At 41.4% G+C, this 288,358-nt stretch overlaps 1 pseudogene; it reads left to right on the top strand.

The window, feature by feature from the left end:
• The first annotated feature begins 156,201 nt into the window (after positions 1-156,201).
• LOC116905654 lies at positions 156,202-156,912 on the top strand (annotated as a pseudogene).
• Positions 156,913-288,358: the final 131,446 nt, after the last annotated feature.

Raw genomic sequence — 288,358 nt, 5'->3', positions numbered from 1 at the left:
CGAGGACCCTGCATTCTGCTGCCTACAGGAAACACACCTCAGAGACAAAGACAGACACTACCTCAGAGTGAAAGGCTGGAAAACAACTTTCCAGGCAAATGGTCGGAAGAAGCAAGCTGGAGTAGCCATTCTAATATCAAATAAAGTCAATTTTCAACTAAAAGTCATCAAAAAAGATAAGGAAGGACACTTTATATTTATCAAAGGAAAAATCCACCAAGATGAACTCTCAATCCTAAATATCTATGCCCCAAATACAAGGGCACCTACATACGTAAAAGAAACCTTACTAAAGCTCAAAACACATATTGCACCTCACACAATAATAGTAGGAGACTTCAACACCCCACTCTCATCAATGGACAGATCATGGAAACAGAAATTAAACAGAGACGTAGACAGACTAAGAGAAGTCATGAGCCAAATGGACTTAACGGATATTTATAGAACGTTCTACCCTAATGCAAAAGGATATACCTTCTTCTCAGCTCCTCATGGTACTTTCTCCAAAATTGACCATATAATTGGTCAAAAAACGGGCCTCAACAGGTACAGAAAGATAGAAATAATCCCATGCGTGCTATCGGACCACCACGGCCTAAAGCTGGTCTTCAATAACAATAAGGGAAGAATGCCCACATATACGTGGAAATTGAACAATGCTCTACTCAATGATAACCTGGTCAAGGAAGAAATAAAGAAAGAAATTAAAAACTTTTTAGAATTTAATGAAAATGAAGGTACAACATACCCAAACTTATGGGACACGATGAAAGCTGTGTGCCTGCAGAAAGAAACAGGAAAGAGCATATGTCAGCAGCTTGACAGCACACCTAAAAGCTCTAGAACAAAAAGAAGCAAATACACCCAGGAGGAGTAGAAGGCAGGAAATAATCAAACTCAGAGCTGAAATCAAGCCAAGTAGAAACAAAAAGGACCATAGAAAGAATCAACAGAACCAAAAGTTGGTTCTTTGAGAAAATCAACAAGTTAGATAAACCCTTAGCCAGACTAACGAGAGGACACAGAGAGTGTGTCCAAATTAACAAAATCAAAAATGAAAAGGGAGACATAACTACAGATTCAGAGGAAATTCAAAAGATCATCAGATCTTACCATAAAAGCCTATATTCAACAAAACATGAAAATCTGCAGGAAATGGACAATTTCCTAGACAGATATCAGATACCGAAGTTAAATCAGGAACAGATAAACCAGTAAAACAACCCCATAACTCCTAAGGAAATAGAAGCAGTCATTAAAGGTCTCCCAACCAAAAAGAGCCCAGGTCCAGACGGGTTTAGTGCAGAATTCTATCAGACCTTCATAGAAGACCTCATACCAATATTATTCAAACTATTCCACAAAATTGAAACAGATGGAGCACTACTGAATTCCTTCTATGAAGCCACAATTACTCTTATACCTAAACCACACAAAGACCCAACAAAGAAAGAGAACTTCAGACCAATTTCCCTTATGAACATCGGCATTTAAAAATACTCAACAAAATTCTGGCAAACCGAATCCAAGAGCACATCAAAACAATCATCCACCATGATCAAGTAGGCTTCATCCCAGGCATGCAGGGATGGTTTAATATCTGAGGAAAACCATCAACGTGATCCATTATATAAACAAACTGAAAGAACAAAACCACATGATCATTTCATTAGATGCTGAGAAAGCATTTGACAAAATTCAACACCCCTTCATGATAAAAGTCCTGGAAAGAATAGGAATCCAAGGCCCATACCTAAACATAGTAAAAGCCATATACAGCAAACCAGTGGCTAACATTAAACTAAATGGAGAGAAACTTGAAGCAATCCCACTAAAATCAGGGACTAGACAAGGCTGCCCCTCTCTCCCTACTTATTCAATATAGTTCTTGAAGTTCTAGCCAGAGCAATCAGACAACAAAAAGGAGGTCAAGGGATACAGATCGAAAAGAAGAAGTCAAAATATCACTATTTGCAGATGATATGATAGTATATTTAAGTGATCCCAAAAGTTCCACCAGAGAACTACTAAAGCTGATAAACAACTTCAGCAAAGTGGCTGGGTATAAAATTAACTCAAATAAATCTGTAGCCTTCCTCTACACAAAAGAGAAACAAGCCGAGAAAGAAATTAGGGAAACGACACCCTTCATAATAGACCCAAATAATATAAAGTACCTCGGTGTGACTTTAACCAAGCAAGTAAAAGATTTGTACAACAAGAACTTCAAGACTCTGAAGAAAGAAATTGAAGAAGACCTCAGAAGATGGAAAGATCTCCCATGCTCATGGATTGGCAGGATTAATATAGTAAAAATGGCCATTTTACCAAAAGCGATCTACAGATTCAATGCAATCCCCATCAAAATACCAATCCAATTCTTCAAAGAGTTAGACAGAACAATTTGCAAATTCATCTGGAATAACAAAAAACCCAGGATAGCTAAAACTATCCTCAACAATAAAAAGGACTTCAGGGGAATCGCTATCCCTGAACTCAAGCAGTATTACAGAGCAATAGTGATAAAAACTGCATGGTATTGGTACAGAGACAGACAGATAGACCAATGGAATAGAATTGAAGACCTAGAAATGAACCCACACACCTATGGTCACTTGATTTTTGACAAAGGAGCCCAAACCATCCAATGGAAAAAAGATAGCATTTTCAGCAAATGGTGCTGGTTCAACTGGAGGTCAACATGTAGAAGAATGCAGATCGATCCATGCTTATCACCCTGTACAAAGCTTAAGTCCAAGTGGATCAAGGACCTCCACATCAAACCAGACACACTCAAACTAATAGAAAAAAAACTAGGGAAGCATCTGGAACACATGGGCACTGGAAAAAATTTCCTGAACAAAACACCAATGGCTTATGCTCTAAGATCAAGAATCGACAAATGGGATCTCATAAAACTACAAAGCTTCTGTAAGGCAAAGGACACTGTGGTCAGGACAAAACGGCAACCAACAGATTGGGAAAAGATCTTTACCAATCCTACAACAGATAGAGGCCTTATATCCAAAATATACAAAGAACTCAAAAGTTAGACCAAGAGGGAGACAAATAACCCTATTAAAAAATGGGGTTCAGAGCTAAACAAAGAATTCACAGCTGAGGAATGCCGAATGGCTGAGAAACACCTAAAAGAAATGTTCAACATCTTTAGTCATCAGGAAATGCAAATCAAAACAACCCTGAGATTTCACCTCACACCAGTGAGAATGGCTAAGATTAAAAACTCAGGTGACAGCAAATGCTGGCGAGGATGCAGAGAAAGAGGAACACTCCTCCATTGTTGGTGGGGTTGCAGACTGGTACAACCATTCTGGAAATCAGTCTGGAGGTTTCTCAGAAAATTGGACATTGAACTGCCTGAGGATCCAGCTATACCTCTCTTGGGCATATACCCAAAAGATGCCCCAACATATAAAAAAAAGACACGTGCTCCACTATGTTATTGGCAGCCTTATTTATAATAGCCAGAAGCTGGAAAGAACCCAGATGCCCTTCAACAGAGGAATGGATACAGAAAATGTGGTACATCTACACAATGGAATATTACACAGCTATCAAAAACAACGAGTTTATGAAATTCGTAGGCAAATGGTTGGACCTGGAAAATATCATCCTGAGTGAGCTAACCCAATCACAGAAAGACATACATGGTATGCACTCACTGATAAGTGGCTATTAGCCCAAATGCTTGAATTACCCTAGTTGCCTAGAACAAATGAAACTCAAGACGGATGATCAAAATGTGAAGGCTTCACTCCTTCTTTAAAAGGGGAACAAGAATACCCTTGGCAGGGAAGAGAGAGGCAAAGATTAAAACAGAGACTGAAGGAACACCCATTCAGAGCCTGCCCCACATGTGGCCCATACATATAGAGCCACCCAATTAGACAAGATGGATGAAGCAAAGAAGTGCATACCGACAGGAGCCGGATGTAGATCGATCCTGAGAGACACAGCCAGAATACAGCAAATACAGAGGCGAATGTCAGCAGCAAACCACTGAACTGAGAACGGGACCCCCGTTGAAGGAATCAGAGAATGAACTGGAAGAGCTTGAAGGGGCTTGAGACCCCATATGTACAACAATGCCAAGCAACCAGAGCTTCCAGGGACTAAGCCACTACCTAAAGACTATACATGGACTGACCCTGGACTCTGACTTCATAGGTAGCAATGAATATCCTAGTAAGAGCACCAGTGGAAGCGGAAGCCCTGGGTCCTGCTAAGACTGAACCCCCAGTGAACTAGACTGTTGGGGGGAGGGCGGAAAGGGGGGGAGGGTGGGGAGGGGAACACCCATAAAGGAGGGGGGGGGGGAAGGGGATGTTTGCCCGGAAACCAGGAAAGGGAATAACACTCGAAATGTACATAAGAAATACTCAAGTTAATAAAAAAAAAAAAAAAAAAAGAGTGGAGAACCTGAGTTTGCTTCCAGCACCCATCTTAGGAGTCTCAAAATCTGCAACTCCATCTCCAGGGATCCCCTATATCCTAATTTTTACCTCCATGGGCACATACATGCATGCACATGTATACACAGAGACACATCAAAATAAGACTTAAAAAACAATGAGATAAACTGATCTAAGATGTACTCACTTTGTAATGATTGAGCCAGATTCAAATTTAATAATATAAACCACATTTCATCAGCTTCTTACAGAAAAACGATTGCCTATTTTATTTTTATATGCTTTACATTTTTACAGCGTTTGGAGGTATTTCAATACATGTAGGTAGATATTAACAACTTATTACTCAAGATCAATACAGAAATTTCGCCACTTTGAGATTTAAATCCATTTATTTGAAACTACTGTAGAAAAAGAAAATCCTAGAAATTTCTTAAAGGAATGAGAAATAGCGTTTCAGGTAACAGAACGAAAGTAACTGTTATAATTAACCTTGGTTGTCAACTTGACTGGATCTGAAATCAACAGAGACAGTTCTCTGGGTATGTCCAAATGTTATTTCTCAGAAATACTATTCTTTCCCAGAGTGTTGAGAATCTTCTGGTGGCAGTACAGATACAAGGACGTCAGATGGCAAAGCTGTTGATTTTTGCCTGCTTGCCTTTGCCTCTCCTGGATGAGGGCATTTCTTTTCTTGCTACCTATGCTGCTAGTAGGGTTACATGGTAAGGACAAACTTCATAGGCTGGTTGGCTGAAATCATTCACTGTGTGGGCCTTTATATAAGTTTTATATCCCCTAATTAAAACTCAACAGTAATCATAAGCAGTTCATTCTTTATGAACAACCTTAAAATGATTTCATTTCTAGTATAGTAACGTAAGGATATGGCCCTATATAGTGGTTTGGATATGTAGTGTCCTTTCTAAAAGTTTGGGTGTGCTATCAAGAGGTAGTTGGATCATGGGGATGCTGACTTCATCAGCTGGAAAATAGGAAGTAGGCCTGGTTAGAGGAAGGTTATCATTGGAGGTTTGCATAGAAGATTTTTTTCCTAGTCTTTGTCCTTCCTGGTTGCCATGAGCCAATAGCTCTGATTTATCACATCTTTGTATCACGATGATTTTCTCCCCAAGGGCCTTCAAACCATGAACTGAAACTTCTCAAATTACAGGCCAACCTTTCTTTAAATTACTTCCTTATTTGTCAACAATGAAAAGTGTGGGTAAAGATTTAGATCGATTTTTAAACTTCACAGTCACCTAGAGGAAAAGTCTATTTCCTTGTGTGAGGAATTTTCTAGATTAGGTTAACTGAGGTGAGAGGACGCATCCTAGGTGTACATGGCACTGCTCCAGAAGCTGGTGTTCTGGCTACATGGCTAGGGAAAAGCTAAGCTAACCTGAACTTGAGCATTACCTCTTTCTGCTTTCTGACTGACAATGCAATGTGACTGCTCCAGCTGCATCCAGCTACCTCATGTTCCTCTCTTCATCGCTCGTCCACTGCAGCCATGATGGAATGTGCCTCAACTTGCCTGCTTTGGAGATTTATTCGCAACAATGAGAAGAATTATGAAAACAATTTTGTATTTGCCTAGACAATGACATAGATCTGGAGAACAAAGCCCAATCTTTTCCATTGTTTCTACGGGATCGCCATTTCAAATTTCCTCCTCAACAAAATCTTCAACTCCATAGAATATACTTCTAAGATAAATGGCAGTGGCTGCCATTGATCAGGCCAGGTTAGCATTTCTGTTGTTTATTTGAACAGAAGTTGTACATGAAGCTCTTTTTTGAAACGATTAATTTTCATTGAGTATGCAAATCTACTTCAAATATAACAAACCCTTCATGTCCCTGGAGCACTGACCACTGGTTTCAGACCATCTTTCTTGGTTATTTAAATATCAAAAACATTGCCAAGCATGGGGAAACAATGCTCTAGGGGCAGAAGTCCTGAACCATCCTGATGGAATAAAAACCAGTGAGAAAGCTCATGAGCCTTTCGAAGCAGCACATGAATGAGTGGCTGTGTTTATATGGAGATTTCCAAACAGATGGATATTGAACTCTTTATGAAGCACACACAAACTGTGAGAAAAGGGGATTAGGAAAATCATGGTTAATCTAGTTCAAATTGTAGAAGTACGTTTTCCACACCTGTGCACTTTATCGTTGCCTCTCCCCTGATAGATGGGTCATGCCAGCTTTAGCATCTCTCAGATGAAAGTGAAAGCCTGAAACTCAGTTACACACACCCGCTATGCTCAAATAGCACTGTTTAGAATTTTATATCCGTATGTCATCTATGCATCTATCCATCTGACAAATATACAAGTCTATTCCCAAGGTAGAAATATTACAAATCTAATTATATTCATTTATTGTACCTTACTACACACCTCAACTACTGAGCCATAACTCAACAAAAAACAAAACATTGCTTTGTCAGTTTTCCATAAATTGGCTTCTATTTCATAAGTACATAACTTCCTATAAAGGCTATAATTCTCCAGTTTAGGCTCACATTTGCAGAGTAAAATGGAATAAGGAGAAATTTGGCTTTTTGTTGTCATTGTTGAGGTCTTCTCCAACATCTGATTTTATGTACATTAATGCTTTTGCTATTCATAATCCCATGGAGACCTGGCCATTGACAGCTAGAAGGGAAGGGATTGCTTGGAGTCTCCAGCTAAGACCCAAAGGTAGAGCAGAGAGTCCCTTCCTTAACTGCTTCCCTACCATGTCAGATGTGCTGTTGGCACACTGGAAGGTCAGGTTCTAGGGCCCCTTCACTTCCTGGTAAGTCAAGCTTCATTTGATTCTATTACATTATCTGAATGCTTCCGCTGTGCGTTTTCTGGGAATTCTCATCTTCTTTTCACCTTTTTTTCGTTGAGTTCTCCCCTTCATCCTTGTTTCTTTCTCACAGTTTGTTGATTCAGTCAATTGTGAGCCACACTACCCCGCCCACCCCTTCCTGGACTCTGTTGTTTCTAACCTGGAACCTGCTCTGGCTCCGAAGCCAGGACTTGTGTTCTGTTCATTCTTTGAACTCAGCATTCTACCCTCTCACCTTCGTTTTGCTATGAGCCTTTATGCTTAGAGACCATCATCATGTTTCAAGTTCTGGTGTCCTGGGTTGGATGTCTGAGATTCATTGAGTCTCTGGTTTCTCTAGTGGATCACACTTGCTATTCCTCACCATGGCCTACTCTGATGTTCACAACCTGCCTCTTTTACTACAGTCTGCATCTTCTCACCACTCTTTATTTCCCCAAAGTCTAGCGATGGACATTCTGAATAAGAATGCAGATCCCATCAAGGTCCCTAAAGGAGCAGGGGACTGTCTGGCCAGTACTGTGGTGCAGCTCAACACATATACATTCTTTACCCATTCCCCACAAACAACCATATACCCTGCTCAGGTATTATACATTTCTAATTCAGTATGTCAGCCTCACTTAAAAATAGTTTTGATATATGTAACAGGCCTACACATGCTTTCCTTTGTCTAAAATTAATCATTGTCAGAACCTATGAAATAATGACACAGTTATTTCTACTTAAAATTGAGATCAAATTCCATCCCCTCAAAATTCCTAAGTCCTGTGCTAAACAATGTGTCATTATTTGGAAATAAATTTGTTATAAATGCAGTTAATTAAGACAAGTTCTTCCTGGAGAAACTCTAGCCTAATGTTGTGTCCTTATGAAAACATGGAATTTAGAACCAGAACCAGAGCTACAGAGGGTGAATACCATATAAAGATGAAGGAAAAGATGGGAATAATCTTTCTACATGTTAAGAAATATCAAAGATGGCCAGCAGCTGGTAAGAGGTCTGGACAGATTCCCTACATCTCAGAAATAATCACTCTATACAAACCTCTGCCTTGTCCTCTTGCCTGGCAGAACTGTGCCAAAATTAACATGCCATCTGCTGTTCTGAGTGAATCAGGTTGTCACAGAGGTGTGGGACCTAAACGTGAGTACAGGCTGCATGGGGCAGTGGGAAGAATGAGCAAGGTGAATGGGAGATGAGCGGTTTTGGATTTTAAATTTCAAGCATCATTATGGAGAAATTAAATGCTGTTGAAGCCCAAAGAGAAAGAAAAATGCATTATATTTACAGCAAATTGATTCATGGTTTCTAATTTGTTTTTAAGCACTATTTCTAATAGAGTGTGTTTTTGAAGTCCACGAAGGTATGACACAGTCAGGAAATCATTGGTTTTCTAATTTGTCACTTACTTTACATTTAATTCTTAATGCTTATTTTTTCAGGCCATATTAATCCATGAGCATCCTTTGTGAAGTAGGGAGGAAGTACAAAGCCATGGCTTGAGCTACATCATTTATGATGAAGATAAACTTAAGCCCAAGTATCCAAGAAGCTTTGGACCTGAGCTTCTGTTTGATATTTTTAAACTAAGAATTATCCTCAAGATTTACTGGAAATTTGGAGTTCTGAATTATCTGCAGTTCTCTTCTCTCTCTCTCTCTCTCTCTCTCTCTCTCTCTCTCTCTCTCTCTCTTTGTGTGAGTGTGTGTGTGTGTGTGTTCATGTGAGTGTGCATCTATGTGCACAAGCATATGGATGTGTGTGAAGGCAAAATTCAGCTTCTGGTGGGTTCTTCAGGAGCCAGGCACCTTAGTTTGTGAGTAGGGTCTCTCTTTGATCTGGAATATGCAGGTCTCTAGACTGGATGACTGACAATCCCAATGTATTAGCTTGTGTCTGTTCTTCTTAATCTTTCATGTCAGGTTTACAGAACCCAGGCATTCTGACCTCAGTATCTCCAAATTACAGACAGAAAAGTTAAGACTGAGAGGTTAAAGACTTTACTCAAGGTCATCCATCTGATGGTTTTCTATGGTGTTCAGGTAGTCTCAGAACCAATACAGGATAGAGATTCTTAGGGTTAAGCACTATTGAGCCAAAAAAATCAACCAGTTGAGTCAGAAAATGAGCCCCTTTCTAATGCAAACTGAGAAGATAAAGACAAGTCCTCCTGTTGCCTGTTGCATTTGTTTCCAATGGTTTTTGCTTATTCACTCTTTCTGTACATGGCCATACCCTTTCAGCTGACTCTAGTGGACATCCTTGAGAAGCTTTCTGATTTGATACTTGGTTCTTTCTTGCTAGTTCAGGCCTCTACCAAGAGGCTCCTTGCTTACCTATCTCCTGAAGTCAGTGCCATTTATACAGACTTTTTCTCCCACAGTTCTGTTAGCCATTTTTGCCTTCATTTTAATGAGGATTAGCTATAATAATTTTACTTTGCCCAAAGGATGTGGACCAAATATTTTGAGAAGGAAGCAATTGATTATACTCTGTAAGAAGGCTATTCAAAGACTGTGGTACAAAGTAATCAAAATGATTGTTATTTCAATCTTAGAGGATTTCTGTTGTTGTAAAGAGACACCATGACCAATGCAACTCTTATAAAGGAAAGCATTTAATTGGCTTGCTTACCGCTTCAGAGGTTTTATCCATCATCAACATGGCTGAAATCATGGGGGCACGAAGGCAGATACATGAAGAAGTAGCTGAAAGTTCTATATTCTGACCTGTAGACATCACAGAGAGAGGGAGAGAGAAAGAGAGAGAGAGAGAGAGAGAGAGAGAGAGAGAGAGAGAGAGAGAGAGAGAGAGAGAGAGAGAAAGAGAAAGAGAAAGAGAAAGAGAAAGAGACAGAGAGTCATAGAGATTACTGGGCTTGGCATGGGCTTTTGAAACCTCCTATCCTTCTAATGCTTTCAGCTTCACTACCTCTTGATTAAACATTTAAAATTATGGTGCTATGAGAGCCATTTTTATTCAAACCACCACAATATGTTTAACAGATAAGCACAGCAGAATACTAGTTCAACACCCAGCAGTGAACCACAGATTAATGTGTGTGGTAAAGGGCACATTGTTCCCCAAAACTGTAACCATTCCACAGGCCTATGGAGTAAGGTTAACACCTCTTCCAAACGCTAGAGCTGTAAAGGTCAAACTGTATGTTTAAGATGAATCCAATCACTTACACTGTCAAACAAGTTTTAAGGCAAGAGAAATGTACTATTTCCTTGGAGATTTTCATCCATAAATAATGCACATGACACACTTATTTTACTGTTGGTTCATAAGATTTGTTAATTTGTATGTATGTGTGCATATGCATATACACATTCTATGCATTACTGTTGTGTTAGTGTGTGTACACAAACTTCATGTATGGATGTTGTATGTGTGTACATTCTGTATTTGACTGTCTATATGCTTGTTTGTGTGCATGCATGCGTGCGTGTGTGTGTGTGTGTGTGTGTGTGTGTGTGTGTGTGTGTGAGAGAGAGAGAAAAAGATCAAGACCTACATAATGATACACATCAAATACTAAACCTTCTCCATGGTCTTCTCAAGAAGAATTGGATGATATTTATATTTTCTCTCAGTGCCCAATATGCAAGCCTCCTGTAATGTTGTCACATAAGTTTATCCATCTTTTATGTGAGAAAGCTATAGGTAGAGTTAGGTGCCCCCAATGTGCTTCTCTACCCAATGAAGTGGCTGACAGAATCCTGAGGAGCAAAAGAGGATTTAAATGTGCCCATGGACAGAGAGATCTTAAGAAGGAGCTGAAAGGAAATGTGGGGAGAGGTAAGCTGGAAGGCCCCATGTCTTTAGAGAACCAGAAACCACTGCTCATGTATTTGTCACTGAAAAACAAACAAACATACAGACAGAACCAATGAGCAGTTATGATGCCTGGTTTTTCTTTTCTCTAAAGGAAGATTTCAGATGTAGTGACTTTACTGCAAATCAATGCCCTATGGGAAACTGAATACCAGGGAGTAAATGAATGAGTCATAAAATCTACAGTGGGACCTTCCTGTGTCATATGCGGGGGCAATTCTTCAGGAGCTGTTTCCTACCCCGGCTCTCTCATATTCTTCACATTCCATGTTCTTACACCCATTCATAAATATTTACCTTATACATATTGTATTGACAGGTCAATGGGGCCTTCTTTTTAGAGTGCTAAACTCAAGAGTTCATCTTCTTTTGCTCGGAAACAAATGTATATTTAAATTCATAAAAATGCAAACTTTGGAAGTCCCCAGGAAGTGTGTTTCCATTAGTCTTTCAGAAACTTCAATCTTATTCATCTCTCAAGCTTTCTTTAAATTTTAAGATTGATGGCTCATGTTTACATACTTGAACTAATCCTCATAGGAGTGTTTTAAAGTGTTAATATTAAAGGCACCACCAATAGACAATTTGATTCTATTGGTCAAAGTCAAAATTATATCTGAGCCCTCAGCTGATTCTTTTGAATCATGTTGGCAAAGTCCAGGTCTGATTCCTAAAACAGGTGAGGCTCCTGGACTTCTGATTAAAATTGACAAATGCCCCGTGCTTATGAGACAGTAAGCGGGCCACTGGAGATGCAAATCAAGGCAGAAACAAGTGAATGAGGTGAGTTGCAGAGGAGAGTCTGGCTGAAAGCCAGTGTTGGGATCAAGCTCTACCCTTCTCTAAAACTCTGTATCATGAACCTCAGCGGTTGGAGATCCCAGTGCTTTGTCCCAAAAGACTTCATTTTAACCGAGTTTTGTCTGAATTTTTAGGACGTTGGATGACACTGTGTCTGGTGCACACATAATGGCAATATCTGTTCTGTACCCATACAGTGTAGATTGATACATGACTTAGTCCTGGGAGAAGAAGGGAGTTTTCCATAAATGTATTGGGGGTGAATTGGGATTGTGGAGGGACATGAGTGTTTTAAAGCCATTCCAGTTAAACCAAGTACAAGAATGTATTGGGCACACCAAACCCAGGAAAGGTGTGGCTTATTCACTTGGACCCCAGAAAAAGGACTCTCAACACTGTGATTATAATCTTGTATCTTGTCCTTTAACCTTTATGTGCTATTCAATAATTATATATACACTTTATAATATATTATATATTATTTAATACTATATTTGTATATTTTATTACACTATATAATATATACACTAGATATTATACTATATACAATGTATCACACAATATATGGTGTATATATACTATATGTATACTAAAGTATGTATACTATGTGTATACACCATATATGGTATATGATATACATTTTATGTATGTTCTATATATAGTGTATATATATGTATGTATACTATATAGCATATAACATATACAGTAAATTATATTATATTTAATATATCATAATATACAATATGATGTACAATAATATATTATGCACAATACATAATATAATATCTTATGTAATGTATATAATGTATATACTATATTTTATATTATATATGGTAGTATATATCATGCATATTACATGTTATAGATATATAAACACATGATGAACTTATATGTAAATTTATTGTGTGATATACATTGTTTGATCTGAAAGTTAATATTAGTGATTAAGATTGATGGCGAAACACATGTTTACTTTGTCACAGCTATCATGGAAAGTGGAACTGTCCAGTAAATTGATAACAATAAAAATCTCTATACAATGCAAATTTATTGCTATTAATTGTGGAAATGCACAGATATATTTTTCTCTAACCTTGCATTCTCATGCCACAGTGATTGGAGTTGAGAGAGCTCAGTTATTATCCCTATGGAATGCCCTAGAGTTTCCCAGAGCTCCCTCTTGTCCATGACAATTCATCTACCAGCTAAGGTCCTACTGGTAGAGTTGTCCCTTTTCTGGATTTGGAAACACAGCTCAGATAGTAGAAACAATGCACAAGAGATTTGCAAGTGTCATTGCAGGACCGGCAAGAAGTAAGAACTCTCCATTGCACACATGATCTGAGTTGGCAGTCTCTTGCCTTTATCTCTGGAGCAGATTAGGGTAGGAACAATAATGAGTTGATACTTTTATTTTATTTGCATTTTGGGGATTTACATTCTCTGTGTGATGAATGAACAAATAGTCCTATTCCTGGAGTGAGACTCTTAGCCTGTAATTACAGAAGATATCTAAAGTGAAGACAATCAACCATGGTAACGAGGGTAGCCATGGTAGTGTTTGTGACCCATTCAAGACTAAGGGTTACTTGCAGGTTGAAGTTGGAGATTCAAAGCCTCTGTATAAGTTCATTCACACTCTGACCCTCTTCTTTAGAGTTTTACTGGGTTCGTTAAGGGTGACACATTTTGCCATCTTCCTGGAGCATCAGCAAGTGGGGCTCTTCATGAAAGCTAGCCACCAAGCCACAGTCATTCAAACACTTACTGCTGTGTCTTAAGAAAAAAGGGTGTGTGGGGTTGGGGATTTAGCTCAGTGGTAGAGTGCTTGCCTAGCAAGCGCAAGGCCCTGGGTTCGGTCCCCAGGTCCGAAAAAAAAGAAAAGAGAAAAGAAAAAAGAAAAAAGAAAAAAAGAAAAAAAAGGAAAAAGGGTGTGGATGAAAGGTTGCTTGGGAGTGTCACTTCATGAAATACCCTGTCTACAAGAAGAAGATATTCATGACACACTGAAGAGACATCCATAGAGTGGGGTTTACTTTGCATTTTCTCTTCCTGTAACATACCCCAACCCCAGCATTTAACACTGAAGCTGATTCTGTAAGGGGAGCTCAGAAGATTTGGAATAAAATTATTTCTAAAGAACCCAACACCAACAGGACAGAAGCTATTAATATCATTACACTAACTGTGCACCAGTAGAACCCTACAAGAGACAAATCAAGTGGAGCCTCTCAGGGTGCCTTGGATTCGCCTTTTCCTGAAGCTTCTCTTACTCATCAATATCCTCCCCTCTCTTGGCTCATGCCTCTTGTCCCCACTTCTCCCTCTGACTCCAGATCTCCATTTCAAATCACTTTTATCTGCTCATGACTAAGAATGCTTTTAACCTCATAGGTTGCATTAAGGGAAAAGTTATATCATTATGTAAAATATATTTCATCTTCCTGCCTTCCTTTGACATTGTGTGTTGTTTTAAGAGAGAAGCATCTGCTTCAGCAAGTACTTGAGCATATATTACATTCTCTCATCTTTATTGGTATCCTGTTGGAAACACGGGAGCCTGACTTTGCCTGACTACATACAGGAAGGAGAGAAAAAGAAGGAAGAGAAGGTTCTTGAGCCAGAAACTCACTCCTGTGCACTGTTCGGCAGCTTCCTTGGAAATCTCATAGCTTCAATTCAGGGACTTCCTGTGTGGGTGGCTTTGTGCCATTACTATCACCCTTTTAGTGGGAACTTTTCTGTCTCCATAGTGTAGAAGAGAAGATTCGTTGTTTTACTAGCAATATACATCGACTCTGTGTCTACTCCAAAGACATGCAACATATTCAAGGGACAGATCAAAACTAAAAGTGGACAGGCACACTGGGAATCTATAACCATCAGTAGCATGGGAAAAGTCTTAATTGATTTTATGACTCAAAAAAATGGATGATATCAAAATTCTTGAAATAGAGGTTTTAAAATAGAAAAGAATAATTTACTGTAGCTACTGTCTTCTACTAATAAATTAGAATTTGGGGGTGTAGAAATTGAACACTGTCAAAAATACAATTATTTGCATGAAAAATCCTTATACATCAACATTTACAATTTAACTTTTTCTTTAGCAAAAAGCCAGTTTGGGGTAAGTATTTGAAGCACTGTGAGTGTGTACATTTCCAGGATTTTATTAGTTTCCTTTGGTTTGGCAGCTGTCATGCAGCTACCTAAGTATAAACATTTTTTTTGAAGACTATAATTAATTTGTCTCATGTAAAACTCATAGTTCACAAAGTCCTATTACTAAAGTTGTAGATCATGATCATAGATTCATATCATATTTAAAGTGTGTGATTATGGTTACACTAGCAACAAATACACCTGACCACCAGTGAGCAAGCTCTCTACTAGAGGTTGTGTCTCTATGTGAATCAACCCATATCAGATTCCTGCTCCTTTACCCACCTCCTCTTACACAGATATGAGCACAATCAAGGTATCAGTATTAGGAATAATGAACCTGGACTAGGCCAAAGAGGAACATCTAATTGATATGTCTATTGGTAACCTTTCTGTTACTGTGAGAGAATACCCTAATAAAAAACAATTTAGGGGAAATGTGTTTATTTCGGCTTACAGATCCAGAAAGCTAGGATGCATCCTAGCAGGGAAGTCATACCAACAGACAGAAAAACATGGTAGAAAGGACAGAAAGTGTGGTGATGCCACAGAAGAATCCAAGAGAGAACAGGAAGTGAGGCTAAAGTATAGGATCTCAAAGCCTTTTTCTAGTGACATACTTCCCCCAGCAAGGTTCTCTCTCTCTCTCTCTCTCTCTCTCTCTCTCTCTCTCTCTCTCTCTCTCTCTCTCTCTCTCCCTCCCAAATTTGATACAAGCTAAGGTCATCTCAGAAGAGGAAATACATTTATAAGATTAATCTGTGAGTACGCCTGTGGGACATTTTCTTGATTGAAGATTGATGTAGAAGGGTCCAGTCCATTATGGGTTGTGTTCTCCCAGTGGCAGGTGGTCCTGGCTTATCCTGGAAGAAAACAGGTTGAGCAAGCCAAGAGGAATAAGCCAGTAAGCAGAACTCCTCCATAGTCTCTACTTAAGTTCCTCCTTCAATGTTTTTGTCTTCAGCTTCTGCCTTGACCTCCCTTCAAGATGAATTTTAACTGTAAATGGAAACAAACTCTTTCTTCCTCAAGTTGTGTTTGGTCATGGTATTTACAACAATGATAGAAAAATGAGCAAGATGACCTCCTAAAAGTTCCAAGTAGATCCATTGATTCAGGATCAAGTATTCAAATACACGAGCCTATGAAGTACATTTCTCATTCAAACCAACATTGTGTATCAGAAGCAAGAGAGCAACAGTCACTTCACTATAGTTTCCTCTTTATGTCCTTCTCCAGACTATATATGATCAATGAATTTGAACGTAATTGGCATGAGGCACTGTTAACCAACTCCAGTAAAACATATGGCTGAATGTCCTTCCAACACAATAAAATGTGAATTATTTTATTAATGAGACTGACATAAACATTTATATAAAATACTGCTGTCAATGTACAGCTCTTCTCTTTCACACGTTTATGACACACTCTCTGATTGTCATGTACCAAATGATACATTTCAAAAACTGGAAAAGTCTACGTCAACAATTGACAACAATACCATAAAATGAAAAGACAACAATTTTCAATATTGACAAGCCTTTGGCAATCTAGGAGAAGCAAGTGAACCACAATACAAAAGGAACTAAAAATTTTATGATCAGAACAGTAGAAAATGTGCCTTATCTGAAAAATCACAAAAGAAAACACACACACACACACACACACACACACATACACACAATTGAATTAATTCTGGGGAAATGTCTCAGAGGTTAATAAAGCAATGCTGTTTTTCAGAGAATTCCAGTTCAATTTCTATCACTCCATCAAGCATCAATTGACCTCCTATAACACCAGCTCCAGGTGGACATTGCACCAACATACATAAACCCATGCACAAACTTATGAATACACACACACACACACACATTACATAATAAAATTTTCTGAGAAGTGAAACATTGTCTTAAGCTAATGATATATAAACAAATGTGGTTTATTTTCTTTTTCATATTAAATCATCATATCCATTAGATTAGAGGCATGCAATTTAGCAAGATATACAGAGTGACTACTTCCTGGTGGTGTGCCACACATAAGTATTGGTGCAAATGAGTATATTTACATGAGTTGAAAATCTGGAAATAAGTCAGTAATGGTTAAAAAACAGAGTCCTCGGAGGATTTGAGCTAGATCTGTGACTGGAATACATTGTCCCACTAAAGTATGCAGTGGGATTTAATCACGCTGTGAGAGTAAGGGATTAGAATTTTAACCTGATTGTCATGTCTAGAGGAGGGACTTTTAGAAGGAGATTTGGAGTAGATAAGATTATCCATCCATTCACTCGAGCACCCAGGGATCTTGTCCTTCTAGGACGAGTATGTAAAGGAAGTCCAGGTGATGCTTGCTTATAGACACATGCCTCAGTGCATGCCATAGGATGCTCTGCTCTGTCTTAGTCACTGTCAGTAATAAAACTGCACTAAATCTTCCCTTTCCTTTGTGATTTACTTGGTTTGTGGTGTCTTGTTGTTGCGTCAGACAATGGAGTAACGTGGCCATAAATAAACTCAATTACAGCTTGTCAACATTCAAGTTCTTAGAGACATGATATGGTTGTCAGGAAGGGATTCTCCTTTAAAAAACTGGGACAAAATTCAATTGGATTTGTGACTTATGAAGTAAAGTCAAACTCTGTTGACAGTCCTTTTGATGTAAAAGATCTTGAGTAATTTGGGGAGAGAGCTATTTCAGTCACTTGCTTACTGAGAAAAAAGTATGTTGCCTTGATTTAGAAATGTTATTTTTGTTTAAATACGTTAAGAAATAAGATAAGAACATACGAAGCTATTGCAGGGAACTTTAGTTCAGTTATTGTCACCCATGCTGGATGAATCACAACTGCTGTATCTTCAGCTCCAGGGGCTTTGATGCCTTCTTCTGCCTTCTGTGGACATTGAACTCACATGTGGGCATACACACACACACACACACACACACACACACACACACACATATATATACATGATTTAAATATTTTAAAATGGAATATAAAAAAAGAAATAAAAGACAACAAATGGTGGTAAGGATGCATGAAAACAGATTTACACCAGTCTAATAACAATGCAAATCAATGTGGAGAAAAAAAACTAAGTCTTATTCCTGGTTGTGTACTAGAAAGGTTCTAAGCAAACATATCACAGAAATACCTGCACTTTATTTATTGCCCAAACGTGCACAATAGCCAAGCTATGGAAAGGTATCTGTCAACCTGGACTTAGAAATTGTCATATGGTCATAATATATAATATGTATTATATATTTATATTGTACAATACTACATTATATATAATAATATGCACATTACATAAAATATGCATAAATATAATGTATATTATACACATAATATGATTATATATATGGTCATAAGAAGAATAAGAATCAAATTATGTCATTTTCAGGAAAATGTATGTAATCAAATTAAGTTTACAAATCAAACTTAAGTTGATGAATCAAATGAGTTTATCAAATTAAGCAAAGTAATCAAATACTAAAAGACAATCTTCATGGTTTCTATTATTTGTAGATCCTCAGTTTTACATAGACACACAAAATCATACAAATATATAATCTTTGAAAACAGAATGGAGACTGGAAGGAGTGTGTGAGAGAAGTAGGGCAAGGAAAGGAGGATGGAGAAGGGTGGCAGAGAGGCCAATGTACTCTGTGTAGCTGAATGACAACCACTCTATGAAACTCATCACTATGAAAATGAGCGCACCCCAAAGCCCGGCATCAAAGAAGGAAAATCAAAGCCACCTAGACTCCAATTTACTTTTTTTTATGAACCAAAAGGATTTAATAAATATTTATAGAACATTTCATCCTAAAACAAAAGAATATACCTTCTTCTCAGTACCTCATGGTACCTTCTCTAAAATTGACCATATACTCAGTCACAAAACATGCTTCAACAGATACAAGAAGATGGAAATAATCAAATCACAGTAGACTAAGACTGGTCTTTTTTTTTTTTTCATGTTGTTCACAGTTTTTTTTTTTTTCTTTATTAACTTGAGTATTTTTTTTTTCTTTTCTTTTTTCTTTATTAACTTGAGTATTCCTTATTTACATTTCGATAGTCATTCCCTTTCCCGGTTTCTGGGCCAACATCCCCCTAACCTCTCCCCCTTCCCTTCTATATGGGTGTTCCCCTCCCCATCCTCCCCCCATTACCGCCCTCCCCCCAACAATCTAGTTCACTAAGTGTTCAGTCTTGGCAGGACCAAGGGCTTCCCCTTCCACTGGTGCTCTTACTAGGCTATTCATTGCCACCTATGAGGTTGGAGTCCAGGGTCAGTCCATGTAGTTTTAAGCTTCCAAACACGGGAACCTCTGTGTCCTCTGGAAGCACAGTACTCTAATGCATGCCCCACTCCTACTGCACCTGGACAACAGTTTTTAACCAATTAAAACCAAATCTACTATAAGGAGCCTGTTAAGGCTAATACCAATTGTCACTTTGACAGGATCTAGGAACATCTGTGAGACATGTCACTGAGCATGTCTGGGAAGGATTATCTATATTGGATTAATGAAGGTGAGATGATATACCCCAATCCAATGGGATATATATGACAGCATCCCATCAGGGAACAGACTGAATAAAAAGAAGAAAGTGATTCTTAGGATGAATGTATCTTATTATTTCTTTACCAAGCTGGATCACAGATCTCTTGAGATATCAAATGTTCTAATATTGATGGAATCCTGACCAGAGCACAGGACTAGGGATCCTTAAAAAGTAATTCCTTATTGCCTTTAAGGGATCCTTTTTGAACTGTGTTTGATAAAACTCACCAAATCCGTAGGGCTATGGCGTACTCTTGGAGCACAGACAAGACCACACGGCTGGAAGGACTTCCTGGAAGAGGATTTTCTTGGAAGTATTAAGAGAGTGTGGGAAGAGCATTCCACGAAGCATGAATAACAAGAATGAAGAGTCAAAGGGTTGGGGATTTAGCTCAGTGGTAGAGCGCTTGCCTAGCAAGCGCAAGGCCCTGGGTTCGGTCCTCAGCTCCAGAAAAAAAAAAAGAATGAAGAGTCAAGAATGAATTTACCTGGCCGGAGAAAGAAATCTGTGTGTATATGAGAAAGCATGTGCAGGTCCACCTGTGAGTGCATCTGAGTAAGAGGCTTACTTAGATAGGGATTGATCTGTAAGTATCTACGCAGGTGTGGCTGTGTGTAGATAGAAACTGCATGTATCACTGGGTACAAAATGTGAAGCAGCATCTACATGAAAATCAGGAGGAACCAATATGACCCAGCAATCAAATTTCTCTATCCTTTTGCTTAGCCCCCATGGCTATCAGACCTCTATGCTTTTACAAGACAACATAGTGATTTTACTGGCTACTCTTCTTGTAGTGACAAAATACCATATGAAAGCAACTATTTATTTATTTATTTATTTATTATTTATTGATTGATTTATTATTTATTGATTTATATTCCAAATGTTTCCCCCTCCTGGTCCCGCCTTCCAGAGTTCTTCACCCCATTCCCTCTTCTCTTTGCCTCCCCACTCTACCCTCATTCACCCGCTTACCCACCCCCACCTCACCTTTACCTTGTTCTTCCTTCCCTGGGGCATCAAATCTCTACAGAATTAGGCATATCCTCTCCCAACCAAGGCCAGACAAGGCAGTCTTCTGCTACTATGTTCCAGGGGCCACCAATCAGCTCATGTATGCATATGAAAGCAACTTAATCATTTGGCTCACGGTTTGCTGATACAGTCTACTCTGGCAAAGAAGGAAGGAGAGTGAGGCGGCTGATCATACTGTGTCCACAGTCAAAGAGCAGAGAAAGATGAATGCTGGTGCTTGGCGCACTTTCTCCTTTTAATGCAGTCTGGAGTCCCAGGCCGTGGAATGGTGTCATCCATATTTAGAGTGGGTCTTTCAGTTTCAATTAACCCAGTCTAGACGCTCCTATAAAGAGTAGTGTGTTTTAGGTTATTTTAAATCCTGTCCAGTTGACAGTCAAGATTAGTTACCATGGCATTTTGGACATTAAAGTCTTTGTTAGCTCAACAAAGACATTCAGACCCCAAGTCTATTGACATTTGCTAATGTTCTCTTTTACGTGACCATGTGAGTACTTTTTCTGTGTAAGTACAAAAGAAAAGATATTATCCTAGGGCATCAATTTCTAAATAGACTTGCTAAAATATCCAGAAAGCATAATTGCTGTTGAAGTCCTTCAGGTAAATAGTAGCATCTACCTGAAAATTCCTCGTGCACTAGGGAAGCGTGAAAGAATATCTTAAAGACACACCTTTGTATCTTCACCAATGGTGAATCATTTGAGAGAAAGAACAATGGGAGAAAGGGGTCCTTTGGAACAATAGATTTTAAATTTAAAATTTCTTGGAGAATTTAATACATATGTTTAATGTATTTTGATTATATTAATCCCCTACTTCATCTCTTCTTCAGTTCACATGCTCAAAGAAAATAGATTCTCCCCAACCCAGAAGCTATCTACTGTCAATAGCTTCTCAGTTTGGGGTGGGGCCTTATTAGTCCTTCTTTGCTCCATGCTGGAATGTTGATGGTTTTGGTCTCATGCAGGTTTTGTAGACTTAGAGTTTTCAAAGACCTACTTTTAATAATGGTTCATAAACACTTTAACCTCCCTTCTAGCCCATCAACCACCAGAAGTAGAGGAAACGAAAGGTTATTAGGGTATGGGGGGAAGTGGACCTATTTAAAATTGTTCTTTGGAGCAAATCCCATTTGCACTATCAGGAAATCAGCAGTTTAGTTCATAGGTCAGCAGGGCCAGCTTATTTCATTTGCAAACACTTCACGAATATACCAGAAGTCCAGTTCATAGAGTCCTTGGGATAGCAGCATCAGTGTGTGGCATGACCTAGCAGCAACATCCTTGAGTCGGCAGGAGGGATTAGGACTAGCAGGGAGGCCAGGAGAGGTTATTGCCTTTGCCTCTCTCAACAAAGAAGAGATCAACTAAGACTTGAGACTAAGAAGCATTGCAAAACTAGCTCCACAAGCAAGTCCTTCTCACAGTCTGTCCTACTTATATTCCCTCCACATATCATGTGTTCTCCATGGGTCTTGCCTCATCGTGTGTCCTGCCTCAGCATGTGAGTTGGTCTTAGCAAAACTCCAGCTATCACTCTGTCAATCAGCCTGACACCATGGAAGGAGCAAAGAAGCTGCCAGCGTACTACCACAAGTTTTTGGGTGTGTTTCTCTCTCTCTGTTTCTAAGAAAGGGAGCTCAGCTTCACAAGTAAGATAAACCAATACATGCGTGTCATTAGCTAAGAGTCCTGCATCATGCATCATTTCACATGTCTGCTATAACAAAATATCCTTTCACTTCTGTCCACTTCAGGAAAAAAAACCCTTCACGTGTTTGCTCCGGCAAAACCCCATCTGGCGTTTTTCAAAGACTTTCCAAAGAACCTTTAAGTTTCCACTTCAAGGTTTATTCAGACAATCATGGCTGCTGCAAGTTTATGAGTACAGTGGCCCTATCATGTCCAGAAGACACTTTTTCAGTTCAGCCTACCTAAACTTCAGACTCCAAAAATCTTTTGTCGTCTCTCTTGACACTTACAATGTTCATTTTAGAGGTGAGCACTCTATTATCCCCTAGTCTATCTACTTTAACCAGTTGTGAGTTTCATTAATTGCTATCCACTGCAAAAAGAACCTTCTTTAATGACAGCGAGAACTGCACTACAAATAATACAAATAATAATTATCTAGAATGTAGTTTAACACTATGTCCATTTACAAAATAATAGTAGTATGTTCTTCCCTAGTGCCTCAGTTATGAGATCGTGGCTATGTTATGGTACCAGGCATGAGTTGTGTTCTGTGGAAGGATCCTTAAATCCAATCAGGAAGTTGTTGGTCACCCCAATATCATTGACCCCATTACAGCACCAGTGGGTATATCTTCCCAAGCCAATTGCTATTGCAATTCACAGGGTTTGAAATTAAGACTAAGTTACCTTTCTCCCCCAATTTCCTGACTAAAACCCGTAAGCACTATAAAAGCTATTCCACAGGGAAGAAGCTTTCAAAGTTAATAGTCATTGACAGTATTTGTGTCATTTTGTGAGACAACAGGCAAGCAGCCTTGGCCTTTCGAAATCTTTCTTTCTAATATCTCTCAGGCATTACGTGTGACAGTATTTAAATATACATACATTCACCCTCGTTAGGGAGGGAAGTTCACCAAGATTATATAAGCTGACCTTGCAATTTTTTAATTAGAATAAATAACCAGTCCATGGTCATCCTAAGACCTTCTATGTTCAACAATTGTTTCTCTAGCTTTATATAGGTTTTTTTCCTTCTTTCCACACCATCCCTATCTTTCTATCTTTCTTTTGTTTTCCTGAAATGTACTTTAATCTAAGGGCCATATAGTTGCCACATGTTTTTTCATAGTTGGTTCATAAGGTGACTTTGGGAACAACTCATTCTGTTTCTATATTCCTGTGAGCATTCATCTGTATTTGTTCCCTGAGAAATCCTACCAAGGGCCAAACACATGGCAAATTAGCTCCAGTCAACACTTTGAGAGAAGCTTCAGATGCTCTGTGAGGGGATGTGTAAGGGAAGGTATTCTCCAAGGAGCAAGGTCAAAGTGACACCAAGTCCTACCTATGAATCTGACATTTCTTTCTTCAGCTGTGTTCTCTCTTGTGTGTGTGTGTGTGTGTGTGTGTTGTAGTGTTTGTGTATGTATGTATGAATGTATGTATGTATGTATGTATGTATGTATGTATGTATGTATGCAAGCATGTGGGTGCACATATACAATTATGCAGATGGAAGCCAGAGGTAAACCTCATAATTTGCTCCTCAGGAGCCATTTTTTTCAGACAAGGTTCCTTACTGGGAGTTGAGTCTCACCCAGTAGTCTCAACTGTCTGACCAGCAAGCCACAGAAATGCACCTGTGTCCATTTCTTATTGCTGAGATTACAACTGAGTGTCCCATGTCCAGCATTGGTTTATGGTTTCTGGGTGATCAGACTTGGCTCGTCATGCTTTTACAGCAAGCACTGTACCACTGTACAATCTCCTCACCCATCACTGTTCCCAGCCAAAACCAGACAATACCCATTATTATTTGGCTTCTTTTAAAGTGACTGGACTTGTCCTATTCTATGTCAAAGGGCCCTGCCCTAGGCTCCCTCAGGTTCTGATTTGAAGAGAGACTGTCCATTTGTGTCTCATTTGGAAGGAGGCCACGGGATTAGTCTCAGAGAGCTGCCCTCAGGCACACTCAAATGCAAGCTTTACAGAGGATCTAAAAGCTGCTCTTTGAACTACAGAGCAGAGGCCTCCGGAAGCCTGAGGGTTGGCGGCCTACAAGTCCAGGAGAGAGTTTAAAGCTCGAAGCCTTATACCCAATTAAATCCAATCAGTTTGGCCAACGTCCTGAAAATGTTTTTTACAGGAAGGAATAAAATATACTTTGCCAAAAGTCTCTTCTTGTGACCAGCGTGAACTTAATTACACTTTCTGGTACTGCCAAAAGCCCTGGACCAGAAAATTCACTTAATTAGAAACAAAAACAAACCACAGTGTCCCACAAAATGAGTTAAGATGCTAGAGAGAGAGAGCATGGAAAACGAAATTTGTAAAGAATGTCCACAGGCCAGTCTAGCTCCGGGTTCAATATGAGGCCCTTGAATAAAGGTATAAGTTGGGGGCCATAGAGCAGGGCACACAATAGACACTGTATATGTACACAGGTGCTATCTCCCAGTGTACATGCGCACTCAGGTGCATGCGTGCACATACAACTAGCATGCCATCAGACACACAGCAAAGGTAAATATACAAAATCAAAACGAACCCTCCTCAGGTCGGTCAGCAAACTAGGGAAGAATAAAGGAAAATGGGGCTTTGCATAGCTGCCCGGTGGTGTTCTATGTTTCTGGGCCCCTGACTGTGTTTATGTATGCAGACTGGTTGTATTCATGTTGAACATGTAGGAACACCATGATCAGATTTATCATGTGTGAGGATGTCTATAAACTGTCCTTATAACTCTGCATGCCCTTAAGGTAAGGAAGCACAGGGCACATTCTCCAGAGAAATGTGAAGATGTATTTATTAGCACTGATAATACTGTCCTTGCAGACTACCTTCCATGTTGTTATCTGGAGTGGTTTACAGAGTTTAAAATGCATCTTTCTTTCTTCTGGAGCAACAGATGATGCGCAGTTGGTTCCATATTCCTCCCAGCCCGGGCTGACCACATCCAGCCGATTTACAAACTTCCTTATGTCCTTTTAACCAGTTGTTTGGCTTCTTGTTGTGCTGTAGCCACTCATACCTCTGTGCTAGCCACCTGTGAGAATTTCTGGTACAAGGAGATCTTCCTTACCAAGAGAACCCAGGGACATCAGCTGCATGCTCTTCTCAGTCCCATGTGTAGCCCATCTCAGCAGGAGGCCTCTCTTCCTGGAGTCTGTGGTACTTGCTGCCTATCTGTCAGCTTTGTAAAGCAGGTTTGTTATGGATGGTGACCGTTCTGAGTCTGTGACTATGTAATCAGCCTTTCTGGCACCACAAGGTCTGTGTTTTGCTTCTGGATCCTTTACCACCAGGGCTGTATTTGATGGCTAGTGAGTGAATGTGGAGATGGAACTGGGTGTGTGGCTTGGTATAATGTCCTGTAGTAGAGCCCCATCATTGTGTTGGTGGTGAGGAATTTGTAGAGGAGGATGGCGATTGAAGGAGGAATGAGGAGACTGTAAAGGAAAGGGAAGGGAAGACAGGAGAAGAGAAAGAAACAACAAAAGACAGGGACAGGGGAGAAATTGGGAGAGCTTTTCAGAGAAAAAAGAAAAAGAAAAAAGAAAGGAAAAGAAAAAGGACACCTGGTTAATTTGATTAATTTAATTTCTTGCCCTTGCCTCTCTTGCCCCTGCAAAAATAGAGAAGACACAGAGGAGGAATCCAACAGTAAATATCAGAGAAAAGGCTGAGCCCAAATGCTGGAGCAAATGCCTTCAGTCCCAGCCTCAGGAGCGGGCACAGCATGAGAGCTCAGAGCAAAGTGACAGCCATGGCTGCTTTTGAAAAGGAAAGATTTCACAGATTTGCTAGTTGATGATCTTATAACTTCTGCTCTGTAAGGAATTTCTTTCTTCTTTTTTTAAAAAGAGATTTATTTGTTTATTTTATGTATATAATTACACTGTTGCTGTCTTCAGACATACCAAAGGAGGGCATCGGATCCCATCACAGATGGTTGTGAGCCACCATGTGGTTGCTAGGAATTGAACTCAGGACCTTTGGAAGAGCAGTCAGTGCTCTTAACCTCTGAGCCATCTCTGTACCCCTTACTTATAGAGAATTTCTGCTGCTTAATTCCCTCATGAGAGGTTCCTCTTAAGAACTGCCCATTATTATAGGGCACATGTGCTTGCCTCACAAGCCAGATGACCTAGGTTCTTCATTGTGGGCAATAGCAGACTCCCTGGTGATTTATAGCACATTTGCATTCTATGTATTTGCATATACATATGTATATATATAGTGTGTGTTTGTTGATTGTGTGTCTGTGTATTTGTGTGTGTGTGAGTATATATATTTCTTTAAATTTTATTCTAATTAGATTGTATGTGAGTATATATATATATATATATACATACATACATATGCATACAAAACATTGGAGACAAAATCCATTTTAAAATATCCTGAAAGATTAGGAAATATTAGGCTAAATTTTCCCTTGAAAAAACCTTTTGAAAGTCTTTTTTTTAATTAGGATAAATGAGTTTTTGATAGAAGAGAGGCAAAATCTGAGTCTTTGTGTAGAGAGCACACCTTTACTGGAACCCACAGACCATCCTCACTGACTCTGCACACCTCACACAAGCCTTTTTCCAGTTCCAAGCTGTGGCTATGTTATGGCTCCCATAGGGACTTGGTGTCGATCCTGTGTATCTTTGTCAACTTGACACAGCTCATAATCACCTGAGGAGGGAGTTTCAGTTTAAGGCACAGATGATATTGGGTAGGGGGAATGTTTGTGGAAGGTGATATTGGCTTGGCATTGATGCAGAAGGGACCAGCTCACTGTGCTTGCCCTGTTCCCTGGACAGAAAGGTCTGAGCTAGCCAAGAAAGCCTGCTAAGCATGAACCTGTGAGGTAGCCAGCAAGCAGCATTCTGCCGTGGTGGTTTCTGCTTCAAGTTCCTGCTTGAGTTCATGCCCTGACTTCCCTCAAAGATGGACTTTTTATGAGCTGAACTAGGCCTTTTTGTCCTCTAAGTTGCTTTTGTTTAGAGTGTTTTATTAGCCCAGCAGAATTAAAGTAAAGCACCAGGGAATATACTGAAAGCTAACTTTTTATCTGGAATTTGAGGAAACATTTAAACCCCAGCTACCCCTTCTCCTTAGAATCCTGTTGTTTCAGCTCACCCTCTGTCTCACTCCTCCCCATTTCTCCTCTCCCATGTGGCCCTCTATTTTCTATGTTACCCTCTCTGCTCATCCTCGAAGTCAGCGCCAGTCTGCTGCGCATGCTCAGTCTACTACTTTCTCTCTCTGCTCTACAGTCCTTCAGATGCCCCGGTGTATTCGTCTCTCAAATCTGAAAACAAAAACAAAGCAAAACAAAAAAATAAACCAAAATAACAACAACAAAACCTTCCTCTTAACCATACCGTGGAGAGGTCACGTTGTCAGTTTATACAGTGACCGCCCCTAAAGTTACCACCTTTTGTTTCATATATACGCAATCCTTGCTTCAAAACCTGGGCTTTTTGACGCCACTTCCGTTCTGTCATGGGAGTCCTTGCAGAAATCCTCCAAGCTTATCACTTAACTCTCTTCTAATCTGTATCACATTTGGTAGAGTTAAAGAGCCAGGTATAAATTGAAAGCAGGGTGTGTAAATTAGATTCAAGTCTCCATCCTGTCACCTGTTAGCGGAACAATCTAGAAACTTTCTCATTTCATATCCTAAGTGAAGGGCTCCAATGAAGTAGTTGGTTAGGTCATTGGTACCTGTCAGCAAGTCTGCTCTGACTCTTAGAACATTAACCCTACTGCATTGCAAGTCCCAGTTCAAGTGTATCTGAATTGCCAACAAATTATCCCCAATCTGTGTTTGAGAGCAGAGTGGGCTTCCCAGGTATCTCCCTGAGCCAACAAGCAGAACCCTGTAGGAGTCTGGTCATGCGCACACCAGGTTCTCAGCAGCCAGAGACACTGATGCATGCATGCATGCCTTGGCTTCAACTCCCTGACCTGCGCCATCCGGAGATCAAAAGTCAGTCTCATAACAGGAAGTGCTTCTAAAATTACAGCTGTCTCCGTGAACCTGGGCTTTCCTGTTATCTGTTCTTCTTGATGGGGTATAATTGAGGCAGCTCTGGTTACCGATGGTCAGGAGGAAGGTGACCTGCTAGAGAATCAATCAAAGAATAAGGTTTCTTTGTGCCTGCAAGCTCCACAGATGGGGGTGGGGTTAGGCTCCCAGGTTTCTAGCTGCAGGTCACGGTCTGCCCCTGCTTCCCGGGCAGATGTGAGAATCTCACAATGGCTGTACAGAGAGCAAGTGACTTCCAGTTCGTCTTGTGTTCCTCCCTGAACTCTGTAAGCTTTCTCAGCAGAAAATTCTGATGAGTGTTTGGGGTTTTCTTTTGGTTCATAGGCCAAGCGCTGGCCATGTGAGAGACCGTAATCTAAGAAGGGGAGCAGTAAGAGAGGATGCTTGGTCCTCGGGGTGTAGGTTCTCCAACCTACAGCCTTAAAGTTCTCAAAAATGATTTTGTGCCTACGTTTCATTTGCAGTGGACTCCTAGGAAGCCAAATATAAATGATTCTAAAGCATACTTTTACTTGTTCTTTGGGTATATTATACATGTGAAGAATGTGTTTTGATCTTACTGACCTGGCGTACTTCCCTCTAGCTCCTTTGAGACTCCTTTACACGTCAGGTATGTAGTGCATCCGAGAAGAGTCCTATCTTCAAATCCTATGGATACTTTATATCGCCTTTGTCTAAAATATGCATATATTTTATATATTATATATTTTACATAAATAATAAATTACATATACCCTATAGTCTATGTCTAATGTGTAATAAATATATAAAGATCACTAATGCAATGTTAAAAGGAGGGTGAAACCTAGAAAAGGTGTTTTGAGAATTCACCCAGCGGTCACACTTTGTGGTGTGATATTCTTCTCCACTCTTAGACCTAAGGCTGCACAGCAGGGAGAGCAGACCAGGGGGAGGGGTGCACACTCCTACCTCCCTGGCTGAGCCCCTGACACATTCCTCTTTCCCATCTCCTGTGAGTGAAAAGCTACTGCCCTTTCCTTATGTCTTGGCCAAAAACCTATGCACAGACAGAACAAGACCTGGTAATTTTCACATCGTACTGGGTTCTGCTACAAATTTTCAATGTTTTAAAGGAAGGACCATGAATATTCATCCTGGTTCCCAGCTCCAAGCACAGGCTTTGACTCTTACCTGATTCTCTGAAAACACACAGAAAGAACTCTGGTTTGGTGTTATGCCTCATTCTAATTCACTGAACTGTTATCATCCTACCTGCTAAGGTGCCAAGACTGAATGTGATCGGCATACACCTGCTCTCGCCCAGCTTGGAAAACATGGCAGTGTAAACACATATGAATTCAGAAATAATTTGGGCTCCCTCTGCATGCTATGAGAACAGAGTTTTTTTTTTTCAATGATTTATTTATTTTTATTTTACACGTGTTGGTGTTTTACCTGCATGTGTATCTTCTGGCTCCCGTGGAACTGGGATTACTGACAGCTGTGAAGTGTTGTGTGGGTGTTAGGAATTGAATCCAGGTCCTCTGGAAGAACAGCTAGTGCTCTCATCCACTGAGCCATCTCTCCAGTCCCCAGGTATAGGTTTGAGAGTGGCTCTCATCAGGATTGTCTGACTTAAGGATGTAACCATGAACTTGAAGGAAGAAGGATCAGTCCTGAGACCACCTAGGGACAAAAAATTAACTTAGGAAGATGAATAGAATTTTTGTACTAGAAATGGGTCAGTACCTGTCAGAGCAAGCATTGTGTGCAATGGCCCATTTGTAACAGACTGTCAAACAAAGTGAAGGATTTGCATTCTGTTTGGCAATCTTCAACCCCTGTCAGTTTTACTGCAAGAGAACCATATGACACAGTGTGTAGTGGCTGACAACTGGCCATGTCACAGGCAGGTCGTATGGAAAACCTGACCTTCTCTGTCAGGTATCTTATGCTCCTTAGAATGGAACAAGCTTATCTGTTTGTCCTATAGTGGAAAATCAAACAGCCATGTACAATACAGAACAAAATAATGCCTTCTCTGCCTGCCTCACTCTCAGATCCTCTGGGATTTACCGAATATGTCAGAATGGTCATCTAGATCATCAGTCTGAAAGTTAAACTAAAGAGGTTGTACTACTGCTTTCATGATCCCCCACAGTGGACAGGACAATGGTATCAGGACTTGAGAAGCTCTCACAACTTAGAGAACACCTCCATGGGCATATCGCCATTTAGTCTGAGGAGTACTGTACAATATTATTAACGTCAGTTAATAATGGGAATGAGGAAGATACAAGAATGAGCATCCACAAGGCTACTGAGGGATCTCCAGTTCTGAAGGTTAAGTCAGTACTTTAAAGAAAGCCTGCTTCCCTTCTGTAGTCAGACTACAGGAGCTGCATTCAAAAATGGTCATGTTCCCTGGGCAGTTATGATATTTTTTAAGAATAATAATGATCAAACTCATTAACTGTGGCTGCACTTTGATAAGATTCATGTACAGGCTACTGTTATTGAATGGATATTTATTTTAAAGTGGAAGCCACTCATGCATTCAGACTGCAGCAACTCTTCTGCTCCATCTCCATTAAATGGATATTGTATTATTTTCAAAAGCACGCTTGCAATAGAGAGCACAAAAGTGATTCCAGGGAGTTAAAAAGCTAAGCTGAATGTTAACAACCAGGTTGTATATTCGCTGACTTAATGCAGAAACTCTGAGAGTCTAAGCCAAACAGGGTGTCTCCTATGCAGTAAGGAAAGGGATTGCTGCCATGTCCCAGTTCCTCCACCAAAGAGTTTTAGGAGTTGAGCTAGAGTGGATGTGGGAAGGAGTAGCAGTGTCCCCTGGGAAGGAGGTGGCCCTTAGGTTGAAAACCCAATAGAGAAAGAGTGTCCGAAGAATGATTCTAGAGAGAGATGAACCAGACATGTACAACACTGGGTCAATAAAACCAGGGTCTATGGTCTGAGGGATCAACATTAGATAAAAGTGTTTACCAGCTGGCAACAAGGACTGGCCCTGGCAGTCATAAAAGCCATATTTCAGTCTGCTGTAGGGTAGCTGGATATAGTGGGGTGATAATACAACTAGCAAAAGAGTTCAGGAGAGCACACTGCATTCCAAGAGAGGTTACCTGTCAATAAAAAGTGCAGCTTGGAGGGCATTGCCGTAGAATTTGACAAGATTGCTATGGTGGTGTCGGTCTGAAAAATATGGAGAACCACTCTCACCCTATGTGTGCAGGGTAAGAACTTACAGAACTTGCTGTAAGCAGGCAGGAAAGAAAGGTGGATGTGGACTTAATGATCCAGAGGGCTGTAGGATGCTTGCTACAGGATTCTTCACTGGATGGAGACACTGATGTTCACACTGTCTAAAGCCTGAAGAAAAGTCCTTGGAAGCATCTCTCTGTTGCCTGATCAGGAGCATCCCAGCTCTAGTACTCTTCGTTGACTTGAAAACCTGTTGGCATGGATTATTTGTAAGGAAAACCCTATATGGCAGAGGAATATGGCTTAAAAGATGTCCACAAGTTGCATATCCTGGTCACTGGGCCCAAGGTCACCAAAGATGCTCTGAGGAATGTTGCATTGATCTGTAGTCCCAGCTGATGGAGTTTGTCTCACCGAGCCATTGAGTCATAAGTAACGAGTTTCCTTTAGTGCAGTTTGTATCTGTTGTTAACTAACATGGGATGCTTGTAGACCTTTCTAGGCTTAAACGCCCTTTCATTCCTAGCCCCTGAGTGAGTTTGCTCCTTTCACAACCCATAATGATGGGTAAGTGATGCAGGAGCTCTGGAGGGCAAACCTGTGAATTCAGTGAAACAACAAATCTAGGTTCACATCTCATACTGACTCTGTATGGAGATTCGAACAGCTCTAATACACAGCCCACAACCTTTAAGAGAAGGGAATTGGTGATATGAACCAGAGATTTACATGTCTCATCCTTCCAGCTACTATGCCACAGACAGTGGTTTTAAACAACGTGTTTGCTTCAGTGAGGGAAACCAGACATTTGGTGCCTGGTGAGGGTTCATTTACTGAGAGAAATCTTCTCATGGATGCTTTGTTCAGTGGGAAGGGCACAAACACTCTTGGCTTCTTTTATGTGTCCAACACTCTCTGCCGTGTTTCACCCTAAGGATTCAGTCATCTCCCAGAGTCCTGTTTGTAAAACCGTTATTCCAGAGTCGGATTCTAACATACAAGGATCTCAAGCGTAGAGCACAAGCTTTCACACATTTAATTTCACACGGCGGCTTTCACACACAGGCTTTGACATGTAGGTTTTCACGCATGCTCACAGGGTTTCTCACGCACGGCTTTCACATGCAGGCTGTCACAGATAGGCTTTGCCACGAAGAATTTCACACACAGGCTTTCACATATACCACCACATTGAGCCAAATGTGCACGGAGCACGTTTGGAGTAGTCACTAAGATTTTTAGTTTCAGGTATTTTTCTCCCTTGTGCCTTTGATCTCTTCTTTTAGGGCTCCAGAGACACTAGGTTATTGCAGCGCAAGCACGGGGATCCGAGTTCACGTCTCCAGAACCCACATGAAGGCAGGATGTGTAGAACTAGTGTATGTAATCCCAGGATTTATACTACAGAGAAAAATTCTGAGGCTCAGGCCAACCAGACTGGTTACCCAGCCAGAAACAGCAGACCCTGCCTCAAAGAAGGTGGGCGAGGACAGATATTAGAGGTTATGCTCTCTCGTCAATGCATGTGTATTAATGCGTTCGCATAAGAATGTGCGTACCCTCATACACACCAACACACACATACAGCCACACAATCACAAGCGTTTTATTTCGTCTGTCTCTTTAATCCATCCTGTTCTTTTAGGGGAATGTCCCCAAATCAGTGGCAATTCACTTTTCACGTATAAAAAAAAAAGAAAAAGAAAAAAAAAAGTTTGGTTTCCCTGCTGGCTGAGGAATCCAGGCTGAAATCCTGACTGCACACATGAGGGCCATCGCCTAGGGAGAAAGAACATGCTTCAGACTGGCGCAGTGCAAAGTAACACCCCATTTAGCAAACAGAGCAGAAATCTGCACCTTGCTATAGAGCCGGTGGCTGCCTGTGTGGTAGCCCCGACTTCCAGGCAAGCTGGAGCAGCCCTGGCTTCAGTTAAACAGACATCCAAAATCCCAACTCCCTCTCTATCCACGGGCATAGTTTCTTATCAAAGTCCTCCACTCCTCAAAGACTTTATTTTTCTAACACAGCAAAACAATAGCTCTTTCATGCAGGATTGGAATATTGCAAACCTAATAAAGGTGAGTGAAATCCTATCGCCGACTTTGAGCGGGAACAACACCGGCCTTAAGTGTTTGAGCAGAACCGGCTTCATTTCACAATATCACAGGACGGCGGCTGGAAAGATGACTCGCCAGCCTCGCACCTGGAGTGCAATTGGAGTAATCCTAGCCTGCAGCGCAGAACAAGGCTCCTCAGCTGCTGCTGAACCCAGATCCCCACGATGCTGGGGCATTGTTCCTCCAGCAGACATGGGGGCAGGGGCTCAAGTCTTGTCTAAGCACCCACACACAAACTCACACCAGATTGCTCAGTGCTGAAGCCAATTTCTCAACAATGCCAGGTGTTGTTTCTTTCCCTGTGACATCACTCTCTTCTGTATCAATGGAGAGAACCTGATCTATGCTGGGTCCAGTGGGTCTGGGATCCGGAGGAGCTCTCTGAAGACCCGGTTTACTGTGCTAGACTACATGAGAGACAAATTGCAGCGGGCTCTTGCAGTGCCTCCCTTCCCTGTACTTTCTTCACGGTTGTCCCTGTTTCTGCCCCCAGAGCGCTCATTTTGGAAGGCTGATGCCTCAGGTAACAGGCTTCTTGGAGTGTTTGCTCCCCTAGTGTTAGCCTAGACTAGGTATATGCAACACCAGCCTGCCACATGTCAGAAAAGCTCTAAACAGTGCTTCAAAGGTCTTTCCTCTCTGGCTTCTAGTAGCACTTGGCTGGAACACGAAGAGTCAGATTTTGTAACTTCGGTGAACATCAGTGTCAGCAATGCCTTACAACATCCTTACCATGTGAAGAAGGCTTGGAACCTCCATTTTTTTTCAGAGCTGGGGACCGAACCCAGGGCCTTGCACTTGCTAGGCAAGCGCTCTACCACTGAGCTAAATCCCCACCTCCATGGTTTAAATATGTCCTCAAATTCATGTCTCACTGGGTTTGGGAGATAGAACCATTTGGAAGTGATTAGGGCTACCTAAGGTCACAGAAGAGGCCCTCTGTGGTACACTAGTGGCTTTATACAAAAAGAAGCAGACCCAAGCTAGCATGCTTCTGTGTCTCACCCTGCATATTCTTTCCAGATGTAGGAGCCATGCTCCTGGGCTTCTCAGCCTGCAGAAATGTAAACTAAGCAATTATTCACTCTTAGGCTACACAGTCATATATACATTGTTACAGCAACAGAAGAGAGTCTGAGATAGTAACAAGTTATAAGAGGCTAAGAAGAGATCTCCCAACCTTAAGCACGTCCCTGAATTTAGAACACTCTAAGGGCTCACCAATAGCTGCTTCTAAAAATAGATCAAACCTTCTGTGGTTCTAGAGAGCTTTGCTACTGATGTGGACTGAAAATAAATGGGCAATCGTCATTTCACTTTTTTGTATATAGAATCAATCAGTATATAGCAGCCATTATCAGATGACTTCATCAAAAAGTCTTCTTGAGTTGTCTATGTTCTACTGAGAGAGAGCATTGTTCATTCGATGCATCAGTAATAATAAGAAGACCTATTGTTTAATGAGCACTTACTATGTCCGTGCCTGGTGATGGCAATTCACATATTGTATTTACAATTCTGTACACTAGGGACTGAGATTCCTGTTTACAGAATAGTGAATTGATATCATTCACACAATTCCACAGTGGCCTAGCCCCAAATCACACTTTGGTTAGTGATTCCCTCTAACACGCTGCCCTTCCTTATGCGTGTTCTAACCCTAGAGCCATTATTTTAATTGATGGACTTAAAGCTTTTCCATAGGCCAAGAACTGCATAGAATTAACAAAGATACTCTGAGGAGGGAGGGAAAGGACATTCTCTGGCTTGTCCTAGAAGCTATAGTCTTTTTAAAAATGAAAGGAGAAAACCCTACTCAAACTCTTCTCAAGTCTATTTTTATTTGAGACTCTCTGAGTCTTTCTTGAACAATCAGTGTGATGTGATGCTGTCTGATGTCAGGCTTCTTCCTTCCCTTAGAACATCTGCCACAGGAACCCTACTCTTGGGCAAAACATTCAGGGAGACTCTGGTGGCCGACAGCACAAAGCAATCAATAAAGCTGGAGTTTCATTTCTGCCAAGACTTTCCAGAGGTTTTACACACAATGCACAGAGCTCTAAAAGCACCCTTCCCAGTGGAGTTCCTAAGCCTCTTCTGCTCTAAGAGCAGGCTTTCTAAAGCAGAAGCTATTGGAGAAGAATTCAGAACACAAATGTATGAATTATCCATACCTGAAAGCACAGTCTAACTCCCAGGGCACCATGGATGCTCAGTCCAACCCTTTAGAGAACTCACTCATTGAAGAGTCTGGTCCTCTAAGGGGCTTGGATAAGTTATAGCTCAATGTTATGTCACTGTTAAGCCCCTGCACTGCTCTGCTCTCCCACTCATTGCTCCTAAAGATTGCTTCACCCATAACCAAGAATAGTGCTGGAGATGTTTAGTGAAGCAAACTGACTTACACATCTATCTTTCCCACTGTAGAAAGACAGGGACTGAATGATCTATAATTCCATACCTAGGGAATTACAGGTATGTATAATTCTGTAATCGCACCAGGGACAAGACCAGCAAGTGGCTGGAAAATAAATGTTTATTCAGCATTGAGAAATAAACTGAAACAGTGGTGTTAGTCACCCAAAGAGCTGCAGTCAGTACAGACAGTCATTAAGCTGTAAAGGCGACATAGTTACTGGCAAGATTTGGTCTAGTCATTTTCCTCAATCAATGTTCAAGGCCTTGAGGCAGAAGGAGGGGCTTCCCCAAGTCACCCTTCTACATGCATACGAGCTTTGCATTCCTGATTCAACCCATGGAATCCACTTTCTCTCCACACAGTGGACAAAAATCTTATGGATACATTCACACTTAACTTCAATAAGATATTGCACAGTGAATCAATAAAGTCCGTGATAGGGTCCCAGGATGAGGCCTCTACACAACCCCACAGGTTGACAGAGACACAGCATCTAACTGTAGATTTTTGAATCCTGGCCCCCTGAAGCCCTTTCAGCTAGCAAGCTGCATTCCTTGGAGATAGGGTTCTGAGACGGAAGTGACGTTAATGTTCACCATGTGTGCTAGATCCTGTGCTGGGCACTGTGGAGGCACTTTAGTTTCCGACTGAGCTTGAGTCTGCACCAGACTGCAGTTTCAGCTCATGTTGCAGGGTAGTTCCCCACCTCTTTTATAGAGAAACAAAGTCAAACTACCCACAGCTTACCCCACATACTATGCCAAAGTCTAAATGCATCTGTAGTCCACTCCTACTCTCCCAGCTCCCTGTAACAGGGGGGCTTAGTTCTAGAGGGAAGTGGTGACTCCTCAGCCTTCCTCATCAGTCCCAAAGCCTGCCTTGTGCCAGGCACTCTTCTGGGCACTGAGAAGCTTAGAGAGGAAACAGTAGACTGGGGTACCATATGCAGAGCTCACCCCAAGTGGTGACATCAGTACTATGCTCTCTTATATCTGCTACATGTAAAGCTCAAGTTCTTGCATGTTATGATATCTTCATGCACTCTGGAAATAGTCACTTAGAGAAAGCATCAAATGAAAGAAAGAATACAATTTTTGAATGCCTCTTCAACTCCTGCTGCCCAGAGCTAAATGGGCCCCACTTTTTGTTCATGCTCATAACTCTAAGGTTCTGTGGCAGCTTGCGTCTGTGGAAGAACATCCTAGAATCTCCTCCACGTTCTACTAACAATTTTCTTCATCTTCTTGAGAATTTGTTCCCATCTTGATTTCAGAGCTCGGATTTCCTTCTCCTTGTACACATGCTTGCCTCTCCTTTCTAATAGGGAGGAGTGTTGGCTGCCACTCAGATGACCCGTTTCCTTTCCAGCATAGCTCATCATGAATTCCCTAAGAGACAAACTAGGTTGTGGTAGTAGTCATAGACAGGGAAAAGGAACATGAGCGGAAGGCCACAGGTTTCCTTTGCTCTAAGTGGCCATGAACAGTGTATGGGAAGGAAGATTTTAACTCAGAGATACATGGGTGTGTTCAACATGAGGACCCTATGAAGGAAATGTAGTCTGGACAACTCCCCATAGGTCATTCTTGTCAAGTAGCAACTGGTTTGAATATAGTTCCCCCAAAACTCAGGCTGAAGCTTTCTTCCAAGAATAGCTATACTGGGAAGGCATGTGTGTCCTATCTCCATTGCAGACTAATTCTGTCCTTGTGGAAATGGATTGGGAGTCAGGAGGATAACCTTACCTCAGTACTAGCCTACATTAGAACTTTCTATCATAAGTCAAAGCTGCTTGAGATCTTTTTTTAAAAGAAGAAGGCACAACATTATTACATATGGCTTTGGACTTCCCAATCTCTGGAACCAAGAGACAAAAAAAGCCTTTCTTTATAACCCACCCTGCAACAGGTATTTTGCAATAGTGGCGCGCGTGCGCACGCGCACACACACACACACACACACACACACACACACACACACACACAGAGAGAGAGAGAGAGAGAGAGAGAGAGAGAGAACTGAGACAGATAGGGAAACAAGGACAATGAGCTAACTTGTTCAAACAAATCCACATCATTTGTACACATGAAATTACAGGTTTTTTATGCTGCAAATAGAAACAAAATGATGGTTTGAGTATCTTTTTTTAATTCTTGTCATATATAAATGCACATATATGTTTGTATATATATTTAAATATCCTTCCCAAACACAAATAGAACTATGTAAAATACCACCATTTAACTCTTTTATACTTTCATTTTATTTTTATATTTGTTTTTAGTTTATGCACATGAGTGATTGCCTGCATGTATGTAAGTGAACCACAGGGTACCTGGTGCCCCTAGAGGCCAGGATAAGGCATTCAGTTTTCTGAAACTGGAGTTACAGAGTTTACAAATGGTTGTGAGACAGCATGTGTGGATGTTGGAAACTGAACCTGGATCCTCTTCAAGAATAATCCAGTGCTCTTAATTGCTGAACCATCTCTCCAGCCTTGTATATTTTTATTTAAACAGAAATCATACACAAACTTATACCATCAATGTTGTAGTAACCTGGCTCCCCAAGAGTTGATAAGGCTCTAGTATGCAGCAATAGGCGATGTAAACACTCTGACCAGTTTCAAGTCGTCAACCAAATCTCAACATATTCTCAAACATTTAGCAAGTACCCGCTGAGTCAGCATAGTAGCTCTCTTAGTTTTTGTAGGGTTATTTGGGAAGAAGATATTCAACTGAGAAAATGTCTCCATAAGATTGGCCTGTTGGCAAGTCTGTGGAGGGAGGGCATTTTCTTGATTAATGATGCATGATTAATGTGCTGTGGACAATCCTCTCATTGGTTAGGTTGTACTAGAAAACCATGCAATGCAAGCTACAAGCTTCATGCTCATTGCTTGAGTTCTTTGCCCTAGATTCCTGCTTGAATTCCTGCCCTGACTTACCTCAAGGACAGATTGTGATCCCACACCAAAGCCAAATAAATCTTTGTCTCCTCACATTTCTTAGTCAGGGCACTTCTGGAGAGCAAAAGAACCTTAAGACAGTAGCCAAGGCCTCTCTCTAAGCAGTAACTATGAAGGACTAAAATTGTGTGAGCATTTCTGTTTGTTAACTCGAAGTCACTCTGTAGAGAAATAAGCTTAGATATTTACATTTTTACTTTTAGTTTTGGTTAAGAAACAACACTGCACGTCATGTGAAGGCTACCTGAGAAGACGAAAGCTGACAGAGAAGGGAGAGGTGCTGGATGAATCTTAGCTTGTTGGAACCATGGATGGTGACTATGAGCTGGAATAGAATGGCAGGTTTTAATCCTTGTGGATATGTCTCTCACTCCACATCCATACTTTCTATTCACTGTCACTACACGCCTACCATGCTCTTGTACACATTGCTGGGACCTCACTGCAAGGCCCACAAACCATGGCTGTGAACCCTGCTTAAGTTCAGTCGTAGTTTGTAAGTTCAGGAGGTGACCATCCTGCTTCTCTGAGCACCTATCATCCTTAAGCCCCAGGCTATGCCCACTTCTCCCATTTCTGAGGCTCTCTCAAAGGCTTTCTCTAGACTGCTCTAAAGTTAGAGTCTTAACTTTTCTTTCTTCAGTCTTAAAAAAAAATCCATTCCTTGAAGTCCCCCTAGGGTCCTGCTTCCCAGCCCTTCATCATAGTTGTGGCTGCCATTTGATCTCCGTTTGAGAAAAATGAGATGGGCTTCAGGGGAAAGAACCTCTGACCCCTTGATGCAGGGCAGAAGCTTGGAAGACAGCACAAAGTACCCACCAGGGTCCCTTCTTGCCAGGAAATTATCTTTTCTGGGTTCCCAATACTCTCAGTGTCTATGTCAAATCAACCATGATGTCAGACCAAAAGACCTTAGAAATGAAATGACCACACTCTTCCTTCAGCGTCTGTAAGGAGGCTGATGTCTGGTGTACGTAGCAGTGGATTTATTGAAGAGCTGTTGCTATGGCATTTTCTCAATTAGTGATCAATGTGGGAGACCCAAGCCCTCCACTGTGGGTGGTACCACCCTGGGCTGGAAGTCCGTGGTTCTATAAGAAAGTACGCTGAGCAAGCCAGGGGAAATGAGCCAATGGGCAACACTCATCCATGGCCTCTGCCCTCAGCTCTTGACCCCAGGTTCCAGCGCTGTCTGAGTTCCTGTCCTGAGTTCCTTCAATGATGGAATAGGATGTGGAAGTGTAAGCCAAATAAACTTTTTCCTCCACCACTTTCATTCTGGTGTTTTGTCGCAGCAACAGAAATAATAGGACACGGGTGAAGCAGCATGTTGCTGCTGTGAGAAAAGATGTCAACAGTGATAGCCAGGTCCCCGTTTGCATTTAGAGAAAGATTATTCTTCCCGTCTTTCTCTGCCTCTCTGTTTCTGTCTCTGTCTCTGTGTCTCTGTGTCTCTGTGTCTCTGTGTCTCTGTCTCTCTCTGTCTCTCTCTGTCTCTCTCTCTCTCTCTCTCTCTCTCTCTCTGTGTGTGTGTGGGTGGGTGCGTGTACACGCACGCACATTCATGTGTGTGAACTTCTATGAGTAGAGCCACAGATCAGCCTCCAGTGTCCTTCCTTCAGTGCCAGCTACTGTTTGCTTACTTATGTAGAGACAGGGTCTTTTACTTGGCTTCATCAAGCAGACTAGTCAGGCTGGCCTAGATTGCCCCTGAAACTTACCAGGCCCAGTCTCCCAAACACTGGAACTCTAAGCACAGACTACCATGTATATCTGTATTATCTGGTTCTAGGGACTCCTCTCAGTCCTCATGATTCCAAGGTGTATAAACTGACAACACGACCTCTTCATGGTATGGGTGAGAGGATTTGTGTATTGCGAATATGGGAGCAAGAACAGCCAGAAGCATCTGGGGTATTCAGAGCAGAGAGAGAAAGAAGTAGGGTGATATGGCCAGCAGACTGGAACTGAACATGGCTGTCTGTGAAAGAGAGGAGCAAATCAGGGAACAGAAAATAGAGAAAATATAGTTAAGAGAGAAGCAGAAGAGAGAGAGAGAGACAGAGAGACAGAGAGAGAGACAGAGATAGAGAGACAGAGAAATAGAAAGAGACAGAGAGACAGAGAAAAAGACAGAGAGACAGAGAAAAAGACAGAGAGCGACAAAGACAGGGAGACAGAGAGACAGAGAGAGACAGAGAGATAGAGAAAGAGACAGAGAGAGACAGAATAGTTGAACAGCAAGGTTATAAGGAGAATGATTAGCTGGTGGGGGTCATGAACAGGAATGAGTTCAAGACAGGGAGGGGTGAGAAGGCTCCTTTCTCTTCTTTTCTCCAGCAACATGGAAACCAAGGGCATCCCTGAATTTCAGTGGAAAAACATCATAAAAGCCTGACTTGACAGCAATGTGACCCCAGTCTATATGACTTTAGGAAAATAACCTAGTTTTTCTGAGTATTATTTACTGGCTTTAATTATGTGACAGTTGATGCCTACTGTCCCTACCCTGGCTCAAGAAATGTAATGTTCTGAAAAGTTTTTCAACATTTAAAGCAAGATGGCATGTGAGGTTAATTAATTACAATGAGGAACCCTCCTGTCCTAGAAATGTTCAATCTTTAGCAATAGTAATTGCTAAAGAATTTCACTTTGGTTTTCTAAACAACAGTTATGATAGGAAGACCTAAGGTGAACAAAACACACACACCACACACACACACACACACACACACACACACACACACGCAGTGATATAAAATAAAATATAATAACTTTCCATTTCCATCCAGAATTTAGATCTTGAAAAAATTTTGTGGTTGTCTGATTAAATATATAATCTATACATTTTAGTATATATAATTCTATGTTTTATAACATTTATAATTATTTACAATACTATATATAATTATATATACACACAAAAAAAACATGTTGCCTTCAGTTGAGCATGGGGAGGACCAAGGTTTGGAGATGTCTGAAAGACCACTAACCCTAAGCAACTTCCTTTCTTTCAAAGAATGTCCTGTATCACATGGTATTGCATTGATTGGAGCTGATCCTAAACTTTAGAAGGTAAAAAGTCTTATATCTTGATCCTTGAATGTAAAAAGAACTGCTGAAAGTATTTAAGAGCAGAAGAGTGTACTGCATAAATAGCTCAGAGGCAAGAAACAGGAGTTGACTCTCGAGTGTCTTCATCGTTACATCTGGCAAAAACGAGTCAAGCCAGAGTTAACGCTTTTTACTTTTGTGGGTAATTCTCTTCAGCACATATCTTTATTTTATCTGGAATTACAAACAAAAGCCACTATCATGTCAACAGGGCCATAAATCATGTGAGGATTATTGCCTAGAATAGCCAAGAAAGACTGAGAGACATCTTCATGAAGATCTGCCTCGTGTGTGTGTGTGTGTGTGTGTGTGTGTGTGTGTGTGTGTGTGTGTGTGTGTACCTCTCTACTCATGCCTTCATCTCAGAGTGAGCATTTACTCAGTAAATATATGTGAAGTAGTTAGAGGTCAGCACTGAGTTGTGAAGAGGGAAGCTATGATACTTTAGTCTTTAGTTTTAGAGACTATGGTTCTCTAGTCTTCCTTGATATATAAGCACCATGGAACAAGAGATGAGAAGATTCATTGATATATAATTTATTAATAAACTAATAAACAGGTAAGTTATAGGCAGAGTATAAAAATAAGTCAGGGGAAATCAAACATAAGGACATAAAATGTGGAACACAGAGGCTGTAGATTCCACTCAAGTCAGAGTTTTCAAGCCCCAGCTTTCGGCTTTCACTTTGTCGACTTTTGGTTGTACATTTCTGTTCAGATAGTATCTCTGTGTAGCCTGGAATAGCTTCCAACTAGCACCTTAGCTACAGATCACAGCTGGCACATAAAGACTTCGAATGAATGGTGACAAGGGCCATAGGAGGTCCTAAAGAGTAGATCTCGCCTCTGCTTGGGTTTGTAAGGTTTTCTCATCATGCAATTAGACAAAGACAGGAGAGCCTTGTGAATACTAGAAACTAGTCAAACCTCAGTTGTGGTCTTTCTTAGCTGTGTGAGCCTAGTGAAGGCTGTGGGGGGCCTCTTCTGTCTGTTTTTTTTTTTTTCATCACAAGAGAGGCAGAAATTCTAAGTCCTTCCCAACCTCAGGGTCAGCATTGAACAATGCCATAATTACTCCCCAAAATTTCTAGTGTAAAATCTGTGACTAGGAATGACATCCCACTTCCTTTAAGTTTCCTCTTTGGAGAGCAAAAGCCTTGTGCCAATGTCAAGGAGAGGCATGTCAACATCTGAGAGTTTTGGAGGAAGGTGTCCTTTTTTCCTATTTTGATGATAAAATACGCTGACAAATGCAACTCTTGTGGGAGAAAGAGTTTATTTAGCTTGACGTTCTATGCTATAGTTCTGTGTAGCAGGGTAGTCACAGGACAGTAGTCCAGAGTCACGTTGGATCAAGTTAGAAGTAAAGAACAGTGAACAGAAGGTCTCAGCTCCCTCCGTCTTTTTATCCAGTCCAGGATCCAGATCATGAAATGCCACCCACTGTGGGCTGGCATTTCCCGCTCAATTAGCACAATTAGGATACTTCCCCCTCCTCACATGACTAAAGCTCCCTCTCCCAGGAGATGCTAGATTCTGTCATGTTGACAATACTAGGTCACAGAAGAGAAAAACATTTTCTTAGGAAGTAGCTGATTGTTGACTGACGAAAGAATAAATCACAATGAAAACAAATTCCACAGAGATGGACCTTCCAATGTTCCTGATTAATCCTTAAAGATTGCCCTGTCATCATGGTGGTCATAAACTTCATCATCACTACCTCCTAGACAGACACAGCTCAGTTGTGTCTATTTGGGAAGCTGGCTACGTTTGGGGTGAATTGTGTCACCTTTTCTTCTCCATAAATAAAATCTTGTCCTGCACATCTTCCTCCTCAAGATAGCATGAAGCAGCAGTATTGGTATCAAATACAAATGCTAGTCCAAAGTGTAGACCCTTCTGAGCATGTTCAGATGATGGAAGGTCACAAAGAGATCGCAGAAATTAACTATCTGGCAGATCTATTAAATCACCCATTGGAACACTCAAGTCTGAAGGCTCCTCTTTCCAGAAATGGCCCCAGGAAGTCAAGGTGTTGAGCTTGGACACTAGTAGATGCTCTGATATCCTGGCAGGGTCGCCAGGAGTGACCATCAGGTAGATCAAATAATTAAGATACAGGAAACAGAATAGAGCCAGGCAAAGTCACCTGGACACAAAATTCACAAGTTGATTGTAGCTAGATTGTAATGTTTAAAAACCTAGAGAAACAAAATACACCTAGGAAAATGTATGGACCTCAAAGGATACATAGACAAGAGTCAAGTGTTGACTGAGTCTCTTATAATGGTCTATTCATTCAACCAATAGGTAATATGATAGCATGTGCATCTACTGGTAGATGACACATACACAGTAGAAAATCCTATAAAGCATTGTGGAGAAAGACGCAGACCAGCTAAGACCACCAATTCATGGAGACAGGAGGGAACAGGGAAAGTGGGGCAATCTCTATGCAAGGTGATGGATGTTGTCAGTGGAAGAAAGCACGGTGACTACTAGGGGCTGCTCATAGTAGCACATGGGGCACGTGTGAAGTACACTCAGCCACAGATGGACACAGCCTGGATTAACCCTAAATTTTGCCCTGGAGACAGCCATACAATTTGGGATTCATTCTGAGATTTTGGAGTCAATATACATTGAATGTTATTTCCAATAACGATGGAAAGCAATGTCACCAGACTTCACAATTGGAAAAGGAAGTGTGGTGCTATTGGTGGAAACAGCCCAGATGAACTAATAGGTTTGAATGCTTGGTGCCCAGTTGGTAAAACTGCTTAGGAAGGATTAAGTGTGACCTTGTTGGAGGAGTTATGTCAGAAGGGGTGGGCTTTGAAGTTTCAAAAGCCCATGCCATTCTCGCTTATCTCTTTCTTTCTGACTTGTGGACCACATGTAAATTCATAGCTACTGCTTCAGTTTCATGCCTGACTGTCTGCTGCAACACTCCCGCCATGATGGTGATGGCTTCCTGTCCTTCTGAAACTGTAGTCCTCCAATAATTTCTTCCTACTATAAGTTGTTTTAGTCATGGTGTTTTATCATAGCAATAAAAACGTAATAAAAATAGATGTCTCATATGCTGCTCATAGCTATGGACATAATAGTAGCTTCACAGAGTGACCTCACTATGTGAGAAGCCCTCAGAAGTGATTAAGGTCCCGACTGCCCTGCCCACATTGGATGGAAGACCAGAGAGAGCCAAATGAGACTAATTCTATCTGTTGTTGTTCTTGAACTGAGTCCCTGAGATGAGGGCCACAGGCACTCTCTGGAAACCGGGAAAAGCAGCATGACAGGTTATCTTCAGGGCTCCAGAAAATATGTCCCTCCCCCCAGTGCTTTGAGTTTTATTCCAGGAACATCCATTTCATCATTCTAACCTCTGGAACTCTCTCGAGGAATCAATGTATGCACTCTGCACTTTCCACCATTAAGAATATGAGAGCCTGTCTCAGCAGAGGCGGGGAAATAATACAGGGAGATTGAGGCCAGTTTTGAGAGGAAGTCTTATACACATTTTAAGGTTAATTCATGTGAACATCTGACAACACTAGACTTGCCGTCCCTTAATTTTCTTTATTTTACAGAAGCGAAAGAGCAAAATCCCTGCATTGCTTTGCAAAATGTGCAGAAAAGAAACTACACGGATGCCAATTACAAAGAATACCAGACTTAAGGAAAATTTGCAAGGAGGTCCAAAGCCATCCATATTTAGTGATTTTATTTATGCTTCCCATCATTATACCCTATCTCTTTCTCAATATAGTTAAAGGCAAGTTGCACAAACCGTGACTGTTTATCAAAATTTGACTTGACCTTCTATCAATACTGTAATCCATGCTTTCTCCTATTGCCTTGTTTTGATGCAACCCTCCCCTCCTCCACCCATTTCTTTCAAACCATTTAGAGAAACATATAGATAGATGAAAACATGAATGACTTGCTTTTTAGTGTCAGGCTTATTTTGCTTAGTCTGATATTCCTCAGTTTAATGCATTTTCTTGTGTATCACGTGATTTACATCTTCATGATGGGCTGATGCTTTATCATGCTGGTGTATTGTTTCCTTTTTCTTAATCTAGGCATACAAACTCTCCCACTTAATGTTCTGCTCTGTGATAAACCACTCTGACAAAAACCAGCTTGGGCAGGAAGTGTCTTTGGCTTGCAGGTACAGTCCATCATCCAGGGAACCCAGCACAGGAGCATGAAGCAGGAACCTTGAGGCAGGAACCAAAAGTACCGATGATGGAGGAAACCTGCTCATGGTGTGGTTTCTTTCTATAACTCTGAACCACATATCCAAGGGTGACACTAGCCACAGTGGGTGACAGTCCCTGTCACACCAACCATTAATCAAGAAATGCCTCACAAACATCCCTGCAGGCCAATCTGATGGAGGCAATTCTTCAATCGACATTCTCTCTTCCCAGATGACTCTAAGTTGTATAAGGTTGACAAAGATTAGCAAGCACAGGAACCAAGGATGATTCCATGTGCTGCCTTCTATAAATAGCATCATGTGGGCATATGATATATGCATGTATATATGTGCTTGCATGTTCATGTGCACAATAATGTATGTGTATGTGCATGTACATGTATATGACATATGTGTATATGTGTATGATTATGTTGTATATGAGTGTGTTGGTTTATGTATGGGTATATGTAACCTTTCTCTGCTGATTTCATTCCCTTTGGATACATCCACTGGAGTTTTATGTATTCACTTTTCTGAGGAAATTCTAAATGCTCTCCAGATGACCTGACTAACTTATTTCCTAAATAACAGTGTATAAGATTCCTCATCTCTGTACCCTTTCTGATGTGTGCAATATTTTAATTATTTATTTCCTTATGTATGATAGATCTTCTGATTGGGACAAGATTGGTAGTTTATATTCCTTCGTATACTTATTACTTATTTATACTTCTGTGAAGCATGCACTTATGTCACCCAGTTTTTGCCAACTTGGTTGTGTTAAGTACCTTGATGTGTTCATTATGTCTACACTGTTAATCTCCTGTCACAAGAATGATTGTCAGACTCTTCCTCCCATTCTATGGTCAGTCTCTTCATTCTATTGGTTGTTCCCTTTATTGTGCAGAAGCTATAGAACTGGACTGTACTTTCTTGGTCAGTTCTTGTTGTGTATGTGGAACTATTGGAATCTTATCCTGGAAACCATCACCCCTGCCAATATTCTACAAAGTGCTTCCCATTTCCCTTACTGCTCCATCTGTTTTCCCTACTGCTTCCTTGGTTCCTCTACTACTTCCTCTGTTCTACTGTTTCCTGTTTCCCCTACTGCTTCCTCTATTTTCCCAACCACTTCCTCTGTCTCCCCACTATTTCCTCTGTTTTCCCCATTGTTTTCTGTATTGTTTCCTTTTCCCCATACTGCTTCCTTGTTTTACTACTGCTTCCTCTGTTTTTTCCTACTGCTTCTTCTACTTCCCATATTGCTTCTGTGCTTTCGAAGTTTCAGACCTTACATTCAGATCTTTGATTCACTTTTGAACTGATTTTTGTACATGTACATGCCATTTGAGTTTAGAGAATTTTAACTCGTTTAACTCCTTCGTGTGTGTGTGTGTGTGTGTGTGTGTGTGTGTGTGTGTGTGTATTTGGAGGCAGGAGGAAGAAATGTTGGCTTTATATAAGGCATTTGGAAGACTACCTTCAATTTCTATTGTATGGAGTGGCTTGAAGAGTATTGATATTAGCTCTTCAAAGGTCTGGTTAGCTGGGTATGGTAGAACATCCCTACAAGCCCAGCACACAAATCATCCCAAATTTGAGGCTTCATAATAAGTTTTAGTTAATCCAATATTCCATTGCAAACTTATTAACAAAGTCTTAAATAACTAATTTCTAAACGCAAATTTAAATGAAACTTACCTAAATTAAATTCAGTGATGACCTTTTATTTATTGGGAGGAATTTTGCTACTTCGATCTCCTGGGTTCCTGTTGATCTACCTAAGTTCTTCACAGTTTTTGTTTCATGTTTGATAGTGTATACACTGTCATCCAAACATTTTCTTTTTCTTTCTAGATTTTCCATGTTGTTGGAACATAGCTCTCAGAGCATCACGAGGATTTCAGTGGCCTCCATTATAAAATCTCCATTTTTTTATCAGTAATTTTATTTATTTAGGTCTTTCCCTCCTTTGGTCATTTGTGAACACTGTTTGTCCCTTCTAAGAATGAGGTCCTTGCTTTAATGGTGTTTTGATATTGTTTTATTTGCCTTTATTTCAGTTATTTTTTTTCTCTGTGACTTTCATTATGTTCTTTCTTCTGTGGGATGTACATTTAGTCTGTTTTGTTTAGAAACATGGTGTTCCTCATTAGGCTATCTACTTAAGATCTATCTGTTTTCAATGTCGACACTCATGTATAAACTCCCTTCATGCAGTATTTGTTCTAGCCACATGCTCTAGTACATAGTGTTTCCATTTCCATTTGACTTTAGAGAATTTGAACACTTTTGACTTCTTAAGTCACAAATCATTCAGAAATCTATTGTCAGATCTCCACACTGGTATTATATTCTGTAGTTCCTGTTGTTGTTGACTTTTTGTTTTGCTCCATTATTATCAAATATGACACATGGCATTTTGTTTACACTTGTTAATATTTCCTTGTAATATATCATCTACTGGGGGAAATGTTTCATGAACTAAGAAAAACATTCATGTCATCTTGGGTGAATAGTCCTTTAGAAATATATTAGATGCACCTATATAGCAATTATTCATGACCACATTGGATACATTCAGAGGTCTATGGACATGGATATGGCATAATTATGCTGATTTAATAATCTAATTAAAAGTGAGATTATGGTAGTAAAGTCATTCCTTCTATTATACTAGTCTCGGCCTTTATACCTACTAGTGTTTGTTTCATAAAACTAAATCCCACAATATTCACTTACTACAGTCTTTAAATACACACACACACACACACACACACACACACACACACATTTGTATACATAATATTATATTATACTAAGTCTGGTCATTTTGCTGTCTTTCTTTTGGCATCTGGAATAGGTTGTGTTAATTTAAATTACTTTCCATAATGGGTTTAGATGAATTATTATGTTAACCATCCTTAATTTATAACTAATTCACATTTTCTTATTTACCGCCTTCCCAGTATATTTATTGTCTCCCATTCTCCCATGATTGTGTATTATTATTATACCTGCTTGGGATAGGATATAGATATTTCACATGATGATCTGCTGGTTTCCCTTAATTTCCTTGGTTTATGCTTATCTTGAAGTTCTTCACATCTGCATAAGGTAACTTTGCTGCATATAGTAATCAGTTGTATAAGTATCAATAATAAGTTGATAGTTATTTGCTTCCAGAACTTTGAATATGCCATTCCATTCAGACTTATTATTATAATACACATGTTCTCACTCTGTGCCTGTATCATAAGAACTATGCATGTTATGACACATTCTTTAGGTGTTTTTCTTTAGTCATTGTGTTTTCTTTGATAGTAAACTTTTTGTGGTTTAAAGGAAATACTTTTATTTCAGAAGTTACTTTACATTAATGGTTTTCCTTCCTTTGTCTACATCTATTAATTGTACAATACAAAGTTTTCTTCCTTAGTAGCAATGGTTCTAATGGTGCAAAACTTAAATACAGTTCCTCATGTTGTGGTGATCCCCAGCCATAAAGTTATTTTGTTATTTCATAACTTTAAATTTGTTCCTGATCTGAATTGTAATGTAAGTATCTGATATGCAGGATATCTGATATATAACCCCAAAGGAGTCATGACCTGTGAGTTGAGAATTGCTGTCGTGTAATGTGCTTGGACCATGCTTACCACCCCATCAACCTTGCTCCGCCCATCCCCAACATCCCTTGCTATTAACAGTTCCCTTGTGCTCTCATATCTTAAAAATGAAAACTTACACATGAGAGAAAACTCAATGGTCTTTGTTCTTCTTTGTCTTAATTTTTCACGTCAATCCAGTTTCATCTATTTTCTTGAAAGATAATTTTATTCTTCTTTATGTGTAAATAGTACTCTTTTGGATACCCATGTACTTGAAAAAATTTTTTACTCTATAATAGAAGAATAAGCAGTATTTGTAACTTTCCCATTGTGAATAGTGCATAGTTTAGCTGGATCGCAGGTGTTATTATTAGTTTACTGACCACCATATTGATTTCCATAGTGGCTAGATTGAGTTACATTCCCATCAGCCCAATGCAGAGGGTCCAATTTCCCTACATATCTGCCAGAATCTATTGCTTTTGTTTTCTTGACAATAGCCATTTGACTGAGATGAACTTCAGTGTAGTTTTGATTTGGTTTCCTTGATAACTATTTCTTTTTATTTTAAACGTTTAGGTGCATACCATATATCTTGGTCACATGCACCCCTCACTCCAATTCCCACCAGGACCAGGACCCTCCATGACATGATCCTCCCAAAGTTATATATTTACTTACTAACTTCCTGTAACACACCTGGGGTATCATCCACTGGGACATGGGCAACTTACCAAGGATTACATCAAACCTTACTATTCCTCCATCAGTAGCCATAATCTGCCCAAAGATTTCCCAGCTACTGGTGGGATCTCTTAATCCCTTCCTTCTCCATAGTGGAGTGTTGACCGGTGGCTTCATCATGTGCAGATCTTGTGCTGCCAACAGCAGCTGCTGTGAGCTCACATGTGCAGTGGTCAAGCCACTGCACTTCACAGAATTGAGCCTCTCTTACATTCTCTCCATCACCTCTTTCTCAATATTCCCTGAGACTCGGGGGAAATGTTGGGAGGGTTGTTATAGATGCTGAATACAGCTGAACACTCAAAGTTCCTTATTCTTAGTGATTTGGATATGAATATGTCTCTACAGTAACACCACCTGCTCCAATAAGATTCTCGGACCACAGTTGGGGTGAACACATTCTATGCATGTTCTGAGATGTCTGTCTTTAACCTTGACAACTTGAGCTCTACTTGGTTGCTATTTTAATTTTTAACTCATTTCTGCACTAATATTTATGTCTACACACTCAGAGATGTAGAAATAGATAGTGCTGGTATTCAGCATTTCCCCCTTTTAACTTATGGAAAGTCTTCGTGAGTTATGGGTAGATTATTAGGGTTTTTTTTTTAGTTGTTTTTCTCCTCCACCGACTGGAATCTTAATTCTGCATACCCATTGTGGTGACCTACCCTTCAATCTGCAATCTTTCTAAAATCTTTCAGCTTCATTTTTATTTGCTTGATAAAGCTTTTGTCAACATTTTTATTAATTTCTCTTTAAAATATATATTGGGTATTGAAGGAGAGAGATAAAAGTCACAAAATTAGCCAGCAATAGAAAATGAATGGCAATAGAAGTAGTGTTTATTATTTTTTTTCTTGGCAGTTTCTGAAAAGTGTCAATGCTGCTTCAGTCAATGTGGAGGCTAAGCTGAGTCTGGGATGTATTTTTGCTGTATTGACCAGGACTAGATACTCAGAGACTCTGATCTGTGATGAAAGTAAGGCCATATGTCTATGGTTTGTACGCAGAATGTATGTACACCAGGCTTGTCTGCAGGCCTTCCCTGGGCTACCTCTTGGAGACGGTCTCCTCCTATGCTCTACTCTGTTTACTCTTTGGTGTTCTGTATTGTAGGAGGGATTCTGTCTGTTACCTGAATAACCATCTAAGAACTAAAATTGAATCCAGGTACTTCTTTGCCTCTATTTGTCTAGTTGTAAAATGATGAAGTCTGCAAACTGTCTGATTCTGTATTCCTTCTTCTTGTGGGTTGGCAACAAGAACTCACCCAGTAGCCTAAGCAAGTCTGGAGTTCATTGGATAGTTAAAGGACCAGGTTAGCCCTAACTCTCAGCAGTGTGCATATCTCAGCCCCATGATCCTGGTGTAATGATTTTATTTATTACTATCAAATATGCACATACTCGATTTGCTCTGCTTTTCTTCCTGATCCACAGTTATCCTCGGCACATTTTTTGATGAGAGTAGGTTTGAAGCAAAAACCAGTCCTCAAGCTCATGTGGAATTAATTGCAAAGAATCTGAAGAGCCAAGCAATCCTGACAAAGAGCAGAATTAGAGAACTCAGACACCCTAATTACAGACACATTGAGAAGGAGCAACAATGCCTGTGTGGTAGTGACATGTTTACAGATACATGATGCATTGGGTTAGAATTGAGGACAATGCAAAGGTGACCTCATCCAAGGACATTCTTGCTCACTACAAATGTGGCAATCAAAATCACAGGGAAATCCTTACTTTGCACTCCCCAGGATGGCCTGGGACAGGAAGAGCTGGCATTGACCAGAAAAAAATGAAAGTGAGTACATTGCCGAGATGAGAAAGAACACTGAATAGTGTGGCCATTTTGGAAAATCATTTTTGAGCTTGTCAAAAATACAATTTTCACGTCGAGGAGATGCTTGACAATTAAGAGGGTCCTATTTTTACAGAGATCGGAGTTCATTTCCCAGCAGCTATGTTGCCCCCAACAATTGTTTGCTACTCCAATTCTAGGAGATCTGATATCCTACTCTGGCCTCTAAGAAAACTTGTCCTCATATGCACATAACCCTTCCCTCTACATACATACATACACACATATATTTTCAAATATTTTTCATCTTTAAAAAAAAGACAATGTTCAAGTTTGGCAGTAGAATGAGGGATTTGAGCCAGCTGTATATACAAGAGAGATTTGAAAGCACCTACTGTTGACAATACCTAAACCTCGATTTGGATAGGCACACAGTGGTGTTATTCACAATACTCAAAGATGGAAATGGTGCCCAAGCCTATCCACTGACAGATGTGCTAGACATAGAGAATGCGGTACCACTAGAATCCAGACAAAAACAAGGTTCCAATGCTTGTGATAACACTGAGCAAGCCAGCTAAGTTAAAAGGCCAGACAAAGAGATTACACTCTTCATGATTCCACATTTTGAAAATCTAGAGCAGGTGCCTATGAGGAAGAAAGGGTATTTTCCAAGGACCCTTGGTGAGGCAAGATGGTGTGTGACTTGAGACAGGTATGGAGTAGCCGTATGTGGCTATTAAATGCTCTGGAAATAGCAGCAGAGGTTGTACAACATTATGGATGTAGGGAAAGGAAAAGAAAGAGGGCCATGCTCTTTAAAGTGGTGAATCTATTGTGTTATTGCCCATCCATGCAAATCAACCTTCATTTAAAGATACATGGGACTCCCAAAAAAAAAAAAAAAAAAAAAAAAACAAAACAAAAAAAAACTGGTCTCAAAGTTTCAAATCACATATGGTGATAATAAAAAATCTCACACATGTATATGGGTGTGTTTGGGGATGAATGATGCATTTCCTCATTCGAAAGTGAGTTATAAGATAAAATACAGCACAAAAAATTTTGTATTTGTGTGTTAAATCACTAGCAGTCATTAAATATGTGATCATCTAGGGAGACAGGACGATTAGAAACATGATTAGATTAAAATCCATCATAAGTGTCCTTTTGAGAGGAAGTGCATGGAGCAGGCGGGGCTGGGGGGTGGTAAGATGATCCAGCTATAGGGGAACCTCATGATGCCTTCGTGTATGGGACCCAATTTCTCCTTCTGTGGAATGTCACAATGTGGTGACAGAAGCCTTACCAAACCAATACAAAGAGAAGATAAACCAGCTTTACTCCTTTCCATGACCTGGTGATCTGTGACCTAATCTTCCCCCACCCTCTCTCTCTCCCTCCCTCTTTCTTTCCCTCCCTAATCATTGGTTAGGTGGGTGATGGAATCCTGACCCTCAGTTATAAAAAACTAATGGTAAACAAGTTTTGGTACCAATCATCATCTTTAAACCAGGGAATCATTCTCCATCCAGTCTCCCTTCTACATCCTTTTAGTGACTCCAGAATGTTTTTCTCTGTTCCCTGTGTGAGACAATCTTCCAGGACAGCACACATCAAGGGCATAGTGAGGTCTAACTTTCTTCAAGTTCACGAGACCCCTACAAATATTTTCACACTGGTGGGATTTGAGAGGGCCATTGCTGAATTGTGTAGTCTTTGCATGTAGAATTTTCTCAGACACAGGCACCTTCTGATTGACTCAGTTTCATCTAGTTCTGTGTGGCAGCATCCTGATTCAAATTTATGAGCAGAGATGGGTTTTCGGACTTGTCTGACTACAGATGCCTTTGGTAGCAGAATACGGGGAGGGTCTTCTTGGCAAGGTGCATTTCTATCCAGGTACCCAATTAATATCCATGGATTGGTTTGTTTATAATGAAAATATCTGAGAATCTGATATTACCCTCCAAAGCACTCTAATCCATCATGTTCTTTATTTGTCTGGACATGTCTGACTTTCCTACCCTCCAAAGGACCACAACCTTTTGTCTTCCTTTCTGGTTGTTCGTTTCTGCACACTATCAGTGATTTCTACCCATCAGCCCCATGGTATAGCTTGCTACTCTCGATGTAAAATGCTAATTTACCACTATTTCTTGCCTCTCTGTGTATGTTCTCCAATAATAATTATAATGACGTGTGTGTGTGTGTGTGTGTGTGTGTGTGTGTGTGTGTGTGTGTGGTGTATACTCTTTTTCAATCATTCAATTGTATATCCAGCAGCAAAGAACAGCAAATGCAGACTCAAGAACTGGGCTGAAAGAGCTTGTGCACGGCAGACAAAATACATTTTCCTCATTGGTTAATCAGAATGTATTTTCTCTAGTCCCTGTTCATTTTCCTTTCCACTACTACAATCGGAGCTTAGAGCTAACAAAACATGAAATGCATCCTGGGCCTTGTGCAAACACATCCCTCTGAGAGCGAGGCCTTCCAGGATCACTGGGGAGGAGAGAAGAGCTGTTTTTGAAACCCTCAGCCTGGAAGTTAGACAGTTTTTATCCCACAGGAAAAGGCCTTTTTAAACATAGCTCTGCTGGGTATAAAACGAGTTTCATTTTGAAAGGCAGTCTACTATTTTTATTCTGTGAATCCTCTCTCTCTCTCTCTCTCTCTCTCTCTCTCTCTCTCTCTCTCTCTCTCTCTCTCTCTCTCTCATTACATCAGTTCTCAGGTGCAGGGAAAGCAATGTCTCATAAAAGTGATGTCCCTGTCAGGAGCATGCTTGTCATCCAGGCCCCTGAGCTGTCACAGAGCAGATTGCTGAATTACCATTAGAATGCAGGACTTCATAGCTGCAGGCAGTAAGTGCAGAGTCCAGAAGCATATGCCCCCAGCATGAGGTTTGAGCTTCTCGAGAAGCTGTCGAGTGGAAAGAAGCCAGCACGGGGCAGCAACTGTGAACTGCTCTGTCTACCCAGGTCTCCAGGTTGTACCATATGTCCTGGTAATTCTCAGTTAAGGGGGCAAGACTCTTCCCCAGCCCAGCATCAACACAGGCCAAAAAGGCTCAAAGAGACTGTGAGACTGAGGTGATGGTGGCCTCAACCTATTTTATTGTGTGGCTTGCCTCAGGGAACTTTGTCTCTCTTTCTTTCTTCCTGTAAAAAGTGGAGCATCTCTCAGCATCAGTCCACAATGATGGAGAAGCAAAAGCTTTGGTTCTGAGACAAGAAAATGACCCACAGGTGCCAGATCTCTAGCTGTTAATACTTAGGATTTGTTTCTGGGATCAGAGAGAATTTCAAAAAAATTGAAACTTGTATCTCTTGCAGTGCCAGCCACTGTCTTAAAAGCTTGCTTTGGTGTTCTCTCTCTCTCTCTCTCTCTCTCTCTCTCTCTCTCTCTCTCTCTCTCTCTCTCTCTGTATGTTTATGAATCTGTATTCACACATATACATGGTGGCACCTTTGAAACCAAAAGATCTGTTGCGGGTAGGAATTACAGACATTTATGCTACAAACCAAACTCCAGTGTCCTGCAAGGGCAGGAGAGCCCCCTAACCACTGAATCATCTCTCTAGCAGTCCCACTACTATCAATTATTTAAAAATAGCATGCACAAGCATGTCAACATGTGTGCATGAGCAAACACACACACACACAAACACACACACACACACACACACAAGAAAAGAGGGTGGTCAGGGTTTCAGAGGTTTCAGAAGCTGTAACTATTTGGACAGCTCTGAGAGGTTATTAAAAGGCTTTTGCAAGACAAACTGGGGTCAGATTTGTCCAGTTAGACTATATATCTGCAGCAGGACTCTTCTCAGACACCATCACGCCCTCTTAGGTAAAGCAGCTGAGAAGACTTTCTCCAAAGTTAATGACAAGTTAGTTGTAGACATGGCCACTCTCACAAAGCAGGAGTGCAGCAGGCCAGAGACTGCCCTCTACTTCCATTATGAAGCCATGGTCTGTAAGCAGTATCTTATGAATTGACACCAGTGTCACCACAGTGGAGAGGTGAATGGATACATTTTTAGATCAGTAACATTGCTCAAATTATCACTCAACTTTTAGGAGGAAAACAAATTCCCATGTGTTTGGCAGTGTGCACATTTATGTGTTTGGAGGCAGTCTTCCTATGTGGCTGTGGCTGGTCTAGAACTCACTACGTAGTTCAAGCTGGCCTTGGCCTTCTGAAACTCTGGTCTAAAATAATGGGAGAGCAGACATGAATCACTACACCCATCCTCAACCAATGTGAATTAATATGAATTTCAGTAATACCATAAAATGGTCCTGATGCAGAGTCATTGTTTGTGTGACTATTTCTGTACTGCTTCTGAGTATTGAAAATTCCATCATGGTTTCTTGTTCTGTACATATAATCTCAATTATATACAACATATATTTTCTATAACTTTATACTTGTCTAAAGATATAACAAAAGTTGCCTATGTGATGTTCACAGGATCTATCTCAGAATCAACAAATGTTAACAAGGAATGCAGGAAAAGTTAGTGCCATTCAGCCATTGACCTCTACCCACCACATTGGAGATACAACCTGTATTCTACACCCTGAGAAACAAAATAATGGCTTTGTTGCTGTATCATTGCTTTGTACATGGTGTTTCCTGCACTGAAATGTCCTGGGAGTCAGCTTCATGCAGGAGATTGACAGGAGTGTGCTGGCTAGGCTTAAATCAACTTCATACAAGCTGGAGTTACGTCAAAAGAAAAAAACTCAATTGAGAAAATGCCTCCATAAGGTACAGCTGTTGGTCATTTTCTTAATTAGTGATTAATGAGGTAGGGCCCAACTCATTGTGGGTGGTACCATCACTGACTGGTGGTCCTGGGTCCTATAAAAATCTGGCTGAGCAAGCCAGTAAGCAGCACGCCTCCATAGCATCTGCATGAGCTCCTGCCTCCTGATTCCTGACCAGGTTGAATTCCTAGCCTAGCTTTCTTCAGCGATGGACTGTGATGTGGAAGTGTAAGCCCAATAAACCCTTTCCTTCCCATCTTGCAATTTGGTCATGGTGTCTCACCATAGCAATAGTAGCCCTAAGTAGCCACAACATTTCTCCTCTCTCTCTCTCTCTCTCTCTCTCTCTCTCTCTCTCTCTCTCTCTCTCTCTCTCAGCAAGCCTTTGCCAAATTTGTACCTACACTTAGCCACAGCCAAGGCTGACATTAGCAGAGTACCCCTCAAGAAATAAGATGAATTTTGAATGTTGGAAATATTTATCTACCCCATTAAGTTTTAAAAGTTTAAAACATAGTCATTGGAAATAAAAACACACTCGTGTGATAAACACTGAGAGAAATATTTTAGGGAGAGAAGCATTATTAACAAGGTCTCCTCCAACACGGTGGAGGAGACATATGCCAACCGAGTAAATTGAGACTTGAGAAGAAAGATGGGCTGTGCTCCCATCTGTGGTGAGCTCACCTCTAGCCTTCCATCTAGTGACAGGGATAGGAGAGAACTGTGTGGCCAGTTGTTGGCTCTCTTGAGCACTCTTCCTGCACACATATCTCTGGACGATTCTTTGGTATCAGTGCAGAAGTAAAGACCTTGCTGGTTGGAGCAGCCTGGATTCTCATCCTTCTCCATGCTTCCTAGTTTCTTTCTTGTCTGGCCACAATAATTTTCCTATTTGGCTTTCTGCATCTTGAGAATTGGGATCTGAAACTGACTCAATGGTGCCCATTGATGTTTTCTGAGCACCAGTCAATGCAACCAGTGGACAGTGGGGACAGTGGGATTCAGGTGACAAGGGAAAGTTCATAGGCTGTCTGTGGATCTTACAGTTCAGTAGATCTTTTGATAGAATTGTACAGATAGGTGCCCGTAACGTAGTAAGTGCTCAATAAACTGCCCTGTTTCTGGTACCTTTCCCCTCTTATCTTTCCCACACACTTCTGCAGCATCCCCCACGCATTCTCAGGAAGCTTCCAGTGGGCTTCCAATTCCCCGTCCCAGCTTAGGCTATTCAGACAGGATTCAGATGAGCGGCCACATGTGGAAGTTCTCCTGGGAAATTTGAGTGACTCTGCAGCTGCTGAGGAGAGGACAGGTTTTATGGGACCTCATTTAAATCAAAAGTACATCACAAACTGCAATTCAGAGTTTGGAAGAAGAGGAGAACAGGACAAAGGAAGAGAGCAAGTTCTCAGAAAACCAGCAACTAACTACTAGAAACAAGCAGGAAATTGACCCAGAAAACCCCCCTTCCCTTACCCTAGCATCTTGGGATTCTGAAGAGACTCCTTTGACAAGACTTCTAATTCCTGCAGCAAAGTTGCTGGTATGGTGATCTCCATCTTATTAGATGTGTCTCAGAGTAGAAGACGATGTATCCTTCAAGGCTTCTACAGTCCAGCCTGCTGACACAACCTGGATATTTCTTATAGCAAAAGACAGAAACCCTGTGGCCAAAAGGGTTATCTATCAGCTGTGTGTGCTTCTCCCTTCCCCAGACCTCACACAGGGATGAGCTCAACAAGCACTTGAGTGTCCACATGAGATCTGCTTTGTTTCCATTCGGAAATCTTTGGGTGTATAAATTACCTAGTGAGAATGTATTAAAGGACATGACAAGGTAAGAAAAATAAAACATAGACACAGAAATCCTTAAAAGACTTTCAGCATAGAGAGCATCTTGTATACATATATATATATACATATATGTGTGTGTATACATATATATGCTTATATGTATGCATATATGTGTGTGCATATGTGTGTATACATATGTGTGTGGTTACTCTGTTCCATTCGGTTCCCACTGCACATAACTATTGGTGTACACACCTCAGAGTACTCAGGAGAATAAAGATGGAGAGCCTACCATTTTCCACATGGGGAAATGCAGAGAGCATTGAGTTAAACAAAATAAGCCAAGCACAGAAATAAAATAATGATCTCACAGGTGTTTGGAGCAATAATAATAATAATAATAATAATAATAATAATAATCTAGAAAGATGGCCCAGTATCCACTGTGCTTGTTCTGCAAAGGAATGATAGAGAGTGTCACATACTTTGGTTTCCAAATGAGTGCTGGGGCATGCCTACCCTCATACTAACATGGGGTAAATGGGGGCATAGGTCAAAGGCACAAACATTCTGATATGGAGATTCAGTAGGCTTGATTCACATATGATCTGAGTGCTTGAGTTACAGTATTATGTTGAACAGCAGAAATCTACAGAGTGGATCATACATGCTGCAAGCATATGCACACAGAGGATAACATGCTGAGATAGACATTTGAATATGCTCCACTACAGTAATTACTCTGATACACATACGTGTATCAGAATCTTATTGTCTTAATCTACCACTTAAATGCACATAAAGAAGTTTTCTGAGTTCAACAGAAAAAGAACCAGCTTTAAATTTAAGTTTAAAATTAAACTTAAATAGAGCTATGATACTCATAACTCCTATTTTCGGCCCTCGACCAACTGGAACAAAAGGGGAGTTTTAGACACTCAATTGTAGCTTCTGGATAAGAAAGATGCTGGATCAATCTTCTTGCAATTAAGAAAGGATCACAGTGATTTTTGGTTCTGTGAGCATTAAAACTAAGCCATAGTCTACTCTGCTCTAGAAGCTGGTCAAGTTGCTGCTCATATAACTTAAATTCCTTACAGCATCCTAGAAAAGTCGTATGCAACAGAGCACTAAGTTTGGAGAGTACTGTCTGACCTTTCATCCGGGGAATATAGGAGCCAGAAGAGAGAGGTAATTATGTGTACCACAAGAGTTTTTTTTTTTTTTTTTACTCTCCTTCGTTCTCTTCCAGTTAAAAATGGACAGAGTACTCCTACCGCCTGGGCTTGGTGACAGGATGTGAACTCCATTAGGTTCAAGGAGCCCTGCTCCAGTAGCCAGTTTCTAACATACATGGCTTTTGTTGTTGGGTACCTACACTTGATGCCCATAGCCTTTCTATGCAGGTGTCTTTCAGTCTCTCCAACATTCAGGAGTCTCCATCACAATTCAAGCTTCAACCCCTTAAGTTCACACACGACCTTCTTACTGTCCTGAAAAAGCTTTTCACTGCAGTCTTGGTGTAAGTCTCTGGCACTGCATAAGTCCTGTGTCCTGCATACCTAAAACTATAAAATAAAATAAGTCACAACCGCTTCAGTCAGTTGCCACAGCCCTGAACCATGGACAAAGTGACTTTTGAGAATCTGAGTGGCTGAACTCATGGAAATACTTCTCAAGGTCATGCTCGATGAGTAGAGAACCCCAGGGCCACTGCCTTTTCAATGGGCAATCTTTCTGTTTTAAACCCAGGGAAGGATGAACCTTGTCAATTTCTAGCATTCCCACAGGTAGATTTTAAAATTGCCTAAGCGTTAACTCTTTGACTTTTAACTGTCTTAATGTCTGTAACAGTTTCAGCCGCTTACGCACTACCTGAGACACCCTTTTGTTTAAACTGCCTGTTGTCTTGTATCTTTCAGTTCCTGACTCTCACTGTATATCCGGTTAAAATACCCAGCAGAAACCACCACATCTTGATTGCTTTGTTGTTTTACAATTTTCTCTGCCAACTTAATTAGTATTTGATTTATTAAAAATGTCCTCAATCAAAAGTTTAGAACCTAGGGAAATGTACACCTCCTCTCTGTCTTCCTCCTCTCTCTCCTCATCTTCCTTCTTTACCTTTGGTTTCTCCTTTGCCTTCTCCTCCCCTCCTCCTTCATCTTCCTCCCTCCCTCCTCCTCCCTCTTCCTCTTTCTCCTCATCCTCTTACTTTTTCCCCCTTCTTTTGCCAGATGGTAATACAAATGGCCTAGAGTGCAATTCCCAAAACAGCCCCTATTTTCATTTGGGGCTCCATGAGCTTGGCTGTCACTGTGTTCTTTGGTATCAGTGTTCCGGTTTTTCTATGCTCCCAACGGAATTGCCCCCTTTGCTCTCACAGTATTCTAGTGCAAATTCCTCCAGAAAACTGTGTCCTGATCCCTAGCTTTATTACCCCTGTGTCTCTAACCACTATAACTAACAGAGACAACTCAAAGCAGGAACGGCTTGGTGTGTTACAGTTTCCCTGTCCATCTTGACGGAGGAAGACTTGGTGAACTTTAGTTCACAATAGCACGAGTATGTGATGGAGGCTGTTCTCAACATGATAAAGCAGGCAACAGTAATACGACAGGTACCAGACATCGTACTAGGAGCTTCCAAGACAACGTCCAGTGACCTACTTCTGCCATGTAGGCTCCACCTTCCAAATATCTCATAGCCTCCCAAAGCAGTGACCCCTTCTGGGAACAAGCATTCAAGATAGAACCTGGGAGAGGTGTATCAGACTCAAATTAGATCAAGCTGTTACCACGAACCAAACTGACTAGAATGTTTATCTTGGGTACATAGCTGCTAGCTCTTTGAGAAAGAAGTGCCTACTGTTTAAGTTCTCCTATCTATGGTATTTTGTTATAAGAATCCAAGCTGACCAAAGTAAAGGCTTATTAGATATAAGAATATATCATAACATTGGGAGAAATGAGTAAATTTTACCTTAGTTTCCAAAATGAGGCACACTCTATAAAATTTGGAAATAAATATAAACAAAGGCACTATAATATTAAAACATAGTTTCTTTTTTAAAGGACTTAACTATATAAGGGAGAATAAAATAGTTGTAAACCAATGTATAGAAAAACAATCTGGGTAGAAAAACATGTTCAACTAGGTCCCCCACAACTCAGAACATAATACATGCTAAATAGTTCTAATATGTTAGCAGTTTTTCTTACTGTCGCTGAATTCAGAAGTCATAAATTCAGTAATTTATTCCATACAAATTCCATACAAATCAAATCAGCAATCCTCTTCTCCTCTACCACCTCCTCCTCTCCCTCCTCCTCCTCCTTTTCTAGTGCTACTGTTGAACTCAGGGATTTGCAAATGCTCAGAGTGCAAAATCACTCTTTCCCTGAGCTATATCTTTCTTTTTTTTTTTTTTTTAAAAAAGCATACTTTCTAAATTAAAACAAAATAAGTAAAAGAAAAGCAATGGAATTTAAAAGGGGTAAAGAATGATGTAACTCTGAAATAATATTCGCAAGCTGAGAGGAAAATGCTGAGAGTCACAGTAATAAGAGCAAAAAATAAACATGAAAAAGAAGAGAAAATCAAACTGAATTGCTAAAACACAATGCTAACTCTTAGGTTGGTAAAAACAAAATTGCCTTTCTGTTAGCCTGACAAACACCATGGCCAAATACAAGTTGTGGCAGAAAGGCTTTACTTGGCTTATACCTCCAAGTTCACAGTCCCAAACTGAGCGAAGTCAGAGCAGGGGCTCAAAGCAGAAGGCACTAAGAAACTCTTCTTGTTTGGTGGTTCTGTTTTGATTGACTTGAGGCTCATGTAGCTTTCCCACCTGATTTGGGATGGTGCCACCCACTATAGGCTGAACCCTTCCTACATCAATAGTTAATTGAGGGTTTCCTTCACAAGGGCCTGTTCGAGGGTTGGTCCATGTGCTGGAAAATGAACCTCTTGCATTTGCATCGAACTACGTTCTCATGTTTCACTTGTATGTGTGGGGGGGTGTGTCTTCTTGTAGTCAAGACTCAGTTCAAATCTTACATTTGGTGCATTGTCTGGGAAGCCAGACCCCCTATGAGGTCGCAAGGAACAGTGGTCCAAGGAACAGCTTCAACTTGATGTCAGGTACTGTCGTTGTCTGTGTCTGTCTTGTCTGTCTTACTTTTGGCTTGCTCGTGAGCATCTGTAAGGCTTAGAGAGCCTCTGGTCTGGTGTGGTCAACTGTGGAGGGCAGGCGTGCCTTAAAGTCATGAGCACTGTGGGGAGTCTGGAGGATGTTTCACGGCCCCTGGAGAGACTCGGGAGGACTCCACTCAGTTTGGAATCTGTTAGACCCAATACCTGCAGGAGAGCTGGCAGAGCTGCCTGATTACCTGGTTTCTGTGCCTGTGGCAGGGGCAAACTGTCTATGTATAGATTGCCTTTCTCTGTGTTCTTGGACTTCAGTATCAGCAGAAGCCGGCCAAGTCTTGCTCTGCACCTGTGGAAGGGCCGAACTGTCTGTGTGATGTCTTTCTCTGTGTTCTTGGTCTTGGACTTGGACTGACCTTATTTTTGGACATGCTACAGGTGGAATCTACCCCGTTAAACATCCTAGTTAACCACTGGAGGGAAGTTAGGGGAAGAGGAGAAAACTTGTCAGTAGTAGTAAAGAAGGGCAGGTTAGTTACTCTCTGCTACTCTGAATAGCCCACCTTCTGAGTAGGGTGGCCACATGTAGGGACCCTTGATTTGCAGGTGATCAAAGCAGTAAAGGAATGAGTCTTTAGGCCAGGATTTCTCAGGCACCCAGAACAAGTGCCCTTTATAGTTATCTGGAAGGAGGACAACCCCCCCCCCTTGGATAAAAGACATCTTGTCTCTGAGACTCTCACAGGTCCTGGCCATGAAGGAGAAGAACCCTGTAGAGACCAAAGAGTCTGTAAAGAACAACATCCTTCAGGACCCTTCCACAGTGGATCTGATACTAATGGATCCTCCACCCCACTACCCCACTACCATGGCCATGGTTCTCACACCCCTTCCTCAAGGATCTCCTGTGAATCCTCATCCAGCATCCTGTCCCAGCAAGGGGAGTGGTTAGGGAGGGACCCTCAGAACTGTGACTGGCCATGAAGACTCAGAGCAAAAGAACCACTTCACCTGATAGAATAGTGGCTCTCCCCTTCTGAGCCTACAGGCCCATAGATGAGGATTGCAATCAGGCCATGCAATATTGGCCTTTCTCTTTGGCTGACTTGGACAACTGAAAGGTCCAACATCCCACTTTTCAGATAACCCCAAGGGGCTGATTAATCTCTTTGAGACTGTTTTATTTACTCAACAGCCCACCTGGGATGATATCCAACAACTCTCGAGAATGCTCATCATGACTGAAGAGTGAGAGAGGATAATGCAGGAATCCAGAAAAGATGTCCCCTCAGACACAGGGGCACTACTGATTGATGAGGCTGTCATTGACAGATTTCCCCTGAGGAGACCTGGCTGGGATTTTAATACAGCAGAAGGTAAGGAACACCTGAAGGTCTCCCACCTGACACCATTGGCAGGTCTCGAAGACTCAGAGCAAAAGATGACCCACCAATTTGACCAAGATACGTGAGTTTAAGCAGGAACCAGATGAGTTGCCCTCAGCCTTTTTAGAATGACTCATGGAGGCATTTCACTAAAATATACCCTACGACCACAGCATCAAGGAGCACAAAGCTACTGTGGCTATGACCTTTATAGACCAGGCCAGTAGAGATATCAGGAAAAGTTTCAGAGGCTAGAGGGAATACAGGATAAGTCATTGAGGGATTTAGTGCAGGTAGTTGAGAAAGTCTACGATAACATGGAAACAGAGGAGGAGAAGGAACAGAGAAAGAGAAAGGAAGAAAATGAAAGGGAAATGACAAAAGAAAAGTAACAGGAAAGGAATTTATAGAGAATCTTGGTTCAGGAGTTAGGGAAAGCAGAGAAGAGAGACCCCAACTAAAGAGAGACAGAAAACCCCTTGAAAAGGACCAGTGCACATATTGCAAGGAGAGGGGCCACTGGGCCTGAGAGTTCCCCAACAAATGGAAGCTGGGGGCAGAAAATCCCAGACTTTGGGAAAAGAACCCCCAAATGGTAAAAGTGTTAGCCCTGGAGAAAGAAAGTGACTAGGGGGGAGGGGGCTTGGAGGCCCTACCTGAGCCTAGAGTAACCTTGAAAGTGGAAGGGAAACCCACCCAATTCTTGGTGGATACTGGGGCGCAATACTCAGTCCTCCTCACGCTCATGGGCCAGTCTCCAGCAAAAAATCATTGGTCCAAGGGGCCACTGGGACTAAACAATATTCATGGACTAACTGAAGAATTGTGGACCGAGGCATGGGCCAGGTATCCTATTTGTTCATGGTCATCTCTGACTACCCTTAGTCCTTGTTCAGGAGATATTTGCTTTCCAAGATGGGAGCTCAGATCCACTTCCTTCCCAAGAGCCCTCAATTGGAGGGTCCTGCTAGAGAACATGTCCAGGTCCTTCCCCTACATGCTGTTGAATTCTTTGCCACCTTCCAGAATTTGGTACAGTCTTAGACTTGAAAGATGCCTTCTTCTGCCTGACCTTGGCACCCCAAAGTCAAGAATACTTTGCCTTTGAATGAAAAGACCCAGAGGATGGGACCACCAGTCAGCTGACATGGGTTAGATTCTCCAACAGTTGGGTTCAATTTGTCCATCTTGCTGCCTGATCCCAACCTCAAACCACAACAGCACAAATGTCAAATACTAGCAGAAGCCCATGAGTGGAGGAAAGACCTCGCCAACTGACCCCTGCCAGGAGCCTAGACTACCTGGTTTACAGACAGGAGCAGTTTTCTCCATGAAGATCGGAGATGAGTGAGTGCTGCTGTGGTGGATGACCGAAATGTCATCTGGGCTAAACCTCTACCCCCTTGGCACATCAGAACAGAAAATGGAGCTAACTGCCCTCACAAAGCCTTGGATCTTGGGACCAGTAAGAAAATTAACACCTCCACAGATAGTAGGTATGCCTTTGCCACAGTCCACATCCACAGGACTCACATCAGAGGGAAAAGAAAAAAAAGAAACAACAACCAGGAAATCTTAGATTTCTTGGATGCCCTGATGAAGCCAGTAACTGTGAGTATTATTCATTGCCCAGGGCATCAGAAGGGAAGAGATTCAGTGGCCCAGGCAATAACCAGGCAGATCAAGTGGCTCCAGAAGTAGCTATGTAAGAGCCTATCCTGGTTATGAGGGTTATGGGCCTACAAGAGACACTAGCTGGGAAATGGGATTAGGCTAAGGGATAGCCTCAAAATATACAGCAGAAGAAAAGGCCCAAATTGCTACCCACCCCACCAATTATTACTTAGAAGAGGAAGGACAATGGCACACTCAAGAGGGGAAAATGATACTCCCCAGAGAATAAGCAAAAGACTCCCTTGGCCAAATGCACAAATGGACTCATTAGGAGTTGGGAAGCTCATTCAAGCAGTCAAGGGATCTAAGGTATATGTAATGGACCTTAGGTCTTTAGCCAGAGAGAAAGTAGAACAGTGTAAGGTATGTCAGCAAGTAAATGCTTATGCAACCAAGAGCAAACAGAGCAAGAGACTAGGGGAGAATGACCTAGGGTATATTGGAAGGTTGATTTCACAGAAGTCAGGAAAATATAGTTAAAAATACCTCCTAGTGTTTGTAGATAATTTCTCTGGATGGGTTAAGGTTTTCCCCACCAAACAGAAAACAGCTACTGTGGTAGTCAAGAAGATATTAGAAGAAAATTTGCCAAGGTAAATAGTGCCCAAGGTAATTGGATCAGACAATGGTCTTGCTTTTGTTTCTAAGGTAAGTCAGGAATTGGCAAAGATATTTGGGACTAATTGGAAGCTCCATTGTGAGTACCATTCCTAGAGCTCAGGACAGGAAGAGAGAATGAACAGAACCCTAAAGTAGACCTTAACTAAATTGACCTTGGAGACTGGTGCTGACTGGGTGGTGCTCCTTCCCCTTGCCCTGCTATGAGCCTGGAACACCCCCTACCATCTTAACATAACCCAATTTGAGGTCCTGTTTGGTACCACAACTCTCTTGGTGTCAACTGGACCCCCCCTGGAGGTATCCCAACTCACTGATAGGAACCTCTTCTTGAGGATCCAAGCCCTCAGTCAATACAAGAGATTTGGCTCAAACTGTCTGCCTTATGCTCCTAGAACACCAGAGACTACTCACCGTTTTCAGACTGGTGACTGTGTCTAGATTGGAGACATCGGGCACAGTTGCTGGAACCTGGTGGAAGGAACCCTTCTGGTTGCTGTTAACCATTCCCACAATCTTTAAGGTAGACACTATTGAGGCCAGGGTGCACGCGTCTCATGTGAAACCTACAAACACCCTGCTCCCCAGGGACCCACGTTGCCCCCATGTGCCTGTTCGTCAAACCTGGTTTGAAGGAAACTGTGGTTTCCACTGGAATTGAAGATGAGGTCACCTTTCTGTTGACCTCAAAACCCCTCAACACTTGGTGGCCCTACCTCACTTTTGACCTGTGCCAACTGGCGGCAGGACTTGACTTGTGGGATATTCCCACGCAGGATGGGAGTGCTGGCAGAAGCAAACGGCCCGTATGGGAGAAAGAGGGCTCTGAGCTGGGAGTGGGGGGAAGACAGGATGTGCATTCCCTGCATGGAGGTATCATCTGTGGGAAACTCGCATTTATGTTTGCTCTTGAGATGGAAGAAGCTGGGCAAAAGTGCACTGAAGGGGTCCAGACCAGTTTTATTGAGCTGCCTGGGGATGCCAGACTACAGGAAACACCTACTGGAAACCCTCCTCCTCTTGGGACTTTATCACGGACCCCTAATTGTTCTCCTGCTATTGTTGACCTTTGGACCCTGCGTATTGATCAAGCTTATAGCCTTCATAAAAGAGAGAATAGGTGCAGTACAGCTGATGGTCCTGCGTCAACAATATGAGACCCTGAGGACAGGACCTGAAGAATATGAGTTAGTCACCGGAGGCCCCTGAGCAGTAGCTCCAAGATTGGAGCTTGTACAAGAAACGGGAGGGGGAGTAATGAAGGACCCTAGGGGCTCTCACCAGCCTTACACACACACACACCCACTTCAGGACAAGGCTAGGCCAGGTTCCAGCTTCCTGCCTTGGGTTGAGAGGCCAAGTTCCATTCTCTACTCACAGGAACATTCTTTAGTATAAAATTCTCAGAATGTACTTAATGATGCTTGCTAGCTAATAAATTTAAAGGTTAATATGCTTAGTCAATAAGTTTGAACTGTAACCTTGCTAAGGTAGCTCGTGCCCCTCGAAAGTATAAAAACTGCTTGTAATGGCCAATCGGGGTTGCTTTCTCCTCACTCAATACTAGGGGCTGATGCATGGGAAAACAAATCTCTCAGGTTTGCATAAAAAATTAGTTAATTGAGACAATTCCTCACAAACATGGCCACTGGCAAGTCTGATCTGTGGAATTCCTCAATTGGAACATCCTTAAATGATTCTAGACAATGGCAAGATGACAGCTGACGCTAACTAGGACTGAGTTTTATGTCACATATTAACTGAGACTTTGAAGTCAACATATTACATCACACTTGACCAGAGCAGACAGACTGACATGACCTCTAAGACCAATTTCAAAAGTATTATCAGCATCCTGTCAACTGTGCTTGTGGAAACTCATTGTAGGATCATCTCCATATATATATATATATATATATATATATATTCCATAGTATTTAATAAAACTTATTGTATCATAATTCTAAATACAAAGAACTAGACAAGACTCCTGACTGTATACAATCAGCAAGCCCTCTCCATTAGACAATGGTAGATCTGTGGATGTGGATACTGAAATGCTGTAGAAGAACAAGGGAGTTCCAGGATCTACTGCTAAGTGACATCAACACAGCCTTACCTACTAGCCACATCTTTATTATCTATATTACCTTGATGCTGGGTAAATTGATAAAAAAATATACAGGCATATTTCCTCACATATCAAATACTCCGTCCATGGTTTTCTGCTCTGTAGTTTCAGTTACTTACAGTCAACTAAATTCCAAACAGTGAAATGGGAAAGTCTAAAGATTAACAACTTATATGTTTGAAATAATTTATTTACAATATTTATATCTGAAATATTTTATTTATTTGTTATTATTGTCCTCTTGTTACGCCAGTTCTACACTTTAGAGTTTATCATTGTATGTTTACATCATTCTCTTGGGTACTTCCGATCTTTAATCTGGCCTCGAGGCCCCAAACCCAAGATTGGGATCAACCATACTCATTTTAAGGCTACATAAAGATGAATGTGTAGACTCCTCTGTGAAGAGGGATCTTGAGTGCCAAAAAAAGAGAAAAGAGTAGAAAACTCTGTTTTCTTCGATTTTATGCTCTTAGAATTTTAAGCCTTGTAAACTTACTACACATGTGCTAAAAATATATGTTAATTAAAGCCACGTGGTTGAGATAGTCCACTGAAGAATATGCTTAAATGCAAGGAAAGTTTTCCTTGATTCTCTTTTGATTTGGGACATGCCTTTTTTGTGGTTTTGCCTTTTGTTTGTTTTGGTTTTCATTTCTCCCCACACTGTACTAGTGAACAACCCTAATGTCTTGCACTTCCATGGCAACCACCCTACAACTGAACTAAACCCTTAAACACTACAATCAGCATCTTCATCACAAACCATGTGAATTCTTCTATCCATACAGGCAAGAAGGGAATGGAATCATAACATTCAATGAGTTGGAGCCAAGCACAGAAATCAGTTAAGTAGTAAATGGAATACTTTCTGGTCACCACAATCTGGGCTTCCATTTGGCTGTTTACCACCTGACCACAAATATTTTGGCTTTCCTTTCTGGAATTGGGTGGTTGTATAATGAATTTTGCTATGTGAGTTCTGAGTTCAAATCTTAGATCTGCCACTCATCAGACTAGCCTGAATCTCAGCCCTAAGACTGGGCAATAATGGCAGAGCATGTAACATCATTTTACCACTGTTTTTTTTAAAAAAAAAGAAAGACTATTGTGTCCCAAAAATAGGGCAAGAACACTTGTCGGGTGGTCTCCTCTCTTCTCCTCACAGGATAGGTGTAGACAGCATTCTGCACCTCCATCCACCTTTTCAGCGCCAAACCTGATCCTCTCCAAGAGCCAATCCCAGCTTTCCATTCCTCATAGATGCACAATCATTGCATTTTGCCTTTTGATTTCAATACAGCATTATTGGACAAAAGCGATTTGCTGCAGAGCAGAGTAAAGCATTGAAGTGCTGTAAAAAAAGACCCAGACAGGTTGAAGTCATCTAGGACTGCCTCCCCAGACGCCCTCCTGAAGCAGCTGCTTCCGTATCTCCTTCGTGTGCCAAGATCAAATGCCTGTGGCAGAATTCACCGCTCTTGATGAAAATGACGTTCTCTATTAGTGATTGTGGAACGCACATAGGTGAAGGAGCAGGCTGGCTTCTGAGTGGTCTAAATGCACACGGTTAGGAGCTGAAATTGGAGCAATTTGCTGTAATTTAGAGAGAAGAGTGAGTGAATGAATGCACACACTGCAGAAAATTATATATTTTATTTGAAGGTAAGATTGCACATCTCTAATCAAGGCTTAAAATCTGAATTAGGATAAATTGTGCCATAATTATTTTCTTAGAAAAGAACAAAGAAGTTTGTAAGTGCCTAATATTCCCTCTTTGAAGCTTTCAACATGAAGACACTCACTTTGTTGGAAAAGTGGGGCTTTATCTGCCTCTGCCTCATAAAGACCCCGAGCTCATTTAGCAGAGACCATGCTTTTGACATTCAAAGCTCCCATGAATGTTCACTCTTCCCAAGTTCCTTCATTTGTTTTCATCTTGCTGACCCTCAAGCCTTTAATTAAGGGAAAAAATTAACACACTGGTGACAATTGTCTTGAGTCCAGGAGTGCTCTAACAATTGTGTGCACTTGGGATCCCCATGTGTGTGTGTGTGTGTGTGTGTGTGTGTGTGTGTGTGTGTGTGTGTGTGTGTGTGTGTTGAGGTGCAGGTAGAAAAGATGGACAAAGAAAGAATATTAAGTAGATGTGGAATGTTTGGTTCTTTAATGCTTAAGACTTTTTAAAAAAAACTTGAAAAATACTCTTTAATAAATATCAAATTAACTGTTCTTGGATTTGAGAAAAAAAATCTCTCTTAAAGTATGAAAAGTACCCAAAACCTTTGGCCAATGTTCTGACCTTGTGAAATTTCAGAATATCAGAAATGTCACACAAAGCATCCATATTCATGACATGAATAAGTAACTATTTTTCTGAAAAAATTTCACTAAGGACTTTGTTTGACAATAAGCTATATATGCAATAATGTTTCAGGTAAAACTATCAAAATGTCTGCTAATTAAAATGGAACAGAACTGAAGGTACAAGTTACTACAGCAATGTTAATTTGACAGATAAGTATCTATGCCAAGAAATGATTTTTCAAATTTATTTTCATCATTAGGAAAAGAGCTGTCTTAATGCTAGAAAGGAATTGTGCAATTCTCTCTCCTTAGAGGTAAGTAGAACATATTCCTCTTTTTCCCCTTGTCAAAAACCTTCCCAAATATTGCACATAGCTCCCTCTTATTCTGCAGGCAAATGCGAGTCCCTCAGTATGAAGCATAGCAGGATGTCGCCCTCATTCTCCGTGCAGTAGATCCATTCTTTCTAAACCTCCTGTTTTGAAGCGGTCACAGAAGGCTTGCACATCTAGCTCTGCTGATGATCAGGAATGAGACACTCTGCAGCATCAGGATACAGCCATGGCTGAGACTCAGAAGTTAGTGTTATTCCCTCTTCTGTCTTTGATCAGGTCACCAGGAAGCTGAAAAGCATCTGCTTTTAATGTCTTTCATGAACATCGCCCATATATTTGAGACACAAATGATAGGAGAGCTCATACTTCAAAATTGGGTCTCAATTTAAGTTTGAGTACAAGGAATTCACCACCCTAAAAATGGTTACAACACAGTAATGATAATCAGGGCAGATGTCAGTATGGACCTCTGGTCAAAGCCTCCAGGCTAACTGTTTATCGGCATACACAAGCCCCACAGTCTAATATGACTGTGTCAGGACTGTGGTGGTCACATCACAGGTCGGGACAGTGGGGACCTGAAGGTTCAGAGTCTGCCATAGTCACACGACTGTTGGTTGGTGGGACTGGTTTTATACTGAGTACACGTCAGACACTAGAATTTCTACATCACTTTTCTGTGGCTCAGATCACACCCAGAGGGGGTAGCAAGAAAACTAGGAAGCTAAGGGAATCCTTGATCAATGCAAGACCTTTGCTCGCCCGTTCTCCAATGTGCAATCCCTGAGCTAGCCCATTCTCCAGTGCTCAAGCCCTTCGATAGCCCATTCTCCAAGGCAGCGTTTCTGCTTACAGAGTTTTTGAATTTTCCATGAGCTGCCTCATGAGCGGCAATAAAAACATCATGAGCACTTTTTAATGATCAGCTGTTAGCTCGAAATCAAAGCAAACATACCTGATCAAAGGAAAGCCAGTTCTGAGTAATTGGATGCAGGGCCGCTAATTTTTGCAAAGCAGCCAATCCCTCTCCCACTTCCTGAAATCCTTCAAGTGTTTTCTAGCAGTTAAAGAGAAATATTCAATGCCAACAAGACACATGCCAGGTCCCATGCAAATCTCACCGTCCTGCCTGTTCTAGAAAAACCACTGTTCCCAGCGTTATTCCTGATAGAAATGGCAAAGGAAGAGCACTGAGAGGCGCTTCCCAGGCATGACTGAGCTGCTCTTGCTGCAAGCTTTCCTGTAGAATTGATTAATACAGTCTTTACTGATATCAAATGTAATCTGTATATTCCTTTTTATTAATCTGAAAATATGTGCTGCATTTCTCATATGCATAAAATAGTTTAAAATGTCTCAATAACAGCTATATTTTAAAGAAGTCATTCAGGGTGTAAATTTATATATGGTTGTGGTGGTTTGAATAGGAATGGCCCCCACAGATTCATATGTTCAAATGCTAGGCCTTATTAGGAGGTGTGGCCTTGTTGGAGTAGGTATTGCCCTGTTGGAGTTGGCGTGGCCTTGTTGGAAAAAGTACACCGTGGTGTAGGTGGCTTCTGAGGTCTTATATAAGCTCAAGCTCCACCTGGTATGCAGTTCAGTCTTTCTGTGACTGCCTTCAGATCACGATGTTGACTCTCAGCTCTTTCTCCAGCACCATGTCTGCCTGGATACTACCATGCCTCTTCCCATTGTGATGACAATAGACTAAGCCTCCGAGCCTGTAAGAGTTGCCTTGGTAGTGGAATCTCTCACAGAAATATAACCCGACGATAATGGTTTAGTGATGCTACATGTTTTATATAATGTACCAAGTTTCTTTGTTATATAAATTGACTAATAACTTGGTTTTAAAATGTCAACAACTCCTTCCAGTCTGAACCTGTGCCCTGAGCAGACCTTGGGTGCTGGCTGTACAACCATTCAACCATTCCCATATCACCCAGAGGAAGCCTGACTCCAAGGTGCTCTCACACACCCAGGATCATAAGTGAGGAGACCACAATAACCAACCAAACATCTATAGTGACTGGAACCCACCGGGATCCAGGGACACAGAAAACCCCCTGCCAGGACAGTGGAACAGGTTCCTTCTGGTTTGAACCTGCACCCAGATCAGACCTTAGGGGCTGGCTTTGCATCCACTCCTACATCACCCAGAGGGAACTCAACTCCCAGGTGCCTTGAAATGCCCAGGATCACAAGATCAAAGGATCACAGGGGAAGCTCTACTGCCAGGAGAACTGACAAACCCAGGAGTACTGGAGCTCTAACACACTCAAGATCACAGTTGGAGACACAACATCTTTCCCAACATCCAGCATAATTGGGACCCCCACAGTAACCAGAGAAACCCAAACCCCTGCACAGCAAGAGGCACAGGTTCCTTCTAGCTTGCACCTGTGCCTGGAGCAAACCCAGGATTCTGGCTCCACACCCACTTCTGCAACACCCCAAGAAAGCTTGATTCCCAGGAGCTCTGACACCCAGAATCTCAGGATCACAGGATCCAAGAAACATAGGATCCCAGAGACAGCTGGACTCTGAGGAGTTTTGACACAACCAGAATGACAGAAGGAACAGGCTCCAGTCAGAGACAGCAAGGACAGGTAGAACTAGAGATAGCCAGATGGCAAAAAGGCAAGTACAAGAACATAAACAACAGAAACCAAGACTACTTGGCATCATTAGAATCCAGTTCTCCCACTACAGTAAGGATACCCCATCACACAAGAAAATCAAATTTTCGATTAAAAATCACATCTCAGGATGATGATAGAGGACTTCAGGAAGGATATAAATAACTCCCTTTAAAAAATACAGAACACAGGTAAGCAGGTAGAAGCTCTTAAAAAGGAAACACAAAATTCCCTTAAAGAATTGCAGGGAAACACAACCAAACAAGTGAAGGAATCAAACAAAACCATCCAGGATCTAAAAATGGAAATAGAAACAATGAAGAAATCACAAAGGGAGACAAGCCTGGAGACAGAAAACCTAGGGAAGGGATCAAGACTCAGAGACACAAGTATCACCAACAGAATACAAGAAATAGAAGAGAGATTCTCAGGGGCAGAAGATACCACAAAAAACATTGACACAACAATCAAACAAAATGAAAATGAAAAAAAAAAATCCTAACCCAAAACATCCATGAAGTCGAGGACACAATGAGAAGATCAAGTGTAAAGATAATAGGTATAGAAGGGAGTGAAAATTCCTAACTTAAAGGGCCAGTAAATATCTTCAACAAAATTATAGAAGAAAACTTCCCTAACCTAAAGAAAGAGATGCCCATAAACAAACAAGAAGCCTACAGAACTCCAAATAGGTTAGACAGGAAAAGAAATTCCTCCTGTCATATAATAGTCAAAACACAAAATACACGGAACAAACTAAAAATATTAAAAGCAGCAAGGGAAAAAGGACAAGAAACATATAAAGGCAGACCTATCAGAATTACAGTAGATTTCTCACCAGAGAATATGAAAGCCAGAAGATCCTGAACAGACATCATACGACCCTAAGAGAACACAAATGCCAGCCCAGGCTACTATTCCCAGAAAAACTCTCAATTAACATAGATGGGGAAACCAAGACAAAACCAAATTTACACAATATCTTTCCATAAATCAAGCCCTACAAAGGATAGTAGATGGAAAACTCCAACACAAGGAAGGAAACTACACACTAGAAAAAGCAAGAACATAATCTCCTTGCAACCAACCCAAAAAAAGAGAACCACACAAACAGAATTCCATCTCTAAGAACAAAAATAACAAGAAACAACAGTCACTATTCCTTAATATCTCTTAACATCAATGGACTCAATTCCCCAATAAAAACACATAGACTAAGACTGGATACATAAAGAGGACTCAGCATTTTGCTGCATACCGGAAACATACCTCAGTAACAAAGATAGACACTACCTCAGAGTAAAAGGCTGGAAAACAACTTCCCAAGCAAATGGTCTGAAGAAACAAGCTGGAGTACCATTCTAATATCGAATAATATTGACTTTCAACCAAAAGTTATCAAAAGAGATAAGGAAGGACTTCGTACTAGTCAAAGAAAAAAATCTACAAAGACAAAATCTCAATTTTGAGCATTTATGCTCTAAATGCAAGAGCACATATATTCATAAAAAAATCTTTACTACAGCTCAAAGCACTCATTGCACCTCACACAATAATTGTGGGAGACACCAACACCCCACTCTTAGCAATGGACAGATCATGGAAATAGAAACTAAACAGAGACACAGTGAAAATTACAGAAGTTATGAATCAAAGGGATTTAACAGATAGCTATACAATATTTTATCCTAAAAGAAATGAATATACCTTCTTCTCAGCACCTCATTGTACCTTCTCCAAAACTGACCATCACAGGCCTCAACATATACAGGAAGATAGAAAGAATACCATGGAACTTGTCAATCACCATGGACTAAGGCTGGTCTTCAATAACAACAAAAACATCAGAAAGTTCACATACACATGGAAGCTACTTAATAATAACTTGGTCAAGGAAAAAATAAAGAAATTAGAGACTTTTTAGAATTTAATGAAAATGAAGGCACAACATACCCATACTTATGGAACACAATGAAAGCAGTGTTACTAGGAAAACTCACACCAAAAAGACAGCACACCTGAAAGCTCTAGAACAAAAAGAAGCAAATACACACAAGAGGAGTAGATGGCAGGAAATAATCAAACTCAGGGTTGAAATCAACCAAGTAGAATTATACAAAGAATCAACGAAACCAGGAACTGGTTCTTTGAGAAAATCTTTGAAAAAGATAGATAAATCCTTAGCCAGACTAACCAAAGGGCACAGAGACAGTATTCAAATTAACAAAATCAGAAATGAAAAGGGAGACCTAGCAAAAGAAACTGAGGAAAATCAAAAAATCTTCAGATCCTACTGCCAAAGCCTATATGTAAAATCTGGATGAAATGCACAATTTTCTAGACTGATACAAGATTCCAAATTTAAATCAGGATCAGATAAACCATCTAAAGATTCCCATTACCCTTAGTGGAATAGAAGCAGTCATTAAAACTCTCCCAACCACAAAAAAGCCAGGAACAGATGAGTTTAGTGCAAAATTCTATCAGACTTTCAAAGAAGACACAATACCAGTACTCCTCAAACTATTCCGCAAAATAGAAACAGAAGGAACACTATCCAATTCATTTTTTGAAGTCACAGTTATTCTTAAGCCTAAATCACACAAAAACACAATGAAGGAAGAGAAATTCAGACCAATTTTCCTTATGAATATTGATGCAAAATTACTCAATAAGATTCTTAGAAACCTACTCCAAGAACACATCAAAATAATCATCCATCATGATCAAGTAAGTTCCATCCTAGAAATGCAGGAAAGGTTCAATATGCAGAAATCCATCAACGTAATCTACTATATAAGCAAACTCAAAGAAAAAAATCCCCATGGATCATCTCATTAGATAGCAGTTGACAAAATTCAACATCCCTTCATTGTAAAAGTCTTGGAAAGATCAGAAATTCAAGGCCCACACCTAAACATAGTAAAAGTAATGTACAGCAAAACAATATAGCCAACATCAAACTAAATGGGGAGAAATTTGAAGTAATCCCACTAAAATCAGGGACTAGACAAGGCTTCCCACTCTCTCCATACTTATTCAGTACTTGAAGTCCTAGCCAGAGCAATTAGATAACAAAAGGTAGTCAAAGGGGAAAGGAAGGAGTCAAAATATCACTATTTTCAGATGATATGATAGTATACTTAAGTGACTGCAAAAATTCCATCAGAGAATTCCTTCAGTTAATAAACAACTTCAACAAAGTGGCTAGTTATAAAATTAACTCAAACAAATCAGTAGCCTTCCTATACTCAAAGGATAAACAGGCTGCGAAAGAAATTAGGAAAATGACAACCTTCACCATAGTCACAAATAATATAAAATACCTCAGTGTGACTCTAACTAAGCAAATGAAAGATCTGTATGACAAGAACTTCAAGTCTCTAAAGAAAGAAATCAAAGGTCTCAGAAGATGGAAAGATCTCTTATGCTCATGGATTGGCAGGATTAATATAGTAGAAATGGCCATTTTGCCAAAAGCAATCTACAGATTCAATGCAATCCCCATCAAAATTCCAACTTAATTCTTCATAGTGTTAGAAAGAGCAATTTGCAAATTCATTTGGAATGACAAAAAACCCAGGATAGTCAAAACTACCCTCAAACATCAAAAACTTCTGGGGGAAATCACCATCTCAGTCCTCAAGCTGTGTTACAGAGCAATAGTGGAAAAAAATCTGTATGGTATTGGTACAGAGACAGGCAGATAGATCAATGGTATAGAATTGAAGACCCAGAAATGAACCCACACAACTATGCTCTCTTGATCTTTGACAAAGGAGTTAAAGCCATACAGTGGAAAAAAAGACAGCATTTTCAATAAATGGTGCTAGTTCAACTGGAGGTCAGCATGAAGAAGCGTGCAAATCGACCCATTCTTATCTCTTTGTACAAAGCTCAAGTCTAAGTGAACCCAAGACCTTCAGATAAAACCATACACTGAAACTAATAGAAAAGAAAGTGGGGAAGAGTCTCAAACGCATGGGCAGAGGGAAATTTTTCCTGAACAGAACACCAATGGCTTGTGTTCTAAGATCAAGAATTGACAAATAGGACCTCATAGAATTGCAAAGCTGAAGCCAAAGGACACTGGCCATAGTACAAAATGGCAACCAACAGATTGGGAAAAGCTCTTTACCAATCCTACATCTAATAGTGGGCAAATATCCAATATATGCAAAGGACTCAAGAAATCTAATAACAAATCTAATAACTCTATTGAAAATGGTACAGAGCTAAACAAAAAATTCTCAACTGAGGAATATCAAATGGCCACGAAGCACCTAAAGAAATGTTCAACATCCTTAGTCATCAGGGAAATGCAGATCAAAACAACCCTGCGATTCCACCTCACACTAGTCAGAATGGCTAAAAAACTCCAGTGCCAGCAGATTCTGGTTACGATGCAGGGAATTGGGAATACTCCACCGTTGTTGGTGGGATTACAAGCTGGTACAACCACTCTGAAAATCAGTCTGGAGGTTCCTCAGAAAATTGGATATAGTACTATCTGGGACCCAGCTATACCACTCCTGGGCATATACCCAAAAGATGCTCCAACATATCACAAGGACACATGCTTCTATGCATTCATAGCAGCAGGGAGGTGGGAGGAAGTGGATAGGTGTCTGAGCATCCTCATAGAGCGGGGAGAGAGGGGATGGAATATCAGGTTTCTGGAGGGCAAACCAGGAGAGGGTAATTTAATTACATTTGAAATGTAATTAAAGAAAATATCAATAAAAGGAGAATATGAAACAATAAAAAAAAGTTGACTGCACTTCTGTTGTTTTACTTGTGTGCACCATATTACTGTGGTGCTTTTTAAGGTGAAAGCACTTTAATCTTCAGTATTTCTTATTCTCAAACATAGCAAATGAATCTGAGAAGATTTGTAATTCTATAATAATTCTACAATAATTTTAGAAATTTAATTATGTGAGTTCCAATTTTGTTTTTATTAGTGTTACCTGAGAGTAACCATATCAGTTATTTTTCTACTATTGTCTAAAACGCTGAAAACCACAGCAACTTGTGGGAGAGAGGGTTTATTTGGGCTTACAATTCCAGAGGAATGAGAGTCCATCAGAGTGGGAAGGTAGACTTGATGGCCAGAGTCCAAAGCTGAGAGATCACATCTTGAACACCAGCATGAAACAGAGCGAGGCCAGACTATATATCCTCAACAGCTATCCCAGTGGTGTTACTCATCAATCAAGGCTACAACAAACAGAGTCACAAACTGGAGATCAATTGTTTAACTAAGCCCAGCTATGGTAAACCAGTACACTATCCAAATCTTCAAATCTCCCAAACACAATAAAACAGAAAACTGTTTTCTCTTGATGTCACTAATTGAATACAACATCAGCAGTCAATGTTCTTACTTATGTACAAATAGCCCCCTTATTCACACCTCTCACAGTGTAGAAAACATGGCACCTTCTCAGCCCTCTGGGTTGTACTTCTGTATTGGGGTTTCCAAACAGACAACCTCTCCTTTGGCACCATCAACTGCATATGCTTTCTCGAGCAGTACCAAGAATCTTGCAACTTTGCAAGTGCTTGTCCCTCATCCTGGAAGTAGTTTTCTCACCTCGAGACTTTCTAAAGAGAAATTTGTTAACAACAATCTTCATGGACACTTCATTGTCTTTATTTCTGTTATTTTACTTTAGTGTGTGTGTGTGTGTGTGTGTGTGTGTGTGTGTGTGTGTGTGATGCTCAGTGAGTGTTTGTACAGTTTGTTCACATACAAACATCCTCACATGCCAGGATGCACTTAGAGATTTATAATAAATGGTAATAAATGGTCATCTAGGGCTGAGCAACTGAAGTATCTGGCTTGAAAAGGCAAATATTATGGCTGTCTTAAAATTATTATTTATTGCATGTATTCAATGTCTCTCTCTCTCTCTTTCTGTGTGTGTGTGTGTGTGTGTGTGTGTGTATGAATGCATGTGCATACACATCTGTCAGTATACTTTACCATGTGTGTAGCTGTCAGGGGACATCGTGGAAGAGTTTGGTCTACCCCCTTCCACTATGCAGGTCCTAGAGATCAAACTGAGGTCATTAGACTTGGTGGCAAGCACATTTACCCACTGAACCATCTTGCTGGCCCTGGTTTCACTTCTATCTTACAAATTCTTGTCTCCATACCTTCATGGCAAATATTTATACTTCATATTTCCTCTTCTAGGCATGAAACTGAGTGTCTTACAGGACTCATTTTCTTATTGTGACTGTTATTCATATCTCATCTCATTTAACAGACTTGCAGTCTTCATACACATGACTATTCAAAGACAATAACATACCTTCTCTGAAGCACTGGTTAGCAATCATGTTTTAATATAAATTATATTTTTAGAAAATTATATTTCTAAACAACATTTCAAAATAGTATCCATAAAATAAAAATATTTAAGACATCCTGAGATCTCTCTCCAAAAGCCCTGGCAGTGAAATTGAATCAATGAAAGATAGAAAGAGCCTAAGTCCATCTTGTCAACCTCTCCTTCCTCTGGTTTATAGATAATGCTAAAGAATTAGACAATTGTCAGGAACAGTTCTAGAAACAGAAAACATCTGCTCATTGTTTTCCTGTTAATGGTGCTATTTAAAGTGAATTCCCTTCACCAGGAAATTGGTAGCAGATCAGGTGGCTAGCCCCAGATTTAGTCATACACCAAAGCTCAGATTACCTTAGAGCCTTTAAAAATAGGTCCAGTCCTCTTTTACATTTACATTTTATTCTTATAACACTGATTGCAGAGAATGATATGCATATACAGGCATATACATGAATGCATTCTATGGACAAGCACACATTTTCACATTCCCAACACTTTCTCATACTTAAAAATTGATGATGTTTAAAAGAAAATAGGAATTGGATTTCTCTTTTGGCATCATACAATGATCACCCACTTAGTATCTTAATTTTTCTAAAACCATCAAAGAGAGGTATCTGCTATTTGTCCCTGTATTTCCTTTGGCTCCAGAGCATTATAGAAAACTATCTTAATTATGTGTGGGTTAATTAAAATATTTTTGTATATTTCATTGTATGGCTAAACAATTGACATTCATCTAAATTAAAACACTAAGTCTAAGAAACATATTTTAGCATGGTCTTTTTCCATCATTTTCTTCTTCAAAGTCATGGATCAAGGCCACTAAAAGTCTTTATTTCTGTTTTAAATGTAGTACTGTGTTATACTAACACTTTTTAAGAGATTTATTTTATTTTTTAAATGGGATCTCTCTGTGTGTGTCTAAGTATATGTACATATGTGGGCAGTACTAGCAGAGATCAAAAGAGAACATCAGTTCCTTCAGAGTTGGAGTTACAGACAACTGTGAGTCCCACAACATGGGTACTGGGACTTGAACTTGGATCCCATGCAAGAGAAGTATGAAATCACAGTCTCTAGGCCATCTCTCTAGCCCCTGTTATGCATACTTCTGTATCAGCAGAAGTGTCATGTTATAAGTTTAATATTCCAAATGAATATCATACATTGCTCAACCATTGAAATATTCCAGTGTGATGTTCAAATAAGAGCGTAAGATATGATCTGAAAGGTTCGGAGAGATTGGTAGAATCTAATGATCGCTTAGTTTTGGGGTGACAAGAAATCTAGGGTAGCCCTTAGTATACCTGAATAGGCCAATTGCCCCTTAGAAAAGGGTCTGGAGGACTGAAACCTTTTCAGAGGTTATAAAGCCAGCAGAAAACTTGAAAGGAATCAGAATTGCAAAGGTGAAAACAGATGGATTCCTGGGGCTCACCAACTGGCAAGGTTGGTCTACTAAGAGCCCAGTGTGGTAACATGGCTCCTGGTGGATGGCAACCAAGGTTTATCTCTGGTGCAGGTGCTCTTGATGAGAAAGCAAGAGCAAGGGACAAATGACTGCTTCACAAAGATGAGGTCTATTGTTATCGAATGAAGATGTACATGACCCAGTGGGACAGAAACAGGACCAGAAAGCAGGGAACACGGAAATATAGCTTAGGTCTCAAAAGCCCCAAAGTTGGCCTTGGAACTCTAGACTTGCCTCCAGGGTTTAAGGCAACGTCTTCCTCCAAATTCCCTGCGCCCAGAAGCCTCTGGCACCTTAGCCAATGCCTAGTTCTCTGTATCCACACTTCTCATACACAAACTCAATGTTTCATTAGTTTTTCATTGTTCACTCTTAAACATGAAACAGCCTTGTGTTTAAGAGTTAACAGCTTCCCAAAACATCTCCATATTTCCCATAGTGTATGACTTTTTTTTGGTCCTGTAGACTCTCTTATTAGTAATGTTCTTTTCTACACGGCTCCTGAGTTTCCCAGACAAGATGACAAACGACCATGCACACATCTCATGCTCAGATGGGACTCCTATAAAACACACTTGGTGACTGCAGCTGCACTTCATGAGGCCGTGGTGAAGACAATGTAAAATGTAGCAGTGTGTTCACAAATTGTGAATATCTGCTCTGTGAATCACAGTGACAAGTTATGACATACACTATAACACTACAGTCAGAAACATCCTTGGATTCTGAAAAACAAACACATGGGCTAAAATGTTTCAAGAATGAAGAGACTTTTATTAGTTTGGCTAACTCACTTTTCACTGTCAAATTAAGATATCTGTTTACTTGACCTAACCTTTTCTACACTAACTTTTAAGAATGGAATTTCAAAACTTGGATTAGGGTCCAATCCACCAGAATACAGAATGTGACTTTGTTTGGAAATAAGGTCTTGTTATATGTTCTCACTTAACACAAAGCTGTAGATAGTAGATTAGTGGTAGACTTGAGATTGAGGGTCTGATGGCCTTACCAGAAGCCATTTTAAATGCTACCAAAAACGATGGAAAACCTAGAGAGGCAGAAACCTGTGAGTCTGTGAGTAAAGAGCTGCAGGTTGTGTAAAAACTGGAGTCTCTTCCTTCACTACAGCCTTCCCGGAAGCTCAGCGTCATCAACACTTTGATTTCAAGTGAAAAGGAATTATGGTTCTGTTTTATTTTTAAGCCCATGCATATGTGGACACCTGCATCAGAGATAAACCCTGGATGCCATCTCCCAGGAGCCATTTTACCACGTTGGGCTGGAACACTCTTAGTAGACCACGTTAGCCAGTTGGTCAGTCCAAGGGGTCCATCCGTTTTCATCTTCCCAATCCAGGGGTGACAAGTATGTGCTATTTTATGTGTGTTCAAGAGATTTAACCCATGCTTCAATAGCAAACACTTCACTAAAAAGAATTGTCTCCCAGTCCTTAAATAAAATTTTAATTTAAGAAGTTACCAATGCTCTGTTATGATATTTTTGAACCATTTTCCTGAGGATGCTTTCAGTGCTGCTGCCTCCAGCAGGAGCATCCTCTGTAAACTCTGCTTTCCTCCTGCAGAGGACAATGGTGTAACTGGCTTTTGCTATTTTGTGGGTTCTTTTATATGACACCCTTTATCCCCCCGGTTTCACCCCCTATCACTAGATAGGAGAGAAAGAAAGATAGAAGGGAGGAGAGAGAGAGATCTAATTTCCTTCTTTTGTTTCTTCTTTGAGAACTACTTACAAACTACAACCAGTATCCCACCCCCTGCACCCAATGACCAATAACTAACAATCCCTGCTCTTGGGGCCTTAGAATTATATACCCTCTGAAAAGTTTCCAGAATTCGAAATGTCACGCAATCACAGAAACCATCTGCAGCTGGCAAGTCATGCTTCTGGTTGAGTCTGAGGCGAATCATAACCAGCTGCTGAGGGCAGTCCAAAGCAGCCCCATATCCCCATACCTGGGCTTAAAGTGGAAACATGTTCTTATATTTCTGTGTTTATTAAAGAAACCAAAAATCAAAAATTGTCATTACACATTGGAGCAGTTACATACAGGACTTTGACATGACTAGATACCAAGAGAATCTAACAGAAATCAAGAAGAGTCTGGGAACTGGAGTTAGGCAATAAGCACTTCTGGGTCTCCCCTTCCTCTTCTGAAGAGAGATATACACCATCATTCATGGGAATGCTGTTCTCCTAGGGAGGCCACCACTCCCGAAACACAAAGCCCACTTTAATACCCAACTCTGCAAACTGAGGACATAAGACTCCTTCTCAGCTGAGTCAAACTTTAATTTTTTGATGGCATTGAGCATTGAGCATTTGGCTCCAGGTAAAAACCTCACAGAGCTATCTCCCTTTTCATGGTTAATTACTATGTACATTTTAAAAATGGAGGGATAAAACTTATATCCAGGTTTTCTCAGTTGCTGGCTCTGTTGCAAAAAGGCCTTCCTTCCACTGCTCACCTCCAGCTTCATTCCACCAAGCCACTCCCTCCTCCCACTTTACACAAGCTATTCCCAGCTGGTGTCCCTCCTGGATCTCTGCTGGCAAACCCTGAGTTCTTTGAACTGAGTTTCTGCATAGCCCCTGCTGTGAGGTCTCCCTTGTGTCCGGAGGTCACCCTCTGAACTTCAGCAGCCTTTCCTCATTTCTCATCATTCTGCATATCAAAGAGACTCCATGATAACTTAGCATGACATTCATAGTTTGTTCTTTCTGTGAACCATGAGCCCCAAAGGAAGTAATATTTGACATTGTTGCTAGAAAGCTCTCCCAAGGTTAGAATAGTGGTTAGCACGTGGAACACCTTCAAAAGCGGTTTATGGACAGATGAATGGGAAAAGTTCTGAGATCAACTGGTCATGTTAAGAAAATATTCCACCCAGCAGTTAAAAGGTGACTTTGTGATCCCTTGGCGATGTTTGGGCGGATCGGATGCCCTGAGAAAGCAGAGAGTATTTTAGGCTGTCTTTGAAGACTGCTCTGCATCTCGTAGATATTAAAAAATTAAAATAATTTAACTCCTGAATGATAATGGGTTTTAAATTTTATTCACTTGTTTTATTTATTATAGACCAACTTTCTCTATGTAGTCAGAGTGACCTTGAACTCCCAAAGCGCTGTGATTACAGACATATTTCACCATGCCCAGTTCCAACAAACAGGACTTATGGATATAGTTCGACCATCAGTAGAGTACTGGCCTATCACCCACAAGACCATGACTTCCATCTTGAGCATGAAAGAATAAGTTATAGGAATAAACACAGGCTTGTGTCTCTAGTAACATTTTATACACTTCAATCATAGCATAAAGGTTTTGTATGCAGTTAATGTCATTAACATAAGATGGGTATTTTAATTCAAAACAAGCCTATACACTAATCTCATTTTGAAAAACACTTAGTCCCTGCTACATTCCATTTCTGCTGTGTACTGGGTACTTTCCAAGAGGTAGAATGTTAAGAAATGAAGTTGTCCAAACTCCCTGACTGCATCCAGCTTTCACAGTAGTCAGCCAACAGGGACAGCAGTCTGTGTTGATGCACACATTTCATTACCTATCAGTTGATGGACATCTAAGTTGCTTCACTTTCCCAGCCTTTGTAAACAGAACATAATGAACATTGCATGGAGAGCATTTCTGTCATAGGATATAGAGTCCTTCACGTAAGTGGAGTGGTTAGTTAGATTGTGATGGTTTGAATGAGAATGACTCCCATAGGCTCCTGTGTTGAAATTCCTTGGTCCTTAATTGGTGAAACAGTTTGGTAAGCATTTGGGGATGTAGCCTTGCTGGAGGAGGTGTGTTACTGGTAGAGGGTTTTTGAAGTTTCAAAAGACTCGTGTGATCTTTATTTCTCTCTGCTTCCTGATTGGGGATCAAAATGGGGGCTCTTAGCTGTTCTTTTGCCTCTCCATCATGGACACTAACCATTTCAAACTGTAAGACAAATTAAATGCTTTCTTCTATTCACTATCATGCTCATAATATTCTATCAAAGCAATAGAAAATAAGTACAGTTCTGAGGTCATATGGTAGATCTATTTTCAGCTTTTACAGAATACTTGGTACTGATTTCCACACTGGTTTGTGGTTTCGCCACCAGTGGATAAGAGTTCTCTTTTCTCCACATCTTCACTAGAATTTGGTATCACTTGTTTGTCGGCTCCCAGCCACAACTGGAGCATCTACAATACAACTGGGCTCAGGAAAAGTTCAGGAAGGAAGGGCAGAATGATTATAAGTGCCGGAGGACCAGGAGGATGCCTGCTGTCACAGTGTCTTCTAGACATTCTTGTTGTACCCTTAAAAGCTGAGCAGTATGCCTACCTGCACAAGACAAGCATGAAGACAGCACCAACTGATGTGCAGTGTAGATGGGAGAAAACTTCAAAAGACCTGACGCTGCTGAAAGAGGGAGTTTTCTGAATAGTTTTCTTAAGGAAGGAGGCTATCCAATCCTCAGTGGCCAGCCCTAAACACATGAAGGTAGATAACGTCATCATTAATGGACTCATTAAGGAGTGTGTGTGTGTGTGTGTGTGTGTGTGTGTGTGTGTGTGTGTGTGTGTGTGTGTGTGAGAGAGAGAGAGAGAGAGAGAGAGAGAAACAACAAGTAGCATAGGACTTGCAGGACATAAACTTTTTCTTTTTACTCTTTCATCTCATGTTTCAAGGTCATTCGTAGAAACTTCTAGGACATTTCTCTTAGAGGAACATTCAGGGAAGCAGGCTTGACAGTAATAGCTTCAAGGAATATAAAAAGAGGTCAGAAAGCTGAACAAGGTAAATAAGAGCCTGGTGTGGTACACGTTGTTTTCAGTGCACAAGAGCAAGGCTGTGCACACAGCTGCCTACCTGGCCTGGTTTATCATAGAGAGATATCTTTGTGTGTGATGCTAATGGTGGGATAAACAGAAACAAGACAGAAGCACAGATTGAATAATATAAGCCACTCTACAACAGAGGCACACCTGGAGGTTGGGCTACAGAGCATGGAATTCCATGATTGGTCCTTGATATCATTTCTGTTATGATTTTCCCTACCTCCATTCTATCCAATTTCTCCTGAGAACCAACAGCATCAGATGAAATTGAATAACACATTGTCCATTCTCATCTCTTAATGCTTTTGACTTGGTTGATTACACCCTCCTAAAAATCAACTTTGCCCTCAGCTTCTGTGACAATTCTTCATTTTCTTTTAATTTCCTGCCCACTGTTTCTTCACCATCTATTATGATTCATCTCATCTACAACCTCTAATTTCAGAACATCCCAAGCTTTAATTTTCATTTTTGTCTACATGTCAGGAAGAGCTCAGTCAATGTCTGGAAGCCTCACACATGGACTGATAAAATATAACTTAGTGTCTTCATCTTGAATACATCTCACTGTTACAGACATGTGTAAGCAATTGGTGTCTTCATCTTCCACACAGTGCCAAGGTCAAGGATACTAAAACACAGAATTTTATGTTTATTTTGAACTTCATAATTTATTTGCTGGGATAAACAATAGTAACCCTTTCCCCTCAAAGAGCAAGAATCAACCAATTAAAAAATAAAGTAAAAATGCTTCCATGTCTCTGTAGTTGGCCTCTCTCTCTAGCAACTGCACAGGCAGGCTGCACATAGCTGGCTCTATTGTGGTTAACGTCCATGTGCAGCTAAGTCTCAGCCCAGAGGAAGAGTTTGAGGAAATACAAAGAACACTGTAAAGGCACTGGGTGCTGTGATTCATCAAATTCTGTGGTGTGACAGGTTGCTTGAGCCTTTGGAGAGAAGATAGTGACTGATGATGCTTTATTAAATGGATCTATATTGAGTATTAAGTAGAAAGAGCTACACTTGTTTCACTACAGAGAGTATATAGTTCACGTTCATCCCAACATCTCAAAATTCTAAATAGTAACAATCAGGAAAACTACATTAAAGGCTCACTTCAAATGACTTCAGTCACAAATTCTTTCATGTTCTATTTATTTTGACAAATACCGTGGCAAATGAACAAGAAAATTAAGAAAGCTATTTCTTCCTTCTCTTCTTCTTCTTCCTCCTCCTCTTTCCTCTCCTTCCCCTCTCCTCTTCCTTCCTCTTTCTACCCCTTTCCCTTCCCAATCCTTCTTTTTCTCCCCCTGCTCTTCCTCCTCCTCCCCCTCCTCCTATATTTCTTCTTAGTTGTCACCACCATCTTCTGCTTTATTCCAGGTTGCAGTCCATTCCAACAAAGTCAAGGCAGAAATATAAATTATCAAATCTCTAGATCGATAGAGACAGATGTTTCCCTGGTATTGACTCACCACCCAGAGTTCAGTGAGAGACAATATCTCAATGACTGAGGTGGAGAGCAGTTGAGGAAGACATCTATTGTTGACCTCTGGGTTACACACACATACATATTCATTGACACCAAGAGAAGAGAGATAATAAACAGGAACTGGTGATTCCTGCCTACTGTAAACTAGGTTTCTGCTCTCTTACAAATTTCAGAATTGCCTGCTTGGGGAATAGTGTTACTCACAATGAGCCATGTTCTATGTTGAATAACAATCAATACAACCCTTTACAGACATGTCCATAGACCAACCTAATCTAGGCAAGTCTTAAATAGGACTCTTTTCCCTCATATCTGTGGTCCAATAAAATTGTTTAAGAGGTCAAAAGGGAGTGATAATAGTATCTTCTTCAATAATAACAGAAACAAAATTTTACCCCCAAAGAATCATGAACTCTGGGATATGTTTTCCTTATAATATCATAGCTCAAACTGAATCATCATAGGAAAGGAGAGTAAAAATTGAATATAATACATGCAACTTTCTGAGAGGAGAGACAGTAGAGTTGGCTCAGCTCATAAACTGTTTGCCAAGCCACCATGTAGAACTGCATTTAGATCCTCCATACACATAAGCAGCCTAGTGTCATGCACATTTCTGTAATCCCAGCACTAGATCGATAGAGACAGATGCTTCCCTGGTATTGACTCACCACCCAGAATAGACAATAGGTGAGTTCGAGTTCAGTGAGAGACAATATCTCAATGACTGAGGTGGAGAGCAGTTGAGGAAGACATCTGTTGTTGACCTCTGGGTTACACACACATGCATATTCACTGACACCAACACCCTCCCCAACCCCCGCACTCACAAGTACGCATCCGAACTGTGAGTGGTTAAGGCACTGTGTGCTTGGAGGAAACACAGCTTCTAGATATCTTAAGAGATTGCTCTGTAATCTGAGTGAATATCCCTAAACAAGATGCTTTTATGGGTATTGTGTTTTCTGCAGTATCAATCCAATTAAACACTAAGAAATCTGCCCTCATTTCCCCTCACACACTGTTATTGTTCCGATCTGCCCTCTCACCTGTACAGGAACAGCATGATAGTGTCAGGAAAAGACTCAGAGTGTGCACTCCTAGGACAGGACAAACAACAATCCTGGTCACTAAATGACCACATAAGAACATCTATAAGTCTGTCATTTGTAGCACAGTATTATTTCTTTTCTTTCTCTCTCTGTCTCTCTGTCTCTCTGTCTCTGTCTCTGTCTCTGTCTCTCTCTGTCTGTCTCTGTCTCTCTGTCTGTCTCTGTCTCTCTCTCTCTCTGTCTCTCTGTCTCTCTCTCTCTCTCTCTCGTAAGGATACTTGTCCTGTTTCTTTCTTTACTTAGTTTTCCATTAAAAATTTGGGGTCAATCATTTTCTAGCTAGCCTAATCTGCTCTTGGTTGTCATAAAATCTGTCCATTCATTATCACTTTAAAATATGCTATCAAAGTTCCTTTATAAGTCTTAGAAATAATGATGTCATTGTCGTCATCATCGTCGTCATCATCATCATCATCATCGTCATCGTCATCATCATCATCGTCATCATCTGTATTGTTGATCTGGCTTCTCCAATTTCTGAACTATTAAATAAAACCAGTCTTCTCAAATGTAAATATTTTATTTTCCTTTAGTAAGTAATGTAATTTCTTTTAGTGGATATATTATATAAATTTCTCAATGATATGGGTTTGTTGGACTGTTCATTTATGTAGTTGGGCTTACAATGGAGCCTTATGTCCAGATATTCTTTCTGTTATGAAAACTGCCTTGCATTCTATCATTGATTTTCTTACTGCTGCTCCCAACACTGTCGTCTTCATTGCTCCTTTCAGACATTCCCTTTAGATAACAAACTCACTGACAGTGAGTTTTCCTATCTTTTCTCCCTTGTTTCCATTTACAAAAGCCTTCTCATTAAAAGTCGCTTCATTAACTTTTTTATCTTTTTATTGATTAATTTTATTGTGAGATTAATTGCCAAGAACAATGATCTTTTATTCTGTCAGAGGATTAAGTCAATTGTTACATGTCATTTCCCTTTCTCTTAGTGAACCATGCCAACTCCACATACCCTTGAGTCATGTGTGCAGAAGCCTCAGTTGAAAAGTTGTGTAGATTGGATTTGTCTGTGGGGGATTATCTTGATTGTTCATTGATGTTATAGGATGCAGCCTCCTATGAGCGGTTAGTTGGTTCTGGGCAGAATAAGAGAGCTAAGTATGCATGAACCTGCAAGCAAGGCAGCACACAGCACTCCTCCACTATTTCTGCTACAATTGTTGCCTGAGCTCTTGCCTTGATTTCCCTCAATGACTGACTGTGAGTGACCTGGAAATGTAAGCCAAATAAACCCTTTCTTCTCTTGAGTTGCTTTTAGTGAGAGGCTTTCGTCACAGCAACAGAAATGAAACTAGAACATCCCTAACTTCCAAAAATTTGACACTTTGACTCCTTTCTTACATTTTTCTTTGTAGTACTGCACTGTACACGCATGCGCATGCCTTCACTGTCTTTGAATAGTTTTCGAAGAAGCAGGGCTCATTATGTGTTTTGGGTTTATCATCTTTTATCTGAAATTCTCTCAAGAAATTTTAAAAAAATTTCTAATATACCATACATATCTTGTAACATAAGTTGTCTCCAGTATTATTGAATTTAGGCTTTATTTGTCCAGTATAAATACATACTCTTGCAGATTATAAAATACAGTGATGTCAGAAACAATGAAACTTATCCAGATTAACTAATAATACCTATATCAGTAGCTCTGCAGTTTCAATATTAAGAGAAATAAATGTAAATATGTTATAATCTGAGCAGTCTCATCTCCAGAAAAAAATTGAAACTACCTCATAAAACACAACACACTGAATCAGCCAGTGAAAGGTTTACTAACTAACAAAGCAAGTAAGTATCCACTTCCATCACTCACTGAAGATTTGCACCAGAAAAGACAATTTTCTGGCATAAAAACAATGGTTAATGAGACTGGAAAAGTTGACTCGGGTTAAAAGCACTGACTGCTCTTGCAGAGGACAGAGGCTCAACTTCCTTCCAGCACCAACATGGCAGTTCACAACCATCTTCAACTTCACCTTGAGTGGATCCAATGCCTTATTCTGGCCTTCTTGGCCATTTCATGTGTGGAGAAACATACTGACTTTTTGGCAACCATTCATAAATATAAAATAAAAGTGAATAAAATCTCAAGTTAAAAGAAATAAAACATCAGTTGAACTGATTGAAGAGACTACCAGCGGTATAAGATGTCTCTAAATAAACAAAAGTATTTTATTCATAAAATACACAACAAGATTTTCCTTTCTAAGGAAGGCCTGTGTATTTTACAACACTTTTGGCTAAATATCCTGCTCTGTGGGAATGGAAACTGCATGGTGTGAATCCTGTGTGGTACATAGAATTATATTTTAAAGTGCTCTTAGTTTTGGCTGCTTTCCAAGTCAAACTCTCAGTGCATTATGGGAGACTGTGGCCTCTTATATTCGGCTGAGTTTCCTACAGAGTGAGACCCATTTTGCAGTGTTTTCTCTGTGTCAGAACCAATATTCCTACATGACGTCTCTATCAGCCTTCTCTGAGGTCCCACTCTAAGGCCACAAGTGAATGATAATGAATCACAGTGATGCTAATGATTCATGAAGAACAATTACAGTAACTGAGAGACAGAGAGTAGTTGGTAAGACTTCTCCATCAACACCTAGACACTTCATCCTGAACTGAGTTACCGACACTCTGACCATCAGCTTGCTGAGAGACATGTCCTTTTTGTCTTTGTGACTGAAGTGTCTTAGCTAATAAAATACATTAGTAGCTCTCTATATATCTTTATGTAAAATACATATATCTTTACAGCTTACTAAACCCAATTTTAGATTTGAAAATCTTTTCTGAATATTTCTAATTCTTTATATGGATTAATATTTATTAACCTATTTTTGTAGGGATCCTCTAAAAGAGAAAATTCATACAGAGGGGAGATTCACTGCCTTAAAAAATTGGACTGAAATACTTTGTATTTTCAAATGACTGTTTTACTCCTTTTGATGTGTTGATGACCCTTGTGGACTTATAATGTCCTCGTTTTACCTGCGAATCAGATAGTTAGTCCTTTCATTTATTTGTGGATTGCACAATTACTGAAACTATGGACACTTAAACACTATCACATGGCTGACACCAGAGTAGACAATTGATAGGTTATAGAGATTCAAAACCAGAAAAGAGTGGAAAAGTTTGAATTTGTCAAATAACCAAGATTTCATTTTAAGACTGGAAAGAACAGGCTCCTTTGGACTCTAGATTGACTTTGTTTTCTCAAACAGCAAGCATCTCAGAACACGTGAGCATCAAGAGCAAGGTGGGCTGATATCCAACAGCGAAGGGGCAGTTACACAGGTGCATGTTTAGAAGCCACCACAGATCGACGGTGTCCCACTGTCAGCCACATCCTGAAAATACAACCCTGAACAGCAGAGTACGGAAATCCCAAACCTAAAATTACTGGCATTTACTCCCTGGCCCCGAACATCACAATCATGAAAGAATAAAACTCTAAATGTCAGAATCCTGAAAGCCAAAATAACAACATTTACGATTCCAACTATGGGGAAAGACTGTATAAGAAAGCAGAACATTGACTGCTAGACCAGGATTGGCCACACAAAACTGAAGGTTAAAGTCTTTCCCAGCGTGGAGGTGGAGGCAGGAGGTTTGGTAGTTGAAGGCCAGCCTCAGGTGCATGGCGAGTTCAAGACCAACCTGTTAAACACGTTAATCATTTAATTTTCAGATCTGCATAAAGCATGGCTGGGTTCCTGCACGACATTTAGAGAGATAAAAAGAAACACACACACATCAAGACAAAGAGAGACAGAGAGGGGGGTGTTTAAAAGAAAGCCACTTAAGAATTTCCTTTAACAAATAGACTGATTTTCCTCTTCTCGTTTTCTTTCTTATTATTAAATTCTGATTTCTGCAATGTATACATTTTTTTCTTCTGGGTATTTTAATTAGATAGGGGGACTTAAAAATAAGTCTCTAGTACATGGAGGAAGCTGCAGTGGTTTTTAATTTATAGGGGACAGCTGGTAGGTTTCTGATTTGAGAAGATTTTTTTCCCTTTAATTCTGTCATCTGAACTTTGCTTGGTTATGCTGCAAATTAGCAGCTATTCATTCTTTAATGAACATGGGTTCATGTAAATTTCAACTATGAATAGGCAATCAGGACTTCTTTGGGCATAATGGGTTATTTACCAGGCTTCCATTTCAATTTTGAACCCTCTGAGTCTTTAAACACCATCCTATATAATTTTGTGGCCATCTAATTACATATGTATATATTTACCATATAGATATTGCCTTTGTGCCGGTAGCCACTCCAAATTGCTTTATTAAAATAATGGCAAAGGGCTTCCTCTACCTGAAGTGGAGCTATTACATCAGCCCAATGCAGCTTCAGAGCGTGGTTGGAAGTCTGTGAGCAGTCGCGCACGCAATGGGCTCTGGGAGAAGCTTGGTGCCCTGCTTCGGGGCTATGGTAGGTCTTGCCATTTACAACTGTGGACATATCATTTTTCCCTCCCACTCCTGCTTGAAAGTTTTAATTCAAGAACAATTGTTTATTTGTGGGTTCCCCTGTTTTATGATAAACTTTACACCCAGAGCCACTGGCACCTCAGAAACCACCTCAGCTCCATGTGCCTGCTTTCTGTCAGAGAGCAGCCAGCTGCTAAGATGGTCAGGTGGGTTCCCAGAAATCTGGACCACCACAGTGATGACACCATCAAGTCACCATCCTCCTTCCAGCCTTCCAAGTCACTTCCTCCTTTCTACTCTCCCTGGGCTGCTACACGGTCATTTCTATCTAGAGGAAAAATATTTTATTTGTTGGGGGCACTAGGATATGAACATGGATTGGTCTGTTGAGTCTAAGCGCTACATCAAAGCCATTATGGACATATTCTTCCCTACGTGCACATTTCCATGTGCTCATGCATGATGTGAGTGGGCCGGTACTCAGGCCTGGAAACACTCATCATCATTAAAGTCCACCCTGCTGCCTGTGCAGTAAGGACAAGATCCCATCTGCAACAGGGCAGAGCCAGTGTCTGGTCCTCCAAAGTTTCAAGGTCTCTCTTGAAAAGTTCACAGAGCCAAAGGACAGTCAATGCATTCCGTAAGACAGAACCAAGAACCATAGCCTGGCATCCTCATATGCAAAGGTCACCTGCTAGGCAACCTCTGATCCTATTGGCTACTTATTTTCCTGTTGTGACACAACCTAGTAACAAAAGGACTTTAACTCTCAAACCCAAAGCACGGCAGCAACTTAACCTTGCTATATGTCTCCAAACATCTGCTGAAAGACGACACAGTGGCTTAACCATCACCAATGCTGCTCCTGCCTCCTTTCTACAAAATGTTCCCTCAGAGTTTCCAGGAATTTCAAAAGTATTTTTGAGAAGTGTTCCTCTTTCTACTCTGGCAGAGCCCCCATCACTGTCTGCCATCCCTCATTAAAGGGCATCACTAAGGCAGCACATGAACTATGACACCGGCTTGTTCAGTTATCTCCAGCAAGTGGAGCTGCTTGGTCATTTCATACTGCCTAGAAACCCTCTCCTCTTATTCTCTGGAAGTGTGATGGCATGTCCAATTTTCATCCAGCCCTCTGGGGCCCTATGTGTGCTACAGACTGGCTTGGAAGAGACCAGCAATTGGTTTGTGTAACCCTTTCTCTCTGGAAGCCTTATATGCAGACTCTGAGAAGGACTTCAACTTCCTTTGCTAACAGGAAAGGTAACTATTACCACACACTGCTCTAGGGCAGGCACTCTACACTGTGGGTGATGCTTTTTGAAAATCAACCATTTACCATGCCACCTTTGGACTAAAAATGTATTCCTTGCATGACAAGTTGACTCTGGACAGATAGATGCTAGATAGTGGTAATTCCCCTGCCCCCCCTTGTAGTAGTTGTCGTCATCGTAGTCGTCGTCATTGTTGTAGTTGCACCCCACACATCTATGTCTGATTGAACACTGCATCTCCATCCTGTCTTGCACCCTGGCTGTGCTTCACCTTTGGGGTCCTGGCCTTCTTCCTGAGCTAAGCATGCCAATTTCCTCCTTTTGGGGAGCACTTAGTTCCCTATTGGATTGACAACTTGTTTGTGCAGGTCCTGCAATTTGACCCCCTTTGTTCTAAGGCCTTGACCTTACATCAGCATCCTGTTTCTCTGGTCCACATGGACAATGGTTACAAAAAGTGTAGGATTCCCAGCCTCGCCTCTAAGCAGGGTTCACCAGCCTCTATCTTGCTTGGTGTCAAAACTTTCCATCACCTGGTTATCTGCAGTCCCATTGCTCTTGTCCTGAGCCCCATTGTTGGTGGAGAGAGGGAGAGGCCTGTAAAGAACTTCGACCCTAAAGAGAATCTATAGGCTCTGAGTTCTTTAAGGCTCCCTAGGTTCCAGCTTTCCTGGACTCGTTCCTCTGTAAATATTCTTTCTGGTCCCTCTGGAAAGAAATAACAAATAGGGTTCTGCAAATCGAAAAGCCAATCACACCCTGTCTACTATAGGTGCAGGTGGCAGTCCCGCCCAGCACTAAATCAGGGGAGGTTATTAATATGCTAAAAGCACCGCAGCCAATTGGCTCCCATGGCGACAGCTCTGCAGCCTTCATGAATAATCCATGCAGCACCTGGAGGCATGAAATCTTAAGCAAGCACAGTGCAGGCAGCCTTGCTGGACGCGGCTGCTGCAGCAGCTGCTGTGGCAAAGGCAAGCAAGGGCGTGGCTACTGGTATGCCCTGTCTTGTGGGTAGCTGCAGGGGCTCAGGAGGGTGTCCGCTTTGGTCATGTGCCAGGAGAAATAAAGACACCAGGTCCAGTTCCCCGTCGAAGACAAAGGCAAACCATGGAGTTTATGCCCGGGTTCTCTGCACAGATGCTGTTTGTCGATGTTGCCAGTATCCAACAGACAAGGGTGATACAGCGCTTTCTGTGGCCTGAGTTGAGTTGGAAACCTATACCTTATTCCAACCCCTCGCCCTCACCCCGCCCGTTCGTTTTCAATCAGTCTCTCCTCCTTTTTCTTGTTCTGCAGGTCTGCTGCTTCCCTGGGTTGTACTCAAGCCAGCATGAGGGCTATGGGAATGTGCACTTGACACTATGACGCTGGGGCTTAGACACGAGTTCTCTGTAGCTTATTCCCTTCTCCACCGAGAGGTACATCTTCTCATCGGAATCTATTTCCAGGCCCAGCCTTCATCTTTCAAAGTGGCCCTGACTGCTCCTAAGTTGGGACGCATTCATCACTCTGACGAGCACTGGAGCTCTGTGCTGATATCTTCGCGTGTAATTTGCATGTCTCTCTAATTTACTCCATCGTGCCCATAAGCCTCCAAGGGTCCAGGAGTCCTTCGTTTTAATTTTTGATTCCTGATGGGCTTTTGCTATTCTGGTGACTCTCATCCTTAGTTTCCCTATTTTAAGTTTTGTAGACACAAGTCACGGGATGAGCACGAAGAAAATCTGCATTTATGAATGGATGGTTGCTGTAAGCCCAGAATCCTGTCCCACCACCCACGGTGAATCAAATAGAAATATTTTATTCAGAGGTATTCAACTGAGGTAGAATTACTTTCAGGGTAATAGTTTGATGAAATATAGTCTGTATGAATGCTAAATGTGACTAGCAAAAAGGAAAAAAAACCCACCTTGTGTGAGGAAAGGGAGGATGGGCATTCTGAAGAAGAGTGTGCAAGGGTTGGGAAGCAGGCAGGGCTTCTTGGCTCTGACTCAGTGACTTTAGGTTCTACTCTCTGTGCTGGATCAGCCGTCTTCTATGCCAAGGAATCCTTGCCAGGTTTAGGAAGAATCGGGCTTTTTGAGCATTTTCAGACACTTGTCACACCCTACAGGCCCAGAACTGAGGTGAGCCATTTATCACACCTGCTAGACTCAGGGCTGCCCCTCCTCTCTCAGGCCTAGGGCAAAACTGAGCATCCAGGGATCTTCGGGAAGTCACAGCACAGTCCCCTCAGTTACTTTTCTCAGATGGTCAGGTACTGTCTGTCAGGTTAGCTCAGCCTTGTGGAGACTTTATGATGCCCCTACCTGAGTGCCCCAGCCTTTGTCTGTTCCTCCCTCAGTCCAGTCATTGCCTTTCCTTCCAGCACTGGCTCTCTAACTCCTGTCCCCAGACCCCCAATACATTCTCCAGTTGGAGACTGCCCTGTTTCCAAAACCATAACTGAATCGTACTTTTATCCTATTTAAATTCTTTAAAAAGTTTCTTTTGTCTTTAGAGTACTCTAAACCCTGTGTGGCCATTCTCTGGGACCCCACATCCCTGGAGTCTCTCTGGACCTCACTACAGCGTTTGCCCCTCTCCACCCATTAAGCCTGAAGGAATGGACATGTCAGCATAGAATGGACAGTGAATCTGGCTTCAGTCACTGGATCCAGTATTGCTTCCTGCGTCATCCCACCAATGTGAGTATCTGCAGGAAAGGGCTGTGTAGCTCTGGCCATCCTTAGAATCTGGTATGTAGGAAAGTCCTATGAGTCAACAGTAACTAAGACGTTTTTCAAGAATTACCTATCAGGGACATTTCCATGAGGTAACTGTTTTCTTCCTTTTTTTGTATATGTCACACCTTCAAAATGAGATCTGTAGCAAGTGGAAGTTACAAAATGTAACAAACAACACTGGAAACTCTCTCTTCATATATTCATATAAATCATAGGAAAATATCGATACCTGCATCCCCTTGGTTGCCACCTCAGTGTTCCATGTCCAGGCCTATCTCACCTTGACACAGAGGGAGCCCAGGTCTAGATCTGTCTCAATTCTGATCAGAGTTTGTAAATGTTTGTAGATTGTTTCTCTGGATTCCAGGAGGCCTTTGCCCAAGCGTTCTCTTTTGAGATTCTGCTCTTGGAGCTTGATGACGCTGCTGTTTCTGACATCACTGGTGTCTTGTCAAATTCATTTACAGGTGCCTTCAACCCAGGAAGGCAGACCCCAAACATGACTCTGGCAAATGCTTACTGTGGCTTCGTTAAGTTCCTTACAAAAATTGTATTGGAGGGTTCCAAAATATATTCATGTCTATGATTATTACCTGCTGCTGTAAAATGAGTAGGTTTTCATTTTATAGACTATTATATATTACATATTATTAAGACTCTTATGTTATCTTATATGCTGTTTTTTTAGCTTAGTTATTTTGTTGTTTTCATAACATGTTTGTTTATATCTATTTTGTATGTTTTACTTCAAGTTTTGGTGGTTTTCCCCTTTTAGGTAGCATGCTATGGCCTCTTTTACAATTCAAAAAGGTATGCTTGTCCAGTTAGGGCTGTTTATGATGACTGAAATATGATACTCAAATACTTACCTGTTTCTATTCTCTTGACATTATCTGTTTTGTTTTGCTTTCTGTTCCCTACTATTGATTCTGAAGTCAGAATCACTTAAGTTTTGTTCTTCCCCTGTGGCTTTCTTATGTTCTCATTCCACTTTCCCTAGCAGAACTTTGGTGGTCAGTGACCCGATGTCTCCTTTCTTAGGAATGAGTCTTGATATTTTCCCAGTCACACTTCCTTTGCCTTTTATACATTTTATCTATTACTCAGAATATAGCTTGGAGTAGACTGCTGTCTTCCAACACCCAGTACTGTTGTGGGTTTTATTCCTCTTGCTGCCACAGTAGTGGCCATTCTAATCACATTATACCCACCGTACTCTTCCTAATTTCAACACCTACAGTTTGCCTCTTTCTCCCTTCCCCAGGAAGATTCCCCTCTAGAGCAGCACTTTCCACATAGCCCTGATTAGAACCTACTTCTCCACGTTATCTGGGAGCCTGAGACAGGGTTTCCTTCCCTACCTGAGCCTATCAATGAATCTGGCGCTCAAAGCTTGACAGACAGGCAGCTGGTAACTGTAGAATGTAGTCTGCATAAGCACCCGGTGGCTGCTGTGATGCTTGCCCCTTCTCCCTGTAGCATCTGTAGGGATGCAGGGAGGGAGAGCTGTCTTTCCTCCTGCCCCAAGAATATACTCATTTATGTCAGTATGCCCTCGTTACTTATTTTATGATCCCATCCTGTCCTGCGTGGAACCTCCACAGACCTCCTTAGTGGTGAGCCCTTCGATGGACTTTGTATGCCCTCAGCATTCTACACGCTTAAGGTCACTACACCTCATAGAGAGGGTAGCGGATGAATTAGGACCTTCTTGGGCAAAATAATTCCTAAAAGGACTGAAAAAATCCCCCCCCACCAAAAAAAAAAAAAAACACAACAGGACCAGGTTGGTCCTTCCTCTCCTCAGTCTGCCATGGGTCTGCCCAGGCTGCCAGGCTGCAAGATGAGAGATGATTGCTCTGCTTGCTGTGACTTCTGGATTCTGTTATGACCAGATCCTGGTAACTGGAGTTGATTTATAGGTATGTCCCCAAGACCTTAGTGGGGGCAGCTATTGGCTATTGGCTAGCATGCTTTCGTTTAGCACTTATTCAGTAGTCTCTGAGTCAGGTGGGGCCAGTACTGATGGGATTCCTTAGCCAAGCCACATGTCCACATAATTCTTATTTATAAAGTAGTGTTGTTTTTAGGCACAGTAATATTTTAATTATGAGACCGTACTTTAAAAAAGACAGACTAGCCATTAAATTACTTACCTTCCTGGAAAGCATACAATACATTTTTGAGAAGTTCTTGAAAACATGTTTCATACCCATATAAGTTGAAAGCATACATCTATGCCAAAACCAAAACAATAACAACAACAAAATGCAAAAAAGCTTTTATGCCAAGTTTATCACGGCTTTATTCATCATTGTTAAAAATTGGAAGCAACCAAGATTTACTTCTGTAGGTGAGTGGATAAACTATGATGTATCCCAACAGGGAGAATATTATCGAGCACTAAAAAGAAGACTATCAAACTATAAAAAGACATGGAAAAACTCTAAACACATTTTCCCAAGTGAAATAAGGCAAATTGAAGAAAGCCATTTATGTGGCATGATTCCAAACTACGAGATTGTCTGGATATGCAAAAGTGTTGAGAAAGTAAAAATGCCAGTAGTTACCATGGGGATGTGGGTAAAAAATGGACAAAGATGGGATCTACATAGTATATTGGTGCAGAGCAACTATTCTGTGGGATGCTACCATGAAGGATACATGTGAGCGCACTTGGAAGAATGTATAGAATACAATGCATCATGCATAGGCTCCAATGGGAGCTATGCACCTCCTCTAATAATAATGGATCAGTGTGGTGAGCAGTTACAAGAAGAAAGCTAGAACCTCAGTGTGGGATGCCAGAGGGCATGCAGTGTGTGGAGGAGGATACGGGAGCTCTCTATTTTCTGTTTAATTATTTTTCTATAAAGGGAAAATAGATTTTGCAGGAAAGGATCAGAGTAAAGAGGAATAACAACCATATTTAATGAATCTCTCTCTCTCTCTTTCTCTCTCTCTCTCAATATGACATGTCACAATGAAAATATGGTAGCTAAAATTATTAATAAAAATGGAATGGACACATTAAAAATAAATGAGGTTTATTAATTTTAAATAAAAATACATATTCAAAATCTTGAGACAATTTCAGCAGCAGTCAGCTTGTAGAAGAAATCAGACACATGTGGAAAACTATCAAAGAGCCAGAAAGCTCTCTTTATTAAGGACTAGTAGCCTCCTTTGAACAGAAGCTGGACAAGAGTCAGTCCTGAAAGCAAGTCCAGATAATAAAATGGCATCTTCAAAAGCTTTGTCTCTACAGGATGCATCAGAACACACTCAAGTTCAAGGTTCTACAGAGGGACATCCATCACAACTTGGGACACAGAGACTCTGAAGGGAAGGTAACACATTGCATAAGGTTGGTAAGCTTGTTCCTCAAGCTGCAGAGTGGAAGTACACTCTCCAGTCAGCGAATTAATCACATGGCAAAGGTTGTCCAGAACCCTGAAAAAGTTAGAATGAACCTGGGTGGAGTTAGGTAACACAGGAGACCTTTTGCTGTAGAGCTTGGAAAGGAGAATGTGGACAAAAATGGGAACTGGGAAATAGACACAATGACTACTCCAGGAAATGGAAACTTTCTGGAAGGCAAGACACAGGCATTTGGGAGAAACTGATGGGTGTGGCTGTGTGGAATATTAACTTCAAATTCTTAAAGAACAAAGACGTGCATGCTAAAATTAATGAGAGGTGGACTTGCTGGGGGAGTTAAGGTCAGATGAAGGTTTGTGGACTAGGAGAGCTTCAAGATAGAAAGAGAAGGTTCATAGAAAAACAGTCACTACAGAGAAAATGGTCAATCTCCTCAGAAATGCAGCAAAGCTGACTTTCATCAAACATCAATTTGCATGCAAAACTTTGCATAAGCCTAAAGTGTACACCAAAGTTGTCTCAGCCATATTGGATAGTTCCGCTTGTATTAGTTACTTAGTTATCACTGTGTTCAAACACCCAACCAAAGCATCTGAAGGAAACCTGTATGCAGATGAGTTGTCTGGTCACATTTCATACACTGAGGCAGGGAGCCATGATTATATCTTCTGAGTTTGCTCTTTGCTTTTTTTGAGTCATGAAACCATGCTGCTTACAGTCAGGGTGAGTCTTCTTATCTCTATTGACCTAATCTAGAAAGACTCTCATAGACATGGTGAGGAATTTGTCTACAAAGTGATTCTAGGTCAATTGACATGCAGGAAAATCCGTCACATGTAGGGCAACCTGAAAGCCAGCATACTGTCCGTAAGAAAAAAAAAAGCATTTATTAACCATGAACTCTATTTAATATGCACTTTCTCAGTCATCTAAAAGTAATTTTTGAAAAAGACACATCAAGCAAAGCAATTATGAAGGCAAACATTCAAGTTTCAAAAATAACTATATACTTAAATTTTCCTACAGATAATTTGGCATAAATTGGGAAATCAGCAAAGAATCCCCAGGTTGACCAGAGGTAAAAGCTCTTAAGGGATCTAAAACTACTATCTTGTTTCCCAGCTGAACCAAACATCCACATTCACACCAGGTTGACCAAAGGTGGTGCAGCATCTTCTCCATATGCACAAGGAGACCTTATGGTACAGTGTTAGACGCTTAAGACCTCACCAAAGTTTAGCCTTCCACCCAAACATCTCTTCAGAAAAGGCTACCAACCCTTGTCCTTCTCTCCCTGGTCCAGTAAGACAGAGTCAGTGTCCTTGCATCTGATGTTCTCTAAGTGACTGACATGATGAAATTCATCTTCTCCCTTTTCACCCCAAAATCTTCATTGAGTCGTCAGTACACATGGAAGCAGAAGTGGATGGTTAGTTCTAGAAACCCAGAACAGCATTAAACTGCTATTCATTCCTAAAAATAATATAGTTATCCATTTAGTTTTATTTTTGTTAAATGACTATTCAATGGCTGAATAGAAAAATAGTAGGATTATAATTCTTATACTTTTTTCAGAACTCAAAGGTTATTTAAAAAGGGAATTCATAAGCTAATTACTTTAATTTTATCCTATTTGTAGGTAGCATAATTATAGTATTTTATTACTATAAATAAGTCCCCTAAAATAATCAAGAAACACAGCAAGAATTTTATTTTCTCTTTCTTGTAAAATAATTTTGATTTATTTTCTACTCTCTTTGTAATGCTATTATTTAAGTGATTATAAAAATGTTATCAAGCAGAGACTTGGTAGATTATATAATTTTAGAGAATTATTTTGAAACTGCTTTATGAAAATGCACATACTTTAAGTAATATGTTTATATGTTACTTTATTTTCAAATAGTGTAAATATGGTATAAAATGATAAAGAGTTTTTCTGCTGTTTGTCCATATCCATATTGACCTAGAAGCATAATATTTTTTGTCTCCTACATAATTTCAGTTTTTCTTTCACTTGGTTTCAATATAGATTATTCATAATTGTCCAAAGAGAAGCCTAATAGAATTTTAATTCTGAGTATCCTGTTTTCATATTTATCTCATTAAATATTTAATTTCATGAGTAAGCTGTTTATTTCCCCCATGTCTAGCCAGTGTAAGGATAGTATCCATTTGTTATACTCTTACAAATGGCCTTCCTTCCCAAAGGCCCCCAAACAGCCTAAGGGATTGGCTGTATCTGAATGAGCTGGGAGATGGCGGGTCATCTGGGAGAGATCGAGAGGATATTACCCTTGCACCAAGCCCATCCCACAATGAAGAAGCATCTTGGCCCTTTCTGATGCTTGGTCAGTTTCTATCTTTTCAACATAGGAAGGCATATCCTTAAATGATAAAGAATCGTAAATGGCAGCAACAAGCATTTAATCAGCACAGTATGACCTGAGCTCAGGCTAACTTCATGAACCCTAGCCTCATCTCCAACAGCACCCTAGAGAAGCCTATGGAGAAGCTCAGCTCAGCGTTGAAGATCGTTTCCCATTGTTTCTCAGTGAATTCTGGCATGCCTACATCTTACTGGAGAATGGCGGGATTGACCTACTTAGGTTGTTCCACCACGTGGGCATAGAGTCAAGGTCCTGGTTTGTTCCCAGCAAGGAGCTCTCCGAGAGTGAATGAGTTCATTGAATTCATCTGAGATCTCCTGTTTTCTACTTCAGTCTCTCCATTCAGGTTGAAAGATGATAAGTTTCCAGTGCATGTTTTTACATTGGTGGGTTTTTTTCTTATTAGTGGAAATCAACATTTATTACCTCCTAGCTGTAACTCTCTTTTGGAGTTTTTGGACAAATTCCTCTCCATCTTTCTTTTGGTAGTCTGCCTTCAATCTGTGTCTGTTGCCTTGCAGTGGGCAGCACTCTGATAGATGTCCATGTCTCCTTCTTTCCCAGCACACGAGATGCTTGCAACCACCAGGTTCTATGTCAAACTTTTCCAGAAAATGACCTGTCATTCTTTCAAATGCCTCTCTTCCTTCACTCTCTTTCTTGTAGAAGTCTAAGGACAGGAGAGTTTGACTTCTTATCCTGTCCCCATCTCTTAGGTTTTTTTCTCCCTTCATGGAGTAGGCCTCACGGATCGTTCTTATGGGCCTTGGACATGGTCTTCAGATGCACCTGCCATTTTTTACCTCCTAGCACATAAAGAAACAAAAGTATGTTGTTCTCAGCCTAATGCATGTTTCCACTAATCTTACAAGTGCCTCTTCACTTACGTTTCCATCTCTCCTTCAGCAGAACTCATATTCTCTCATCTATCAATAGTTTTATTTTGTTTTATTTTGCCTTTAATTTGAAGTTTCACATAACGTTTTTGAGGCCTGTCTATGCTGCTTTTAGCAGTTGAGTTTATTGCGAACCCCACAGTCTTACAAAGCTACCATCCTTACCAAGGGTATAGGATTGTTTGCCATTTGGGGGAAAAAAAAAGAATTCCTCTACAAGTTATTTTTGTGGAGACATGTTTCCATGCTCTTGGATAAATTCTGAGATGGGAGATAGCTGGGTTTTAAGGTGAAGAAAAAATAACGACAGTAAACAAACATAAAGATGTTTCTTCTACAACACTCAGGCCTTTTGGTGAATAAAAGAGCCTGGCTGCTATAGGGCAGTCATTTCAGCCCTGAGTACCTACCTGCTCTTATGAAGTATTAGCACTACTCTTTTTTGTGGAAACTTGGTAAGTTTTCTGCCCGTTTTTCAGTTGTCCGCCTTTGACTGTTGGCTTACAGTTATTCCAGGCAGTCGTCCTCAGCTAGCTCTCTGTGTTGCAGTGTCTTTAAGCTTCAACTTTCCATTTTTATTTTGATGATGAGCTTTACATTTCCACCATGTCCAATAAACTGAGTTCTTCTTTCATACTCTATGTACTTGACAACATCTTTGAGGAATCTCCTCCCATCCAGGTCTGAAGACAGCTTCTTTCTATTGTTTCTTGGGGTTATTTGATTTTTACTCACATCCTCTGGCTTCACTTCCTCCCTTTCCATGGAATCACCAGTTGCATACAACAGAAATGTTGGGGACCGGGACCGGACTGCCAGACTAAGCAAAGCTAGACCCCTGCCCTGAGCAGATTTCAAAGAAAGAACATGTCCCTGGAAGACTGTTGCCTCATTGTCTAAGGAGGACATCTTGCAGTCTAATGATTCTCCTTATGTCCTTGGGCACTTCCCAGTACTCCCCCCGCCCTAAGCTTCAGTTCCTGCTTAATTCCTGCTTCAGAGCTTTAAATGCTGTACATTCCTCTCAGTAAAAAGACCTTGACAAGGACACTGCTTGGTCTCGCTCCTCTTTCTCGCCCATTCTCCCGCAGGTATGGGTCCCCCTCGACCCCCACAAATAAATGGGTCCCCGCTGGTGGGGGCACAGAAAACCACCATCTACTCTGTTTTTTTATTTCTGAGCTGTCTATTCTCTTATAGACTTATGTGTTTCTTTCTGTGCTAACACACCTTGTTTTAATTACTGTGAAATTTGAAATTAGGTAATAAGTATCCTTTAAGCAAAATAGGGGAATTTTCTGCTTGCTTGCTGGCTTGCTTACATGGGTTGTTTGCTTACTATTTTATAATCAACTTAATTAAACAAAAAAAAATCTGCTGGGGTTAAGGTTTAGGTTCTTTTGAAACATTGGATCAGTTGGGAAAAATTAACCCTTTGCTACTTGGAGCCACCTCATTTGTAGTTGTACTTTTTCTCCCCTTTGGCTTTTGTGCTGAGTAGCCCTTTTTTGCTTTGGAGTTTCGTGTATTTGTTTGTTTTATGAGTGCACGGTTCCTTCATTTAGAAGCCCAGCATCCAGGTTCCATTTGGAGCTGCATCACTTTACAAAGCCTTTCCAAGCCATGGCAGCTAGAACGAAGAACTGAAATAATTCAGAACAGGATCAAGACATGGTTGGATATGAATAACTAAAATGTTATAGCTCCTTTGTAGATCCTTCCACTTTCAGAAATTCTCATTTCTCCTCCATAAATCTCCCCACCCCTTCTTTCTTTTTACTTATTCTTCTCTCATATCGAACATCCCGACCACAGACTCCTCCCTCTACTCATCCAGTCCCTCCCCCACTTATTCTTCCCCAGAGCCACTCTTCCTCCATTTTTCTTCAGAAAAGAGCACTGCATTACAAGATGCAGTAAGACCAGGCACAAACGCTTGTATCAAGGCTACACACGACAACCCATAATAGGAAAAGGGTCACAAGAGCAGGCAAAAGAGTCAAAGCCTCCCATTGCTAGGAGTTCCACAAAAAAATCCAAGCTAAACAACCACAACATATATGCATGCAGAGGTCCTAGTACAGACCACACATGATTGCTGCTCCAATCTCTGTGAGTCCCTATGAGCCCTGCTTAGTCGATTCTGTGGGCCTCCTGGCGTCCATGATCCCTTGACTCCTGTCATCCTCTGCCTTTTCCTCAGGGTTCCCTGAGCTCTGCCTAATGTTTAACTGTGGGTCTCTGTACCTGCTTCCATCAGCTGCCAGAGGAAGTCTCTCTGGTGATGACTGGGCTAGGCAACAATCTATGAGTATAGCAGAATATCATCCATAATCATCTCACTGACTTTGGTAGGGGGCTGTAGTGTTTGGTTCTAAGCTAGGTCTTGTCCAAGCCATTCAGCTTCTGGTTCCTGAACTTCTAGGCAAATGAGCTCCCTCTTGTGGCTTGGGTCTCAAATTAGTCCAGTCATTGGTTGGCCACTCACACAAGCTCTAAGCCACCATTGCCCTAGCACATCTTGTGTACAGAACAGGTTATCAGCAGAAGGTTTTGTGGCTTGGTTGGAGTCCCAGTCCCACCACTGGAAGCCTATTCTGGTTACAGAAGATAGGTTCAGGCTTCATCTCCTCCATTACTAGGAGTCCTCCATTGGTTCACCTTTGTAGGATCCAGGAAATTTCCATTGCACTAGGTTTCCACCCCGCCCCCACACACCATGTCCCCAAATTCCAGCCATCTCTCCTTGTAGTATCTCCCTCTGTCCCTTCCTCCCTAACTTAATCCTTCCTATTCCAGTTCCCATCTCCCACCATTCTACCCACAAAATCTAGTCTATTTCCTAGTCTATTTCCAGGGATATCCATGCATTCCCCATGAGATTTCTACTTGTTCCTTAGCCTTTCTGGGTCTGTGAGCATTGTAGTATAATTATGTTTTTTTTTTCTTTTTTTAACTTACCAGCTATTATCCACTTATAAGTAAGCACATATCATGTTTGTCTTTCTGAGTTTGTGTTACCTCACCCAGGATGAATTTTTCTAGTTTCATCCATTTGTCTTCAAATTTCATGATGTCAGATTTTAACTTGTTCTTAACTTCTGAGTAATACTCTATTCTGTATATGTACCACATACTTTTACCGACTCTTTGGTTGAGGGACATTAGGCTGTTTCCAGTTTCTGGCTCTTATGAATAAAGCTGCTATGAACATAGTTGAGCAAATGTCCTTGGGGCAAAATGGCATGTCCTTTGAGTACATGCCCAGGAATGGTATGGATTGATTTCCATAGTGGTTGTACAAGTTTACACTCTCACCAGCAATGGAGGGGTGGTGTTACCCTTGCTTTACACCCCCTCCAGCATGAGCTGTCACTTGTGTTACTGATCTTAGTCACTCTGAAATGTATAAGATGGAGTCTTAAGTTAGTTTTATTTCTATTTACCTAATGGCTACTGATGTTGAATATTTTAGTGTTTCTTGGCCATTTGAAGTTCCTCTGTTGAGAATTTTTTGTTTAGATCTATACCTCATTTTTAAAATTATATTATTCCATTTTTTGATGTCTCGTTTCTTGAGTTCTTTATGTATTTTGAATATCAGCCCTATATCAATTGTAAAGCTGGTAAATATCTTTTCCCATTCTGTAGACTGTAAGCTGGTTAGGCTTATGTGAACTTATTATACAAGCTAGAATTTTCAGAAAGGAGGGAACTGCAACTAAGAAAAACACCTCCATAAGATCCAGCTGTAAGACACTTTCTTATGGGGCCTATTATGGGTGTGTTCATCCCTGGTGTTCCTGTGTTCTATAAGAAAGTAGGCTGAGCTTTCTTATAGGAAGCAGCAGTCCTTTCTGACTCCTGCTTCAGTTCCTGCCTCCAGGTTCCTGCCCCGTTAGAGTTCCTGTCCTGACTTCCTTGAATGATGGTAAACAGCAGGATGAAAGAGAGCCAGGCAGGAACCCTGGTAGAGCTATCAAGAAACCAACCCACCCACAAATCTTCAACTCAAAATGTATCCTGTCTACAAGAAATGCAGGCATAGGGGGTGGAGGAGAGACCAAGGAAATGGCCAACCAATAAAAGGCCCAACTTGAGGCCAATCCCAGGGGCAAGTACTAATTCCTGCTGATGTTAATGATACTCTGTCCTGCTTGTAGACAGGAGTCTAGCAAGGCTGTTCTCTAAGAGGCTCCCCCTACAACTCATTCAGACAGATACAGACACACATAATCAAACAGTGGATGGAGCTTGGGAACTCTTATGGAAGAATAGGAGGAAGGATTGCAGGCCTTAAAGGGGACAGGAACTCCACAACTGAGTCAACTAACCTGGACTGCTGGGGCTTTCAGAGTCTGAACCATCAAAGAGTATACATGTGCTAGACCTAGGCCTCCCCTCTCATATGTAACACATGTGCCTTGTAGTACACTAGTATGTAAGTGTGTGTGTGTGTGTGTGTGTGTGTGTGTGTGTATGTGTGTGTGTGTGTGTGTGTACGTTTTCATAAAATTATGGAAGGGAAATGACTGAGAGAGCCACCATCCCTGACAATTGCTGGCAATTTGTGTTGTACTTCCACATTTGTCTTTTTTTTCTGAGGTTTTTCTCTTTGAGAGAACCTTGTATGTCTTCCCATCCTGACGTCTGCAGTCTCTGGTCTCCAACTAGGATGTGCAACCCCTCAGGCACTATTGCTGCTGCTTCTGTAAGCTGATGATCTCTGCATTCAAGTTCCTATTTGGCTGAGCAGGATCTCTAGAAATGCCAAGGATGTGAATGAAGGATGTCTTTATTCATAAATAAATGTTTTCCCCATTTCTAGAAGCCTCTGCGCTTGAAAACATGTTTTGTTATCTTCCAGGGCTCTGATCCAATATAGGAATCCTTAATTCAGCCAGCCTATCATCTAGCCAGCCCATTGTCTGAGTGTTTGTCTGTCTATCATATATCTGTCTTCCTGCCCATGACCCTTCTAATCATCTGACTTCTGATACTGGCTTTGACTGTATTAAAGTGCATCCTCCACATCTATGTGTTAGTAGAACTGAGGGATTAACTGTGCTTCTTGTGCTTCCATCTGTATGACTACTAAATGTTGGAACTTCACAGATGTTTAAAATTTGTGTGTGAGTCTTTTGCCTGCTTGTACTTCTGTACATCACATGCATACAGTGCCCACACAAACCAGAGGAAGGAATCAGATTTCCTGTAACTGGGGTTACAGAAAGTTGTGAGCCATCATGTGGGTGCTAGGAATGCAACCCTATTCCTTCAAAAAGGCAAGTATTCTTAACCACTGAGCCATTTCTCTATCCCAACTGTTAGGATTTTACAAATGTCACAAACCCTGTGATTTTGTTGTACAGGTTTGCAGAACAGGAGAATTTTGCTAAGATGTGCCATGGTTTCTAAAGACAAGGGCAGAAGATGGAAAAGCTGCAACTGTGGCATTTAGAGCTCCTGGAAGATACTGGCCTCGATGCAAATACTGACTCTGCTAATTTCCTCCTGGGAGACAGAGCCACGTCTCCTTCATATGCTGAGTCTCCATTTCCTCCTGTGTGTATCTACCTTGTAGAGTTCTCTCTCCTTTATAGGAAGTCTCTGCAATAAGAAGAATCCATTGGAGTATCTGTGCAAATACAGTTGAAATGTCAGATGAGGTGCACAGTATCCTCTAGGTGCTGACCTGAGTACAAGCCACACATTGACCACTTTCTCCAAACTCTCAGTTGGGTTTTCTCCCTGAAGCAAAGCATCCTGGAATGAGAATCCACATTGCTGCACTCATCAATGGCCATGACAGAGATGGTAGAACAGATATAAACAGAACAAAGAATACAAACCCTTTCTAGACCGTCTGTTTCTTTAAGTGTGTTCCAGGAACCCTTGTATGTGGACACAGGCAGGTTGCTCACATTCTGTCATACTTTCTGTTTGAATTTTAGCAAAAAAAGATTAAACAGCCCATGCTGGCACTTAGGAAGAAGAATTTTGTTTTCAATTGGTGGTGTTTTTATTACAATTAATTAGAGCATCCAACTCATTTCCAACATAGAAGAGAGATCAAAATAGGAAACTGGGTGGGAAAAGTGGAAGGACTTGGGAAGTGATGGACACTAGTGGTGGTTGCCCTTGTGCATCATTGCAAATACCCCATGTTTTCAGCAATACGTGCTCTTGAGCTAGAGAATGGGACAGCAGCCCTGAGGCACAGGCTGCTGGTGAAAGCCAAGGTGATTACAGATGATATTCTCCCATAGCTTTCCACTGATGAGCATCTGTAGCTCCCTGGGATGTCATGAGACAGCACAATACATGTGTTTCAGGGTGGAAAAAGAATGACACTTTTTCACCCAGCCCAAGCATAAGTCCAGCTTGGAGATTCTGTTCCTTCAGAATCTTGGTATTTTGAAAGATCCCTAACTCCAGTGCTGATGAGAACTGACTGGAATTCTTGATCCTGAAAGCTTTACAAAGGCCCAGGTCGACTGGTTACTACTTTGTGAGAAGCTTCTCTGGTCCATGCGCATACCCGTTCCCGTGCTCCACCACAACCATTCGTGGCAAAACGCATTGCTCCCATGAGGACATCAAGGAACACACAATGGCTTGCTTTGTGATAGTCTCTTGGCTGCACACCAGGATGTGCTCAAGAATTCCTTGATTGAGAATCAAAGGCATTGAGACCCCTATATCTAGATATCTACTGACAATAAACCCTCTCTTATACTCAGGTGGCTCTTCATGCCTTTTGGAATCCATTCTTCCCCTGGGTCCCAGCTGTGAGCCTGACAGCTCTTTTCCTGGTAGCTCTCTTAACACGGCCAGCATGCAATTTCTAAAGTGCTCCCAGAGTCTGGGCTGACTCTTGGAGTGGGAAGAACTTTAGCCTCTTATTTAATTAGTGTATTTAAATTCTGAATTTCTCCAGGCTAAAACAGTAGTAGTAGTGACAATAGAAAATTAATCCGAGCAAAGAGGTACAGGAAGGGAGCGACTGAGGCTCACTTTCAGGGCATTAAGGCTCACAACACTCTGCATTCAATTATCCATAAAGCAATTTCAAAATTTTAAAGTCTCTGTGTCAAAGCAGACAATGGATCCACGAAAGAAAGAAATATTTTCCTAAAGTAGGCCATCTATGGAAATCAGCACAGGCCCCTAAGCTCAGGAACTTTCAAAGAAATTGGGCCAGGCTCAAGTAAACTCAAGTTCTGGAAAAGTCAGGGATAAGTTCAACTCTGAAAACAGCCTTTTCCCACACCAGTGAGGTCAAAGCTCCTGAGAGTGACCAACAGTGGGCGCTACCTTCAGTTTTCTTATTTCCCTGCTGCAGCTGCTCAAAAATAAGAACAAGCTAGATCTTGAAGCACGGGGTTTTCTTTCCAAAGAAGATACGTTCTTGAAACTCAGTGATGTGGGTCAGGTTTTGAGTGAGTTCTTCCCCTTCCTGCTAAGCTCAGAGACTTACATCCTTCCAGGAAAGGTTTCCAAGGGGAACAGGGAAGCTCATCATTCTTCAGTGCCCAGGGCTCCCTGCTGCGGTGTAGTTGTCATGAGCATCCTTTTCCTCATGGGGAAGCCAAGGCATAATGTGTGTGGGGAGATTCTCAAGGTGCCTCAGAGATGGAGATTGAAGTCAGATGAGTGAGCCTTCAGAGACTGTCCAACAGCTCTCCATCCTCTGTTTTATTATTGCTGGTCCATTTGTTTGTTTTATTTGGTTCTGGCTTTTTTGTTTCCTGAGCCCACAGGTGGCCCCATTAGGATGAGGAGAATAGCTACACTGATCTGAATCCAAGTACACACTCCTGCATTTGTGATGAAGGACAACCATGAGCTTATTGGGTGCTAACAGCTTTCACTAGAGTGGCAATATTCCTTCCCTGCAGAGACACAATATTGTGTCTGCTACAGCAAAGGATTCACACTGAGCTCGGGAGTCAGGAGACCTGTTTGAGAACAAAAGTATTGGCTCCACCATCTTACTTTACTTACTTCCCAACTTCATCATCATGGTGTTATTTTCATGCCATAGACAGTGGATAAGGCCATGGCATCTATCTGCAGTCATAGATTAAGGTGATCTGCCTTACTAGGGGTGGTCCCTTAGGCAAAGGAATAACTGTTATGCCTCTGCCCAGCCCAGAGATTTCATTCCTCTGACTAGGAGGATTTTGTTTGTTTGTGTTCTTGTTTTATTTTTGATGTTTATTTGATTCCACTAGTCTAATGCTCTGGTACTTAGGTTTGGAACTTCAATATGTGAATGGGATAAATGGGGCAGTGGAATGAAGAGAGAGGGTGAGGTTGGGGAGGGAGAGGCAGATACAGAAACAGAAAGAAAGGCAGAGGAACAGAGAGACAGAGACAGAGAGACAGAAACAGAGACAGGGATAGAGAGCAAGAGAGAGGGAGCAAGAGCATATGAACATGTGCAGGGAGAGAGAGAGAGAGAGAGAGAGAGAGAGAGAGAGAGAGAGAGAGAGAGAGAGAGACTGAGTGTCTGTAACTCCAGTATGCTCATATGTGTTATTTCATGGAGAATGGCAATGGGATCATGGCTTTCAAGGAAGACACAAAAAGAGGGGTGCATTTCCAAGACAAAGCTACAGAGAATCACATGGAGTTAAACCCTGACCTTCATGCCCTTTTTATTGCACTTTTAATTATGACAGGAGTCATTCTCTTCTTGTCCTCCCCAGAGCCATCTCCAGACTGACCTCAGGTCACCAGATATGGTAGGTCAAAAGGGAATGCAATTTTTCCAAAGGACCAGTCCGAAGTCTGGTACGTAGGATAGAGTCCTGATGCTGAGGGACAGTGGGTGCCCACTGGGCAGCTATGCTTTGAAAGTAGCCAGCGTTCTGCCCGCACTGGGGCTTTGCTTCTGAGTTCTCTTTCAGAGCTTTGGTGCACCCTAAGTCTGGCCTCCTTGCCTTTCTTACCGAGTCATCTGTGCCACAGAAATGACTACATACAACCATGATGTGTATATCATCTCCACAGTCTGGCTCTGCCCTCACTGCTGGATCTGTTCACCTCAGGACAAGTAGATAAACCAGCTATATGCACCAGAGAGGCTTTGCTAACTCCACGTCATCACAGCATCCCATCAGTGGCAGTAGAATCGCTCTCAGTTTAAAAATGGCAAGGTACACCCAAAGGTATCACTTCAGTCCCCACGCACCATAGGGATTTGAGGCAGAGAGGAGCACTCGAGTACTTGCAACCCCAACCCCAGGTGGGCACATACAGGAGGGTTGAGGGCTGGGCCTACTGTGATTCTTGTCCAGCACAATGGAATGTGAGCTTGATTAAGGCCTCACCTTAATCCTCGCCAAGGATTCCACATGTTAAGATAAGCTCTCTCAAGAAATGATGAGAGAAAGCAGGTACTCACATACAGTATAACTCCTTTTAATACTGTTCTTGTTCCTGTCAGTAGCCACTATATAAAGGGAATAAATGATTATCAGTAAGATTCTCCAGGTTTCAAATGGCTTCCTTCTAGACATGAAGAGGCCCTTTAACCGTCCTTAAGCATTAAATTTAGAAAAGTTAAGTGTCTGAGTATGATAACATAAGACGTGTGGTAATCTCTAAATTCCAATGGACCATCCCTGAGAGGTGGGATGGGAAGGTGTGCTCATCAACCTCAGCTGCAGACAGCCTGGCTTTCTTCTACCCCCCCCATCACCAAATAAGTTTGTGGGGGCAATTACAATATAGAGTCCTTGCAGAATTCATCCTTAATTCTTGGGAGAGAGGGTTTCCTTGTCATTAGCACTTGCCTTCGACAACAACAACACTATCTATCCAGGCTGCGCCGTCGACTTCAGTACCATGTGTCATAAAGTTCTCCTTCCCCAGCTTGCTCTCCTTATCTCTGCAGTGGGGCTTCCTGCCCTCATCTCACCTGATGACACAACCTGCTTCCAGTCATGAAGGTCACAGGAAAGCAAGCCAGTACCACTCTCAGAAGGCTGTAAATGCATTATAAATATTTATTGCAGGCACACATCCTGTGCTGGGTTTAAATCATTCTGTAGTGTTCTACCAGCAATAATTATTTTTTTCTAAACAGGAGTTAAGAGTTACCACTTTTAAAAGAAGCCCCTTTACATTCATTTCCTCATTAGCATCCGTGCATAGATTTTATAGCCTCTTAACATAAAGAAACAACATTGCACAGCACATTAAGCAATAAAGATGAGCATCAAAGAGCAGAAGCTGCGCTGAGATGCTCTCCCGTTAAGCTCAGGTGTGTTTCTTTACCAGCTTCAGAAGTGGATTCTGAAATAGAAGGCGCGAGACCTCACTGCAATCCTAGAAGTAAGCAGGAGGATTACCACTCATATTTACTTTCACGGAACAAATTAGAAAATAAATGGAACTTAACCGCTCTTCCATGGATAGGCTGACAAGTGTGCGGAGGAAAAGGATGCACAGATTTACGTTTTTATTTGAAAGACACTTGAGCAGCATGGTAACAGCCTTCTGCCTGTGAGAGTCAAGGGATCAGCTCCATCTCAGCAAAAGCGGGCTGCATTTTTACCTTGGCACAGATGCCCAGAGAGCTCTGCCCAGCCCCCCTGTATGTCGGACCCCTGAGAACTGCTCTTCATGCAAAGAATGCTATTTGTTCTTTCTGGAGCCTGATGCCTGGATACTACAGTTGTTGCATGATCCATCTATGAGGTGCTCTATGAAATACTGCTTTCTGGTTTGTTTGTTTGTTTGTTTGTGTTTTTTGTGTTTTTAACCTCACAATATCCACGCAGTGATACAGTGATATAAAAAACTCAGCCCATGGCTCAAAAAGAGCTGGGTTGCTTTGTTGTTGTTTAGTGGCAACTCTTATACAAAAAGAGCATTTAATTGGCGCTGGATTACAGGTTCAGAAGCTTCGTCCATTATCGTCATAGTGGGGAGCATGCAGGCGGGCAGGCAGACATAGTGCTGGAGACATAGGGAGTTGTAGATCCAGATCCACAAGCAGCAGGCAGAGAGAGAAAATGCCTAGCTTAGGCTCTCAAAAGCTCAACACTCTCCCCCAGTGACACACTTCCTCCATCAAGGCCACACCTATTCCAACAGAGCCACACCTCCTAATCCTTCTTAAGTAGTGCCATTCCCTGAGGACTAAGCATTCAAATATACGAGGCTATGGGAGGCATACCTATTCAAATCAGTACAAGAGCCTTAACACATTTTACTCAGGTCATAGACTCCAATAGGACCAAGGGAGCCTCTGCTCATTTCACAGTGATTAGAAGCCAGGTCTCCATGAGACAGTGCTAGGACTAAGCTTTATCATTGACTTCTACTCTGAAAAAAATTAAAAAAAAATTGTTGTTGTTGTTGTTAGCATTAGCATTATTAGCATTGTTAGCATTAGCATTTCCACTCGCCATGTCTTATTTGCCTTGTGTCCAACCTCAGATAAAATCACCCAGTATTTTCTTCAGAAGCTCTTTCTTAGTCTCCCAACTTTCATTGACGCTAGGCAAAACAAGATGTACCCTTAAGAAAGGTTTCTCATAGGTATCCCTGCTGCAGGCTCTGTGTGACCAGTCCTCACCTTTTATGCATAACAGCGTCTGGACACACTTTGACACACAGTGGGTATCTAAACCATTTCTCACAGAATATATTTCAAGCTTCCAAAGAACCTTTGAGTGCTGGGGTGATTTCGGAATATGTTCACATACAAGCATATTCATGAACACATATCTTCACCCACAAGGCTTCCCAACCCTGTCCTATAGATTGTATCATAGTTCTGAGTGATTGACTTAATGGAACAAAAATATGTCAGGGGCTGCGTCTTGTCTGAAGACAGCCTGCAAGATACAATTTCTGTGAGATTTTTGAAACCGTCTGGCATCTGCAGACTTCAAAACCACTTATAGATATTATAAAACTTGAACTGGTTGTGCCATGTTGATTGCTGACATTCAGTGTCTGTCAACCTGTGGTGAGGAGAGAGAGGGGGATGTGGGGGGGTGGAGGATGGGGGATAAGCAAAGGTTTTGCTCCTTCAAGCTGGGACAGTGTGGCCAGGCTCTGGGCTGGGACCAGGCTGCAGGCTGTTCCTGTTAGGCTCCAGTGCATCCTTCCTTAGGCCAAGTGTTCTCATTTCCTCCTTGACCACTCTGGCTCCTGCGCCCTTCCACACCTAACCTCTTTGCCTTACAAATGGGAACAGTACCTGGGAACAAAGGCGGTTATGGGAAATCCAAGGCGGCATATTAATATTTCATTAGCAATTCTTTTCTCTCTGAGGCTGACTGACAGCTCCGCTGAGATAGTAGCAAAGCTGATTTTAATTATTTTTTTTTAACCTGCATCACCGGCTCTCCCTGCCTCTTCCTGCTGTGAATCGGTCTGAACGTAGTCCCTCATTATTACCATGAGCGCTCAGCAGTCTCTAATTACTCCAAAGAATTTCTTATCTTTCATTTCTAAAGCTGAGTTTTTTTAAAGAGAGGGAGAGCGCCATAATTAACTGTGCAGCTGTTGGTAGTCTGCCCGAGTCTAGAACTACAGCCGTCCCTGTTCTGTCGGCTTGGCTGCTTGGGGAGACTGGATACAAGGAGAGTGGGGCTCTCTTCAAAGCAGAAGAGTAGTGAGCACAACAAACTCCTTTTGGGAACGCTCCTCAGAATCCATTTTTAATATCAACATAATTAAGAACAGACTGGAGAAGGCAAGGCACACACACACACACACACACACACACACACACACACACACACACACACACACACAAAGTGCACAGGACCACAGTCCCTGTGAGGGAGCAGCCCACTGTGGGAGCTTCCCTGTGCAGCCTGGCAGGCTTCCCTTCAGCCTGGCTTGCAGCCTGGAGGGGAGGAGAGGCAAGCCTCTCGCCCAGAGAAATCAGGAAGCCCATGATGAGTCTCTGCTGAGTAGAATGAGTTTGGGTGGCCTCTATGGGAAGCCTGTCTCCTCTCTTTGGGAGAGTGAGTGCCAAGCACAGAGGAGGAGAGGGACCATTTCAGATGATGATGAAAATCTATGATCGAAGACCCCTGGAGGCACAGAGCCTTGTCATTCTGTATGAAGAGCTTCTTTCCAGGGATTGCATTAGCTTCCTGGTATTGTGCCTTACAAGAAGAGATAAATATGAATCGAGGGGCTTGGTGATGATGGGTCTTTTCTATACTCCCCCCAAAACTGAATTTGCCTCTGGCTGTCTCTCTGGGTTTTATTGTGTTGATGAGTCTCAAACTGATTATTCCTTGGAAATAAGGACATAAATAAAAATGAAGATAGGATATACATGTATCTAGTAGAAATAGCATTTGCAGCTAGAATCCAAAGTGTTCAGTTCTGTGCCTTTTTTTTTTTTTAAAGAGACACATTCCCAGATGGGCGGAAGAAGAGTGGGAAAAGCTCTGAGATTAAAACACAGGTTTATTCCAGAACAGCTGTGCCATGAAATGGTCCAACACCAGTAGCCCTCTCATGGGCAGAATAGGGACCTCACTTCTAATATGGGGAGCCCACCTGTGCGATGAGCTAGGGTTTATTCAGCCCTGAATGGCTCTCAGGGGCAATCTCTTCTGGGTCTGATGAGCTATGTACTGAGGAATTATGATGCGGAAAGCATCCATCAGGAACCTGCCAGTACCCTGCACCTCATCTACAGCTGGATTATCAAGGATTCAAAATACATCTGGGGAACTGGAGAGGCTGCCTCCCTCTTTGTGCTTTCCTAATGAACTCTTAAGAGCTAGGGGTCCCAGACATGGCCATAGAGGTGCTACAGCACCTCTTCACAGAAAGTGCCTCTACAGATATAAGAAACTCCGTCCCCCATGAGCCTGGCTGGCATCCTCACCCACTTGAGCTGATCAAGGATGTAAGAAACAAAGGGTGGCACCAGGAGGTAGGAACTCAGAGCTTTAGCTGTGGCACTAACCCATGGAGCTGATAGCTTGGACCTCCCCTCCTCTCCTTCCTCCAGCCTAGGAGTGCAATGGTTCTTCCTTCCCAGCCTAATAATGAGGCTCTTGACTGAGAATGGAAGCAGCTACACTGAGACCCAAGAATAAACAAGAGTGGTAACAATTTCATTTTTTTTAAATGAGAAGTTAACACAGTTGCAGAAACACAGCCTTTGCTTTGAACTTACGTGTGGGCGTAAGCAAATTTACTGTCGAACAAAACACAACACAACAAAATCCACTCCCTTACTCTCAGAACCAATGGCATTGTGATTTAAAGGAGAACATATAATTGCGATTATCTATTCTCTAGTTCACTGAATTCTTATTAATAAGGATGCCGTGCCTTGACTGGAGTATCATGACTACAAATACCAGTGTTGATTTGAAGTAAGTGTCTTGCTTGCAGGATTTCCATCAGCATACAGATTCCACAATGGCTGTAAAAAAAAATAAATAAATAAAATAAAGGATGTCAGGGTCTGCAGGGAGGCTTTTTCATGCATTCCCGCTGTGATTTAAAGCAGGAGGCTCTGAGCCAAGGCTGATGAGTCAGCAGAGGGAGTCAGTGGAAAGACACCAAGCTCTGGTTTCTCCATATGCAGAAGGAGATTGATTTTCACTGGCCACCACTGCCCCTGAAAGGATGGGGGAGGAGAAAGGCAAGAGTGTCTTCTAGAGCTCTACCCCTCTCTAAGAGGGTAAGGAGCAACATCCCCTGGGTCTAACAGCCATGAATCAATATTACGCACACAACAGATAATAATAGCAACCATTTCACATGTGGCTCTCATATATTTGCATAGCATAGCTTCCAGGGCAGCTACCATGTGTAATATATTCATGTTTTAACATAATATAACTCCATTTTACAAGGAGGAAAGTGAGATGGGGAGGGATGAAGTTGTTTTTAAGGGGCTGAAGCTAAGAGATAAAAGTCCACATTTGACAGCTGGCAATCCCACTTACAATACTGGACATCCCTTCTACTCAACTTACCTTCTCTCTCAGGCCAGTTAATGGGAGTTTGAAAGTGACTGTGTCCTATGAGCCCAGATATCATTAATGGATTAATTCCTTGATGGGGTCATGAGACAATGGCATTACTGGGATGTGATGCTTACTTGGAGGTCACTGGTGTACTGCCCTAGAAATATATAATATTTCTAGCCCTTTCTCTTCTCTATACTTCCTGGCCGCCAGAAAACTAGTATCCTCCTTTGCAAACTTCTGGCACCATGAACTTCTACCTCATATCAACTGCAAAAACACAGGGCCAGCCAACCTGCACTGATGCTCTGTCAGTAAAATGGTTCCTGTACAAGCATGGGTACCTGAATTCCATCCCCTAGAACCCATGTACAAATCCAGGAAGGTGGTACACACAAGTCATTTTAGAACCAGGGCAGAAGTGTCTCTGTACTCACATGTATGTACATGCCCATACATGTGTTTGTACATACACACATATACAATGGAGCTAGCCAATGTTGTATTGAAGCTTCTGAAATTGGACTCAACACAATCTTTCCTTGTTTTGAATTGATTTTAGTTGTTACAGCCATGAGGAACTAACATATCAATTAAAAATAATATCCCATCTCATGGTTACTATTTGGCTTTACAAATATGCGTGGGTTATATAGGGAGAGTATTTATACCTCCCAATGTCCCTATCACTGGTTTAGTGTATTTCCTGATCATTTCCTGGCTGTGGAGTGGAAAAACTGGTCACAGAAGAAACAGTTTTAGAAGAGAGATAGAAAGGGGAGATAGTTTAGAGGTAGAGGAAAAGGCAAGGACACAAGTTCAGATCCCCAACATCACATGAAACAAAAGGCAGGTGCAGCACTAGAAAGAGACAGACAGACACTTGCCTGGGGCCCATACGCTAGCCAACCTCGCCTACATGGTGAGCTTCAAGACAACGAGAGAGCCTGCCTCTAAACACAAGTTACACGTTGCTTGTGAAACAACCCCCGAGATTGATCTCTGGCCTCTATGTGCACATGCACACAAAGTGAACATGGTCCTGCATGCAGACAAAATGTAGTGTGCACAGACATACCTAGCTACACCAAAAAAAAAAGAGAGAAAGGAAAGGTACCTTCTATTGGAGAAAGTTTGCCAATGAAGAATGAGGCCGGTAGTGCAATATGGTCTTGGGAATATTCATCGCTGATAAGAGCTCTCCATGGCTACTTTCTACTTCTTCTAGAGATTGGAGCTAAATTCCAAGGTGGCAAAGCACACTTTTAGCACCATGAATCATGGACAGGAATTTTCTGACCAGAAAAATCCCAGAATTCATGGCCGTTATTCAATTTCAAAGGAGAAGGCTAACTTTAAGTTCAGCACAATGTGCTAGGGTTTTTTCCCCCTGGACTTGACAACAAAAGCAATAAAAGAAACAGAAGCAGCAGCTACAGGATCTCCTTCACTCCAATCTCTAATCCAGTGACAATGCTAAGGTGCACATCCCTGCTGTCCCAGGACAACGCAATTGCCTCGATGTGCTTCAGTGTTCGTATCACCAAAACCTCTTATAATGCAGTGACGTGATTTAGCTTATGAAGCCCCTCTGCAGGCTCAAATTCACACATATTAAAAGCTATTTTGTACTGAATCCACCTTCCTAAGGGTTGTTTGGCTTTCCTCAGAGGTTGTCCCTTAGCTATGTGCTTGAACTGCCCAATTAGAATAATTCATTCTACAGAAATTGGAAGAATATGTATCCCTTTAATGAGATAATGTATCTTTCCTTGTCAGAATTCCCTACTTCCAGTGCAACCCACATAAGCTGCTGTCATAGTTTAAAATAGATGAAGAGATGTCCCCAATAGGCTCGTTTGCCCTCAGCTTCCAACTCACCATGCCTGCTTCCTGTTGCCAGGCTTCCACTCATCCATCCTGGGCTCTAACCCTCTGGAACCGTAAGCCCAAATAAACAGTTTCTTAATGTAAGTCGCTTTGGTCATGGTGTTTTATCATAGCAACAGATACGTACTAAGACAGCTGCTGTGAGGTTCTGTTGGCTTTTTCCACCTTTCTAAGTCTTCCTGTAACTTCTTTTTCTTCCCTTCGATCTCTATCTTTTGGGTCCTGGCAAGAACTTAAGTGTATTTTTTATGACACTCAGGACTTATTCTTTCAGGAAGTCTTCTACCCTATCTTTACCCAGGGATCTTTTGGTCAGCTATGTGGCTGTCCTTTATGCCAAACTCAGACTACATACCCCCTCCCAGCTCCCAACTATGAATATGTAACAAATTTTTCTTTCATACCAAAATAGAAAAGGCCAATTTGTCATTACTGATACTGAAGTGATGAGGTTTGAAGTGATTAGGAGAGACAGAAATCTTGGAGCCCAATAGTCTTTAGCTTTGGAGGCTGGGGAAATCCTGACAAGAGCTACATAGTAGACTTTCCACCCTCCTGTAAATTCTCTGCAGTTTCCACAGGCATTTCTGAGGACCAATAAGCTTCTGCACTGCCTCTGTTTTGCTCCTAAGAAACAACTTTTGAAATTTGAATATGACTAATTTTAAAGAAGTCATTCTTTCTTCCAGTTACTCAAACCCTAAAGAGTATGTCTGAGAATCCTCAACTGCTTCCACCCTGCTTCCAGCTTTGGGGTCTACATATCTTCTGAGGTGGTCATCACCCAAGGGACAGCAAAATGTAGCTGGGGGCTTGATGGCACCATTGCAGCTGGCCTTCCGTGTCTCATGGACAGGAAATATGTCAACATTTCGTAAGACATTGCACCTGGGATAGGGATCCAGCTGCCCACACTTAAAGACTCAACAGGAATTAAGTGTATGAAACGGTATAATAACACAAATTTCAATTGGTATCAACCCTTTTCAACACCAAATCTCACAGTCTGAAAATTCTCCAGTGTTGAAAGACAAAGAAAGAGGAGAAGAGCAAACAATTTGGGAAATGAGACGCAAAGCGAGCCAAATGCTCACAGAGCTGTGAAGTGAGTCTGCACACCAGCAAGATTCAAAATACGGATTAGACACAAGCTTCAGAACAGCTAAGCCTCGGGTATCCCCTCCCCAAGCTTTCCTGGATCCATCAAGAGTCAACAGACCTGGGGTGGGCCCCAGAAGTCTGCCTTGTGAACAAGCCAGGACTCTTCATTCATCTGCCTCTCTCCCATGGTAGAATTCTTTGAAACCCCATGCCCACTTGGGAGGTCCAGTTCCAGTAAGGGAAATTGACCTTGGAAAAGGTCAAATGAAGCTGCTTATGATCGAAGGCAGTGGCAATAGACATGGGTTTTTTCAGAGTCACTGATACTCATTCTGGGCAACATCAGCATACAGTATGGAGTTTAATAAATACATGGGAATGTTCAAATGCATGTTTTATCCCAGGAAAAGCTGTAAAATAGGAATGATGTCGTGTGGACTTCAGCGTACCACACAAAAGATCATGGGTACGGAAGGTAGCTACTTTCTAGTTAAGTCTGGTCTCTCAATCCAGGTAGGGTTGCTGATTGATAAGCCTCTGATACACAAAACAACAAGTTACTTTTCCCCTCTAATCTTTACAATAAAGTGTAACCGAGAACCAATCAGGAAATCTTTGGGTATTTGTAGTTCATATAGCCTCTTGTACACAGCCATAGCTACATTACAGGGACTGGAAGGTCGTATCTGTGGGTAAGGGCTCTTAATGCATAAGTCTGAGAGCCTCAGTTGGGATTCTCAGTATATGTGTATATGTGTAAAAAGTTAGGCATTGACATGCACACCTTTTCCCCCAATAGGTAGCCGTGTGTGTGTGTGTGTGTGTGTGTGTGTGTGTGTGTGTGTGTGTGTGTTTGCTTGCATATGAAACTCAGAGGTCATTCTTCAAATGCCTTCCACCTTGGTTTTTGAGATTCTTTTACTGACTTGGAAGCAATCAAGTAGGCACAACTAAGCTGGCTATCAAGGGAGTGCTGGGATATCTACCTGCCCCGGCCTCTCCAGAGCTGGGATTACGGATCTGTGCCACGTCCCATGGGTTCTGAAGATGAAACTCAGTTTCTTTTGCTTGCAAGGCAAGCACTTTACCCACTGCAGCGTCTCCCCAGCTCCCCTTCCCCTTTATGTACTGATGTTTCCAAGTCTCCATTTCAGGCTCCTTCCATGTTTTCGTCTTGAGTCTTTAATGATTACTTCTTTCCCCCAGACTTCAGCGATAATATAAAGTCTCTATTAAAATCTCCAGCATGGTCTTTCCTTTGAAATTCAAATGAAGAAACCCACAAATGGCTCAGCAACCCCAACTGAAATGTCTGAAAAAATCCAAACTCACCAAGGTTCCCCTTGACTTCCTTCTTGTCTCTAACACGGAGGGCCCCCTAAGAGCTGAAGCTGAATCTTCTCCCACACCCTATTCTTACCGCATCCCCTTACCTGAGCATGCCTAATATTAGCCCAATATCTAATAGTTTCCCCTTCTAACTATCTTCCAAACAAGTCCTCCAGACCTCTTTATAGGTCTATCTTCATCCAAAGCCCTAGGCTTCCTTCAGATTCCCCACTGGGAAGCAATTGAAAGCAAAGAATATTTAATGCATTGTTATTCTATTAATCTGAACTATACATGATTTTTATCTAACAGTCAAGAGCAAATAAGATAAATGAAAATGATCCACCTTTCTCTTCAGCTACTCAAACTGCCCCAGCAGACCACTAAGTGCAAATGTCAATTCTCACACATTGTAACACAAGGACTCTAGCATACACTTCTGCTATACCTGCCTGGATGACTAGACTGATGTATTGTCTTTTTGATCCAACCATTTTTCTCCCAGAAGATTCAGCAGTAATGGAATTAGAAAAGTTGAAGTCTTTAGATTTGAGGACATTTATTTGGAATAATCTTGAACAGATAAGCAGTTTTTATTCGTTTCTTTTTATGCTACTGTGGAGGAATCTAATATCTAATGGGCTCACAAGGTTGAACAGAGAGATGCAAAAATGTAGAAAGCATTGGTTCTTGCACAGTGTGATGGGGGAGCCATTTCTAGAGACGTCCTGAGCCTCAGGCTTAACAGACAGGTTGATCTTTGTGCAATAGACTGAGAGCAAGCCAGCCTTCATTCAGAAAAACAGGACTTCCAAAGAATTCTTGTTAAGGGTCTATACTCTAAAAAGTAGGTCTGCTGTACCCCTTCAGTGTATCCTTTCCCCACCCTCAAATGGTGTCCATGCTCTTCACACCCTCAGAAAGGAATTCCATGTGTGCTCATCTTCCTCCAGAGATCTAGGCTTCCTTCAGACCCTTGACTGGGAGACCACTCATATCTCTGATCTACCCTGATGCCTCTTCTATCAGAACCATCTTTCTGGAGCTCCTTTACCCAGACAGAACCACATACTCTTTTTTTTTTTAATTTTTTTATTAACTTGAGTATTTCTTATTTACATTTCGATTGTTATTCCCTTTCCCAGTTTCCAGGCAAACATCCCCCTAATTCCTCTCCCTCCCCTTCTTTATGGGTGTTCCTCCCCATCCTCCCCCATTGCCGCCCTCCCCCAACAATCACGTTCACTGGGGGTTCAGTCTTAGCAGGACCAAGGGCTTCCCCTTCCACTGAGAACACACACTCTTGAAGTCCACTATAAATCCCTAGAGTCATGTAGCTATAGGGAAATGTGTACAAACAGATATAATGACATCCTGAGACCTCTCCTCCTCGATACAGATGTTCACTCTTCTCCATGAATGTTCATTTCTAATATGGATTCATTTAAAGATTCAACTCAAGCATGTCTGCCCTTGAACTGTCAATCCTTCTTGTTTTACTCATCCCATTTTGACTTTGGGGGACAGTGCTCAAAGCTTCAAAGCTCCCTGAGCTCACTGCCTTTGCAGTTCTTGCTATCCTGATAGGCCATCTCATTGTGGACCTGAGTCCTGAGTGGACCATGGGACCCACTGGAGGGTCACCTCTTGTGTGCCAGAGATCCTGTGCTGGATGCAGTATGCAAATATGGAAGGAAGAATAAATAAAAGCTGCAGAGAAGCATGGTGTGTGGATGAATCGAGCTATTTCTTTCCATTATGTCCCTGGACAGTCAGGGAAGCATCAGACCGCATTCAGCCCACTCCCACTCAGACGAGAAACCATGGCCATCTCCTGCTCAGCACAAACAAGCTGGCACTCTCAGCATGAAAGCTGTCTAGGAAATTTTAAGTAATAGTGTGGTGTGGATAGATCTCATGAATATTCATGAACCAAGGGTCTAAGCAGCCAAGCTAAGCACAGAATTACAGCAATTATCTGAGTGATTTACACACACACAAAGCCAGCCCTAAGCAAAATTACTGAGGAAGCTGGAAGTCAGCTGTCCCTCTGTCTGGCACCACCCTGCTTCCTCTCAGGTTGCCCTGCAGGGGCCTCCTGCTTTCTGCCTGATTGAGAGTCTCTGTACCATTCATTCCCAAACCAGCTTTCTGCACAACCCCTTTCTCAGACCTCTTCTTGCAACTTACCTGGTTCCATTCTCCAAAGCATAATCAATTAACTGGCCAGAAAAGCAGACAGGGTGATTTCAGTGAAGGCATAAACGGGTCTTGCCTCTGTGTTTCAGTATCTCTGCTGATGGTGAGCCTTATTTAAAGGGTTGTTGCTATGACTCCTTTACCCAACTCCAAGAACAGGAGGTTACAAACAGATTTAGTAAATAATTAAATAGATGTGGAAGGGTGGCAAGAGCTGCATGATAAGCCAGGGTGTCACAGAGCCTTAGAGCAGGAAGGAAGTGCATAGACCATTTAGTCTACTTCACAGGCTTACTGTTCTGTGCACTAATAGATGACAGAGTACTATAATGCAAAACAAAAGTTACTCATGAGAGGATGATCAGCCTTTATTGTGATTTTTGTGCCCCTCAGAAAGGTGGGTATAATGTTAATCCCGTCCCATTATGCCTCTCTGTATGACTTTAGGCACACATCTGCAAGATTCTCATCTTATCTATCTCCTTACCATTTGTTTCAGAAACATTAGGGAAGATGACATTTGATTAAGGGGAAACACCTGGGGTGGGGATGGGGGTGGGGGACACTTGAACCACACAGCTGTCTAACCATCCAGATAAATGTCCCATCCTCTATCCAGCCACTATTGCCCCATTCCCCACCCCCAACCTCCTCCTTCTCCTGGGTCTTGGGAGTCCTGCATCCCAGACTTGAATTTGCTATAAAGTTGAGGATAACTTCAATTTCTGATCCATCTGTCTTCTCCGCCTCCCGATTGCTGTGGTTGTGAGTGTGTGTCGTCACACCCAGATCATGTGTTCGCTTTTAGCAACAGTTCTCAAAACTTTAATTTACACAGTTCAAAGCTCTTTGATTAACATGAAATAATTATAAATATTTCATTATGTGTAACGTGTAATGGTCAACCAGGGTAACTGCCAGTGAAGTATGGTTGAAGCATCCCACTAATAGCTACATGGATATACTGGAAAAGGCTGAAGCAGCCATCTTGGATCATAAAATAAAAAGCAAAAATGAATGCTGCAGATTAACAGGAAACAAAAGGGAGCTCAAATTGGAAGGTATGATGCTTTGGTTAAGTTTCTAGAGCAGTTAAAGGGGAAAGTAGCATGTTCTGGCTTGCCGTCTCAGGGATACAGCCCAACACGGTAGGGAAGGCATGATGGCAGTATTCTAAGACTCCCTGCTCCTAAATAGTTACACTGAAGCTACATTCCAGAAGCTAGGAAATGGGTCTGTTTCTTTCCTTGCCTCTACTTTCCTTAGCTGATGTCTCATGGTTCTGACATCCCTAGAGTCATCAGATCTCCATTGCAAGCTAGGGTTTGCCAACTCAGCTGAGCAAAATAACTTCTCAGAAAATCCTGGCAGGGACTCCAACTCTCCTTTTATCCTTTAGCTTCAGTGGCTCTCTGGAATGTTGTCCCAAGCCTCCTTGATCCCTTATTGCTTCTCACATGCCTGATGCCACTGCCTAGGTCTGCTGCTGGCTCAATATATAATGAGGACCCTTGGAGACAAAGCTGTAGTGACCTTTGTGTGCCTTGGTAGTTCAATCTGGAAAACCTCTTTCTTAGGCAGTGGCTTCCCAGCAGGGAACCTTTCAATCTCATTTTCAATTCAAGTTCTCTCCTTCCAAATTAGTTTGCATTTCCACAACTTGCAGCATTAGGTGTGCAGGGTCTTGCCCTCGTGGGATGCTTTCCATTGGCCCAGAGTAGATGGGGTTGAGAGCTTTAATGGGGTGAATCTTTTTAACAATTGCTGTTTCTTTCTCATCTGCTTTGTTGCATCTTGAAACCAATTTTCTTTCCTTACCAAACTGTACATTTGTTCATATCTTTCTGCTGTTTCTCACTTACAGACCAAATTGAGAGCAGGGAGCAATAACTATTCTATGGCATGAATTCTATTCTGAACCCAAACTTTCTTTATCAAGCACATTAGTCCATTACTTTTAAATTCAGCCTTACTCAACTTCTGAGGACATGGACAAAAAGCAGCAATAATCTTTGCCAGAATGGCCAATGGCTTCTATACCCAGTTTCAAATGGAGTCCTGGTTTCTCTGTAACTCCAAGAGCTGGACTTTCACTGATAGCCTTTCTTTTCAGCATTTTGGTACCACAAACAACAATTTTGATACACCATTATTCTTTGCTAACAACATTCTCTGACTTCTCTAGCACAAAGTTCCAGAATTTTCTATGTATGGTTAATGCTATTACCCTAGAGAAGAAAGGAGAGACCAAACATGTCACATAGTTCAGGCTGTTTGCCTAAGAACAGCTAGAAAAGTCAGCAGTTGGACATATTAAGTGGCCTCTGTAATAAAGCAAAAAAAAAAAAATTCAAAATGCATACAAGCTTGCTAAATTGCAATGTAGATTTGTGGACTGAAACTTAAGAACAAGGGTATTTGCAAGAAAAATAGTCATATGGCTGATTGATTGTGCTTGATTTTTAATGTACATAGAGAACAATTAGTTTTTTTATTAGTCAAATGAGGAGAAAAGGACTTGGTTGAGTAATTAACAAAGAAGAAATATAAGTAAGTAATAGACCCATGGCAGCTTATAAATGCACAAAAATCAATTTATTTGCTATTTATATTGTCAAATAAATTAGATTCCACAGAAAATTCACATTATACCAGACTATATTCCAAGCCAAACTGCCATAATCTTTACAAGTTCAGATGTTCCTGTTTATAAAAGATCATCATAACTGGCCATGTTGACTGTTGTAGGAGGGGTGGAGAGCATCATGCAATTCTCCTATGAGTCTCCAGCAACCCAAGCAGTTCTATGCAGTTCTGTCCTGACTGCACATGGCCTCGGGGTCTCAGGAAGGAGCTAGAGTATATGGGCTGGAGAAAACTAATGGGTGGGATCTATCTATAAAGTTATGAAGAAATTAACATCCATGCCAGCTGAAGACTTTCCGGTGCAGTTGCTTTGGGGTATTGAATGTTTCTATCAGTAACCCCTCACCCATGCTCTGTAAGTAGCTGCAATAGACTTATGAGTTCTCCAAAGGGAACTTTGATGGAATCAAGCTTGGCTTTGTTCATGAGCCCTCAGAAGGAGGGGATAGACACTGTGTAGGTCTACCTTATCCAAAAGAAAATTCTCACAACCCTCAGAGAAATCTGGTTAAGAAATGTGTGATTTACAGTGACGTGGCAATGACAAGCTGCAAACATAGAGTTTCATTTATTTTGGTTTATTAATAAAATGAAGAGCTGAGAAAACATATGCATTCAGTTTGATAGCAAGTATTTTCAAACATCATGGAGGGGGAAAGATGACACAAATGAAAAGTTTCCAAATATTTTGTCTCTTGAGCTGTGGATGGATGGTGGCATACACCTGTAATGCCAACTGTCTGAAGACAAGAGGATCACTACCTTGGAGCCAACCGGAGGTTATGTAGTAAGATCTCAGAGGGGGATTTAAAAATGTTATTCTGGGAAGTTTTTAAAAAGAATCTATGTTATTTGTAACTTTCCATATTGGTTCTAATATTGCATAATTAATTTATAGTCAGAAAAGGTAGTGGTCACCGTCCTCAATGGTACATCAAAAATCAGAGGAAGGAGAATATCACCTGATATTTAGAAATTTTGCAACATGGGATCTCTGTGTCTCTTACACATATCCCTGAGATCTCTGATATAAACATGTTTTCTTCAGGTAAATTTCATATGTGACAGTCAGATTGCATGGACACCCCTGTGCTTTTTACTACTTAATATTTATTATCTTCTTTCTCAATGGACCAAGGTATTATGTATACATGGAAACCTATGCAAAGGGAAGTGGCCAATGTTAACTTACTATGGCATACATCCTGGATCCTTCGTACCCTGTGTGGAGGATTAGAGTCTACTGTATGACGGACCCAGCTTGGTCTTGTTGTGTCAAATAGAGAAGTACAATGGATAGCATTCTTCAGGCCTTTCAAATAAAATGAATAAAATGGAAGCTTGTCCTCTGCACTGTTTTTGTTTACTTCAACCCAGATTTTTTCATTTTATCTGTATTTTACAAAAACATCTGACTACATAGATTGGAAATTAAAAAATATAAACAAATAGCAGTTCAGACACCTGTTCTATCACCAAGAATGCTCTCATGCTCTGGGCACATGCTGTGGATAGAGTCTCCATTCCATATAGGCCTAATCCAACTCTTCTGATGATGGCTCCAGGCACCAAGGATGCCACAGGAATGGAAGAAAATGCAAGTATATTTTCCTCTGATGATCTCTGTTCTCAGAGATGTCACCAAGCACAAAAGAGTTCATCTGACACATTAATGCAAGCTTCCGCTTCCTTGCTTACCCACCTGGTCTTTCTAAGCCTCCTCCATTGCTGTAAAATAATTCCATGGCATGCAGATACAGATGTCCATGGAATTTGGGTTTTCTTCTACTGTGTTCCTACCCTTCTGAGAAGTGGTACCAGATGCCATTTAAAAGAGATGTATGGATGATGTCTTGTTTGTATCTTAGGATGCTGGCTGACTGTAAAGGCCCAGGGAGGACCTACAACTTTGTCAAAGGAACTCTTGGTTTTATGAAGGCAGCAATGACCTCACTCTCATGTACCATCCCTTTGGTTACACAGCTTCATGGCCCAGCACATTCAAAATTAGCACTGCATTGCTATATAAAAAGAATGGTGTGAGTTCCATCCACATAAATCAGGATTTTATATTGATAGTAAGAGCTTCCCTAGTTCTTGAGGACAGAGTAATCCTTCCATTTTGTTATGGTATTTGGAGTGAGATAATTTCATTTACTTCTTGCAGAATCTGGAGGCATCGTATGTCTTTATCACTTGCTTTAGTAAATAAAGGCTTATAATGCTTTCCATGTCCCCCTTTCATGTTGTCATTTAAAGCAGGTTATTTTCTGTAACCCTTGGAAAAGTAACCAATATATACATCAGAGCCCACATATAAGCTGGTCACAGTGGACAGTGCAATTCTAAGTAATACAAAGAAAATTGTGCTTACAAAGAGTTCCTTGCAGCAACCTCCACATTTCACAGAAGTTAATGAGCCCAAGGTCAGAGGTCAATCTCTGTATGAACCACTTAAGCCCAAACTGGAGCCAAGCCCTGTCCCCAGAAGAAAGCTGTACCCTGTCACAGCTTTCCCGTAAATGTCAGATGAGGGCCCCAAATGGAACCAACATAATTGTGGGCAACTTCACAGTTTCCAGTCATTTACAAAAGAGCCATAAAGTCATCACATACAGCCACACTTCCCACCATTCTTAGATGCTTACATTCAGAAAATATGTTTGTACTGTTCATTCCCTTTAAAATGTGTTTATCACAACAGGATTTGAAAGATAGGATAAGTGTTGTTACTTTTATCCATAAAGAAACTGATGGCAAAAATGATGTTCCCCACATGCTAATAGTCCACTGAAGTCTAGTCTGATGCCAATGACAAGGAACGTGGAAGGAAACAGAGTCATCATGTGTGAATGGTGAGGATTTTTACCCTTGTACACTTTTTATAAAGTCAGCTATTTGCAGTTATCACATAAATTAAGATGATGCGTAGGTGGAAAAGTGTCCTTCAGACACCATAGAAATTGTCACAGGCAGACATTGACAGGAAGGTTGAAACTGTGAGGTCTGAAAGGTAAGCTGGCTGCTCCATCAAAAGATGACTGGTGGGGTTGGGGATTTAGTTCAGTGGTAGAGCGCTTGCCTTGCAAGCGCAAGGCCCTGGGTTCGGTCCCCAGCTCTGAAAAAAAGAAAAGAAAAAAAAAACAGATGACTGGTATGGGCTCTGCCCCAGTACCAAGGAGGGAGGATGTCCATGAGAAAGTGACAAGACCTGAGTTCTAATGTCAGATAGGATCAAACAAGCTTGACCTGGTGTCTGTTGTAATAGGAGTTCTCTGGAAGATGTTTAAAGCAAGGGCCTGGAGTAAGATGGTCTTTAAAAACAGAAGTGCCTTGTTAAAAGGTATTGGTGGGTTTGGTCATGAGAATTGAACAATGAGGAGAACTTACTATGGATTAGATCAAAATGTCCTATAAGAAGATGTAGAAAAAGTGCTGCTCTGACCAAGGCCTCAATGGAAATGAAAAGCCTGTGCCTTGATGTCCAACTGCAGGCCTCCCTAAGAAGAGCATAAACTCACATGAAGGGACCTTGCACAGTAGAGCTCTGATAAGCATAGATCTAGATGCCATCTGCAGACCACTCAGTACATTGTGGAAGCCAGCCCTTCCTGGAGGTTAGGGCTGCTAAGGTAGGTCACATGTCTTGCTATGTCTCTCACAATCAGTTATGGAGACAGAGACTCTATTAGAATTCAGAGAAGTGGAGAACATCTTGCTAGCAGATGTGGACATCCAGAGAAATAACAATCTAAGATCTGGCCATCTTGGACAGAAGTGGTTCTCAACCTGTGTGTCCAGACTCCTTTGGGGTTCCATATCATATATCCTGTGTATCAGATATTTACATTATAATCCATAACAGTAGTGAAATTACAGTTATGAAGTAGCAACAAGAATAATTTTATAGCTGTGGGTCACCACAACACAAAGACTGTATTTAAAGGATCACAGCATTAGGAAGGCTGAGAACCATGGCTTTAGTCAGTTCCATACCACAGGATACAAAACAGAGGCTTATACAACTTACATAATTATAGCCAGTCATGATGCCTGACAGCTCATATGAGGTTAGGACAAAGGAGATGTGTTCAGATCCCACTTTTCTCAGCCTCAGGAAATCTTCTACTGTAGTGTTCCAGTTGTCGACCACATAGATTCCCTTCTCTTTCCCATGGCAACTCACATCACATGAAGGCACCTGAACAACCCAAGGTGATATCATGAGGAGAGTCAAGGTAGAATCTTCAGCTTCTCATTCAGCAGTCTTGCTAGCTTACTTTTCTGCTGATTTTAGCATTTTTATAACATTTCATTTGCCTGTGAACTGCATCTGGTTTCCAGATGGAAACATAGTTGAGCAATGTAGATCTTTCTTGGATTTTTCCCTGACATACAGCAACAATACATAAAGCACAGGCCAACACAGTATAAAATTTTGACATAAAATATTCTATGACAACAGAAGGAAATATGTGATGCCACTGGCTTTATAAAGGACAACAAGTAAGAAAATGAAAATTTTGTTCTAGGTCAGTGGTTCCCAACGTATGGGTCATGACGCAGTTGAATGACCCTTTCACAGGGGTTGCTGGTTAGATATCTTCCGGCATATCAGGTATTTACACTATGATTCACAACAGTTAAAACATTGCAGTCATGACGTAGCAAAAATTAATTTTATGGTTGGGAGTCACCACAACATGAGAAATTGTTTTAAAGGGTTAAACCATTGGAAAGGTTGAGAATCACTGCTCTATATGGAAATATGAGAATACCAAGTTCTCCCTTCTACTGTGATCCAAAGCACTCTGACCATTTGGATACAAAGACTGCCAGCCCATAGCATAAAATAAAAATAAATAACAATAGAAAATGCAGACATCAAGACTCATGCGATAGTATCCTTCTTATTTGCCAATAGATGACCTGCTTTAGATTGTTCCTGGCAACAGACAGAATGTGTGGTTTTCCATACTCTGGCCTTGTCCCCCAATATCCCACTCTGTGTGACCTTAGCATCATGTTCTTCATGTTCTGATTATTTCCATTTGGTACAAGATGAGCTTTTGCCAATTTGGATGGCATGAGTGGGTTTGCTATTGGATGCTGACCACTTCTATAGTTTGGAGCTGGCCTAGCAGGCTCTTCATCTACATATCTGTGTGTACGTTTGTCTGTGTGTTGGGGGAATCAGGTAAATGGGCTGTACATGTCAGGGGGTAGGTGTTTGTGTATGTGTATGTTTTTCACATGATATTTGGGTGCTTGTGCACATGTTTTTGAAGACCATAGTTCACATTCAAGTTTTATTCCTCTGGTAACTCCCACTTTGTCTCTGGAGATAGGGTCTTTCACTGGAGGTGCCCATGTGGGCTAGACTATCTCAAAGAGGGAGATGATCAGTAATTTCATCCCGAACTGAGGAACTCCCTCTTCCACATTTGTGTTTTGACTGACTTGATCTTGTACAGGTCTTGTGTATGCTGTCACAGCTAGTATAAGTTCACATGTGTGACTGTCATATTATCTCTAGAAAATATGGTTTTGCTCCAGTACTGGCTCTGACTCTTAAAATCTACTCCCATGCAATGATTACTGTGTCCTAGGATGAAGGAGTGAGATATAGATGTTGCATGTAGGACTGAGAACTCCATACTCTATGATCCTCTATACCTTGACCAACTGTGGATCTCTGTGTCAATCACCATCTACTGCAAAGAGAAACTTCTCTGATGAGGGATGAGAGATGTACTAGTCTATAGGTTAGGAGTCAGTTACTAGTAGAATAGAAGTAGAAGGTTTTTCCTTAGGATCTATCTAGCTTCAGATTCTTGGCCTCTGTAATACTGCTAAGTGTGAGTTCCATCTTGCCAATCAGAAAATCTCTAGTTTCTCCAATAACAATAATACCACTATTAAAAAAAGTGCCCATGTCTTTCCAGGCTGTCATTATTGTAGCTCGCAGCATCCACAAAAGTCTAGGACTAGTGATTACTCTTCTCCCTAGGCCATGTATATAACATCTTGCAGAGTTATGAAAACTAATGAAGACACAAATCAGGGTTGAGATTCATTTGAAAGGTATAGAAGAGGAGAGGAAAGGAAAAGGAGGAGGAGAGGGGGAAATTAGGAAGAGGAGAAGAGGGGAAGGGGAAGAGAAGGGAGGGGAGAGGAAGAAAAAAGAAAGTCACAGGGGAGAGGAAGAGAGGGAATGAGAGGAGGAGAGGAGAGAGAAGGGAAAGGAGAAGAGAGAAGAGGGAGAGAAAGGGAACACAGGAGAGGAGAGGACAGGAGAGGACAGGGAAGAGAGAAAAGGAGGGGGAGGGAGAATAGGAGGGATGGGAGGGCAGGGGGAGGTGAGGGGAGGGAGAAGATTAGAGGATAGGGAGGAGGGAGGGAAGGAGAAGAGGAGAGTATGGGGAGGGCATGGGAGAGGAGAGAGAGGAGAAGGAGGAGAGGGAGAGGAAAGGAGAGGAGAGGAGGGAGGGGAGGAGAGGGGGGAGGAGAGGAGAGGAGAGGAGAGGAGAGGAGAGGCGAGGAGGGGAGGAGAGGAGAGGAGGGGAGGGGAGAGGAGAGGGGAGGAGAGGGGGAGGAGGAGAGGAGAGAGGAGAGGAGAGAGAGGAGAGGAGGAGGAGCGGGAGGAACCCTATGGAACTTTGTTGAGACTTAGGGAATGACAGAGCCTTCTACACCTTCTGGTTTCTTTGCATTTATTTTTGATTGCTATTTTCTGAGGCATAAAAGATGTTATGGTTCAAAATCAATCGTGTTTCTCCCTAAACTCATCAAAGCTCCAGCATGGTGATATTTTTCAGATAAAGTCCATGGAGTAGATGGGTGTAGAAGAGGCCTGCTGAGTAGTGTCTTAGGCATATGATATCAATGTCTTTCAAGAAGGATCAGAGAGTTCTGCTTCCTAAAACTCAAGGCCATTTGGGGTGGAGGATGTAGAGCATTACAAGCCAGAAGGTAATTTCTTGAAGTGAACTACATAGTACCTAGGCCATGTTCTTCCCAGCCTCTGAGATAGTGAAGGATAAACCTATTTCTTAGTATCTCACAGTCTCTGAATTGTATTATGGTGGCTAAAGCTAGCTAACACAAAGGAACATCTTCCATGTCAAGCCTGGAATCATTTTTAGCGTTACCACTTAGAGGAACAGCACTCCCCGTTCCACCCCAGCTGCCCTTGGCTTTACCATATTTCTCATTGAGGATCCAGTGCACTTGTTCCTGGCTGTGTTTCCCTGCATTCTTTCTTCACCTGTCCTTAATGAGAAAGAAACTGAAGTGAGTGAGTGGCAAGATGCATCAAATTACTCTCTCGAGCTGTGGCAGCCATTTCGTGCTTCCTAGATGGGATATAAATGCTGGGACATTTGTATACAAATTGAGCAAACATGCAAATCGGTAATCTGGGACTAAAAAGACACAGAAACGATCTTGGAAAATGCATTTAAGGAAAAAAATTACAGTATCATGTTGGTAGACATAAAAGAACTTTGATGAAAGCAGCTGTTAAATTGTTAATTTAACATAAAGATGGAGCTGATGATTCAAAAATGATCAAGTGGGTTGCAGATATTCTGTGCTCTGAATAGCATAGGCTGCAAGGCGCTCAGCCCCATCTATGGCTGTAATTGGGGCTTGCATTCTATCCACATTAGCAGAACTGTTAATAAATCACACGGGCAAGAAATGAGGAATTGAAGCTCTCCAGGTGTTTGATAATGCCTCAAATATCCTCACCACATGTTCCATAGAAGTCAAGCGAGTTCATAAGCACGGCTTAGTGATCATTCACCGCACAGCTCTGGATTCAGCCTGGTTAATTCTATAGGACGAATTCAGTTACAGGCTGAGCTCATTATGTGGCTGACTCTGCCTGAACCTCAAGACTCTTGGATCCTTCACATAGTAGGGATCTATGTCCACTAGACAACTTGGCCATTTTCTTGAATCTCAGCTTCTCTCTCCCTGTCCACATCCATCCCAACCAAATGTACATATAGAAAAGGATTTTGTTAAACAGAACAGTGAAAGGCTGCTTACTGGAGGTATATTTGTATGTTTAATGTTAGAATTATTACAAAGATTATTCCTGGTGTTGCAACTAAAAGCATGCTACCTGAGTTGTGATTAGATGCAGACTGAAAGGCTGGTATTTAATAGATATGGTACTAGAAATGAAAGAACCTGTTAGAACAAATACTATTGTCATAGTTATAATTGTTACCATTGTTTTGAAAACCAGGTTTTATATGTGGGCCATATTGACCTTCAATTATGGTCCTTCTGCCTTAGCCTCACAGAATGAAAATTTCATAGAATATATCCTCATGCCTGGCCAGAACCTATCTTAAAAGTCAGCTATGCACAAGACAGGACTGTCTATACAATGCTTCCAAGTATGCATGTGAGACATGAGTTTGATCCCCAGAACTTAGATAACAAAGCCAAAAATGTAGATTGTAATCTCAGTGCTGGGAAGGCAGAGATAGGTTGATCCCTGTAGATTGAAGGCCAGCCAGCCAAGCCCACTTGTCAAATTCCAGGCAAGTGAGAGACCCTATCTTGGAACAAACAATCAAAACAAATTGGAAAACAATTAGATGACACTGGAAAACATCTAGTGATAAATAGTCCCCTCACAACTTAAGGTACATTCAAGGAAAACACAAAGCCCAAAAGCTAAGAGCTAGGAACTAGTGTCCCAGGAAAAAGAAATCATTCTGGTTTAAGATGGTGATATGTTTCATGTGGTGTTGTGGCTGAGAGTAAAACTAAGCATGTGTTGTTGGCATGGCCAGCATTAGCAGAGTTGGAAGAGAGGGATAGCAACAACAGCTCTATTTGTCCCAGCTAAGCAGTTCACCTAGAAGCACTATCTTCAGATACTTATAGAGGATGTGTTTAACACATTCGCAAAGGCAGTATTCAGAGAATAGCATCTTAGATGACTAATTTAAAGGCAGGAGATGAATCTTTGGGGAGGGGAAGGGAGGGAAGGGTATTGAAAAAGCAATTCAAAGTTTCTATTGGTAAATTGTTCATTATGTAAGTGGGAGGACTAGAGTTTGACCTCCCAGAATCCACCTGAAAAAGTTGGGTTGATAATGAATACATAATCTGAGCACTGGGGAAACAGACAGACAGATCCTTGGAACGCATAGTCAACCAGCCTAGGGCAGCCAGGGAGCCGAAAGCCAGTCAGACGTCCTGTCTCAAAGGTCAAAGTGACATTGGATATTGATTACTGGCTTTCATACACATGTACACACACATAAGCATATGTACACATGCAGCCCACGCACACACATGCACATTCAGAAATATAGTATAGCTTTCTTCAAACACTAGCCAGACATCATAGGAAACTGTAACCAGTCTCCAAGACTCTGAAGGGCTTTGCATAGTAAACATTACAGAAAAGGCTAAAATGAGCAGAGATGTCCATGATAGGGAGAGCATTTTTGATATTCAGAAATACTTATGGTAAGACAGCCTCATGGCATGTGAGACGGGAACCCTATGACTGTCATTGTATTCAAAAAAATATTTATCAGGCACATATAGTATTCAGCATGCAACTTTAGGGAGTTAGGCTTCAAGTGGTCTGCAAGGAGTTGCTCATGTCCTTAGCAACTTTACAGCTCTGTGGCTGAAATGGCCACTGTGCTCATACAAAACCATAGACCATTCGGTGACAGAGGCCAGAAAGAGGCAATGCTGAAGCAATGGGAGCAAGTGCCTCTCCTGTGTTTGTGGCAATGGCTCATTCCTCCCTAGTTACCCGAATTAAAGACTCTGAAGCTTAGGTACGAATAAAACTCTGTATTTTGGATAGAAGAGATAAATGCTGAAGTCATATTCAAGAAAAAGATTCAGCAATTAAGAGGAACAGAAGAAGAAGTATTTTCCAACCACATTGTTCCCAATGCATTTTTGGAGCCTGCCTTTCAAAGGATGTAATTAGGGGTAATGAGGTGCAAAATTTCATGTACAAAAGATGATCTTGTTAAGGGCAGTCTAGTCAGACGGTGCACTAAAAATGGATTGTAACTCGTTGTGCACTTGATGTCAGTGCCTCACACCCCCGGCTTTCCTCCATAATCAAATCCCGTAAGGTCTTAAGAGAATCAGAAATTTCAAATCTCCTCTGTGAACAATTATTTGATTCTTCCCTTTCCTAGTCTCAAAAGTAGCCCGACTTTCTCACAACCTGCACTGATGGAAGGACTTCAGTTCTGTTCATTGCTCAGTTACATTCACAGGCTCGACAGAAAACAAACAGCCCTGGCCAGAGCTGACTCTGTGAGATGCAAATTTTCCTATCAAAATGTGAATGCCAAGAGCATGGGCAGACTCTGGGCAGTGTTTCTTAGACCCTGTCTTTGCAAAATACATTTATCAACTCCGATCTACTAGCTCCTGGCTAATAGAAAACTAAATGTTCTACCATTTAAAGTCAACATGCTCAGTGTGTGTTCTCACCTAAACTAGAGGAACAGAAAACACAATGCATGTCATTAATCTGGAAATTGACTTTTGCTCAGAAAATTGTGTGTGTGTAAGAGAGAGAAAGTACATGTGTGTGTATGTGTGTGTCTCTGTGTGTGTTTGTCTCTGTGTGTGTGCGTGTGTGTGTGTGTGTGTGTGTGTGTGTGAGAGAGAGAGAGAGAGAGAGAGAGAGAGGAGAGAAAGGGAGAGGGAGAAAGAGAGAAAGTACGTGTGTGTGTGTGTGTGTGTGTGTGTGTGTGTGTGTGAACATGAGTACCACCATGCACAAATACACAAGTGAAAGCCAAGTAGGAGGTTATCTTTTCCTTGTTCCCATGCAGATATCTGAGAAAAACCTTAGGTTGTCAGACTTATGTAAGTGCCTGACCCCCAAACCATCTCCCTGACCCAAGTATTTAAATTTTTAAATATTTTAAGAAAAGGCTGTATTATATTAGTTCAGATTATGCATTTGCAAAACCCATTCTTTCCTCTTACAGAAGCCCGACACTGTTGGAAACTTCTATGGAAACCATACCACTCAAACTTTATGACTCAGTGCTACCTAGAGAACAAGTTCAACCAGACTCAATGCAAAACGAACCACACTCCAGGCCTGGTAGGCAGCAACTGTTCACAAGTACAGGCTGATTTTTATCTCACAACTTTATTTATGCAAGAATTCATGTTACAATTGAACCCCCCCCAAAAAAACAAAACCCTTTCATATCTAAAGTGTCTCCTCATTGCCCATAAACTCTGTACTGAAATGCCAGGAGGAGAAATCAAGGTGATAAAAAGTGAGAATGTGAAGAACACTGTGCAGTTTGTCATTTGGTCTTTGTTCTAACAGATATAAGGATATAAGGTTCTTAAGCCTAAGAACCAAATAGCATCATATTAACAGCAACGTCTCCATGGAATGTATGGAATAGTCACTCAGCTTCCACTCAGAAATCCTTACCACTGCCCAGTCTTATAGAAATTTGTTGGTGCCTTTCTCTCCTTGCTACCTTGGAGACAGCTCTGGGAGGCAGCCCATGAGCTGTATGTTCAAGGCCAGTACAGATAGATCCTTTCTACTCTGTGAAGTAATTCCCTCCACATGACTTGGTCTCCACGTCCTGGGAAGAAGTGTTTCCATGGAAGATCACCCATACGTAAAGAACAGCACTAAGATACCCTAGTTACTCGTCTGAAAGCTTCACCAAGACATGGTAACCGTGCAGTAGAAACTAAGAAAAGCACAAGGATTTTGATCATGTCATCCCAGAGCCAGGCAGGTCGCAACCTATAATTTATCCCACTGCTGATCCCTTCTGCACTGTGGCAATTATTAATTTTCAATTAACATGAGAGCTGGAGGAGAGACTCAGGGCTAATCTACCGCAGAGTTGGTGCCTCAGGAATGGAAACAGGCAAGGAAGGAAGGTTGATGCTGACAGACAGCCTGTTACCTGTTTGCTTGCTCAGTGTCTGTAGAGCCAGATGTGGCATGGCTACCGCTGGGGAATTTGCAGAGTCTAAGTAGACAGGAAATGACACAGTAGGAAAGCCATACATCAGAGGTGAGAGCCGCTGAGAGATGCTTCACGCAACTACTGTAAAAAGACTTGCCACCTACCAGTACCAGGGACAGGCAGGAATAGGGACTATACAGCCTCTCCAAACTCCCTTAGATTCTTTCACTTATAAATTTAGTGAAATGGGTGCCAGGTATAGCATTTGACTGTGTGACAAATGGCAAGTGAGTTAACCCCTCTGAAGTTTGATTCCCTCAAGATGCAGTAGAAAACTCTATCTACCCATGCAGTAGAACTTTCTTCCAAACAAACAAAAACAGGTACCTAAAATTGGAAGTGGGTATTAGGCTGGGGTGGAAAAATTAGGGGCCAAGTTATGGAGTGCAGAGGTAAATATCCGAACACATTGTGTGCATTGTAAAATTGTCAAAGATGGTATAAAGATATTATATAAAAAGATGGACTCAAGAAAGTTGTTGTGGAGCTGACCATCTGTGACCCCCAGCAAGATGTAGTGTCTCTTTTCTCCCTGTAGTCCTCTTACACACTGGAGCAAAGTGCAGCCTGACCTCAGAATCTATGACCTCTTTCCAGTTGGTACTTTCTCTTTCCAGTTGGTTTGTTTGCTCTCTGAGAGATGGATGAAACATAAACAGCTCAGTAGTTGATTCCCTGGGAAACAGCACTTAAAGCTGGAAAAAAAATCACCTGCTTTCTTCTCATGAGCAACCAACTAGGAGCTGTTCAGTGAGTTCTCATTACTGGAAAAAAAACAAAAACAAACAACAAAACCCAGCAAGTCCACAGTATTCAAAAGTAGGTTAGTGACAGTGTAATTCTCTGCTCACCTCTTGATGAACACAAGTGCAGCCAATGGGCTTCAAATCCTCCAGTCTGTAGATGTAGCTGAGGTCAGCAAAGGTCTCATCAGAGTTGTCACAGAGACACCCATCATTCTGAGGACAGCTGCAAGGCTTCCTCTCCTTCTCTTCCTCTTCTTCCTCCTCTTCCTCCTTCTCCATTTTTAGCTAAGATTTTTTAAAAAACAGTTTTAATTATGTTTTTGGTTTACATGGCTTACATTAACTTGTACATGTGATATGTTAAAAAAAGACATAATCAAGTCATCTATACCATGCTCTACTGAGCTTTTAACTTATATTTAATACATTCTGAGCATAGATACACAGTGGTTGAGTCTAGGCTGTTCATTAGAATATTTAAGGGGAAGAGAGTATATTAAGTGTAGACTTATCTGGCTGGTGTTTTCCACGTCATTTCCTCTTGCATCCCATTATTTGCTTGTTGCTGTGATGGGAATATATCATGATACAAAACAACTTATAGAAAAAGAGCTGGTTTGGGCTTATAGTTCCAGACAGATGAATTCCTCATGGCAAGGATGCACATTGGCAGGTAGGCATGGTAGCAGGAGCCGGAAGCTGTGAGCTCACACCTTAACCACAAGCCTAAGGAAGGGAGGGAGAGGGAGAGGGGGAGGAGAAGAGGGAGGGGAGGGGGAGGAAGAAGGAGCTCTCTCTGGCGATGCACTGTCTTAAGCAAAGCTGTACCACCTGAACAACCCTGCAAAGCACAACCGACTGGGGATCAAGTTACAAACGCCACTGACTTTGGGAGCCATTCTCTATTTTTTTTTTTAATTTTTTTTCATTAACTTGAGTATTTCTTATTTACATTTCGAGTGTTATTCCCTTTCCTGGTTTCCGGGCCAACATCCCCCTCTCCCCCTCCCCTTCTTTATGGGTGTTCCCCTCCCCATCCTCCCCCCATTGCCACCCTCCCCCCAACAATCACGTTCACTGGGGGTTCAGTCTTAGCAGGACCCAGGGCTTCCCCTTCCACTGGTGATATTACTAGAATATTCATTGCTACCTATGAGGTTGGAGCCCAGGGTCAGTCCATGTATAGTCTTTAGGTAGTGGCTTAGTCTTTGGGAGCCATTCTCATTAGAACAATCATACTTTTAACTGCATTGTAACTTCCATTGTAATGCATTAATTTTATTAATTCGGCTATCATCCTTTCTTTTTCTTTTAGCTGCGTCTATGCATCTTAAATCTTTATAGTTTTAATTTTTACCTCAGCTCTTCTTTTTAAGATGGTTGAACATGTACAGATGGTCTCCAACTCGAGATGGCTCATCTTAGGAATTTTTGACATTAAAGTTGTGAAAGGGATGCATATTTAGGAGGCATCTTGCTTCAGATTTTGAACTCTGATCTTTCCTGGGTAGCCATATGTGCTGCTATGGCTTTGCAGGCTGATAACTTCAGAGAGCCATGACTTTGGGTCAGATCTGAGATCAGGAGAGGAAAAGACCAAAGTTTTGCTCTAGAATACCCAGTTGCTAGGCTACAAGCTTAGTAAGAAAGTTTATTAAATACATTTCCATCTTTAACTGTCCATGAGTTCTCAGGAAGAAGTCATTGTAAGCCGACTACTACCCATGCGACCCTGTATACTGTATATTCTTGGTTGGTTTCTATTTCATTTGCATACATTATTTTCACTACTAGGTCTTAGAAAGAAAGGGCAGCACATTTTCATCAATACACACAGTGGTTTTCTAATTAGGGCCAAAAAATGTTCAAATTAACATTACTTTGTTGTTGTTGTTGCTGTTAAATGAAAAGAAATGAGCAAGCCAAATGCTTAGGGAACTCAAAGCTCATCAAGTGACACATGGAAAGCAGACTTCCAAAGGTGCACCTTACAAATGCATATACCTTCAATAGCACAAGCCAGCCATACTTGTCAACTGTTCCTCTTACACTTTACATTCACCGCTCATCAGTCCCTGGCCCAGTGAGACTTTTTGATATGTATAGCATGCTCTGTTTTTCCTTCTCATGTAATTTTCCAGATATACAAAAGCCCCAATACTAACCTTCATGTGTGGTAAGTGTAAGATTAACATGACAGTTAAGTCAGGGCTCACACCCACAGGTTAATCAGTTATTTCTCAGTCTCATCTCCCCAAAATATACCATGAAGGGGCTAGGGATATAGCTCATCCATAAGGTGCCTACTACATAGGTAGAAGGAGTTGAGTTCATATTCCTAGACTCCATATACAAGTAAGCAGGGATGGCAGTTCACATCTGTACCTAAAAGCTGTAAATGTGGAAATAGGAAGGTTCTTGAAGCCCTTGATGAATGAATGAGTCTATGTTTCAGTAAGAGATCCTGTCTCAAAAAGTGAAGGGGAAGAATGGCCAGGAAAGTCAGCTGGCATTGACCTTGTGTCTCTATCTCGGTATCACAGAGATGAGTAAGTCCTCACACTCACATGCTCACACAGGCACACTAACAAGTAAACCCACTCCACAGACACACAACAGTGCATGTGTGTGTACACACACACACACACACACACACACACACACACACACACAGTTTTCTCAACAAAGAAACATTCAAGTCACTAATATTGTCTTCTTTTGTCAGTTCTACTTTTTAACTTTACATTTTGAGTATAGATTCATTGTGGTTATCAAAGTTGAACCATCAGAATTATTAAGGGGATGAAAGAATCCATACAAGTTTGAGGATTACTAATCTAGAGAAAGGATGAAAAGTGCCAAGGACCTTCCTCAGTTTGGAGAGGGGGTCCTGAGGAAGGGATGTTTGCAAGTGGTGGAAGAAATGACTCAAAGTCAATTGTGGGTACAAGCTAACAGCTCTGTGTTCTGCTTAAGCTGGTTCCCAGACAGCTATGTAGATAGCTCAGCTCTTACAGGCCAAACTCCAGTCTTTTATTTACATGTCATTCAATCATTACCCCAGGTTCACTTTTGATTATCCCGTGAATCAGCATCTTATGACCTTAGCCCTCTGAGTCTAAGGAAAAGACAGGGACAGCAAGTACATGCTTTTAACAGAGCAAATAATTCAGACATCTGAATACATTTCATTTGTAAGCACAGACAATAAGCTAGCTGGGTGGGATCAAGTTCTGAGATCACCATTAGGCCTGGACCTAAATTTGCTCTGTCCCAAGCTGAACTTGAAATCAGAAGTCTACCTGCTTTTATATCTTTCTGACAAGCTGACTCATTAGAGCAGTTGCCTTTGTTCTATTATATCTGTGAAACCCCTCACACAATTCACACTGCATCCTTATATTATGCATAGTTGAGAGATTATACATTCTTAAACTCATGTTTTCAGAATTGTTTCCCACCACCTTAAGGGCTGTCCTGAAGGTCACAGTGTTTGCCATTTTGCTGAGGAACACATTCTCACCTCCTAGATTTGTGCTATTTCTAATTATCAGGCAGTCATGAACCTTGGCAAGGAGAACATTCCCTGAAGGAGGACCAGAAAGGAAATTATATATTTTATTATTATACAAACAAGACCCATGCTCACAGCAACCATCAACACTCCTGAGACCCATGTTCTGCTGACTCTGCTCCAGGGGCTGGAAACCTTGTCACACTGTCCTTTCTATGGCCATTTAGGACTCTTCAGTAAAGTAGAAATAAACGTTAAAATATTCTGAACATTGACAGTGAACATGGTCAACTGGGTAGATCTTAAATCTGAAATCTGAGATAGTTCTCTAAAAGTTTGTTCATTTCTGCTGTAGTTTCCAGGAAGGCTACATTTTAAAGCTTAGCCATAAGAATTGATTTTGGTCATAAAGAGTACTCATGTCTTCCTGAGCCCTAAAAAACTCAGAGCCAAATTGGTTGGCATAAAGCCAGAAAAATGTGGCAAGTGTCTTGTGACCATACTTTGTGGTCAGAGGTTCCTAACTAGGCTTAACCAACACACCAACAATTCCTGCAAGACAAGATAATGTTTCTCCATTGAGGAAAAACAACAAAGAAACTTAACAAACAGAATTACCCTTTTAATGAACCCAGAACTACAAGATAAAGACCTTCCTGTCCAATCACTAGGGGGCAGGTGAGCTTTATACATACTTTCCCAAAGTTCCCTGTTGGAGCATCATGTGCTGAGGAAGCACCAAGCTTCCCAAAAATGCAGTGAAGCCAGGAAACCTACCAGCTGAACAGGGATACTGATAACTTTTGGAGCAGAATTCTGATCTAGAGGACTATCTGGCATCTTACCTGAGGACCGGATATTCTTAGAAAGGACACTCTGGCATAGGTGGCATTGCTCTGTAGCCAGGAGGAATCTTAACATAAGGGTGAGTTTAAAGCAATACACCCTTAACCTATTAACATGGTCTTTACCTAAAACCACCAGCAACATGAGGCTGGTCTGTTTTGTAATCACTAAGATACTAATGGTCTAAGAGATTGCCTCTTAATTGTATAAAATTTCTCCAGGCATTGATCCTAACTGCCGAATGACAAGGATTTCATAAATGTTTTTGCTTGGGGTTGCATTACACTGGAAACTAGTGAAGGGTAAAGAATGACAAAGGCTTTATGTTGACTCTGACTGACCTGTGATGTAACGGGGAGGGCAGATGTTCTGACCCAGGGTGGACTTAAGTTGTCTACTTTGCTGCTTATCTAGGCTTTTGAGCACCCTTGTGCTACTTTGAGGTTGCTGACTTAGCTTTAGACCAAGGGATAAAATTAGGTCTGTTTTTCTTAATTCTCGCAAGAAATGAAGGAAAGAAAATCACAGGGTTGATGGTAAGAGCTGAGAAACTGCTAGGTGTTTTCCAAACATGTAAACCATAATTCAGAACTAGAGGACAGAACCATAAAAAATGGTCTGCAACCAGCAAACTTTCAGAATTCCGAAATCACTGGATGGGAGTTGTGGGCCTCCTGTCAATGGGGAGTGGGTACTTCTTTTTGCTACTTATGAATATACTAGATAGTTTGTAAATTTGACACAAACTAGAGTCTTCGAGTAGGAGAGAACTAGAGATGTGAAAGTTCCTCCATCATGTTAAAGGCATAATGGAGGCAAGGCTGTGGGGGCATTTCCTTAATTAATCATTGATATGAGAGTTGACATGGTAGGGCCAAGCTCATTGTGGGTGATGTCATTCTAGAGCATATATAGGACCTGGTTCAGCAAACCATGAGGAAGAAGCTGGTAAGCACAGTTCCTCTTTGGTCTCTGCTTCATTTCCTGTCTTGAGTTCTTACCTTGACTACTCTTGATAATGGATTGCAAAGTGTTAGCTGAAAGAAAGACTTTCCTCCACAAGTTGCTTTTATTTGTGGTGTTTATCACAGCAGTGGAAAAGCAAACTAAAACACTGAGAATCCCTAGGTATGCTTTCCATGTCCTTCAAGGCGACAGTTTCATGAATGCAATGCCATTGGGACATTGCTGGAGATGGTGTGGGATGCTTAGGAATTTGCAGTGTTCAAGTGTTTACAGAGCTCCTCTTGTAAAGTCACAGTAAGTTGAGAATCAATGTTGGGAATCTGCTATGAATAAAATATGCTTTGATAGTTTCCATCTAATATAAAATTACATTCAAGAATTAAGAGGTTCCTGAATCATTTATCATTTAGCAAATATAAGTGATCACTAATAATATTGCTTCATTATTATTAACATTTATGCCTGCCACAATTCTATTATGTAAATAATATAACAGGTTGTCCAAGTGAATATTTAATACTTTGGGAATTTCTTAGTAATAACTGAGCCCATACAGCCTGGTGCTCAGTGAGGAATAAAGATGAATGAGAATCTTAGGCAACTGTGTGCTTTATGGATGAAATGCACATTAAATATTCCAAGGAGATGTCCATGCACCATCAATCCTGACTTTTACTTTTTCAACGCAGAATCAGGAGACAAAGGCTAACTAGCTTGAAAGTCACAACAGCTCTCCCTATGCATAGGACTACTATTAAGGCAAAGGTTTGCTCTAGGTGGTCAATGTAATATGTAACATACTCACCACTCACTCACTCACTCATTCATGCATTTATTCACTGTTATGAGCAGACATTAAAATAATAATGACCAAGAAGTGCATTCATCAGCAAATACTAAATAGTGTACTTGAACTACAGGATCTAAAGGTTCCAAACCACAATGAAGGGAACAAAGGCATTTGAAGGATTCTGTGTAAAGAGATGGGTGGCATGCAAAGCAGGCTCTGGGCCTTGGAGAAGTTTATTGCAGATATGTGATGGATCCTGGCATTCTTTAGGGGTCATTTTCAGACAAGCTCAAATGTCATCCCTATCACTTTCTATCTTTCCCACATTAGAATCAAAATTTCCTTCTCGGTATGAGCTTTAAAAAATGTAAAGCAAGCTTCCCTAATATAAAGTCCATTGTAGGGAACTAAAGAAAATACTGTGTGCAAAGTCCACAAGTTAAGAGCAGACACTCTGTGCAGCCAATATTGATCTTCTACCTTTCTACCTCTACTTACCCTACTCCAAAGCTCCACCCACTGCCTATACTATCCTCTTCTGCTCCAGCTCTAGGCTTTCATGAATCATCTTACACATTTTATTAAATGTATAGGGTGGATTCCTCTTTGTCCTTTCTTCTTTTCTTTTGAAGTGTGTGTGTGTGTGTGTGTGTGTGTGTGTGTGTGTGTGTGTGTGTGTATGTGTGTGTGTGTAAGTAAACAAGAGGCACTCTCTCTTTTAGTCAGTCATGTGATGAGGCATGGGGGCGGACCCTTGAGGTCCTGTCTCTTACTAATGAACTATTGGATTTTTATTTTGAAAGAGAATGGAGCATTATTTTCAGTTCATTATTCATACCAGAGCCCATCAGGCTCAAATACATAGATGTAATCCAATGGTTACATGGGTGGCCCTACTTAAATGCAGCATTCACAAAATAAAACGAATGGGCATGAACATGCACATGAGAGAGAGAGAGAGAGAGAGAGAGAGAGAGAGAGAGAGAGAGAGAGAGAGAGAGAGAGGCTGAGAGAGGGAGAGGAAAGTTAAGAAGGGAGGTCGACAGAAGTACCAGGGGGAGGGGAGAAGGTTGAGAGAGAGAGAGTAGCTATCATTCAATATCTACACTGATGAAAATGTCAAAGGAAAAACACTTGAAGAGAACACTTGTTGGTGTTGGTTACTGTATGTTATGGAAGCCCATGTCTCTCCAGATGTTATTCTTTCCCAATGGCTTTTGATGAGTCTGTTTGTGGAATTCTTTATGGAATCCCAGATAGCTATGTCAATTAGGTTTTCCTCTATATTCTTTACTCTCAGCCATTCATCACTTCCACAATCTTTACTGAGCTTCCAAGGGACTGGACCAGAGCCTGAGGCAAGTTGTAGCTACTGGAGTGGGCCTCTGTCCAATAGTGGCAGGTGGCCCAGGGCCAGCAGTCTCCATCTGCCTTGCTGGCTAGCTGGCTGAGCACTGAGTTCTACCGGCTGGAAGGAATCCCAATGATAGAGCATCTATGATTTAATGTGGTCAGAACCACACCCACTCAGATCCATCTGAAGAAAGGAAGGCCTCCCTCCTCCAGTCCTACCCTGCCCTGACGTCTGCTTCTCCCCCCCTTCTTGCTAGTGCTCCCCTGACAGCTGGGACACATTAGGTGAACATCATTAACCCTGGTGATCAGGTGTTTCCCCTGACCGAGGAAAGAACAGTGTGGGCAGCTTCCTTCGCAGCCATTCTAATACCCAAGAGCTTCAGGACCCACTCCACCCCCCCCCAAAAAATATCCAAAGCTTGAAAAATTAAAAACATAAAAAGGAGTTGGTCTGTGTGCATTCACCTTTGATTTGGTGTGGAAAGATGTGTTGCCTGGAGGTCACATCTGGCATCACCAATCCGTCTTCTGTGAATTTTGAGCGCTCCCTTATAACAAAGTTTGCCTCACTTTTGGGTTGTCATCCTCTCCCTTGCTCAGGAGGGAAGAAGATTCTCTCTGTGAAGCCAGTCCCCATGCCTTCCCAGGTCACTGTTCAGTAGCTGTCAGCAGGCAGAGGACTGTGACCCAACTAGGGCACAGAGCTGCAGTGTCCTTGGAACATTGGGATGCTTTGAGCACTTCCCTTTCTCCTTTGCTCTACTTTTCTAGCACCGAATATAGCATATTTAAACTTGACGCCATATGGCCACCCTCTTTCTTTCCCTCCTGGGATCCTCTGCTACTATGAGATGATCTCTCCAGGTGTGCACACATCACAAGCAGACAGGAAGTGCAGGTCTTGGAGCAGTTACTCCACCTGTCATTTAATGCAAGCACAGATAACTTGGATCTAACCATGACTAGTTTGGAGCAGAAGCATGAAAGAGATGAGTTTGACAGAATTAGCTATTTCACAGGGAGCCCTGAAGTCATCTCAGATGCATGCTCTAACCTCTCCACAATGATTCACCTGCCCCACTCCCCTTGGAGCTGTCACCAGCATCCTCCTTACACATTTTTGCAGAGTCCAGCCGGCCCCTTGTTATTACTCAGACAAAACTTCACTGGGGAGACTGTCATTTTCTAGCCACTCTAAATCCCATGTGCCTTCATTCATTCATAACAAGGCTTGAATTTTTCTATAGCCATTCTTAGCCCATCTTCTCTTGAGTCCTACCTGAGTCTGCCTTCCTCATCCTTAGACAAAGCATTTCCAAATTACCCTGGCTCCATGGAGTGCTGGGAATGTGAGAAAAACCAAGTGAGTTAGAGTTAAAGCAGTGGTTCTGGTTGAAGGGACAGTTTCTGGCTGTGATGCTAGCTCAGAAGGCTGAGAGACCTGATGCTGTGGTCTGCTAGTGTCCTTTGGAAGCTCACATTAAAACCCAAATCCCTTGCAGTGGTGTTAGGGGGTGGGGCTTGTGGTATGGATCAGGAAGCTATCCACTAGTGAAATCAACTATTGCCTTCATATGTGATGGAAGGTAGATGCCCCTCCCATGTGAACACATAGCAGATGACATTACCTATGAAGCAGAGAGAGAGAGCCCCACAGCTCAGATATTGACCCTGGTGGTCCCAGACTCCAGACCCCATTGGCAATACATGTCTAATTGGAAATTACCCAGGCATGAAGACAAAGACATTGGATAGGAGGCACTCTGAACATTGTTCAGCTGCCCTGTCCAACAAGGGAGATCCAGGTGATCATGTGACTTTGAAATCAATTAAACTCAACATAATTAAAAGGTCAGTTCCCCAGTTGCTCAAGATGGTAGTAGCATAGACTATGACTGTGATTTTGGATTTGTAAGTACAATATATTTTCCTCTTCACAGATTATTGTCAGTTGGACAAGGTTAGGGGGCCATGCCTGCTAGTCACATTCACTACAGCAGAGATTGAAGGAAAGAGGATGAGGGCATGGCCTCAGAGGACCCGTGTGCTACAGAGACAAAACTACTAAAAGTAGAAGCTTATCTCAGGCCTCATCAGTGTGTGTGTGTGTGTGTGTGTGTGTGTGTGTGTGTGTGTGTGTGTGTAGATTAAAGTGTTCCAGATCATGTCTAGCACATAGTAAGTGCTCAAAAAACATGAAAATAAATAAATCAAACAAATGAGTTTCATTATAAGATCCAGATAATTTCTAGCACACAGTAGGTGCTCATAAAAAATCAATCACACACAAATGAGTTGCATTATTCGTGTGTATTTTTGAAAGTGAGATGTTAATGGACTTAAAATGTTAAAATAGCTGATCCAGGTCCTGTGAATGCCAGGATATTGATATGCAGAACTAAAGTATTTTTGGAGACCAGGAGCCACTGCCATACTTTTTCTGCTCTTCTGCAATTTCCAAATTTGACCTGCTTTTGACCCTTTGCTTAGTAGATTAAGTACATAAGCAAGCAAATAAATGTTATAAGTACTGTATGTGTATATTGCAGCAGACAGAATGTGTGCAGAGAATCTGTGCTTAGTCTGGATTCCCTCAGCCTGAATTTCAGAGTCCCAGAACTCTTGGTCTGAGAGTACAGGTATCTAGTCTTAACCTCAGGTACCTACTTTGATGGCCTAACTGATACATCTTAGAAAACAGAGAGTTAAGAGTAAGGGACAGATAGAGTACATGGGGAGACAGAGCTCAGAAACAGAGTGCATGAATGACTGAAAAACTAAGTACAAGCTGAGTGCTGGATGCTGGGTACCGAGTGTTGGGTGCTGTGTACAGAATGTTGGATGTTGGCTGCTTGGTGTTGTCAGACACTGGGAATAGTGTGGCTGGATTCTCAAGTCTATCTTTTCCTGTGCCTGGGTAGCATTAAGCAGGAAGCCAGAGGCAGATGTGTCTAGGAGGCAGGACAGCCTAGTTGATATATTCATGAACCCCAAATGAGCCTAGGGCAGCAAGTCTTGGATCTCACCCCTCTAGGAGAAACCTTAACCATGATAGAGTCTTCTAGGGGTGGGAGTCCTAGACCAAGGATTCAAACTCCAACATGGATCTCAGAAACAGATGAACTGCCAATCAACTTAACTTTCACCTCCTGCCCAGCTTGTCACTAGAGCTGGTTCCCAGTGTACTCTACTGGGCATTTTACGTTTAGTGCCTGTCTGCAATAAGGTTTCTGTCATACATTTCCCAGTAAGAGTCAGGGTGGAGATGATAAAGATGTCAAGCCAATCTGTCACAAGAGCTAACTGCACAGACGTCAGAGTTTAAGTGATTGACAGGGCTAAAGAGCTCACCTGAAGGATGAAGGTCAGACAGAGGTCCCCATCCCTTACAATGCAGGGAACTCCACGTGACAAAGTCCAACCTGTAATAGTTAGAACTCTATTTTGAGAATTTTCCTAAATGCAAGTCCACACTGGCTCGATACCCAAAGATGACTCCATTGAGCTCACCATCTCTATAAGCACCCATGGAAGAGTGTATCTTGTGGTTTGTATTCTAATAGGCAATGCCCATTTTGTTATTGGTAAGTTACAGCTAGGTCAGCTAGGTTTTGTTGTTGTTGTTTTGTTTTGCTTTGTGACCTTGTACATCTTTGAAGAACCAAAGACCAGAGCTGTTGCATGACCACTGAACAAGCACACTGCTACAGTATTTGAATCAGGAAGAGATGGGATTGGAAAACTTTCAAATCAGCTGACACGTTCTTCCCACATCCTCTTTCTCTTATGATATGCTGGGGCCAGAGCTGCTCTCTAAGGAGCACTGCCTCTAGCCTTCTCATTTGCAGTGACTAAGACTGAGAAGGATTGGGGAAGACCAGCAAAGAAGTGGACCCAGTACCACTGTTATAATTTCAGTACGCAGTCTCTCCTAAAGGCTCATTTGCTTAAAGCTGGAGCCCAGTTAATGGCCCTGCTTTTGAAGGTGATGGAAACTTTAGGAGCTGGGGCATAGTCAATAGAAGGAGGTCACTGGGGACTAGTCCCTTTCCCACACAATGATGTGAACTGCTCTGCTCCACCACATTCTCCCAACCATCATGATAGAGGGACACCTCTCAAACCAGGAAGCCAGAATAAATAATTCCTCCCATTGAGTTGTTTTTCCCAGGAGTTCCATACAGTATCACCAAGTCCCACTAATTATCCCCCTTGATTGGCTCTGCTTGGTGACCCAATGACACTTCTCACACCACTCACATTTTCTGACATGCAGAATGCAGCCGCCAACAATCACCAGCTTTCTTTGCTCTTTTAATGTAATTGATGTAATGGCCTTTGAAATTCAGCAGAGCCACTGTCACCAAATTCTCCCAGGAGACAGACAATTCTCAGCCACAATTACTAGACGAACTTTTTTTTTCTTCTTCTATGGTTTTCTGTTGGAGATTTAAGTTAGTTAAGCCCCAAACTACACCAGCTCCCAACCTGTATTTCTGCCAGGCTCTAGGAATAGCTCCCACTTTTGGAGTACTCGTTATTTATTATTCATTTGATCATCAGCACATCACAAATGAGCTTTCCCAGGAGGGCAAGAGATGGATGGTCAGCCTCCATTAGCTTTCAAGAACAAAGGACCCTAGACCAGGAGGATAGTTTGATGGGTTCCTGCATCACATGTCTGTCTCACTCCATCCGTGCACCACGCTGGAAGCATGACCTCCTGCATCTGAGGTACTTCTCTTACCGATTGGTAATTCAAATAGAAAACGGTAATACTGAGAAATCCGCACACTGATCCAAGAAGATTGTGAACAGGACCATGGAATAATGTATAAAACATGGTTTAAAAATATCTTTGGGGATTGTGAGGAGTTTTGCCAACAGAATAAATATATAGGAAAAGAGGATTTATTACAGTGGTTTACATCATCCACTGTGTAGTTCAACTATGGCTGTCTGCACACTGAAGAGGATAAGAACCCAGTAGCTACCAGGCTGATGCCTCAGCCGGCCGTATCTGGTACTGATGTTTTCGAGGGTTATTGGTCTTCAAATCCTTGCTGAAGACCAAATAATCTGGGTTTGGATATCTGCAAAGGAGTTTCACCGGGAGTAGTAGAGGCTGCTGCAGAGGCAGTGGCATCAGCAATGAGGTGAAGAAAGCAGAAAGTGACCTCTTCTCTTGGACCTCCTTCTTTCTGAATAATTGCTGGAAGATGCTGCTCACGCTGGGTCTTCCTACCTCAATCAATTTTTTCAGGAAGAATCACCCTGAGGAGGATTTCATAGTTCATTATAGATCACGCTTATAGAGATTACCCAACTCACCATAAAGCTCCCTGAAAATCACTTCCTAGTGAGAAGTGTAAGTAAACAGGCTGAGATATTAAAACAATCATAGCAATTTGAAGTTTTTTTCTATATCCTTTTTTACCAACGGAGCCCGACAAGTTGTTCAAACTCTCTATTCCTTATCAAAAGAAAGATGATAAGGTCTACTACATAAAACTAATGAGACAGCTGAATGTTGGATTCTAAAAGAACTTCTATTTCTAAAATATTCTTTTTAGGGTTATTTTGTTTTATGTCTATGAATACTTTTCTTTCATGTGTGACTGTGCACTACAATGTATATCTAGTGTTCATAGAGGTCACAGAAGGAGTTGGATCCTCTGGAACTGGGGATGAGGGTGCTTGTGATCTCGGTGTGGGTGTTCAGAACCAAACCCAGGTCCTTTGCAAGAGCAGCCCCTCTCCTGATAATGTTGCAGGGAAGTATAGATGAAAGAGAACAAGACCATTTAACTACTCTACAGACAATAATTTTCATCCATATCACTAATTGGTCTTGAATGAAATCACATAGCCCTTTAGATTACAAATTATCAATTGCTATATACATGTGAAGTAGTTTACATTCTCGTAAAGTATCTGACTAAAGTCTGCAATAGTGTGATCAATTTCTTTCTGTCAGGGCTTTTATGACTTGTCAATCACGTCTCTGTTACTTACTTATGTGTCGTCTTGTGTTTTTGGAGTTTTTCATTCTGTGGGTTTAGCTCAGCACAGCACCCTGTGTGGCTCATTAAGTTCTCCATGCTTTATATTGTCTACACAATGGTAAAGTAAGAAAGAAGTGTCAGCAGCGGCAGCAATGGCACAGTGGCAGCATCAGCAACACCAGCAACAGAGCAGAGGCACTTACCAGCAAGAGATGAAGAAAGCAAGCAAGCACACATATTCACCCTTGAGTCCAGGCACAGGTCTATAATAATTCAGTACAGTTGAATTTCTTTTGACAAGCGCTCAATGTGATACACAGCTGTTTGTAAACTAATGACCTAGAGACCCCATAACAAAAACGTTGCCATTTCTTAAAACAGAACAAATTATATTATAAAGTATTATAATTTATAATATATTATATAATCATTTACCACCATTTCTCCTTTCATCAAATGTAATTTAATACATTGGGGAAGTAAGATAAATGTTAGACAAATTTTTATTTTAAACCCACTCCAACTGTTTTGGTTTGGCCCAACAATGATTTGGTATTAATACAGCCTAAAGCCCTGAAAACTGCTCTGCTTCGAAGGATGTTCAATTCTCAAATGTTTCTAAATGTTGCAAGAGCTCAGTTTTAAACAATCAAGTATGGTGAGAAAATTGTTTAAGTGAAGTCACCGTGGACAGCTCCAAGAAGGAGACTGACCAGTATTCAAGACAAATTTTATTGTGAGCTCAGCCTGAGGAAGAGTTCTGGCTTATTCTGTATGTATTGACATTTTAGCTCCTGAGATAGAAGGCAATAAAATATTAATCAATATATTAATCAATCTACCAAAGCAGTGGACACAGTTAAGTAATTTCCACACACAAAATGGGTGAAAGGATGTGACTCTACATTAGCGAGTATCTTCTGGAGATGGTTTGAGAAATACTGTGGTCTGCTATTACCATGGATGCCTACAAGCTGATGCTGATCTGGCATGACAGGAGCACTTGGAACCTAGAGAACAACTTCAGTGGCTGATACAATGCTGATCTGAGCCCGAGGAGTGAAGTATGGTAGTCAACATTGCAAGATGCTGGCTGTGAATTTGACATCTGCTTTACACAGAAGAGAGAATCCGGACCCTCTAGACAGTCCTGGATGCCCTTGATCAGAAGTGACAGCCACTGGTCAGGATATGGCACCTCAATGAGTGACATTATGGTGGTCTAACTGGTTTCAATAAGGCAGAAGCATGCTAAGCATGGTGAGGCACATGCTAAGCATGGAGACCATCTTACAATGTTGCCTCCAATGGAGCCTGGTCATCCCTTCTACAGCAACATCAACAAAGATTTCAGATACACAGACATTACTGAGAACCAGCTACCCTTCTGTGAGAGCCTGAAGGACACCATTGCCAGAGACCTTCTAGAATGAAGGTGGGGAAAAGGTCTTGATTACTGCTATTGCAACAGCCCTTAGAGCATCATCAATCATCTGAAGGGTCTCTTAGAAGAAGATCTTATGGAGCTGAACCTGCCAATGGGCATTCCCATCAACTATGAATAGGACATGACTTGAAGCCCATCAATCCCATGCAGTTCCTGGAAGATGGGGCACCTTAAGTAAAGCTATGGAAGCTGTGGCTGCACACAAGGTAAGGTGAAGAAATGAAGGCAAGGGAGCAGACTCCTATTCCAAGAGAACCCGCCCTGCCTGTTCATGCCTACTATCTTTCACTGTCTGATTCATGTTCCAGCTGCTTGACTCAACCATGTTGGTTCAGAACTCGATTAGGCATAACAACTAAATCCCTTTCTAAAGGAGTGATGTACAATAGACTAAAGCAATACTATGAAGATTGACAAAGACTGAGATGGAGTGAGAGATCTGGGGGATTACTGGTTGCCCAGAGAGATGACCATGCCTTAGGTCACAGAGAAAAAGCAGTTCCCAGAGCTTGGGCACTTTCTGAAAGTAACACTAATGGCTCAAGTTCGGCTGTGAGAAAGAGAGAAATAGCAAAGGTATCTAAGTCTCTACAATCAGAGATCCCAGTACGACTGGGTCTACAGCAAGTAGCAATTCTAATACGGGGTAATTGTGCCTGGAATCTTTAGTCATAGTGGTGAGCACCTTAGCAAACACACTTCCATTTGGAGGCCCTCAGCACACATGTGGCATTTGAGGGAATGAGCTGGATGTGGTTATTGTAGTGGAGATGTGGACAGGACAGTACATTCCCAGATTTTCTTAGCACTTAGTGCTTCTTCTGAGGCATTAATACTAAAGTTATGTGTTATTATTTTGAGATGTTTATGAATTTGAAGTCTCGGTCCCCACTTGGTGGCATGTTTGAGGAGGTTGTAGTGTCTTTACTTGATGAAGGAAGTATGTCATGAGAGGTGGGGCTTGAGGATTTTTAGTCTTGCCTTACTTCCTGTTCTCTTTCTCTGTTTCTTGTGTATGGATGACACAATGTGGCCAGCCAGCTTCCTGTTCCTGCATGAATGCTATGCCTTCCATGCCATTGTGTACTCTAGACCTCTGGAACCATAAGCCCAAACAAACTCTTTCTAAGTTGCTTTTGCCATGATGTTGTATCACAGCAACAGAGGGTAAACCACTACAGATATTTGTGATGAATGTTGTCATTTCATGTACTATTTATTAAATCAGCACATATGCTACTAAACCTATGCATTCCTAGAAATGGTATTCTCCAAGTAGCCTTTGTAACTGCAGGATTCACAATATGTAGAAATATATTCCTGGGCTGAGACCTAGAAATAAACAGACTGAAAGTCCAGAGCTGCCACACTTCATCTCTAAGAACACTGGTGGTGAAGGCACTTCTGGATCAGATTCACTTTAGAGTTAGTGAGTAGGATGAGTCACTCCCCAGAGCCTTGGTGACATGGTCTGTCCTGCTGAGGGCTGGAGCAGAACAGAGAAGACGGTGGAGTTGTTGTCTCTGCTCAGTCCGTGACATCTGTCTTCCTTTGGCTTACAGGCCTTCAAATGTGAACTGAATCTGTTGTCATGGTTTCCAGGTTACACATAGCAGGGCAAGGGTCTTCTTGACCTTCATAAGTATGTGATCCAATACAAATGAGATGATTCTTCATGTAAACAGGCAGATGGACAGGAAACAGGTGCCCTTAGCTAGAGAATACTAATCTAATACTCTAGAGTGGGGCTAATTTCTTACTGAACCCAATGGGGAAACACCATCACAACTTCATCAGCACATTCGAGTGAAAAACAGTTTCTAGTAACAAGTTTTGGCAAAGGATCTGTATTCACACATGTTTGTGTATAATAAGTAATCAAGAGCTTTCTAAAATATTCTTGTTCTTGGTAACTCGCAGTGTAGCTCAATTTTATTCTATGTCAGAAAACTCTTTACCTACTGCCTTTCACAAGGTCCTAACATATCCCAAAAAAGTCTCTCTGTGGCACTGGGAAAGCACTGGGATTTTTTATCTGATACTCATTTGTAGGTCCCACTCAGTGGTGTATGGATGCTGATTTGTTGATTCCTATCTCACACTTTTATTATCCACTTCCATAAAATGAATGACTTCACAATATTCATGGCTTTGATCATAGACACAAAACATTAGGAATACACAGATAAAAGATTTAGTCATTTCCCTCACAAATCACATCCAACCAATCTTGTTTTCATTGTATTTTCAATATGTCCCAATATTTTATAGTAAATAATTGACAACCATAATTATTTTGACCTGCTCCAGTTCTGTTTGTGCTTCTGCGTGTTACTTAGAAGTAACATACAGGATTTTACACCATCAATCTAAATATTTGAAAGTATCTACTTAAAAAGAAAACACACTGTTATTTGCTTATAGTAATATAAAGGAGAAGCCTAAAATTTGTTATATTTTTAATGAAAATGTGTGAAATATATTGCTGGCTCTATAGTAATATACTATAATAGGATATATTACTTCTATAAAGTACAGAAATATTTTCTTAAATTATTTGGTTGCTATGTTTTTTTTCCAAATTCTGCCATATATGAAGTCAAAAATCATCTTAGAATAAAGTCACATTTGGTGCAGGCTGATCTGCTGACAAGGTGAGTTGGAACTTCACCCTGTAAGAGAAAACACAAAGACATACAGATCTTTTCTGTAGATACCATGAATTAATAAGATCTACTTGCAAAACCTGAGCTCAAGCCAGCCATAGAAGAATTCAACAACTCTGTCAAGGTTATGGGCCCTTTCTCTTTTTATTTCTAATCATTTCTCATCAAATCAAAGAAGATTTAAATGCTTGAACAGCACTGGGCAGTCTAAGGAAACAATATATTTCTGATTCCATCTCAGAGTGATTTATATCTGTCCTCATGGTGACCTTACCCTTGAGCCCCACGCTTTTGCCCACACCTGGTGGATGACTCCTCTTTCCTTGGGATCCAGCATGTCAACTACAGTCTGTTCTGTTATGTGTTTCCTCAGTGATAGATCCAGGCTGTAGCATCCACAAATGGGTCAGCGAAAGACAACAGCAGACTGGTGTACATGAGTGGACATCTGGCATGTAGTAAACACATTTGGGAAGCTAATAAACCACTCATTGTGAACTACTCCTGAAATTGATTCTAATACGAGCAGTTGGGGGAGAAATTGGCTTTTAGGAAAGTCATTTAATGTCAGATAGAGTCCTCTCCCACAACCCAGTGAAACTGCTGGGCTGCTTAAAAAGCAAATCTAGCCCCTTTTGATCTGGTAATTAGCTGAGCTATTTAGCCCAGTGAAGGCTGAGCACCAGGTGTTGGGAGAACCATATCATTACCATGATTCGAACCACAAGCTGGTCTAGAACTAACTGGCTTTGCTACTGTAAGAGGAGCAAAGGCCAACTCGTGAATAGTAGTGCTTTTCAGATTTCTCAGCATTGGCTTCAGCACTGGCTTCATTAATATGAAACTAGCATATTACTCCTCTAAGCTTCCTAACAGGACTTACATTAATCATACCAGGGTTAAAAAAATACTAGTTCCCAGGCCTCACCTTTAGGAGATAGACCTCTTACAAAGATCAACATGGAGAGCTCTGTACTTGACTGTGAGATGTTGACTCTGTAACTGAGAACCTCCTGTCTTAGGGCCACCAAGGACATTAGACAGTGTCAGAAAGGTGGCAGAATGATAAAGCAAATGCTGACAGTGCTAAGGGTGGATATCCAAGACGCACTAAAGCTTCTTCGGTGTCTCCTTTCTTCTTCTTTTGTTGTTTGTCAGTGTAATGTGGCCAGTGAGTAAACAGTAAGACATTTAAAAAAGGGAATTATGTGACAGCTATCAATCTTGATGGTCATGAAGAAAGGTAAAGTTTGGAAGAATGTTCTGTTCCATACCCTTAGAAAGACCTTCGGAAAACAAGCATAAATTTTAGAACACAGCATACTTACATCTAAATACTATTTTTGTTACTTAGTAGTTGGATGACATCGGACAAGTTATTTTCCTCACTAAGCCTGGCTTCCTTGTTTGAAAAAAAAATGGGGGATTTTATTACTTGCCTAATTGGATGCTGTAAATAAAGAAAATAGCACACACTTGTGACAACTTCATAACCTCTTTATAGACATGTGTAAATATCTCCAACTCCTGCGTCTGAAGCTAAGAAGAAATGGAAAAATCTAAACCTTCATCTAAAGACTGTGCGAGCCTGCATCTGAAATGCAATCTTGCTATGCCTGAATATATACATTCTAGGAAGTAGGCTTCATGACAGCCATCAGATAATAAACGCAAGAAGAGATAAAACATCCTAATGGGGGTGCTTATTACAGGAAGCAAGGAAATACTGAGACTGGAGCAAGGTTCACCGAGAATCCCCAGGCTGGCAAACTTGTGTTGATCTGCTTGAATGTAAATGGAGGCAATGGTATACTAAGCAAGTTTATAATATCACAGGACAAGTTCTTGAGCCTCAGCACAACAGAAGCTGCAGCAAACCCCAGCACTGGGCACAGAACAAATGCTGCGTGATCACAAGCTCAGGGAAAGCTAGCAAAAGCACAGGGGCTCTGCTGGGAACAAAGCAGAACTTAATCTTCCCTACCCATTCCTTTATGGTTCCAGAGAGAACGACCTTGCTTAATACCTTGTCCTCCATAAAAAGGGGTCATCCTGCGGTCAGATCATAGAAACCCGTGCCCCCTGACACTGAGTCACCAATCTCTGACGAGAAGTGGCAGAGCCTTGCCTGCAATTCATCCACTTAGCTGAAAGCTCCTGCCTTCCTGAGACTGCACACTGCAGTTCTAAATCCCTGTCCATGTTTTCTACCTAGTAAAGCTTAATGGAATTAGTGTGTTATATGGAACAGCATTCATCTTGTCTTGTAATCATTTCTGAATGAATCCAAAGTGTTTTTATAAAACAATTCATCAATGATTAAAATACACTAGAATATATTTATATCTGTTAATAAAATATGATGCACTGTTTATATAATTATAGGCCTTCCTAGGTAGAAAAAACAAAGGATAGAGTAGAAAAGGTGGATGATGATAGATGGTATATAGATAGATGATAAGTAGAGAGATAGATGATAAATATGTATACATAAATATATGTATGAATGAATACACACATTATATATGTATATATTTACATATATATACATAGGTGGGGTGATAGATACAGAGATATTTAGTTAGTAGATCAAAAAAACAGACACAGATTGGCTGGCTGGATAGATAGATAGATAGATAGATAGATAGATAGATAGATAACCAAAGTCTATAGTGATAGAATTCTTTTCTTTGAAGATTGGGAATAATGTAAGTATGTGTACTGTATGTGTACTACATATGACTATGAAACATTGTCTTAATAGTCTTAGTTAGCTAAGGGAGCAAAATAACTAAAGGGCATTATTATTGGAAAGAATGAAAAAGTACAAAAGAGAAAACTGAAAACTGTCATTTTTCATAGATAGCATGATTGTCTAGAAAATGATTCACAGGAACCTACAAACATGTTAGAGAATCAATGGTAAGTTTATCAAGATGAGTGTCAACATCTACTAATCAATAATAATTCTATGTGCTTGCATTAAAATTAGAAAATGAAATAAAAGGAGCATCACTGAAATACCATCCAAAACTTATAACATAAAAGGGGGAAAATTCATTCCAAATTTGCATGCTGAGAGCACTGGAGAAATATGAACACAAGCATGTGATGTCCCTGGAATGTCTGCTTAAGTAAGTGTCATATATTAAAACAGCTTAAATACTATTCTGATGATTACAATTAAATCCCATCGAATGAAAAGCAACTCAAATCAACTTCAGTAGGATTTTGTGCCAAAAGTAGGTGTGTTCATTCCACTATGGACCCGGAATCGCACAGGAAGTTTATTCCACAGTGGACTTGGGATCACACAGAAAGTTAGGAAGAACCATATGATATCAAATCTGTATGCTAGAGCCCTGACCATCAGCCAGTGAGACTAAGAATGAGTAAGTATATTAATCAAGAGAGAAGGGACACAGATGTAATGGGCTCCAGCTGTCTTTCTGAGAAGACACTATTAAGGTCAGATATTAAGATGTTAGAGGGAGAAGGTGGATTGCCCTTATTATTCAGAACTATGAAGTCCAAAAATAGATTCGGGAATGGAGAACTTTATTGTCTAAGAAACAAAGTGATTCTTAGTTAATAGAATATTTCCAAAAGGTCATTCAGCACCTCACCTCCACATTCAAGTTAACTCTAGGCAGGTCATGGACCTGGGTGTAAAACCCAAAACCTGAAAATACATAGATGAAAGCAAAGAAATCATATCATTATTTGAGCGTAGTCAGATCTAATTTTATAAATTCATTTAGATACAGTTTAGTTAATAGATATATAGTACCTAAAGTATGATTCACAAAAGGCAAATGAAGCCTGGAGAGACGATAGCTAAGTGCTTAAGAGGACTGGCTGCTCTTCCAGAAGAGTGAAGTTCTGTTCCCAGCTCTCAGGTCAGACACCTCACAAATCACCAGCAATTCCTTGACACCTTTGTCTGGATCCCATGGGCACTAGCATATACATGTGCAAATATGTGCTCCCACACATAGTTCTTTAATTTAAAAATTAAATAAATTCTTATAAAAATCGAGAATGTCTACTCTTTAAAAGAGAGATGGCTCAGCTGTTGAGAGCACTTGTTGCCCTTCCGGTTCTGTTCTGAGAATGTTTATTAGGCAACTCAACTACCTACAATCTGACTCCAGGGTCTCCTCACCAATACTCTCCAGAGGGTAGCGTGTCATGTAAAATGCCGTGTCTCTACTCCTCCAGTACCACTATGCTTGCGTTTTAATTTGAAGGGCTCTCCAGGCCAGTGAGTACTACCCACCCAGAGACAAGTCACCTTATACTCTGCTTCTCTTTTTTCTTAAGCAGTAAGTGAGCTGTGTTTTCTATTCATCAAGGTTAAGTCTTGGTCTATGATTTCCACAGGCATACCATGATACATGTGTGCCATCTTCAATTAGAGCACACATACCCATGTATACACATACACAAAATACATAAGTTAATGTAATAAAATGTTCTTAAGCATTGTACAACAAAAACACCAAGTGTCAACAATGCCCAATGAAAATAAATAAAAAGAAGCAAAATGTTCTGTCGTAAAGTGAGAGAAATAAATAGATGTTAATTTATACCTAGAAATCATGTTCATATAAATATTCAGGATTTTGGGAGAGAGTCTTTACCTCTTTCCAACAAGATTGCAATGAATTTTGCTTTTAATACTTTAAACTTGCAACCTTGCTGGTGTTGTCCTGTGAGGAACTTTATCAAATGTCTGCAAAAGCACAGGGACAAGCTCTACGATAGACAAGAAGTGCCCTGTGTATACAGTGTCTGAAGCATCCTGGCTGACTTCAGATAGTGTCTCTGATGAGTTTGCAACTCAAACACTGTGTTATTTAGAACTGAAGCCCCACTCGTGTTTTCCAGACGGCGAGACACCCCACAAAACACACAAATGTATTTGGAACATGAGTTTTTTTTCTTAGATTTTCAACTCATCTTTACAACTGCACATGGGACACACCTGCACTTTTCCCAGGATCATCATAATCACATTCCCAATTGTCCTTCTCTTGTGCGTGCCTTTACACCACGGACTCTGACAGTGGTGCATTGTGTCTTTGACTGGGGCATAGCATGGTGTCCTGCCAAATGGATCTATGTGTCCTTTACAAACGGTTAAAGATCTTCCTGCGAATGGTATCCTGCAAACAGCTGCCTTCCATGTCAAAGCTCCAGGATCACTTTCAGGCTGTCCAGACAACAAGCCTCTGTGCATCTTTTCTTTTCCTGGGATAGCCAGATAACACTTAAGTGACACAAAGATTCCCTCCCGGGCTATATTACCTAGAGATGAATAAAACTCAATACATTATTGTAAACACTGAGATGTTCTGATTTTGACAGTGGGAGGGCTTCAAAGTGAAGAACGGGAACAAGTGACGGTAAAATGAGAGGTTGGCTGCAGTGAATGGAGAATCTATCTGTAGAACTCCGCAAGCATTGTGTGAGAGAAGGATGCCTTCATGACACAAAAGACTTGCACTGGGAGTCTCCTCAGATCTCAAGACAAAAATCATCGCTATCAGGCCACTCTCTGGTACAATGCACCTGGCCACTTCATACCCAGGAGCCAAAATGGACACTGTCTTTAAAATCAGTTTATTGTGGACCTGTATCTATATACCCCCAAAGCTTTGTGACTGCTTACTAAACCTCATATACTGTTTGACTTCTCCTCCTATTGTATCTGCACTCCATACTCTTTTCATTTGTTTCAATGATGAGGCCTGACCTACTTGCCTACCTGTCTGTGATGTCCCAGACAGATTCTTAGTGTGTTAATGCCGTGGTATGCATCTACAATTTCAGCACTCAAGAGGCTAAGGCAGGAGGCTAGCAGCAAATCTGAGGCCAAATAGCCTATTCAGAGTGCCAACCAGATATATCTATACAACAAGACCATCTCCACACCTCCTCCCCAGATTGAGATTATAAATGTGACAGACTATCATTCTTCTCGTTCGGCTGCAACTAACTCTTCCTTGCTGTATGCTTAGTTCCGTCCCTGACTTTAGTCCTGAACTTGTCAGTCACCATGAAAGTTTTCAGCTATCCATACTTAATTTGCAATGTTAGAGATTGAATCCAGGGCCCCTGTGCGTAATAGACAAGCAGCCTACCACCACGTTATTTCTCTAGTCCCTTAATTCATGTATTTATTAAACTATAATAACCTCTCCTCCATTGAGATAAAAGCACCAATATAATGATATTTGATGTTAATTCGCAAACACAATTTTTGTAAACACTGAGATGTTCTGATATTGACAGTAGGAGGGCCTCAAAGTAAAGCATGTGGTGGTTATTTTCCACAATAACTATCATGTAAATGAGTAACTCAATGAATTTGGAATCCATAACAAAGCATCACTCTGGCTTTCAGGACCTGAAGACAATTAGTGCTCATTCTGCTTAGTGATCAAGTAGGAAATGGACAAAGAAAGCTTAGGACATGCAAAGGCCTGAAACTAATGACCAAAGAGTGACAATCTGAGTTTCCCCTGCTGCCTTCAGTCCACACAATTCCTTTGTGTCACAGGCATGTGAAGGGTAAAATCTGGCATAGCATGTTGGTCTTATTCATATGTGCTGTGTTAGTCAGAGTTCTCTGGAGGAGCATGTATATCTAAGAGGATATATCTGCACTTAAAAGGAAATTATTAGACTTGCTCATACAATATCATCTGATAGTCCAACAATGACTGTCTCACACTGAAGAGAGTGAAAACTTGCTAACTTCTGCCTATGAGACTAAATGACCCCTCAGTGCCAACCTGGCACTAATGAATTAGAGAATTCCTAGAGATTTACTGGTCTTCATACTGCACTGGAAGGATTAAGAAGATAGGTGCTGATAATTACAAAGAACTGGGGCAGCATCCATGGCAAAAAAGTAGCAGAGGAAACTGCCAGAAAGATGACAACGCGATATGGCAAAAACAAAACTTCTATTTCTCAGCCCTCCTTTGATCTGCAAGAGGCCTGACAGGTTCTACTCACATTTAGGGTGGGTCTTTTTCTCTTCAGACAACCTAACCATAAACATGCACAGCAGCTTGCCTTTTCATTGATTATAATCCCAGTTAACAACAAATTTATCCAGTGCATCGCCAAGAAGTGTGCAGCAACCTGAGGTCATTGAGGACAGAGAGATCTCTCATAGGACAATACCACTCAAACTGTGACAGAAACTCTGAGTCACAGATGGATGTCTAACGAATGCCATACACACTCTCACCACTGCTGTGCAGCACCAGAAGTCCAAAGCAATAAATCCAAAACAAATAATTTCTCTCTAATCATTGTCTCTAGCACTTTATTTTTAGTTGAGAAGAACTGACTGAGATGTGAGTGAACTGGAACAGAAAATGGCAGGTTCATTTGATTTTTTTTTTCAATTTATAAACTTTTAAAAAATGCTTGTGGGCAAAGAAACATGACCACCTCTCCAAGCTGTTCACACAGAAACAAAATGCCCTTAGAAAAATAACAGGAAATGTTGTCCAAGCATGGATTGGAATCATTTTTAAAAGTAATTTATTTTGCTCTTTGATATTCTCATATAAAACATATCTTGATCATATTCACCCACAAATTTTCATTCTTACTCCCTTTAGACCTTTAGATCACCTCAAACTATCCTCCTCCCGTTTTCATATCCTATTCATCTTCATGCGGCAATGAGTGCAAGTAATGCTAACCATGAATGCATACACACACACACACACACACACACACACACACATATGTTGAAACACCCACTTATAAGCTTATATTTTTCAAAACCTACTTTAAGAAGGGTTCTTAAATGCTATAATGTCTGAGCCAGCCATTAGAGTCAATGCAGGAACCATGACTGGGAGATGATTATAGGAAAGGCAGAAAGAATATTAAAGAGACAGAATATAGGAGGACTGCTGGTTAATACCTTGCCAGCTAGCAAGTGCATTTTCTCAGTGTCTTTTAAAGGCAAGCAACACAAAGCATGACCAATTCCAGGAAGATAAACAATGACCACAGATGCTTACACAGTGAGTTTATGGAACACAGTATCTGTGTTTAACTAAGGCCATTTTCTTCAGGCTAGGAGTTGCTCCAGGACTTATGCATAAGCAGAGGAACTTTGCAGGGTACAATGTACATTTTAATTAAAAACAAAAACAGATGTTGGCAGAATCTATCATGATTAATCACAAGCAAGGAGTCAAAGTTAACTCCGGAAGTGCTCCCCACATGTCCCCCTTTTTTATCTATACAAGCCAAAGCTGTCTCCGCTATTGGTGCAGAAAGACTGCCTGTCTTAAGCATCCCCTCAAGAAGTGTGGATCTTACCTGTCATTGGTACATGAATCCTAGCATCCATGCCATGTCTTAGGTTAATCTATTGCTGAGAAAATCGTACCAGTTTTTTATTATCTATAACAGGCTCTTTATCAGTCACAGAGCAGAAAGTTGTGTGTCTTAGGTTTCCATCAAAGAAAAACAGCTCTTACCAGTCATTGACATGCAAATAATCTTGAGTTGGTGGCCTGTATTAGGTTGAGAAGTTTTTCAAGACAATCTTACCCATTACTGACTACCAACTTCTGCTAGGGAAGACGTTGGAGCTTGAATTTATTTAACTCTCCTCTGACACTGTAAAAGTTCTGATGATTCCTCTCAAAAGAACAGGTAATTGACATGCCATCAAAGGATAATAAAGCCAAGTCCTGCTATGCCCAGTAAGAGAGAGGTAAATGAGGACCATGAAGGAAAAATGGTCTGTAACTTTTTCAGAACATCATTTGCAATGCTAGCAGTGTCCAAAGACAAAGGCTTTGCATTCCTTAGACTTTAACCTCCTTATGCAGGGCTAACAAATCTAAAGAAGTATTAGTATTATGCCACATACCTTAAAGGTGCCTTTTTACTTTGGTCCAATTATGCTGACTCTCATTATACATTTTTGGAGTTATACAAATTCATAGATTTGAGCATGACATTTCAAATTGCTTCTGACTTTCATTCCTTATACCTCCTGTCCTATGATCTGCACTGTACCAGATAATGTGCCAATTCTTTTTCCTAGCCATCTATTCAAATTTTCTTGTATGCTCAGGGCATTAGTTACATTTTCTGTAAGATGAACTAGCTCCTGTTTGTAGCTCCTGTGCTAAAGCTAAGGCAGAAGTAGTAGCACTGGTTACAAGTGCTGTGAGAGCAACAATACCAGCAATGATCAGCCCAACAACACCTTTGCTCTTTGCCAGAGCATGGTCTAATTCTTCCAATATTTGTAAGCCTTTTTCAGATTACTTTTTTAGGACTCAGATAAATTTACAGAAATTATAAGAAAAGCTGGTTGACGTACTACCATTACAGATTAACCATCCATCGTGCTGTGCAAAAACACAATTGGACAAAATACAATTAAAACAAGAAACATTGAACTCATTATCAAAGATAATAACAAATGTAACATTCCCTATTAGCAAAAGATTAGGTGGGGTGATGTGGGATGTTACATTTACCTTAACCCCAGAACCTGTTACATTTTTATCAAAAATAACAACATGTAAGGCAGCTGACAATTTCCAAATATGTCTCTTAAAATGTTCAGAACCAGCTCTCCAAATGCACACTGTCATTTCCTTTTGTCCAAGGTTGAATTGATTTCCAGACCAGTTCATGACTGAGAATAACCAGTCACACTAAAGGAAGGATGAGAGTCATTATAACGACTTCTCCATTTGATTGATTTTTAAAGGCAGGTTCCATAGTCTCCATGATCTCTGTCCCACAAAGTATTAAAGTCTGAGGCAAGGCAGCCTGTTCAGTCTGGGATATATGTACTCCCGTCTTACCGCTTTGCACTACAGTCTTAGAGATATTCTTCTATCAAGTCTTAGGGTACACAGAAACATATCCAGTATAGGTACTATTTCTAGTAAAATAAATAGATAGGTAATACAATATAATAGTAAAAGAAATATCAGAGTAATTCATTAATTTGGAATACTTTTTATTCTCAGATCAAGGAAATCCTAACAGTTGAGTATTCTTAGACATCACAAGTACTTTTGGCATTGACCATACAGAAGGATATAGCAAAGGTAGGTCAGGAGCATATGCCTAATACAGTTTCCTAGTCTCCATCATTAGAGCACTCAGCAAAATCATGGTCAGCATCATTCTTTGTTGCATCATTAGCATGTCTCACCAATCACTTTGGCATCCAACACTCTCCTTCAGCATCCTGTGGAAAAATACAAATCTGCCCTCTTCCCCATATTAATATGAGATCAGGGCCATGCCATATACCAGTAAGTATATCCTTCCATTTTACCTGGGCATGAGTATGTCTAGTTGTGGGTTGCCATAGACACACAGCAGCAGAGAGTCCCTTGGCATCCAAGGTCAAAAAATTCAAATTCAAATTTTGTGGTGAAGGAGTACAAAACTCTCCTATTTTACTCTTTGTAACTGATTTTTTAGAGCTCCATGGGCTCTTTCCACAATCCCCTGTCCTTGAGAACATGTAAAATTATGTATTTTAAATAAATTATACTTATATTTTATATATTAACTCATATTTAGTTTATATTTCAACATATTTAATTAATGTTTAATGTATATACTTTCATTTATATTATACAATTGATATTTAATACAGATGATTTGTATTTACTATATTTAATATGTATACTAATGTGTATAAATCATAGTCAATGTATATAATTTATATTTAACTTGTATAATTTACATTTAATGAGGATATGCACATGAATATGTAAACAAACATGTAGTTATTAAGTACCGGTCATCTTCTGATGACACATGAATAAAATATATATCTTAAATACATGATTCAGTGTACATACATTGTAACTTGTATAATATATCTTAGATTGTATAAATTATATTTGGGGCCACCTGCTTGATTTGATCATAGCAGGCTGGTGTACTTATCTGGAGTCCATTTGGTCTATGACAAGTGGGTCCAAGTTTTAGGACTCTTGATTCCCTGAAGCTTATGTGAACTTTAGTTTATAAAAGGATATACAATAGTATTTACCATTGTATTGAAATCCATATTTTAGAAAAAGAAGCTAACAGGTATCTGTTAGACAACACTAGACTCATGCCTTTGAGACCTAGTGAAAGCTATAGGTTTGCAGCTATAGATATACAGATTGAACAGAGATATTTTTAGCATGATGAGAAGTATCTTTAAGTTTATACTCAAAAAACAACCAAAAAGGAAATTAAAACCTTAAGCTTGTGGCTAAATTGTGAACTGCCAATGTTCCATTAACCTATCAGAACTCCATTCATCAGTGTTAAAATTCTGAACTTTGAAATAACAATAACATGAGAGGGGGATATGAAACATTTCCTTTTTTAATAAATCATTTCTTACATCTCTATAACTTGCATTTTATACCTTAAAACATCTTCTTAGACACTCCAACATTTATAACTTGCATTTCCCAAGTTTAAACATCTTTACTTGCATTCACCAACTTTGAACCATTCATCTGAAGCATTTTTTTATTTCTAAATTATCATCATCCAAGTTCTTCTACATCTTCTAACCTTCATCATTTGCATTTACCAGATTCAAACATTTTTCATAAATATTTTGTACTTAGATCTTAACCTGCTGGATTGGGTCATAACTCACCTACACCAGAGCTCAGAGTCTGTGGGTTGTCAGCTCGGCCCTCCACACTGCTGCCTCCTCCACTGCCAGAGTGAGGCTGGCTGCTGAGGCTCAGAACACAGCATCCACACGCACTTCTGCCATGGCAGTGTGCTGCAGTTGGCTCCCAGAAGACTTACTTTCATTATCTTTCTTCTACATACCCCAGACAGGGGAGAGGACTGCTTCTCTCTTTTTTTTTTTTTTTTTTTATTAACTTGAGTATTTCTTATTTACATTTTGAGTGTTATTCCTTTTCCCGGTTTCCCAGCAAACATCCCCCTAACCCCTTGCCCCATTGCCGCCCTCCCCCCAACAATCTAGTTCACTGGGGGTTCAGTCTTAGCAGGACTCAGGGCTTCCCCTTCCACTGGTGCTCTTACTAGGCTATTCATTGCTACCTATGAGGTTGGAGCCCAGGGTCAGTCCATGTATAGTCTTTGGGTAGTGGCTTAGTCCCTGGAAGCTCTGGTTGCTTGGCATTGTTGTACATATGGGGTCTTGAGCCCCTTCAAGCTCTTCCAGTTCTTTCTCTGATTCCTTCAACAGGGGTCCCGTTCTCAGTTCAGTGGTTTGCTGCTGGCATTCGCCTCTGTATTTGCTGTATTCTGGCTGTGTCTCTCAGGAGCGATCTACATCCGGCTCCTGTCTGCCTGCACTTCTTTGCTTCATCCATCTTGTCTAATTGGGTGGCTGTATATGTATGGGCCACATGTGGGGCAGGCTCTGAATGGGTGTTCCTTCTGTGTCTGTTTTAATCTTTGCCTCTCTATTCCCTGCCAAGGGTATTCTTGTTCCCCTTTTAAAGAAGGAGTGAAGCATTCACATTTTGATCATCTGTCTTGAGTTTCATTTGTTCTAGGCATCTAGGGTAATTCAAGCATTTGGGCTAATAGCCACTTATCAATGAGTGCATACCATGTGTGTTTTTCTGTGATTGGTTACCTCACTCAGGATGATATTTTCCAGTTCAACCATTTGCCTACTTAATTTCATAAAGTCATTGTTTTTGATAGCTGAGTAATATTCCATTGTGTAGATGTACCACATTTTCTGTATCCATTCCTCTGTTGAAGGGCATCTGGGTTCTTTCCAGCTTCTGGCTATTATAAATAAGACTGCTATGAACATAGTGGAGCACGTGTCTTTTTTATATGTTGGGGCATCTTTTGAGTATATGCCCAAGAGAGGTATAGCTGGATCCTCAGGCAGTTCAATGTCCAATTTTCTAAGGAACCTCCAGACTGATTTCCAGAATGGTTGTAGCAGTCTGCAACCCCACCAACAATGGAGGAGTGTTCCTCTTTCTCCGCATCCTCGCCAGCATTTGCTGTCACCTGAGTTTTTGATCTTAGCCATTCTCACTGGTGTGAGGTGAAATCTCAGGGTTGTTTTGATTTGCATTTCCCTTATGACTAACGATGTTGAACATTTCTTTAGGTGTTTCTCGGCCATTCGGCATTCCTCAGCTGTGAATTCTTTGTTTAGCTCTGAACCCCATTTTTTAATAGGGTTATTTGTCTCCCTGCGGTCTAACTTTTTGAGTTCTTTGTATATTTTGGATATAAGGCCTCTATCTGTTGTAGGATTGTAAAGATCTTTTCCCAATCTGTTGGTTGCCGTTTTGTCCTAACCACAGTGGAGGACTGCTTCTCTTAAACCCATTCTCTCCCAAAGGCCTATTCAATATCCAAAGACTAAAATTATCTCAGACACTTTACCTTGTCCATGCACATCATAATAATTGTAAAGTCGTTCTTTAACTCTCTTCTAGGCTGCTAAATTTATTGTACCTTCCTAAAAAAAAAAAAAAAAAAAAAGGACAAACCTTTTCTTCAAAATCTAAAAAAAACAAAAAAAAAAAGTAATTGTTGTTGGTTTACTATAGTGAAGCATTGCACAAAAAAACATAGGACAACTTGCAGTTTTTCTTCTTTTCCTTTCTTTATTCTCTTCTCTTTCCCGTCTCCTATCTTTCCCTTCTCTTCTCTTTCTGTTCTCTTCTCTTTCCTTTCCTTTCTCTTTCCCTTTTCCCTTTTTCCCTTTTCCCTTTTCCCTTCCCCCTTTCCCTTTTCCTTTTCCCTTCTTCCTTTCCCTTCTCCCTTCCCCTTCTTTCCCTTCCCCTTCCCCCCTTTCCTCCTCTTTTCCCCTTTCCTCTTTCCCCTTTTCCCCCTTCCATTTTTCTACTTTCCCCTTTTCCCTTCCCCTTTCCTTTTCCCTTTCCCTTCCCTTCCCCCTTCCCTTCCTCCTCCCCTTCACCTGTCCCTTCTCCCTTGCCTGTCCCCTGCCTTCTGCCTTCCCTTTCCTCCTCCTCCTCCTCTCCCCCCCTCCCTTCCTCTCCTCCCCTCTCCTCCCTTACTTTGTACGAGCACTCTTAACTTTTTAAGCTCCCTTACTTTGTCTGAGCCCCCTTATCTACGTTTTCCTATGTCTTTTACTACCAAAAGTTATTCACCCTCTACCAACAGTTTCACTTTTCCTGAGCACTAAACTTACAGCACAGTATTTTGCTGTACACCCTGTAGCCTGATACTGGATGCTATTCTGCCACAGCAAGTCAGTACAGTGAACAAGGGAACCGAAACTGAGGGAGTGAGGATGATTATAGGAAAAGCAGAAAAAAGATGCAAGGGACAGAATATAGGAGGACTGGTGGTCAATACCGTGCCCTAGCAAGTGCATTTTCTCGGTGTCTTTCAAAGGCAAGCAACACAAAGCCTGACCAATTCCAGGAAGATAAACAATGGCCACAAATGCTCACAAGGTGAGTTTATGGAGCACAGTATCTGTGTTTAACTAAAGCCATTTCCTTCAGGCTAGGAATCTCTCAAGGATGTATGCAAAAGCAGAGGAACTTTGCAAGGTACAATGCACATCTTAATTAAATGCAAAGACTAACATCAGCAGACTCATTTGTGATTAATCACAAGCAAGAAGTCAGCTAAAGTTAACCCCGGAAGTGTTTCCCACACTGTAACCTCCCTTCTAGCTCACTATCCACTGGCATTGGTGTGAAGGACATGTTAATAGGGCAAAAGGGGGATGTGGACATGTTTAGAAATAGCTCTTTTGGGCAATTCCAATCTTTGTTGGAATAAGCAGTTCAGGTGACACAAATCAGCAACAGCAGTTCAATCCAGAAGAAACTGCGAGGCTCAGCCAATCAGCCTGCATCTGCAAAAATGGGATCAAGCTGCCAGAATGTCCCACGAAGTTCTTTTGTGTTTTTATCTCTATAAAGTGACCACAAACAATGATCAGTGAAGAAGGCAAGGCAAATCAATGCCACAGAATCATCAGCAAAGACCAGTGTCAGCAAAATCCAATGAAGACCAGCAAAGAGTGACAAGGCGAACCAGTGCCACACCGTGTTGTCCACTGTTGAGTTATACTTATAGCCTTTCCAAACATCATGTGTCCTTTCACGCTTTTGCTCCAACAAAACATCACAGGCAGCTTTCAGAAAACCCCCATGTGTCTGCTTCAGCAAAACATCCTCTCATCTGACAATTTTCCAGAAAAGTATCACATGACACAACAGAGTCTCCAAAGAAACCAGAAATTTCCAATTCACCTAATGTCGCCTACTTACAGGTTTGAGGATCAATCTGAATTGGTTGAAACAGAAACGTCTGAGTTCTTAAGGGGCCAACAGGAGTAAAAAACTGACTTAGCCCTCTGCTCTGAAGTTGTAATTCCTCAAGTGTTAAATGGTTGTAACATCATCATTTAGCTACAGAAACTGCCTGGGGTGGGTGGGGATAACTGCCACGTGACAATAGAAAGCAATAGATCGTAAAAATTATACAGGGGTGGAGAGCCAGAGGGAGATTGGCTTCGAGGCAGTGAGATCCAGCACTCTTCATGAGAACAGCAGTATCCTCTCAGTGATGACAGATTCCATTTTGGAACCAACACTGTGTCAGACATACCAAATGCCTGTCAAGTCATCTGTAAACTTCTTCACATACCTCAGCTGCTCTCAAGATAGCACATTACCCATAGACTGATGAGGTGAAAGCTGGCACAGTGGATGCTACCAGAAAAAGTGTGTACCTGTCTAATTGGCCACTGCAACAAAACACTGTAGACTGTGGAGCTTAAATTATGACATCAATCTTCTCATTTCTCTGAGGTCGAGAGGCCCAAGGGCAAGGTATCAGAAGGTCACCTTCTCTCCATGTCCTCTAGTGGCCCGAATTCTGTGTGTAAGCATTCCTCGTACCCTTCTCTGTATGTTCAAGTTTCTCCCTTTGACAAGGACAGTAGTTTCACCGCAATAAGATTCAATATAATGGCTTCTTAAAGGCACTGTCTCTGGATACACTCTTTGGTTGTAGGTGTTAGGGCTTCAGTGCATGGATTTGTTGGGAATATAGTTTAAGTCAGCACAGAGCTCAAGCTGAAATTATGTTTTTCTCTGAAAATATGGCACAAGTGTTTTCACTATGATGTCTGGCTCCAACTGCTACAGGCAGCAATGCACCCTCATGCTTTGTAAGTAGAAAGTTCCCAGGTTGCTGTCCATCAGTATGTTGTAGGGGAGAAGTAGTCAACACTTTAGCGGAAAGCAGAATATTATCATAATGAAGCAAGGCCCTCTGAAAACCATGCAGCATTTTAGTTTAAAATGAACCAGGGCTGAAATAGATTAATACAATGCTTGCTGCACAAATATGAGGACCTGGGTTCAAATCCATAGTAACCACATAAGGCCAGGTGTGATGGTTCACCTCTGTAATTCAACTACAAGGAAGATTCAGGGGCAGGTAGATTTCTGGATTGCCCTTTGGAAAACATTACATCTCTGAAAGTAACCATTCAGAGTAAAACCAGAAAGTGCAAATTGCCCAATGTTTCCTTTATACTTATGCAAAGTCTTTGTGGACCCAACTGTGTGATCTAAAACTTTAAAACATAGGTCTAGTGGTGAGGGATCAGAGTACAGGAATTAGTTGGGTGTTTTTTCTTCGTATGTATGTATTAATGAACAAAGGGACCATAAATTTGAGAGGAAGGGGAGATATATGAAAGGATTTGGAAAGAGGAAAAGGAAGAGAAAAAAATGACATAAATTGACTATAACCTTGAAAATAAAATATTTGGATTGTTTAGATTTATGCTTTATACATATTAATTTAATATTTTATATAAATTTAACATAAGTCTAAGTAATGATAAAAATCACAGTATATCTTAGAGCAAGTAGGACTGGCCCAAATATTGAAGGAGAGTTTTTGGATTATGTAAACTTTAACCCTTCAATTTGACTGACTCCAAACTCAGACTGAACTATTAATGAGAAGCATTTGGAGCCCAAATCTTATAATTATATCATCTTTTCAATATACAAGCAAGTATATTTCTCTTTTTCTTTAAGGAAGTTTGAGGGATGAAGCCTTTCACTCTCTATGGGCATCTGAGGGGTGAGGTCTTTTGCTCTCTACAGGCTTCTCAGAATCAAGCATACAGCATTAAGACACATGAGACAAGATACTCAAATGACTTGGCTATCTCTGGTTAGTGATATTCTAGAGATTCCTATATGCATATTGGTATTTGTCTGTTGGGAATCACATATCTGGATAAAAATGAAAGAGTGTGTTTCCTGGCCACTACTTATAGGTCGTAGTAGTTGCATTTTCTATAATTTTAAAGATATAAGACTGGACTGGAAAAACTGCCTCAGAATTTCAGACAAGACAATAGGGCCCAGGATCTCTGGACAACATTCTGCTCAGTCACATAATAACAATCTCTTCATTGTTGTCATGACAACAGCCCTATCCTTCCCACTTGAAACCCACTTCTTCCTTCAGAGGGAAGTGTCTACTAGGAAGCTATAATTTTTTAAACCATGTAGCTTTAAGGGAAATGAATTAGAACTTACTATACCTTTCTTAAGATTAAGGTGTATGAGTTCATGCTAATGAAAACTTATTTGAGCTTTCCTCTCCTGGTAGCCAAATATGTCCCTACCACAGGGTTTGATTCCCCTTTTAATAGTGCCGTAAGATGAAGCTAAACAGCACTAGACTTGTGCACAGTTCTTTCAGAAACAGGTATTCCAATATCTTCTAATTGAGTGTCTACAGCTCTACAAATAATGAGTATTTATCATGGTGGTAAAGGACTCCACAGTTATCTCATCTGTTTCTTCTCTCTGAAGTCCCATCAGTACTAGGTGTGTATCCCTGAGAGGGAAACTCTTCTTGCTGATAGTCTAGACCGTGTTCTCATTTGTTAGTTTTAAATGTCAACTTGCTAAAACCTAGATTCACTTGAGATCATCTTTTGAGAAATAGCTTAGATCAGGCTGACTTAAGAGCTTGTCCTGAGGGATTATGCTGATTCTAATTTGTGTAAGAAGACCCAGCCCAAGGTAACTGGCACAATTCCTATCTGGGCATGGCAGAGTGGAGCTGAGCTCTGTAAGTCAGGAGAGAGCTAAATAGAAGTAAGCTTACAAGCATGCCAAGTGGCTGCATTCATTTTTCTGTTTTTTGACTATGAATATAAGGTAAATAGCTAATTGAGTTTCAGACTTGATTTCCTCTCAGTGACAATCCTCTAAAAACTGGGATTGTAAGCATAATAAACTCTTCCCCACTTACATTATTATTTGTCATAGTGATTGATCACACCAACAACACCGTACACCTCCTCCTACTATTGGGGGCTCCCAAGGTTCTTGTATGTTTGTTTCCATCTAATGTAAGGTCTCACCCTTCACCTACTTACGCACCATCTCTGACAAGTTCACCTGAGAAGGACTAAATCTGTTCACAAGCAAACACTAATTCAAGAAGACTTTTATAATACCTTTCACAGCAAAAGAAAAATGCCAAAATGAAACCATAATGAACCGTAAACAAAGCAGTATGGAAATGTTTCCACAAAGCAAATGGAGAAAATATAGTCGTGTCGCTCAAGGCATTAAAATGCTTACCTACATAAAGTTAAGAACTAAAATAAAGGATGTAAGGGGTCAAATAGAAATAAGTAGTTTTACAGAAAACACAATGTGTTTAAAAACAAGTAAAATTAAAAATGAGATTAACATAGGTTATCTAGGATTGGGCACATGGCTCATGGGTAATATTTTGAATGAGAACATCCCCTGTAGGCTCCAACATTTGAACATTTGATCCCAAGTTGGTAGAGCTGTTTGGAAGATGTCCTTGCTGGAAGAAGGACATTATTGGGGTATAGTATTTGAGATTTTATAGCCTTTCTCCACTTCTTGTTAATGTTTGCTGCTTTATGCTTGTGATTGAGATGTGATCTCTCGGCTTCCTACTCTTGCTGCCATGCCTGCTATTTGTTGTGCTTCCCCAACACAATGAACTCCACGATAGACTCAGGAACAATAAGCTCAACTTTCCTTGAGTTGCTTTTGGCCATGGAGTTTCATCACAATAGAAGAGTAACTAGACAGGGGCTTACTGCATGAGTGTGAGGGCCTGAGTTTGAATCCTCAGAACTCACCTTAAGCTGGTTGTGGCCACATACATCTGGGTACTGGTGTGCACAGTACCAAGCAACCAAGATATATCAAAGGGTCAAAGGAAAAAGGGGTGTGGTCTGTTGATTCCTTTCTTCTTTCTTAGTGACAGTATCTGCCCCTGCCACTGTGATTTCCCACTGACACACTGAGTAGACTCTTTAGCATTCCAATGTGGATTTAATATTTACCAACTCTATTGGGAGCGCCAGGCCTTCAGACTGAGACTTATGAGGCGCCATGTTCAGGAACTGAGAAGCAACTTAGCTCTCGTCCTCTCCAGCCCAGTGCCCTTGCTGGTATTCCTAGTCCCTATTCTGCAAACCAATCAAAGAAGTCATCTCTTATGATATCTATACATTCTATTGGTTTTGTGCTTCTAGAAAGCTGCCTAATACAAGTATTGTGTACTCACTAATGACAGGTAGATCAAAGAGTCAGACTGCATGAATTTGAATTTAAAAAGAAGTGAAAGCCAGTAAAAGATCATTGCAACTGTAAATGCAACTCAAACTTTGGTATTCATTACTTTTAGAATCTGCTCCTTTAAGCAAGATAGAGACAGTTAAACCCTATAGCTTCAATCTGAACTCACCATTCCATTTAGAAGTGATAGGACATAGATGATACTCGGATGCCCTGTGACAAAACTTTGCTCAAGTCTGAACTCTCAATACCATGATTTTATTAAAATATCCAACACACCAATGTTTGTCACCCAATCTCCTCTATGCCGTTCGATGTTTACACAAATGTGCCTTGATACAGATCTGTGGGAGGTGGTGTCAAAAAGGATGCCTAACAGTTTGAGCATCTGGGACTAATGAGCTATCAGCAAACACTTGGCTTATGTGTGACCAATCTGTTTCTGAATACTTTGAGTGCTGACTGTATCAATAGAGATAGACTGTGATGGAAAACATTCACTGTCATTCCTACAACACCCTTGGATGTTGGTCAGGAAGCAAGGAGGTCACAGCAATAAGGATGGATGTAGTTTGGAGAGACACAACCCAGTGCCAAAGTTCATAGTAAGTAGTTAAGGAGGACAGGTGTACAAAATCTGCACATACTTTGTCCCTCCTTCTTCTCCTGTTCTTGCTTGCAATATTTGAAGTCCATTATAACCCATATGCTCTTCCTCAAAGAACTTATGCTACAGTACCATGATAAATTTTATATGACCCTTTTAAAATATGACCAAATTAAATGATAAGTGATATGTAGACACATTTTATAGTGCTAAAGAAGTAAGAAACTAAAATAATCATAAAATTAATTAATTTATAAGAACATTTCTGTAATTAAAATATGCACACTCACTTTTAATACACACAGGCAAAATGGCATGTAAGAAATACACTTAAATGTTTACAAGTACCTGTGAGATAGGAAGACACTGTGACTACTAAAGAGGGTAAAAAAAAGAAAAACTGTGGCACAAGTGAATCAGATTTATATACCATAAATTGAAGAGGATCACAGATTCAAAACAGAAAAAGTAAAAGAAAAAAAACAAGAAGAAAAAAGAGGAGGGGGAAAAGAAGAAAGAAAGAGGAGGAAGGGGAAGTCTTAAACTACATTTCTGTTGCTGTGACAAAAGATCATGATCAAAGCAACATATACAAAAGAGTGTTTAATTGGGTTTACATTTCCAGAAGATTAGAATCCATGATTGCACAATGAAGGCATGGTGATAGGAACAGCTGATCTTGATCTGGTGGGAGGCTTTTAGGTCTCAGAACTTCCCTCTCCTGCTACCATACTTCATGACATACCCCTTTCAACAAGGTTATACCTAATCCTTGCCAACAGACCCACAAACTAAGAACCAACTATCTAAACACATTAGTCTATGAAGGTGGCATTCTCATTCAAACCATCACATGAGAGGCGTTACAGAGAAAGAGGAGGGAAAAAGGAAGGGGAGAAGAGAAAGAGGGGCAGAAGAGGACCAGAAAAAGGAGAAGAAACATCAAACATCTAAGAAGACCTCTAAAGTCAACATGGATTCAGCAACAGCCACTCAGGCACATTGGTCTTCATTCCCATCTAGAATGACCTAAACTTCTGATCTAAGCTATGAGCCATAGGAGAAGACACTGGTAAGAGGCAGGAAGAAGTGGACTATGACTTCCAAAGAAGTAATTAACAACACACAGGGATAGGGTAAGAAATGCCTGATGACACAGTCTTGAAAACCAAGCATATAAGAGAGGGTCTATTGACCCTCTTGCTTTTCAGTTAAGTAAATTACCCTCTCCTTATTTCCTTGTCTTTCAGCAGGTTGAATGTCTTGAGATTACGTGTGGCTGCTCCTGGTTTCAGGAGCCACTAAATAGCAAAAAATTCTTAAGGCATTCACTAGGTAAACCTGAAATTTCTGCTGTCCCCAAAAAGCTACCAAACCTCAAAGGTTTCTGTGTGCAAAATGATCCAAATGAATTAAAAATCAAATGCATTATTTATAGGAGGTACTGAGACAGCCCCAACACATGTCCCCTCACTTTACTACATCTCTGCATTGGTTCTGAGCACCCAGCATGCACTGGTAGCACTCCTCTGCCAAACAACACCAGGGAACACTACCTAAATTCTTTTGGCTCATGTTGGAGACTGTATATATTAAAACCTGTAGTCCTTTTGCTTCAAGTACAGGGTTTTCTCCTTTTATAGAAGCAAGATGGTTTAATCATAGAAAACAAAGACTTCGAATATCATATCACTAATCATCCCTAGGCACGTCTTTGGATTGCCTTTTGCTTACAATATTTGGGTTTCATTGAGAACACCATTTACTGAATCCAGGACTGGGATTAGGGAAGAATTTCCAACACTCTCAGAACTAGGAACAAAGAACTTTCATCTGCCACCTTGCACTGTGTGCTCACACAAAGCAGCATTCCACTGATAATTATGAATGTATTGATTGAGCCTGCCTGATACCCGTGGAAGGTGCTTTTAGGACCACTTGGAGTAGCCAGCCATGGCTTAATCCTGTGTATAAAACAAACAAGCAATCCACCTTATTAACATATATGTGTTCCTTTTTGGTATATGCTAAAATTATATGCCTGTCAAAGACTTGTTTTCATATCAATTTATGATCAAAGTCACTATGATTTCTGCATCTATTACATATCAAACATATGTATTCTCTCTCTCTCTCTCTCTCTCTCTCTCTCTCTCTCTCTCTCTCTCTCTCTCAAATAGAAGAAGGAAAAACCAAAATCTCCCTCGGGGTAAAAGGACCACACAGGGAACATGTTTAAAAGGTCTTGGGGTTAGGCATTTAGCTCAGTGGTAGAGTGCTTGCCTAGCAAGCGCAAGGCCCTGGGTTTAGTCCTCAGCTCTGGAAAAAAAAAAAAAGAGGTCTTTGCAGCTGCTTGGCCCCCACCCAACTCAGTAACTGAGAAAGTCTAAACCTGGGGTCATCCAGCATAGCAGCGCTTGCACTTTATTGTGATGTAACTCATATTCCATACATTTCAGCAACATGAATCACGCAACATAGTGGCTCTTACTATATACACAGAGTTGTCCAACGAATAGCACTAACATATGATCACAGAGTATTTTCAGGAGGATCAAAGGCCCTCACTCCTATTCCCTACTCCTAGCTCACACAGCCAGTAATATGCTTTCTATGTCTCTATAGGTTAGCCTGAGATGCTTCAGATATTCTGAATGGTAACATATGGTCTTTGTAATTGGATTCCCTCATTTGCATAATGTTTTCAAGATCAGCTATTATTGTATGTGCTTAGTAAGTAGCCCCACCCCCACCCTGCAAAATTTGAAAAAAAAAAAAAAAACCAAACAAACAGAAAAACAAAAAATGAAGCCTGTGTATTGAGCACAGATTATTTTCTATATGATCTACTTTGTGCTCTGTGCTTTATTCTGCTTTTCGGTGATTTGGATTGTTCTGGATGCTCTCTAGTGTTTCCAGAAAAAGGAGGAGGTTATTTCTCTTTGCCAGCTTTCCACCCCCTCACCCCAGCCCCCTCCCTACTCCCACCCCTCCCTGCCAGAATTACAAGAGCTTTCTGGGCATGTGTAATTGCCCAGAGGCTGCAAAAATCATGAGGTGTTGCCGTACTGCAGAGATTCAAAAGAGGGGCATGGAATTTCAGCCTTCTGCAGTCATGACTTCTGTATTGCAGACAATGACATTCTTGGTAGTAAATCAGTCCTTCTTTTCCTCTAAATGTCCCTTTCTATAGGCTATACACAAAGTACACATCATTGAATCCACCAGGAAGGCACGTCCCAGTTAATTGGACTTGAACTGATTATGACGATATTTTGTTAACAGAAGACCATGAGCAGCAGGAGCTCGGATTACAGAAAGGCTCCCCAGTAACTTTGCATTTGCCTCTGGCCCCTCTAAAGACAGCCTCCCATCATAAACATGCACACACACACACACAAACACACACACACACACACACACACACACACACACACACACACCACTCACCTCAAAATGATCAAAAGTTGCTGGGTTTTTTTTGTTCTCTTTTGAGTCTAAGTGACCTGTTTTGGGTTTTTGTTTTTGTTTACCCCCTGCCCCCAGAATTTGACATGATGTCTAGCATGTAAAGGACTTCTAATATATGTGGAATGGGGAGGGAGGAAAAGGAAGAGAGGATATAAGGGAGAGAAGGAGAAGAAAGGGAAGGGAGGGAGAGGAAAGGAAGGAAGGAGGGAAATGAGAAAAAGGGAGGAGAAGGGCAGAAAGAAGGAAGAAAGGGAGGTAGGAAGAAAGGAAAGGAAGACTGGCAAGAGGGAAGGAATCAAACCTGTAAATGAGCCAATTAAAACTATTTTCTTTTAAAAAAAATACTATTTTTTGATGACTTTGCAAGAATCGTTTCTCTTGAGATTTTCTTGGATTTGTCGAAATCAAACTGTGGTCCAGATAGACAAACTGACCAGTTGTCTTGGAGAAGCTTAAGGAACACTGAACAAGACTCATCTTGTTGAATCAGTGATATAATCCAGACATAATTTAGTGAAGTGGCACCCTTTTTCCTGGAAAGTATATAGCAAATTCTACGAAATATTGTCAGGATTTGAAGCCACACAAGCATATCTGTGGCACATATACAGTGCAGGTCTCTCATTCTCCCCCAATTCATAGGACCTTGCACATGGCTCACCTTCACCTCTCCTACCTCTTGCCTGCTCACCTTCAGACATTTCTGATGTGATTAACAATGGACACTAAGACTCACAGAATTGTCTCAATGTTGATCTGTAAGCACGTGTTCTTTGTGATCTACACCCAGAACAATGTATGGGAAGCATCAAACTCAATGGTGCACAGTAGCTCTTCTGCGGCATAGAGCTCTCTCTCTCTCTCTCTCTCTCTCTCTCTCTCTCTCTCTGTGTGTGTGTATGTATGTGTGTAACCACACATACACACACACATGTAACCAACATTGTGTGTATTTAGAAAACAACCTGTGATAAGCTACACAATGAGAACCAACACCTTTATTTCATCTCAGAATGATGGCTATACCGGCACTGATATTTGTGCAGGGAATTATTAGTCTAAATAAGAAACCTATCTGAATCCTAACAGACTGATTCCTGTTCAGCAAATGGGACCTTGAGCTTTAACACCAGGTAGTGCATTTGCCACCATGTGTATAAGTCATACAAAAAATTGTATTATTTGTAAAAAAGAAAATAGTTTCAATATTAATGTCATCCTTCCATTTTTGAATCAAATAATCTAAAAATTAGTGAAGGGTCAGTGAGACAGCTTGATGACCTGAGTTCTTTCCCTGGGACTCACACACTGGAAGGAGAGAACCAACTCTCCACAAACTGTCTTCTGACCCCTCCCATTCATACACAAACTAATACATGAATGCTTTAAAAATCAACCACTATTGATAAGACCACACACACAAAAAAAGCAAACCTGATGGGAACATAAATAACTTTTGTATACAGAAGTTATTGTATCCATACTCTTGGATGGATAAGAGCAACTTACTATGAAAACATACAGAAATACTGCATTTCTTGGGGCTAAGAAAAAGTATTTGAAATTAGTTATTGAAAAACTAAACAAGTGGCAAAAAATAAAATTTAAGTTGGTGAATATGAAAACAGAAATATGGACTTGTTAAGGAAGATGAAAATAATCCAACAGAAGTTTCTAGAAGGGACCTGATGTGTGTGTGTGTGTGTGTGTGTGTGTGTGTGTGTGTGTGTGTGTGTGTGTGTGTACATACTAACATGTGTGCACATATCTGGAAGGCAAGAAAGTTAATGGACCTAGTTACGGCCTCAAGAAGAGAGACATGGAAGTCCTGTGAAGAGACTTAATACTTAGCACATATAGTTTTGTAATATTTAAATATTTAATTTGACTATGCATTTTCAAACACCAAGTATAGAAGATTAACTAATTAACCAAAGAAACAAGGGATATTTATTGAGCAACTACAAGAAGTAGTGCTAGAGCCCATAAGGTCATGATGATACAATTACATCTAAATTATGGATATATCCAAAATAACATTAAGAATTTGCTCTGTAAGCTGCCATGGTGAATCATCAGTGAAGAGGACTTACCACTCAGTTCAAATATCAGCATCCACATAGAGCATCTAACAGCCACCTACATCTCTCATTCTAAGGAATTTGGTGCTACTTCTGGCCTCCGTGGGTGCCTGCCCAGATATATGCTCTCTCTCTCTCTCTCTCTCTCTCTCTCTCTCTCTCTCTCTCTCTCTCTCTCTCTCACACACACACACACACACACACACACACACACACACACGCACATTTAAATTAATAAAACAAATCTTTAAAAAGGAATCTGCCATGTTTGAGATATTAACCTAAGTAATTCACATCAATTGTGAATAGTCTTATTTTCCCCGTTTGGTAAATAAAAACTTCTTACAGAGCTGTGTAGTCTTCATAGGCATATTTCACCATAGGAGCTCAACTGGGCAACTTTTCTATGTGCACAAATGACAGGAGTTATTTCAGTTCTTACCTGGACCTTTCTCCACTAGCTGAGAATCTATTCCTAAAGCCAAGGCAAAGATGGCAGGAGACCGTCTCTATGGCACTTGGCTGCATTTGTCAGAGATGAGTCAGGGACTCCTGCCTGTGGACCCTTTGGTAAAGAGATGTGCTGCTTTGATTCAAAAGAAGAAAAGAGGCTTTGGGGAGATGTCTCCCTCAGCAAGTGATCAGAAACAGAAATCCTCTGGGAGAGTCCTCCAATGAGTTCACTCTCACATAATACATTTTATTGGGAAAATAAGATACTGGGAACCTGACCAACCTGTACCAGAGGTGACTTTTAAAGATGGAAAGTTCTAGAAGTTTTGCTGTTAACTCAGCTCTCCTAGGTGCTGTTCTTTGGTGGGAATGAAGATTCGGGACAGAAATGAAAAGAGAGGAGAACAAAAGGGAAAGTAGGCATCATGTCAAGCACTGATGGCTGTCCATGGCTCCCATGTGCCCTGCTTGCTGCCAGCTCTGCTCCTGTGCCAGCTGGTGGCATCATCTGTGGTGAGGGCTGGAAGGGAACCCATGTGTCAGGACACTGCCCAGGCCAGATGGAAGGAGGGCTGAAGATGAGAGGGGAGCCATGCATGGCTGGTGGAGCGGCCACTGTTCCACTTGGCTCAAAGTAGACATGGATGAAGGGGAGGCAGAGAGGATAGAGAGTCCCAGACACATTTCCCCAACTGGCCATCTGGTTCACCATCATGAAAAACTCACATTGCGTTCTCTAAGAACTGAGATTTGGAGAGTAGTTAGTTTGCAAAACTTTTTCTCTCTCTGAGATATTTGCATGGAGTGACCACAGTGTCAGTCGGTACATTTCTCCTCCAAGTTTAAGGTATTATATTTCAATAATTGACTGAAGTGTTCCAATCTTATGTCAATAGCTAGTTTTGAAAAATATGTTGTTTAATCACTACTTCTTGACTGCTTTGTCGAGGCTGATACAAGCTATTGAATTCTGAATCCCTATTCAAGGGACTATTTTAAAGAAACAAGTCTTTGATGCAATAAGGCTCTGACACAATATATATTTTCAACTTCCCAATGAAGACAAATAAGCATATTGAGGTATCCTTGTACAAACATTCCCAAGAGTTCTTAACTGGTAATTTTCAACTGCCTTAGCAAGGTTACAGAGTGATTAACTGAGGAAGGCATGACTGATAATTATCTCGAGCTAATGTGTACATTCAGGATGGTAAAGCCTCTTCACATGCCAACTGGTGAGACTACTCCACAGAAGAGGCAATGTTGAAGTGTCATTTTGTGAAGCAGTTCAATAGGATTCTTCCACATCATAGAGGATGCTGGGCTCCCTCCTCCTAGACTGAATGTGCTTTCTTATGCAAAGGACAGCTGTGTGGTCCACTGGCCATGGGAGCCTCACAGACTTCTGAGCTTCTACTGTTTACTCCCCACAACCAAAGAAAGGGAGCCAACTATGAGAGGAATAGGGCTTTGCCTTTATCCGAGGCACAAGGTTCATGTGTAGATGAGGTCTAGTGTGTTTTCATATATTTCCCATCTCTAGGAAAACACCAAACTCAGGCATTGAAAATCTGATTCTTGAGAAGAGTCTGTTTGAGACATTGTACTCCTAAAGCAAGCAATGATAACTTGGGCTGGCAAGGTGACTCTGAGAGAAAATGCAGGCACTTATAAATTATGCATGCACATAAGTATGTACTTGTATAAGGACATGAGTTTCATCCCCAGAACCCACATTTGAAACAACCACCACAAAATAAATAGTGTCACTTATAACTTTGGAACAGTGGGGGGTGAGGGGTCAGAAAGAACTCTGGCCCTTGTTGGTCAATGGGAGGAGCAATATCTAAGATTGTTGTTCACTGGCCTCCGTACATATACATGTGCGTGCGTGTACACACACACGCGCGCGCACACACACACACACACACACACACACACACGAGATAAGTAAACAGCTTTATTTATATATATATATCTGTTGAAATGAAGAGGAGTACGCCCCAGCCCCCAGCTCTTCAATGACAGTCAGAAACCCACTGCCAGGATCAAGTACAGCAGCCATATCTGATTTCTGTAGTCCCGGATGCTAAACTTAAGTTCCCCAGATGTGTCTTGACTCTAAATGAAATTTGTTCTTCTCAAATATGGTCATTAAAGAAGGACTGGAGCTGGCCAAAGCAAGGATTTGCAAGCCCTGAAGACAGCTTGAAAACAAGCAAGGTACGACATTTAGTAAGTGGCACTAAGCGCGGGAGGCCATACCATGTTCAGACTTGGCTCTGTGTGTAGGGGCCTCAAGATGTCCATCTTGAATTGATATTTATTTGAATGTAAAAGTTCTGCTATAAACCCTGAAAGTCTACCTTAATATTTTGCAGAAGAATATTCTCTGTTACTATACACACACATAGAAAGATCCAGGTACATGGAACCTTTCCGATTAGAGGCCCTTTCAGCATGATTTGTACGTGTAATGCGACTCGGGCTATGTTTTACACATTTTAACTTAGATAAAAACTCAAATGTATTTTTCTAAGCCCCTCTCTCCATAATTCTTAATCCCACGTGCATTTTAAAGGAAATGAATTCCGTGTGTTTCTTATTCTGTACACTTAACTCGTCAAGCAATGCTTTGTAAGGGGCCTTTGATATCCAAGAAGCCCTTTGAGTCTTTTTATGGGACTTTTTAAGCCTTTCTCCTCTGAAACAGGAAGTCATGTTTGGCCACAACCAAAAGAACTCACATACCAAATGGTTTAAGTTCAACTTAAAAAGGCCACACCATGGGGCTCGGATGGTCGCAACATGGCAACACATGTTCTCTGCCCTCGGAGAAAAAGGAGGTAAGGTTTTGATCTCCTCTGGGGCCAAGAATAAAAGGGCCTATATGTAAATGTTGGATGATGTCGACATTTTAAGAAACAGCAAGATCATTTTAAAATTAAAAATTAAAAAGTAAACCCTTCACCTTCAGATGCCTGGGATTTTGTGTGCCGACTCTTGTGTATCCTTACTTATTTACATGTGTTTTAATAATGGTGATGGTGGTAGGGTGGTTAAAATGTGCACATAGCATTTTACTTACAACTGGCTGCATCTTGGGCCAACTGCATAATCTGGCTATTTCAGATTTTTTTTCTTCCCACGCATTTCTTTCAACTCTCTGTTTTCTAATGTAATCATGATCCTCAGATGATAGGCATAAATTCTTCAGGGAACTGGTTTCCTCCAGCTCCACGGAGGATTCCTGCAGCTCTTTTTAACAGAGACATCTGTGCCTACACTCTGAAATGCTCCACTAGTTTGTTCGAGAGAGTGTTATGGGATGGTGGGGAAATCTTGGAAGAGTATGTGCATACACACCCAAGATAATGACATATAATATCAAAGGAGTCTAAACCAGGCTTAAGCTTAAATTATGTTTCTCTTTGTTAGGCATCAGACTAAGTCTATAGTGACATTCTCATTCTCAGAATTAAAACACACACACACACACACACACACACACACACACACACACACTAAACACATGCTCAATTTAATTCCAAATTATAAAACAACTTTAAAAGTAGCTTGCATATATCTCCTTTTGAGATGTGTCTACCAAAACAATACGAAAAGAATTTAGCATACAACAGGCAGGAAGCTCATTTGAACTTAAATATAACATATAACAGATCATACTTAAACGGAAAAAGCCCAAGGCCAGTTTTTCAATGTGACTACATGGTACTGCCCTGCCTGGGGAAAGGCACCTGCAGATCTGTTTTCCCAGCATCCCTCTCTGATGGAGTTTGAATACCCTTGGGGTCATAAATCACAACTTACATTTGGATATTTTCCAAATGCTTTCCAGTTTTTTATCTCACGACCCTTGCAACAGCCTCCATGAGAAGATAAAACAGGTATTAATGTGGTTGTTTGACAAGAAGAAAACCAGTTAAAGAGAATTTAACTAGCTGCCCTTCAGGTAATAAACGTAGTTAATTAGTAAGAAGGCAGATGTCCATGCACAGACAAAGGAGGCTGTCACTGCATAAGGGCCTTCAAAGGGTTACTACAAAATGGCAGGAAAAACAACAGCAGAGCCCAGGGTATGTAGGGAACTTGAATGAGTTTCCATGACAGGCAGGTAGCTCCAAGAAACTTCATTACCTGACTTTGAGGCTCCTTATCAACTCCCAATGATTCCCCAACCAATTCATTTCTTCCACTGTGGGTCATGCATAAATTCAAATGTCCAATCCCTGTGTGCTGCATTCCCAGGTGTGGCATGGTGGCCTTGCCAGAGGTTGGTCAGGTTAGACACCAAACAAAATTCAAGCTTATATCCAATGCATCTGCTGCTGTCATTCAGTTAGATCCCATGATGCTGTGAGCACAGCAAAGCCTAGTGGCTCAGCTCAGGTCACACCAGAGTGTAATTGTGGGAAGTAAAGTGGACAGAGAAATGACATTGAGGGTGACCTGGGATTGACCCTACCTACCTTTTAGACATGTCTGCATCCTCTTGGTTGCAGGTTGCTGCACAAATTTCCCACATTGATTTTTGCATAAACAAGATGTTATATTTTAATAACAATAATAGAAACAGTAATATTGTTGCACTTTAAATTATAAGTTTTGAGTTCTTTAAGAGATAATTTAACTAATTAATTTAAATGATGGTGAATTTTTTTTTGACATGGTCTTGCTATGTAGCCCTGACTAACCTCAAGCTCAGTATGTAGACTGAAGTGGATTTGAATTCGCAGAGTTCTGCTTGCCTCTTCCTCATAATGGGGGGATTGCAGGCATGTCTTATTTTTTCTTCAAATGATTTGGAAATGAGTCGTGCTACCAGGGTTCATCCCTACATCTAGATAAGATGCCAGAAAGACGGGGATGCTACAGTCATCCCTGACATGACATCATCAGCTCTTATGGCAAAGTGACCATAAAATATTCTCCAGAAAGATATACAGTGGGAGTCTGTCAGTATTTTTTTTTAACCACAAAATGAATAGGAAAACAGAACCACGAAGCCTGTGAAGGGTTTATATATCTTTGATAACTGGGCAACACAAAAAAAATGGGTTGCTTCAGCATCAGTACCATAGTGGAATACAATAAAGAACAGGCCAATCTTAAAAGTTCTGGCATGAGCTGGTATGTACTGGCAAAGAGTCTTTCTGCTGGTTTTTGCTGCTTCTTAATACTAAAGCAACTGTTTTCAACACAATTTGCTCAAGAGATAGTGGAGATCCATGGACTCGCTTACGAAGACCACTCTTTGCCTTGAGATAGGTGTCTCTGTCTTGCTGCTCTCCTTAGACCACATACCCTGTTTTGTGCCCTTTGAGATCCTAGATAAGCAGGGACAATCTGGCAGATGTGAGGAGAAGAGAACTCCATGGACATAGCTTGGCCAAGCAGTAGACAGCCAAATCAGCCAGCACTAGCTCACTACAGAGGAGAGGCAAGTAGCCTAATAGAGAACCTTCAGAGAATGCTGGGACTCAACTACAGTGATATCTGAGAATTTTCTGTGCAAAAACAAGAGTTTCCCTGACCTAGACAAAAGAAAGTACACATGTACAGACACAGAGTGTGCTTACTCAGAAATATGCTGTCATAATTAAGAACAAATGGTATTTATTAATGGAGTTGGGGAGATGGCTCAATTGTTAAAAAGAACTGAGTTTGGGCCTTGGGATCCATGTGAAAACACTGGATAGTCCCAGTCTTGGGGAGTTGGAGGTATAGAATCCCTGGGGCTCTCCAGTCAGTCAGCTTAGTCTACTGGTGATTTCCAGGTCATTAACAGACTTCATCTCTAAAATCAAGATAGGCAACACTCTAGGAATGACAGTTAAACACAGACATGGTAATACACACACACACACACACACACACACACACACACACACATACAGCACAGCACATTTAAAAGTAGCAGGAGTCAGATCCAGAAATGTGTGAAAGTAAATGTGTTCTAGTACTTGTTGGTCACTGATGACGACGCCTGCAATAGGAGAGAAAGGCAGCTCTAACAGAATATAGTAAAGGTGGCTGGAAGGTTCTAGCAAGGAGCAGAACGAGGAGTGTCTGGCTATGCTGACCTGTAAAGATTCTTATTTACGACAAGCAAGGCTTAGAGGGCAGAGAAAATGGGCAAGGATTTCTCCAGAGTTCAGCATTGGAGAAGAAAGTACAGTATAACTTGGTTAAAACAGGGCTGGATAGGCCCAAGCCAGGAAGGGGGTTATGGAGATGTTTAATGAATAAGAGGGCCCAGAGGAGCCTGAGGGAAGAGTGGTAAGACCACAGGCTTTACTAAACAGTAAGGAAGCTGTTTTGATAGGGAAGGGATCCTTTGAGATGCTATACACACTAGCAGAAACCTGAGCGATTTACATGTTAAAAGAGGGGGCAGGTCTTCATACATTAAAATGATCTTAGCAATGACTTTAGGAAAAGAAAGAGTGCAGCTGATGCACACTTCACTATCAGTAACCTGTTGGCTTGAAATCACTGATTTCAGAAGGAATAGCCAAGCTCTTCTCACACTTAGCAGGAAGTGCCAAGAAAATGACCTGAGGTGTATCTACCTCAGTGGGGCAGGGAGGAACATTAGCCTAGAAAGTAACTATGATTGACCTTCCAATGATACCATTGAAGAAATAATGACATACAAATAAGCAGTAAAACTTTAAAGGAAAGAAAAGGGATCTCTACTCATAAGACAGCCAAACCCATTCTGCCAGGCTCTGAAATCCCAAGGAAAGCAATCCATATCTTTCTCCCTCATGGGAACTGTTGAGGAGATCCACAATGATATTCTGAAGGGCCGTGTGAACAGCCTTCACCACCCATAGTCTATGTCTCTTCTAGCTCCAGTCACTTCTAGTTGCTGACTTGCCTGATTTCACCTTCTTGCCACCTCCTTGAAGAATCCTCCCCTGCCTCTCAGGCCAAACAGCCTTTGATGCTGATGAATTAGCCTCAGCTTTAGCTTTATATGTTCCACAGAAGACATGGGCTTCTGTCAGAAAGAGTAACGTGAGCAAGCATTCCATCCTGATATGAACCACAACAGCCATCCAGCCAGATAAGGAGCTCTGGGCATTGGTAATAGGCCTTTCTTACAAATGTCCCTTAGTGAAACTTACAGCTCAGCACCAACTCTAGACACCAGCACTCTATTCACCAACTCTGCTCACCTCTTAAGACACCAGCACTTCTAAAATTTACACAATGAAAATGAGCATCCCAGGGTTGGGGCTTGGACTCTGTTGGTAGACAGCTCATTTAGCATGCTGAGTCCCTGGATTTTATCCCCAGCCTTGCATACTCTGAGCATAGTTCCCTGTAGTGCATACTTACAATCCTAGACTTGGAAGGGAGAGGCAGGAGGATCCAAGTTCAAGGTGGTCCTCAGCTACATATCATGTCCAAGGTCAACTGGAATGCCTAAGACCCTCTTTTAAAAATTAAAAATAAAGCAGGAAACAGGATAACAGTGCTGGATTTGTGAGCGCTCTGTAATTAAAGAATGTTCCTTAAAAAGTCCCCCACTGACAAGTTAACACATTCATTCCTCTGAGACGGAGCTGGCTTAAAGTGGGATCTGTTCTTCTCCTGTGTAATAATGGCATTCCAGACTCCAAGTCGAATGTGCTCAGTCCCTTTCTCTTTCTTCTCTTTCTAGACTCTGCCTTGAAAGACTTGCAGCCCTGGCTTCATGTGTTAGACCAGAGTTCAATTTCACACTCAGAACCCAAAGGACCAGCTTAGGATCTTAGCACTAAGCCACTGGTCTTCAACCACATGACTCTTTCCTATCTGTTATCAATCATGTAATCAACCTAGACTATAGCCAAAAGGGCCCCATGATACTGTGAACATGGCCTTGAAAGGAATAAAACTCATAAAATGTAAGTTAGGATAGCCTGCCCACCACATAACCACAATGTACACATAGGCACAAACCCTGTATTCACTGTTCCAGTATTAAAAACACGACCATACTTTCCATCCAGTTTATTTGTGGGGTCTCCTTCAAATGGCCTATAAAACTGGGGAACCTGGACAGCTTTCTCCAGGGGATCCATAAACTACAGCAGCTGACCCTGGTAAAATCAGTTATAAGGAACCTTAGGAATTATAGCTTGGTTTGGCCAGTATTTATTGCCTGTGTAATGTATAGAAACAGTGGAACAGAAAGGCTCAAAGTTTCCATCTGTGCCAGATTACCACGCCATGCATGAGAAAAAGGGCTGTGTTTAATCTAAAATGGTGGCAGTCCTGTAAACCTTCCTTTTTTGATACTCCAGGCTACCACACATGATACATGTAGTATCTTTGCCCTGCCCTTAAATATTGCATCTTTCCAGTCCTGAGAGGTAAAATGTTCTATTCCTTGGTATTACAGCAAACATCAGCTATTTCTTACCCCTCTCTCTGCTTTTCTCTCTCTCTCCGTCTCTGTCTCTCTCCTTCTCTCCCTTCCCCCCCTCTCTGGGGGGGGGCTCTCTCTCTCTTTCTCTCTCTGTCTCTCTCTTTGTCTCTATATCTCTTTGTCTCTGTCTATCTCTATCAGTCTGTCTGTCTTCCTAGAGCATTTGGTGCTTTAGTCTGGGAAACAGAAGTTATGATCATCAGACTGTGTGGTGCTTTATGATACTTAGAGTGAATGATAGGCTACCGGTCTCTTAGCCCCAAAGCCTGAGTATGATCTCCAGGTCCCTCATAGTGCAAGGACAGAGCTGACTCCTGCAAGTTGTCTATACATGCCATTATACAAGTATACACACACACACACACACACACACACACACACACACACACACACATGCACGCACGCACACATACACAGAGAGAGAGAGAGTTGGGGGAAGAGAAATAGATTTAATAAAATTTACAACTAAGGTGTGTGATGCAAAAAGCTCAGAACAGTGCAGGAGAAGAGAGGGAAGGAATGATGGTCACTTAAGGGTTAAGTATTCATTTCTATCCCTCAGCTTTGCAGAGTTCCCTGGTCTCAGATTCCACAGAGCCAGAGTGAACTGGAACCCTATCTGGCCTTATCCACAGCCTGGTAAGGAGAGAGCCCAGACAAGGCAGGGTTCCTGCAGCATCTGACAGTAGGAGGAATGGAGCCTGGCAGCTTTTCTCGGCTGTGGCTGCATCAGCAAGGCTGTAGGCTGGATGAGTCTGTGTGAGTTTTGTATTCCATCTGGGACTTCTCAGGGAGTTGAGAGAGAATAAAGTGAAGTTTAAACAAACAGTCAGACCACAGAAAAACCAAGTGTTGGGGGGAGGTGAGTAATTGGTCCCTAATTGCCAGAGGGGAGAGGAGTGGGGTAGGTTTAGGCAGGAGACTCTAAACTTCCCTCTTCTGCCGGCTTTTGTCAGCTGCTCCCCTCTTTCTTTGCAGACACACACTTTCTATTTGAAAACAAAACAAAGAGAATCCTTAGTGCCCCAAGGCTAGAGCTTTCTACTTTTATCTGGTTGAGCTAATGGTGGTTTCTGAAGATACCAAGATTTGAGTAGAAAATTTCCTGGTTCTTACCTTTAGTCTAAAGTGACGCAGAGGTTAAGATTTCCCCTAAACTGTTCCTCTGGTGAAGCAGAGCCAGCGAACTTCACAGCCCAGGAGGAAGCAAGAAGAATCGGACCATCTCAGACTGAAGGAGTTCAGTCTGCTCTGGGCTTTAGGACTCTGGACCCCAATGGTGCCTGTGTGAAGAGAAACCTTCCTCAGGATTATTTAGGGACTAAGAAAATATCTTTGGAGTATCTCAAGAATTTTCAGACTTCTCAATGGGAAACTGAGATTACAGGTGCCCACTTTCACACAGGTTCTCAAGATCTAAACTCAGGAAGGTTACATGGCAAGGGGTTTATGGATGGAAGTACCTCCCCAACCCCAAGAAATTTGTAGGGGGAAGAAAAGATGATGCAGTTAGAGTTCTGTCCTGAACATGGATGGGCCACCAACCGCATGTTTGTTCTTGGTGTGGCTTATTTATTCCCATGCTTTCAAATCCAAGCAAAGGAAAGCCCACCGGAATCCTGGCAATGCTAGGCTGTAGCAGTAAGTGGGCAGAATGGGATCCTTACTGATTCCGATGCTACTTTCAGTTAATTTGCTATCTAGAGAACATAAAAGCAGATGGACAGGTTGAAACTCAATTCCTTCTTGGTCCGTGTAGACTGCACACAGTCAGATATACAGCATTTCTTTGAGCACAAACTAGCTTCGTTCTTCCGTTTTTAGGGATGGTACAAAGCAGTAGGTTTCATTCTCACACAAGTGTATTATTACAATTTGTTTCCACTGAAGCTACATTAGTCTCTCATACTCTCTCTCCCATCCTGCTCCCCTTACCAAATAATCCTCCTCCTACTTTCAAGTAATCCTATCTATCTATCTATCTATCTATCTATCTATCTATCTATCTATCTATCTATCTATCTATCTATCTATGTAGCTATGTATCTATCATAAATCATTGTACATATATATGTGTATATATAGAGAGAGATGTACATATAACTGGAAATATATAAGTGTATGTATACATATATGTTTAATAGGTTTGCATGATATAAATTTAGATTAGAGAAGATGTAGTACTTATTCTCTCTCTCTCTCTCTCTCTCTCTCTCTCTCTCTCTCTCTCTCTCTCCTTTTGAACAGCTCATAATAAAGCTCAACAGCACATAGATAGCCATGAACAGCTGCTGTTGCCTTATTTTCACCCCAATTATAGTATAAAATCCCCTTGGTCTTATGAAATGCTCAAACATAAAGTGACAGCAAAGGAGGTGAAGACTGTAGATGGTAGGACTCCGTATTGAACCCTATGCATGTAGTGCATTTTACCTTCAAACACGTATGAGGCTCATTTGGTCAAACTATTGTCTTGTGGTACCCCCTAGTTAGAGAAGATATTCTATATGGTTTCCTCCTCTAGGGCCACTGCAAAGAACTGCCTGCTATTGCTTAAACAGTAGAAATTTATCATCTCATAGGTCTAGATACTAGTAGTCCTGGAGAGTTGGTCTCTTCTCAGGGCAGTGAGGTTTGGTCTGTCTGCTTTGTCTGTGATTGACAATCTTCTCCCCGCGTCATCTCACCATCTTTCTCTATATCTTCCAATCTCCATATTTCACTTTCTTCTTAAGATGCCAATCTCATCTGATCAGGACTTACCCCAGTGACCTCAAGGTCCCGAACCTCTGCATAGACCCTCTGACAAAGAAGGTCACATTCTAAGGTTTAGGATGAGAAGTCAGGACTTAACATATGAGTATGGAGTCACATTTACTCTGTAAATGTAAGTCACAGTAGACCTACACATACTAAAAGGCATCAATAGCTTTAGAGATGCACATTCTATTGGTAAACAAAGAGAAAGGAGTAAAGAAAAATGGGGCATGGGGGAAAGGAGGGAAGAAAGAAGAACCATTCTCAGAGCTCAGATCCACGAGTTGATTCCAACTGCAGGATCCACACTGGATCTAGGAGGAAAAAGAACTCCAGGCTGAATGCCTAGGTAATATTCCAAGGAGGAAACCAGATACAGAAAGCAATGATCCAGTGACTAGTCCATAAAAAGCCTTCTGACACCATGGAACAAGTCAGCACATGAGCTAACAAGAAAACCCACTTATCTATCCAGAGAATGGTGTCTACCATTGTCCTCTGAATCTGCTCTGTCACACCCATAGAGGGTCATTGGGTCTATGCTGCTAATGGATTTTTTTTTTCCAAATAGGCACTTCCTCTGTAGAAAATAAATACAATATGTTAATTCAGCAGTCAGTTTTCTGTTCTATTTAAGAAATACAAATGATTGAAAGAAAGAGTCTTGTTGTAATGTCAAATTCTTTCTGACATTTGCCCAACCAACATTGAAATCCATTCATTGAACAGATTCAAGGAACCTGAGAAGATGCCAGGAGAGAGGAAGATGGCAGGATGCAGAAAGCACAGGAAAGCTGGGACTGGGAGTACAGATGTGTATTTCTCATCTTCTCAGGAGGTTGAGGCTAGAGGTCAGCAAGAGAGTGAATCCAAGGGCCAGCTTAGGCAAATCAGTGAGACCCCTAACAGGGAAGAAGTCATTCCATAAGGGATCATAGAAAACCTGAGACATTATTCAAATAAAGGAAAACAGTCCACATTCCCTCAACTGTCCCATACAGCAATTGGTCTGACACAAAAGAGTCCCAGGAAGAAAATGCATAGTCTCCCACTTGCCTGCAGATTGCAGGGTCTCACTAGATAAAACACTGGGCTTTCAGAAGCTGGAAAGAACCCAGATGTCCTTAAACAGAGGAAAAGATACCGAAAATATGCTACATTTACACAATGGAGTACTACTCAGCTATTAAAAACAACGACTTCATGAAATCCTTAGGCAAATGGATGGAATTAGAAAATATCATCCTGAGTGAGGTAACCCAATCACAAAAGAATACACATGGTATGCACTCACTGATAAGTGGATATTAGCTCAAAAGCTCAGAATACCCAAGACACAATTCACAGATCATATGAAGCTCAAGAAGAAGGAATAACAAAATGTGGATGCTTCAGTTCTTCTTAGAAGGGGGGACAAAATGCTCACAGGAAGAAATACAGGGACGAAGAGTATAGTAGAGACTGAAGGAAAGGCCATCCAGAGGCTGCCCCACTTGGGGACTCAACCCATATGCAGCCACCAAATCCAGTCACTATTGCTGACGCCAAGTGCTTGCTGACAGGAGCCTGATAATAGATGTCTCCTGAGAGAGTTTGCCAGAGCCTTACTGATACACAAGAGGATGCTTGCAGCTAACCATTGGGGACTGAGAATGGGAACCTCAATGGAGGAGTTAGAGAAAGGATTGAAGGAGCTAAAGGAGTTTGCAACTCCATAGAAAGAACAACAATATCCACCAACTGGAATGCCCCAGAGCTCCTAGCGACTAAACCACCAATCATAGAGTATACATGGAGGGATCTAGTCACATATGTAGCAGAGGATGGCATTGTCTAGCATCAATAGGAGGAGACACCCTTGGTCCTGTGAAGGCTCGTTTCCCCAGTGTAAGGGAAAGCCAGGGTGTTGAGGTGGGAGTGGGTGGGTGGGATGGGGATCATCCTCACAGAAGCAGGGGGAAGGGGTGGGGGAGGAGAACCAGGAAGGGAATAACACTTGAAATACAAATTCATAAAGTATTCAATTAAAAAATCCAGGTACAATAATTGGACAAATTGGCAAAGCGTATCTGTGGAGACCATAATTACCAAAGGGTTGCTTGAAGTAAGGGTGAGAGAAAAAGAATGGTGTCAGTGAAGACTGATGTGATGATGAGACTGTTCTCTGTCTTCCTAGGGATTGCTCTATAATGAGTGAATAAGATTGTTTACATGCATTCAAATTAGAAATAAATTCTATGCATTTCGTTTAAAAAAAAACTGGTCTTGCTTTTCCATATATGCTGTATTTTCCCATCCTAGGTGACAGGACTGAATTTGCAACAGTGTAAAGACTCTGGATTTTCTTCTCTTGACCCATGGGACTGGCAGCAGCTGAGGACTTGAGTTATATTGATTAGTTATAATAATGGCTGAAGACAGCAGAATGGCTAAGGTTTTCTGGCTCAGCCTCTACATCTAATTATTTGTTTCAGATAAATAAAGAGTTTCCATTTATTTGTAGCCCCATTTTAATTGATTAAGTGGGGTTCTGTTTCTTGTATTCAAAAAACAAAAGTCATTTAAAAATACAGGAAAATATTTTCTTTGTAATTTCTTCAAACTAAGAAACTCATAGCTTAGGGCCAAGACGTCAGCCTCACCTTACTAGGACACAGCTCTGCCTGGAAAAGGACTTAGATGCTTTAGGCAGGGAATTGGGCTAGGTCAACTCACTCACCTATAGGCAAGCTGAAAACCCACTCAGGCTGTGGTGACATCAAGCATAGAAAACTTATCTCCATGTCTTCCACAGAATGTAAGCCTATGCTGTTAAAAGGTCTGTAATTTTCATTTTGAAAATGTTTCATTGTTAGAGGGTACAGTGGGGAAGAGAAAAGAAAGGAAGGGAGGTATGGGGGAGAGAGACGGAGGACACATACCTCAAGGAGCTAAACATTTGCAAGGTGAACAATCATTGAAGATCTTGGCCCGTTTGGAGATGTGTTTTGGGTAGTTTTGGAAACTCGTAAGTAGCTGGAGGAATTGGGTCACTGGAGGAGGATCTCATAGGACTGTATTTTGACTTCAGACCCCCCAAGCCTCTTGTCTTTTTTCTCTTTCTTGCAACTCCCTGTCCATTCTGGCTTCAGCTGCTCTACTTCTTCATACCAGCCTCCTGCCATGGTGAACCAGGAGCATCTAAAATTGAACTTGAACAGACCCTTCCTTCTTTAAGCTCTGCAACATGTTTGCAGAGCAATACAAAAATGTAAAAGATGCAGACAGCATTTTAGACTATAAGGGGGAGCTGCCATACACCAGTTCTGTGACACTGAAAGCAACTTAGCAAATGCCCTTACTGATGGGACTAAGACTACCTTGATCAGAAGGGATGCTTGTGGAGTCTTTTGGATGATATCTGTGGGCTCATTTCAGTTTTAACTCTCAGGACTCCCTCCTCTGCCCTGTGACTGTATCTAGTAATATACCAATATTTTTCTGTATTTCTCTTTGTTGGCAACTTGGGTGTCTCTATGTTTTTGCTCATTTTATTCCATTGCTCTGGAAGGTTAGAGACAGATTTATTGCTGGTAGGCAAGGTCTTGTGTCTGTTTTGAAGTCATTTAATTTTGCTCGTAGCTTGGGATCTATGAATATCATCTTCAGTGGCACATGACCTCCTAGACCATTTTTGTCCTTGTCAGCCAAAAACTACTAGAATCTAGCTAGAAATCTCACCTTGTATGGACTCACACTCCTGTCCATAATGGATGTTGCCACCCTCCAGCCTTCAAAGCTGAGCAGGAAGCATTGGCAAAGTGTTGTGACTCGTTCTTCTTCTCCAGTCAGTTTGGTGGGATAATGAGCAATGCTTTGGAGACCAACCTCTGAAGTGAGGATCAGTTCCTTCTCTGTGGACCCCTTCTGTTTCCATTCAAATCTTGTTTCTCATTTAATTTGAAGGACAGTTGCTTCTTTTCCTTCAGGAAGCAAAGACAACCAAAAGGCAACAGACCATCAGCCCATCTTGTAGTTCTTCCTTTGACTGGATCGATAATGGGCAGATCTATTCTCTCTGTCCATAGAACAAACACTGGTAACATCACTATATGGGTAAGTGGGTCTGTGGTCATAGTGTGGCTCCTCACTGTCTATGGGGGCCATATTAAGACTCATTCTCAAGTACCCTGTCCAGCTAAACCTAATTTATCCCCTTAATATAAGAACTTCACCATTAACTATGAAAATTATAGATATAATACAAAGGTATTAAATAAAATAATTATTCTCTCCTTTTTTATTTCCACAGTATAAGTCTACCAAACTAGGCATGATATCAACAAGAGTTTCACATTCAGAAACAGAGGAATAGTTCAGGATCAGCCCGACTTCCCTTCCTGGCCCCGGACTCAAGTTCTGCACCATATTAACTGCAAACAGCAGGGTCTTAATCATTCTTAGTTGCCAAATAGCCTTGCAAATTACATATTGCGCTGGCTCTGGGTACAGCTAGAGGAAATAAATGCCTATATTTATGTGGAAAATATGACCGTATAGCATAATTGGGGATATTTAAATTTTTCATGAATATATGATTTTAACAGTAAGTTTGATGGGTATTAGTTGAGAATTCTTCTGAAAAATGAAAAACAGATTTATCAAAATTTGTTAGAACCTTATCAGTGATTAGTAGCAGTTACTTTCATTAACACAGAACAGAGCAAAAATCATCCAGGTATTCATTTGTTTTGAGTCCTTTAGTACCCATATGCTATTTCCATGAGAACAGCCTAAAGTTATTTAACGCTCAATTCTGTATTATGGGGCAAGCCGCTCTCACAGGCAGGCCTAGTCCAATGGGAAGGCATATGGGAGAGCCACTCCTCTCCTCTGAGCAGATGGAGTAGAAGCATGTCACAGCAATAATGTGCTTTGTCTCCAGAGGGAGGATGCTGGCTGCTTTGTTCTTGGATGACATTGCCTGCCAAGCCTTCTGCTCAGGTTAGAGCTTACACACTTCCAGTTCCTACTGACTTTGCTTATTTTGAAAAGAATTTCCATAGTAGAATTCCAGAACCATATACACACACACACACACACACACACACACACACACACACACACCAAACACACATGTACATGTATACACAAATATACATACATACACACCACATACATGCACACCCACAGATACACACGCGTACACTCGTACACACACAAACTTGCTTGCAGATGATCTGAAGCACATAAGTGAATTTTGAAATATTCAAAAATAAAACGGCCTTTTCACCTTGTATGGCTCATTTAGTTGAGTGGGATCCAGGGAAGCTTCCAGAGCACAGAGGATCACGCCCTCATAGAGATGGAGAAGCAAAGACGCAGAGATGGTTACCTCACCAAAGCCACCGTTACGAACTGTCTATGGACTGCAAAGATTATGGCTCAGTTGGCAAAGCATGTGCCTCCCAAGCTTGTGTACCTGAGTTCACACCTAAAGCATAAGCAAAAAGTCAAGTGCTTTTCAATAATCACAGGAGAGGTACGTGGGTCCCTAGAGTTCACTGACTCGGTAGCCTAGACAACTGGGTGAGACTCCAGGCCAAACAAAGTTCTGGTCTCAAACAGAAAGTGATAGGTGCCTAAGGAGTAACACATGAGTCTGTCCTAACCCCCATACAAAGGCGACACACACACACACACACACACACACACACACACACACACACGAGTGCACAGACTCACACATGCATGCTCAGGCACAGATGCATATACAGCCACACACATGTGCACGCATGCTCACACACACATGCTTATACACATGCTCATATACATACCTGCATAACAAAAACCAAAGGCCTTTTATGGCTTTTCTAACAGGTGATCCAATGCATTGAGAAATAGACCTAGGAGTCAAAAGCATGAACGATGTCCACCAGCAAACCAAAGACTAAAGACTATCCACAGAAGACTTCCCACAGGAGCCGCACATGACATGTTGTACCTTTCTCTCCAAGGTAATAAGTCTGTGAGCACTGCCCATGGTTCAGAATCCATGTAATGGATATATGCCTTGGGCATTGCATTCTCAGTGCCTTAAGCTTTAACTGCTGATGTCAGTTATAAATAAAGTTACAAAAATATTCAGCAGGATTCACAGTAGAAGACACTTAAACTATTTCACATGGGTGGTCCCTACTGGGTCTGGTCTACAGTGGCAGTAATTTGCCCAGTGCCACAATCTGCATGACAAAATAAAAACAATCTGAAGAACTGTCTGCCACTTCCCTCTCCTCCACTGTCAGGGACACAGTCTCTCAGCATGTCTTCATAGGGTCTTTTCCTTTGTCCCTCTGTCTCCAGATTTCTCCCTTGCCCTACACTGCACTACAGTCCTGATTATACCTTATCGGACTTGCTAACATTATAAAGACACTTTTACAAATAGGGTCACAGTCTCAGGCATTGTGATTAGAATTCTAACAAATCTGTCAGTGTTTGGGAAAGGGGTAGTGGTCCAATTACAACAATAATGAGCCCCGAATGTAAAAGTTATAAGTTGTGTGGTGACATACAGTTCTCAATCTGTGAGGAGGTCAAATGAGTCATTAAACTATGCTCCTGCTTTTGTAGGTCACAGCAAAGTTAGGGTGAAGACAGAAACCTGGATTTCTAGGAGGTTCCACCAGACAGGTGACCTTTGTTCATGGTCTGAGTGAGGACAGGGGCTTGTCTTCCTGTATGACTCTAACGTGTGGGGGAGGGTGTTAGGACAGAGCTGTTTCATACCTAATCCTGGCTTTGCCCACACCCACAGAAATCACCAGTGGCCACAGAAGGGTAGGTTTGGATGTGGGCTGGCAACCCATGGCAGGCACATGCAGGGACACGGACTGTTTATGCTGGGGTTACCTTTAGTGAGAAGCTAGGCTGTTTTTTTTTAATGAAGTATAGTCATAAAGTAGAGAAGAAGAGAATTTCCTCATAGAGGTTAGTAGGCCACATCTGGAACCCTTTTGTCGTGCTGGTGGCAGGGACTTCATGCATATTATTCCCTGCTACAGTATTTCACAGTCCTCCCAGAAATGCTTGCTATTGTATTATTATGTAAAGATGCCTCAGCATGCACATGTTCTGTCATAGCTGTTGCTGGCATTTACACGTAGGGTTACAGGACCACAGTTAGTATTTTACTTCAACAAACTCTAGGCCTTTTCCATTTCTCTTACATATTGTGGATTTGTGATGATTGCTGAGGCCTTTAGATACCAATATAAGAGGCTGCCTTCTTGTAGAGGTTATTCAGGTAAATTTTGAGGCATTAGAGGGAAATTGTCTCTGAAGCACTATGTGCACACTCACACAAGGTCCACTACCACCACCCTAGATGCTCTCTGTACAGAGTTAACCTTTGTATGTGGCAATGTGGACAGCTGCATATGGGAAAAACTTTGAACGTGGTTATACTTGTACTGTGGGAATTTAAGGCATTGCTTCTGGGAGTCTTCTACAGGGGAGGAATGACACAGGATGTATCAATGTTAGGAATCCACCCCACCGTCTACAGATCACATATATGTGGGTACGGCAGAGAAACCTTTGACCACTGGCAATAGCAGCTCACTTCTCAGTTGCTGATGTCCCCAGAGCACCCTGTGATTTCTCTCTGCCCTCCCTCACCCATTTGTCCTTTTGATTCAGACTTCTCAGCTGTACCTACACCTTCCCTTTACCCTCCTGGTGTGCAGCCACTTCTCCAAGATACACTCTGCTCACCAACTACTTCTGTTTGGAGTTGTACACTGGAGGCAAGGCGCTCCTAGTATTAGTATTGCACAGCTGAAAAGCAAAGCCTTGATCACCTCTCCCTCCTCTAGGCACTAGGCCAAGCCTGTCACATTGCCTTGTTTGAATCTTCTCAACAACAGAGAAGTCACTTTTATTATCCTCTGCTGAGGGCTGGAAGATGTGCTCAGAAATGTGATTTAATGGTATACAATCAAGACAGACTCATTGGCTGATCCTGAACCTTCTGTAAGGGAGCATGCTTTGGAAACTTAGGGTAAGGGATGGCATAGCATTTGTGTACCACAAAAGAATAAGCTGGGAAAATTGTTTTTACTCTAATGCCTGGAATTTGAGGAGCGGGTGAAGGTTCCTCTCGTGTGCTTGGTCTATAAGAAGTCTCTCTGCCCCAGGGGTTCTCTAGGACATATGTACACACCTGGTGATGTGTAGGATGCTGTGCTGCCTTCGAGTCCTGACTGGGCCTGAGATGACGTGCATGTGGCAGGACAGATGGGAAATGGAGCCATTATGAAGCCTCCTCATTATTTCTTGTCAGCCCTGAGTTCCATTAGGAAAATTAATATATTGACTATTTCTCTAGAGATGAATCACAAGAAAATTATCCATATGAGGGCGGGTGTGTGTGTGTGTGTGTGTGTGTGTGTGTGTGTGTGTGTGTATGTGTGTGTGTGTGTCAGAATATCTGTAGTTTATGACATATCAAGTAGAAATTTCTGGAGGATTCCATGTGGAGGATTCCAAGCACCTCAGTTACCTTGGTCAATCCTGGCAGTACTGGCCACGGTCCTTTCTTTCAGACTCCCTTCCAAGCAGGGGTGGCAGAATACCCAGAGAAGACCACTTCATCCAGGCTGGACTGCCAACAAAGCCTCATCCATCATTTTTACAAACTTCAGATGCACAGAGAAAAGCTGTCCCTGGGTAGCTCTCCACCTCTGGTATGGGAGTGTGATACATGAGGGACAGTGGATAGCTCTCCCTGCTGACCACTGAGTCCCCATAGGAAGACTTATTTTTTATGAGTAGTCGCACTAACCGCTGAGTATTTTTTTCCTCAATGAAGAAAGGTTTGTTTAAGAGAAGAACTGGGAAAAATACATGAATTTTTTAAAAACGTAGACACCTCCAGATCAGGGAAAATAAACAGAAAGCCAACATGAGATAAACAAAGAGGCCAATACACGAACATTCCTGAAACGTGGGATCCCATCAGGACATAAAGAAGGAAATGGGCGGGGAGGGGCTCCTCCATGGGCACCTACAGTGGGCAGACAATCAATAGACACAGCTCTATAATATGGCATTGTAGGGTGTGTAGCAGTGTTCTATCTCCAAATGGGAAACTTCAAACTCAAAGAACTTCAGAGCCACTCTCCATGTTGAAGAACAGGTCAAATCCTTCCAATTCAACTGCTGATCATGCCCGGTTATCTCGCAGAAGAATTCGAAAGGATGTAGTTCTATTTCACAGTCCTGCTAACATTCATGTCTCCATAAGATCATGATCATTCTGTGCTGTACCCCCTCTAAGAGTCAAGAGTCATAGTTGTGCCATCAAGAACCTCCAATCTCTGGGTTTCCTGGGGAGATATGATATCCAGATCTGAAAATGTTTCAGGAAAACAGACTAAAATCCCAAGTGCTGTTCCCCAGCATTCAGAGGTGCACACAGATCCCTGGAGTCAGTGGTACCCACAGAAAACACGGAGAAGCACACACAGAGAGGCCAGTGAAGCGGCAGTGCTGATTTCTTCCCTAGTTGCTATGGGCCTGGATGCCTATGTGCAGCTCCTGGAGGGTTGACGCTCTCAAGGTTTGCATCAAACCAGAAGGTAATTGACAACTTTTGGAAACAGTTAGTACCCCAGAGCAGAGCAAACAGGCTTGGCGGAGGTGGGCAGTTGGAATGAGAGAAGATGGGAATGAAAGAAAAAGAAGAAATGGAACAGTGTGAAAGAATCAGAGAGTGAACACAAACAAGAGGACAAGCCACTCTGCAACACAGGTTGGAACAGTCAGGCACAAAGGTGCATGGAGGACTCCTGAAGACTGAAGATCCAGGGAAACACAAGCAGTGGATGTGAAGCCGGGATAACATGAAGGTGATGATAGCAAAGGAATTATTGGGATAAAGAAAACTTTAGCCTGGATGGGTCTCTAACCCCAAAGCACTCTACACAGGACACTGACTTCTTTCCCCTGAGGCTGCCTCCCAGCTATGACCTCGTCTCTCTGCCTCAGTTTGGACTGGATCTATATTGGGGTAGAGGGCTGTTCTCACACTGTATCAACAAAGTCTGCCAAATAGGGCCAGGTCTACCATGTGACTGATGCCTTACTTAGTGGTTCTTACATTCTGACAAGCAAGGGCAGGTCTGTAGCCTACGCAGAGCCGACAGCTCACTGAGATGGATGCTGTGGTCCTCTGTCCTCCTGCAACCTCCGGGTCTCCACAAAGCCCTGCATGCTTGTTCTCACGGGCCTTTCTTTGGTGTATGATCAGGCCGACTACATGCCTGGGCCTGCCATTAAAAGCCACATTTCAAGGGGGCTATGAAAGTAAACGGACAAAAGGAAGAGCAGAGGATTTCCAGGCTAGCAACGACTCTTGCAAAACCAAGAGAAGGAAAACAAATGACTCCATTGTCCTAGCAGCTAAGAAAAAAAAATTGCCAGTTTCTAAGCAACATTTATTATCATTTAATTAATAAGCATTTCTCCATGCATTGACAGTCCTGTTGGAGTTATTCTTTATAACAACACTCCTTCATTATTGCTCTCCCGCACTGTACAAGTGAGGAGGTTGATTTCTTCCCTGCCTGCTCCAAACAAAAGCAGACAAAGGCCTCTCAGGCTGCAGAGACCTCATCTCAGCAATGGGGAATGGAGTCTCAGCTGAGTGACAGGGACTCAAAGACAAAAGAAGGCCAAGGTCAGCCTAACAATATGCCTGTCACTGCTTTCTGAGGGGGCCCAGTCGATCTGCACGAGGGGAAAAATTTGACCTAGCCTTACTCCAGAAAGGCTTTCTGAAACAAAGCCTCCTCTTGGGCGCTCTTGTCTGCCCTGAAAGTCGCCCTTCACCTTCAGTATCTATGATTCGGTCTCACAAAGACTTGAGGGACATTCAGTTCTGGGCTCAAGATGCTGCAAGTGAGTGTTAGTATCGGCTGGACATCTCTCTCACCCATCTGGAAAGAGAGCACCAGTTCACAGAATGGGCTTTGAAATTTGGGAATAGTTTTTAGTAGCTAGTCTTTTGTTGGTGCTATTTTAATGAAACATTGAACACATAGCACAACATAACACATAGGGGTATTTAAGTGTGCGTTAGCACATTTGAAATATGCACATATGCCCATCATAAAAAGCTGTGAGCAGTCATGTAACAAAAAAAAAAAATGGAAGTAATACAAACAGATGAATAGAGCCTGCAGTGGAATTGTGGGAAATCCTTGGCCGATGAATGACATTTGTTTCCAATGAAGCCTCTCTGTTTCCTGTTTATTCCTTGCTCTAAATTGAAGATGAGCTGCCCATACTGATTCTCTCCTTACATCCTGCAGATGGCTGCCTGGATGGGGCCCTAAAGGTTGACATGGGGCCTTAGTAGAAGCATAAAGCCAATACCTCATTGACCTGTAACCTAAGATGAACACAAACCAGAAACAGACAGGGAAGGGAAATGCAAGAAGGTGTTTGGAGACGTTAAAAGGGGACTCTTTTTTTCTTAGTTTTTTTTTTTTTTTTGGCAGTTACAAGGCTTTGCTCTACCCAGGAGGGTTTGATTCTTATAGGCAAAGAGCGGTTTAATGTTCGCAAAACCTTCTGAGTAAACCAACCAGAAACCAAAGGGTCCTCCCTGTGGTTAGGGAAAGGAGGAAATTGGGGAGGGGAGGGATGGTGAAGCAGAATCTCACCTCTATTTCCAGACAGGTTCAGCGAGACTCCTTTCTCTGCCTTCCTTGCTGGCAGCTCCGCTGATCCTGGAGGTGAGTTGTCAAGGTTATAAGCTTTCATGACCTTGAACCTCATCTCCTTTCAAAATGAGACTCACGGTTAATAGTTAACTACAAAACAATTGAGCCAACACAGGCTCATTTTATTATTAATCCCTCCATTAGTTTACCTAAAACAGTTCATCAGGATGCTTTTATGTTAATAGTTCTGTCAATCAGTAGTACAGAAAGTGGCAAGCGAGTACTCCATGTTTCCTGTGTAACTTTTGTGCTACACAATGCTCTCCTTACAGAAGCATTTGGTGTCTCTACCATGCAAAATATTAAGTAGATATTGAAGTAATACGAAGATTAATGATTTGCCATTTTCGGCCTTAACTCAGTATAATTTGACCTGGAAAGTAATAAACAAGCACAGAAGAAACAAAATAAAGCATGAGTTAGTAATATTCCAACAGAAAAATAAATAAGGAGAAAAATATAATGAAGGGCCACAGGAAGGATTGAGAAGAAAAAGTGAGATTTCAATGATAGAATAGCACTGTCCCATACAAAAGAACTCACATGAGAGTGCGCATCCATCCGGGACAGCAGTGGACATCACTGACCATCAGTACTGATCATGACACAGTGTCATTCGCAAGTAACTGTGATACATGTCAGCTCCCGGGATGATGTTTGGTTCACAGACAAAAAACTGAGGCTCAAAAGGATGAATTATTATTATTTTACTGAAAATAGATAATTTTCTTATACAGTACATCCTGATAATAGTTTCCCATTCTTCTAGATGTACTTCATCCTTTTTTGTATGTGCATGTGCATGCATAGATCAAGAAGTGTGTCCACAAAGAGGACATATGAAGGTAATGGATGCCATGGGATTGGAGTGTCTAGCAGAGAAGAAAGAGGATGCTTCTGGATTGCAGGAGTTTATAGCACACCTGAGAGATTACATAGCATGGATGCAAACCTCAAAGGAGGTGGGGGTACCATGAGAAATGAGCAGTAGAGACATGCTGTGTTCCTCCAGGGCCTGGACTTAAAAGTGTAAGAGCACAGAACAGGAGTCTAGGGATGGAGGAACCCCCAGAGATCATTCTGTTCCTGACCTACAGGGCATCTCCATGTACCTACCCCACTCCTTTGAGTCATCTCCTAACATAGAATGAGGACATTCAACACTGGCATATCTAAGACCATTCCCATTCTCAATCTGATTCTTCAAATGTTACCCCTGGAATAAAAAGCATAGCTATAACCTGGGGAAACTGGACATGAGTTGACATGCAAGTGAAGAGGCAAGAGCACGTATAGACATCCCCTTTCTCCTTCAAAGCAAACCTTTCCCAGCTCTTCATTGAATCTTGTTAGTTCAACTAAATTTAGTTTATCAGTGGTCAGCTATCAGTAGGTGAACCTCAAATGGGGTATCCTTGTCAGCCACACTCTTCTAGTTTCAATGTCTCAAACTCCACTAACAATATATTAGTCCAACCAACCACTATATAAATATTAAAACAAATAAATACGGTAATCTCTCTTAAACACAAATTTATACTTACCTGTTTCCTTAATATACAAATCATCACTGGGCAATGTGTAGTTCATCCAAAGGGAAGAAGTGAATCACAAAAGAATGTTGCATTGTAGAAGAGGGAGGGATCCCTGATCCAGAAACAAATAGCCAACCATTTCACCAGGCACTCAAAGGAATAATTGAAAGAAAGGGCTTGTGATTTGCTTTGAATGTAAGTTTCTGTTCACCCACATTGAATCGCTCAACTTGACAAAATGTCCAATTAAGGTTGTAATTGAAGCTTAGAGACCAAGGGAAAGAAAATACAGGGTGATAGATTCCTGATGGTTTGTCCTTTCAGCTGAACACAGGCGGAAGTTTGGAACGGGTCCCCAGGAGATGGACGTAAATTGTTCTTGAGTCGGTCTTCTTACCACCATGCTCTAATGACTGGCATGTCTTCATAAGTGTCTCACAAACAACCTTCTCTGCTCCTGTTTGTCTCTCTTCCTTCTCCTCAGGGTAAATTTTAGAGAACTAAGAACCATCTTACCTTGCCGAGTGTCTATCCTCAGAAATCAAAGAATCGGTTGCTACTTTATATGTAAAAGTGAGCACCCGATGCTAAAATATACCCTTCCAATGTTACAGAGCCCCTTTACGTCATCTGTGCAATGTCACCACCAGGTTAAAGCTCTCAGGGTATAAGCATGAGGGTGGTGCTGGCAGGATGGCAGGATGATCTGTCGCTCTGTGGAAGCATTGGTAGCTCTGAAAACATCAAGGATCCAAGGGGAGATCTCTCAGATGATGCAGCATTCCAGCAGAGAGGATGATCTTTACCGCTGTTTAACTTGCCCCCAACTGCCCTCAGCAGCAGACCTCAGGTGACCAAAGAACAGGGAACTGGAATACAAGGTAAAGAAAATTACACAGTTTAAACATCGACCTAGAAACATAAATGAAGAACATAAGTGAAGTCATTTTACCATGAAGTAAAATGACTACACACTAATAACATTTTTTAAAAAGAAAGTAAAACTACAAAGATAAAGAAGTAATCTAGGCATGGTAGTGCAAGCTTTTAATCCTAGCACTGGGGAGGCAGACGCATGCAAATGTCTATGAGTTCCAGGCCAGCCTGGTCTACAGAGCAAGTCCTAGGATAGCTAGGGCTGTTACAGAAAGAGACCCTGTCTTGAATGTCAGTACATATACAAAAGATAAAAAAAATTGTCCATATTTCCAAACTTTGGTAAAAACAACCAATTTGTGTGTGTGTGTGTGTGTGTGTGTGTGTGTGTGTGTGTGTGTGTGTGTATCAGTTAACTCAAAATAGTTAAACACACAGAGTCTATTTGGAGATAAGGTGCAAATATGTGCAGTGCCCAGAGAGACTAGAAGAAAGTGTTGTATGCCCTGGATCTAGGGTGATAAACAGTTTTGAGCTGCCCAAAAAGCATTATTAACCATTGAACTCTCCAACCCCGAAGCAACATACTTCTCTGTAACTTAAACTTTTAGTTTGTTGCTGTTTTGCTGTTGCTGCTGCTGTTGTTGCCAATGTTATTGTCACAGGGCTGCTTTCTGCTTTCAAGAACTTCTGTGTTAATATCATCCTGTACCTCGTTTTATTTGTGTTGGTGTCACCTGACTCTGACAGTTAACGCAAAAGGAAAATGAACAGTCATGGCTGAATGTAACTTCAGAGGTCACTTCATGTCCATACACTGGCCTTGCCGGTCTCCACCTTTATGAACTGCCGGCCAAAGAAATATTGGAAATTTCACAATTAAGGCCATTTTGGACTTATAGGATATAGAACGGTAGAATTGTTTTTGTGTTTTCAAAGTTTAGTAGAAATTTCAGTGGCAAACCTGGCCTTGAATTCAATACTATTGATATCCGTTCATTGATTTTCCTCCTACTTGTATAATATTCCTTCTTGAAATTTTGTATTCATGACTAGTGCCTGTGTGCACAACACAGAAAACAGGCTTTCATCGCTCGCATGTGTCGCTTAAAGTAGCCCCAGGTTCACACTCAGATGTGTAGTGTGCTCTTCGGTCCCAGTGAGGGCTGTGAACCTGACAGTGGTCAACCTTGCTCTTGAGTTTAGTCTCTGACACTGGATTCCACCATGACCTTTGGGATCTGTGATGGACTTTTATCCTGGACACTTCAGGGTTTCTTCATAAAACCAGTTTCTACTGCAGCGTGTCCAAGATGTAACCAAAGTATCTACCTCACACTGTTTTTACAGGGCTTAGAGAACAGCACATACATTGACTGGCATGCTTTAGTTGCCCAGTAAATGGAAGTAAGGAAGTGTCACAGTGCTGCCTGTCTGCCATCCCTCAAGCTGTCTGCTGTCTCAATGTGTCCACTGCCTTATAGACGCTTCTCTGCTGTCTCAGGTGTGTCTGTCTGCCATCTCTCATATGTCTCACATGTCTCATGTGTGTCTGACCCCTCATTTCAAACCCTAGAGCCCTCCCCGACAGTTGAATGTCAATTATGGTCCATACCACCGGCATCTCAGCTGCCTGACTGCCGGTGTTCCCTCTGTGTCTGGGTGAACTCCACTCTGCGCTCCCAGATGATGCTCTCTGTCCACATTGCTCCTCCAGGGCATGGAAAAAACAAACAAAGGAAAAGAAAAATGTGGTTCATTTGAAAGGTCATTATATCAATTTGTATTTTACTTTCCTTTCCATGAAAATCCCTTTCATCTACCTATTTACTACCCACTTGTACCACCACATGGCTGACTTCTATGTAGCTTTAAAACTGAGTTGTAGTGTGATTTCTTATGAGTCAGAAAGAGCTTGCATGGGGACAGTGTGGTCACTGACAGGGCTGTGGATGACCATGTATGATTTTCACACATACGAATCTTCTAGATTTCATTACTAGCCTCCTCACTTTCTCTGTGTCTGAGCCCTTTGATGTGTGCTGGGAGTTCCTGTTAGGAAAGTAGAGTGGTTTCTCTGTTCTTTGTTGGTGTTCACCTTGTGGCTTTCTTTGATCAGTCTCAGGAGCAGGAAGTGGTGGAGTGAGTCGTGCACTGAGAATTTAAGGATATGGGTGGTCATTGCCCTCTCACCTCTGTCACCATGGATAAGGAGCACTCGTAGCTAATTTGATAAACTCAGAAGCCTGATGCAAACATCTGAGGGTTTTATCCAGGATGCTGAGATGTGTTCAGCCTTCTTCAGTCATTCTCTACATTTATACATATATACATACATGACAAAAATAGATTCTTGATACATAGTAGCTATGTATAAATGATAGATGATAGACAGATAGTAGAGGAACAGATAATAGATAATAAAAGATGGATAATGGATTGAAGTACATAGATTATAGATAGAAATAGATGACAGGATACAGTATTAATCAGCACAATGTGTATTTTATGTAGGACTTTTAAACTTTGCACTTATTACGGATGACTAACTTGGTCAATAACTAAAATTTTGCAGGTTTGATGAGCTTCGGCAAATCAACAAAAACTGAAATCATATTCCCTGGACCCCCCCTAACTGAAAGATTTTCTCAAGTATCCACGTTTTTGTGTAATTTCTAATCTCCTCTCTTCTACCATTCCTGGTTTCATGAACACACTGAGTGAATGTCCACTGGGCGTGCATCTTGGACTACAATGAGCCTCAAGGACCCTCCTGGAAAATGAATGTTTTTCCAAATGGTCACCTGATTGAGGAACCGCCAGGAGAATCGGGGTTTTCTGGCACCCGCTGCCTGTCTACACAGTATGTCCGTGATTGGGGAACAATGAGAAAAATTGCTAAATCTGCAATTTTATTCAGTGCACAATTTTTCCCCTGAGGTCACAGTGATACTCAGGCTTCTGCGTTTTATGGAACTCGCAATCGGATACTTTTCAAAGTGAATTCTAAATGACCAAAAGCTGCTTGATCAGAAGAATTCAATTTATAACAAGATTTGCCACTTCAAAGTCAATTTTATCTTTTTCTTACCCAGAGGCTGCGAATGAACCATTTCCAGCAGATTGCAGTAAGTTCTTACACTGGGTGCTTGCGGGTTGCAATTACTAAGAGGCAGGACCAGAAACAATCACCAGGGGAATAATGTTCAGCCTCTCTCCACACTGCTGTCTTTCTCTCAGAGATGGGGTTCAGTCTTAACATTATGTTCCCAGATTCACCACCATTTCCTTATTCATCACAATTTAACTCTGGCCTGGAGAGATGGCTCAGTGGGGAAGAGTAGTTGCTGCACAAACAAGAAGACATATGTCCTCAGGTATGAAGCCCCCCAGAACCCACAAGAAATGACAGGCATAAACACTTATGTCTGCAACTCCCACACTGTGGAGAAGGGGATATTCGAGGACTAGTGTGATTAACTTGCTGCTAGTCAACTCAATGGCGAGTTCCAGACTCAGTGAGTGACCCTGGTCAGAGGAATCAGGTGGAGAGTGATACGGCAGCATGCTCAATGTTGTTCTCCTACTTCCTTGTGAGCACATGCTTATACACACAACATTACACATAAAACACACAAGCCACACCCATGTATATGCAACACACACACACACACACACACACACACACACACACCACAAATTCAACTCTCCTCTGTAGCTCTCAGATTTATGTATAACATAAATCCCTACATTTTTGGTTTTGCAGTCTCTTCCTACAGCCCTCTGACCTTCAACCTGACAGCTTGCTTAATTCTGTTTCATGGACTCTAGAATGGATGTTGACAATTTTAGCATAACCCAGATACAGGTCCGTGAGGGTTAAACTAATGCCTGGTAACTTCCCAGCTACCCTTCACAGCCAGTCTTCCCTACAAGCTAGGGGTCATAAGAGAAAAAAAATTCAGAACTCAGTAAGAGCTCTTCTCAATGACTGAAATTACTCTTCACTTAGTAATTTCTAGGCAATTGAAGAAAGTGTCATTATGACACAGAGTAGATTAGTTATAACTACTGGTGTGTGTGTGTGTGTGTGTGTGTGTGTGTGTGTGTGTGTGTGTGTACTCATCTGTGCAGATACATGTGGAAGACAAAGACTGACATCAGGATGTCTTCCTCAATTAGCTGTCCCCCACATTCATGTGCTAAATATGAAATTAGTTTGGAAACTGATTTTGAGTCACTTGAGAACTACACACACTGTACTGTGATAAAATTTGCCCCTCCCCATCTCTCCTTTACCTACCCTTCCCTACCTACCCAGCTTCGAGTTTCCTTTTCTTTCATTATTATTGTCATGTGTTTATATACACATAAATGTGGAAATATACCCCACTGAGTTCATTTTGTATAGATTGTATATACATGAGTTTTATGGCTGGCCACTTAGCTTTGGATAACCACTTAGGAGGCTCATGTCTGAGGAAGATGCATTCTTCATCCCTCAGCAGCCATTAATGGTAGAGAAGAGCAAAAATTTTTAATATAAAAAAATAGTCCAAAATTGCCATGTTTACACTTTTATAATTATTTTGGTATCTACCTTTATAATAGACTGCCATATTTTCACATAAACACATGTGTGAGAGATAATTTTGGCTCAATTCTAAAGCAAACTCAGATTCATACTGTGCTTAAAAAGACAGCACTTTAGCACCTCCCATATATCCATGTATGGTATTTTAAAAAACCACACCTACACTTTACAAATGATAGTTCCTCAACATTTCCTCACACTATAGAACACAAAACCTTATCACTGAACATACATTTCATGCTTTGTTACACTAAGATCTGCCATGACATCACATGACAGTCACTTGGAAGAAAATGGATTTTTAGTTGGTTCATGGTGGTGTCAATAATAACTCCATCCATCTTGTCAAGAACATTTTAAAATATTTGGATGCTGTCGGCTCATGGTAGCAGACCCAGTATAGACAGACAGACGTGATAGATAGATGATAGATAGATAGATAGATAGATAGATAGATAGATAGATAGATAGATAGATAGATTCGTATTTACATTGTATGACAGAACATAAATTATTGGTAGTTAGTATATAGATATAAATAATAGATGATAGATAAACAGATGATTGATTAAAAATCTTCATTTTCAACTCCAGCTCACATGTATTATTGTTGGCACACATTCCCATTTGCAGTACTGCAATGTCAAACTTCCGTTCATGTTTGAGAGCATGTCTGGTTTAATAATCCACATTTTCTCTATTGTCAGCTATACCTAAAGCAGAGATTATGTTTGGCTTCAAGCAGCCCTTAGCTTGCACACGGGTTAATCTTCACTGTCAGCCTGACTGGGTTTGAAACCACCTAGGAGTTTTAAAGGAAATACTAAACTCTAGCCTGACAGTGGGGAGCACCATCCCATAGGCTGAGTTTCCATACTGAATACAAAGGAGGAAGCCAGTGGAACATTAGCATTTGTGTCTTTCCATTTCCTGATTGTATATGTCATGTGACCAGCTGCCTCCCACTTCAGTAGTCACAGCCATAGGCACTCTGACTGCATGTCTTCCCAAACACAGTGGACTCTACCCTCAAACCATGAGTCAAGGAAACCCCTTCATTCCAAAGCCATTTGTCAAGTATTTTGTCATTGCAACAAGTGCAGTAACTACTACAGCTTGTAACTCAAGAGATTGCTCAAATGCTTTTCATAGGAACTGTGACCACATTTCTATATCATGTAGATGTCCTTTGTGCATGACTTCATTTTATTCCACACACTATTAACATATAGAATTGAGAACTTAAAGCATTAATATTTATAAATTTTTATCAAAGACATTATGATAAAATTTAACTCTTTTATTCTGTGACCATGTGGCTGTATGATATGCATTAATTGGTGTTGGTTCTTACAAGCTGTAATATAGAAGGTCATTAAAAATATCTACTACGTATATTGGTAAACACTATAAACTAGCAATACTTAAATGACAGCTACTCAGGACAATAAAACTCCACAAGGGCCTCTAAATGGGTCTATGTTCTATTTTTGTGACTCCTATTCTTCTTTAATTTCTTAGAAGATTTCATTCTAAAGTTCTGTAACAAGACTAGCATTGAGAAACAACAAAGATGGTTCACATAATATTCCCCAAAATTGAGGGACATTTCCAGGATGGAGGCTCCAGAGATTCCACCACCAAAGACTAGGGACCCTTCTAGAATCTTCCCCCAATACTAGGAACTCTTCCAGGATGGAGGCTGCACTGAATCCTGCCCCCAAAAGAAAGAACTCTTGGAATTATCAAGTTTGTTGGAATTCTCTAGTTTAACTTTGTGAGAAACTGCTTTCTTTAAGAAGGGCTCTCATGGTTTCAGGACTGACAAACTTACCATGTAGCTGAGAATGTCCTTGAACTTCTGATATTCCTGTCTTCACATTTCAAGAGCTAGAATGATAGGTGATTATTCCTGGTTTTATGTGGTTTTGTACCAATTGAATAACTCCATCTTCTTCATGGGAAAATCAAAATTGCTAATTCAGCCTCTCTCTCCTTCTCATTCCTTTTTGGAATGGTACTGTTTAGGCTTCATGTTTCATATTAAGTCAGTTTTTGTTACATGTGTTTCTTTGGGAATATTTTTAAAACTAAATTTGTAGTCATCTTCACATCTATAGGCAGTGCATACTGACTACTCTCACCATCCTTGAACCCCTGTTAGCCTTACATTTCCTACAAAGCTCTCTGTCATGTTCATTTAAAGATGACTTTAATGTCAGAAATATGAATATTCTTAAGGTGATATCCACCAAGGAAAGGCTAGCACCTGTGATACATAACTGGAGTTCTAAAAGACACAGAGATTAGTAATTATAGAGTCCCTGACATAACTTCAGGCCCACACCTCACTCACTGTAATGCTCATGAATACAACTCATGAGACCAAGAGTATTAGTACTAACTTCTTCTTGTTATGCTAAGTCAGTCTCTAACATACTTCCAGGGACAGCAAAGAGGGGAAGGGACAGGAAAGATGGTGTTACTTCCCCATTTATGTGAACACACCAGATCACTGGAGATACAATCTTTAAAATCAATGAGTACAGCCACACAAAAGTCTCTCTCCATGGACTCAGTTTCAATGGAACAACTACGGTTTTAAAATTCATTAAATATAACATGTAATATATTAGGACCATATCCTAAAGGCAAATAACGAATTATAAAAACATTGATTCAATGAAATCCGAAGATCTCAGTGATAACAGAGAAAGCGTCAAGTATGGGTCTTGTCTCATGGAGTGTGTCTTACATCTAATCAGAAATGACTGGTTGTTCCAGTAACACTTGTGCCATTAGTCTATCAGTGGAGCTTGCAGAACAGTTGCTGTTGTAGGTCACGGCCGTTGTAGCTGGGTGAGGTTTACAATCGCCTGTCTCCTCAGGTAGCATGTAAAGTCCCATCTGGCAGCATTCATGCTAGCCAGAGGAGCCTCTTGTCAGGCAGTACCTCAGTTTCTCCAGGTTCAATAATCGAAGTAAGCTGTATCTTCAGAAACAGTGTTTTAACATCAGATTGCGGAAAGAGATCAGTAGTCTCTGCTATAATAGCCTGTGTTAGTTGGAAATTTTCCATGGGGTGCCGTTGGCCAACATATCAACAAAAGGTCATCTGTTCCTGCCACTGAAGGTTTTAGTTGCTGGCATAAAATGTCTAGCCAGGGCACTGTGTCTCCCATTATTTGGTGACTCCATTCGGATTCCTTTTCTATTTGTATATATTCTAGGAAGCTGCTCCAGCAATAGGCTTCCATGTGACTTTAAATGCCTTGCAGCGTTAGTTGTCCCTCCTCCTATTCCCTCCTCTACTATTTCCTCCCCTCTCAATTAATTCTTGTGGTCTACTTTCTTTCTTTAAAGCTACTACTTTCCTTAAAGCTATTCACTCTATTTCCCCTTTCTTCCTTCCTTCCTTTCTTTTTTCTTTCTTTCTTTCTTTTTACTTAAAATGTTCATGCTAGCTAAATTTTCAAAACCAAATTGTCAGATCTTCCTGGTTGATGTAGATGGTTTGCTACTTCTAAATCACTGTTCTTGAATTACTACACCTCCATTTTATTTTTATCAGGTCACAAGTGTGACTTTCTCTGAACAAAGGAGAAAAGTACCTAGATATCTGCTTATGCTTTCTGAAGAAGACTAATACACTGAAGGAATTACCCAGAGCCCAGATAAGGCCTCGGTAAACCAGTGTAGAGAACAATATTGCAAAGCAAAAGATCTAGAGTTTATAAACTATCAAAGCAATACATCAAGCAAAGTGAGCTGTATTCTACTTATAAAACTTGTTTCCTCACTTTTCTCTGTATTCCACAGGAAGGAAGCATTAACCTTAATGGAGTGGTCAGGAATGCAAAACAAAACAAAACCCATTTTTTCAGAGAATCATTTCTACAACTTAGACTTCAATTACGTCTCTGGTTTCATCAAGATATTCAAACTAAGCAAGTATAGACTCATGCATTTATAAATTCTCCTTCCCCTCCACAGAAGGCTGGAAATGGCAAGTACTATCCTGGAGTTGAGAATCCATGGGCTTGAGTCTTGACTCTGGCAGTGATCCACTGTGAACATAAGAAATGCTAGATAAAGCATGCTGTCAGTTCCCTCAGCTGAAAAAAAAACCATAGCTCTCATGATTGCTGAGATATTAAGGGTTACTCCATGACTGGCACAAGGTGGTGTACAGTGAGTGACAGACGTTGAGGAAAAAAATATATTAGAATCAAAATGATGAATTTGGGAATGCTGCAAAGATACATTAGAAGTCTCACAGAATGAGCAGAGATATTCAGGCTAATGAGGAAAAGGAAGGACAAGACTCTGGGGAAAAAAAATCCCCAACAGATTCCAGCCAGTTACCAGCAGGTCCCCAGTGAGGAGAACCTGCATGCTACCAGTCAGTGTCCATACCCTTAGTAAACATCTCAACAGTACACTTTTAAACAGTCTGGAATCTGATGCTTCTGATGTAACAGTCTATAATAATGGCTTCAAAGAAAGCCTTTGTCTGTTCTAGTGAGACCAAGCTAGACCTCATCAAGGGTCTGTAGGGGGACTTCACGTACTCACTTACTTACCTACTATAACAGAAGTTTGCCCTCATCTGAATTTGCCTCCTTTTGTAGCAGAAGAGTGAAGGCTGTTGAAAATGGCAACCAACAGATTGGGAAAAGATCTTTACCAATTGTACATCTGATACAAGGCTAATACCCAATATATACAAAGAAATCAAGAAGTTAGACTCCAGAGATCAAATAACCCTATTTAAAAAATGGGGTATAGAGCCAAATGAAGAATTCTCAGCTGGGAAATATCAAATGGCTGGAAAGTACCTAAAGAAATGTTCAACATCCTTAGCATCAGGGAAATGCAAATCAAAACAACCCAGAGATTCCACCTCACACCCATCGAAATGGCTAAGATAAAAAATTCAGCTGACAACAGATGCTGGTAAGAATGTGGAGAAAGAGGAACCTCCATTGTTGGTGGGATTGCAACTGGTACAACTGCTCTGGAGGTTCCTCAGAAAATTGGACATAGTACTACCTGAGGACCCAGCTATACCACGCCTGGGCATATACCCAAAAGATGCTCCAACATATAACAAGGACACATGCTCCACTGTGTTCATAGCAGCCTTGTTTATTACAGCCAGAAGCTAGAAAGAACCCAGATGTCCCTCAATAGAGAAATGGATACAGAAAATGTGGAACATTTACACAATAGAATACTACTTAGCTATTAAAAACAATGACTTCATGAAGTTCATAGACAAATGAATAGAACTAGAAAACATCACTCTGAGTGAGGTAACCCAATCACAAAAAACCCACATGGTGTGCACTCACTGATAAGTGGATATTAGCCCAAAAACTTGGATTACCCAAGATACAATCCACAGACCACATGAAGCTCAAGAAGAAGGATGACCAAGTGCAGATTCTTCAATCCTTCTTAGAAAGGGGAACAAAAATATTCATAGGAGGAGATACATAGACAAAGTTTGGAACAGAGGCTGAAAGAATGGCCATTCAGAGACTGCCCCACCTGGAGATCCAGCTGGTACACATACAGTCACCAAACCTTGTCACTATTGAGGATGGCAAGAGGTGACTGCTGACAGGAGCCTGATATAGCTGTCTTATGAGGGGCTCTGCCAGAGCCTGACAAATACAGTGGTGGATGCTTGCAGCCAACCATTGGACTGAGCACAGGGTCCCCCAATGGAGGAGTTAGAGAAAGGACTGAAGCAGCTGAAGGGGTTTGCAACCCCATAGGAAGAACAATATCAACCAACCAGATACCCCAGAGCTCCCAGGGACTAAACCACCATCCAAAGAAAACACCTGGATAGACCCATGGCTCCAGTTCTATATGTAGCAGAAGATGGTTTTGTTGGGTATCAATGGGAGGAGAAGCCCTTGGTCCTGTCCCAGTGTAGGGAAATGTCAGGGCTGGGAGGTAGGAAGGAGTGGTTGGAACACTCTCATAGAAGTATGGGGAAGGGGAATAGGATAGGGGGTTTATGGATGGGAAACCAGAAAAGGGGATGACATTTGAAATGTACATTTTAAAAATCCAGTTTAAAAAAAAAGAAATTCATGAGGGAAGAAGAGACTCTTCACCCATCTATGTGCTTGCAGTCTGCACTTACAGAAAGGATTTTCTTCTATTGTCTTTATCCCCAGATCATTTGTGATACCTGCAGATCTTCTATAAGTGGAAAATAGAACAGCTCACATCTACCTGGTTCACACCCTGTACGCCCTCGAATGTGCACATGCGCTGTGATAAACTAATCTAAATAGTTTTCTTTGGGGTGTGTCTTAGATATCTAAGCATGTCAGATGAGTCCAGAGAACATCTTCATACTTGCTTTGGAAGGGGATGTTGTGGATGGCAGAAGTCACTGGACTGAATGATAGTAGCTTTTACATTCAGGACAAGAGTCTAGGGAGGTCAAGAGGTTAACAGTCGCATTCCTCTTCCTACAAGAATCTCCCCTATAGATGTCACATAGCCTCCTCCACTGAGAGTCAGCTCCATGCCAAAGGCACAGCCTGGTCATGTAACTTGAGGAAAGCCATCTAGCACAGGAATCTTGTGCTGGAATCTTCTAACAGAAAGCAAATATTCCGCTGGTGCACTGTGATGATCACTCTGTGTTCCCTCGAGGCCATCTTCCTATAAGGATTTCAAGTAACCAGGAACCATGAAGGGCAATAAGGAAATAGGAGGATGTTTTCTTCAGCTGTCTTATACATTTTGCCATAGGCCACCATGTGCGTTTGAGGGTTTAAAGGTTGAAACAAAAGAAATGCATTATTTGAAAACACAAAGAACATTACTCCTTCTCACACAGATGTATAAAATTTGGGATTACATATCTTATTCCTTGCTAAAATATGGAAATTAGACTTTGGTGAGGAAGCACTTGGCTGGGATACATGCTTGCCCCCTTTTCTTGGCCTGCTGTCTCGTTTGTGAGGGTTCACAGAGGGAAAATGTCTTTAAATATCATCTATCTAATAATATACCACATGAGCTCCCATCCTTGGCAGAGAACACCTTTTTGCACAAGTACTTTTTGTCAATCAAATGCTTCCATGAAATAGTCTGAGTAACAGTAGTAACAGAAGTCACACCATTTTGTCACTGCATACCACAGACACTGTGATGTCAACCAATCTGTCAGCATCGAAATGAAGCATTTGGAGGAAAAAAAAGTCACACACAGCCTAAATGTGGCTAATGCCACCACACTATAAACTGTGCTCTGATGAGCATTTAATGTACCTGTGCTCCCAGTGTTGGTCTTGTGCTAGCTCTTTCAGTGAAGTAAGATTAATTTCCCAGAACTACCTGTGTGGAGAAGATGACATTCCCTCTTAAGAACATAGGCAAAAACTCTCCGACTAAGCTCAGCAACCTCTCTTCCTTTAATACCTACAGGCATGGCTTGTTCCAGGAAACATGGCTTCCATGTCTCTGAACTGTTTGTTTGCTTTCTTGCTTGTAAGATTAAACTCTGATTATGTAGCTGTGGATGACCATGTACTCACGGTCCTTTTGCCTCCCTATACAAAGCTGGATTGCAGATATGTGCCTGAATGTAGGTTGGAAAGCAAGTAGATAGACAGCTCTGGAATTTGAGACCAGGTGAAATGGGACCCACACAGATGGTGAAGGAAACTGCTCCAAGCCCTTCTAGCTCTTCTTCTTGTAGAGAAGAGAAATGCTCGTGCAACTCTTGAGATTCTCTTGTGAGAACCTGAATCCCTTCATCCCCTTAACGAGGTGGTTGATGCTGAGAGAGAAAACTGCTGCCCAGAGAGAACCCACATCAGCATCACTCCCTGCCCCCTGCTTGGCTCCACGCTGTCCTGTATTTAGGTTATCATTTTCTGTTTCTTTTAGTATTAATATTGTTACCCCCTTTTGACCACAGCTTCATCATATTCGGGCAAACTGGGAGAATGTGAGTAAAACCCGAAACCTGGAAAGGCTTATCCTGGAGATTCTGAACCTACGATCAGAGCTCCAATTTTTCTGGGGGATTTTCTGTGACAGGCTGTAGTTTCATGTCTGTGACTCCTGAGTAAAGAATTTACGTTTAACTAGAAAATGAAAAGCTGAAATGGCTGCGTGTGGGGGAGAGGGTGCGGATAGGAGGGGTATGTAGCCACTGCAGTGCCTCTGAACTCATGCCATAAGGGAGAATGTTTGCCCTGGAAGTCAGACTGGCCATGCTGATATGGGTTATCGGAATGACTGAGATTTCATCTGTGTAGTTGTTTCACAGCTGAAAGTAGCCACTCAACCAGATGGTCTTGGAAGCAGCAGCATTTGCCTCTAGGGTCTCTGAATTTTAAAAGCCCTTTAAGATCAGAGCAAGGGCATTAGAAGACCCTCAAGAAAGAGCTCATCAACCTCCACCTAGAAGAAGAGCTGACCTCCATGAGAGCCTGCCAGTATCTTCACTGGCCCAGGTCACATTCCCAACTGTTGGTGTTAAACTAATGGCCTGTTAAGGTTTGGATAAAAGTTTCCCAAAGACCTCTATGCTAACACTTGGATCTTAGCCCAAGGAGGAACAGTCAGGGGATGGTGCTAGGACCCTGAGGAAGGTAGTTAGTTGAGGAAGGTAGAGAGCATATTGGGAGGCCAAAACTTCCTCTTCCTTTGTCTTTCACGTTCCAGTCATGAAGCAAATAGCTTTCTCTACAGTGCACGCACATCACCACAAGCCTCATCTCCACAGGTCCAAGGGTATTCAGAGTCGGCCAGCCAATCAGCCATTGACTAAAACCTGCAAAGGGCACCAAAACAAACCATTTGTCTTCCTAAAGTCAGTTGTCTCCAGTGTTTCATTACTAACAGGGAGAACTGGCTGATACCGAGCTGGTTAGAACTAGAGCTGGCACAGGGGGAAAAAATGAAGTCCTTGGTGGCAGAAAATGTCAGGGGCATGTGGGACTCAAATTCTGAAGAGTTTCACCCACATTTCAAGGTTACTGCTGAGAAACAAACAATGTGAGAATTGTGGGATCACTGAATTCAGAGCCTGTTAGAGAGTCAGGGTGCTGATCTGATCTGGACACTGGCAGTTAGTGACACATTGAATGTTAGAGCTGTGGATACAGAAATTCCAGAGTCTAAGTATACAAGTATGGGTGCACACACACACACACACACACACACACACACACACACACACACACACACACACACTCACTCACCTATCCCAGGTGCAGGCAGGATGAGAGTGCTGCCTTGGAATAGGGTTCAGCAAGTACAACTAACTTAGAGCCCAAAGCACTGAGCAGAGAGCACCTTCCACTCCAAGGCGTCATGCCTCAGGCTGGTCACCAATGCGGATGAACAGTTGGATGGCTGTGGGCTGAGAAAGATGGCAAAGGCCAGCTGTTCTGGGAAAGGAAGTTCTGCAGAAACAGGTGCCAAGCCATCTGTGGTGGAGCAAGACAGATGCCTCACTGAGCTCGTGGCAGCCCACGATGCTGCCTCTTCTCCCAACAGGAGCTGCATGGAGAGGCAATAGGAACAGGCTGGGTGGGACTTCGGGATCTGAGTGAGAGGATGCACGCAGGGAGATGCAGAGAGTGGCTGTCCTGAATAGAAGAGTGCTTGGAAGAGAGTGGAAGAAGGAACAGCAGCATTGGTGTACAGTCAGGGGTGGCTGAGGGATGCCGCAGACACTGTTGTATGCTCACTTGGAAGTGTGCAGGCGAACCCAGGGTTTAGGAAAATACACTTTAACCTTGATCGACTGGAATACCTCTCTATAAATTTAGGAAGGGAACTTGTTTGTCCATCTGTCTTTCCACAAACATGAGGCCTGCACATGGTTATAGCCTGCGATCACAACCGCACTTTCTATGCAAGAAAACCTAAGACAAGGGGAAAGAGAGAGGCCGAGGCCCTTGCTCAGCTAAACACAGTTAGTGAGAACTCAGCCTGGTAAGTGACTGGCACAGCCAAGCCTGCAAAAATCTATGTGCTGGCCAAGGCGTGCAGTACCCAGGCTCACAGACCACATACAAGGACTCTGCAAGCTTTTTTTTTTTTCCAGAGCTGGGGACCGAACCCAGGGCCTTGTGCTTGCTAGGCAAGTGCTCTACCACTGAGCTAAATCCCCAACCCCCATACAAGGACTCTGAATGACCCAATCTAGGCTGTGGGTTTGACTCTATCCATTCATGCCTGTGCCTTTTATGCATAAGAACAAGCTATACATTCTCAGATAGCACTAAAAGGACTTGATACAATTTTAACTTAATTTTAGTTCAAAAGCAAACTTTGGTCCAGGTGACTCCAAGGGCAGTGTACCTATAGATGGATATTCTGTTTCTTTACCTGGGAAGTTGTGAACATGCCTCCATTTACCTCATGGCACCTACAACAGACCAAAGAACTTCCAGCTTACTGAACCAATGAGACAACTGAAGTGATTTACAGAGCAGGGGTGTCTTGGAGGCAGCTTTCTAGCCCAAACCCTCATGGGAGCTGCAGCTCTGGGGCTTCCTCCACAATTTGCAAGCAGCATTGCCTGAATGGTCAATCAAATCAGCTCCTCTAGCAAGAAAGCCTCTTGTCTCCAGCAATGATCCCCATAACCCTGTATGTAAGGGGTAAACTGTGCATCCTCTATGTTTCAGGTACGTTCTGAGACTTGTGTCTTTTATTTTCTTTGCTGGAGCCTTGCAACTTTTGTTAACCTTTTATATCTCAATGAGACTCTTCTATAGGGAAGACTTCAGTTCAGAAAAAGAACAATAGAACATAGAAGCACAGGGGCCAGGAGAGGGGCTGGGAGGCGTGAAAGTGGGGAGTGAGTAGGTTGGGGAACAGGTTGTTTGGGGAGGGGGTGTATTCTGCTCGTGACAGTTCATTCTCAAGCCACAGTTCAGGAAGACCACCATGGAAACAGCTGGCAGGGTCATGTGGGTGTAAGAGAAGCAGGCATATAGCATTTTCACCCACATTGTGTACTCTAGGAAAAGTCACAAGATACTCCTCTCCCCTCTAAGGTAATGAAGGAAAGTCACAACAAACAAAACCTGGAGAGATGTGGTCACTGGACCTAAACTCTGCAAAAACCTCCAGATCAGCTTAATCCTTAAGCAGGGATCATGGGGAAATCACCCCTAAATATTGTCCTGGTTCTAGGTTTTCTAGAAAATACCTCTCTATTCTAGTGGGAGTTTCCTGAGTGCACTTAGGCCCTACCATATACACTCATGGGATTTAGCATTTCATCCAAACAAGATATTCTTAGAAATGTTTTCATTCTAAACACATACTGCATATTTTCATAAATGTGTAGTACTTTTTTATTTAGAGAAAGCTAATTTGTAACTGTAGAGCCAAAATAATTCTCAAAAGAATCTCCCAGTAATGGTGATATACAGAAGAGTGGTATATTAGGAAATTCACATGTTAAATAAAAATTTGTTTTAAAAAAATAATCCTAAATCTTAAAGGTCCTCTTTCCCTATCTCATAACCCCAAAGAAAGTGTGTGAAAAATATCTCACAGATCTAATAATGGTCTGCCGTGAAGGGGCAGACTGTTCCTCCAATAGCCCTAGAAGGACTCAGTGCCTTTCTGACTTTTATGTTCCACCCTGGACAACCCCTTGTTGTTTTTCAGGGTGGTCTGTGTCCACTGTCCCTACTGTCCCCAGCTCCTGCAAATCATCTCTCTACCCGCCTGCAACATCAACCCATTTTCTGCTTGAAAGCCGCTGTTGGGAATCCAATACTTAGGCATAATTCCACCCCTTTCTCTCATTGGGCATCTTCTCCACTTTGCAGTCTTAACCCAGCTGCTGAGCCTGAAGGTAGGGGTCACGGAGCAACACCCCTGTGTATAATGAAGTGACATTTGGGTTTACAGTAAGACACATATTCTCTTTGCTGATTGACAAACAGAGAGCCCTTGAGTGTGGACGGTGTGAATGCAGTGTAGATAGAGAGATGGTACCTAGACTGACTTGTAGTTAGTGACCACGGCAGCAACCTTGTTCTGTTCTGGAACAGGCTAGGCTCGGGTCTTACCCTCCCTCTCCCTACCCAAGCCATTCTTGCAACAAGCATAAACCCCACTGCCCAACAAGAGTAGCAATTCAATCTGCCTACCTAAATATTGCACAAAGCCTCACCCGGTGAAAATGCAGATTTCTCCATCTCCATATGCTACCTGTGGTGTGTCTAAATCCTCTGAAGCAAGCTGGAGTCACCTGACAAAGCAAGAGGGGATTGGAAGGAGCTGGCTTCTGGCCGATTTGCCTGAGGATTTAAGGGCTCCCAGGGAGAAATCCTGCAGGAAGAAGGAGCCAGCACATAAACCACTTTGAAGGAGAGGGCAAGTGATTCTGAAGTCTGTGCCGTGCCACATGAATTTATACCTCTGCCTGAGCCCTGGTTGGAGCCATAGGCTACATAAAAACTGTAACTGCTTCAATGAAATGCAGGCTTCAGGCTGCAGGTGGGTGAGGAAGTGCCTGGGTGCAGCGCTTGTGTCCCTCCACACGCTCTGCAGAAGAGCACAGGTGCCTGTGTTCTTGGAGAATTCGCCCAGCATCACACTTTGTAAACTTATCACTTCCAAGGTGTGTGCTCACTAATAATACATGCCAAGTTATAAACGGCCAGCGTTTTACTAACCCATTCTGTATTTGATGGACCTTTTTGTGGTCGATTTTCAAATTTTTGCCATTACACTTACTGCCCTGGATATTATTTTGCATGTTTTCCTTATTCTGCTGCTCTGAATTTCTGGTGCATGCGTGTGTGTGTGTGTGTGTGTGTGTGTGTGTGTGTGTGTGTGTGTGTGTGTGTACACGTTTAGATATTAGATATGCAAATCTACCTCTTCAGAGGGTGATTGACATGTTAGGGTTGTTTTTTCTTACTTTTTTTAAACACTCTATCGGGAGTTCTTTTTTTCTTTTCTTATTCATAATTGAAAATATCTTTTACAATATATTCGGATCACAGTTTCCCCTCACTCTTGATCTCCCAGTTTCTCTTCATATTCCCACCTTTCCAACTCCATGCCTTCTTTCTTTCTTTAGAAAATAAACAGGTAAAAAATTTAAAAAGGAATTAAAAAAAAAAAAGCCAGAGAAACACACATACACAACGCACGCACGCGCACGCACACACACACAAAATCCCCCAAATATCACTGAGTTTGTTTTGTGTTGGCCATCTACTGCTGGCATAGACCTACCTTTACGTGTTATTTGTACACTCAGTGAGACTTCATTGGAGAAAAATATTTTTTTTTGTGAGTGTCTGTCCATTAAAGATAGATTCTTGGCGAGGCATGGAACTTTTTTCCAGTTGCCCTTCTCAGTGCTTGGACCCCATCTGGCTTAATCCCTGTGCAGGCCCTGTGTATGCTGCCATATTCTCTTTGAGTTCATATGTGTATCAACCCTGGAGTATTGGAAGGATACTGTTTCCTTGGTACCATCCATCCCCTCCAGCTCTTATAATTTTTCTACTTCTACTTCTGAATATTTGTATGATCCTTGAGTGGAGGAGTTTGATGAATCTGTCATGGTTTATAAAAAAGCTTTCACACACCTATTAATAATTTGTGCTTAAATGATCCCCCATTTTAAACATATCCTAGTAATAACCTTCCATGGCTGCGTATATTGTAACTAGTCTTTCTCTAGCTTGTACTTTCACTCTATCATAAGATTTGATCAACAAAAATAGTTGGCTTTCATATAGTGTGTGTGTGTGTGTGTGTGTGTGTGTGTGTGTGTGTGTGTGTGTTTGCCTACATGTGTCTATGTGTTTCTAGTACCTGAAGGGACCAGAAGAGGGCACTGGATCTCCAGAAACTGGAGTTATAGGAAGCTGTGAGCCACCATGTGAGTGCTGGGAACTGGACCTGAATTCTCTGAACAAAAGTATCAGTTGCTCCTAACCACTAACCATTTCCTCTAAGACTGTGAAAATATTTGTCTTCTTATGATTTTAACATGATAAAAACATTCTAAACTTTTTAGTATCTTTGTCCTTTCACGTGAGGGTTTCTGTTGTGGCTTCCACTTAAATCCAATATACATCCAACACAACTCAGATGTAAGATGACATAATTCAATGAAGATGACAAAAATTTGTTGTAATCAAGCCTTACTAATAGGTCAAGGCTGCAGAACAGAAGCAGGAGCTGAACTATGACCCTGAAGGGATTTTGTACAAGATATTTAAAGGATAAAACCATAGAGCAAATGGGAGCAGGAAGGGCTTTGGTATTATCTAATCATATTTTGAAACAAGGAGTTAAGTAAGAGAGTTTCCATTAAGGGAGCTGGTCCCTGGGTCTGGGAACATGAACCTATTTGACGCTGCCAGTAAGATGGAGAAATTGTCTTTGAGGCATCTGAACTCAGAAAAGTGTGTCCTTACAAGTTGTCCCTGAGATGTCTGGACTCAGACAACTGCTTCCCTACACCAGAAGCTGTTCAGTCCCCAGCTTTCTTAGGGCCTGAGATTGTGAATTCAGTTTCATCCTATGATTAAATAGAGTCTGAAAACAAATGATAGTACTTAGACTAAGATTCCTTCTGTCTTTTGTTTGGAAATGGTTTGTGGTAAGGATCTTGCACACTTGCGTTGACTTTTAATGTGAACAACCTTCTATCTCTACGATATTGCTGTTCCTTTCCCTTTCTATTCTCCACTCACTCAGGAGAATTATACTGTCTGTATGGGGATGACTGGAGGGAGAGTTATCTACATATGGTTTAATCTATTATGCTGGTTGGTTTTATATCAACTTGACAAATGTAGAGTCGTCTCAAAGGGGGAATTCTCAAATAAAAAAAACAAAAACAACAACAAAAAAAAAACTGTTCCCATAAAATTGGCCCATGGAAGCTCTACAGATTTTTCTTGATTAGTGATTGATGTAAGAAGGCCAAGCTCACTGGGACAACTGATCAGGAGGTCCCAAGTATAAAAGAAAGCAGGCTGAGCAAGTCATGGAGAAGAAGAAGCCAGTCAACATCTTCCTCCATGGTTTCTGCTTCAGTTCTTACCTCTAGTTCCTGTCTGAAGTTCCTGCCCTGAGCTACCTCAGAGGTAAACTGTGAGCAAGACATATAAGCCAAATCATCTCGTTCCTCTTCAAGTTGCTTTTGGTCATGATGTGTTTACACAGTAAGAGAAGCAATCCAGAACAAATATATCCTAATGAAACAAAATGAGGACTATGCTTTCAGAGACCATTTATATTGTTTGTTACTAACTAGTGAAACATTATAGCTTTGTAATAAATCTCAATACTGAGAGGTAGAAGACAAGTAGTACTGGTTTTTGTTTTGTAGGTTTTTTTTTGTCTTTTTTTGTTTTGCCACTATCTTTTGTTTTCAGGCAAACCCACATCAACAGGCTAAATTACAGAAAGATCTTCACAACAGACTGTTGTGAGAAGGTTCTAAAAGTCAGAAAGAGCCAGGTCAGCATTCTGGCCACTTCACTTAATAGCTAGGAAGTTGAAACAAACATTTGGATGGTAGTAGTTCCTTGGTGAGACAAGGAATTTTTTTTTCTAACTGATGGGGATGAAAAGGCCAAACCCTGGAGGAGAGTCTATGAAATGCCTGGCCTTGTGGTTTCTTCTGTTCTTGTTTGTTTGTTTTGTTTTGTTTCTGTATTCAGTCTTTTGTTCTGCCCATAGAGACAAACAAGCATAGTGGTAAGGAAGTTCAGGGATAGAGCACATGCATGGGAGGTAGGAGGCCTTTGGTTAGACACCCAGTACTCAAAACAAAACCAAGCAGAAAAAGACTCGTGCATCATTATGTCACCGTGCAAGTAAAGCATGCACAGATTCCATAGGCATCTTCATGGAATAACCCAGGTCTTTATGAGAAGTTGTGTGTGTGTGTGTATTATATGTCATATGTGTTTTCATGTGCAGTCATATATGAGTGTGGAAGCGTTTTCATGTCTGTACATGCCTTTGGGCTCACTAGATGTTCTCCTTATTTTCTCTCCACATTACCTTTGAAACAAGTCCTCTCCCCAAACCTGGAGATTGCTGATTTCTCTAATTTGGCAATGTCCTGTATCTATTCCCAACCACTGACAGTACAGACTCATGCCACTGTCACAGACTTTAGTAGGGCTGCTTGAGATCCTAACAGAGGCTCTCATGCTCTTGTAGCAGGCACTTTACATAGAGAGCATCTCCCCAGCCCTTGTGGAGTGACTCTTTTGAGTAATTGCTTCCAGTGTTTTCTAGGAGTCTTTTCCTACTTAGCCATTCATAATGCTTTTACTTAAGTATTTTTACAAGTATGGAGTTGATCTAATGCTTCCTCAGCTAATAAAATACTTATAGATGTATTACTTTGAAGACTTGGTGTCTTTACAATTGCTTGATGAAATTTGCAGAAAAGCAAAATGATTTCAGCTCAAACTAGGATGAAAAAAAAACAGAACCCTATCTTCTAGTTACAGAGTGCCATTGGGAATGCACAATACATGCAAATTCACATCTACAACAATTCAAATTCACAACATCCTTGAATTCCAATACACTGCAATTCAAATGCACAATACATGCAAATTCAAATATCCAGCAATTCAAATACACAGCACATACAAATTCAAGAGTATAGAGAATATTTACTACCAAGTTCCTGTTTATAAAAATAGAGGCGGTTGTTGTTATTCCCATTATCTACACAGATGGTGAGTGGGCTGTTGCAAACCCATGAAAGGAAGTTCTCCCACAAGTGGGAATATTGTGGTTCTCACCCAGGGTCCCCATACCCATAGTTGTTGGCTTCAGAGAAAAGAGAGCACTGCTTGTGTCAGACTCGCTGTATGAGGAACAGGAGGTGGTTTTCACATGCAATTCTGCTTGATATATATTTCATAGGTGGTGTGAAGTACAATTGGGGAGGTGATTTCATCGAAGGCCTCTTTTCATTAGGACATTGATCACCTAGGGCCACTGCAGCAAACTATCAGAATTCAATAACATATAGTAACAGAAACTTGTTCTCCCCTGGTTCTGATTTTATGGAGAGCCCAAAAGAGATGGCCTCTCAGATACAATTTATAGGCAATTAAAAGTCCTTATTACAGCTAGCTGGGATTACACTAGATGTTTGGGACCAAATTATAGCCCCCAGCGCTTAAAGTAGTGATTCTTGACATGTGGGTAATGACTCCTTTGAGGGTCAAAGGACCCCATAGTTACTTAAGACCATTAGAAAATACAGATATTTACATTACAATTTATAGCAGTAGCAAAATTAGAGTTATAAAGTAGAAACAAAACTAATTTTATTGCTGGGTGTCACCACAACATGAGGAACTGTATTAGAGGGTTGCAACATCAGGAAAGTTGAGAACCACTGGATTAGAGGAAGAGGTTTTCAAAGGCACAACCCATATATTCACTTTGCAGGTACACGGGGAGCTTTTTGGACTAGCAAGCGGTTTAACAGAAGCTAAGATATGTAACCTGGGGCATCTTGCTCTTGGCTTCCTAAAGTAGGGTTAGATAATTTCCCATGGGATTTTCCCATCAAGGAGATCAAATCTTAGTTAAACCTGAAATAGCATCAGAAAAAACACAAGATGGGAAAACTGCACTGCCTCACCCTGTCCCACTGGAGTCCATAAATCTGAGGTCAAGACACCAGCTTTATCACACTCTTTGAATCTTATAAAGACAGATCACTCTGATCAAATGTCATTTCAGTTTAGCATCATTGACCTGTTTATGCTTCTAAAGGGCTTGTTGCCTGGTATGGTAATGTCCACAAGTACAGAATTTGAAAACATCTTTTGGAGAGTCTAATTTGGATCACATGAGTTAGGAAGGAGTTTCCTCTCCCTGCCCCCTCATCAGAGTAGGACCACATGTATGATAATTTCCTCATCATAAACTATTAAATGATTACATTTCTTTTCCTAGTTCTTCTCAAAGCAGGAAAGAGAAGGAAGTTAAGCCCTTTCAGATAAAAATTCTAGACAGGATTATGGTAAGAATTATCAGCTGCCAACTTCTAGAGGGCTAAAAATTTAACATTAAAATTCTATAGTAAGGAAAAAGAATTAAGTTTTGATGAACAGATATGGATTTAAGTGTACAACAAGCTTAATGATAACAATACAGTTCTCTCCACAAAAATAATGTGATATTATTAACATTTCTGGAGTGGCATAGAACATTCTAGAGCTCAAGCAGAAATTTCCCTGCTTAGAAGTACAATGAATAAGCCATGTCAGAAGTAATATGTTCACTATGTACATGTATATACATGGAAACAGGAGAAACTATTCTAAAAAAGGCATACAAGCATTAGTGATCTCAAACACACTGAATACTTTTACAATAGGTCAGAGTAGTTGGAATATCTATACATAAAATTCTTAACAAAGCTCTAATTTGCAATGTGATGGAATTTGGAGTGTAGACTTGTAGAGGTAGAGAATTCTAGGTGGGGTTCTTGGGTGGGACCTCCTAGGGCTTACTGGGAAGTCAGAACTCTCTGTTTACTGCTGAAAGGTACAGGGAGAAATCTACCAAGATCAAGTTAGCACAATCCTTACCAAGTTTCCATCTCACTCCTCACCCCCACTGCCAAAACTGTGAAAACATACAGTTCTGTGTTTCAGCCCCTATGGATTTTGTTATGGACAGAAGAGAAGACACTATTGGGCCTACAGGTGGCTCTGTTCTCCTGAAAACCAGGGATTCATAGTTATTTTCTCTTGTTACTTTTTATTCCAGAAGGCTGACCCATTCTTCCTGGCTAGAGAAGGAGTTTTTAATAGTGGCTGTGAATTCTGTCTTCCCTTGGTCCTTTTAACAATATGACCCTTCCCACTTTGGCAAAACAGCTAGTTATGCAGGGGCAGACATCCTCCCAAGCTCCTTGACCAAATAATTAAGTTAATTTTATTGCATATGGGAAGGTATGCTACACTGGCTTTGTGGTTAAAAGGAAGCCCTTTGTTCTTCCTATGCTGGGGCATGAATATAGTGGGAGGAGTCTGTTTCCTCATGCACAGCACAGCATGTCAAAAACATATACAGATTAACTAAACGTGGTCAGGGAGTGTGGTTTTCTATTTCAGAAAAAAAAAGGCATCAGAAAATTGACCACCATCTGTTCTCGGAGAGGAATGTTTATTTTCAAATTATTTCAAAGACAGACCCAGTCTAGCTTCCTATTCAAGCGAGTGCCTCTTTTATGATATCATCTTACCCTATGGTCTGGGCAGTATTCCCCGATTCTTAACAGGTTTTGAAATAAACTATATTGGTGGCTGAGTGGTCTGTGGCTTTGTGATTTCCCCTACCTTCCTTTGACAAGGTTACTTTAAAAATCAATGTTTAACTCACAATTCACACAAGTCAACTAATAAACAAAAAAGTTCTGTTGTGTTACTTTTCCTGTGGACAAAGGTGTATTCATTCAGGATAAGGTGCCTATATCTGAGCGAAGAAATGAGTTCTCCCTTCTAGCTTAGTCAACCTGTGGGTTTACAGGGCTGATTCGCAGGCTCATGGGTGACCAAAGGCAAAGCATCCCATGAAAGCTGACCGCAGCATTCACACAGACCCATGAAAGCTGCACAATTGTTGTTCCCTGCACAACTTGTAGGCAGATCCACCAGGTAGTCACCTCCCTGCCCCAGCAACTGCTTGTGTGCCTTTGGGGGAGGAACCTTGTGATTCAGGATTTATCAGTTTTGTTTGCTTCCTGAGTATTAATAGCCTCCCTATTCCCTTAGGAATGAGTGTTTCAACTTAGCAGTGGTATAGCCGCATAACAGAATACCTCCTTGCTTACTGTTTCTAACACAGGTTAGAGGAGGGAGGGGAGGGAGGGAGAGAGAGAGAGAGAGAGAGAGAGAGAGAGAGAGAGAGAGAGAGAGAAACATTAGTGAAATCTATAAATCTATGTGACCAGGCAAAGAGCCAAACAGGGATACTTTGCTCCCTAATAGCTTCTCTGAATGAGTAATTCTCAGGGAAGACATCACTACCATTATTCCTTCCAGAATAAGAGTCTAGTTGTGGGATGGAGATGTCTGCAATTAGTAATATACTTATAAGACAAAATAGTATGTTGACATGGGATTCTTTTCAGCATTTTAGAGCCATAGCTAAGAATTACTAGCTGTAGTTGGGTCTGCAAAGTCCATAAAGGCCCATGTGTGAAAGGCTTGGTTTCCAGGTTGAAACATCAGCGGAAATACATGGTAGCACCTTGAAGTGGCACAAAGAGTTGAACTGAAATGGTTTTAAATGGTCTAGTGTGGGGTCTAAAGAACAATGCTTTCTTCAGTTTGAATAAGGACTTGACTAGGCTGTTAACTATGTTTATATCAGTGTTGGAGTAAATTGGAGGAGTCAGGCCCTTTAGGTGGGCTCAAGTCAAGATTCCACAGGCTTCTCAAAAAACAGCCTCCCCTCCTCTCCTCTCATTCCCCCCACCCCACCCCTCACTTGCCACAGATACTGGTCCTCTGTTTCTCTTCAAGTTCATCAATGTTCTTCACTCTCTCTACACTCTATCCCAAACTCTTTCACTTCCCACATCTCTTCAGCTCAGATGGACTTTCATTATTTGTTATAGTTCAACATTGGACTCATGTTACAGTTCTTTGTGGCTCTCAAAATCATTTGCCTGACATAACAATACCACTTGGTCAATCATTCTGATGTCCTACTGCTGATATAAGGAGCCTAGGTTGTGGCTCATCCTCAGTTCTGCTAAAGTTTTCAACAAAGACTTGCTATGCTATAAACATAGAAACCTATCTCTTAAACCCTGAAAACCAAGATCCTTATGGAGGTGAGAGAGGAGAGCAGGAGTTCTTTAGGGTATATTTAGGATTTAGCCTCAGTATACGTGCCTTGGATCACTGCCCTCTAAATAGCCACTCTTATTTCCGGTCTAGGAATTTGATTGAATGCAGGCTCACTGTCCCAACTTCCACTGGAGCTTTGTATGTGACATACAAAGGGATTTCTTGCCTAGATTTTCAATTGACATCATGTTTAATAGAATGGGAATTTCATTTTCAAATTAGAACAAAACCATGCTGTTGTACAATATTTCAAACAGATAATACAGATAATTAGGCAAGCAAAATAACAGAGTAAAATAATATACCAAATGTGGTGGTTTGAATGAGAAATGTCCCTCAGAGTCTTGGGCATTAGACACTTGTGACATTGTTTGAGGAAGCTATGGGGCCTTTAGGGGTAGAGCCCTGATGATAGAAGCATATAACTGGGAATGTGCTTGAGGATTAACAATCTCACATTAATTCCTGCTCTCTCTCTCTCTCTCTGTATGTGTGTGTGTGTGTGTGTGTGTGAGAGAGAGAGAGAGAGAGAGAGAGAGAGAGAGAGAGAGAGAGAGAGAGAGAGAGATGCTTGTGTTGAAGATGGGAACTCTCAGCTTCCTGTTCTTGATATTATGTCTGCTGCTCACTCTCAAGCTTTCCCATCATGATGACTTCTAACCTTCTGGAACCACAAGTCTGTAATTTTAATATGTTCAAGCCTTATGTTTCATGATGGTTCTTAAATGTTTTTACCTCCCTTGTAAGCCCACCCCCTACCAGATGTAATGGGAAAGAAAGGATACCAGGGAAGTGGACCTGTTTAGAAAGTTAGTTAGTTTTTTGGAGCAACTCCTGCCTTTGTTGTCTGGAAATCTGCAGTTCAGTGTACAGGTTAGCAGGAGCAGCTCAGTCCACTCCCAAACACTTCATAGATAAAGCAGCAGTGCAGTCCTGCGAAGTCTGGTTAGCGACAGCAGTGAGGCCTAGAAGAGACAGCCAGGTGTCAGCCTCAGCACAAGGTATCAGGAGGGACCAGGAAGGGACATCAGGAAAAGGTGTGGGCTATGCCTCTCTCAGTGAAGTGAAGATCAGCAAGGACACAAGACCAACAGGTGTGACCCAGATAGCTCTACAAGCAAGGCAAGCTCAGCCTCCATCACTGTTAGTGGAGTCCGGATTATAGCCTCCAAACTTCTCTTGTACTCCGTAGGTCTTGCCCCAGTTTATGTGTCTGTCTCAGTTGACATCACTCTGCCAATCAGTGCAAGTTGGCAGAAGAGGCAAGAAACTGTAGCATGCCACCAGAATTTTTTTGGTGCCTTTCTTGGAGCTCAACTATGCAATGTAAGGAGAAACATTACATGCGTGTTAGCAAAGAATCCATCATGTGTCCTTTCACATGCTTGCTTTAGCAGAACACCCTTTCTCTGCTGTCTGCTTCAGCCATGCATTCCTTTATGATCCTTTTACCTGTGTCCTTCACCTCAGGACAACACTCCTTCACGTGTTCAACATAAATGTCCAAAGAACTCTTAAAGTTTCCACTTCACAAGTCAAAATAAATTATTTCTTTTATAAGCTTTCTTGATCACTGTCATCATGTTCTGTCACAGCAACATAAAATTAACATACAACAGGAATTACAAACATGAGTGACATAGAGATCGTTCTAGAAACAGAGTATATTTAATAATTTTGCTGATGTATGACCATCATGCAAAATGGATAAGCTTTTCTTCTCTTGTGCCAACAATTGGCCAGGAAATGCAACATTAAGCAGTCTAAGGGTAATAATAAAATTCCCAAATTTATGAAAATTGGCAAGTAATATCAAACAACCTTTGTATAACCACAATAAAATCCCCTAAAGCATCAAAGTATTGACAAACCACAGGAACTTAGCAGGAAAAATACATCAAAAGATAAAAGGGCTGTAGAGATTCTGACTTTTAAATTTAAATTTATATGGTATAAAAAGATTATATTTTTTATTAATGTCTACATTCAATCCACTTATTTTCAAAATCACATTATCATAAAAGAATTTAATAAGTATGTTCTAGTTATAGAATGGAGATCAAATAGTCTGAAAATGAGCTGAAGGAATCACCATGCTAAATAAGAAATACCATGGGACTTAAGAGGTTTCTTCACAGTTTAGACCTCTTGTTAGTTTTTCAGAGGACCTGGGTTCGATTTCCCAGCACCCACAGTGGGAACACCACCTGCAACTCCAGTTCCAGACAGAGGACCTAACACCCTCTTGTAGCCTTATTGGCATTTGGACATGTGGACATGCTGACATAGACACAAAAATATACTCATAATTAAACATTAAGTAAGCCTTAAAGGAAGAATGACCATAAAGCCACAGTCCAAGCAGAGACACACAGGATTGAATCTCTCCTAAATTAGAAGCTGCTGCTGTGAGTGACAGAACACATTCCCGTTACTTCACCCATTATCTGTAAACAGATAGTAAAGACATTGTCATACTATACCGGGGGGAAAGTTGGATCCCATCTTCACTTTTTAAATTAAAGCAAACCCCAAATAAATTGAGGGAGAAGATCATAAAATAAGTGAAAGCATTTAGTAGGTTATTTTTGCAATTTTAGGGTTGAAATAAGTTTCAATATAATCTTTGAAGAGAATTTGTGGCTAAAACCACACTTTACAGATATTGATTTTTATTCAATAAAGATTAAGACAAAAGCAAACAATTGGGTTAGAAAGTAGTTATACATTTTAGGACTGGAAATCAACAAAGGAACAGAGTTGCAAAGGGATTTCTTCAAACTCACCCATGGGAATATGCACTAGAGAAAAGTGCTCAGAGGACTGGGAAGATGGGTGAGCGGGTAGAGTTCTTGCTATGCAAGCATGAGGACCTAAGTGTGGGCCCTCAGAAGCTACAAAGAGTTGGCAGTAGTGGTATGTTCTTTTAAACCTAACACTGGGAATATGCAGAAAGGCATATCCCTGAAACTCATTGGACAGTCTGCCTACCCCAAATGAATAAATCAATAAAACAATAAATCAATAAATCAACCAAATAAATAAGGACAATTGAGGAAAGGTATCCAACACTGGTTTTGTCTTCCACAACCACACAAATTCACAGGCATACATATATGCACAAACATACACACACACACACACACACACACACACACACACACGGACATGCATGCACACACACACACACACACGGACATGCATGCATACACATACATGCAGAAACACACACATACACATATATGCATGTGCATGCATGTATGTTTACATGCCCACACACTAAACATATAACCCCTCTACAGGTGTTCTGCACAGAGAAAGAGAAGAGATCATTGAAGTTTGTCACTGTGTGCCTAAGGCCACAAGGGTCACACCTGTACATGTGAGAGTGAAATTTCAATTCCTGGTAGGTTGTCAAAACCAGCTAGTCTTCTGCCAGTGGATATGGAGACTGGAGGTCCCTTTAGCTGGAACAGTGACAGTGTAGGTTACAGGTGTGTACATCTCAGAACAGAGAATTTATTTTAGCTCTGAATGGAGTAGGAGAGGAGATGTTATAATCATAGTAAAAAGGAAAATAGTCTCTTAAGCCCAGTGCTTCCTTTCTGAGATTATAAAGGTTAGCTATAGTTCAGATGTATTTTCCCAGCCTTAAGAGAGTCAGCTCAACTCCTTCATCTTGCTAACACAAAATCCTATGAACCTTGTGGCTTAATCACCAACACTGTAGGTCCCATGTTCTGCAGGCTGGAAGTTCAAGGTCAGGGTGCCAGGCTGGCTACAAGGTTCTTGTCAAAGGCTCCCAATTTAATTTGTAGCTGGTCATCTTGTGCCCTCATCTGTGCAAAAACAGAAAATGAAATCAGGTCAATGCTGGTCTTGTATGAAGTCAGTAACCCCACCCTGGGACTCTACACTTGTGAACTAATCACCCCAGGAACACATTACCTGTTAACAGTGTCAAATTAGAGTTTACGTGTGGTAAATCTTTGCTTTTTTAAGCATTTCATAATGCATGTAATGTGTTTTCAGCAAATGCAAACCCTGTTCCCGCTCTTCCCTTTCCTCTTTTATCCTCATTTCCCTTCCTACTTCATGTGATCTCTTTCCTCCCGCTCCCCTCCCCACCAAGTCCACTTGGCACTGCCTGAGTGTGCATCTACTAATGGATAATCTTCCTGGTCTACAACCCTGAAGAAAATGAACGTTTCCTCTCTTAGCCGCCATCTTGTTAATGGCTCTTCAGCTAGCAGTAGGATTTTATGAGCTTCCTCCAGGTCTAGCCTAGGACTTTATGCCAACATTTTGATACTGCAGCACGACATTGTCATCTACCAAAGTTCATGTTTGGGAACCATGTAATTGAATTGCACACATACCCCACAAAGAGAGAGAGAGAGAGAGAGAGAGAGAGAGAGAGAGAGAGAGAGAGAGAGAGAGGCAGACAGACAGAAATGGTGTTTTGGATTTGTGATTTTGAGGTTATCTATGATTAATTTCTGTTGCCTCAGCTGGTGAGGCTGTGTATAGGATTCACAATTTACAGGCTGATATATTAAAATGAATTACACACACACACACACACACACACACACACACACACATATACACGTGCAGTATCCATCGTAGGTGCAGAACATTTAAAAGGAACAATCAAAAGCACATTGTGAAAGGATGATTTTCTAAAGCAGAGGGTGCACTAATCACAAAGCCCAGCACGCAGTAGGAGCTTCTCAGTGTTTTCAGTTATTCTCTGTTCTAGAAGGGTAAATGAAGCTCCCAGGAAAGCAGAAGGGTTAGATTTTGTTTGAGGACCTACTGTTTCTATCCCATGACCCACTCCACATGAGCAGAACCTTTGTCTCCTAGGAAATCCAAATGCAACCCAGAAATAGTGAGAAGCCTTGACTCCTGAGAGAAGGAAACAGAGTGGGGAGTTGCTTAGCCTGGTGACCCAGGTCTCTTCGTCCTTTCTTCCTCTTGTTCTCCCTTCAATATGCTTGGGTTCCTTTCTTGCTGGGCGTATCAGCAGTTTGGGGGTTTCAAGCTGCCCATAGAAGATCCATTTGGGAATGTGACTCCCAGTACATTCTGACTGCTTGTATCTACTACAGCAAATCCAAGTCCAGTCTGAAGATGCCCACGGCATGCAGAGAGGTCCATCAGATGCCTTTGAACTGGTCATTCCAGCACAAGGTAGCAATAGCACTCTAGGGTGGAGAAACCCACACTAAGGTTTAGAAAAGACACCACCCAACTGGACGTCTAAGCTGGGAGGTCATTATGATACATTTAGGGTACAATTTGAAAGAAGCCTTTGAACGTAGAAGACAGCACAAATTCGCCATTTGGAGGAGGAAGTTGAAGAGTGATGTTAGCTTGGAGCCCACTAGGCTCCTCGCAGGGAACTAGCTTACATTTTCACCTCTACAACAATTACCTGTTGCCGCCAGGTGTGGCCTATTAAAAAAAGGGCACGAGGGGGGGGATAGCCCAGATCTCTCTTCTTTTTTTCTTCTCTTACTCACATTCCTACATGTTCCCTACCAGTCTTTCTCTCCCTCCACCCCTTTCTGCCTTTCTTTCTATTCTTTGTCCCCCATTCTATGTCCTCATGGCTCTGCTCCTATCTGTGTGTTTCAACCTCTTCTCCTGGCCCTCACTCCCCTCTCTTTCCCCTAATGAATCACCTTTATACTAGATTTGTTACATTGCCTGATTTCTCAGGGGGACACCCTGACATGGGCCCACCAGGTACATTCTCACCACCATTATATTTCAAAATTAAAGAGGCGAGGACCTAAGAGGAGCTGTCTACTTTGAGAAACTAGGTGCTCAAGGCTTGCTCTAAAGGCTTGAAGAGTAGACGTGGGTACATACACAAATTCAGATCCCTGCTGAGTCCAAACAAGAAAATGGAACGCAACCTGTTCATTGACCACTAGACCAAGGTCTCAAAGAACCCTAGGCCCATGGTGAAGGAGAGTCTAGGGATATAGGTCCCTCTGTTCCCAGCACCTCTGAGGCCACCAGGCAGAGCATATGCATTTCCAATGAAATTTTCTTGGTTAATGCAGTGCTGACTCAGGTCTCTGTGGGACTCAGACTTGTTTAAAATGGGCAAATTGATTTCTTAGGCCAGGAACAGCACACACATAAAAAGGGACATATGGCTTCTTTGACATCAAATAGTTTTTTAACATAACAAACTATTTTGATAAATTGAGTGCCTCCAAATCAAAGCCATATGGGAGGTGCCTGGACCAAAGGGCAGACAGACCATGGGTAATTGCCCACAGTTCAAACAGGAAAGTAACTCAAAGAGGTAGAAGCCAGAGCTGGAGGAGGTGGCTGGCTCATCAGCTGCCTTCTTCAGGCGCCACGAGGCTGTGCTGTTAAATTCTCATTAGTCAGAGTGAACATAATGAGACTGAAAGGAAAATTCTGGTGTTTCCTAGAAAGAGAATTGTGCTTATTTATGTAAAATATCTAATGGGCCATATGCAACAAATATATGCACTTAATGGTTTAATGGAAAAAAGAAGAGCCCTCCCTTTCCCCTTCCCAGCATCTCCCCCCTCTTTCTGTGTGTGAGGGGGGGTTAGAGGGAGGGAGAAGGAGAGAGAGAGAGAGAGAGAGAGAGAGAGAGAGAGAGAGAGAGAGAGAGAGAACGAGGTGTGGAGTAGGAGTAGATATGGTCAGCAATAGGTCCAGAGCACAGGGGAGAATCCATGGTCAAGGTGATGTGAAGGAAGCTAGCATCAGAAGATGGGCTAGCTTGCCTCTAACTCCGAATTCCAGCCTGATTGCAAAATATGCAATAAGAAAAGGGGAACTAGAAGGGTTGAAAAGATAATTTAGTCAGTAAAGTGCTTGTATGCGCAAGCACAAGATACTTAGTTTGGAGCCCAATATGCACAAGAAGGCCAGATGTAGGGGTACTACCTGTATCCCCAGCACTGTTTAGAAGGACAAATGCAGATTCCTTCAGCTCACTGGGCAGTCTGGTCCTTAAGTGGGCTCCAGGTTCAATGGGAAACTTGTCTCAAAAAGTAAGTTGGAGAGCAATAGTGAAAGACAGGCAATGTGAATCTCAGGCCTTCACATGCATTTAGACTCACGCATGGATAAGAACATATATAGAAATAAGAACATACACAAACACACAACAAGCAGACCAAACAACATAGCAGCCTGTGTTACTATGCTTTGTAGGTTGCTAGCTCTATGGCGTAGTTTAGTTTGTCCAGTCTGCTGCCTCAGCCTACCTTTTAGTATTAGTTGCATTTTATCTATCAACGTATCTAGAGCCTTTTTAGAAGTTTTTATCAGAAAATGGGCATGCTAGGATGTGCCTCATGGGCTCAACTTGAGAATCCAGAATAAATCACTGCAAATGAATCACTCGGGACAGGGGCTTACATTTAGCAAGCCATCCGCCAACGTTAGATATGTTTTCTAGTAAAACATTGAATGATGTAGATGCTGGGAAAATGCTTTTTATGTTAGTGATAATTCATGAGGACTTTTATTATCTTCATAAAAATGTTATTTTTAAACCCATATTAATACCACTGGAAGAGACATTCATCATCAGAGCCATCTACAAATCCACACAAATATAATCTCAAACTTTCAACCTCACACATTTACAGCTCCCCTTCCCCACAGTGCTATGTCTTCACAGTTCCCAAATACTTTGGTCACAAAATCCTTCCTATTTTAGACAGGAGGACTGTACTTCTCGCTGTTTACAACACTAGTAATTGCAACATTCTTAAATATATTTATTAACTAATTTAAAAGCTGTGATTGATACATTCATTACATACTGAGATGTGACATTTTATTGTGAAAAGTGTCCTTGCAGACAGTCATCTAGAAAGGTGAATGTTTTTCATAATGTATATTTCCTTATTTAAAGTCTTTATTCATAGGAGAAAGAAAGATTCTCTTAATTCCTCCCTTTGTTTATTGGTATTAGGTCTTACTCTGTAGCCCAAGATAGCCTGGTACCTGTTGTAGCACCTGGGTTAGCCTGGAACTCTCAGTGATTCTCCTTCCTCATGCTGGAGAGTGCTGGGCCTTTAGGCACAAGCCACTCACTGCTTCATAAATCGTTTCTGGTCAGTCTGTTGTAGTAAGTCACATATGAAGAAAATTTGCCCTTGTTATCTAGGTAGCTAAAAAAAAAAGAAGGGATATTTAAACAATCTTTCCAGGTAATTGGTGAACATTTTATTCCATGCAGATCTTTATACTGTTGAAATTAAAATTCACTGGTCTTTGCACTTTGGAAGTGTCTTTTCATTGTATATGTGTCTTGACACCATGGGCTCACTACTGCTATGGAAAACTCTGGGCTCATTTGGATCACAAGCCTTCATAAATATTGGCCCATTTTTATTACTCGTTTTAATTAAAAAATGCTGAAACCACCACCAATTAATTGGAAAAGTCTTTACTGGGAAAATGCATTAGACACAGTGGCAGATCTGAGTTTTCTAAGATTTCTTTTCTTTTGTGTATGTGGGGCTGGGAGGGGAAAGGGAAAGAGAGGGAGGGGGTAAAAAGAGATGGGGTCATGGGTGCCATAGGGGTGTGTGTGTGTGTGTGTGTGTGAGAGAGAGAGAGAGAGAGAGAGAGAGAGAGAGAGAGAGAGAGAGAGAACAGTCTTGGGTATTAGTCTGTTAGTCTGCAGCTTCTGCTTTGTCTAAGAAAGGATTCTCAAAAAGCAAGAGTAGAATACAGCAAGCCCCTTGGATTGTTGAAATTTTAAATTTTATGGCAGGTCTTGAGTGGAAGACAAATCAGGGAGGCCACAGGTCTCTTCTGGAGTTTGGAAATTTTCAAGAGGAGATCTGCAGGCTTCTCCCCATGACTGAGATGCATTTTGGGGGCCTTAGTACACAGATGTGACTGCAGAGTACTTTAATGTATCCTTTATCTTTTCCACAGTACTGATGGTCGCTTGAGTGTTTTCAAAACAATGGCCACAATTGAGAACACTTAGGTGTGAATCAAAGCCTTTATTTGCCATTGAAAAGCAACATCGTGAAGAAACAGCCACATTCATGTAAAAATGTACACGATGAATCCGCAAAACCACAAATTCTACTAAATCTAAGCCTTAGTTCCCTGGTTTCTAATTCTCCATGTGGAAATAGAAAGAGCTCTGGAAGCACTTTGGCTGCACACTGATATATGACTTTCTTCAGGAAAACCACTCCCTCCCGGGTCTCGGCTTCTAACTGAGCCAGCTTCTCCTTGCACAGGCCCACCTCTCCTTAGAAGAGCTTTTACAGCATCTTTGATCAGGCAGGCATGAGTGGCATGGTATCCCTACAAAGGAACACCATCTGTCTGTCCCTTTCAGAAAACCAATTGGAAACTATTAGAGCAAATTACAAAATTCACTTTCAATCAAGAATTGGAATATTGGGCTGGGGACATGGCTCTGTGAAAAAAAGCATTTGCCATGCAAGTGTGAAAATCAGAGTTTGAATCCCTGGAACCTGCATAAATCTGGTTGTGGTGGTGTCTATTCCAGAACTCCCCCCAGGGAAATAGGGGATGGAGACAAGAGACTTCCCAGAAGTTCAAGGGCACCACTCATGAGATACATTATAGCATCCCATTTTTAGATAAGAAATTAAAGTAAAAGGACTCTGGGCATGTTCACAAATAAAACATACTCAACACATAGGAGTTGATTTCCTTCTTTCCTTCCCTTCCTTCATTTCTTTTCCTTCCTTCCTTCTTACCTTCCTTCCTTCTTTCCTTCCCTGCCTTTTTCCCTTCCTTCCTTCCTTCCTTCCTTCCTTCCTTCCTTTCTTCCATTCTTCCTTTCTTCCTTCCTTCCTTTTTAAGATAGGCTCTCAGGCATTCTAGGCTCGACTTGAACTCACAATATGAGGAGCTTCTATATCCCAAGTGCTTATCTTACAGGTGTGTATTATCATGCCAAACTCACATGGTTCTGGCAATTCCAACTTATAATGTAACCTCATATATGCCTGACAAGTACTGTACAAACTGAACTATATCCCTATCCCTAATAAATATTTATCAAAGAAAGAAAGAAAGAAAGATAGATAGATAGAAGAAAGATAGATAGATAGATAGATAGATAGATAGATAGATAGATAGATAGATAGATAAAACGATTCGACAAATGGTTACTAAGTTACTTCCTGTGTGCCAACACAACTGATGTAATGTTTTTGCTCTGAATGGGCTTTACAGGGGAAGCAGATAACACATAACACAACAATCCCTGGAAATAATAATCTCGTTATTTATTTAAGAAGTATACACATCACAGCACACGGTGAAGTAAATGGGATACACATGCATCATGGGAAAGTGTTACAGGTAAGTTCAGTCTTCATGAGGGTTCCCAGTCTTTTCCCAGGGAGGTGCTGTCTGGGTTCATCAAAAATTTGTCTACTGTACACTAACAGCCCTGGGAGGGATAAAGGTTCAGGATGCTTTTCGCTGTCCTCAGGTTAGTGGGCTCCACACCTTGCTTCTCTGCACGCACAATGCATCCTCTCTCTCACCTGGGAACCTGGGAATATGGCTGAGTGGATCTTCCCCTCTCTGCTATCACTCATGCCAGCTGCAGGCCGAGAACAGCTCATCAAGTCGAGAAGTGAGGAAGAAAACAGTCCTTGATGTCAGTACTGGCATAGCACAAGCACCATTGCTGGCATGCAGGCATTTCCTCTCACAACTGGGTCTGTCTGCTGCTTCTATGTGAAGGAGATTTGCATGACCATGGGTCAGCCTTCGTCTGGCATCCGTATTTCAACCTCAGTCTTGTGCAAGGCTTCAGAGAAGCCTTTGTCGGGCTCCACAGTCTCCTCCCTCTCTTCTCTCCAAATGTGCTGTAGTGCAAATCAATCTTTATTTCTTTGCCATTAGTGCCCCGTCCATAAATCAGTCTTGCCCGCTCAGTAGTTAGTGTGGTAGGGCCTCCAGCTGTCCGTAGCCTGCAAATGGTTCCTTTTTTTTGCAGCTCATCATCGCCAGCTGTTCCTGGAGCATGTAGCCCCCTGCATTTTTGACAAGTGTCTCATCTATAAAATCATTTCTCTGTCCCCCTCCTCCTTTCCCCTCCCTTATTCCTGGCAGCCGCCCACAGAGCAGCACCCCAGGCATTTATCTGCAGTGTGCCCAGCACATGTCCGTGGCTGGCTCTTAGGTAATAAAAGCTGGCTTTCTGTAAATCATGTGAGTAAGGAGACCCATGAATCTTGTTCTTACCTCCCTCACATCAATCCTCATTGTCATGAATACCTCGGGCCTGAGTCACTTGGCCTGAGTACTGATTTCGGACACAGTCATTGATGGCCATGAACTAGTCAGGAGGTTGGAGCAGTCTCTGAGGGATCCTCTGGCAAACTGGAGTCTCTGGATAGAAAGGAGAATGAAATCAGCTCTAGCAAAGAGCAATGAGCTAAGTTGTCTCATTGCTGTCATTCTTAGCTTGCAGGGAGCAACCCTGTAATAGCGTTCTATGCACAAAGCGATGGCACACTGTATACCAAAGGATTCATGCCTCTTCGAGGAAGGAAGAATTCCAAAACTATCCTCAGGGGTGGAATGCAGCTCAAAGGCAGAGCACTTGACTAGCATGAGTGAGGCCCGGGTTTGCTTCCATAAAACAAAAGCTACCTGCAGAGGTTAACCTCAATAGTAACCTTGATGAAAGCTAGAAGTGCTTAGGTATATCTGGGGCTGGTTATCCTGATTAGGTTAATTGAAATGGCAGGAGCTATCCACTATGGTGACATCGCAGGATAATATCATTCAATGAGCTAGGATCCTGGGCTATATCAGATGCAGAAAGTACACTGAGCAGTAACACACTCTCTCTCTCTCTCTCTCTCTCTCTCTCTCTCTCTCTCTCTCTCTCTCTCTCTCTCTCTCTCTTGACTCTGCATGCAAGAAACCAGGTGCTTTAAGCTTTAAGCTCTCGCCACCTTGGCATCAAAACCATTGTATCATGGATCTGTGAGCAAAAACAAATCCTTTGTTTTATTCTTTTTTTTTTTTTTTTTTTTTTTTTTTTTGGCAGAGTGTGTTTTCAAAGCAACAGGAAGGGCATCGCTTCACTGTTTCTGTGATCTTAGGGACTTTGTCATTGTGACAAACTATTGTATTTGTAGCGTAAGACAGATTGCAAGCTAATCTGTCACTGTTTACACAGACTCAGAGGAGAAAATGATGCCTGGAACCCTAGCACTTGCCCACCACTATGTCTCAAGTAATCCATTTGTGACGTTATTAGGCACCTATGCCACAGTTATTCTCGAGGAAGGGACGCTGTATATGGGAAAGCATGTTCATTACATGACTGCTCATTCCATTTCCATGACTTCCTGTGTGTCAATGTGCTAGCTCCTTTAGTGGGTGGAGAAGCCCATTGTGCCTTCGTGAGTTGTCTATTAGAGTCATACAAGGTGGAATGAGTAGGCATAGGATGGACCAGTTTTAGACTTTATGTCATAGCCTTTGGTCACCCACACTTACCAAAAAAATAAACTGTGGCTGACAGGGAGATTATAAGTAGTAGATGTTGAATGGTGGGATAACGGGAAATCCCCATTGTTCTTCTGGTTTCCACCATGGCTGTCAGTGGCTTCATCCTTACGTCACATAGCTGGCATGGGCCCAGGGTTGAGAGGTAACAGATAGGTTGCTATGTAACTAGTGACACCAGATGTTTTCCATTCTATTCTAGACCCTCTCCTCATGGATTGTTGTCAGTGATGTGAGAGAATCGTGGTCAAACACCCACTCTTCTCTTTAGTCTTTCCTTGAATCCTAGCAGGACAGTATGAATGACAGGACAGTCTTGCCTTCCTCATCTTTTAAAAACATACTCTTGAAATGGCCCACCTTTTTACAAGGAGAGTGACAGAGGACTGGCTTTGTTTATTTAGTCACCTAGTGACATTTTCACTCTTCTACACCAGCACTGTTGAGTGCACGAGACACAGTCACGAGACAGATACATTTCCGGATGTTCTGGGTTCTGTATGAGCAAGAACAAACTTTTATTCCCATGTTAAGATATGGATATCATTTCTTTTCCCAGTGAAGGCTAATCTTCCTGAAAAAAAAAAAACCAGGATAATAAGGAATGTGATGTTGTTCCATGGAATAGACTTCCCGCCGCATATGAAGACAGGTGACATGGACTATACTGTCAACATGCACTACGCTCCTAGAAATGGGATCAAACATTCATCATCCATCCATGTGACCCAAAGTACAAGAAAACACAGATCGGTGTAGACGAAGTTCTCATCTCAATGGTGTTTGGCCCTTTACTGACTGCTTCTGTTCCCATTTCCTTCATTCTTCCAACGTCTCTCATGGGCTCTGACAAATTTAAGGTCAGCCATCTTTCCCAAAGCCTTTTTCTTGATACAGGAATTACTCTCAATTTCTATTTTAGCCAAAAAGAGCTCTCTGAGTCTAGGATCCACCCCTTCCCTCACCTCTCTTATCTCATCCCTCCTCCACACACACGCCTGCAATCCCTGTACTCAAGAGATGCGGCGATGAGAAGTAGTAACTTCAGGACCAGCCTGAGTTGCATGCTGAAGCCTTGTCCTAGTGAGGGAAAAGCGACCTACATTTCACTATCCAGTCCCTCATTTCATTCAAGGACTCTCTTGTGATATGCACCTATGAGTGGGGTATATGAGGGCTTTCTTGTGTCATACACTTATGAATGGAGCCTATGATGGCCCAGGCAGAATGTTCTCCAGTCTTGCAAGAGCATCTATGCCTTGTGCAGTATGGCTTTTCAGGTCTTCCCATCAAAATGTGACTTCCCGGGGTTGGAGACACTGCTCAGGGGTTAAGAATACCTCCTGTTCTTGCGGAATACACAAGTTTGGTTCCTAGCACCTACAACAAACCGCTCACAACCATGCCCTGTAACTCCAGTACACACACACACACACACACACACACACACACACACAGAGAGACTATTGAGTCACACTGCTTAGCAGCTTGCTCCTCTTGACTTGGCAGTTTTTCTTTCTTACACACTCAGGAGCACCGTCTTGGCAGCACACACAATGGGCTGAACACTTCCACATCAGTTATCCAAAAAAAAAAAAAAAAAAAAAGTCCCACAGGCATGCCTACAGACAATATGGACAATATGATGAAGTATTTTCTTAATTGAGGTTCCTCATCCCAGAGTTGAAAACAATGAGCAACAACAGAATAATTAGCACATACATGAATACATTTTTAAAATGAGTATGTCTTCAAAGTGACTCATGGCTCCCTGACCTTGCACTGACTTTGTATCTTTCTTTGACCATGAGCGTGAATCAAGAGACTTTGCACACCCCTGTTCCCTGCCTCGGGAGACCATCACCATGTAAATCCAAGCTCATGCTATATAGATAAAGAATGAGGAGAAGTTTGTCTGGCTGACTGAGATACAAACAGCTGTCTAACAATTCAAGCCCTGTCAGTGAAGCTGTTCCAGGGACACGTGGCTGTCTGAGAGGAGAAATATCCCTGAATAGAGTAGAAAAATGTCTTTACATATTTCCAACCTACATGATTCAAATGATTTGTTGACTTACGTTTTTATAGGCTTCATGCTGTTTCTTCCCAAGTCACTGTGGCAATAGATAAGAGGAGCAGTTGTAGAATACCCCATTGGTGTGGCTTGAATGTAAAATATAGACACATGCTCAAGACTTGAAGACTTGGCTCCTACACTATGTTGCAATTCTTGGAAATGGTTGAAACATCAATAACGGGACCCATCTGGAGGTTACTAGAGTACACACACACACACACACACACACACACACACACACACTATGTCACACTGTTCAAATCATTAGACTCATTCTTGACAAAGCTTCAGTAGAGGCCTGCCCTGAAAAGTTATGCCCAGTCCCTGGTTCTTCCCACCTCTCAGCTTTCTAATGACCAGGGCACATTAGCCTCCTTCTACATGCTACTACCACCACCATGATGTTCCACCTCAGATCAGGCTTAATACAGTGGAGCTACCTGACCCTGGACTGAAGCTTCTGCAGCTGTGAGCCCCAAATAAACCTTTCGTCCTTCACTTGGTTTCTCTGAGGCATTTGCTCACAGTAGCAAGATCCAACACACCTACCCATGCAGAGAAGTCTCTACTAAGAGAACCTTCATCTCGGCATTTATTTTGCTTTCTTGAGTTTCTACAAAGCATAGAGTCATTTAACCACTTTGTCTAACGTAGCTATTCACATTTTAAAACTTGAATTCATCTTTTTTGCGAAGAGGGTCATACAGTAGAAATGACAGGGCCAGATCTACAGCCTACATGCTTAGCCTATGACAGGCTATAGCTGACTGCCGGTGAAGTCTCAGCAGAAAGAACTAGTAGTCCTCAGGGACTCTGCTGGGCTGATCTGGCCAGCCCCATGCATCACAGGAATGCCAGCAGGTGGAGAAGCTGACAGCATGAAGGGGAATCTTCGAGAACCTCAGTGAATGATTACAAATCCAAGGCTTGGCTTTTGAGATGTGTGGCTTTTATTTTTCTTCTCATAAATAGAGGAAATCTATGTTGTATACTCTACCTATGGCTGAGTTTCTGTTCTAAAACAGAAGGAAGGGGTTTTTGTTCAACACCTTTATTATGGGAAGCTCGGTCAGGAAAGCATATGAGGATTTGTAAGGTGTGGCACAGAGCATATGTGTGTGTATAGGGGGAGGGAGATTATGTGAGAGTGTGTTTGTTTACCTGTGTGAATATTTGTGTATCTGAGTGTGTGCATGTGTACATGTATGAATAAGCGTGTGAGTGTGTGTGTGTGTGTGTGTTTGTATGTGTGTGTGTGCAATAATAATTAAACAGGAAGAAGTCATGAATCTGAGAACAAGTTGGGGTACGGAAAGGAGTTGAAGGGGAAAACGAAAGATGCGGAAATAATATGGATGGATACATTACTCTTACATGAAAATCTCAAAAATATTAAATATTTAAAATTTGAAAAGATGTAAATATAAGTGAACCACAGTAGAACTATCTAAGCCTCCGTGTTCCACTCTATTCCCTCTAAATGGCTTCCTTCAGCATTAACTGGGTTACTTTTATTTTCCTTCTCTTGAGTATATCCACATTCAAATGAACATGCATTTTTTCACTATCTCAGTCCTGTCCTGGCAGGGTACTCACTTGACTATGAAGCTGGAGTACTCTCCATGCCTCGCCATGTTAGTAAGAACATGGCAGCAGCAGCAGCGTATATAATCCTATCACAGTCTATAGTGGAAGCTTGAGAAATTTCCTTTCACTGACATAAAAATCCTATAATTTTCTCAAGAGCTAAATGGCCAAATCCCAGGAATGGATGAATAGCTAACCATGCCACTAAGAGCTCACATTACTCACACATTCGCTCTTTCACAAAAACCTGCTCCAGGATGTGAACTTACACACAGTGTAGAGCAGGCATGGCTAATGGTAGCTAAGTGACCCTCGACAAAATAAAAGTCCATTTTCCTGCACTGTTGCTAGGTTACAGCAGCCATTAATTTGCAGGTCCAGGAAAATTATATCAGGGCTACTAGCTTTAATTGAAATTACCAATTACCATGTGTGGAAAAAAATGAGACCACCATTTGTGTTCCTAATTTTGACTCAAGATACATGCAGGCTTAGGCAATTTTTAGTGAAATGTGGGTAGATTTTGAAAATGTGACTCTAGCTCACTAATACAGAAGAGGTGGGTTGCATTGTGTGATAGTTATAGATTATGGCGTTAAGTACCTACATTTACAGCACAAAAGATATGAACATAGAAAAATTTAGGGCAAACTAAAGGAACTAATGTGCCAGTGGATTGTTTCTTAAGAACACTTTGCACAGAAATCAGAACACTTTGTGTAGAAATCAGATGTTGGACAAAGAAGGGAAGATTTATGTTTGAATGGTCATAAACAGAAGAAACCAAAAATTTTCAACTCTTGTTCAAATGCCACTAAAACCATCCTCCTTGTCACCCATGTAGAGGTGACCAATGGTGACAAAGCCTATGACCAGCTAGTGCAAAGAGCAGAATAGGTCACAACATGTTAGGAATCATCAGGTGTCTTAGAGTTTTCATTAGATCATGTAAATCCCTTTGAGTCATTAGAAGAATCAGGGCTTGATACCCTCGTGTGTCAGTGTGGCTAGGTTTAGGACGCTCAGGCATTTTGTCAAAATCAGCTTAGATGTTGCTGTGAGGATAGACTTCGAATTAGTAGATGTGACGGTTGATCTTCATTGTCGCTTCGACTGGATTTAGAATCACCATGGAGATACATCTCTGAATTTGTCAATGAGTGTGTCTCCAGGATGGTTTAACAGAGCAGGGAATATTTGCTCTGATGTGGATGGCCAGCACGATCCCCATGTGCTGTGGTGCTATACTAAGCACAAAGGGAAAAGCAAGCTGGACACCAGCCCCAATTTCATTCTGCTCCCTGACTGTTGTGCAAAGTGGCCAACTGCTTCACCTTCCTCCTGCTGCACCTTCCTTGCAGGGATGGATTAGATTCCCTTCACCTGGAAGCTGGAGTAAACCCTCTCCTCCTCAGGCTGCTTTTTGTTGGGTATTTGATAATCACAACAAGAATAGTAACTAAAAGAGAAAATTGGTACCAAAGAGTAGAGCTGTCACTGTGATAAGTCTCAGGGCATAGAGTAAAGACCTCTTGTTTCACTTCCTCTAGAGAACCTTAGACAATACATAGAGGTTTTATTATCCCTGATTGACAGTTAAGGAAATTGAAACTCAGACAAGTATTCTGAAATCAATATAGGACTCGAAGCCCAGTTCTATTTCCCCTGGAATGTGGGTTCCTGAAAAGTCTGTGAGCGCACTGGCACATTAGATTGCTACTGGAGATAGTGAATTAAGTTAAGACAGAATTTGAAAGACACATCTATTCATGAAAGTAAGAAAAATGGATGACTCCTCCACTAGGGACCCTGTGCTCAGTCCAATGGTTGACTTGGGGAGTTTGAGAAAGGACTGAAGTAGCTGAAGGGGTTTGTAACCCCATAGAAAGAACAATATCAACTAGAGCTCCTAAAGACTAAAATACTAACCAAAGAGTACACATGGAGGGATCCATGGTTCCAGCTGCATATATAGTAGAGGAAGGCATTGTCGGACATAGATGGGAGGAGAGGACCTTGGTCCTGTGAAAGCTTGATGCTCCAGTGTAGGGGAATGCTAGGGCAGGGAGGTAGGAGTGGATGGGTGGATGGGGGAGGGCCCTCATAAAAGTAGGGGGAAGGAGAGTAGAATAGGGGATTTCCAGAGTAGAAATCAGGAAACGGGATACATTTGAAATATAAATAAATAAAATAACCGATTAAAAAATAAAAATAAATAAACTAGAACAAAAAGGAAAAATAATAGTGGATGACTGCAGGGCTCAAGCTGCTGGCTCAGCCAGCTAAGGTTGTGTTACCAGATTTATCAGAAGAGATTTAAACCCTGACTTAGTTAGGGTTTTACTGCTGTGAACAGACACCATGACCAAGACAACTCTCATTAGGACAACATTTAATTGGGGCTCACTTATAGATTCAGAGGTTCAGTCTGTTATCAGGGCAAAAGCGTGGCAGCATTCAGGCAGACATAGTGCAGGAGGAGCTGAGAGTTCTACATCTTCATCTGAAGGCTGCTAGCAGAATACTAACTTCTGGAGAACTAGGATGGGGGTCTTAAAGCCCACACATACAGTGATACACCTACTCCAACAAGGCCACACTTATTCTAAGAGGGCCACACCTTCTAATAGTGCTACTCCCTGGGCTGGGCATATACAAACCATGACATTCTCCTCCCTGACCCCCATAGGCTTATCCAAACAGGAATCTAAACACAGCATAATGCAAAGTAATTTAGTCCAACTTCCAAAGTCCCCATAGTCTAGAGCAGTCTCAACAATGTTAAAAGTCCAGAGTTCAAAGTCTCTTCTGAGATCCATCCAATCACTTAACTATAATCTGCAAGGCAAGACAGGAAACCAGCTGGGAAAACTAGAAACTCTGCATCTCCATAGCTGATGTCAAAGCAGTCTTCAGATCTCCAACTCCTTTTCATAGGCTGCAACAAACTTCTAGGCTAGTTCTACTCCCTGTTAGCAGCATTACTCAGCAGATAGCCCACAGCTCTGACATCCTGAACATCTTGGGCTTTCCAAGGCAACTTCAATGTTAGAGTTTCTTGTTTCAATATCTAGGATTCACACATGATCTTCTGGGCTCTTCCAAAGGGCTATTGTCACATCTCCAGCTCTGTCCTCTGTAGCCTCAGTTGATCCACTCCACTGCTTTTCTTGGTGGTCATCCCATGGTACTGGCATCTCCAATATGCTGGGGTCTTCTGCTGCAACTAAACTTCACCTCTCATAGGCTCTCTTCATGGTGCCTGGCCTCAACTCCTTAGCATGATTTCTTCAATCCTGGACCATCAATTGCAACTGAGGATGTACCTTCACCAATAGCCTTCCATGGCCTCTCACACTGCCAAGCCTCAGCTGTTCTTCATGACCCTTTATGCCTTCCAAACCAGTACCACCTGGATGACTCCACACATTACCATGTATAATTAATTGCAGCATGAGGTACAATTTTTGCTATCTCTGGAACACAGCTTCTTTGTGCTCTTAAAAAACACTTTCCAGAAGATTTCACCTCGGTGATGTTGGTCTCTTCTTACTTACCGCTAACTTCTTAGCTCCAGCTAACCAGCATCAATTGTCCCAGTAGTCCCTTCTATTTTTCACTCCAACACCAGAGCAACATGACTGAAGCTGCTGTGTTCTGCTGCTTTCTGAGGATGGAGCATGTCCTTATTCTATTACTAGTTTTTTGTTTGTTTGTTTTTCTGACTCCTTCTCTGCCTAAGCTTCCCTTTCCTGGAACTTGCTCTGTAGATTGAACTTGAACTAAACTGAGAGATTTGCATGACTCTGGCTCCTGTAATGCTAGGATTGAAGATGTGTACCATCATGACTGGATTTAAGCTTTTCTTCACCTAGAAACTGCTTTGTCCCAGGTTGGTTTTGCTCTCAGAGATCTGTCTTGCTTTGCCTCCTGGGATTAAAGGTAGGCACCGCCATGTCTAAATCTAAACTTAGCTGAGAAAGATCTTGCCCCCAAATTCCTTAATCTGTTATCTCCTAGAATAAAGGATTCAGTTCCATTTCACTTCCTGGTGCCCCTTTAATGCTTGAACAATGTATTTTATATCTTTTTTTTCTAAGCTTGCTATGCTGGTTCAAAATGCTCCTCATGAGACTTAACCAGAGAACAAAGTCTCTGCTGGACTTTTATTGAGACTTCCATTGTCACTTCAATTAATATGAACCTCTTTACCTTAGACTCAGGTAGACTCTTCAAACAAGGGCAAAAAGCCATGTTGTTCACCAAAATACCACAAAAAGAGTCTCTAGGCCACATTCTGAAATTATTCACCACTGAAACCTCTTGGGCCAGATCTGCACAGTTTAAATAATACTCAGCAACAAAGTACTCCTGAGTTCTACTAGGATAGCCCTTTGAGCCCAACTTAAAGCATTCTACTTCTTTCCAAAGTCCAAAATACACATTCCTCCAACAAAAGCATGTTCAGGCCTATCCCAGCAGTATCCCACTCCTGGTACCAACTTCTGTCTTAGGGGTTAATGCTATGAACAGACTCCATGACCTAGGCAACTCTCATAAGGACAACATTTAATTGGGGCTGGATTTCAGGTTCAGAGGTTCAGCCCATTATCATCAAGGCAAAAACATGGCAGCATCCAGGCAGACATGGTGCAGGAGGAGCTGAGGGTTCTAATCTTTGTCTGAAGGCTGTTAGCAGGATTTTGGATTACAGGGAGATAGGATGAGGGTCTTAAAGCCCACACACACCTACTCCAACAAGACCACATCTACTCCAAGAGGGCCATACCTTCTAATAGCACCACTTCCTGGACCAAGCATATACAAACAATCACAGCCCCATGAGGATGCTTTTGCAAATGTTCATGGTGATGAAACAAGTTTGACATGAACAGGAAACTATGTGCGGCTAAAAGAAATTTCAAGATGAAGCAAAAATGTGGCACTTGATTAATTTAATTGTAAGGTATTTACAGATTGTCTGAGAACAGTGTGAAACTGTAAATATACCATAAGAAGAATTTATAATTCATATCCTAGCGGAAGGAGAAACATGAACAGAATAAATATAGTAGCTCCTTGACTTATCAGGCGATTATGTTCTGATAAATCTCTCATGAGTGAGTTAAAACTACCTAATTTAGAATTGAGAATATTTCATATAACCCTCAAAATACTATGGCTTAACCTAGAACACTCGAAAGCACAGAATACTCAGTGTTGGCTTATGCTGGATAAATACCATTCTGTACAAAGTTTATTCTATAATATCATTTTAATGCCACATAGAATTTATTGAATACTTGACTAGAGATGGAAGATAGAGTATTGGAAGAGTATATTTTTATTTTACACACACACACACACACACACACACACACAAAATACGCACATAACACACATACAACACACACACACATAACACAAATCAAACTATCTTCCATTAGGGAGTCTGCACAGGCATAACTCTGTTAATAGGTATGTAATAAATACTATAAAGAGAGAGCTGGGTGTCTTGATGACATGTTCATTCAGCAAAGCTTTCCATGGATATGTTGATACCAGAGGGTGCACTCATGGCTCTTATGCTAGCATCCAACGTGGGCTTAGCAGAGGTGGTCCTCTTCTACAATAGAATTACTTTAATTTTTTTCTTTCAATGACACACTTAAATTTAATGAATGAGGAGAATTTTCTCTCACTTTCAGGTTTTTCCTTTCAAAACATATTTCTAATCTTGACACTTGCTACTTTCTCTGTGCTGGCAATGATAAACAAATGAATCCCGATGATGACTATAAGCAGTACATCATAGTTTTACACATTTTTATAACCATAACTGCTTTGTTTTGGGGACTGCTAGCACACTGCTTGAAATGGAGTGATGCAATATACAGATATAATGTTTCTCCTCTCTCCTCTCTCTACCATATCAGATCATGCATATTATACATTTACTGTGACCTGACTCACTAATATTATGTACAATGTCACATTGAACCTCACAGACCATATGATATTAAACTGAGCATACCACATAGCACTATTATGCAACACATTCTCATGCCATACTGCACAACATGCAACTTGAGTGCACAAAGCTCCACTATACACAATCCCCCTACTGTGCTACCACACCACATAGTCACTCCACACCTTAAGCCATCTTACTTTCCAAGCTATAACTTTACCCTGATAGCTCCTGATTCTCAAGGCTAAACTCCGTCCACCTAAGTGCAACTCGATGTGTTCCCAAATGGGATGGCACAGTATGCCCTACAGACTTGCTCATGTTATCCTTGGCTCTCCTGCTTCTCTTGGTTCCACTCTGGAAAATCAAAGCCTGTGATCAACACTTTCTCCACAGTCTTCTCTTAGGAGTTGACCCGAATGACATCTCCCTAAGGATGAGCATTGTTAAAGAAAAACATGAGGAAAGGGAAACAAATCCTTAAAGACCAGTTCTATGGGCTATATGTGGAGGTCCTGCCACAAGACAATGGGCCCAGGAGTTAGTCCTGCTCGTGTTCCACGAAGAGCCATTTGAGTGAGGAATTACAGATAACTTATTTTAGTGTCTTGCTTACATGGTAGAGAATAATGAATACCGCCTTCTCTTAGAGGTAACAGTTTAAGTAACATGAAAACAACATGTTAACACCTTGACACCTGGTCTTGCTCCTCTGTAACTGAAGGTCCCTGGGAAGGTAGCAGAGCAATTCTTCACCTCAGTTTCCTCTTTTGTGCAGTGGAGATGATGACTGCCTCCCAGAGGAAGGGGCACAGAAGACAATGGTCAGTGAGGAACCCAGCACACAGTTGCTGCTTGGTAAGTGTTCGGTCCCATTCTCTCTTCTAAAGTGACTGCAGTGATGAGACCCTAGAGCACAGAGTCTTAGAAGGCACTCTAGGAACTCAAAGATGAAGCACACACTTTTGGGTTAATATCTGCCAAAGAGAGACTCAACACAGATGTCAAATTATACCGTGTGAATCTCACTAACAAGATCACAAGGCATCTTTATCTTCTGGGTTTCTGGGGGACTCTGCAGAGTACTTGCCACCATGTCTTGTTCCCCATCCCTCTAATCCACTCATGAATTAGAGAAGATGCCTGTAGTTACCACTTCAGAGATGGAAACTATTAGGGGAGTCTCTGTGTGTCCCTAGGGTCAAGAGCATCTCAGGTTTTGAGCTTCTGAGAGATATAAAACTTGTGCAAAAATACCCAGGAGCATGTTTCAGGCAGAACAGACATTGGGATGATGCAAACCAGTGCTATGGTTTAGCTCAAATCTAACCAACAAAACAGCATGTCATATCTCTAGCAAAAGCTAAAAAGTAATAAAATAAAAATAAAGGTTCCTGGCCTCTTACTTTATTTGTTTTCTGCCTGCTTTTGATGTCCATCCAGTTCTCCTAGCTATAAAAAGAGATTTTTTTTTGAAAATATATGAATAGGAAAAAGGAAGAAAAATATTTTGGAGACATACAAATATCTGATAAGTGAGTTAACATCACTCATTTCTAGACTGGAGGTCAAATGGCATAGGGTTGTGTAATGTATTTTATGAGAGAAGAGTAAATAAAATAAAAACAGGAAGACTCTTGTATGAAATGTAAAAAAATAGATAAACTCTAATTGTCTGCACAAAATAGCCAAGAAGATATGGGGATAGCTTACCTGGAAGCCCATGTCGAGGAAGAGTATGTGTCACTAGAACCAGATCTCATATTCCTGCCTCATGACAATTCTTAAACACTTAGAAATTAGATGCTACCCTAACAAGATTAAGTTTTCAATGTTTTTCTGAATGAAAACAAAGTTATTGGAAGATAAATATAAGATAATTTAAATGAAACCAACCAAGTAGGAAATAAGTTTGTATCTGCTTTTAATACTCTAATCAGACATCCAGAAGTTCATAAACCATTATCACCATCATACATTGATAAAGTCAGGTCTAGGGAGATTGACTAGTACACAAGGCTACCATGTAATGAGAGACAGAGCCAAAATGTGAACCCAAGGTGATTCTGGACTTTGCTTCATTTTAGCCAGAGTTCCCAACCTATGTACTCAGCCAGGAATTAAGGTCAGCCCACCCTCTTAGATTACTAATAATTATTCTCAGATGATCTACTCTCCTCCTTCCGACGGCCACACTTGCTCGCAGGCATTAAGTTCCTTTAGGGACAGATGCAACCAGGGACAGCTTGCTTCTCTGGATTGTTTGTTCAAATTCCCTGCTCTGGCCTGGTTCTATTTTACAGAAAGAGAAATCACACTGACAGAAAAGTGACCTAAACTAATCATTTAACATTGGAAATTGAATTTCGCATTGTTTAATTACCTTAGTCTCTGATTATTCTTTTGAAAATATTTGTATTTATTTTTTGAATCTTTCATATACTTATACAATGCATTTTGGTCATTTCACCACCACCACATTCCTCCAAATTTCCATAGTGGGTCCCATATCATCTCCCTTCCAACTTCATGTCTTTATTTATATATTACTTATAATACCGTAACACCTTGAGTCCTTAGTAATGCCCATATGTGCATGAATGTGGACCTACCCAGTACGGTCTGCAAAGAAAAGCGACTCTTCCTTTCACCACGGCCATCAGTTGTCAATAGTTCCTCCACCACAGACGAGACCTCAGGGCCTCCTCTTGCAAGTTGGAATTGTGAGTGACAGGTAATCACAATTGTAGTTGATATGTGCCACAGCCCTGTCATGTCTACAAGTTAGCATTTTATGGATATTGTTGTTATTACTAACATTCTCTAAGTTTCAGCTGGTATGGAAAGCAAGTAACTTATAGGCTGAATAGAAGAGGTATTGTTCTATCCATCACTGGCCTAGGCTCACTAATAGACTTTTTGATCCATATTTTACTTGTTTCCATGAGCCTTACACAGATCTCTAACTGCATCCATTTCAGTGACTTCTTCAAATAAAAATATTCTTTAAATGAGCCAGAGATTTGTATCAACAAAACAGAAGTACACAAAGGGCCCCAGTCTGGAGTAGGTAGCATTCTATACTAAAGACACTGAGCTCTGTTGGTTGATATAAGCTGTGTACAGGGAGCTCTGTACAGGCCATTAACATTGGTTTGGGGGTACACCAGATGCACCTGGATTTTGTATCAAGTTCATGTTGCACTGCCTGGTCCTAAGAGCTCTGACTCAATGGTTTGCGGTTTGCTAAGTTGCTGGTGTAAAACTCCTCAGTTGAGGCCACCATGCTCCTTGGTCTAGGAATTTCTGTCCACAACAGAGCTAATTCATGAGAAGACAGTATTGACATATGTTTCAGAGACTAAAGAGCCATGGAAAGATCTGAACATGATTCTGTACCCATAATTCCAACATTATAAAGGGCTGTGAAAACTTGAACGACTTTGTATTGGTTGGTTGACAAAAAATTACCTCAGCTGTCCCAGAGTGCAGAATATGCCCATGGGTTTCTTTCTTTTTCTTTTTTTTCAGTGTTCTGGCTATAAAAACAGAAGTGAAAAGCCACAGTGTTTAAATCCAATCAAATCTCGAATGCATAATGCTACACCAGAAATTAGAGGCATAGGACTTCTGTAATATAGGGTAGAACGTCTAATTCCAAGACTATAGACCAAAGAGTGCAGAGTCATCTGGAACACACAGCTCTCTAATGATGAGTGGTCCATTGTGCCTGTGAAATCCCCAGGTAGGCTTTCAAAAACCAGTTAAAGAAGACTAGGGAATGCTGTGTCTCCTTGAGAAAACCTTAATTTTTAATAGAGGCATTAATTGTGAGAGGTGGGTGCTGAGGCTCATTGAAATGTGATTATCAGAGTAGAGAAAAGGAGGATCAATCCATCCAAATCAATCCACCTGCTGGGAGAAAGGAACAGCAAGAAGTTTTAGCTAATGTCACTGTTCCTCACACTCTAACGCCTGACTTTCTTTAGTGGTCACTTGTAGGGCACATAGACATTTATTATCTGAAAACCAATCAAAGTACAGTGGTCACCTGTAAAATGTGCTGATAGCTTCCAATGCAGATCCATTTTTAAAAGAGCCTCTTAGTAATTCCGATGGGAATTCATGGCATATAATCACTTTATGCTGTCCTTTCTTCCGTGAAGGGTGAAAATTAAAAGAAGCTCTAAGGGTGACATTGAAAATGATACTGATGTAAGTTTTATGATTTGAAAACCTTAATGAAAAAGTGTTAACTTTTCCTAGTTTCCTAGTGCTATAGCTTTCCCCACCCACACATAATGCGTATATATTTATATGCCCTGATTAAATTTATTGGCAAATTGACACAGTCTAAAATCATTTGGGGAAAGGGAAGTACAATAGAGCAATTGTTTCCCTCACTTTGGCCTGTGGCCATGGGAGGGATTGTTTTTATTAATGGTTGATTTATTGGGCTCCCCGCCCTCTGTGGGCAGCACCATTCCTAGGCAGGAGGGCTTGGGCTGTATAAGAAAGCTAACTAAACCTGAATCAGTGAGCAAGCCAGAAAGCAATATTGCTCAGTGGCTTCTGCCCAAATTCCTGTCTGGACCTCCATCCATGATAGACTACAGGCTCTTGCTTCTGACTAGTATTTAAATCCATCTTTCCTGACTAGTATTTAAATCCATCTTTCCGTGTATTCTTTAAGTTGCTAAATAACAAGGCTCAATTTTAAGATGCTTTTCCAAGAATGGACCAAGAGTACAAACAAATTTGGAAGTATCACACCTCCTATGCATAAAGTCAAAATGAGTAAATCTTAAGTGTTTATACTCAAAAGCCATATGTATTCATGGGGAAAGTTAGAAGACCTAAGGAGAGCCTTCTGGTTGTCATGTTCTGAAGCTGTCTCATGGGCAGATGAAGACGGCTACATCTGCTTTTCTCCCCGTCTCCCCTGAGTGAAGAGCCATACATCCTTGGGGGCTGGGTAACATACAAGGCTTTATGAACTCAACCACTCCAACATCAGGACATGCCAAAGCAACCACACGCCACTCTGGGAAGTATAGACACTGTAGAAGACTTGGCTGGGCTCCTTTAGGAACAATGACTCCTAGAAACCAACCATTTTCTTTTCAAAATTTTTCTTCCTCAACTTTCTTTTCAAAGTTTCTCTTCCTCAAAATTTCTCTTTCCCTTTGTTTCTTCCTCCTTCCTCTTCCCAACCAACTATTTCCTAGCATAGCTGGATGCTCTGATAAACTGTCAAATGATAAAATATATTCAACACTGACTGACTAGGGCTCACTACAGAGGAAACCGGAACCAGACTGTTCTTTTTGACTGGAAGCTGGTCAGGTAACCCCAGAACACAGTCTAGGTGAAGGCAGCTTGGTCTCCATGGCTTGCTAGCATGTTCAGATTGATACTGGGTAATACAGGCCCCCCTGCTTCATAAGAAAACCATGTTGGGATAGAGAAGTAGCCATTATATCACACTCTGCACTGGTTTCCACTTACTTGCTTATGCCTCAAGGGAAGTGGAGATAAAAGAGTTTATAGAGGCCGGGCTGTGTGCATGCATGCAATAGGGAAATTTGGAAACTTTTTTTTATGGTTTCATTTGCTTGTGATTATTTCAAATTTTTCTAAAAATAAGATACTAAAGGGACACAGGACTTTCAAAACCACCGATGGCTCCAATTTTAAAAAGAAATAACAGTATCTTTTTCTTAAAATTAAAAAATAAAAAACAAATTTGTGGGACCAATAAAAGTAACAACTGTCCTCTGCCATCCAATAAACAGAGGAGGTTTGAGACTTTTAATTTTTCTTTTGAGTGAAATGTATATTATTAGTAAGAACTTTAATTGCTGAGTCTATTGACAGGTAAAAATGTTAAGGCCTTTCAGAGCCTAAAAGGCAAGATGGAAAAATGTAAGCATTGGAAAGCATTACTTATATCTCAGACACACAGATCAGGATAGAATTGTTCTGTCTGATCCCAGAAGGAATACTAGAGGAGTGGGATAATCTAGCATTCATATAAGTGCTGAGTGTGCTAGATATTTAAAAAACAATCTGACTTACTATTCACTGTAATCCTATAATAGATTTTCTTTCCCAGTCACTTGTATAGACAAGGAATCTCAGAAGAAATGGGAAATCTGTTCAGTGATTTATCTCTAGCACATTCTATAGGCAGGACCAGGATCAAGACTAGGATTGGGGACATTGCAGGAAGGTTCTCATGATTAGAATAGTGCACCTCTGGGTGGTATGCTGTAAGGTTTCTTTCACATGAAGTATTGCAGTTGAACATTAATTCCCTTTGCATTCGTTAGATGATGGTTGCCTAGAGGCTGCAGATCAGTCTCCTCCTCTGACCCCTTTGTCTTCTATTGAGGAACAATAGTTCCCTCAGCTTCCTTATTCTTCTCATAGTACAAGTGTGCACCATCCTTAGAGACTCCTGTTAGACAGGGAACCATGTCCCTGTTCCAGTTGTAAGTTATAGTGTGATATTTGCATGGGGTAGACCTGTGTTAGAGTTCTCCAGAGAAACAAAACCAGTAGGAGATAAACATGGATAACTTTTTCTTGAGCAGCTGCCAACTGTCACTAATAGAGGTCATAGAACCTCCTTCCCTAAAGAGAGACGACAGTAAGTGAGAAACAATGGAGAGCTACCAAAAGGCCACCAAAGGTCACTGATTTCACATTGTAGGTAACACTTACTCTGCCTGATTCTGTAATAAACCATCCTGGTAAAAAGCTACTCAAAGGAGAGAGAAGACTCTGGCTCATGGTCTGAGGTTACAGAAAGTTACTGCAGCAGGAGTGAGAGCTGGTGGGCCACTCCACACCCGCAGATGGGAACTATGTTCATGTACAATAGCTTCCTCATTTTATAAGGTCTGGGACCCAAGGAGCAACAATGACTCTCCCCTCCTTTAGTATCAATCTTCTAACCTTACTTAGGTGGATCACTCCCTCACTGGCATGCCCAGAGGCTAACCTAAGCCACACAGATCCTCAGAGATGTGATTGGAAATTTGTCTCCTTATGTGAATTCCAATTTTGCCAAATTGGTTTTCCACTTTAGCCATAGCTGTTATTTCCAGTCCGACGACAGAACAATGTTACTACCCCATTTGAAGCAAGGAAGCAAGGCAGGACGACATCATTCCCTTTAGGGAGGACAGTATCTCTGTTTTTCTCAACTGATTGGATGAGATTCATCTCCCCTGGAGAAAATATCTACTTTGCTTAGCTACTTATATAAATTATACTCATACCCAAACAAGGATTTCTCGGAAGTAGATTGGACCCACAGCATTGCTGACACATTGCTGTTTAGTAAGAAGACATCTTATGCAGAAACCCAAAAAGCAACAAGATTGGCAAAGCCCTCCCCGAGGTCAGAGAAGTGATAAACAGTTACCACAAAGAGTGGCCTCTCTAGCAATGCTGCCTGAAGTTGGGTAGGGACCTCCATCCTGACATGCCGCTTTCGTGAGTTCCCATGATTGATCCTAGTGGTCCTGTTGATTCCCCAGGCTAGAAGAACTTGTGTGTGTGTGTGTGTGTGTGTGTGTGTGTGTGTGTGTGTGTGTGTGTTAGAGAGACAGAGACAGAGAGTCAGAGACAGACAGAGACAAACAGAGAGATAGAAAGAGGCATAGAGAAAGAAAGAGAGACACAGACACAGTCAGTGAGACGTACACACAGAGAAAAAGATAAGAGAGTGTAGGACTTGTGAGCTAGCCAACTTGAAATACACTGGACACACCATCACATTGAAAGTCCCTGCAGGTTCTGTGCTACTGCTTGCATCCAAGGGCAGTTTGATATCAAAGCTTCCTCTTCCTCAGAGGCACTACTGACCCTTTCTCTTAGGACCTTCAGCTGATTGCATGATGCCCAGCCATACTAGGGAGAGTCATTTGATTCAGCTGCTCGAATGATGCCCAGACATACTAGGGAGAGTCATTTGATTTACTCACAGTCCACTGACTTAAATGTTAGTTGCATTTAAAGATATCTTCACTGATATCTGATCAAATGGCTGTGACCATATTCCAACCAAGTCCACACTATTCACATTTAGTACAAGATATTGACCTCAATAAAAATGCTCAGAGATCCAGGGATTCCAAAACACAACAAAACCTCAAATATAAAACGCAGAGCTGACTAACTTAAACTTTTTATTTTGCCAAATTAACATAACATAAAAATATATACTGTTCTTTCTAATAATGTAATTTTGGTCCCAAAAGGTGAGTAACAGGATGTAATATCAGAATGGAAGATATTTGATTTTAAAAGCATCCAGTTTTGCTTATTTTAACCCAGTCAGTTAAGGGACAATGCTTTCATCTCCAAATGCCTGTATTTGCACTGGACTAAGAATTACTGGGTAAATCTCTGCCCATACTGCATCTGTTCTTGATAAGAGTACTCTCTCTTCTCCTCCCAACTCTTGCTACAGTCAGGGTTTCTCATGGTTTCAGCAAGATCACCTCCTGCATTAAACCATGTTTTTCAATAGACTTTTAGTCAACTGAAGAGCTTACCTCAGGAGAAAAGACATTCCAGCAGGAAGGGGCCACTTGTTCCCAATTTATTTAAATATGTCCTCCAGCACCCTCTCCCCCCTGTCCCCCAGCAGCCTTTTGTCTTAAATAGCTGAGGAACGAATAGGTGTGGCCACTTCAGGTGTTCTGAAGATATGAAGAACCACCATCAAAAACAGCTAAAATGTTTGTCCAATGGAGCCATTGGCCCAATTAGCAGTCATATTTTGTTACAGCCTGGAATGCCTCTCGCAGGCTCCCATGTTTGAACACCTGGTCCCAGGTAATGGAGTTGTTTGGTAAGATTATTAAACCTTCAGAAAGTGGATACCTTCATGAAAGGAATCGGATGACTGAGTGTGGGCCTCCCAGTTTCAAAGCTCTGCCTTGCCATCTCTTCATTCTGTACTTTCTGACTGTCCAGCTCCTGCACCTGCATCTAAGCCTCTTTGCTTGATCCATGTCTGTGCTATTACAATAGACTGTGTCCCTCTGAAACTGTGAGCAAACTCTTCCTCCTTTAAGCTGCTTTCAGTACAGCCATAAGGTGATAACCAAGACATACTCAATCCTCTGCCAAGACTCCTGTGTACTGACTTCTGGAACTGAGAAAGTTGGCTTCCCATCCTATTGGAAGAATAGGCCTAGAGAGATCAGTAGATGCCAAAAGCAACCCTAAGTTCTCTTTGGAAGGGGAAGGGAAGAACTGTGACAACAGGCGTCACCAATGACCAGGACAAAGACTGTCTTACCTGTATTCACTGCACCATTGCTTTGCAAGCCTTATTTTTCCACTATGCTCAAGTCTATACAACGTACACTGAAGAAGATAAACTGGACTCTGTCTCAGAGTCTATAGCTAGTTCTAGGAACAGGGACTTTTCAGTGGAGGGGGGGGGCTTTCTTCTTTCTCCTAAGCCTGGGAGCTCTGCTAAGCGACAAGGTAAAATTTGCCCCACTTGTATGTGGTTGAGAAAATAATATAACTCTACAATGAAACACAAGCCTCTTATTTGTCCAGAAGGAGTTGATGAGCTCAGTACAGTGCAATGTCTATGGGTGGCCTGTAGACTGAGCATCTGGTCTGTACCCCCCTGTATCTCACTGCTCCATCCCCACTGCAGACACCTTTGGTAGCAACAGCAAGGGCTCCTCAGAAATTTCCCTATTCACCATTAAAGCTGAGAGTCATAAAAGCTGTCTTTGACTTAAACAATCCTAGGCCCTTCTTAACAGGCAGCTGGCTTCCAAAACAGCATATATCCCAAGAATACTGTGTACCCATTGTGTTTTTTATTTCTTTTCCATTACACAACGACACAGGTATATGACCAAAGCTATGTCTATGGACTGTGGCGGACTACTTGGTCATGTTTTCTGGGCTTTTGCTTTGAGCTCATTTGGAAGCTCAGTTCAGAAAGAAATGGGAGGTTTGCTCCCATGCTGGATCTTGTACATCTTGACAAGGAGTTTGAGCTTCAGACTGCTTTGAATAGCGCACACTGTGACCAGTGATAGAGGAGTTTGGTAAGCGGTAGAAAAACTGTTTTCTAATGTTCCCAAAAGTGCAATCCAAATTTTTGAATGGCCACTCACAGCCAAAGTTGACTCTATCTTGAGAAAGCCTGTCATGTGTTTTTCTTCTCTTCTAGATGGGTCTCCACTGATAACTCTTGAGAGGAAGCAAATAGAGTACAATATCCCATTTTCCCAGCTATGTCCCTTAATACTCAATCTTGTCCTTACAGATGGCTTTGCTGACTTCATTGCTTTGGTATAAGACAGACTGCTAACCAGCCCAGGACTGCATCAACCTCACAAGCTTTGTCTCCTTCCCTTAGACTATGCCTCCAACATCAGATTTTCTCGAAGTCAGAAGATGTTCTGAGGAAAGGAGGGAGGGAGGATGGGAGGAGAATACGGAAGGCAAACAAACCAATAACAAAAAATTAACATCAAATGCAGCTAACTCATTAGCTGCCCAGTGAACGTCATGTTCCAAGAAGTACTTTTCGGGAACAGCAAATGCAAAGGGTTTGGTAGTCTAGAAACTTCTTTAGAAGCAACAGGAGGTCACAACTCACAGTTGTAGTCCAATTAATCATGCTGCTTTTCACTAACAAAAAGGTTTTTCCCTTACAGAAGCAACAAGGCACATGTTCTAAATGGGAAAAGTGATTATTTTTCTATCTGGAAAATGGCCATTTTGTTGTTGTAGTTGTTTGTTTGTTTGTTTGTTTGTTTATCACAAGTGTCTGTCCTTTACAGACTGAGAGATTAGAAATTAAGAGAGAATAAAGACAGGATGCAACTGGGTGAATGATTAAGTTAAGGTATCGGTTCTTGTTCTCAAAACAAACTTCTGTTCTTACTGAGAGAAGACAGGATTTCAGTTTGTTCTAAAACTGACCTTGTGACATTTTTAATGTAGCACTAATGGAGAGATTTTAAAGGACTAAATTAAGGATTTTGCTATAGGACAGTCCCTTTCTATTGTGTTTGCTTGCTTCTAAGAATCAAATAGACATTGCTTGAAATATCTTCCCCTCATCAGTTTCTTTTTTTCTGGGTCATAAATATGACAGCCAAGGCCATCCTTGAAAATCCCTGAAAGTGCAAACACAAGACTTTTTAGCAGAATCTATGGATTTCTTTCTGAAATGGATCTTTAGGACTCAGTTTTGAGACTGGGTCCTTCTTGGCTTTTGATTTTTTTTCTCCTTAAGCCCCACCTCAGCCCTGAGCAAATTTGTTCTTCTTTGTTTTGTCTGAAAAGGCATCTGGGACCAGCAGTTTGGACTTGATGACAGATTGATAATTGAAACAAGCTTTTAAGAGTGACATTTTAGTTTAAAGTAACTACAACAAAAGGGGGAGGGAGCTTTTAGATAGTGTGTATTCTTCAAATTCCCAGAAATGCCCTGCCCCATCTAGTATCCTGGCCTTTGCCTCCCTCAGACAGCTTGAACTCCTCCAGCCTGGATTGGGAGTGTCTTCTTAGAGTCAGAAGAGAGTAAGGTGAGCAGAGTAAGACACATGACCGAATGCAGAATTCCCATTTCAGGTGTAAGTGATGGAGAAGCAGTCTTCAGCTGTCCTTGTGAGTGTCTTGCTGTGTGAGGTTAAGAATGAGCACACCAAAGACAGGACCCAGTGATGACTCCTTACATGTTTCAGTCCCCAGACCTGCCTTCATCACATATGAAAGCCAATGGTCAGAGCAAACAGCCTTCAGCTCTAGGGAGTTGAAATGTTCTCAAAAACCTTAAAAAAAAAATCTTTACTTCCAGTCTCTCTGAAAATAACAAAATGTAAAGCTGGTGCTCCCTGAATTAAAATGAGCAAGGCACTTCTCTAAAGGTCTTTTCTTCTAGTCTCCCAGAAATGTAAAATAAGAAACCCAGCCTCCATGTTCATTGTGACCAGAAAACATATAGAGCAAGCAAGAGCTACAGAGAGTACAAAGAGACTTGAACTTAGGAAAGATGGAAACAAACAAAAAAAATGATAAAAGAAAATTTTGCAAGGCAGAGAAAGGAAACAGAAAAAAATTGAGAGAGTGCAAAGACAATTGCAAAGACAAGTTTAAGTTAGGCTGTGAGGTTCCGAACTGTGCCGGTGAGCTCCCTGAGTTCTGAGAAGTTAGTTATCTAACCAAGCCTGGCTCCCAGCTCTTAGCAGCTTCCCATTCCTCCAGCCTTTGGAGATTGTATAGCTCAAAGAACCACAGTAGGCAGGAGGAGAAACTGGTTCCTATGCTGTAACATTGAGGGACAGAAACCCAAGTGCTTGGAGACTAAATCAAGGTCTGTGCTAGACTCACAAGTCATAAGTTCAATTCCTCTGTCCCTGCTCTGCCTTTGGAAAGGTTTCAAAAGGCCCAGGTGAGGGCAATACTTAGCACCCCTCCACCCCTAGACCACCAGGGGAATGTGGCCCCCAGAGAGGCCTTACCTGAAAGCACCATGGCTAGTCTCTAGTGCATTTGTTTTTCCTGTTTAACAAGTTGACAGGAGTGATTACTCAAAGACCAGCAGCCAGCTCTCCGGTCAGGTCATCCAACACAAACAAAGCGTCAGCACCCTGTCAGGGCCTCCACAGTGTCTGCCCCACTTAAACACTTCCCTGCATAGGAATCCATGGGATTTGAGGCTCTCCAACCAACCCCTCGCCAGCATGCGGTTACTTGCTATGGTTTATCTTAAAAGGTGACATGAAGGAGGTCTTTGCCTCCAAAGTGGGATGTCAACCATATCGAGGGAGCATGGAATGCCAAAAGGCTTATCCCCTGTTCTATTTGTTTTCTGCCTTACTGTAATAAATGATCTTCCCCAAACCATGGAGGCTTCCAGGGAGACTTATCCACAGTGATGATGCCAAGCTCCAAAACCTTAGGTAGCTTGGAAAAGGAAGTCGTATTGCAGTCCCAGCCACGGATACTCTGGAACTGATCATTGCCTTAAGCCACAGCCCCTCCCCCAAGGAGAGCATTGGCTGAAACACAAGGCCAGTTTAACGTTTAATTATTTAGTATAGACCTTTCTCAAAACCTGGCGTGGGACTCTTAACAGTAAGTGACATGAGACCAAAAAAAGGACACAGGGCTTGTGTGGTTACTCTATTCATGAGCATCTCTGCAGGGACATGTGTACCTTGTTATTTGTGACCTGAATGTGAGAGCCTGCTTCGTTCAGCTCTCTCAGGCTCCTACCCTCCTGTGTCCTTGCCCTCTGCTCATGTGAAACTCCAGCCCAAGTCCCCAGCCCCTGTCTGTGGGACACAGCATTCTGTCTTCTCAGCTGTCACCATATGCTCAGGTTGTCACACGGTTTACAGATTAGGGAGTCACTCTTGACTAGCATATGACAAGAGGCAGTTGTCATTAGCACACTAAACTCTGTGGACCCAAACCCACTCTGTCCCCAGTGAGCACATAGCCAAGCCTGATCCCTGCTTCTGATTAATGGGATTCGCAATTAAGAGAACAGCGGAGGATGGAACGACTGCCTCACCCTTCAAAGCAATTTTGCCTTTGCTCTGAGGTAATGAAGAGTAAACAGAAGGCTGTGATAAACTCAAACAGACAAGAGTCACATGCCCCCTCCCCATCGCCACCATTTTTCATTGCTGCAATTCTGAGACCTCGACCCACCAGAGGAGCCCAGCGGCTGCTGGGTGCAAGCACTGATTAATAATTCTGCACTTTCGACTCCATAAGACATGTTCTTTGCATTTCTCCAGGTGTCTGGAGAAAAATTAAACAACAGCTTAAAAGGCATTAAGTGGATATTTCCACTAGCATGCTCCATCCCGTCCACCTTGGGCGTCCTTTGGATTGGCAGGTGTCAGGATGAAGGCAGAGGATGACACGGTTTACATTTCAAAACCTGTCTTTCAATCATCTCGGTGTGTTGAATTATTTCATTGAATTAGTGCCTCAGTGTCTGGTGAAGGAGGAAAAAAAATTAAATGTTCACCAGCACTAGCAGCCAGGTGGGTGTGCTGCGCCTTTAATTTCCCATTCACTCGGGGGTCAGCAGAGTAAATTTCATCTGCCTCAGTTAAAGTCAGACACCTCCCCCTTGTGGTTCAGTGCGACCCATTCAATCCTCTTACAACCTTTGTTCAGGTGTGCTGCTGCTATAGGCAGAATGCTTAACAGAGCATTCAGTGATTCCGGTGTGATTGTCTAAGTCGTGATCTTGTCGTCCACAAGCAGATGGTCTTGAGCCTGGTAAAAGCTAGCTAAGAACGTGGAGAGAACTATGCTTTAGGTGAATAGTTAATTTCTCCTAGAGATGTTAGTTTCCTAAATGAAGTATTTTACATGGTTAGTTACATGTTATGAGTTGTTTTATTGACAACGTGCTCTTTGAAAGATTGAAACTATGTTTTTGCTCTACACACTAAGAAGAATTTGTATTAAGAATATATAAAGTGGTATCTATAACAAAATAAACAAACAAATATTTACAAAGCTCTGCCCTGTCTCTTCTGCAGTTCATTCCATTGGCCACAGCTCGCCTGTATCCCTGAAGGCCTGCTGCCACCTGGGACAACCAGAGGCCTGAAGCCATTAGGGACTATCAGCTCTGCCTGCAGTCCTGGAAGCCTGCTGTCACCCAGGACAATCAGTTCTATATGCAATCCAAAAGGTCTGCTGCCATGAGGGACTGCAAGGTCTGCCTGCATCCCCAGAGGCCTGTTTCAGTCAGGGACTACCAGGCCTGCCAACACCAGGGACAACCAGAGGGCTAAAGGCCAGCAAAAGAACACAATCAATAAAAGTCAGGGCAATATGGGGGCATTAGAACCCATTCTACTATAGCAAGCTCTGGATATTCCAAAACATCTGAAACAAAAGAAAATAACCTTAAACTTAATCTTATGAAGATGACAGAGGCTTTTAAAGAGAAATTAATAAATCCCTTAAAGAAATTTAGAAAAATACAATAAAACAGGTAGTGGTCTTCAAAGAGGAAAGGAATAAATATAAAGAAATACAGGAAAATACAATTAAATAGGTGAAGAAAATGAAAAAAAAAGTTTAAGACTTGAAAATGGAAATAGAAACAATAAAGAAAAGACAATCTGAGGAGATCCTGGAGATGGAAAACCTAAGAAAGAGAACAGAAACAACATATGCAAGCATCACTAACAGAATACAGGATAGGAAGGAAAAATATCAGGCATAGAAGACATTACAGAAGAAACTAATACAAGAGGCAAAGATAATGTTAAATCTAAGAGATACCTCACATAGAACATCCAGGAAATCTGGAATAGCATGAAAATACCTAAATTAAGAATAATAAAAATAGAAGAAGATGAAGAGTCTCAGATCCAAGGACCAGAAAATATTTTCAGCAAAATCATAGAAGAAAATTTTCCCAACCTAAAGAAAAATGCCTTCAGATGCCCGAGAAGCTTCCAGAACACCAAATAGATTGGACCAAAAAAGAAAATCCTCCAGCCACATACTAATCAAACCACTAAGTGTACAGAACCAAAAAGACTATTAAAAGCTGAAGGCAAAAGGGGCAAGTAACATATAAAGGCAGCACTATCATAATTATACTCGATTTCTCAACAGAGACTCTAAAGTTTAAAAGGGCCTGGGCAGATGTCAGGAAGACGCTAAGAAACCACAGATGTCAGCCCAGACTATTATACCCAGCAAAACCTTAAGTCACCATTACATGGAGAAAACAAAATATCCTATGTCAAAACCAAATTTAAATAATAACTTTCCCTATCCAGCCCTACAGAGAAAAGTAGAAGAAAAACTCCAACATAAGGAGGGTAAGTACACCCAAGTAACCACAAGAAATAAATAACCACACCGGCAAAACCAAAGGAAGACACACACACATACAAACACACACACACACACACACACACACACACACACACACACACAAACAACTGAAAGAAATTAAAGACTTTCCAAAATTCATTGAAAATGAAGGCACAATACACCCAAATGTATAAGAAACAATGAAAGCACTACTAAGAAGAAAGTCCACAGAACTAAGTGCCTTCCTTCATAAAGAAATTGCAGAGATCTCACACTAGTAACTTAACAGCACATCTGAAAGCTCTCAAGCAAAAAGCAGCAAACACCTCCAACAGGAGTAAACAGTAAGAAATAATTAAACTCAGGGCTGAAATCAATCAATTAGAAACAAAAAGAACTATACAAAGAATCAAGGAAACCAAGAGCTGGTCTTTGAGAAAATAAACAAGATAGACAAATCCTTAGTGAAACTAACTAAAAGGCAGAGAAACAATACCCAAATTAACAAAATCAGAAAAGAAAAGATTGACATAACAAACAACAGACACAGAGGAAATCCAAAGAATAATTAGGTCTTACTTCAAAAGTAGTTCACAAAACTGAAAAATCTAAATGAAATGGATGATTTTCTAGATAGATTCCCCTTGGCAAAGTTAAATCAAGATCAAGTAAACAATCTAAACAGACCTGTAACCCCTAAGGAAGGAAACAAACAAACAAACACACAAACAAACAAAAAACAACCATTAAAAGTCTCCCAACCAAAAAAAAAGCCCAGGGCCAGATGCTTTTAGCACAGAATTCTACCAGACTTTCAAAGAGCTAAAACCAATACTTCTCAAATTATTCCACAAAACAGAAACAGAAAGAATAGCCTTGAATGCACTGATAGAGGAGACAGCATCCTGAACAGAACACCAATTACACAGCAATTAATAAATGGGACCTCATGATTCTGAAAAGCTTCTATAAGGCGAAGGACACCATCAACAGGACAAAATTGCAGCCTACAGAATAAGAAAAGATCTTCATTAATCCTACATTCAACAGAGGGCTGACATCCAAAATTTATAAAGATCTCAAGAAGTTAAACCCCAACCAACCAAATAATACAATTTAAAAAAATAGAATAGAGAGCTAAATAGAGAATTCTCAACCAAGAAATCTCTAATGTCCTAGAAACACTTAAAAAACTATTCAACTTCCTTACTCATCAGGGAAATGCAAATCAAAATGACTGAGATTTCACCTTACACCCATTAGATTGGCTCAGATCAAATACTCAAGTAACAGCACATGCTGGTAAAGACATGAAACAAGGGGAACACTCCTCCACTGCTGGAAATCAATTTGGTGGTTTCTCAGAAAGTTGGAAATAGTTCTTGTAACTTTAACTTTTTCAAATCCTATTTTTAATGGTGGTCTGTAAATGCTTGTATCCCATCACCCACTTGAGGTATTGAAAAAGAAAGAATATGGGGGAAGTGGACCTGTTTAGAAAGGTTCTTCGGTGCACTCCTGTCTGTGTTATCTGGAAGCAGTTCAGTTCAGAGTTCGATCCACTCACAAACATGTCGTGGTTACACCAGCAGTCCAATTTGGTAGAGTCAGGTTATCAACAGTGGTGACATGACCTAGCAGAGATAGCCAGGCCTTAACCTTGGCTCAAGCCAGCAGGAGGAACCCACAGGAACACTGGGAGAAATTCTCACTTGTGCCTCTCAGGGAAGCAAAAACAGTGAAGACAGGAGACCCATAAGTGTTGCACAGCTAGCTGTACCAGCAGGCCAAGCTATTTCCATCACTCTGTGGAGTCTTATTTATACCCTCCAAACATCATGTGTCCTCCATGTGCCTTGCCTCAGCATGTGTCTTGCTTCAGCAGGTACACACAATCAGCCCAAGTCTGTGGAAGCAGCAAGAAACTGCAACAGACCACCAGATTTTTGGTGCATTTCTCTCTATGGAGCCCCAACAAATGCAGCTCAACTATATAATGCAAGGTAGACGAATACATGGGTCTTGTTAGCCAGAAATCCCACATGTCCTTTCTTTTGTGCTTGCCTTAGCAGAACGTCCTCTCTCCTGTGTCTGCTTCAGTGAAACATTCCTTCACAAAACTGTCTAGCCTTTCACCTGTGTCCACTTCAGGAAAGCACTCTTTCATATGTTTGCCCCAAGAAAAGGTCATCTGACACAACTGACTCTCCAAAGAACCCTCATGTTTCCACTTCAAGTTCTACCTGAAGACCCAGCTATACCATCCCTGGGCATATACCCAAAAGATGCTCTCCAGTATACCACAAGGACACTTGTTCTACTATGTTCATAGCAACTTTACTCATAATAGCCAGAAACCGAAACCAACCCAAATGTCCCTCAACAGATGAATGGTTACAGAAAATGTGGTTCATTTACACAACGGAATACTACTCAGCTATTAGAAAAGAAGACATCATGAAACTTGCAGGCAAATGGATGGAACTAAAAAATATCATCGTGAGTGAGGTAACTTGTAGAGCTCTGGTGTTTTGGGGCTCTTCATGGCCATCTCTGGCCCGGCTAGGTGCGTGGGTTTGGGCGAGGTGGAGAGAACTCAGGCGGGGGTCGGGGGGGGCTGCTTCTGCTGCATCCTGCTGCTGGTCCTTCTCCTTTGTACTGCTGCCACTTAGGTTGCTGGAGCAGGGCTGAGCCAGCAGGAACTGACTAGCCAGCAAGGGGTACAGGGGAGCTTCTGGTGGTGATTTGGGGAGAGCAGATCTCTTCCCCAAGCAGCGGTGTTACAGCTCTTATGACAGAAGCTCTTAGATGAAGGAATAATTCCTGCACACCTTTAGTTCTGAACATGACCCTTAATACAGTTTTTGGACGGGTCAGTATCTGAGAGCAAGTACCTATTGGTTTGGCCTGAGAGCTTGGGAAGACCTCATCTACATATTTTGAGGCGTGGTCTTGCTTCTATGATTGATCTGTTTTGAGCCTATGTGACCTGTGGTCATATCCTCAACTGTGAAGGAGGGGTTTGGGACATTGTCTTGAGCCCTTGTAGCCTGTGGTCATGTCCTCACCTGTGGAGGAGGGGTTTGGGGCATTGTCCTCTGTGACTGATCTGTCTTGAGCCTATGTAACCTATGCTCACTTCACACCTGTGGAGGAGAGGCTTGAGGCATTGCCCTACAGGACTGGGCTGTCTCAAACCTCTCTTCAGGGGTCTTTGTGGGGCACAACTATGTGAGGTCCTGATAGTCTGAGAGACTGGGACCTGCCATCCCTTTTAGGGTCTCCCAGGGATTCAACCTATTTTGACCAGGAATCAGGGTACCTTTCACTGCCTGCAACCCAACAGTAACTCAGACCCCAAATGGCATACATGATGGTAGATACTCATAAGTAGATATTATCCACAAAGTACAAGATACCCACACTATAATCCACAGAGCCAGAGGCCCAAGGGAGGATGCTTGAACCTCACCAAGAAGGGGAAATAAAATAGTCATAGAAGTGGATAGATGGGGGAAACTGGGTGGAAAGGGGAATGGGTAGGGGAATGGGTAGGAATCAGGTATAGGGAGAGCCAGGGAAAAAGGGCTCAGAGAGTAGGTGAAAATAGGTGGTAGGGGTATGTGTGTGTGGCATTTCTAGGTGTGCTAGAGACCTGGAATTGGGGAGAAACTCCAGGTAGTCTATGAGAGGGACTACAACTAAGAGTCCTAGCAGTGGTGGATATGGACCCTGAAGTAAATACCTCCTGTAGCCACACAGATTACCAAGTGGAGGGATAAGGGCACCAATCCACCAACAAAATCTTTGGCCCAAAATTTGTCATCCCTACAAAAGTGCAGGGGAAAAGATTGAGCAGAGACTGTGGCAATGGCCAACCAGTGACTGGACCATCTTGAGACTTACGCAATGGACATGGGCAAGAACCAATGCCTGACACTGTTAATGATACTCTGTAATGTTTGCAGATAGAGACACAACATAACTTGTCCTCTGAGAGTCTCCATCCAGCAGTTGATCAAAACAGATTCAGAGACCCACAGGCACGGCAACCATTAGAAGGAACTCAGTAAGTTTTGTAGAAGAGTTGAGGACTGAGGGACCTGTAAGGGACAGAGATTCCATAAGAAGACCAAATAACCTGTACCGTTGGAGGCTCCCAGAGACTGACCCACTAACTAAAGACCATACATGGGCTAGACCTAGCCTTCCCCCTAACAGATGCAACTCACCTAAACACTGGAGTGAGGGTTGTCCCTGACTGTTGCCTGCCTTTGGATCCCATTCCCTTAGTTGGACTGCCTTGTCTGGCCTCAGTGGGAGAGTATGTGTCTAGTTCTGCAGTGAATTGATGTGCCAGGGTGGGATTGCCCTGCAATCCCAATGCTAAAGAACCAGACACAAACAGATACCCAGAACCCATTAGCCAGTCAGGCTAACAATTAAGGAGTTCCAGGTTCAGTGAAAGAACCTGTCTCAAAATGTAAAATGGAGAGCAATCAAGGACGACACTTAACATGCACTCCTGGCATTCATAGGCAAGTACACACACCTGCACACACATGTGTACACACAGACAAAGGGGAAGGAAATGGTATGATGAAACACAATGCACACTCATACAGAGCTTATGAAATATACTAAGAAGAAAAAAGTAACTTTATATTTCAAAATTAGAACGCATCTTAAGAAATTCTATGAAGAACCTGTTAATACAAACTGACAGATGAACTCATCCTTCAATAGGGATGGTGTGCTGTAAAATTATAAAAAAAAAAATCCTGTCTTTTACCCCTCACTGGGTCTAGCACTGCTGTGCCCCAAGATATCTGGTAGACATCTTCATCCCAGTCAGCAAAGCCTCTCACCCACTTTGCTCCATCCCATATCACACTGCCGATGGCTTCTCTCTGAGCCTGGCAACAATCTCTTCACCCATCTAATTCCCAAGGCAGGCTGCCACCATGCCAGACGTACACATGTCTCCAGTCATCACACACTCTCTTGAATTCAATTCAATTGCCACATCAAAGAACACACAACACAATAACCTCTGATCCAATTGATAAGCTATAATTGCCCACCTAAACAGACAAAGCCCTGTAGACATCCATCCCTTAAGAATATTCATAACAACCTGTAAATGTGCAGAGAGGAATCTCAACATCTGCCTCTAGGTTCTCTCAGCTCCTTCTCCTTCCTTTGTTCCAGTCTCCTTCCCTCTCTAAAACTTTTCTCCTGCCCATCCTTCCTTCTCATCCAATGACAGGCCTTGTTCTATCTTGTACCTGCCATCATCTGTGTAAGACATCATCCTACAGGATGCCAGTTTCCTAGGGCTTGGGTAGCAAGTGCACATGAAGCTTTTAGCTAAAAGCGGGGCAAGGTGAGTGGGAAGTGCTATCTTCCAGTTCTAGAGAGATCAGAAGTCTGAAATTCCCTAGTGTGGTCAAGGCTAAGCATCCTCGGAGAGTTTTCAAGGACATGCAGTTTTTACCTCTTCCAGCTGCTGGGCTGGCAACACCCTTTGAGCTCCATGTCCTTCTTCTGCACTTGTTTAAATGAGAATGGATCCCATAGGTCCATATGCCTGAATGTGTGGTCCTCAGGTGGAGGAACTATTTGTGAAGAATTAGAAGCTGTGGCCTTGTTAAAAGAAGCGTGTCACTTGGGATGAGTGTTGATGCTTCAAAAGCCTCTTGTCATCCTCAGTGCATTTTCTGTCTCCTGCTTGTAGTTTCAGATGTGACCTCTCAGCTGTTCTAGTTGCCATGCCTTAGCTCTGCCATCATGGATGACAACCCTCCTAAATAGTTAGCCCAATTTTCTACTATCTTTTATAAGCTTCCTTAGATATTGTGTTTCATCACAGCAGTGGGAAAGGGACTAAGATACTCCACCTAAGCCTTCACCTAACATCCTCTCTGTGGCTTCTCTTTTGTTGCTCACAAGGAGACCTGTTTTTAGCCAGATTAGATATTACAATTCCATCTCAGTATCTTTAATTCATCTCCATTCACAAAGACCACTTCCCATATACTGAGGTCTGGGCCTTGAGTTTGAGTGGGAAATGTCTCCCATAGGTTCCTGTGTTTGAACTAGTCCTCAGATGTTGATTGTTTGAAGAGTCTTTGGAATATTTGAGAGATGGGGTAAGAGGAGCATTAGGATCTGATCTACAGTGTACAGCCTGACTCATATTCCAGCCCAGGACTCTGTTTTCATTCCTTTTGATGCCTTGCTGTGACTGGCTACAACTTCTTATTTCCAGTGCTGGGGCCCCAGCTGACACGTTTCCCTTGAGGTGAATCTAATTAAACTCTAAACTTTGTTTCATGAAATATACTGTCTCTGGGAGAAGAAATGTAAATATGAGAGTCATTTTGCACAACACTGAGGAGTGAGACTACAATGCTGAACTAAGTAACTATAGAGGAGACCTTGGTGAAGAGTCTCATGTCACAGGTGTAGTAGGGTTCAAGGGAGCACAACAGACAGGTGCAGAGACAGGAGAGGAAAGCAAAAGTGAGACACTCCAAAAAGCTGTTGCATCCAGAGGAAAGAGGGTGAGCATATCTGGAGAGGAAGATACTGATAAGCCAAAAGAAGTAAGACATTGTGCAGTCTATCTTTCTAATGCTTAAAAATGCAGTGATAGAAAGAAAATGAAGCTATAATTGATCCAAAGTCTCTATCCTGTGCTGACAGCCTACAGGATGCAAGAAAGCAAACATTCTAGGGAGGCAAAGTGGGAGGACTCCAAAGTTCCAGCTGGACATAAAAGCAATAAGATCAGCCTTAGTAAACCAATTCAGTAAGGGAGCCAGTGAGGATCAAAATAGTCTAAACTCTTTGATGAATGCTTAAATCTTCACATGGTTATTGAGTGAAACAGTAACAGATACTCAAATGGCCAAAGTAAAAGCTAGGGCACATTGGTCACACTTTCCATTATTATAACAAATGCACACTAGAACAATTTAAACAAAGGAACATCTAGATGCATGGTCCTATTGTTTCTGGGCCTGTGGTATGACTGAGCACCAGGGCTGAGAGGCTTTGTCGGGGTGGAGCTGCTCCTGGAAGCATAGAGAAAAGAGCAGGAATGATACATGGGCCGAGTAAGCTCCTCATTTCTCTTTGCTTTCTGATTGTGGATATGATGTAACCACTGTGTCTCATGCCTGCCAACAAGTCTTCTCTGTCATAACAGACTGTGCCCTCAAACTGTTACACAATAAACCCTTCATTGGTCACCTTTTATCAAGTCCTTTGTCACAACAAGAGAAAATTCACCACTTCACAGTTTATCAACACATGAGGCTCAGGAGACATTTCAGTTCCAAACATGGGACATGTATTTAACATCACTACTAAAATAGAAATTAAAATATTTCATATTCTCCTTTTTCATCAGCAAGAATTTTTAGCACATACATATACATACAGAGATGATTGACATGTGACAAAAATGCTCACCTGTAGGCACTGAACTTCTCTGACATTTGGCCCACTTTTCTAAAGGCATTGCCCCAATGATTCTACCTTTCTAATTCTTCTCCCAGTACATATTCCAAGATACCATTAAGAATTTATCAGCCCATAATACCCTCCTTAATATTACGAAGAAACAAAACCCTCTGTACTTAAATCAAGCAATTAAATAAACCAGTAAGTGGCACAACCTAGAATAGCATGTATGACAGAGATTATAAAATACTTTAAGTAATGTGGGAGAGTATTGCACGTTTTAGGGGAAAAGGGAAAAATAAAAAATAAAAGAATATAAAATTGTGTGTGTGAAAGATGCCCGTGGTGGAAAGGTATGATGATACGCAGGAAACTATTCCCCAAGAGATGGGAAACACACTGTATTATGTTAACATCACCCTAGTCCTCTCTTAAAAATATTTTCATCGTTTTCCTCAGTGATAAATGAAAGACGGAAGAAGCTCTTCTATTCAGGCAAATAGGCTAGGGCGGACTCTCACTATGTGATCTCTGCTTTTGTTTTTTCTCAGTTATTCAGCTCTAAGATAATCCCCAATGTCAGCCTTCCTCCCTGTTTCTCCCAGTCTTCCAGACAACACACAGCCTCCTCAGAATGTTGAAGAGACACCCCAAAGGCATTCATGAACAAAATAGTGCAAAAGTTCAGCTTAGTTCTTCACTTTGTAGTGTGGACCACTGTTAAGTGACACCATTCAAAGAGCCGTTTTTATCATATAGAAACACATGAAGTCTCCTGTGTGCATAGGATGAGTCAAGGCTATCCCCCAGTATGACCTTCATGGGTTTGTGTAGTACTGAGGTTACAGTGTGTACATACTGTGGAATAGTTTCCTATTCTCATGTCATGGACCTCACTGCTCCTCTGCCTACTGGCTCAGTATTCAATGTTTCTTCAGTGACTGCTCTCCACTACACTGAACTTGTTTGACCTCTGGCTTCTCCTCCCTCTCACATCTGGAACAGATTTGTCAGGCCCTCTGCCCTCTACCCAGGATCCCTCTTCACTCCTATTCTAGACACTGCAAATGACCATGTGGGTCCTGACATCTAGGAGCTACAGCCATCCTGTTTCTCTGAAAGTTTATCTTATAGAGTTTATGCCATTGTAGAAATCCCTAACACCTTGCATGCCTAGAGACAGATTTATTCTGTCCACATACCTGACAGATGTTCTTCCTTGGTGCTGAACATAAACCTAGCAGTTTTCTGAGAACTGTTTTTTGTTATTTGTTATTGCTGATATAAATTCTAATGGTGTTCTGGATCCAGAAGTATTGAAGCAGCTCTTTCCTGTTCTTGGGGAGTGTGTAGAACTGTTATATTAGTGTCAGACACACTCTGATAATCTGATTCAGCATGGCGGCATTTTCTTTAGTTTCAAAAAGTATTAGCCTGTGCCTCTAAGAAAGGTGTTCCAAAGGCCTTCCCTTTTTTCTGTATGAATGTCTAGTAAACTTTATCTACTACTTCAAGGCTGACCTCTAACTTTATCAGTTTTTCCATCATGGATCTCTATGTATTTTTGTTCAGCTTTCTAGAAAATGCATTGAATTTTTTCTTCTATTCCTTCTATTAAATCTCTGCTTTTTCTTTCAAAGCTCTGCTGCCATGTTCTTCATGCTGCTTCACACAGTGGTTCTGGTTTGTGGGAACAAAGAGTGAGCAGTTGCCTTGGGAGAGCTGTCACCACTCCTCAGCAGAAGTTACTTTGTGGTTGACCCAGGGCATCAAGGAGAGTGGTACATGGTTCTAGAAATGGTTTGCTTCCAATTCCTGTGTCAAACAAAGCAGGTTCATAACAGTGCTGTAAGAGTTGCTTTTCCTGTTGTTGTGATAAAATACCTGACAGAACAACTGAAGAGAGGAGGCATTTATATTTGAGGGTATAGTGCATCATGGCAGTTAAGTCATGGCATCAGGGGCATGATGCAACTGGTCATGTTCCATCTTCAATCAGGAAACACAAAGAGAGAGGGAGAGAGAGAGAGAGAGAGCAGAGAAGGACAGAGACATATGAAACAGAGAGAGGTGGGGGAGGAGAGAGACCTCTTCTCTTCCTTTTATATTGTATAGGACTCCATTGTATAGGGAATAGTGCTGCCCACATTTACAGTGGGTCTTCCTCAGTTAAACCAATCAAGAGAATCGTGATATACACTGGCCTGATTACTTCAAGGGTATTAATGACAAATATCTAGGTTAAATAAAACTTATTCAAATAAAGGAACAAGAACTTGCATGAAGGCTACTTGCCATCCAGAATGCCACATATATACGCATATATAGATATACATTATTATATTATATTGTATTATATATGCTGTCTACCACTGTATGAGCAGAGATTGGGCTGAAAGTAGTTATCACTGTATAAAAATAAAACAGAGGCTGGGTGAGGTCTCTGCCTATAAAGTGCCTGCTATATAATACTAAGGACAAGAGTTTGATCCCAGTACTCAGGTAAAAAGTCAAGCAAGCACTTGTAATCCCAGAAAAAAGCAACGAGTTTCAGCAACTCATGATAAATTATCTATCTATCTATCTATCTATCTATCTATCTATCTATCTATCCAAGTGCACAAACCAGCCTGTCTTATCTAATAGATGAGACTCTTGTCCAGGAAAAGATTCTGTCTCCAAAAACAAGATAGAAAACAACTTAAGAATGATACCAAGCTTGAACTCTGACTGCCATGTACATCGCTATTATTCACAATGTGCCTCCAAAACTTCATCGTCCCCAGCAGGAGAGAATGGCCAACAAGTTCATGACTAAATGAGGAATGGTGCATGCAACTGCTTCCACTCTCTGAACTTCAAAACTCTTTATGGACTAGTACTGGGTAGATAAATCCACTTGGTTGACTATGGGAACTAAATCCTTCCTGCCTGTTTAAGCCATTTCATTGACTCTCCAGATGATATCAAGGTCTTCATAGTGTATGCAATACGGATTGATGCTAATGGAAGACAGAATGTGAGCACTATACATTTACCAGGTTTCCTGAGCACATGTTATCAGAAGTGCAATTCTGTCTTTTGCCAATGTCAGAGGTACTGGAATAACAAGTTACAAATCTAGTTACAAGCCACAAGTTAAATGAGTTCCTTAGTACAGTCAAAGAAGTCCTTCTGACTTGACCTGGTGGTGTGACTATTGGCAGCCATAGCTTCTTTAGTCTATTCTTCTATAATATCATTTCTTGATCACTTGTTATACTTCACAGGATGGTTTATTGGTTCTAGAATGGCTAAAAGGATTTAAACAGGCGGTGGTGTTAAGGAACTGAGGGCAGAGCTGATACAGTAACAGCCTCACCAAAGAGATAGTGGAGTTGTAGCACATGAGGACGAGGCAGAGATGGCTAAAGGCTGAGTCAAGGCTCAAGATCACTGGATATGATGACAGATCATAAGTGCTTGTGAATCTCCTAAAGCGGCAGGGTCTCTGCTGAGCCAAAGTCCTGGGACAGTTGGCTGTCACTTCTGGCTCCTGAAATTTGGCACCAGAAGGCCCAATGATGGGTAGTGAAGGCTGATGAACTTTAACCTAAAGACATCCTTGGTTTTATGTGATAGAGGTGAGGGAGTTTGGAGTGTTTGATGACTCCAGTAACTGCATCTTCTGATAGCTTCATAGGCCCAAGTTTTGTTGATTTATTCTTATTAAATTCCTCAGTGGCAATATCTAACTTCCATGGAGAGAATGCTCATGAGTCTGTGCATCATGGTCCATGTCGGGCAGCTTCTGGCCAGTCTCTGGCACAAACAGGCTGCGCTGTAATTGCAACCAGGACAATCCCAGTCAGAATGAAGCAAACTATGTTCTGCCAGATGGGCACTTGGTGTCTTGGAAATCTCTGTCTTGCATGTTGTCCAATAACTTAGAACAGGGCATGGCCTGAAAGCATGAGGTAAAATGGAATAGCTACAATGACTGAAAGTGGTCACACTCTGCCTTGTGAAGTTCCCTGCACGTTCAGAGCCCTTTTCCACTTTCAAATCCTCAACTCTGCATGTAATTGACAGATGATGATACAGACTAATGGGAGACAATGTACGTGATAAAGAGAAAATTCAGAGGAGACTAGAGGCAGAGACTTTTCAAAGATCAGAACATGCCTCCCTCTTGTGTGGAGCCACCATCATTCTCAGTCGGGCCCTTGTTTTTAAGACTCTTGTTGGAGAAAAAAAAGCCCAGAACTGGCCTTGCAGATTAGCCAAAGCGATAGCCCCCTATAGACTTGAAAGCCTCCTTTATTGGGAGAAATAAAAGGAAAATGACCCAAAATCACAACCCTAGAATTATAACCTTATTCAAAAGCCATAAAGCAGAGCCAGTTATCTGTAAAATTCACACATACTTAAAAATTCAATAATGACCGTGTCACGAATACTAACTTCAAAAATGAACAGACTTATGCATAATGAAGGCTATTTTATAAAAGGGGAAAGTAAACACCCTTCTGTGGTAGAATGGGAGCTGATTCCTTTCTTCAAGGTATTTGTGATTTAAAGCACTTCCTCCTGCCAGGGTGCATGCCAGGTCTTAGATGAAAATGGTCAAAGCCTCTGCATAAAGAGGCCACAAGCCCTATAGGGTAACCCATGTTTAGCCCAATGGGCATGCAATTAAACTGCCTTCTAAACCTTTATGTCTATATCCATACATTACCTCTGTGGTCAAAGCAGGGACTGCTCAAAGGGTTAAGGATAAGTGTAAGTGGCTGGTGAGAAAATTTGTGATACATTCATGAGGATCTGCTTTTAATCCCCAGAATCCAGGTCAAACTGTCAGGCACAGTGGCAAAGGATTGTAATCCCACTGCTGGGAAGGTAGAGTCAGATAGATCCCCTATCCTGGGATTCTCTAACCTGGCAGTCTAGCTTATATGGGGAATTCCAGGCCAGTAAGAAATCCTTTCTCAAATCAATAAAAAAGTGGAAGGTTCCTGAGGAATGATACTGAGCTTGACCTGAGACCTCTACATATAAATGCACACCTGGGCACAAGTTCCCCACATACATGTGGACTTGCACAAGCATGAGTACATACATACATACATACATATATACATACACACACATACATACATACATACACACACACACACACACACACACACATCACTAATTAAGGAAAGGTTAATCCACAGGAACCTAGAACAAAGAATGGCTAGCTCAGCCCCAGCCTTTAATGAAAACCAGTAAGAACCCACGGTGCATTTCCTGACTGAAAAAAATGACTCATTACCCCAAACCTGCTTCCTTGGGGGAGGGAAGGGGTTCTGACACAAAGCAAAGTGTGTCTCCTTTTTTATTCTGGTTACTTGAAGACTACAAATCAAGAAATGACCAAATGTACTTACGAAACTTAAGGTTAAAAATGAATGAATGAATTTGTTTCTTTGAAAATTTTAATAAGCAGTGAATTATGCAGACATCCTTAAGGATGCTTCTGGAAGGTTGAGCACTGGAAGGCAGGTCTTTAACAATGCCTAAGCATCCCCATCTGCCCTTCCGTTGCTTATGGCATAGTTAAGTGGCTCAGACACCTCGACTTTTTAAACATAAAACAGAAACTTGGGGTATCTATGCTCAGAAGTTTGCCTTGCCTGAGGTCCTAATAATATTTCTAAGCTAAGCATTCCCTTCACAGAAGTCAATCTACTATTCGAGCAGGTATAAAATGTGAACCAGATTTCCTACAACAAAATATTTGAACCCAGAACTGCAGTCAAATAGATACTTGTCTCAGGATCCCATGAATTCAGTCTCTTCGATCTTTTCACTACATATGTTTACCTATATTGAATTCAAAACAGAGATCGGTTTTGTATGCTAACTATGACACCACAGCGTTACTGGTAATTGGAACCACAGGCTTACTGTGCACAAGGAAGAAAGTATAGAAACATGCAAATTTCTCCCCCCTGGTTCTACAGCTCTGATCTCATCCCTGCCAGAGAAAAATATATGGTTGTACCGGCAGTGTTTTCCTAGAGATCTTATGATTAAGTGTTCAGATGGAGTTTGCCCCAGCCTGCCCTGCCTAAGGCATTTTCTTTCATATCAATCAACACATAAGCTGCTGCACTTCCATTTTTTTCTTTCCTTCCTTCCTTCCTTCCTTCCTTCTTTCCTTCCTTTCTTCTTCCCTTCAAAGATGATATCTTCCCTTCAAACATGAATCTAGATGCTAAAAATGTTGCTCATACCTAGGAGTCAAAAGTAGACTATTACTCAACAGAGGCTGGGGAAGGTAGACTAGAAAGGGGTGAGGAGAATCCTCATTGGCAACTAGATCGGATTTAGAACTACATAGAAGGA

The sequence above is a fragment of the Rattus rattus genome, chromosome 7 (genome assembly GCF_011064425.1).
Source record: "Rattus rattus isolate New Zealand chromosome 7, Rrattus_CSIRO_v1, whole genome shotgun sequence".
Classification (NCBI taxonomy): Eukaryota; Metazoa; Chordata; class Mammalia; order Rodentia; family Muridae; genus Rattus; species Rattus rattus.
The sequence above is the reverse complement of the archived record's forward strand: the minus strand, read 5'-3'. Positions and strand labels throughout refer to the sequence as shown.